Source organism: Anguilla anguilla, chromosome 10 (genome assembly GCF_013347855.1).
Source record: "Anguilla anguilla isolate fAngAng1 chromosome 10, fAngAng1.pri, whole genome shotgun sequence".
Lineage (NCBI taxonomy): Eukaryota > Metazoa > Chordata > Actinopteri > Anguilliformes > Anguillidae > Anguilla > Anguilla anguilla.
The window spans coordinates 17822682-18111039 of record NC_049210.1 but is presented as its reverse complement, the minus strand read 5'-3'; the positions used below and the strand labels follow the sequence as shown (position 1 = coordinate 18111039).

Genomic DNA, 288358 nt, shown 5'->3' with positions numbered 1-288358 from the left:
CAAAAAAAAACTTGTGAGTTGAGATGTAAAAAAATGATGTGGTATTTGGACTTCCATGTTTGCTCTTTACACTGCGTTCAGCATAAGCATTTTAGATCACTTTGATAGATTTTAGCCCTTATTAGATGGTATGGTATTGCATACAGAAAGAGAGCGAGCACGGGAGAACGAAGAGAGAAAGTATGAAATATAACTATGGAGGACAAGCGTAGTGTCAGTTGAGTGTACATAAGTGGAAACGTTTCCGAGGCAAATCAGTTGTGCATGTTGAAATGGAAAAGCGTTCTATTTATTTAACTGTTCCATGCTCCAGATGGTACTTAAAGAAACTGAAAAGCTTTATTTAAAAGGACAGAATCACAATGTAAAGTAGTTCAGTAGCATATTATCATAATTCACTTGTAAGTCGTTTTATTATGAAATTTAAAATAGTTGTTTTTTTTCGTTTTTGTTATTTTTTCGTTTCGTTTTGATTTGTTCTGTCATCTAGGCTGTAAATCAGCAAAATTGTGCTATTTATTTGTTACAAGCTCATTGAGACCTTGTTAAGAGTGCATTTTTAATGCGAAGATTTGCTATATTACCAAAGTTTGTTGGTACTACAAATAAACTCTGAAAAAAAAAATTCTCTCCCACTGATATGTCTTAGCTCTCCAGCACAAGCAACACAACGATTATACAGTAATTATAATTCCCACTTTTGTATTTACATTACATTACATTACAGGCATTTAGCAGACGCTCTTATCCAGAGCGACTTACACAACTTTTTTACATAGCACTTTACATTGTATCCATTTATACAGCTGGATATATACTGAAGCAATGCAGGTTAAGTACCTTGCTCAAGGGTACAACGGCAGTGTCCTTACCCGGGAATCGAACCTGCGACCTTTCGGTTACAAGCCCAGTTCCTTACCCACTGTGCCACACTCCGTCCCATATTTGGATTTTAAGTGGGGTTTGTAAGGGGAAAACATGATCATCTGGTTTGTAGTGTGGATTAAGATTAAACTACATAAGGTGACATGATCATCTTGTTTGTAGTGTGGATTAAGATTAAACTACATGAAGTGACATGATCATCTGGTTTGTAGTGCGGATTAAGATTTAACTACATAAAGTGACATGATCATCTGGTTTGTAGTGTGGATTAAGATGAAACCACATAAGGTGATCATAGAAAAATTATATATGTGACTTCTTTAACCTCTGCTGTGTCTGACAGACTGAAATTCTTTTCCGTTTGCTCGATTCTGCGCAGTACTCAGAGATGACACTGTTGATGGTGGCTACAAGCAATTTCTGCACGTCAAGCTTATTGCATTTCGCTACTTCGGAGTCATTTCATGACCCTTGGCACCAGCTGTTCCAAAGATAAAGAGGCACCTGAATTAGCTCTGCTAAAGAAAAAAAAAAAAAAAGAAAGAAAATATGTAATTTTGAGGTAATTCTTCGCTTCATATTTAACGAGCGTGGAGGGACGGAGGCCTAATCATGGGATAATGGTCCTCCTTCAGTGCGTGCCCTGACACTGACACGAGGGAGGGAGAGAGAGATGAGAGGGGTAAAGAAGAAAAAAAAAGACCTTAAATGTCCGGTAATCAACGTGGCATGAGGGAGTCGGAGAGGTCACGGGGTCACTGCGGCTGTTTATTAGACTCACTTTGTAATGATCCTCTCTCTGGCGAGGGGATGCACCTTGTGCAGCGCTCAAATTTCACGAGCTGTCACCGGGGCTATTGCCATATCCAAGTAGTGTGCGGTACAGCAGAGGGCCATGTTTTTATTTGCAAAGGCCTCTTTATCTGTTCACTTGGGCGGGTTGATATTTTCCCAAAATTCCCCAACAGCCCACCTCACCCTGATCAGCAAAACCGATGGTATTTTGTTAAATAAAAGTTGGCTTATCCCACACCTCCCCTTTCCTCAGCCCAACACACACACACACACACTAGCTTAATACCCTAAACTAGGACAAGAGTAAGATGTGTCAAACTAGGATTTTTATGCTCTTTTCCCACTTCAGCTGAGCTTCAAACTCAAGATTTCATATCGTTCCAAAACAACACCCTTTAAAGAGTAGAAATATTGAGATTGTAAGGCCATGGATGAACACTGTTTTTACTCAAAAAATAGAAGTACAGGCATGTCACCCTTTTAACAATTTGGTAGGGAAATTATGGAGAGTGTCTAAATTGTGGAGTTTTTTGCGTGGATCAGTATAAGATGATTGACACCACATAACTGCCTAACTACCCTCAGTCCTCTTCAAAGATGAGACTGACAGCTACTCATGAAAAGCTGCTGTTGTAACTTTAAAGTCCTTTCTTTACATATTTGGCAACAGTGGGAAGACATTTTCTTCTGTAACGCACTGATTATATTGAAAAAGATCCAGTAGAAGTCAGTAGGCAATTTGGGTACTTGAGTTCCTGTTGATGTTGTGGATTCCATTTGGCAGACGAAGAGGCAGAACAAAAAGGACTGATTTCTATCAAGAAAGCAGGGAAACATAAGTAGACTGCAGAAACAAGGGACAGAGAGAGCGAGAGAGAGAGAGAGAAAGAGAGAGACACTCAGGTGAGAGGAGAAGAAGAAAAGGCAGAACACAGCCTGAGGACAGATACGCCTGTGAAGATTGCCAGGTGCCCGAAGGCACCACCTGGACTCTCTCCCTCATCTCCCTGACAGTTTATCAGTTGGGGTGGGGGCAGGCCGACACTTTCCCAAGTGCCACACCCTCTGTGTGGGGTGGGGGTGTGGGGGTAGTCTGTCACAATAAGAGACTCCCCTCGCCTTAACCCTTTCTCTTATCATGCTCTCTGAGCTGATACTACTGATAAGACGGTTGCCACTGGTCGATTCATCACCTTTACTGCCCGCCTTGATGGTCCAGAGATGGGTGGGTTTATGTGGAAGGACAGCATGCTCCCCCCCCTCCTTTTAAACCTGATGGAGGTTTCAATGGTGGAGGTTTACTGCTGAGAATTGCGTACATACGTATATACTAGTTAGCTGGTCTATCTGAATGCTAGTCTACCTTGTGTGTGTGTGATTACATATGTACAATTATAATCTCAGACAGATCAATGGTACTGTCTACTGCCAAAAAATCTCCAAAAATTACATTGTAAAATTTAATTTTGCTGATGTTTGGTAAGCATAATGTTTGGTAAAGATATCTGCATCTTTATTTGTCTGTTTAGCACTGTGTTCTGCTATTTTTTTGGATACTAATTTAGCAGTATGTATATTTTTTACTTACATACTTTCTTCTAAACGTAATAAATTAGTTCAGTAAATCAGATGAGTTGTCTTTGAGGGTCATTAAGCAGCAGGTTCATTACTGTAGCACGCTGTCTCATGGTTAATTATTAGAGGGCACAGTCAATGGCAGTATTTGCTTTTTTCAGGCCGTGAATTTCCTTCATTTGGTATCGGGAATGGAGTACATGAGTAGAATAACCTAATTAGTCTTGCTTCATATAGCTGGCATGTTCAACACAAACAGCGCCCACGTCGGCAGATACCAGATTGTAAAAGGTCTTCTGTCCCGGACATGACAAACAAATCCAGAGAACAGAGGCTCCATCGTTCATCTCTAGTCATGTGGAAGTTATGGAGGGAGACAGATGTCAAACTGTTTTCCCTAGAAATAACATATTCCATGACAACGTTTGGTTTATAGTTACTGATAAAGGATACCAGGGCCTGATAGACTGGATAAACAAAAACAGCAGTATTGATAGACACCTTTAGCACTTGGCCTTTTGAGCATGCTCAACATTGAACATTTGTCCTGTGATTAGATGATGCTACTGTAGTTTTTTTTTTTTTTCACCTGCATATTTTGAGATTTGAGGTTTGTTACTATTATTTATTATTCATCCTTTATTTATCCACATTGACACACATCCAATGAGATATAAATCTATTTTGCACCACCTGGCAAATATATTTTGGACGTTACAGTGGCCAAGACCAAGTAGAGTGGAACAAAGAGCAATATTGAGAGCAGGTTGAAATAACTGGCATATTACATATGATTTGTGTATGTGGGGCTCTTCAACTGCTAACCCAGGGGTGAAATTCAATTTGCCAAGGATTTGCGCTTGGTTATACATGAAGAGGTGTTAAAAAATAACACATTGTCCATATGCATCAGATATTTGTCTGGGTTGTTGTGGTCTGCATCAGCACAGCATCCACATACCGCCAACCAGAAATAAATTATAAATGATAGCTGAATATTGTCTACCATGGTCTATAATATTGCTGAAGAAATTTGCTTTGAATTGAATTAAATGTTGTGTGGATGTCCTTGGCTTGGAAACAACGTGACTGCTTGTAACAGGGATCTCAAACAGCCATCACCTGACCCCCTGAATGCTGTTGTAACGGTCCCAGCACCTTGTTCTACAGCGTAACTTCGCAAGGGCAGGGAGATCACTGAGCAAAGAAACGGGTGCTCGGAGGTTCACAGGTAATAAATAATCCCCGTATCTCTGAGAAACCTGTGGAATAGATACCCTTTCGGGGGTGGGTGGGTGGGTGGGGGGGGGTACAGCGAGCGAGATCCACCAGCCAGTGCCGAGGGGGTCAAACGAGAACTTGTGTCGGCCTGCACCGGCAGTGTCGTATATCTCCTCCTTATCACCCCCAGCTCTGACATCACAGGTGTGAGGAGGCGCGGCCATCCGTCTTGCACCTGTCACTCAGGCATGATCGCTCTCCTCCCCTCTAGGAGCTCTGCTGACATCACCTCCCCGGGACGCGACGCGCGATTGGCCGCCCCGCCTCGCCGCCGATCCTCCGGAGCTGCGTAAATTAGCAACACCCTAATAAGCTGGGTAACCTCTCTGTGGCTTTTCGCCTTCAGACAAAATTACTGTCATACTTTCCTCGCGCGCGGTACATAAAATAAAAGCACGCCTGATTAATTATTTATGCCACACGATATAAGCTCCCTCGGCAACGGCGGGGTAAGTCGGGTAAATGCTTCTCAACTTTTTTTATTCTCTTTTGAACTCCTGAAACTTTCATGCTCTTCTTTCCCAGCTCCTGCAGTGCTGTGTGTCAGAAAGGTAGCATTTTCTTTTCGTTTTTCTCCTCCTCTGGAATAACGCGACGGCATTCTTCGGATGACTCGCGGAGAGGTTAAGCATGCGCGAATAGGGTCATTACGGCTACTTTGAGGCACATCCTTCAAGATGCATATTTGACTGATGGGCCCTCGGTGGGGATTACAGAGTGAAAGGCACTTCGCGCGGAGATGACAAAGGGGAGGCGTTTACAGTAAACAGCGAGGAGGTCGACGCGCTGGGGCCGCGCTTGCATTTCAAAGCGGGCGCAGGTGAGGGTCTCTTCCGCGGACAAGAGGCCAGGCCCTGAAGGAAACGGCGACCTGGCGAGGTGTCACAAACAAATCCCCGCACCCCCCCCCCCCCCCCCCAGGCAAAACACTAATGACCCAAATAACCCTCATCTGCAAGCCACGGTACATCCTAAGCCTGTCAAGAGTGCTTTTTTTTTTTTTAAACAGTCTTCTGTCACCCTAAATCTTGCTCGGCGGGGTGTTATACAACGTGCTAGGAGATGGCAGTTGGTAGAGCAGAGATATTGGTTCAGATTACAAGCCAAGAGGCAGCACGTCTACCGGGCCTTATGGTTTCGTGCTGGCTGCAAGAGCGGTGGATTGTCAGATTGTCAAGTTGTCTCCGTATGCTGCAGTGAAGCCCCCAACCTTTTCTTTCTAAGCGAAAGTATTTGTGCTGCCAAAGCCATCATCTGGTCTGTCATTCAAAAGCAGTATACAGTATGGTTACTCAGATGGTTACTTAAGCACCCACAAACACACATGTACACACAGGCACATGCACATGTGCATACACATAAATTATGCGCATGCACACATATACATATACACACACCCAGATACAAACATGCTCATGCAGACACGCACGCATATGCTATACACACACCCAGATACAAACATGCTCATACAGACACGCACGCATATGCTATACACACACCCAGATACAAACATGCTCATACAGACACGCACGCATATGCACAAGCTCAAAAACACATATCCGTGTTTCACGGTTTGTGTCGCTGCGTAATTGTTTGCTCTTATAGGTTTCTAAGGCTCTGCAATTCATTTTTGTCTCCTGTAGGGCAGTGGTTCTCAAACTCAGTCCTGGGGGACCCCTGTGTATGCTGGTTTTCATTCCAACCTCTACAGCAATCCCAGAATTTTAACAAGTTGTTAATTTTTCTTAATTAGGTGCTTTTCATGTTTTAGAGCTGGGGTCCCCAGTCTTATCCAGAAAGGGCCAGTGTGGGTGCACACACCTGATCCTGATTCTACTAATCAAGGTGCTTAGCAATGACTCTAGTGATTGATTAGTAGAATCAGGTGTGTGTACCCACACTGGCCCTTTCTGGAACCCCAGCTCTAAAACATGAAAAGCACCTAATCAAGAAAAATTAACAGCTTGTTAAAATTCTGGGATTGCTGTTGAGGTTGGAATGAAAACCAGCATACACAGGGGTCCCCCAGGACAGGAGTTTGAGAACCACTGCTGTAGGGGACATGAGTCCTTGGTTCTAATCTCATAAGCCATATATACTACTATGCTGAAACCTACACTACAAGGGACATTCAATAAAAATAAAATAGTGTTTTTGAAAAGATTTTCACTGCAACATTTGTTGTCATCCATGAAACTTGCATTATGTAAAAAAATAAATAAAAATAACATTATTAAATTCATTTTCTTTTCTGTTGGGTCTCAGGAGGACATGACCGTGTATTTGTGTTCCCGGGAGTGAGCGTATCTGAATGTGTGTGTGTGTGTTTGTGAATAACTCATTGTAAATATACCCTGGGTAGAGTGTTAGATCACCTTGGCTCAAGGGAATGTGGTATCTTACACCCAGAGGGCATGGAAGGCAGCAGTGGGTGTAATGTGTGTAAACTCTGTGGATTCGCATTTAGATCATTGCATTCCTTGAGAAGCAGACGAAAGCTCATCGCTGTGGGTGGGACTGGATACAGGAAGATTGTGATGTACTGAGTTCACCACCTATGTTTTGTGGCCTGGATTGGCTACAAGACTTGACGCATTCCAAGATGATGAAAACATGCGCGTAAGCGCTGGGACTTCAGACACTTTCAGCATAACTGACATTAAAAATAGCTGCTTTGACGGTTCTTGTTTGACAAGAAAGGCTATTGACAAATGAAACTTAAGGTCATTACATTTTGTGGTTATTCAGTAATGATAAATGACAATCAGAACATGCCTAAACATTTCACACCTGAGAAACCAAAAAAAAATAATAATTTGGTTTCTCAGGTGTGAAATTTAGTGGGCAGTTCACACCAAGTTCCTTAGTACCAGACACAACCAAATATTTTGAGGGACTACATTGGCTATCAATGTAAGAAGACAAACCGTCCAGCCTCTTTGCCTTCAGTCCGTGACCTTCTACGAGTTCACATTTGCCTAAGATTAGGTTTTATTGTCTTTTTTGACCACCCATCATTTTTTAAAAATAACAAATAAAATGCTCAACTAGCCTTTCTCCTCTCACTGCGTACCCTTTGTTCACACAGGCGACTGCGTCGATGTCCGCGGCATTCTCCGACGTTGCCCGTTGACTTCACCGCGGAGCCGTTTTTTTCTGACCAGGGTTCGGATTTCAGGAACGAAGCCGGAGAGAAGACTGGGGCCGACCAGACGGGGCGAGCGCTGTGCGAAGGCTCGTCCGTGTCACCGCTGGATTCTGGGTGATCCGAACCCTCCGGGGTCCCAAGAGGAGCCTGGGAGGGGACACGTCGGGTGGCCTGGGAAGGAAAACACCGCTCCCGAAACCCGAGCCGGGCCGCGGCCCCGGCAAAGGTACACATTTCCCCGCTGTTGACCGTTGGCCTCCGTAGACGTTCCGCACATCTTGTCTTCTGCAGCTCCGGTGCCACGTAGGAAATTAGCGCAGCGACAATATTTTCGTTAGATTACATTAAGCCCGCGTTTCTTGACTTGTGGGACAGTCGTAGCCCTGTGGCCCCTGTCTCTTCCTCCTTCACGCCCTCAGTGTAAGCACCGCGTGTGCGCCCCGCTCTGTTTGCCAAACGTATTAAATGAACCGGGGGAGACAAACTCTCAGCGGCCGGCTCTTAAGAGCCCAGCATGAACTGCAACAATCAAGGGCGCCGTTTTCCTGTGAGCTCACCCCATTTTCCTGTTCTGCCCTCCACCCTCCGTGAGCCCACAGCCACGTTAGCTTTTTGTTCTTCTTGGGTCACTGGCCAATTATCAAGCAGATATCTGGCCTCCTAAATGTAACCTTTCACAGCCTGGTATATCTGCGCGGTTGCTTATGCCTAACTATTCTTTCTTAGGATTCTGCGTATTGTTAGTAGAATTATTTATTAGTGTGTCACTCAAAGTAATTTGCAATTAATGTTTTTGATGCTTTTGGCACATTTCGGTACCATTGTTTCCAAGTCCTGTAATTAGAACGGAGGGAAAAGTGCGCATTCGCGAATCGCCGTTAATTGCAGGCCGGGTCAAAGACAGTCTGACAGCCCGGGGTCTGGCATGAGTCCGTTTCCTTGTCAGCAGGATTCGCCAAGTTCACCCGGAGTCCAAGCGCGCAGTCCAGCTTGGCCCCACTGGTGTTTTAGTTGGGCGTTTACAGTCGCTGCGGTTACGTTTTCTCGTGGAACTCTTAGCCTAAGCCTTGACACTTTTGAAAGCGGTTATTTTGCTCGGAGTCGCGCGGCCCTCGCTCTCATCTCGCGGCGCTGTGATTGCACGGAGGCCCGCAACCAGAGAGAGGCTGTAACCTGTTTGCGTTGGCCCTGACGAAGCCTCGAGCCCGGTCTGTCAGTCAAAAAAACAAAAAAAACACAAAGCCCGCTCTCACATTCCGTTTCCATGGACTCCGCGCAGGAGGGCACATCTCAGCCTCTCCTTTTTCCCCCCATTTTCTTCTTTCCTTGAGATCAAATCAAGGTGGATACACCTCCCTGTGCCCAGGGGTGTAGATATAGCCAGGGATAGCCCCGTAATCCTCCCGTGCTATTGGACGCCATCTGTTTTGGTTTTCATGTTTCAGCATTATTAGTGCTTATTGGTACACGGCTTGGGAATGCGAGGCGGCCGTTTGAAGTGGAGGCAGACGGGTTGCCGGGGGCGTTTGGTGTAGCTGCGCTGACCTCCGGGGCTAACGCAAGCCAGCGTCTTCACCTCCCAGAGACCCGCGCTTAATGCAGGGCCCTATCCCCGAGCTAGCTTTCCCACAGCACCACGCCGGCTTTCTTCTCTGGAGAAGCATGCATGACCAGGGTGCCTAAGCCCGGGTTTGGGTGGGGGGAGGGGCTCCATGTCTCCGCCCCTCGCCATATTACGGTGGCCTCCTTCTTTGTTCACTTATACTTTTGATTTCATATTTTTTTTAAATTCATGTCAGACTGTGCTTGGAGGAAAGGGGGGGGGGGGGGGGTGGGTCCTGCTATTTTCCCTTTTTGGAGTGCAGTGATTGCATTACTTTCTATTACATTGCAATACATTTCAGCATTTAGCAGGAGCTTTTATCCAGATGCAACTAACACAAATTGCATTTTTGCATACAATCCATTTATACAGCAGGACATCCTTAGGGAAGAAATTTCAGTGAAGTGGTTTGCCCATACATTTGAAGTGCCCCTGCTGTCATAGCTAGCTATGGCTAGGAGCTGCATACGGTTGAGCATGGTTGGCCAGAGCATTATCAGTTGAGAGAGGCTCCTCTCTTCTTGTGGCTGACTTGCGCGTCCTCTGCTCCTGAAGCTCTGCAGTTCACTGGCATGGTCCATATAGTGGCTCAGCTGGCAGACTGTGAGCGGATAAGAAATGGCCTGCTGACTGCACATGTTTCAGGGGACAGCTTAGGCTGTCTATGCCTTCCATCATTGAGGAAGGGATTGGTCTTGGCCATTTGAAATTTTGGAAAAATAAGACAAGAAACATATGGAACAGAGAAGGTCTTTCCCTTGCTAAGGGCCTGGAAAGACCAGCTCATGAAGTCGGTTTGCATTAACAAGACTAGAGCACCTTCCAAGGATTGGGTTTAGGCAAACAACACCTCCAACCCAAAATTCCATAGTTTGTTAATTATTTAATTTTTTTAGTTATTTGACTTGTTCATTCATGTTTGCCACATTGTGTGTCCACACAAGAACTGTGCAGTACAAGTGACATTTGGCTGCATCTATGGATTGGTCCATGACTGGTTCATTCTTGATTTGTCCATGTCTTTCTTCTCTGCAATTGGCTAGTAAGATAGTAAAAGTCAATAAAGCAATTTGTTTCTTCTCTCTTTCCCACACTCATTTTTCTCATCTCTTTCCTCCAAAGAAATTACAAGGGCTTCAGTCAAGCAGAGTATTTTGTGCACTTTCTTTTGTAGAGGAACAAATAATTATATGTGTTTATCTGGATGAGGGAAACAAGGTTTTAATTGCTTTATTTAAGTGGGTGTTAAGATGTTTGAGGGTTGTGTTGAAAAGCAATTCAGAAAACAAATGTTTACTTCTCTATGCTGATTGTTTTGCTTGGTTACATTGTGTGTTCTTTAAGGTCAAATGAAAAATAATGAAAACAAAATAAATGAACAGAAACAATAAAGGGCTGCATATTAAAAGGCTCAGTGAGTCTTTGCAATTTGTAAATTATGATGTGGCACTCCATTTTAACACTCTAATTTATGCAAACTTCCCTCTTTCATAAGTAGCAGCATTAAAAAGTTAAATGCCTTTTCAGCCTCAAATTCACAGAGCACTGCCAAAGTATACTACATTTCCCCCTTCAAAATTACCAAGAGCTTTCAGTCAGACCAGTGCTGTGAGCTGAGATACTGCTACCGACAGAACCGGAAGTTTATTTCGTTATTTTGTACATGTTGCGTTGAGTTAATGCGTCAACATCGGCTTAATGCGACATATCCAGAACAATTACTTAAAAGCCAGTCTCTCTTCAAATGGGAGCGTTATCCTTGGCTTTAGGCATAAACGGTCACGCAGCACAAGAACGTAGCTATTGGCTGCGCCGAGCTCGGCATTGCACCGGAGCCGCATGATACCGACCGTCGCTGTGTATTCTGGGAGTGTTTGCGCGGGCGACGGAAACTCAGGAACCGTATTTTATGCCCGACTTCTCTATCGCTGCACGCAGCCGCTGCAGCATGTTGTCTAATTAAAACTCATATATAAAACGCATTGTAAAAGTTAAGAGAGATCCCTTTTCTATTTGAACAAACAGAGCCACAGAAAACCTAACAGAGCAGTCACTCACTGTCTAAACTTTAATTACGGTTTTATGGTGGCAGCGTATGACGGCAAAATCATTATTTAGCATGAACCGAGTAAATGGATTGATAGATCTTTTACTACATTGTTTTCATAGCCGTGTAATGCAGTGTAAACTGATACTTGTGTGCTTACCGATATTGCATGACCTGTTCCACCTCTTGGCAAATATACAGGACACTGACATTTACCGAGCCGGCTTCCAACAAATGAGAATGCACCTGCAGTGTTCTATTGGAAGTGCATTTGTCAAACTGAAACAGGAAATATAACTAGCGTGTCATCGCATTCTTTCGGCGTATTAAAAAAAAGACGCATGAACCATGAGAGATTTGGGAAGAGTGGGATGGCGGTATCAGGTTACGAGCGCAGTTTACAAACCGCGTCCAGCAAAGCTTTTTAAAAGTTGTTTCCTCCCACGCCCCCCTCCCCTGCTCGTTCCTTTCCTTAAAGATGGCCGGCCATAATGGGGAGATGTTATCAGGTTCATTTGATAGCCCAGTTAAACCTGGTTCTGTCTGCACTCCGCGATGCTATCGCGCGTGTCGGGGTGAAACTGAATAGCAGGGTGTGTGTCCGGCCTTTGCCAACTCCTCTTAGGGGGACAGAGAAGGCCAATTTCAGCACAGGATTCCCGGGTGCCCCATCCCCCGCACCCCCAGGTATCAACCAGGGGAGAGCGCTCTGGAAGGGGGTTTTAGGCAGCCCCCAAACGTGCAGAACAAGGTGTTTGGCCACTATGTTTCATCTCCCCTAGTAAATCTCAATGAGGCCAACCAGCGGCTCCTAAATCACAGGCCCCATAGGCTAGACTGCAGGCAGTAAATTTCGAAGTCAGTAGTCTGTAACAGGTAAGCCCAACTGGGCTACATCCCAGCTCTTGGCACACATCCTGTCGCTTACTCTGGCTTTATTGCGTCGCTCTTAGCGTCTGGGATCAGGCTCCCTCCCTCCCGCCCTCCCTCCTCTCCCAGGATGCCCCCACTGTCTCAAGGGGCACGGCCTCCCCCAGACTGGCCACTTTGTTTCCTTGCTCTTAAAAAGAGGATAAAGGGATAATAGCAAGCTTGTTTTAAGTTCAGCACACAGTAAACTGCTTGAAGGAACTGAACTGTTTTTTTTTTTTTTAGGAGGCAGAGATAGTGGACTGAGAAATGAGCCCTGATGATCTGTACAAGAGACCTTGCATGTGATTGGATAAGCCACCATGAATGACTTTACTGACTATGCATCTTTTACAATGCGTGACCTAGATGATGGATAAATTTTTGCCTTGCTTCAGAGCAAAGATGACAGAAAGAGATCAGTCAAATAAGGATAGAAAGTATAATGGGGTGAAAACATCACTGGTGCAAATGTGATTGAAAATATATTGAGACTGCATTCAATGCTTTATTAAGGCATGTTGAGTAATGGAGAACATTTTTAATGTATTACTTCTAGAATAAAGCAACATGTTGGGAGCATGCATTCCCAATTCAGCACAATCAAGCTCTTTCAGTCCCATGGCCTGCTTCAGATCGTGGATCAGTTCGCACTCTCGCAGCAAAAAGACGGCCAATGTTGGCCCACAGGTTAGCCTGAATACTTCATTAGCCCACAGGAACAAGAGGGATACTTGTTTTTCAACAGAGTGGCGGTTTCCTATTCCCACCGCCAATTCACCGGGGTCATGTGATCTCATGTGAAGGGGGTGGGGCTTCCCCTGGGAGGACCAGTGGGCCATGTTCAACAGAGACAGTGGAAGGGATTAACCACACACAATCAATGCAAAACAATGAGCATGGCGAGATCCAATCTGCTGGCCCACTGAATTATTTAAACCCCCAGCACTCCCTGGAGAGTTCTGCTTAACTTCCATTTAAGTGGCAAAGCTATTAAATGCTCCTTTAACAGTGCAAACTAAATGACAACCGGGGCCAGCTTTGGGACCTGACCACATCGCTCTGACCTATGTGATTGACCTGATAATGGATATTTTCACAGGGAAGGAGAAGATGACCCTTAACATTGTCACCCACCTGCCCTCCTTTGACCTTTCATGAGCTATTAGGACATTGGAGTGGCTTTTTTCTTTGCCCGAAGGTCATTTCCTTCATTAATGTTATCATTGTACTTTAATGTTCACGCAGTTACTCTTTTCGTAATGTGTGTCTCTTGAGGTAACCACAGGCATGGCTTATCTCTACCACTTTCACACTCGTTAAGTGTCTGAGATCTGGTCCAATGCAAGTTCTTCTGATGTCATTGGCACTTGTGAAAAAATGAATTAAAAACTTGAATGGCATTCATTTTCAAACATTCGCTTTGAAAATAACCTTTCCTGTCTTGGTTTCTCAGTAGTCAACACCTCACCTGGATTCCTACTGCAGCAGGTAGAGGTAAAGATTCTTCCCTGGGGGGGGGGGGGGGGGGGTAATCTGAACAGAATTCCACCAGTATAGTAACAACCTTAAGGCCCAGAGGGCAGTACTCTAACCATTATACATAATGAAAGCCTAACTGTTCAGGTCAGTGTTTGTGATGTGAACCAACGTGCATATATGAACACATTAATGGCACTCTTCAATCTCTCTGTAAATGAATGTCTCTGAATGGAATACACTTGTTTTTTTTTTCAGAAGATGTGAAATATCAGTTAAGGCTTAATTTGTTGACACAGGGCTTGTTAATTGGTTGGACAGGCTGTAATTTACCCCCTTCCAATTACATGATGAATCATGGGTATTTAAAATGCACTGCCAGTGATATTCCCACAGACAATCTCCATAAATCAAGATTTAGGATTGGCTTGGGCTTGCCTTTAAAATGACTTGATAAAAGGGAGCATTTCTAATGACCAGAAAGATAAATGTTGTAGAAACTAATTATCACATCTTCGAATGAATTTATGGTTGGTAATGAAAGTAGAAGTGTTTAAAGAAATCTTTCCATGATCTTGTGGTTTATATTGGAATTCAGTCTGGAACCCTTCATTTAAATCAGACACCTGGGTAGGCTGTCAAGTGAACACTTAAAAGAAATGCAGACCAATGTAGCTCTGAACGCTTAATACATTAAGCTGATTACTTTTCTTTGGACATTCTTGGCTATTTTTGTGATTTTCCCCCCCAATTTGTCACAAAGCTAATTAGGTGATGAATAGTTATCATAATCTGTAATTATTTTATGATTACACGTTATTTTGCTTTACACCAGGGCTGCTCACCCCAGTTGAGCTATGCTGTCATCCTGTCGGTTTTTCAGTCTAACCCTAACAAAGCACACCTCATTCAACAGCAATCTTGTTGAGCTGCTAATGAGTAGACTCTGGTGTGACAAACTAGAGCTGAAATGAAAACCTACCCGATAATAGATCGTTGAGAACAGAGTTGGGAACCTCTGCTTCACACAATATGAAAATAATAAGTGGTATCTTCAGTAGTGTCCTTCCTTACAAGTCATCCTGTTTTGCAGTAGAGTACTCCAGTCTAGTCTTTCTGCCTGGTGTTCCAGTATGGTAATCCTGAGTAATTTTCCATTCTGATATTTCAGTCTAATTTTGCCATCTTCCGCTCAGGTCTTCCAGTACAGTATGCCTTTCAGTTGAGTCTTCCAGTATGGCATACCAGATCAGTCCCCCAGTCAAACCCCTCCACTGTCCACCATTGACTTCTCGGTGACAGTTTTACCATCCACCGTTATATGGCCCAAATAAACCCCCTGTTTAACAGCCTCTACACACTTTTTTTAAAAAGGTTAGTAAATTTGAACATATAGATTTTTGTGTGTGTGCGTGGGGGGTGGGGTGGGGGGGGGGTGTCTTTTCTTAAATGCCACCGTAAATAATAAACTGCAGGGGTCTTTCTGTGAGGAATGGCACTTTTACGATGTGCATCTAACTGGTAAGGTTAATTGTGGTATTTGCAGAACGGTGGTGTTGTTCTTTTCCCGCTTTAACGAAGATGGATTCTGAGATTAAGTGTTTGGTGCAATAAAGACAGCCCGGATGACCTTTTAGGACTCGAGCGCAGAATAAAAACAATTATCAAGCTAAAGGGGTCTGAGGGGTCTGAGTCATGCAGGCCTACATTAGTGGAGGAACTCTCGCTCTGTCAATATAGCAATCCGCTGCGGCATCAGGAAGCTGGTATATTTCATTTTCTCCCCAAAAAGACTTTGCTTTCTCGCTTTCTCTGCCCAGCTCTCAGTCTTTTGGCCTCTTCTGGCCTGTTTCTGTCACATATTCAGGCACGTGATGTTTGTGCTTGACCCTGTTTCTTTTTTTTTTCAAAAAAGAGAAAGAGAAACCACCCACAAGAACAACCCGGAAACCTCCCCTTGAAAACCTGTGTGTATTTGTTTTGAAGTTTGGGTGTGTTTTGCCGCCGGGGCAACGTGACACAGTTTTCGGAAGGCCCGTGGCCCCGAGGGCCTGGCGTTTGAGGCCCGCGGCGTCCCCCTCTGAGGAGCCCAGGTGCTGATATTCTGGTGGTCCTCCCGGACTGCTGCCACGGAGCACAGAGGAGCAGTGTTTGGCCCCGGAAAGGTTCTGAAAGCCATACTGATGATGGTCTCTCTCTCTCTCTCTCTCTCTCTCTCGCGCTCTGTCTCTCTCTCTCTCTCACTCTCTCTCTCTCTCTCTCACTCTCTCTCTCTCTCTCTCTCTCTCTCTCTCGCTCTCTTTCTATCTGCCTCTCTGTGTCTTTTCTCCTTTCCTCCCCTTCATACTTCCACAAGCAGGTTTTATGTGTCTGTCGGCCTCGTGTTGATGTGTTCAACAGACCGCTCATGCGGATGCGGTAGTGTGTGTGGCGGTTCTGATTTCACAGAGCGACGAGAACCAACCCCCCCCCCCTCCTCCTCCTCCTCCTCCTCCTCCTCCCCCAACGTTCGGTGTCACCGGACCCTGGAATCGGTGAAGCTGAGCGGGTTTTTGGAACGCCGGGTCGAGACGGATCAGTTTCCTCTCCAGGCTTGGCTGGTCCACTCCAAAGGTGGTGCAGCGGTGCAGGAGTTCACTGAGTCCTGGCAACCCCCCACCCCCGCACCCGGCACCCCACCCCCGTTTGTCATCGATGGCAGCCCCGAGCCCCCCCCCCCACCCTGAAACACGCTGCTGCTGGCTTCCTCTGATGAAAACATGGCACTGACAAGCAGCCGCTGTGCGCCGCGAGCCGCCACCAACCAAGATAAATACACGCAAGGCAACCCGCCCCTCCACTAATTCTGCTTCACACACCCAAACAGCACAGAAATCCAAATCAGAGCCTTAATGGCTGGCAAGTCCTTTCTCCCGTTTCTCTGTGTTGTTATGAATTCTGACAGTTAAAGCTAAATCTTTTTTTGTGTGCGTTTGTGCGGCAGACAAACAAAAATGGCTGAGAGTTTGACATTTCCTTTCTCTAGCCTTTCAATCTGCTGCTTTACTTCTGTAAACTTTTAAAGCCTTCAGGGAGTATAAATTGGAATCACCACCTGAAAAGAAAGTGATTTATGATGTAGGTGAAATATGAAGGCATCGACTGAATTTGCTGTCCTTTGTACAGAGACTGGATAATATTCTGTGTGTACAGAGTATTTTGTCTGTGCTTTGAAATGCCAAGGGAAGGGGCTTTGGCTTTTTTTAGCAGTTTTGTTTGTCACTGGTTAAAAAGGCCAGTTTCTTCCGCTGTTTCATACTACTTTACGTGTTTGCTGATCTCATGTAATTTTATAAAATATGTTAAATTTACTCTGTATGGTAATGCATGTTTAGAAATGCGTTGTTAAGAAGAATAATATACACTAGCTTGTCATGAGACTCCAAAGATATGCTAATGCAATTCACATTAGGAGATGCATGTCCTTTTGTTATTAGTGCTTTATGATTGTTAAAATATAATTAATTAATTAAATATTTGACAGTATATATGGTTTTACTGAACCAACAAATGCCTACACATTTCAGACACGTAAGCTGGGATTCAATTTTTGATCTTACCTTTGATTAACAATTGAAGAAATTGTTTTTTTTTTTTGGTGATGGCTTGAATAAACAAGCTGAACAGTTTGCCAAGAAAAAGTCCAACACTTGCATTTACACGGAAGTCAAAGTTAAAGACACATTTCAATTGAATATAGGTCATAGTCTTTCATCAGGCCAGGAAGTTCTTAAAAACTGTTAATTTCGTTACGAAGGCCTAACGCAAGAGTTAAACTGAGTATAGAAACACAGCTGCATAATGATGCACTTCACATTGACCCACATGTGACCTGGAGCCCTGTCAGACTGATAGGGACACTACTCTTTTTCTCCGTCTCTTCTCTCCCAAGTCTAAATGAAAGTAAGGTTTTATGTACTCTGTTTGTGGATGTGTACTGTAGTAAGGGTAAGTGTATAGGAGCTGTGTTTCTCTTCTTTGTGTACCTGCCGAAATACCCAGCCATGAAGATCTGAGCTTCATAGCCACCGCAGCGCATTCGGCTTCTGTCAGATGAAAGGGGCTGTCAGACGTTCAATTGAACGGGGTGGTAATTCGTGTTAATCACTGATGCGGCTAGGTCACCTGTATTATTTTTTCTGACTGGGGAGGGCCCTGGAAGGGGGGTGAGGGGATAGTGGGAGGGTGGGGCAAAATCAGCAAGTCCTAACAGGGAGCGGCGTTCTGAGCTGAGCAGGAATGAGCCGCCATCGCTCCAAGGAAAAAAGGGCTACCCACAAACCCCTGTCCCCAGGCCCGGGCCCTTTGAAGAAGCGAGTCGCTTCTTGTATCGCTTCCCTTTCTGAGGATGCCGCCACTCCACCCCACCTCCCGCCCCCCCCACCCCCTCAGCCTCAGTGTTGGTGTTCTGACTGTCTGGCAGAAGATGCGTCAGATAGGAGACCGTGGGTGTCAGTCACGGGAAGTACAAATCCATTAATCCTCCGTGTCCGCGGTATCTCCGCATTAACTCTAGCGAATGCCGAACCCTCGCCACCGAGGTTCCACCAGACTCCCAGATTAAACAGCTGCTATGCTTGTGGCAGGCCGGGGTCCTCTCTGGAGGACCAGCATGCAGTCTCTGGCCCCGCCTTACATATCTAACCCAGAAACTGCACCACGAGTGTGGGAGTAAGTTACAGTTCAGCAGTCTTTATTTGCACTCACTCTGGCCCCAAACTCACCTTCACCCAGACAAAAAGAGCATCTGATAATATGACAGTAATGACAACATTTTCTTACGAGTGTTCTAACAGCTGTTCCAGTTGCCTGGTGACAGGAGTAAAGCCTTAATCTCATCTTCCATAAGCTTTTTTTTTTTTTCGCAAAGAGAGAGGGATGCTGGGAAATGCATCTCAGGCGTATTTGAGTCACTGTGACGATTGGAACAGAGCTGTATTAATAGACCAGCGGGTCGCCATGTAATTAAGAGATAAAATATGCAAAGTGTGGGACTGCGGCTGCTGCGTGATATTGTCACAGACAGGTGTCAGCCATCTTTAATGTACTTCACACAGCCCTCCCCCTCCTCCCTTGAATGATGTCACTGCGGCCTCCTAATTCAATTAATGAATAACGTCTGGAGAGTCAGGTTTCAGAAGGAGTTCAGCTGAAAATGGCTATGGAGCTGTTCATAATCTCAGAAGGAGGGGACTCGCTCAAAAACAATAAAATAATCGGCATTGGCAACGTAGGTGCTGCTTGCGTTACTGGAACCTAAGGGCCCAGTGGACTGCATGCGATGCTGAGCGCCATAACATACAATCAATGTTTCTGTTTCTCCTCAGTTGACTGGTGGACATGATGGCGGAGCTGCTTGCAGCTGCCCCAAGCATACTCTAGGTGGCGTGTTCTAGGCCTTTTTTTCTGCACCTCCAGATTAAATTACTCTGGCACGGCAAAAAAAAAAAAAAATCTAAAAACGTTGTGCAATTGTGTCAAAGGTATTTATGTGCTTATCACCTGTCAAAACCTGCCAAAACTGCTTGCCAACATCAGCAGCAAAAAACAAAAAATAAAGATTAAAGGCAAAAGTTTATGAAAAGACAATAAAGCTAATGTTCCATCTCTGGACGTGTGGTAAATTGAATGATGGTATTTTTTCCTCCTTTCTTTGTTTTTGTCTGTACGTTTTTCTCATTTTCTCATTTTGCTGAAATCTATTCTGTTTCCCTTTCTTTTGGTGTGTACACTGGCACCTTCTTTGTTCCCAATTTTCCCCTTTGTGTTTGATTTTACATCGTAGACCTCAAGCCACCATATGCTAAGGCTGTGGCTAACCAGTGCTTTGAGTGGAAGCTCCCCATGAAATTCTTAAATGACAGAGTGAATGTGTTTATTGGCTCAAACTGAAGGATTTAGGACCACATGCTCTTCAAAATGGCCATTTGATATTTAAATATTGCCCCCTTAAAAATAAGTCAAAAGTATTCTTCGTGTTTTATAGCTACAAGAGAAGGTTTAGCATGGAGTTTAATTATTTATGAGTGGTAGATAAAACTAGTTCAGTTACATCTGTTGTCCTTGCCTGTTACTGGCAGAGGAGGTCAGAGATCTGGGTACAAATCTGGCAAATCACGCAAGCCCTCAGCCTGTAATCATATTTGTGGACATTAATGGTGACGCCCAAGGAGCTTTTGGCTTATGACTGCAGTTTAGCTTATTAGAATTCCTTTTACCGCTAGAAGTTCCATGGTGTTGAGGTCAAAAGGCACTAATGAGGTTATCAGGTGAGTGAAGAGCCTTGGAGAGGGGTATACTCCAGTGAGGAGAGGTGGGTGGGGAGGGAAAATCCGAGCATTGCTCCTGTTATCAGATGTCATTACGGGGATCAAGTCTGACAGTCTGTCCCTCATTTCCCCCAGTCCCACCCCTAAATTTCCCTTTGTCATTTTCAGCTGGGTGTCCTGATATCTGTGTGGCAGAGTGATGGAAATCTGGCCAAAGCATGCGATGTATGGACGTGTGTGTGTGTGTGTGTGCGTTTGCCTGTGTGTTTGTGTTTGCCTGAGTGTGAGAGAGAGATATGGAGTGCACTCATGGACGGGAGTTAATACATGCGATGCGACTTCATTCCGAATGGCACATCTGTAAAACTCCACCACGCCCCTCTGACAGCAGAGAGGAGCGTGGAGAATGATGGGGTGAAAGGGAGGGCGGCGTGGGGCTGTAGGGGTCGGGAGAGGAGCGGGGAGGGGCTACGGGGGAGCGTGTCCACTGTAGGGCAGCGCGCCGCGAGCGGGGCGTTCCGTCCCGCACACAAAGGCCAGAGAGGGCCCCGGTCACCGCACGGCCCCCCTCAGGCCTCCCCCCCCCACCCCCCTGCACCTGCCCCGCGCTGCGGAGGGGGACGGTGGCGACGCACACCCGCGATAAGCCCCATGGGACAGGTGCCGGTCTCTCTGTACGCTGGTGGGTGGGTACCGGCACGACGCTTCTATAGACCCCGTACTAAAGGGCCGCGGTCCTCAAAGGACTGTCAGCACAAAGGGCCCACAGTCCCCGGGCCCCAGTGGGCCATTCAGAGACCGGAGCACCTGGGCCCCGTCTGGCTCCGGACAGGGGTTCTCCATGTCTGAATTTCTGGTTTTTGTTTTTATCAAAAAGCAGGGAAGACATTTCATTTTATTTGTTTTCTGGGGAGGGGGGGGGGGGGGGTGGAGCTGGAGGTTAATTAGTTTGTTTTTAAGCGTAAACTTGTTTGCAGTGAAATATGAAGCTTCCGTCTGCACTTTAGTAAATCCAAGAGTCTAAGTAGTCCAGTGAATATTTACGGCAAATATATGAAGACATGTTTTGTGCAAAAAAGGGAAATTGGGTACACAATACATATTTGGTGTGTTCTCTGTTTTAATACTGTCATGTCTAACAAATTGAATCTGTTGTGTATTAGTGTTATATCTGTGGTGAAAAGGCATGATGAGAATGAATGTTTTTTTTAACCCTAATTCACCAAAAAGTATAGACTTACAGCAGAACACAATGCGAATAGAAGGTTTCTTTAATTCATCAAAGATTGCATTTGCCGTCTGCTTAAATTTCTCAACAGTCATCACATTTTATGAGGCTTTTGATTACTATAGGATATCGCTATCAATATCATTATACAGTTATTTTGTATTGATCACAATTGTGCTGTTGTATTTTTTTTATTTTATTTTTGTTCTGGTCTTTTAAAAAAAGTTTATGTTGTCATGAATGATGTTAATAGGGTTGGTAATTTGTGCCGGTTTCCATATAATAAACTGTCTAGACAGCTTCATTGTTGCTAGTTTCTGTCAAACAAAATGTTAGATTTCAACATCTGTCTTTATTTTTATATGGTTTTTCACTGTCTATCTCCATGTGGTTTTTCAACTCTCACTGGGTGTTTCCTCAAAATCCCCAAACGAATATTTCCAAGAGTGATCTAATGAATTTATTGTCATATTTTTTTCCATGGTTAACCATGTATATTTTCTCCATTCCTTAAGATATTTTTCAATAAACAGTTGTAGAAATAAATATATATCAAATTCCCTTGGTCAGTATTGCTGTTGAAAAGCATGAAATGTAACAGGATGGAAGCCTCTGACATGAAATTCAGTTACAGCACTTCCTGTGAAACCATCACAATCATGAAAAAAAAACCTGAAACACAAAGTCATTTCACAAGACCCTATATTTACATTTTGAGCAAATAACCATGACCTAAAAATATTATTTCTAACACAGCAGTGTACATAATGTGCATTTTTATTGCAACACGGGCAACTTTTTTTATTGCAACTGCTTTATATATTCCTTAAAATAAATAATTATTTTTTTTGAGGGGGGTTTCAAAGCACTCAGATATACAGTACTAGCTGTTTTAATGACATCACCAAAGAGAGACATTTAGAACAGATGAACCCAATTTTTGGTTTGTATCCCATCCTATTTTATAGTCTCTTGTTTTAAACATTTTAAGACCAGTCACCAACTGTTTCTGTTCATATCACATCCTGTATAAAATTTTCAGCAATGGACATTAACTTGGTTTATGTTTAGTGTTTTTGTGTTTTGCTGTTGGAGCATTCTCTCAAGCAAACAGATGTTTCTTTAAATACACAGGAAAGAGAGAAAACGGGAAACTCTGTCCTTGGTAAGCATGTGTTCATTGTTTGTCGTGTTCCTTGAAACATTTAATGTCCTCCACATACTTTAAGGGTGAATTTCTTATCCTGCATCTTTTTCAGGTTTTTATTTCTCCAGGACAATTCCCAGTGGTGCGATGGTCCCTGCTTTTGCACACGACACATATAGACTAAAACTGCATGTTACTCCCGTTTCCGTGTGTTTAGACCTTCTACTCTCTTTGTGCAATGCTTCTTCAGTAATTTAGCTGATCTAAAAGGGCGTCTTGGCATTTGCCAATGTTCAGGGCTGATAGAATCGGAGGGCAACGGTAGAAAAGCAATTGTTCAATACAGCAAAAAAAAAGCACTTTCAGAGTCTATCACATTCTGAATTACCTGCCCAGCGTCTTTTAGATCTGCTGATATTTTTGCACAGGTCTAAAAAAAGATCAAGGTACAAAGCACATTGCGGTTTGATTGAAGTGCATTTTAAAGGGCATATAGCCGCTAGCAAATATATTTAGTTGTACCTGCAGTGAGCTTGAAGGCTTCGATTGAGTGGGATGCAATTGTCTGCATGCTAAAAGGGTTTTAAAAAAAGCCGAACCCCCCCAGTTTCCAGAGTCTTGGATTAATTACAGAAGGAACTCACAGCTTTAAGGGTCTAGGAGCTCACTGGGAGTGGGAAGATGTTTTCTTATGGAATTTTCTTCAGGGAAAAGTTTGCACTCATCTTTGATAGTTAACCCAGGCTGACCTTGCTGTTGAACTGATCTGACTCACAGGGCATCGTCACTGCTTCTCATTAGTGATGAGTCTGGCAGACTGGCCAGTGACCATGTGTTTAGCTTTAGATCTATTTATCTATCTACCCATGCGTGTATCTATCTGCATCTCCATTTGTCTGTCAGTCTCTCCCCCTTATCTATAAACTCTATCTATGGATCGATATAAGTTGATTCACACTTGGACACAGGCTTTTTTTATACAAGGCTCAAGTGGGATGGCAGGTACCAAAGAAAAGGCATGTTTAGAAAATATTATAATTATCAGGTGGTTTCAGGTTAAAGTAGGTTGTTTAACTGATGTTTTTTCAGGATATAAATAATGACTCCTCTATTTGTCCTGTTTATAGGCTAATAGCTATGACTACATAGACTGCTGTCATAAACCTGTTGTGTAAATTAAACTAAATCCAGTGAATGCCTACTTTAAATTGCTTAATTACTTTGACACTGCTTAGATAGCCTAAGTTAGTTATTTTCTCTGATACCCTTACCCATGTACCAGTATCTAACACAAAACCAGAATATAACATAAAAATTAATATATTAATGAACTGCTTTCTACCAAGATAAATGAGACCATAAAGGGCAATACAAAATGATACCATACTATTGATTTATTTGATCAGAGCACAATAAATATTTAATCAGTGGAGGTGTTTGCTTGAAATAAGACAGGTTAGTTTATGTTATGCTAATCTTTATGAGCCTGCTTTTCATTGTCTTGAATGTCTGCGGAACAGGATTAGGGTCAATTCTATTCTCAATTCAGTCTGTTTGAAAACACGAATTGAAATTCCAGCAAAAATGTTCTATGATGATTTTTTCAGTTCCTGAATTAAATTTCAGTTCATTTTGTAAATCTATTTTATGAAAAATGGAATTGGCTGCAATTAATCAATCAGTTGATTTCAAATTATAAAACGAAATGCAACACAGTCACACTTTTTATTATTGAAATTTGAAGTAGGGAACACAGCAAAGTAGAAATTGCAGAAGACTGTGAAGCTGTTATAATTCTTATAACTCTCATAACTCTTATTCTTATAACTCCTCTTTGAGTCATAAACATTTTTATTTATTTGTGAATGTTAATTTCTGTAATAAACAACCAGAAAGCTGGTAAATGAAAGAAGGGCAGAGCTGGGATATCAAATGATTGCATCATTTTTATTGAATTTTTAAGATTTGGTGCTGCTGTCTAATTTGTTCATTTTTTAGAGAAGTCCTACATTACAAAAAGCATCCCTTTGTGATTCTGGATTGCAAAGGAAAATAAGAAATCCGCATGGAGTTTTTCTTTTAGTCTGTTCCCTGTCATTTTTGAAAATCCGCCCTCTCCAGGAGAGCATGTTAGAGTGACTGTGTCTGTCACGAGCCGTTATATTTCTGTGGAATCATAAACATCATTACGGTGTGACACTGTCACTGCACAGGCAAATGAGTCATCAACACACAACATCCAAATCAGATTTGAATCATTCTCACAAAGAGAGCAAGGCGTTGACTGAAAGTGTGTGTGAGCGTGAGAGAGAGATAGATGAAGACAGTGAGTGTGCGTATTATACAAACGTGCCTGCATGTGTGCATGTTACTGTGGATGCACACTCGTGCATGCATGTGTGTGAGTGTGTATGTGTGTGTGGTGTGTGTGTGTGTGCGCGCACGCATGCGCACTCATGTTTTTGAAAGGCCATTGTCTGCCACGTGTCTTTTTGTGTGACAGGTGAAATTTGTGCTATCACTCACCGGGGGTTCTGCTACCGCTGTTATTTACGGCGCCTGGCCCCACCCAGCCTCTGCTGCGACACTATAGCCTGCATAAGGAGAGGCCCAGGGGCTGCCAATCCAGAGAGCTGCTCTCCGGGATACCAGCCTCCGCCCGCACTGACACTGTGCACGCTGGCTTCATTGTGACACCCATACAGTCGTTTTGCGATACTGTAAATCCGTGTGATACTGAGACAATGTTAAACTGATACACTGTGATATTGTAAGACTGCAACATTATGGCACAGATGTCCTGTGTGTGACACTGATACTGTGGCAATGCTACTGTGTGACATTGCTACTGTGTATTGTGGCACTGATACACCATGGTATTTTGACAGTGCCATATTTAGACACTGATATGTTATTGTACAGTTGCAATGTACTGTATGTATGTTTCTTTGTGTTCCTGCATGTACATTCTGTACACATTCACATTTCTGCATGTATGCGTATTAATTTATATATCAAATTTAACAGTGCTCATATTTGAAAATATGACCGTGAGATTTCATTACATATGAGATTATAACCATGTTCATGTTGTGATCATTTTAATATTCTATCACATATAAATACATAAATTATAGAGTGTTTTTAAGATGTCAAAAAAAAAGAACCCAAAATACCCTTATTGACTAAAAACTGCATCACAATACAAATAAACAATAGCTCAGCTGTCTGGTGGTAGTACGAAATTGTTGTTTTGAAAATACCATCACATGGTGGTTTTCCTGGAGATTGTTGGGTGGTCTGTTAGTGCTGGGATCAGCAGTTCATGGTCAGTCCAGCTTAAAGATCTTCCTTCTTTCCTGTTTGTTTATAGGTGGTACTGTTACTGTGCATCTAGATGTGAAATGTGCTTTGTGTAATTGCTGCGTATCTAAAGAATTTGCAAAAAGAGGAGGGAAGTAAACCTTGTCCTTCACATTCTGGATTCCCCTTTTCTAAACTTAAAAAACTCACCCAATACCAGGAAAATCCTCAACAAGTCTGTTAAAGTTTTATTTGTGACATGTGATGTACCATTTAAAAAACCATTAAGCATTAGATCATCTGTGACAGTAGTTTGCTCACATTAAGTAAATTTTTTGCCATTTTTGGTTTATTTAATACTGTTTGTTTTGCTGAGCATTTGTTTGGCAAATTTTCATACATTCGAAGTATATTTGATCATACCTATGTATTATAATAATGTTAATAATATATAAGGATGAAACAATTGGCCATTTCACCTTTAAAGTCCTCTAGAAATAAGCCTACTTCGATCATGTTTACACTTTTTATGTTTTGGTCTTACTAGCCATAAACGCTGCTCTAAGGTGCAATTTCATCAACCACGATCGACAGAGACCATCATCTGATCTTACTTCTCTTTCCTTTTTATGTCAACAGATAAACAGTGCCTCTGGCTTTTCATGACCTGATAACCTTTATGTAAATATTTTGAGACCCAAAAAAGTGTATTTTCTTTACAATAGAATTACCATTTGCAAAATACATCTTTGGTATATGTTTACCAAAAACAGAAAATGAGTTATTGTTTCGTTTCATTGGTGTTGAAGGGCACCACTTTTAGTTCATGCTCAAAACAGTCTGCCTTCCTTTGATACTTGAAAATCACAAATTGCCGCATAATAAAATGAAAAGCATCATGTTAAATTAGGCATTCAAAGTCTTCTTATCCTGTAAGAAACCCACCTGTTGTGTAAATTAATTACTTCCCTAGATTTTATTTTGTTTATGTTGTTGGGAAATAACCACTTGCAGCGAATATATGCTAAAATGGTTCATCTGGCATATGCCATCTGTCATTTGGGACAGGTCGTTGAGTACAATAGCCAATGATAATGTAACTGTTATGAACAATGTTGTGCTGAAGGAACAAATTAAAGGTCTGTATCTTTAATTCTAATTGCATTGATACTGTCAGGAAAAGCCAACAGCTGCTTATCCATGTAGAGTCAACTCCAGAATTATTGGTACCCTTCATGAAAATGAGCAAACATGTACAATGATACATATTTTAGGTGGGAGAGCCATATCATTTTATTTTAACATAATATTTTTTTAAATACAAAAGGTCTTATTGAGTAATACATTTTTTTCAGCAAAAAATGTAGGTTTCAAAATTATTGGCACCCCTATGATTAATATTTGTTGAAGCCTTCCCCGGAGAGGATGACAGCACAGAGCCTGTTCCTGTAATGTCTAACAAGGTTGGAGAACACTTTAGGAGAGATCTTGGACCACTCCACCATGAGAAAACTTTCAAGAACCCTGATATTCTTAAGTTTGCACGTGTGCACTACCCTCCTTTCAGACCACAGATTTTTAATAGCGTTTAAGTCCAGAAATTGAGGTGACCATGGCAAAACATTGATTTTGAGTTCCTGCAACCATTTCATTGTCATCTACGGCCAAGCCCCAACCTCCTGGCAGAGGCAATCATGCCATTGATTCTTACAAGGGCCCCTGGACTACTTGCAACAAACCAGCCCCAGAGCATCAATGATCCACCACCATATTTTATCATGGGTACCAGGTACTATTCCATGTATGCAGTCATCTTTTTTCCCAAACGTGCCAATGGTGTGCATAGTCACAAAGTTCAATTTTGGTCTCATCTGACCACAACACACGATTCCAATTGTACTTCGAATGATACTTGGCAAAGTTCAAGCACTTCAATTTACTGGTTTCTCTCAGTGAGAGCTTCTTTCATGCAACCCTTTCAAAGAACTTGTTGACATGGAGGAGACATCTAAAACATCTAAAATTTTCAAAACTTGATAACCCCAAGATTTCACTAAACTCTGCAGTTCTGAAACTGTGCGTTTTGGGTTCTTTTCTTTACCAACCTCACCATCTTCCTTGCTGAAATTGGGGGCAATATGCAATATGTTCCTGGCAAATTTGAAACTGTTCCAGACTACTATTGCTGAGTGGTATTTTCAAATGTTTATGTATTTTTTATATTTTTGTTCCCTGATTTCTGTATGTAAAAAACAATCTGTGTCTTCTGAGTTGAAAGCTCTTTGGTTTCCCCCAAGATGATGGAGGAAAAAAGTATATATATATATATATATATATATATATATATAATTTTATCACAGATGCCACTTTGTTTGTTTTGTTGCAAGTATTCTTTCGGGGTGACCATAATTTTGACCCCTATGTTTAAAAAAATAAATAAAATACAGTTACTAAAAAATTATTATTTCGAGTGAAAGTAACTAGTTTCTCCAAATGTTTGAGCCAAAGATTTGAATCATCATGTGTTTTGTTTATTGTATATTGCAGAGTTTCAGGAGGGGTGCCAATTCAGGAGTTGACTGCATCTATGATATCCAGGTGAGCACCCGTGCCCTTTCTAAGCATTGAGAAAAAAATGACTATGGTCATTTCCTGTCAGTGTGTCTCAAGTTTCCATTTTCCAGAATGGGGGTGATGATTGTGTGAATCTAGATAGCCTGTCTGTCTGTGAAGTATACGAACAGGTCTCATTTATAGAACCACTGACTCAAGGCCCAAAGCCTTTGAATGGACAGAAGCAGTCCCTGGTTATGGTAAGTGGAAACCTACGTAATTGATAGAATTGTTACTGTGGTTAAGGCCTTTATTCAGTGAATACATTTTCTTCGGAAGCACAGCTTGGCTGTTCATTTTGGCGATTGGTAATCTCACTGAACTGTACAAAGACTTTTAAAGACACATGCATTTCATTGTAAGTTAAGGGCAAGCATTGATTTAATTTAGTTTAAGGTAAGCAAGCTGGTGCTGTCATTACACGTAGCTGCAATGTAGGTGGAGGTGTGGGCTCAAAGACTTCAAAAGTAGAAGTTGAAAACGTAAGGGTGTCAGCATCCCTTACACCACAAGTGAAATTGTTTTTGCCAAAAACCTAAAAGCAGGCCTCCCCAGCCAAGACTACCTTTCAACAAAAATATTGCTTCAGTTGATTCCCCTGGTGAAAAGGTAAGGCGTTGATTCTTTGATTTTGACACTTCACATCTACATTGCTACATGCTTTACTATAATGTATCACATAAATATTATTCTTTAGTTTATTTTTGGATATTTTTTATTGGATCACACTTTTTAAATGGTGTCATATCATGTTTGGAATAAAAAAGGAAAAACATCATCCCTTGAGATGCAACTTTTTTGCAATTGTCTCTGCTGATATTAAGGTAGCACATTTCAAAATTATAATTATTCTCAAACAAACAATGTTCATGCTATTCAGTGGAAAGAATGTGGACTAGGGATATGGCCATTTAAGAGTAATATTCTTATTTGTTGCAATATCATAAATTAATTTACTCATATTACATTTGTAATTAATAATTCATGCTTATCATGGCTCAGCGTTTGCCAGACTTTGGCTCTAAAAGACACATTTTCTAAGATACCTGCAAAATGCTAGCAAAATGTTAATAATGATTAAAAAAAACATATATTTTTAGTGAGGCTGTGGAAACATAATAATCTGGGTGGGAGGTAGACATTAGATCTCATTGGTGAAGTTATTTTCTTGTCAGTGATTTAATCAACAGTGAATTCATTTTTGTTTGCAGCTATTTAAACGTAACTTAGGTAATATGGTTGCTACTTGTCGGGAATGACAGGACAACACAGCGCTGTTGGACGCTCCTCCGTGTTTCATTTCTGCAAAATATGATTAAAATGTGACGCGGTCAGCACGAAATGGGCCTGACGCTCACTTGTCCTTCAGGGGCAGATAGGCGTCAGGATTCCAGCTCAATGCTGGCGCGGCTCTGTCGGGTCAGTAATAAGTCGGTACAGAAAAGTGTCTCGCCACCGTGATGAGTCTCCGACTCTCGCCCCGTGAAGTCTCCTTTAACCCTGGAATGTTAATAATCAAATTCCAAATGGACCGTTTCTCACGGCGACATTGCAGTAAAATCGCTGATTCCAATACTATTTCGACAATGCGTGCCTATTGGTTGTTATCGCTTTAAAATTTATTTTAAAAGTTTATAATTTGGGTTATAATAACGTTAATGACGTTAATGAGGACTTAAGCTGTCAAATTCAAACCCCGTAACTGCGTCACTGAACTCACTTTCTTTTTTTGTAAAAAATCTGCAAAACTGGAAGATATTTTTAGCTTCATCGGCTCATAATTAATATTGCGTTTTAATATGTCATATATTATATTTTGCCTTTGAATCTGAAATGTGTATTGCATTCTTTATTTCGTACAATTTACAAGTGGCCTTTTTTTCTAAAAAATGAAATTATCTGCTGCTCAAATGGAGAGTGAGAACAACTGATTACACAAATTACACAATTGCACAATTACATAAATCCATTACCAGTCAGTTCAATCATCTCTTTTGCTGAGCCGTTTTACATTAACAATTATTTTTGGAAATTATTTTTGTTGATATAAAAATAACGAGGCCACAATTTTGAAAAATGTCTTTTGTGTTTAGAATTCCAGTTCTAATAAAAAATGTCTACAATAAATGTACTGAATAGGCAAATTTTTACATTTTATGACTGACACCAAAACAAATAATTTTAAGCGTTATAATACTTTTGAAAGAACGAGGGATATCTGTACATTTAATCACTTTAATGTGTAGTATAAGTATAAATTCAAGTGAGATATTCTTTTCTTACATTTTTTTTTTTAAACCTTAATATCATTTTCAACCACAAAAAGAGAAAGGAAACAACAATGCTAAATAAAATGCTTTGAGTGAAATCACTCCTGCATAGTAGCGGCTCTCTCTATGTCTCACTCTTCCTCTCTCCCCCTGTTTAACAGCGCCCCCTACAAACCAGTTTATGTACTGCAAGCAAGATTGACAGTGACACAAAAATGAATTGCAGATGAGGTGGAGAAAATGTATTGTACCTCACACTAGTTCTTCTCTGCAATGAACAATTCACATCTGTAATGAATGCGCCTCACCATGTGCTCCAGTAAATGTAGCATGTAAGATACTTAGATGCCTAGGATACTTTGATTCATAAATGCCAGTTTAGGGGCTGCCTGTAGCACCAACTGTGGAATAGGCAGAAGCACCTTTGCCAAAATTCACATTATCCAGCATTCCACTTTGTTTGTTCTTTATTCTGATGTCTTCGGATGCCAAATACTGTTTCCTGTGGTCACAATGTAAACAAGACAGGTGCTTCAGACTGATACAAAAAAGGTCTGGTTTCACCTGTCCTAGGTCTGTATTGCAGCTGTCATTTTTACTACAGGTCTTAATTATCGGTCCCCACGTAAAAGGAAACTGAAAAAAGTGACCACAATGTTATTTCCTATCATGTATGATGTGAAATTTTTAAGGAGTCAGATATCTTTCAGTTGTCACATTAGACCCTTATTGCAAGTGTCAACACTCACGCATTTGTGGGAGTGCTAGGCGTCTCTCTCTATCTATCTCTCTGTCTCTCTCTCTCCCTCTTTCTGGGCCCCCTTCAAGGTGAAAATCACCTGACATCTTGACATTTGTCTCCAACACCTCTCCCTTATCTGTTGATGCTATCAGCTATCGTCAACATATCTCGTCAAAATTATTTGAAAACCCCACTGACACTGGAAGAAAGGTCTATATTTTGAAAATATAAGATAAGGTGTGCTTTAAAAAGCTTACTGACAAAATGCTTCATTGTGGACTATCAGTATTGTGTGTGACCATCGCACTCGTCAAACATATTAATTTGAAGTATGCGTGCGTGAACGTGCACGCGCGTGTGGCTGTAGGTTTCCATCGATCGGTTTGAGTCTGTCTTCTGAGTTGATAAATGTTTTCAAAGGATTGGAATGAACTCATTAAAAGCTGCTAAGTCAGGCACTGTTTGAATTAACATTCATGATGATAATGCAGAGGGTTTATTTGAGTTTGGGGGGGGGGGGGGGTGTCAGCGAGGTACTAAGCTAGCCTGTATGCTGAAGAAATGAGAATGGGTGCAGTTTATACCTCCTACTTTACGGAGATATACATACCTCCCCGGAGTATTGCGTAATCACATCGCGAAATTATTGCTGAAATTATCTACCTTCGCCAACCACCACATTCGGATTGACATTTAATACAGCTGTGAAAGCCCTATTGCAAACTTCCGTTGTGCATTATACTTAGATGTACACATTTAGTACTTATATTAGTAATGCCAGCTCAAAATAATCCTGAGTATTTCTAAAATTATTTAATGAAGGCCATATATTAAGTGTCAGACGACAGTCAAAATAGCCATTTTATAAAGCATCTTTTTCTTGACCACAAAAACAAAAATCTATATGGCTACATTGTGCAATTTGCCAGTGACATATGTAGAGCATTTTTTAAACATGAGCTGAAAATCAGATACAGTAAAACCTGAAAGCTGCATTACAAACTGACCCATAAACCAGTGAATGAGAAGAATCGCTGGCCTAGACAATTTTGTCTTATCAGTAGCAAGCTTCATACTTTCACTGATGCGAAACATATACCAAAACTTGCTTTAGAACTATTTATAAATATAGATATATCATATAGTACGTTCTTCGCAGTCTCACCGATCTAAACCAAGTGCTCTTTGATCACCTTTGCAAAAGGATCGACACAGATTCTCCTAGGGGGGTTGCTTCAGTGATTTACTCCTACATATCACGGTGCCATAAAAGTGTGATCATTCCTTGTGTTTAACATTCCTCGCACAGAATGCGGGACCCGGGTGCCTGCCCTTTCAATTATTATTTTGTGTGACCCATGCCCCCCCCCCCCAACAAAAGCAGCACCAGGACATGTGATTTAAAGGATCATAAAGGCAGACACGGCGCACCAGGACCCCGCTCTCCAGACAATGAGACGGAGAACCAGAGGAGGGGAGAAATTCCCTTCTCAGCTGTAGGCCCGGTCCCATCCCCATCCTAAATTCCTCAGTCTGGCCTGGAGAAGGCCCGAGGCCGCCGGGGGCTGGCGGGGTGCGGTGTGGGAGTCTGGCCCGTCTCTGTGAGCTGAGGCAGGGGGTGTGTGTTCGGCGGAGGAGGCGTGGGGGGGGGGGGGGGGGGGGTTGGCAGTTAGTGGAGACAGTTTGATAACTTTGGCATTTCTGACCCCCTCGCGGTCCCAGCGTCTCTGCCACGGGGAGGCTTGTCTCGGTGAGCCGGAGCCGCCAGACGCCCCCTCGAACCGCCCCCTCACCTCCCCCCCCACCCCCCCCCCCTCACCCCCCCTCCCCCCCCCCCCCTCACCCCCCTCCCTGCCCCTCTAAACGCCACCATCGCTACCTCAGCCAGTTCCTCTCCCACACTCACCCCAGCGGTGATCTATAAAAAATCGGGGCCGAGGTGCAATGCGTCTCTCAATACGCGGGGAGCCGGCGGTATCGGCCTCCTCCCCGGCTGCGCCGGCCCCCGTCGCCGGCATCGAGCCGACAGCCGGGGCTCGCCGGGCTCACCGCGGGGTCAGAGGTGCGGCGCTTTCCTGCCGCTCGCGGGTTAGATCATCCAAACTTGTTTTGAGAAAGGAGAGACAGAAAAACAACCCACCCCCGGGTAGAGCCAGGGGCCTGAGGTTGCCGGGATGGAGAAGATGTGAGGGGCACAATGCTGTGAGTCACTGCCGAAACCCCTCCACAGAAGCAGGAATTCCTCCACCGAGAAGCGCGATCACAATTCTCCCTTTGTGCACGCGTCTCCCCTCCGTTTCTCTGCGCTGCAAAAACACACTTTAAACGGAACAGAAACAAACTCAAGCAAACTTCCTGCTATGGCAGAATGTTATGGGGGTTTTTTTTTTTTAGAAAAAGAAAATTAAACAGCTTTTTGTTTTTTACTGAAAATTTTGTGTGTGATGGGTGTTTTTTTGTTGTTGACATTTTCAAAAAAGTGGCGTGATAATGCGACATTTTACACAGCGCAACACAGCTGCTCAGAGCTGATTAAAACACAGACCAGAGGCTGATGCAAGTTTCACAGAGAAAAAGAGAAAACAAAGGGAAAAAAGAGGAGAGAAAGGTTTCTGGCCTGAAAGAGGTCAAAATCCTGTTTGATGCTGTAAAATGGGAGAGATCTGTTCAGAAAGGCAGAATTTATTCACGCTCTTGGCAGTTATTCGCCTCCTCTGATGTTCTTCATAATTTCTAAACGACATCTCGTTCTCTTTTAGGGAGCCGTGCTGAAGACGCAAAGCAGACGTCCCAGCGGCCTGCTGGTCGTGTCCAAACGTTTCCCCCGGGCGCCATGGGAGGGCGACGTATCAGGTGGACAGGAGCGGGGTTTGCCTCCGCCGTGCAGGCGAAATGGAGCGGGAGATGGAACGCCGTCCCGTGCTGCAGAAGCAGGTAGAAATGCCCGGAGAGTGACATCGCTCATTAAGGGTCTGATCTCTGAAGGCGAGGGAGAATTCCCCTGCTCTTATCAGGGGGGCCACACACTCCCACGCTTCCCGATGTGCGACCGTCTCTGTCTTCCAGAAGATTCCGGGTGCTGCCCGTTATCGGGGAGAGAGGCGAGGGCCTCGCACAATGGACGGACTTTGTCGGCTGTGTTGGGGATGCTCTGCGGTAGGCACTGGGGGGGGGGGGGGGGGTGGGCATGGAGACGGGAGGAGCTAGCCTTTGATCTCCGAATGTTCAACGGGGTGTGCAGCATCTGAAAAACAATCCCCTCTGATATTCCCCTGTCTTGTCCGTCAGGAGGAACTGGTCATTTTCACTCACATAACCCCATTGAAAGAGTCGCATTATCAAAGATTGCCTTTCCATAATAATCACTGTTTCTCCAAACAGTCTGTATTACAGGGTTACGTCGGCTGCTCTGACAAAAAAGATGCCCCGTTCCTTTTTCATGTCTTCATTAAATCAGATGAGATGGAATGAGCGAGAGAAAGGGAATGAGATGAGAGAGATGAGAGAGAGAGAGAGAGAGAGATGAGTCCTTTCTACTGCCTGTGTGATTCAGATGTGAATGCTTGGGGCCAATGCTCCCAGGCCCTAAGTGGTCTGGCCCTGGTGTGTGCACTTTAAAGGGCTCGCTGAACTGCGAGGGCCCCAGACACGAGACAGCGCCGCTCAGCTGGTCACGGGGACACGGGTTCGCCCTGAGAATGCCAGCCCCCAGGGACCTCCCCAGCACTGGGCCAGGAAGACCGGCTCCCACAGCCCTTTGATCCGGAGGGCTCGGTGTGACCAGTTCAAACACGGCCTCTGTATCTGCGCTGTGTGTGTGCGTGTGTGCGTGTGTGTGCGTGTGTGTGTGTGTGTGCGTGTGTGCGTGTGTGTGTGCGTGTGCGTGTGCGTGTGCGTGTGCGTGTGCGTGTGGGTGTGCGTGTGCGTGTGTGTGCGTGTGCGTGTGTGTGTGAGAGAGCGAGAGAGAGAGAAAGAGAGAGAGAATTCTTGTGTTTGTCTGTGTGTGTGTGCGCGCGTGTGTGTGTGTGTGTGTGTGCGTGTGTGTGTGTGTGCGCGCGCGTGTGTGTGTGTGCGTGTGCGTGTGTGTGAGAGAGAGAGAGAAAGAGAGAGAGAATTTTTGTGCTTTTGTGCGTGCACGTGTGTTTGTGATTTTAAAGATTTTAGTAGTTAACAAGAGTAATGGCAGTTTTGTTTACCTCCTGTTGGGCCATTATCACTTTAAAAATATGCTCAAAATCATTAAATGTAATAAAGGTCTCACTATAATGTTTCCATATTAATGTGTGCCTGAACAGTAGAGTGAAATGTCTTATTTGCCATCTTTCTTAATGAATGCTTCTGTCCTCTCAGTTTACAGATAAGTTGTTTTTCAGCCATAGTTAGTCCTCTGGTCTTCATGTAGGTGTGTGCCTCTGACTCCAAATTCAGCCTCCATAGATAAAAATAAAGGCTTAAACTAAGACAATACATTCACTGCTCTTTTATAGAAACACCTGAGCAATTAACACCCGTCAATCATCTGTTAGCTTACCTTTGCACAGCTGAAAATAGGAAGACTCAACACAGAAATATCTGTTTCTAAGAAATTATGAAACATAAATGTGATTTTTTTTAATATTCATCTTTTGATCTCAAATCCAAATGCCTTAAAAATAACAGTTTTCATTTTACTAGTTCCCATACTTTTTGGGGAGCCCTGTTATTTTGTTCAAACAATATTTAGCAGGGAATGTGGGAGCTTAAGCACACGGAAGCTCCTCTTATTGAATCCTGTTCTTACCGCCAAAAATACGGATACAATTAAAGAGAACGAGCCCAAGCCTCCCGCTAACTCAAACTGAGATAGCTGTATCGAGTTATCATGTTTGCTGTTCTTACTGCGTCTGTGACTTCTTTCGCCTCTTTTTCTTTTCTTTCATCCCGTCTTTTCTTTCGGACATTCTTCTACTTCTATCCCTGTTTGTTAGAAAGCCGTGGAGCAGACAGGCCCGTGGCTGTCTGGACTCTCGCTGAGCCTTGGCTTGGCTCCTCGGTTGTTGGCGGCGACTGGCGGCCAGTGGATCGGGTGATAGGCTCACCGCGCGGTCCGGTTGGACGTCATTTAAAACGATATTTAAATATTTAAGCAACAGAGTTTACAAGGCGTCCCGTGGGGGCAGTTGCGGGATCCTGCTGTAATTGGGCCAAGAATCGGCTGATGGATGGTCGAGAGGCATCCCAGCTCAGGTTGCGCCCAGAGTTAAAGCTGACGCTAAGATCAGCTCCTCAAAATGACCTGCAGAAATCAGCACACAATAGAGCCCATTATTATGGAGAACAAAAGTGAGGGTACAGGAGATACCTGAGCCCTGCTTACCTAGTGACACCCACCCTGCTCCAGGGGACCACAACAGGAGGAGACAGGCCTGCTGCAGTCTTCATGCACACACACACGCACACACACATGCACGCATTCACACATACACACACACATGCACACAGGCGTGCACACAGAAACACACAAACACTCTCTCACACACATGCACTCACAGACAAACATGCACACACAGGCACACACACACAGAAAAACATGCACACACAGACATGCATCCACAGATACACACACAGACAAATATTCACACACATACATGTACACAGAAATGTGTATACACCTACAAACACACAAACCCACACACAGGCATAGAGGCATGCCCACACTCATACATACGTGCATGCACACACACACACACACATACACACTCAAACATACACACAGACATGCACCGACAGACACACACACAGACAAATACAGGCAGGTGACAAATTAAGGGAAAAACCTGAATAAATGAGTGGAGAAACATAACGAATGCAGATGCTTCCATACAGGTGTATTGCCTGATACAATTAAGCAATTAACATCCTCGCATGCTATGTGGAATGTATAAAAATGCTGAGCAGGCCCAGTTGATTTTGGATCAAGATGGCATGAGGAAAAGATCTAAGAGACTTTGAATTCATTATTAGGGCATGGATGGCAGGAGCTTCAGTCACAACAACTGCTCAATTGGCTAATGTTTCAATAGGAACGGTGACTAAAGTGGCATCTGCATTTAGATCTATGGGAGAGATATCAGTAAATAGGGTCGGAAATTGTGTCGAAAGCATATATCCAATGACTGTGATGCTTGCGCTTTAGTGCGATATGTTAGAGTTCCAGAGACTTGTAGAATCTATGCCAAAGTGCATTGAAACTGCTCTGGTGGCTTGTGGGGGTCCAACACCTTACTAGGAAACTTAATATTCACAAGTACATATGCAAATACACACTGGCACACTCTCTCTGTCACACACACACACACACACACACACACACAAGTACAAACACCTGTACACACACACACTATTATGAACACACACAAATATGGAATACTGTGAAGAGGAATATAATTCGAATACATTATTGTTCAGTACACTGAAATGCTTCAATGTTTTGTTACCTAGAACACCAGTCATGCAAAACTAACTAAATGTGTTCACAATGCTGTTAATGAAACAATCATTTGAGCAATATAATGAATTTCAATGACATAACCTTAATAGTGCCTTTAGTAGGCTGCTGAAAGACTTGCATAAGCTCACATAGATATATCAGCCCCATAAAACAATGTTGAAACCTCTGGTTTTAACTGAAACAAAAGGTATCTTCTATTTAAATGAAAGACAGTAATATTCATGACACAGCAAGTCAATAAATTAGCATAATTCAATCTCCAATCTGTCGCATTCATAATTAAAAGACTAAACTAGTTAACTGCTCTTACTGCCCAGCACTGATTTTGTTCTATACATCCAGTCTGACTAGGAGCAAAATGAATTTATAATAAGGTGAATTTACAATAAATTACGGTCTCCAATAGAATCGATTCCCCTATCACTGAATGCGCATGCATCATATCTGAGTCATTTTTCAATTAGAGCCATTTTGTGCCTGCTAACCCACAAAATGGCTGTAATTGAAAAAATGCTCCTTGGGCAGTAAGCTGCATGAGGACATTACAGTATACTTGGTGCTTGTATTGATTGGTTTATTATTGTATGGGATGAAGCGTATACTTAAGAGTTGGAAAGGTCTGTGAAAGACTGTCTGAAAAAAAGTTCAGTGATAAAGTTATTATTTGAAATGTATGAACTTTTCCACAACAAAAATGTGTGTGTACATGTATCTGTACTGTATGTGTATGTAGTGTGTGTGTGTGTGTGTGTGAGAGAGAGATAGAGATAGAGAGAGAGAGAGAGAGAGAGAGAGAGAGAGAGAGAGAGAGATTTTATCTGGTCAGAGATCTGAGCACTCATTTTTCCAGACCTTTTTATATATCCACAACAATCCAGTAATTGCTGTTGTGAGACTGTGTACTGAACTAATAATTTCCGCCAGCAAATTATTTTTCTTTATCATTTTATTTTGTTCTGTGAGGTTAAAAAATAACTGCGGAACACTGCTTGCCTGTGATTCCCAAAACAAACAATTAGACTCCGTTCTAATTGAGTCCATTTTTAATTGCTTTGCATGGTTGTACATTACACAATTAGGGTAATATATTTGGACAGAGACTTAAGAAAATAATATAAGTTGTTCTTTCTAGAGATATTTTTGAGAACTGTACCCTTGTGGAGGGACATTGCATCTGCATCAATATACAGTACTGCATGTAGCCTGCCACATGTGACCACCCAGTGTAATCTCTGCCTCACTGTGGGAGAATTTCATATGACTCCACGGATCTCTTAGGTCAGCATTTAAAGCGGTTCTAAGTTCCACTAAGGGCCAAGCTGAATCGTGCTGTGATGTGGTTTGTTCTTAGATCCGAGTCATAATTTTGTCATGCTTTTACCTTTACACACACTACACACTGAGTACTCTTTTTCTTAGCGGACAAAGTTCTGCAAATTCAGTGATAATTGGAATTCAAATTAAAAAATGGGATTGGATTTCAAAAATGTATGTGTTTGTAGGCCACATGTTCATTGAATAGAGTGGTATGTGCCTGATCTAAGATCACAGAAGCAGTCCCAGAAATGTGTTCATGCATGTCTGTCTGTCTGCCTACCTGATAAGGTTGAGCATTGTTGCCTATTTTTCTACACTCTATGATTGCTACAAACAGAACTGGAGCACAGAGTATTGTAGTTATTTACAGCTTTCTCGTCATTTGCATTACTTCACCTGACACTTTTATGCACTAAGGCTTTTACCAGCGTACTATTTCAGGAGACACGTCCCATGCAATATTGAGAAATGCCTGGTTTGTCCCTTCCAATAGGTAATTAATCTCCTTGTCAGATGTGCTCTTTTTGGTTCTGTGGTTCAGGCCTCACTGAACGAGTGGCCGCGTCGCATTAACAATGCGTTTCAAAACCTATCGTAAGCTAGTTACGATGGTGATCGGTGAAACAGAAATCATTTATTGGCCAATAGCCTGTCATTCACAGCTTTCCCGACTCCATTCTGTTAGTTTTTCCCGGTTGCCCTGCAGCGTCCAGCTTTTGTGAATAGTAACAGCGTCAGAGGTGAGTTAGGAAACCTATAGCTCTCCACTTGATTTACTTTATTGATTTGATTAAAACGATAACATGTACATTTGTTAACGTGTACCTTCGCACCATAGCCTGTTCATGAAAAGCCAATCGAGTGAAAATCCAGAGCGTTTTACAGGCTTGCAAACTGTATTTCGGTAACAGCAAGTCAGCTAATAGCTAAAAAAAAAAAAAGGTGTAATTCAAAGTCTTTCTTTGAATGTTGCAAATGCGCTTTGCTCACAAACTGTTGTATGATGCCAGGCAATATATATTGTAATTGCATTTGTCAGAAAGCAGCTGTGTTGTTATTCTCTAATAGAACATAATGTTGTGGTTGGAGTCGCGTGCCTTATGAGTTTGCGTGCGGCTTGAGTACATTCGTATTTGAATCCTGACAGCTCACAAATTGTACACAGTGAAGTGTCCCTCATAGTCTTTAGACGAAGTTTATTCCCTGGCTTGCATAAATAGCATATAACATTTTGTAGGCTACCTTTACTAGCATTGTCTGTGCACACGTCTGCATACGAGAGAAACTGGGTCATAATGGCGTTGCTCTCTTATACTGTAGTTCTCACTTCTATCTCAAGTCCCCATCTTCACCAGTTGACAATGGTCTCGCCTCGTTTTCTCTCTGTCTTTTTCTCTTACCAGAATGTAGGCCTACATTAGTTGAATGTATGTTACAAAGTGCATAGTGTTGGTGCGTCAACAGTGTGTTGAATTTATAGGTTTAAAAAACGAGTGCGCGATCCACAGGACATGAAAAAATATTGAACAGAAATGTTTTTGGACCGCATCTCCCTTGGGTTCCAAATAGTTTACAGAACCACAAGATGCTAACACATTTTGGACAGGAATTTATTTGTTAGATCTCTGGCTATTGTATTGTAAAAACATATACAAGAATAGTATAGATAGGATCATGGGACTTGTGTTGTCACCAACTACAGACCGGTACCATAAAGAATAAAAATAACACAGTAGTAGTTTCATAATATATGAACTAATTAGTGGTTTTAAAAAAAAAAATAAAGTCTATTACCACAATTTCCTCACTTTTATACATTGTAGGATTGAAGGATTCTAAGGAACGGTTTGTTTCAATAAAATGGGATGGAATGTAGGGCCTTCTGACAAAACAAGTCAAAATATAATGTGTACTGCATTCGTAACAGTATACATTCACCTGTTTTGACTGTTTAAATTTGATTTATTTCATATTTCAACATGGGCCAGGCTGCATTTCAGTGACATTGAATGGACTCTACTGTAGTATAGAGGCATAGGCTTAATCCCTCACATCCAAGGATTGAGGAGAAATAGGTGACGGATCACCTATATTGTCCCCGTGGAGGCCCAGTTATTATATGGCCAGTCACCGGTGGGACCAGCACGCAACATGGAAAAATGCGTTTAATAATTTAGAGGACCGTGCTGCAGTCAGCAAGTGTCAGCTGTCAATATCCGCGTGAAAATCATCACCTCAGATTACTTCCACAGATTATATGTTTAGCAGAGGGCACCGGTGGATGCCTTCCCATTGATTTTTTTTTCCCGTTTTTTTTTTTTGCGCTTTGCGCTGTCATCGATTTCCCCTCTGCTCCCCTCTGTGTTGTTTTAATGATTGATATGACAACGCTGTGGGCCGCATTTCGAGCCACCGGTTTACACAAGGCAGCCCGCATATTGATTGCTGTACTGCGGTGTATTTATGTGCTCATAATATCAAGCAATGTGCCATATGTCCAGCAATCCCCATATCTGAGAACAGCCAGCGTTGGGCCTGCATAAATAAACGACAGAACTGACCTATGGGCTCTTTGAATTCTCATTCCCGTTGTTCAGCCTTGATGTACTTATCAAAGAACCTGATTCTCTGTTTCAGAGAGGTCAGATAACGCATCTGACATTTTTGTCTGTGAAATTAATAAATGGAATGGTAATATTGTAATTAACTAAGATCAAATTAGGCAATGAAATTTATTTGTCACTCAACACCCTCCTGGGGAGATCCAAATTACAGATATTAATTTTCTTATACCTTTTTTCTTTTGTAAGAAAATGAGGTTTGATGAGGCGGTTTCACCAAGGTGTAAAGGAAATGCTTGTGTAGCCACTACCTAATGGTGGCTGCCACATTTAATTTGTTTAAAATGATTCTCTATGGATATTTCAGTAATCTGTTACAAATATACTGTCAAAAGCTTTTACAGACCTGCAAGATGAAAGATGTTTTACAATTTCTTGCAAAATAGGCCTACTGTTTGTGTTTCCAGGTGCCTTTTATTTTGATACTGCCTTTCAGCTGGTAACAGAGGTACCTCTGCAATGCGTTGTGGGTAGTGGCATAGCAAAGCTCATTTCCCGTGACAGACGGTTCTGGCTGTGGCCTTTTGAACGGAGGGATGTTCCGCCACCTGAACAGGTGCACCGCCCCCCCGGAGCTTGTGACCGCGAACCGTGAGAGCTGCTGGAAGATTAAGGCGGTATGTAAAAACAGACGCCGGGGAGATGCGTGGTACGCTTGTATCAGTGTGCACATGGTTCGCATTTTCCCCAAATCCTACCGTGCTGTCTCTCAGACGTACCCAGGGACGGGAGAGGCCTCAGACGGTTGGCCCAGGCACGGAAATCCCGATTTAGATGCGACAGGGAGATGAACCCGGACCATATCTGGGTTTGCGGGGCAATCTGTATCAAATCAGGCCCCCTCTCTCTCTTATTAAAGATTTTAAGCGCATGTTGCCTTTGGAATTTTTCAAAGGCTTCTTTGGGAAGTTGTTACGTTGGAAATTGAAATAACCGACCCAGACGAAGGGGACACAACGCCATCTGTCTAAACAGAAGAGGGCTTAGTGTGGATGTCTCCAGGCGAAACGCTAACTAGCTCATACCTCTCCTTCTGATTGTTTCTTTGTGTCTTGTTATTGTAAGCTGCTGAATAAATACAATATAATTTGATGTTGCATTCAATTTAAGCATTCATTTTTAAGCACTCTCTCTCTCTCTCTCTCCCTCCCTCATCCCCCTTTCTCTCTCTCTCTCTATCTCCATCTCCATCTCCTGTTTTCTCTGTTGTATCTTTGTTGACCCAGACAGACGTCTGGATGTCTCTAGTGTCTCCTGTAGTTCTAACACTCAATCCCCAAAAATCCAAGGGAGTAGAACCCCCTCTCAGAAGGGGTATTGAGTAAGTGTTGTTATGACAACGTTTTTTTGACAATCTTGCAACCCACCACCTTGACCTAAGCCAAACCACAGAGCAAAAACATACATTGAGTACTGTGGTACAGTAGTAACAGAATGTCTCTCCAGAGGGTTGTTGGTTCAAATCGTGAGTGTCAGAGGGACCTCAGCTGCAGCAGGCAGTATTCAGCTGTGTGAATGGATTCTTGTTTCATGTGCATCAAGCCAACTTTTCATAGTCATTTCCAAAACGGATGAGTTATGAAATGCTGGGTGGAGTTTTGATGGGTAGCGGTTGACCTTTCAGTGGCACGCTCGTACATGTGCACAAGCGTGCCACTGAAAGACATGCACTGTGGACAGGTACAGCAACCTCCGGCCTGACCGCATGCCAGGTGCGGCGTGTCCCGGGGATTTCCGGCGCTGTACGTCTGCATCACGGCACACCAGATCAGGGACGCCGGACCAAACCCCCCCCCCCCCCGCACTGGATTAATCGCAGCTGGGCCCGCGTGAGCTCTCCTGCGCCGCGAAGCCTAAATCAAACGCGGGGCGTTTCAGAAGGACGGCTGATTTACGCCCGCCCCGCCCCGCCCCGCCCCGCCACGCACGTGCGCCTCGCGCAATAAATTCCCGCCCTCGCCCGACTCGTTTTCCGCCGCTCCCCGAACGCCGATCCCCGCGGGGCGGCACAGCTGTGATTTGTGTCAGTCAAAGCAGCTCATCTTGAAACTGTTAATAACCGCCTGACTCTGAGGAGGCCGAGAGCTTACGTCTGTATCACTCAGGATATTAATCATGCGCTATCCAGATATAATCTGACAAAAACACAGAAACAATCTGTTTTTTTCCCCTTAGCATTGTCACAACGTCTTCCAACACCGTGCGATATGCTGCTGGGATTTGAATATCTTAACATTATGCTTTCTTGTGTCATCTACTGTGAAACGTGAAGGGCCTCAAACTTACTGTCCAACTGTTGTAAAAGAGGGGCTGAAATGAATAATGTATGAGATCAATTGACCAAAGCTGTTGATAAGAGTTCAGACTTTGTTCCAGCATGTTTTGCTACATGATTATAATTTTTTAATCATTTTTAATAAACATTGACATTGATCTAAAAAATGTAGACTGTAGACACTTCATTGGAAGAAACCAATATTGCGGTTACCCAAGGAACCCTGGTATACTGACCCCTGGTGGAGCTGAGCTGCCATGCGGTAATCTGGTCAGAGTTGGTTAACTGCACAGCCTGTGGTTAAACCTGTGATACCCAGGCTTACCTTGACTGCAATCAAGGTAAGCACCTTTGCCGACTGAGCCATTTCAGCAGAGGTGAAAAATCCAGGTTCAGAAGGTAAAAGTCCTCAGTATTTTGTTCCAGTCACTTGGATTTGCAAATTAGCACAATTCTTCAGCCAGGGGGTAGAACTAATTAGTGAAATCGGCTGGTTAAATTTACGGGTGGAAGAAACAGGCCTTTTGCTTTCTGACCCCCGAACTTTCCACCTCTGCATCTGGGAGCCCCGACCGTCAGGATTTCAATTTACTTTCGTATCAAAGCTTTAGCTTAGCGGAGTGTCACGGAACGCATTTTTTCCCATTACTGAAGCATTTCTTTGGCACGGCACAAAGGCTGTACGCCTACAGCGGTCTTCCATCGCTGTGCTCCTCGGTGCGGAAGCGGCGATGATGCGTTCTTGGGTCAGAGTCTGTTATTCTTTCTGCTGCGTTTTTCATCCTGGCGTGCACACGCCGCGCTCGCAGGTTTCGTCCGACTCTGTCCGCCACCACAGCGGTCCCGGGCCAGCATTGCGTCCGCGAGATAATCTTACCTGTCGACAGGTCGAGGAAGGGAGAACGGAGAGGGGGCAGGCCTTAGTCACTCTGTGGAAACGAATTAGCCTCTAAAGATGGCGAAGACATGTCCGCGAAGACATTACTGCCTCTGCAACGGGAAGCAACAAAAGGTGAATGCATTTCTTAAATAATGTGCACCACACGTAACATTTGAAATGGGTAATGCTTATGAAACATTGCAGTTGTCTGTGACTAATCTTATAGCATGCTCTTGCACATCAGTCATAGGTCTCTCTCTCTTTCTCTTCATTTTTTTAAAAGATCAAAGAGGTGGAGGTTCCAAACGTCTCGCCCCGCTCAAAGACGTTGCCCCAAATCAATGCATTTCCCCTAATTTATTTGGCACGCCGGTGCCCTCTCTGTTTGTGTGCTCCGGTGACCAGCTTCAGGTCAATCGCACGGGGCGCTTGGACCTGGGTTGCCATGGAGCCGTTGAGCGCTGGGCCTGGCAGGCAGAGAGCCCGCAGGCTTTAATTCGACCCGTCTGACCCAACAGAACCAACAGGAGTTCACACCGCCCCTGACTCGCATTATTAACAGTGCACGTAGCCTTAACTTTGACCCGCGGGCCGGGCGCGACCCCCAGCTAATTGAATTATGCTCGTAATCGCACCGACAGCCAGTAAATATTTTTGTAAACTTTTCCACTTCGACAGTGTCACCAGAATCCATTCAGAATTGCACACAAGGCAAATGGATTCACTTGAAACACATTCTCATTATATATTTGTGGCGCAGTTTTGGTTACGGATGGAATAAGTTAATCAGAACAATGCATTGCCTAAGTTTTTAGAAATCAAATTAGCTTAATAGTTTAATAATTGTCTTTAAAAATATGACGGTGACGACTGTAGGCCGTTCTCTGTTTGCAAATTATGCAGGATGCCCTGCGGCGCTCTGTAATTCTCTTGTTTTTTTTGTGATTCAGGAATCCTGTTTGTCTTACGATAGTGTCCACAGCAGCCCTTTATTGAGGCGGATTTAGTCATACTCACTTTGTATTCCAGAGCCTCTGAGATGCAGGCCCCAGCTGTGTTAAATTATTCATTGTGCTTGGTGTCAGGCTAAACGGAGGAATGGTGGAATTTCAACCAGCCTGCAAACCCAGCGATGTGCTTTCCTGCGGCAGTGTGGCTGCCGCATGCACATACACACACACACACGCACGCACACACACGCATGCACACTCACACGCAGGCACACACACACACAAATGCATACACACACACACACACACGCATACACACACTCACACGCACACATACTGTACACACACACATGCATACACATACACACACACACACACACAAGCACACACTCATGCACACTCACACGCAGGCACACACACACACACACGCACGCACACACACGCATGCACACTCACACGCAGGCACACACACACACAAATGCATACACACACACACACACACGCATACACACACTCACACGCACACATACTGTACACACACACATGCATACACATACACACACACACACACACAAGCACACACTCATGCACACTCACACGCAGGCACACACACACACACACACACACACACACACGCATGCACACTCACACGCAGGCACACACACACACACACACACACACACAAAGGCATGCACATGCATACACACTCACTCACATGCATACACACACTCACACGCACACATACTGTACACACACACATGCATACACACACACACACGCACGCACACACACAGGCATACACACTCACACACGTACGCATGCACACTCACACACGCACACACACACACACACACACGCATGCACACTCACACGCAGGCACACACACACACACAAAGGCATGCACATGCATACACACTCACACACACACACACACACACACGCATGCACACTCACACGCAGGCACACACACACACACACACACACACACACAAAGGCATGCACATGCATACACACTCACACACACATGCATACACACACTCACACGCACACATACTGTACACACACACATGCATACACACACACACACACACACACACACACAAGCACACACTCATGCAGAAACACACACACGATGCATGAACACACAAAGGAATGGCACGGACATACATACGCCTGTCCTCATGTAGGTACATGCATATATAAATGCGCATGCTGATACTTATATACGATGCACAAATGGGTAAGTTTAGACACGTGTCTGGCTGAGTGCATTACACTACACTCACTCATACAGTTGCACACACATGCACACACACGCACTACTGTCATCTCTGCATTCACCAGTGATTTCGAGAGAGAAACCACTGCACAATCTAATGAATTCAACAGTGATTTTGAGAGAGAAGCCACTGCACAATCTAATGCATTTACCAGTGATTTTGAGAGAGAAACCACTGCACAACCCATTGCATTCGCAAATGATTTTGAGAGAGAAACCACTGCACAATCTAATGAATTCAACAGTGATTTTGAGAGAGAAGCCACTGCACAATCTAATGCATTTACCAGTGATTTTGAGAGAGAAACCACTGCACAACCCATTGCATTCGCAAATGATTTTGAGAGAGAAACCACTGCACAACCCATTGCATTCACAAATGATTTTGAGAGAGAAACCACTGCACAACCCATTGCATTCACAAATGGTTTTGAAAGAGAAACCACTGCACAATCTAATGCATTTACCAGTGATTTTGAGAGAGAAACCACTGCACAACCCATTACATTCACAAATGGTTTTGAAAGAGAAACCACTGCACAATCTAATGCATTTACCAGTGATTTTGAGAGAGAAACCACTGCACAACCTATTGCATTCACAAGTGATTTTGAGAGAGAAACCACTGCACTACTACTGCAATCTACTGAATTTGCCAGTGATTTTTGAGGGAGAAACCACTGTAGAACCCATTGCATGCGCCAGTGATTTTGAGAGAGAAACTGCTGCACAATCCATAAGCCGCTGAGACTGCAGTGGTTTCTCTCAAAAACTGCAGAATCATGTCGGCACAGATACCATTCAGCAGTTACACATATGCACAAAAATATGTCGAAATATCCAGTGAGTATGAAGTACAATGACTGCGAATGCCAAGTCAAATAACATATTTCTTGAAGGTCTTCTTGACCCTCTGTAATCTTTCTTACAACAGAACATGGCCACTGGCCGAACAGAATCTGTTCTCTTTTCAAGATCAAAGAACGTAGGTCCAAAGGCCACATTTTTTTCAAATATCTGAATTCTGCGGTGAAATTGCCACAGTACCTTGCAGTTCCACCCATCTTCCCACCATATTGAGCGAGTAAGGGATGGGGGTGGGGGGTGAGGGGTGGGGTTAGGTTTGTTTTCATTTGTTTGTACGGAAGGAGCCAGGTTGCCTGGCGAAGAGCGCAGTCTGTCTTGTTTACGACTCTCTCTGATCTTGTCGGCTTTTGACAGAGCCCCGTTGCACTTCAGAGAAACAAGCCTGGACGCACGTCTCCGAGAACATAAGAGCACGAGAGGTTTAAATATAAATGAGAAGTGTAATGAAGTATTTGAACGCCCCCTTGCCCCTCGCCCTCGCTTTGTGTTTTGGGGTACAGGCACCTGCTCCACTTCGGTCCTCTGAGGCACGCCTGCTGTTACCTCTGCAGAGGAAGCCTCCAGAATATGACTGGGGTTTGTGTGAGGCGAGCGCGTGCACATCTGCATAATCCAGAAATCTCTGAGGCCGATCTTGACATTATAGGGAGAGGAACATTGGGGGAAAGGCAGGGGGCAGATGTGTGTGTGTGTGTGTGTGTGTGTGTGGGGGGGGGGGGGTGGTTGTGGGTGGGGAGGGAGAGGTGGAGGGAGAGAAAAGCCTGCCTGTGAGCGTTAGCCTCGCTCCTGGGTTAAAGTCACAGTAACGTCACTTATTGCAAAGTGCTGGAATGAAGTGTGAAAGAAAATGTCTGCCAACTCCACAACCCACCTGCCCCACCCCCACCCCACCCTCTGCACTGAAGGAGTCTGTCATTGCTCCTGTAGAGAGAATTATGGGGAGCTTGGAGCAGGTTACACATTTTGTTAGTGGTGGGGGTGGTGGGGGTGGCTGTGGATGATGGGGGCTGAAGGATTCCTATTTGTTTTGCCGGTCTGTTTATATTCATGGAGGCTGACATTTCTGATCCCCAGAATCTCTTGACATGACAAGTTAATTTGACCGTAGATCTGTGGTTTATACTCCAAAGCGCAGTTCCAAAGAGTTATCTTACGAACTCCACAATGCCATGCCCTGTTAATCAGATTTTTTTGTCCTGCTGGTTAGCCATGGCCAAGAAATTTGAGTGACTTGATTCAATTTCCAGCCTTTCATGTTCATACCAGAGACATCTTTGGGGAACTAATTAAATTGCAACTTCGGGTGCACACTTATTGCACTGGACTGGTTATTAAACACTTACAAAGCTTCAAAGACACCTTAAGAGCAGTACTTTAGGGGGGTTCGGCCTCGGAACAGAACTTTGATCCAAGAAAACAAAATCCCAGCCTTCTCCCACACGTTATTTTTTGCAAAAATGGAACGTTCTCGTCACCCACCATGATGTATCAGATATGAGATCACATGAAGCAGAAGCGTTTTACGCCACGCCGCAAAAACACCCCCATCGCACCCCCACCCCATCAACGCAACCCCCCATGCAGCCGTTACTCTCGCATGGAGTGTTATAACAAAGCAGAACCTGTTTGTATTCCTTGAGTGCGTCCGTGAATAATTCCAGTCTGGAGAATTTTGAAATTTACGGCCGCTGTTGACCCCCGTTGCTCTGCGGCCTTCCTCCGGAGTACCTGCCAAGGTCTGCGTGCCAAACGCTTTAAAATTTAAAGAGGTGATGAAGAAACTATCCAGGAGAGACAAGGAACACATCAGTTAAAGCGCAATGAGATTTCTCTTTTTTTCTTCCTCCTCAGGCCTCTCTCCCTCTTCTTCCTGTTTGCTGCTCCCCTTCTCTTCGGAGAAACTCCCGGCTGGCCCCTGCCGAGCCCAGGCGTAAAGGAGGAGGATTCATTAGTCATCGGCTGCTTTACCAGCAGTGGGGATTAGGTTTATGGAAAGGAAAATGAAAAGAGTGGTTAAGTTGTTAAGCGACGGGAAGCAGGAGCGGACCCCAGGTAAAATGTTTTCCAAGCCGCAGTTTATTAAAGGAAATCGAGAATTTGTCAAGGCAAGCTGCGGATAATTAGGTGAAACGGAGAGATGCCAATCGATGGCCCACTGGGCAACGCTAAGAGGTGTCAGCAACCAGCTGTCTCGCTTTGGCAAAGTCTTGGGCCAACAGTATCAGGGAAGGAAGTCTATTTGTACAATTTCCTTTTTGGATATGGGAGTCAGTGTACCGTTAGGTCTTTTAGACTGGACTACTGTAAGCATACCAGTTTTACAGTACCTGGACGTTGTGTGGCTTTTTCCGGAAGCCCCCAGCGTGACCCTGTTGTAATGTTTGGAAAATATTAATCCCTGAGCAATGGCCTGGTTTGAATTTAAATTGCTGTCAGGTCCATTTGTGGCTGCTTTTGGGATTGGCCTTGCAAATGATCGCTCACTCAGGTTTCAGCATGCTGAAACCAGGACCAGGCCTTCTGGCCTCCTGAAGAGGAGACCGCAGGGCTTCCCAGAGTCACTGCTCGATGATCTGGAGAAACGGCACACTCTCCAAACCCTCCCCTCTGCTTTGGGCTTCATCCGTTACGGCCCGCGCTGGCAGGGGTGAGTTTAGGCCAATGGGAAGCCACCCCCACGCGAGGGTTTCTGAGGTTGCCAGACATCTGCAACGAGGTACCAGGCCCCCCTCCCCATTCATTCGTCTTCATCTCGCCGTGGAACATGCTCAGAATGGCCAGGCTCCAGGCATGACATCACCAGGCGCGGCGTGGCAGACCTTCAGGGGGCAGACCGGAAACTTTGGGAGCCAATCAGAAAGCCTGTATTAAGACCTCAATGGTGAGGTACAGTCTAAGCTTTGGTCTTGCAGATGGTGTTAAAGGAGAATTTAAAGATAATGTCCGGTTGCATTCCTCTTCTCGATTATGTACGCATCAGTTGACAGCCATTTAAAAAGCGAGAAAGCTGTTAAGTGACAGCAGCTGACAGGAAATGGGTCATTAAATGTACCATTGGGGTGGTGTGTATTTCCCAAACTTCAAAAATTTGTAACATTGCTGCCTCAATGTTTTTGCTTAGGTCGTTGACCTCTTTCCTCCTGATCTAGTTAAAACTACCAAGGGAAAGTTCTGTTCAACTGAAAAATAAAAAAGTATGCTTACACATTCAACGTTAAAACAACATGACGTTCTCCCTTCTGAAGTGCCCAGGCTTAAGTGCTGGGTGGTAGGGGAGTGTTGTGCTGTGTGCAGCTGCTATAGGAAGACAGGGGCCCTTAGGCCAGCATGCTTGCACACCGATAAATCAGAGTGATTGCTGTGGTTTTGCCCCAAGGTACCTACGCATGAGAATATCTAGAACTCAGAGCACCTGTGGGTCACATGACCGTTAAAATGACTTTAAACTTGTGGAGCACAAAGTGAGCCTCCTCACAGGTGGCAGGTGGCCAGCAGAACAAGTGGCCCGCCTACCGGGCGGGGCCGGTTGGGTGGCGGGTTGTGCGCACGCACGCACGGCGGGATCCGCGGCGACTGTTTCTCCTCCGTCTGTTACACGGACTGGCGCAGGCGAGCGCGAACCGCGAGCTTTTAAGGAACGTCCCCGAGCAGCTCTAACCGCGCAGCGTTCGTTTGTCGTGCTGTTCCTGTTTGTTTTTGTTGTGCCGGTTTTGGCTCTGTTCCTGTTGGCCCAAATCAGAACGGAGAATGCCTGCGCAGGAGTCTGAGCCGGGAGCCGTGGCTCTGAGAGCAGTACCGTGTAACTGCAGTCAGGGGACCCGCAGACAGGCCTCCAGCCGTTCGCAGTCTGCGAAGCCCGCTCCACTATTTCATTGGCTGCGGGGAGGGCCAGACAGCTGGAATCCTCTCGCAGAGAGATGCTGTGATTTTGGCTCTCGCTGTGATTCCTCAAAGGGGCGCTAATTAGGGAGGGCTTTTTTGTTGTTGTTGTCGTTGCCCCGCCCGCGGTGAAAGGCGGCGTAAACCTGCGACACCGCACACGCCGTGACAGCCTGCTGGCTCGGCCTGGTCTCCTCTGCACCTGCTCTGCTGAAAGTCTCCTCCTCTATCTCTCTGTCTCTGTCTCGCTATCTTTCTCTCTTATTCTCTGCCCTCTTTCTGTTTCTCTCTCTCTCTTCTCTGGCTATCTCTCTCTGTGTCCCTCTTGTCTGCCTCTTATTCTCTCTCTGTCTCTCTCTTGCTCTCTCTCTTATTCTCTGTCCTCTTTCTGTTCTCTCTTTCTCTTATTCTCTTTGTTCTCTGTCTCTGTCGGTCTCGGTGTCCCTCTCTCCCTCCGATTCTCTCTCTGTCTCTCTCTTTCTCTGGTGCACGCTCCCTCGCTCTCTCTCTTTCACAAGTGGTTTTGGTTTTTCACAGCCTTTTCCCCAGGTTGTAGTTAGGGTAGACGGATGATCCGCTCTCCTGGCTTTTATTTCTGCATGGTCTCATGGAAACCTCCAGACTCGTGAGCGAGAGGCTGCTGCCATAGCCTGGCCCCCACCGATCATCCATCACACAGCACCCCCCCCCCCCACCCACTCCCTCACCGAACACCATGGCAACTGCACCTCAACGAAGGAGTCAGGTGTTACAGGAGTAACGGACAGTGGTCAAGCAGTCACTGTCCACCAGAGGGCCAGCTTCTGAAGCTGAACACCAGCCACGGATCTTACTCATTCATCCAGATTATTAATTTTTTAATCTCCAATGCAGAAAGAGAAAGTCCAGGTGTGAGCACTATTGGGGCATTTTGTATTCATTTCAGAGAGATGGATCTGTGTGTTAATGTACTGAACTAAAATTGGGACTGCTGGTAGTCTGTGTGATTTTTTTATTTTTTTCAGCTTTATTGGACAGTACAGTGTAGAGAGACAGGAAGAACAGGGGAAGAGAGAGGGAGAGACGTGCGACAAAGGTCGCGCGGTCGGATTCGAACCGCCAACGTCGCGGCTCGTAATGAGCGTGTGGACGGTGCTCTACAGGCTACGCCACGAGACGCCCGAGCCTGTGTGATTTTTGCCTGTGTTTGTACGCACAAAGAAGAGGCCTGTGTCCTTTCGCCTGTGTCCGTGAAAACGCGAAACGGAGGCCCCGCCGTTCGGCGTGTGGATTTCCCGCCGCTGACCTTCCACAGCTCCAGTATTACCGCCCGCGGCTCCCTGGCGGTAATCCCTCCCCCCGCCCAGTCCCCCCCGACTCCGGGTTGGATTGGGTTGCGTACGCCGTGCCCTCTCCCGCACGTCCCCGGTCCGCATACAGGGGGCTTTCATGGGAGATCACAGGTGCTTATTTACAAAATGACAATTTTCTCTTTTCCATAATTCCATGTTACCGCGTTACCAGATCTTATCGTGGGGCCCCGTATCTTATTCCTGGGGTTTTATACTTTAATGAAAGATGCTTTGCCGGACCCCCTCCAGCCTCCGGGGGGCTGAAACAACATGCCCGGGATTCTTATTGTCTTGGTCAGGGGAATAACAGACACAGAGCAGGGGTCAGTGGGAGAGTGCTGGATTGTAGATGAAAGACTTGAACTGTACCAGACAGTGGAGGCATAAAGCTTTAATCATAAGATGCTGTCTTGCTTTACCGCACCTAGCTCTAGTGTTTTAACTGTACGATGCTCTCTCTTTTTACTATTCTTAGGTCTAATGTACAATCATAAGAAACTTTTGATCTCTCTCTCCCTCTTCCTCTTTTCTTACTGTACTTAGGTCTGATGCTTCAAGCATCAAATACTTATTAGTTTGCGTATTCATTTATAAACATTTTTTGCCAGGAATAGATTTGTTAATTTATTTGTTTGCTTTTTGTTTGTTTGCTCGTTTGTCTGTATGAGTGCTTGCCTGCTTGCTTATTTTCCGGGGCTGGGCATAGCAGCAGGTGAGCGTTTATCGCAGCTGGCAGGCGATGCAAGACAGCCGTCCGCGCGCGGGCGCAGCCAGCACTGTCGGCGTAAGGCGCGCGTCGCGAACGCTCCGCTGTACAGGAATGTTCTCGCTCGCAGGTGGCTGCGAAACCGAGCGGTCTGAATTCCTGCTGCCGCGGTCACAGGGCCCAGGTTTAAATCCCTCACCCAGACGCTGTCTGGGAACCTTTCCCGAGAGCTTTTCTGCTTTTGCTGGAGAAATGTGTTTATTGGATTAACCACAATGGACGAGCAATCCCATTGTGTTGCCTGTTTATGCCTGAGCTTTTTTTGCGCTATCGCTTAAATCGCGGCCGTTAATATATCGCACTCAGAGCTTTGTTTTGGCCAGACGTTCAGAAATTGCACGTGGGGTGCTTTGTCAAAAGTAAACTTGGTCACGATATCAGCCTGTGGTGTGACCCACGGCTGCTCCGGCGCGCAGTGTTCCAGAATGTTCCCTGAAACCCGTCTCCCGGTCGTCCGCTCCTTCCAAAGCGCCCCAGGTTTCGCTGAGCTACTTGAGTAAACTGGGTTTTTTTTTCCAGAATCCCGCTGCGTTTGAACTCACTCCAAAAGCTGGAGCTGCCATATCATCTGGGCTCGCATCCCCACAGCCTTCCCAAGAGTCTCAGTCATGCTCCGCCCTTCCTATTCCCCATTATTTGTCTTTTCCTTCTTGTTCTTCTTCCATTTCGGAGATTTTTGTCCCATTTTACTTCCTCTCCTATTTCTTTTCCTACCTGTTTTCTTCTCTCTGCTTTACCATCTCTGCTTCATTTGTCTTCTTGTTCTTTTCCTGGCTCAAAAACAAGTGGTGAGTTGGTGTGGGTCATTGCATGCCTGGTCTGTAATTCGGCTTTTGCCAACATCTGTGGTCCTCTGGCCCTCCCGACCAATTCAGGCGTCGATATCACGCCCTGCTTTTCAGCATTTCACTCTTCTTTTGGCTAACGAAAAAGGTAGAACCTCTTGCCAGTCTCTTTGTGGTTCATGCTCAACAATTGTCGCCCTGAAGCACACATCAAGATAGCATTCATTGAGTTTGTTCTATGAGTGTCTCCACCTGTATTAAAACATACAATGCTGGATTGCATGTATATTTGGCTAGCTGTGAACTGCTTGGGAATATGGTTTACTGTATTGCGTACTGCCAACCGCTGCTTTACATCGGGGGTGCATTAAATTGTGATGTAAGTCAAAATGACCTTGATTGGATATCCTGTGTGGTATGCTAAAGTAGGGCACCCCTGTTCGCATTGCATGTTTCATCAATTTTCTAAGTGAAAAGGTGCTAATGGAACAAATTTAACTTAAATATTTCTGTGAATTTTAATGTAAATTGACTTTTATTTGTGGAATTGAACAGATTGAAAAAATGAAACTGTAAATGTGGCATGTGCAAAGGTTTGTGCACCCTGTCAATCAGTGCTTAATAATAATTTCTTTGGCAGAAATCACAGCTTCTAAACTTTTCTCGTAGTCGGGTAATAGTCTTTCTATTCTTGCTTTAGGCTTGTTTTTCCCTCGCAAAACCCTTCTGGTTCAGAAATGTTCTTTGGTATTCTTACTTGCGCTGCATGTTTGAGATCCCCCCACAGGTTTTCAATAATATTCAAGTCTGGGGATTGTGAAGGCGATGCCAGAACTTTAATTTTTCATTCCTTTAGGTAGTTCGTGGTAGAATTTGAGGTATGTTCTGGAACAATGTCTTATTGAAATATCCAGTCTCTTTTCAGCTTTAGTTTCTTTACTCACTTTGGGATATGAGCTTCTGGGACTTGTTGATATTTTGTTGAATCCATTCTTCATTCCTCCACACGGTATTTCCTGTGTCACTGGCTGCCACACAACCCCAAAGCATAATTGTTCCACCCCCATGTTTAAAGGATGCCAAAGATTTCTTTTCTTCAAATGCTTCCCCTGTTTCTCTCCAACTTGACCTTGGGTGCCCAAACTTTTGCATTCCACAGTAAATTTCCAATTGACATACATGTTAAAACATGATATACATGATGTGTTCCTGACACAAAAAATACATTAAATATTAATTAAATTATCATTATTATATTATTATATTATTTTATGCAGGAAAATCAACTGTACGTCTGTGTGGTTGTTAGCAATAGCTTGTTAGCTGAGGGTGAGGTTTATGCATTGATGGTTAGTTTGACCCTGCTCATAACCAGCCGTGTTCACAGCTGCAGCTGATAGTCTCCATGGGCCAGCTGATGCATGTCTTGGCCTTGCACATCCACATTGATCATAATGCTATTTTCTGCGGCCATTTTACTCTTCTGAGATCATAACAGACCTCACAGAATGGGGTCTCTGTTGTACTTACCTCTGACCCCCCACAAGGAGAGAAGGCCGACACTCATCACAGTGATGCTGGTCATTTCCTTGTCCTTATAACAGTTGCAGAAAGAAGATGTGCTCCACTGTTTCTATGGGTGCGGGAAATGCTAGAGATACACTTAGTAAATATTTAGCAAATAAACAAATAAATTCTGAACAGCAGTCCACAAAATTCATGGATCCTCATAGCAATGTAAGTGATCGGGGAAGTCATTTTGCCAGAAGCATTTAAAGCACCTTTTATGAAGTATTACATAATTTGACTCGCTGCATTGGGCAGTAATGAGGCATTATGGTACTATACTAATTAACAGTGATTGGTAATGCATCATATTCATCATAGATCTTAGCTAACCAAGCATTATGAAAATATATAATATAATCCCTGTAGTAAAATTCCAAAGCATTCTCAGTTGTAGATTGTTATTTAATTAACCAGCAATGAATTTCCCATGATTCATAAATTGAGAGAGAAAAGAGAGCCTACAGTATTCAATACTTAAAGATCCAAATCCAGAAAGTGTAGCTTGCAACTTTCAGTGTAAAAGTATAAATATAATAGTGTAAGAAACAAAAGCGATAACAGAATTATATGTTGGAAATATTTTGCTCGACAGTTATCACCCTATAATGGTTTAAAAGGACAGTAATTCGTAACACAGAGGGAAAGAAAGCACCTTCTGAAAACTTTTGTCCATTTGTGATTTAAGAAACATAAGTCCTTCAAGCAGGTGTATCTGTCACACTGACTGTTAGCATTAGCATTAAGCATATAGTTCATATATTTGTCCACATGTGTTGCCTGTTTGTGTCCCTGGAACTGTATTTGTGTACCTAAACATTAAGCTATATTTAAGTGTTTCATTCAGTTAGTAATATGGATCCCCTTTAAATAAATCCACATTTTATTTATATTTAAAACAATTTTATATATTTCCATTCTTTTTTTTTGTAATAATTTCAAACCAAAAACAAATGAGTTTTGTCCTGATCACCACGATGAAATAAATCTGAAAAACATCATCATATTACATCTCCTCCTTAATACCCCAATCTTACATGTTTTTTGCGGGAGATGTAATTTCAGTCACTTAAGGATCATTAAAAAGAGATCATATTAAATATCGCTCCTTGAGAGCGAGAAAGTGAGGGGGGAAGAAAGGGGAGATTTGTTTGTCAGTCAGTTCTGACCGGCCCAATCCCCTCAGCTATCTGCGAGAGAGATGGTGACAAAGAGAAGGGGAGAGAGAGGGAGAGACGGCCGGGGGGGGGGGGGGGGTCGGTTTTCTGTAAATCTGCCGATGAAATGTTGACAAAACAGCCAATTTTCTGTAATTTCGCCGCGGCCGTCTTTCAGCGACCCGGTCACTCAGAACCCCTTCATTTCAGATAACACCACGCCGCGACCTTTGACCCTTATCTCATCCCCTGGCTTCTTAGGCCGCGGCAGGAAAAAAAAAAAAAAAAAACCCGCAACAGTCGTGTCTTTCAGGTCAGGTGGACGCAGTCCTGGAGTTTTGAGCCCCGGACCCCCATGAAAGGGGCCATTGTTACCCAGCTGGCTTTCCAGGGCACCGGCCAAAAAAAAGAAAAAAAAAGAGGGAATAAGAAATGTAGTTAATAGCTCAGGAGTGGCCTAATCATCGGCTGCCATTACCGCCCCAATATCGGCGGGGATGACAGACTCATCAATAACAAAGGCCCAGGTGAAGCCTCCGCTGGCCCCCCATTTTGATCTCTGCTCCGTTAAGCAGGGTTTTCATTTTGGCTAAGCACCACGCGGCACACCTCTCCGTCTCTTCATGGCGTGCCAAAAATCACTCATCCCCCACGCCACCCCCTCCACCCCCTCCAACCCTCCCTGTGTTCCTGAGCTTCGGCTATTATTTCGCCAATTTGGCTTAATTTCTCCGGCAAATGCGATATCAGATCTTCTGAAATAATGTTCACTCATCAATTTATGCGTTTTGTTCTTAGTTTTTTTTTAAAACTGGTAATTGACTTTGTCAGAGTGCTTTTGTGGTCTGTTTCTAAAACTCTGAGAGGCCAAACAAAGACTTATCTGAAATCATTTTTTTTATTCTGCGTTTGCGAGCGTTTCTTGAGTTACACGTGTGATCTGTGAAGGAAAACAGACCGGTGAGAAAGAAACTATTTCAAGTGCTGACAATTTGGTTTTTAGTGTGCATTAGAAAATCAAATAGGATATCAGTTCAGTGTTATTCCTGTTGCCTCCATCAACATATTTCAATGCCAGGCTGTAGTGAGATCTTGCCATCTGTAGTGGTTTCGTGGAAGAGAGGAATGTCCTTGCCCAGTATGTTGAACATGATATCCTTGATCCATACGATTCATTGTTTTATTTCTCCCGTCTTACCCTTGTACACTTTCAGATAAATGCAGAAAAAACATTTTTAGTTGTAAAGCAAATAAGAACACAATTTGAAACATTTTACCTGAAAGATAAATTAAGAATGAGGTACTGGTATCACAGCTATGAATAATATTTTTCCAAAGAATATTTATAACTGTACTGAAAAGCCCATTGGCTGTGACTGCACCAGAGTGAGTGAGTGAGTGAGTGAGTGAGTCAGTGAGTCAGTGAGTCAGTGAGTCAGTGAGTCAGTGAGTCAGTCAGTGACTTACTTGTTTGGTCAGTCAGTGTGAATGTGAGGGACACACACTTGGACAATACTTGGGAATTTAGTTTGTTCTCCTCATGTCATACTTCTACAAAGGAATCTTTACATTCAAACTCAAAATTTAATTTCACTTTCAAAGTTTAGCACATGTGTAGTCATTATCTCTCCCCTTTTTTTCAAGCTATCTCTCAAGACAGTGACAGACACAAAGAAAAGAGGGAAAGGAAAGGGAGAAATCATCACCACTTACAAAATCTTTAATTATTTGTACATTTAAATTTTCCAAATTAGGCCAGTCAGACTATTACACTATCATTTGAGTAAAGCAGAGGTGTTCACATGTAGAAATCATTGTTCTACCATGGGGAAGCCCAGACCACCATCTGTATGCTGAAGTCTAGGGGTGCTAGCCAGCGGTCACTCCTATGGGGTTTTTGTCTTTCTCTCCCTGCTTGTGTTGACTTCCCGTTGATGAGGACCCCCTCTGGCAATTAAAGCTTTTCCGATCTCACCATCCATTATTTGTGCAGTGGTGTCCACCAGACGGGCTCACTGAGAGTCAGCTCCATATTTCTAATTCACTCAGTAACAACTGTGTGCAATAACCCCCATATCAGTATGACGAGGGAGCAGATCGCCTGATTAGCCATTTCATTTCCTTCAATGAATGAAAGGCGAGGCGGGGATTCAGATATTAGACTTCTGCACATGTGTGTGTGTGCGTGTGTGTGCGTGTGTGTGCGTGTGTGTGTGTGTGTGTGTGTGTGTGTGTGTGCACGTGTGTGTGTGTGTGTGTGTGGAGAGAGGGGATCATTATCGCATCCTGGCATCATATCAACCACAACAAAAGTACAAATTTATTTATAAATGTATCTAGCTGCAGATGAGCTCCCAGTTGGCTTGAATAAAGACTGGGGGTTGAACAGCAGACAGTTCCCTTTGTTAAACCCTGCATAAACAGGCAATCATGTGGCTAATGAGGACTTGCATGTGTGTATTAAGGAGCCCAGTATTATGGCCAATTGTGACATAGACCTCTTTAGACCCATTTGTGAAAATGGGTCTAAATGCCTGGATATCCTATACGATATATAGTTTTCAAGACAAAGGAGCACAGAACTTTGGAAGTTCAAATTGCTTAAATGAGCTTTTTAACATCTAGTATCACATTTCCCTAAAACTACTATCATCTTTCCCTAATCGTACTTTATGTTAAAGAACAGCTAAATGCAATGCAGACACTGATCAGCCATTTAAAGTGCTGGGACTTCCAGTGTAAATGTAAAATCCAAGTAGCGCAAGAGTGGCCATTTGGCAAAAAACTCAAGCATGTTTTGAAACTGGCGCACTTTTCTGTTTGGCCTAGATGAGTCCATGTCACACTTCAGCATGATACTAGGTTGGTATTAAAGTGCAAATCCTGTCTGGCATTTTAGATTCTATGGTATGTTTTTTTGTTGAATTAGAAGAGGGTTACTTATACATTTTGAATGTAGAGATGTGTGTGCTCATCCAATATTATGACAGGTAATTGGCGTACCTACAGGTGTGGGGCATCCATTGTGCTGGGATTGTTACTGACTGTATGCATGAATGTGTGTGTATGTGGGGAGGGGGATGCAAATAGGAACAATACTGTATGTATTAGTGGTGTTTTATTTTACCAACAAGCTGATTGTAGTGTCTTGTCTCTGTGTTTATATGTTTTCCTTTTCCATTTCAGAAATGACCGCATACCAGTTATTTTTTGTTGTTTTTTTTTTTAGCAACCGTGCTTATCACATTTACTAATCTCTGATGTATCTCTTTCTGATATTCAGAAGAAAAAACAGACGAGGCCATTGAATCAAGAGATGGGAGACAGAAAAGAGAGGTCCCACCCTCCATCTTTCTTTATGACTGATCTCTAATCTTTTCTTCGCTCAGTAAGCTCCACCACGGGGCCCCTGAAGCCAAGCCGAGAACCAGCGTCTTGCGAGGAGTAACCCAGTAAGGCTAAGACGGGAGCTCGCAGACACACACACTCGCACACACACACACACACACACACACACACACACACACCTGGCAACCGTGCACACACCTGGTCGACCCGGACCTTTCATTGCTGGCCGCGCAGTGGATCAGCCACTGACAGACTCAAACACCTGCTATTGGAAAATGTGTTCTCTATCAGTGAGCCTGTTTTCTCCTAAGACTGGGCCGTTATTGTTCCTCCCAAACACTGGCGGGCCAAAGTATTTCAGGACTCCCAAGGCCTTGCGGGGAAACAATGCTCGATTCATGCACCTTAACAGGGAGGGGAAAATATAGTCTCTTTTAACATACACATCAAAAGGCTTTCTGAATATTTTCAAATATACTCATATATATAACAGAAAAACCTCTTTTAATTTCATGTCTGAAATTCATGATTCATTTCAGTCAGAAAAGCACAAAATATACATTTGAAATATCCCTACAAAATGATATTATCTTAATGTCTGGAATTTTAGCACAAATTATTTAGCACAAACCACAGACTATTTGGCACTGATGATCTTAGGAGGTCCTAATACTGCTGCTAAAAACATTTCTCCGGGGGCAAAGGAATCTGCTTAATGTTTTATTTCATTTGCACAAAACTGCTTGTTACCAATCACATGTTGAATGCAGGCTGTTTCAGTTTGTGGCATTCAGGCTGTTATGGATCTATGGGTCTAGCATCCTCACATTAAGTATACATGAGTCTGGGCCCTATTGTGGTTTTACACTTAAAAGGGACACTTGAGGACAGGTGATCATTTTACTGGTTATTCATGCATGGGGGGGCTGGGAGGGGGCACTCACCCCCTGACCTGAGAACGCGAAGTCAAAAACGCAGACACAATGCCCTGGACTGAAATGCCACAGCCATCAAAAGGACGTTTGACACATTATTTATTGCTCCTGGTCCATCAAAAAAAAAAAAAAAAAATGCTGGTCCTTTAACCTTCATAGTGGTGTTGTGTTTCTCCACTGGGAAAGAGCCGCATCTGTGGAGGGATGTCCACCGACGCACCTGAGTTAAGCCAAGATCAAAGAAAACCAGAACACACACACACACGCACACACGCTAGCTGGATGTTGGTTATATTGGAGGATTGATCGTCAAACAACGCTGGAAAGCCGCGATGCAGCCTCACTGTCACCACCCCCAGGACTGCTGGAAACGGGTATTTGAATAATCTCTGGGATATTCCTTGCGGCGCTGTCGACAGAAGCTGTCTGTCATCCTGTGGTTCACCACCAGAACGTCTCTCTCATCAGGCTCAGCCAAAACCTCCAGAACACTTACACTTCAGTCCTCAGCGCTGTTTTTCTGACTGAGAGATTATTATTATTATTATTATTATTATTATAGATGCATAAGGGGCATTTCAGGCAATGTGCTGCAAGAATACAACCAAGAAAGCATAAGAAAAATGAGAACTAAAACGTAAGAGAAGAGAAGGAATACAAAAGGAAGAACAATAAATTAGTATCATAATACAAATATTTATAGAGACTGCTAATTGAGACTGCTGATCAGTGTCCGCATTGCATTTTGCTGTTCTTTAACATAAAAGTAAGATTAGGGAAAGATGATAGTAGTTTTAGGGAAATGTGATACTAGTTGTTAAAAAGCTCATTTAAGCAATTTGAACTTCCAAAGTTCTGTGCTTCTTGGTCTTGAAAACTATATATTGCATAGGCAATCCTGGCATTTGGACCCATTTTCACAAATGGGTCTAAACAGGTCCATGTCGCAATTGGTCAGGATGCTGGGGTCCGTAGCACACACATGCAAGTCCTCATTAGCCACATGATTGCCCGTTTATGCAGGGTTTAACAACGGGAACTGTCTGCTGTTCAACCCACAGTCTTTATCCAAGCCAACTGGGAGCTCATCTGCAGCTAGATACATTTATAAATAAATTGTACTGGGGAAGACTTACTTTCAAAACCTGGAAACTCCACATCTGCATGGAACTGGCAGAACCAAGCCCAGTGGCACAGCCTTTATTTACATTGTACCAGAGCTGCAGGGGTACGTACAGTTTGTGAAGGATTTGCTGATAGTCTCTCTGTTTAATTCAGTAGACACCTCCCTGTAGCTCAGGGGTGTCCAATCCTAACTGAGAAGGGCTGGTGAGAGCGCAGGCTTTTCCCCACAGCACTTGAAATGGCACATCTAAAAAGAAAAAAAAAACAAGGTCTTCATTAAAGCCTGGGATTGGTTGATTAATTAAATCAAATGTTTTAGTGCTGGGCTCAAATAAAAGCCCTTCTCGGGTAAGACTGGGCACCACTCTTTCAGTGTTTTTTAGGACGCAAAAATGTTTTGCATAAGCCAGGGACTTAATTCAGAAAAGTGATATATGACCATTTTCACACAAATTATTGTGTATAATATGACTGTTTTTTTCATAAATGTATGCTTTCTTCAAGCAGGTGCAGTATGTCTTTAAGTCCTTTAGCAATTCCTATTAAAGCATTAGCAAACATGGTATGCATGGTTTATGAAGGGCTATGAGTTACACTTGGTGATGTGCGAAGGAGTGTAAGATGGACGTTCTTTTATGGAATGAGCGTTCGGTGACGGTGGGTATATTCCGCAGCGTGGTGCATACTGGCTAGTCATGTTTTGTGAAGGTGCATCCTGGGTTGCCGTGGCGTGAGTCGCGGCGTGTCCTGCGTGCACCTGTGTGGCTCTCTCGCCGTACGGCTGCATGTGAGGCTCTGGACCAGGGGCCATGTCGTGCCTGGACTCCTGCTCGCCTCGCTAACTCTCTTTACCCCTCTGCGTGCCCAGCGCCTCAGCTCCGCACGCCCATGGCGGCAGATGACAGACCTGAGAGGTGCTCTGCTTTTCGAGAACGCCTCGACGAAACACGCGGGTGAATTAATCAGTCCCCTATTGTGCGGGATCCTGCGTCTCCTCACCCAGGTTCCCAGTCACGGAGTAGGGTAGAGAGCGCTCTTTTGTCTCTATGTCCCCACAGGAACCTACAGCTACCTGCATACCTTCAGCACAGCAAAAAAGGTGCATCCTTTCAGTGATGGCAGACAAAGCTGTTGCTTTCATCCTGACTGACGTTGAATTGGTATTATGTACATTCTCATAGTAATTGTTTTCACAATTTGTACATTTCACGAAACTGTACAGGCCTACTGTTGGCACAGTACTGTTGATATTTGCATTGCCAGTGTTATTAATGAAAATGTGCTGTACTGTCAAGTTAAATAGAAATATTTTACAACGTGTCAATGGTTCTGCTTGGATTGAAAAGTCTCTTCATTTTGCTCCATGGGCTAAGCTCACAGTTTTATTTATTTATTATATATTATATTCATAGTGATGATAATATCGTTTCAGCCTGAACTGTATTGATTTATATTTCACATTGATTGCAAGGCAAAGGTTCTTTGAACCTGGTTATTTGAATTTCTGTTTAACCAATGCCAAGAGCAAGTGTGGTCTCAATCATAGGAGTGTTTTTCAAAATAAGAAGAGAAGGGGAAATTATATTAAACTGACAGTTGAGCATCCCTCACATTTCAATAACATTTTTATAATAATCATGTGAGTAATGAAATGCAGATACTGCGGTCACTTTCCTTTATGTTTGCTATTTGCAATCTGAGTGACAGATGTTTTTTGTTTTCATTTTTCAAAGTTGTATTTGAACAATAAAAAAGGCTGTGTCAAAATTGTTTTGACAAGGCAATACTTTGCCCATCTACTTTGGAACATGAACAGAGAATACTGAGAGACTAGCTGTATTGGCCGACTTGATCAGTTCACTTGATGCATTGTTTTTCTAAAACTTATCCTATCTTCTTTGGCTTATAACTCTGTAAAACGGTATTGTTCATCTTCTCAAGCATAGTATAGGATGCCTCACTATTGCCCCTAACCATATCGTTTAAAGGCATTGCATCAAAAAGTCTCCAGTGCATCTGTTTTTTTTAATTTATTGTCATTCTAGGTGATGTGTTCTGTTTCATTCAGTGTTTTAGATCTTTTTTCACTTTGCTCTTTCTTTCTTTCATGATAACGCTCTCTCTGAAGCCTTCCATTATCATCCTTCTTTTTAAAATCTTTATTGATCGATTGATTTGAGTTGAGCTGATGAGCTGAATTCAGTTTTCGCTGATAAACCCGAGTCAGCAGAAAATCCTCAGAAATGGCATGGACAAGACTGCAGTGAAACAAACATTAATTGTTTGTGTGTGTGTGTGTGTGTGTGTGTGTGTTTGATCCACAACACTGAGACCGTGGGGCTCCCGCTCTTACCCAATGACACCCGAGAATAAGACCTTGAGCAGATCACCCACTAACCTTCGCTCCATTAAGCCAGGGTGGGGGCAACGGGAGAATGTGCCAAGTCACCTGGGATAAAAGCCGCAAGGAGGCACTTCTTAGGCGCTCCCCCACGCCCCTTTTATTTCTCATCCCTGCCAGGAGCCCCCTCCCTGATCCCTGCTCCTGCCCCTCTCACAAACAGCTCCATTAGCTTACCTGGAAGGAATTCTTGGTCAAGTGAACAGTGCAGCCGCTAACAAAGCCTTACTTCAGGGAAGATTACAAACTTCAACAGGAAACCCTTTCATTAAGAAACTGTTTGAAATTTTATCAATACCTTGATCACCCCTTGAGGTCAGCAAAACCATTTCTAATCACCCTGCCTTGGCTTCTTATTTGGTTGTGTCTTTTTTTAAATAGCGAATTACTGTTCGGGGGATAGAGGAGCAACTTGTTTAACATGGGGGCGCTGTCAGGAGCACGTGCAATGACAAAGCGATTTTGCTCCTTTCACCGATCACCCACCTGCACCCCGGATCAGTTCAGATATTCAGGCAGGCTGCCAAGCTGTCACTCATTCGACGAAAGGAAAAAAAAAAGAGAAGACAAGATGGAAGCATGACTTACATACAGAGGACTGAGGAGTCAGAAGCTAAATTTAAGCAAAATTTTTTTAAATGAAGAAGACCAGCTGTGCGGAGTAGTCCAGCTATGGAAGCAACAAAGAAGTTGAAATAAGGCTGAAATAAAGTTGTGTGGTGTCATTATAATCATCCTGTGCGGAATTTTAAGGACCAGAAAAATGCTTTTTTATTGTTTATGTCAAGGTTAGCTCAGCTAACCAACTGGCTGGGTCATAATGTAGCACACTGTGTGAAAAGGTTCTTTGACCTTAAGATACTCTTCTGGTTATAAAAAACTGATCTTTGAATGTAGTTTTTATATTTTTTTAAAAATCTTGTATTTTCTCAGTCAAAGCTATGCTTAAAATCCATGTCCGTGTGAATAGGGTGCTCAATATAGGAGTATCACGAGGCCAGTTTGAGCAGGCACACCTTGTTTTCCCTGGAAATATTTGCTTTCAGCTAATAAACACATTCACAGGCAATGTACCACCGAATACTCACAGCATTTCACAGTCACTACCCTGCATATTTTGGTCTATATCCAAAATGTCAAATAAATCTACAGTGGATTCCTATGCTGCTGCTTTTTGAACACATACAATTTTTCCTTATGGAAGTTGCCCATAAATATCTTTTGATTCATTCTAAACTGAACTGAATTAGTATCAATACCAATCTATGTTTTCACCTGGCAAGTAAAAAGCCTTCACCTCTGGTATGTGCAACACTGTGACAAAAGAGGCTCGTGTAAAAACATAAATAGCAGAAAATCAATAACCAAAACTCATTTGCATTGTTATTGCAAGAGAGGCTGAAAATGAGATCATTTAAACTACGAAATGTGTTATTGCTTGTTTTTTCTGTCTTCTCTTACTTGAACGTGATGTAATTAGTCTTGCAGTGGTGCAGCTCTCAGAACGCACCCCATGCTAATTCATTGCCCCTGATTATGCATATGAATTTGGGGAGAAATCACATTAGCCGACAAGCATTATTACAAGTCAGATCACCACCAATCTGCTTCATGTGCCTTTTCTGACGGCTGAACCCATCCTGTGTACAAGTGTGAATAACAGGAGAACAATCTAATACAACATGCAGCAACACAATTACGGTCCTTTGTGCTGGCAATCTGTTGCCAGTGTGTCATTCCATTTCTAATCAAATGAAAACAAAATTGTTTTGCAAAACAGCCTGCTTTCTATTTCTCACTGTATCTAAGGCATAATTCATAGAAAATATTCAGGGCAGGAATGGATTCCATTTGGCCTGAATTAATAAAAAAAAATTAAGCTGGAGACAGCACAATTTAGGCAAATGATGGCAGGGCCATCACTAGGGGTGCGAATGCTGGTGATGATTCTAGGGGCCCAAAGCTTGGGGGTGGCGGTCAGCTAAAACAAATTCTGTTTGTTTTATTAAAAACGGGGGGTCCCAGAATTCCTAGCTACATCCCCTACATGATGGTATAAAATATTGACTATGTTATAATACTTTAAGGCTCCAATACTGTTTAACAAGCTTTGTGCATCTCTACTTGGCCCACTGGTTCAAGACCACAATTGGCCTTGAACCAGCTTACTATCGTTAAAAAAAAAAAAAAAAACTGAGCATCTTAAAACAGATACTCATTTGTGGTGACCCACAACACCAGCAGGACTGTCATTAAGGCATTGCTGCTGTACTACCACAGTGTCTGTGACTCTAAGCTGCTATGGTGTTTTTCTCTTCAAAAATGAAATGAGCCTCTCTTCATAGTATGTTAACAGAATATATATATTATCTGACATTTCACTCTCCTGCAGGGAAAATTTAGGTAAGCAGTTAGCAAGCCAAAAACCTTTGAACCAATAAATACCTCAAGAGAAGATTCTTCAAAGTGGAAGGTATATTGTTTGGTGCCCTTCCTAGCTTGTACAGTGTGAACCAAACTTCAGTGTTTCACAGATGTCTTTTCTCAATTGATTTATCAGAATTTTTCCTTCCAAGTTAAATTAAAATCTAATGGATCATTTTTCACTTAAGGAAACTTTAAGAAAATTATCAAAATTTCATTAATAATTCAGCCAGCTACATTTTGTGGTTATCCTTACAGTGTTGCATAGAGTTGAACAGTGTCATGGAGAAAAGTATTTTGATGGAACTACATTTATAGATATCATGGCATTTATTTTATTTTGATATTTATGGTGTGGTAAAGTTTATTCTACTTCAGCAGCAGTCTGTACTGCAAGCTGGTTGGTTGGCTGGCTATACTGTAGCTAGTGTGGTTACATTACACCAAACTTCATTATTCATAACTGGCTTGCAAGCAAAGCTAAGTGTTTAGTAAGCTAAGTAACACAATGTAAATAGCCTGTTACTTAGCTATCTTATAAACTGGTTATCTACTATCTGTATCACACTGTCATACAATGACACATTTTTCCAATAAAATTAAGCTGGAAAGACTGCAGTTGCACTTTTATATTGATTTATGTTTAAAAAAATATTTAACTAGCTATTTAGCCAGAAGCTGGTGTATGAGAAGATTTGGATCTGCAGATACTTTCAGCACAGACCTGCCAAGTGGTGAATCCAGCCAAACTGAATTGCCTACAGTCCCATACCAGTTAACAAAGCAGCCCGTGATTTAAAGTAATTTCAAGTTCAACTAAAGCAGAGCTATTGAACCCTAGTTAATTACAGAGAAACAACTAACCTTTGGTGAAAAACTGTTTACTCTGAAATGTATAAGATTGAAAACAGTGTCAAGGCAAGTGGGACATTCAGTGCCAATGAACAAGAAAAAACTTGAACCCAGCGTTCAGCCTGCTTTCATGTATGTTAGCCTGCAGCACCCCCTGTTGTTGAATTTAAAGACCAAGCATGTACTGTAAAAACCTGGGGAAAACATACTTTTCAATAGCAATGAAACATGATAATAGTATTATAACCATATTGATCTATTAAACATTGGTTTAACGAGTTCAGCACACCCAGGAAAATCAAAACAGACATTTTTCGTTGGTGTGCACAAATTCACATTGACATGCAGAGTAAGCAGTTCAAACAATATTTGTCATAGCTTGCGATTTCTGTTTGGCTAAGCAGACTCTAGTGCCTGTTCATGTAATATAGGCAGGAATTTGAACGAAATTTAGAATTTTCTGGTTATATAAATAAAATAAAATAAAATACAAATGGCCTTGTCAGTTTTACCCAATCCAACAAATACCTTGTCTCATTTACACATACAAAATATTTAGCCGGTTATGATATACTGACTGTAATGACCTGGTACCATGTCACATGACACCTACACACAATTCTAACAAATAATAGAATAATGTCATATGTAGAGCATTTCTTCTTGTTGCAGCCTTTTGTTTCACAAATATTCTTGCGTCAGGGTTTTTTCTTCAACTATCCTAAAAAATAACCAACAAAATTACACATTTGGCCATAAGATGCCCAGTGTCGTCTATCATTGTTTCACAAATGCCATTTTAATAATCCACCTTAACTCGTGAGTAGTTAACTGCTGGCAACCCGTGTTTGTTTACAGTGCGCACCACGCGGTGTGATACGTGATGACGTCTTCTTCCCCTGGCGAAGTCTGACGGAACAGGTTAGAAGAAGACCGTGAGCAGGCCCGTTCAAGGGTTCTGAAACTGTCGAGGAAAATGATAGTTCGCCTGCGTGAAAGGAAACGACCGGTTCTCTGGTTTTCAAATAAAGTTGACAGGTATTTCTTCGTTCGAACACACGTCTGCTCAGTCAAAGATTAATGAGTGGTAACTACGAAAAATGGAAGCATCGTTTGAGAAATGAAGAAAACGAGATGGGGGAGGGGGTACAGAAAATCAAGTGATGATGCCTGGTGAATGGACAGGTATTGAACAAGCAGGCTGATTATTTTCAGACAGCTGCATAGCTAATGGTAATAATTGTCATTTATGTAGCTATACTATTTTTTGCAGAGTTTGCCTTGGCTAAGCAGGTCTAGGGCAGAAAGCCTGTCACAGTCGTCGCTTACCGCTACGCGAACTGACGCTAGCTAGCAAGTTTCAACCCTCGTAGCTACAGTATACAGATTGTAGCTTGTTAGCTTGCAAGCTATTAGTTTAACTGGACATTTTCGCACTTAAGCATAAGTTATTCCACATATTATTATATCCTTGTCATGTCGTTGTACAACAAAGCTTATCGTACATTGTTATCTTGGCTACAAAGCGCACCTTGACGGCTTAACCTGACGGCCCTGGGAATTGAGCTGTCAAGCTAACGTTGGTTAGTTATTTGATTAGTGAACCTAAATTAGCTAACTTTAGTTAGCCAACTTTGTGATTGTTTTGGACGTCGCAGTTTAGTCTAAGCTAATTGGCGATTCACTTTGATGTTGACTTGCTTACTAGCTAGCTTAGATAATGTACAAAGCCAATCGCATGTATTAGTAAAATATCCTCCTAATATGTAGTTAAGTTATACTGTTGGATGCATGCAGCTAACTAGTTGTTTAACACCAGCATCTAGTACGGAGTGATAAAACTGGATAAAACTTTTTAGGCAGAGGTTTGTTAAGATGAGCTGTCGCAGACACCGCTGGAATAATCAAAATGTGGTAACTGTTAGTTCTTCAATTAGATATGATGCATGCACTTAGACTGGTGTTTCTGCTGTTCCAGTGGAAAGATGGCATTGTTGTGGAGTCTTGAACATTCCACGAGAGCCAATATGAATATGTATTAAATGGTTTATATTACTCATATTATTAATGTTTAATGATCCGCACTAACGGTATATTGACATTGAGTGCCTCCTGTGCTTAGCAGGCCAGTTACTTGATTGATTGCTACTTGGAGGTTTGGTTCACATGAACCAGGCTTTGCATTACTACCTAGTTCACCTATTTAGAGGAATTAAAATGATTGTTCTTCATTATAATGCACTTCATCATTTCTTTTTCTCCAGGTCTTTAACTCTGTAGCTATGGAAGCAGAGGCAAGCCCGCTACACGTGGAGTTTCCCGACTTCTCCTGCTCCATCCTGCAGAAGCTGAATCGGCAGAGGCAGCTGGGCCAGCTGTGCGACATCACCGTGGTGATCCAGGGCCACCGCTTCCGAGCCCACCGGGCCGTGCTGGCGGCCAGCTCGCCCTACTTCTGCGACCAGGTCCTGCTGAAGAACAGCATGCGCGTGGTCCTGCCCGACGTCATGCTCCCCAGCGTGTTCGAGAGCCTCCTCCACTCGTGCTACACGGGCACCCTCCTGCTGCCCGCGGGCGAGGTGGTGGCCTTCCTGACGGCCGCCAGCTTCCTGCAGATGTGGCACGTGGTGGACAAGTGCACCGAGCTGCTGGAGGGCAACCCGGCCGCCGTGTGCCGCAAGTCCGAGCCGGGGAGCGCCCGCCCGTCGCCGGGCAACAGCGGCTACGGCAGCCCGAGCGAGGGCTTTGACCTGGCGCCGGAGCTCGGCCTGTTCGGCAGGACCTCCGACTGCGAGGACGGGGAGGCGGAGTCGCAGGGCCGTTCCCCCACCTCGCCGCGGGGCGACGGGAGCCCGGGGCCGGGCCCTCCGGACGGAGAGGATGGGGCCAGCGAGGTGACGGAGTACCGGTACGCCAGGCCGCGGTACATCCAGCCCAGCATCATGCGCCACAGGCGCTGGGTCCGGGTGAAGACCGAGAAAACCGAGCAGGACAACTGCGACGGCTTGCCGGCGGAGACGGAGACGGAAGCCGCCGCCGAGCCGGAACCGCCGAGCCCCACTGGAGACGAGTTCGGGCTGACCCCCGGCGCCCGAGCGGAGGAGAAGCCGGAGGCCGGCCCTGAGGAGAGCCGGGAGGGGAGGCACCGGTACGACGAGCCGCTGGACTTCTACGGCGCGTCCATGGAGGAGTTCTCCGGCGACAGGGCCGAGGAGCCCCCCGCGGGGCCCGGGGGGGACCCGGGCGCGACGGCGGACGGCCCGGAGCTGGCCGACGGCCTCCAGGAGGAGACGTCCCACTCGGGCTTCGCCGCCGTGGTCTACAAGCTGTACCCGTGCCAGTGCGGCAAGAGCTTCACCCACAAGAGCCAGCGCGACCGGCACATGAGCATGCACCTGGGGCTGCGGCCCTACGGCTGCGCCGTCTGCGGCAAGAAGTTCAAGATGAAGCACCACCTGGTGGGCCACATGAAGATCCACACGGGCATCAAGCCCTACGAGTGCAGCGTCTGCGGCAAGCGCTTCATGTGGAGGGACAGCTTCAACCGCCACGTGTCCTCCTGCAGCAGGGCCCACCAGGCCAAGCGCGCCGTCGCCGCCGCCGAGCAGGCCGCGCCCGTATGCTGATCCGCGGGTGCCGCCGCCGGGGCGGTTCTCTCAAGCTCAAGGTAGTGATTTCGGTTTGGCGGCTTGCGTTCACACCCTGATCCAGATTAAGAGTCTGGACCTTAGATATGCAGTGCCATTAGTTTTGGGCTGAACCTGGTCGTCAGTTTTTACCAGTTTGCAATACTTACTGTATGAGACTATCATCAGCTTGGAAACCGCAGTCGGTCCCTTTTTTCTTTATTTGTATGTTTATGTAGCTATGCTACGCCCATTTCAGCTCCATCATTAAATCTAGTAGGCATTGTACCTGATAGGGAGTGTACGAAAGCCTCAGGCGTTTCTACCGAGTTCTGGGCAGTTTATGTGTATTTGCTATAATAGTATGCTGCTATATTTCACTGGAGACTTTGTTGTGGTAACTTGCAGTATTTCTGAGTTGTTGAAAAATGTATTTTTTTTTTGAGTCAGATATTATAAAAAAGAGAACAGAATGGTGATCACTGATCACTTCGATCATTTACGATGAATTTAAGTTTATGTTAGAGAAGAACTGCCGGCTATTTTCATATCGCTTTATCAGTAGCGATAATAATTAAATAAATATTAATGAGATTGAGAGGTCAACTGTAAGTACAGTGCATATTATGTTGCATATGTACATTGTGAGTGTAATGCATTCAACATTTAAGAATATCATTGGTATGTTATATTATTATGAGGTGCTTTAGGGATATTTAAACTTTAATTTGCCTAAGCTCAGTGGTCATAAAAATATGTTTGCGGTTACATTACTGGTGTGTGTAAATCAAGCTTATGACTTTCTTACTACGGGTATTGTGCTTGTTTTATTCAGTAGTGAAGCTATTCATGCCATGAAGCAAAAAATGTAGATATTGTTGCTTGGGTTTGTTCACAAAATCTTCAGATACAGGTATTGGGACCTTTGGGTTTGTATTTGAACAAATTTCACAGTTTTGACTGCTATGATGAAAGATACCTTATGTGGCTAAGGGCAAACAATGTTATTGGGGCAGTGTAATGCATTCCTTTTTATACAGAATACAGCCGTATATGTGCGTGGGCATAAATGTGTATATATCTGGAAGTATTTAATAGATTTTTTTAAACTAAATTAATATACATTTATTTATTATGAGAGTACTAATATGGAAATGTTATACTTTTTTATTAGGTAGTTTTCTTTTTGTATATCTATGAAAGACAATATACTGGTGACTGTTTTATTATTCCAAAATCCTTTGTAGAAATATTGAATTTAAATTCATGTCTTACACTCTATGCTATGATATTCAGTCACGCACAAGGTCTAAGTGTGGTTTGATTTAGAAAAACCGGTCACCTATAGGAGCAGATATTAAATATCCAGCTTTTAGGGACTGTGTGCAGCCATGGGGTTGCAGTGGGGTGATGGTTCAAAGATAGGAACATTTATATACGTTACACACACACACAGACATAGGCAGACATGTATCTATAATATTGATATTTGACTAGTGCTATTGAAATGTCAACTTTGACGACAGTACAGTGTTTGAAAAGCAAAAAAAAAAAAAAAAGCAAAAACAAAAAAACCTTGGTGTTTTCATGGTCTTTTCCGGTCTATTACAAAATATTTGTTCTAAATTATCCATTTGCTTATCCAAAACTGGCCCTGTGTCTAATGATTAAGGGTGCTGTTTTTTAATACTTGTCTATTCATTGTTGTTAACAGTGTTAAACAGTATTATTTATGGACTTTAAGAACAACAAAGAGAGTGGACCATTTAAAAAAGAGAATGGACCAAGCCAGTACTTGCTGGAAATACCACAGATAATCATTTTTGGGGAAATATTTTGGACTTTTGACCTTAGGGCAGTAGTTTGTGTTGTGGTTTCCTTGGATGATTCTTTTAGCTCAATGTAGGAGCAAAGTGGTTGGCTCCTGTCTTTAGTTTTATTGAAGACATTGTTTTCCATTAAGAATAAGGGGCTGTTCGAATGATTTTTAATTGTTTTTTTTTTTCAAAGGGGAACCTTTGATATTTTGTAGCATTTGATGCCTTGTTCTAAACAATTAAACTAACCATTTTGTGTTTAATTTGTGAGTGCACAGAACCCTGAGGTTTCACAAAGATTAATACTTGAATACGTTTGTGTATTAGTTAAAAGAGTAAAGGATTGAAATGATGTTTGTTTTTACTTTTCTCAAAGGAAACCAAGGGTTCATACTTGAAAAACCCAGGGAAAGTATTTGGTTGGCCGTACCAAATGTATAGAAATTGGACTTGTGAAGGGTGCATCCCAATACTCGAAAAAATGTATCCTCCTTTCCTCCACTATCACCTCTTTTTCTCTGTGCCCCGGATAAGCGATCTTTGCATCCTCCCCTCCCTCCAGTGTCCCAGTACTGGAGGAGACGAGCGTAGCAGCTTCAAACCCAGCTCCTCGTCTCCCCACGAAGGATACATCATCGATGTATCCTTCCACGGAAGTCTTTTCACATTTCTGGGTGACATCATGACGCTCATGCCCACAGAGATTGAAAGACCATCCCACAGAAACTGACGCTATCCAAACTTTAGAAGCGGAGATGGCGGAGTACTTGAATTTCCCCAGTTATGCAAGATATTTAACCAAACTCCTGTGCTTCAGTAGATTATCACGCGTAGCATCCTACCCTAAGGCTCAGTTGCCTACAATGGGTAACAAAATGCCCGTTTGTTCTTGTGGCTCATTTTCAGCAAATAAGTTTGGCAATTTAAGTTGGGGCAGTAGGTTTATTTATTTGCTTGTACATCTATGTTGCTTAAATAAACATGACTGTAAACATAAATAACCATGGCAGATACCATTATTCAGTCTGTGAATATGCATGAATGAATTTATTCAAGTAACCAGTTCCAAATGACGTATTTGTTATCAGATGTTACAGTGGGAAACAATTGTTTTTCAGTGTGAGCACTGAACATTACGAGACAATAACAAATATAATATGAAGCGAGAAATTCTTTTCACTAATCTACAGAAATGTTTCTTAATTAGCCTTCGTGAGATGCAGTGAACTGGTAATATTTTATTATAGGCTGCCACAGTATCTGAAATTATTATATTTATGTATACTATGAGATGTTTACTTTGATCTAATGTTGCTGATTACATATTAGTGTGCTGACGCAAACCGTAATGCCAGGTGCATGTTTGTGTACTGTTCATGCAACTACCTGCACTTGAAACTTACAAGCTATTTTGCAGCTTTAAATGGGCTGACCATCTGCGATTGGCAACGGGACTATTTGTGGGAATTATGATGGGGCTATGTCATTAGTAGTCGATGTTGAATTTGATAACGGAGAAGCAGATAAGCCATTCCAATCTTCATGCCTGCCCATTCCAAATGACCCCTCGGGAACAATAAAGACTATCCAATCCAATTCTGTCCTCTGGTCTCCTCCCCTCCTTTCCTCCGGATTCTTACGGGTAGGACACAAGTTGTAGTGGGGGATTGGAGGAAAGGAGGTGAGGAGTGAAATGCATTGGGAAGCACCCAAAGACGGTCCACTCAGTATGCTTTTTAAATTAATGTTTTTATTTTGTGTGGCCAGCCAATTTAGCCCTGGATTTTATTTCCATGTTTTTCCATAATAAAAGTAAGCTCCTACTGATATTTAAATGTGAAGCCATTGGATAACCAGCTGATTTTTTAGAGATGCATATGGTGTGCTTTAAGATGATTGCACTATATATATGTATATGTATATATATATATATGTGTATATATATGTGTATATATATATATATATATACATATATATGTATATATATATGTATATACATATATATGTATATATATATTCCACTTATTTTAAGACTTTCTTCTCATAGAAGAACAGTGTGGATTTTTGTTAACAATTAAAAAATGTGTTCTGCAATAAATGTAACTGGTTTTAGCTTTAGTGTATATATTTGTTTGTTGGACACCTGCATTTTTGAAAGTGCTCCACAAGGGGGCAGCATTCATCTATGGACGTCATACCTTCAGTTGAAAGTAAACGCTAACCTCACCAGGCCCCATGGCCCGCCCATGGCCTTAGGACCTTCTTGCCGGTCTTGTTTAAACTGGCTTCTATTGGCGACATACCCCCAACCCACCCAACTAATTCCACTCTGCTCCAAGAGTGCCCATACAAGTCCAGTTCAATTTGGTGTTCAGTCTATTAATTCACTTTGATATGTAATACTGGATATCACACTTATAGTGATTAATAGACATGATTGCCTTAGTTTAATTTCATTATTGAGAGGCACTTTGAAGCATGCCTCAAGCATCAAATAAACATACTAGTGAGTTTTATATTCCTTAGTACAAAGTCCTGTCTTTCAGCTTTTTCATTCAGTAGTCATCAGTTTGGATGCAGTGTAATAAATAGTTAGCTAATGACCCTCAAAAGTCTACTAACTGCCAAGACCGTAAATCCCCATAATTTCACTGAGCTCCAGACGTACTAGGTAGTAAAATACTACTATTTTTACGCCTAAGGCACTGCTACCCAGCAATTTGTAAAATGAATTACCACTAAATTAATGTATATGGGCCTCGGGCACAGACTTCCTCATGAAGGACATGCTGTATGTGATTTATATTCAGCCCTAGAAATGCATTTCGTATTCCAAATATACGACGTACCACCAATTATCGTGGCGGTAAGTCTCAGAAGGTCTACCTATGCAGCTGTTTAACATATCACCCATTAAGAAAAGTTCATATAGCTGGATCTTACCCTATTTACAAAGTTTTTATGTCAGGTTGAACATAATCACAGCTTTGGTATAATTCAATGACCTGTACTAAGCATACAATTTTAGTAATTTGAATCCTTGTCAAAACAGAAAAACACACATAGCGTGTCAGCATGTCATTCCTGCCAAGGCAGCGGACTGAAATTCCAACTCTTAACTGTACCCTGTCCTGGGCATCGAATATGTGTTCCAAGAACTTTTAAGGTTTTTGGATCAGTGCGTTCTCGACCCGGAAGTTTGCGCTCACGGGAATTGACATATTCACTTCCGGTGAGGAATAGCTGGAAAACAGCAGTCGGCGATACATAGCTGGAGTAGGAGGAGGCCTGGAGCAAAGCGAGCCACTGTCGGGGGAATGGGTGACATTTGATCGGGGAAAAGGTGAGGTTGTCAATAAATTGTTTTAAAAAACCTTTATCGGAACACTGTAGTCAGTCACTGACTCCCTTCGTGGAGGTTCTAAAAGCATGTATCGGTACCTTGTGGTCTCGCTATGAAATTGGCGGATTTTGGTGCCAGCTTGCTAGCAAAGCTAGCTTATATCGCACTACAGCAACGTTAAATGTTAGCCAGATTGCTAGCCAGCTGACTGCATCGGTCGAGTTTTATTGACCCAAAAATAAACGACTATTACAGATATCACATTGCGAATCTGCAGCAAGTTATCTCGCTGTCCAGTTTGCTTGCGAAGGAGCAGTCGTGTTGCAACTTTCGCTTGCTGTCGCGATGGTACATTAGCTAATGTTAGCTAGTTTGCTGGAATGGCTCGCGAGTACGCTAGCCGTTATCAAATGAAAGGGAAACATTTTTGGAGGAGCTAGTGCTAGTGCGTTTGCTAGTTTTGTACTGATCCGTATAGCTAAATTGAATATCTCAAATGTCATCGCATATGTGCGGGTTAGGTAGTAAGTTTGGGATTTCTGCAAACAATGGAAGATCTCTGATAAGATTTGTGAACTTGACAGAGAGCGGCTTACATGAACTTCATATTTTTGTGGGCGCGGGGAACCTCCTTTTAACGAAGAATACAACTTCACCAGCTAGCTGTACCACGTTACGTTTACGTGTTTTCTGGATAAATCAGTCTAACAATTAACTTATGTTTATGTCAGCGTTTTGACATGGCTTATACTTTTTTGCCAGCACAGATCTAGCAAGCTAGCTAGTTACCACGCTACAAGAAACAACTTGTCTTGACTTAACTTGCTACTAGTCTACTCACTTACCGTGATAGCTAAGTTAACTAGAATCTTAACCAGCTGCAAAATGGATTGCAAAAGTAAATTACGATCCTCGCCTTCATGCCCAGAGCTTATGAGATGGTTTTGGAATATATCGATACCTAACGTAAGTTACTGACATTTGCTAATGAAGTATCAATTATAGCAAAGATAACTAGGCTGTCGTTACAGCTGGCTAGCGTCGTTGGTCCGTGAGCAGTCGAGCAACTGAGTTTTTGATTTTGTGTGCAATTTGCTACCGTTCGTTTGCTAAACGTTACGACTTTGTGTGTGTGTTTACATGGGAAAAATGTGTATGTATATAATGTGTATATATATATATATATATATATATATATATATGTGTGTGTGTGTGTGTGTGTTTATGTATACACGTGTGTTTATGAAAACAATTTTGGTTGAATTGGCTCATTTGCACGTCGATAACCACGTATTGGATATTATCTTACTGGCCAGCAAAGACTGTCCGCCAACTGCAAGGTTTGTGTTTTCTGGATATGGCTTGCGTACTGGCTACATAATTACAACTGGTGTAGAAATTCATATCGAGTCAAATCGGCCTGTCACCAGTCTCAGTTGAAAAGTTGTATTTAGCTTCCTGCTAAGCAGAGGCATTGAGCATAACCGTCTACACTTCGCTTGCTAGCTGTGCACATTGTCCGTTTCAGTGACAGCTATGGATTAAAAAAAAAAAATCACATTGTAGTACTAACATAGCACAAGTAGCTATCGCCTGGTGCAAGTCTTGGGTGTATCAAGACAATTTCCGTTCGAATCACATTGTAGTACTAACATAGCACAAGTAGCTATCGCCCGGTGCAAGTCTTGGGTGTATCAAGACAATTTCCGTTCGATGCACCATTTTCTTAAAGGGTTGCTTTTGAAACTCAGGTCTGAGTTTCTCATTAAGCTTTTGGTTTCCATTTTAGATTTAACTCGAACTAAGTGGGGTGGTGTTTTTATTGTCACGTGGTTTGCCTTGATTCACCCGGGGGAGTTTAGGAAAGGACAGATATATATATATATGTGTGTGTGTGTGTGTGTGTGTGTGTGTGTGTGTGTGCGCGCGCGCGCGCGCATGTATATGTATATAATATTGTCAACACATACTTTTTATGATTTACTTTACAGGTTATGTCTAAAACAAGGTTTGGAGGAAAAAAAAAGTAATGATCCATATTGTGTATTTTTGGTTATTGAGATTGAGAAAGAAATATGGTTGCTACATTTGCATGAATCTGGGATTTCGAAGTTGCAATCATATGAAATATTTTGGCGTTCTCAACGGGGTATGCCTGATTGGCACCCATGGGGAGCCAAATCATTATAAATGATACCAAGTACACAGTCTTCACACTAGAAGGAATTGTTCTGCCAGAGACCGGCATGTCATATTTATACTTTCACTGCCTCACTGGCTTATGCTTCATCGTAGACCATATTGTGTCTTTTTCTTTAATGTATATTATGTATGTACCCTAACCCTTAACTGTGGGCAGATAGGAACAAGGTTGAAAGTTTTATATAGTTACCAATTAAAACCTGACAAGGTAGTACAAAGGGCATACGACTGGCTGTGAGCCACAGAGTCATTCAGTTCACCATAGTTCCAAGGGTAGGGTGCCAAGTCCCTAAATCACCTTCGTTGAAATCGGTTTCATTGACAGTGTTTGTGGTTTCTCCGTAGACTTCAGTTGCCTGCCAAGCAGCGCTTTGAACAGGTTACAGAGGCATTGTGATTGTTCAGAGAACACCCCGCACGTTAATTATTATTCTTTTTTTTTTTTTTTTTGTAATGTTGACAGGGATTGAATCCATCGTGCCAGCGACACAACAACAAAAACCGAAAGCTGCAAAGCCTGCACAGTTTAATAGCGCAGGTTTTTATTTTCCCGGTCTCTCTTCCCCCCCCCCTTTACACACAGCTTTGAAGGTGTTATTTTGTGGCATTGTTGGTTGCAGGCACGTCCCGCCCAGCCACTCCACAAATGTTTTTACCGCAGGCTTTGTCAGAGCACATACAGCCAAACCGATTAAGCCCCGTGCACGAGTAGGCATTATTGCCTTGCACCCATTAAACCCGCATTTTTATAGATATGGCTCCTTTAAGGGTATGTTGTAAAAGGACTTGGTTGGGAGCCTCTCCCTCTCTGAGGCAGCTTTGGCCATTGGCAGCACAATTGGAGAACGGGGGGTGGTTGGAGGCTGTGTAGCGGTTTTAGTGTTTCAGTCGTGTTGTTTGTTGGGGGGGGGGGGGGGGGGGCGTCAGATGCGAACTGAAACCGAAGCGCGCTAGGCGTCAGGCGGGGGACAGCTGAAGGGGTCGCTGTGTCGGTATCGTTTTGGCACGGCACCCCAACTTTTGGCCGGCCCAGTTTAAGTGCGGCCAAAGCAAAAAGAAGGGAATGCTTTGTGCATCGAGCTCAGTGCAAAATAAATTAAAAAAAGACCGGTAACAAAGTGCTATTTTTATCTGTACTGATTATACCAGGCAAATGCGTTGAGCATTGGTTTCCAGGCCAATTTGACGATGGCTGTTTTTAATTATCTTTTTCTTTTTCTTTTTTTTCCTCCTTTTTGTAATTGTGCCACGATTCAGCTGAAGCGGTTTCATTATCGTCCCGCGCTCTGATGCGAAGCCACGGCTTGTCAGATCTGGCTCTCCAGCATTGCCAAACGTACCTCGTTTCAGCTCTGGCCAGGAAGAGAGGCATGCCCTTTCTGGTCGGGTCCTTTTGAAAACGGCGCACCCCTTTCATTTCTGTCCCCGAAGAGCGGGGCGCCCTTTTTCGGTTCGGGCCGTAGGAAAAAAGGCGCGCTCTTTCGCTCCGGGGCCTCCGCAGGCGCCGTGCCTTTTTTTTTTTTTTGGTTCGCGGCGTTCGGAACGCCTTTTTCCGCTCGGCCCTTTGAAAGCCGCCGGGACGCGAGAGCTGCAGGTCGTTCCAGTTCTTAGACCGTGCAGCTGTCACAGGGTCACGGTTCGTTGGGTTTTTAAATTCGGCTTTTTTTTTTTTCTTTTTTTCCCCCTTCCTGTTTTCTCTTCACTATATGTTTGTTTACCAAGGATAGCTTCAGAATATGACGAAAGCAGCCATTCTGATTAATCCGGTCTCATGTCTCTCTCCCTTTCTCTTTCGCATGAATGCGCACACACGGCAGTAGCCATTTTCCCTGCTGCATAGCTCTCGAAGCACCGCGGCAGACCGTGCTGTTAAAATTGCGTCTCCTCCCTGCTTTTTAGTCTTGAGTGAGGGTCTGGGTCATCGCGAAGGCCGTTCTGAAGTACGGCGATGCCGCTGCGCTCCGGTTTCGCGGCCTGCCTCTTGCGCCATAACGTGTCTGGCTCAGAGACCCTTGCAATTTGTGGATTTAGTGGGGTTTTTTTTTTTTGAGTGTCCACATCATCCAGCGCTACCAGTTCTCAGCATTAATGCCTGAATGCGGTGAAAACCAAATGTATTCGATCCCTGTGTGAACTTAAACAAAAATGCGGTTCGTTGACCTCCACAAGCTGGTTTATGGCGATATAAAAATTTGCAAGAGGCCGAGCCTTGGCAGTTCTCCCCTCAGTACTCATTATCAAGAAGGCCAAGGCTACCGCGCTGATATCTGCCCGCTCATTAAATGGTAAGCGAATGGTTCATGAAGAAAACATTTATTTGGCCTGTGTTAATCTGAAGCCTCTGGCAGAAGCGCCCTCTGAAGCTACGAAGCTGCGAGACGCAATGCTTATTAGCCAGACTGCTTTCGTGGTAACTCGGGGAGACCGTGTTTTGTGGTCAGCTGAAACCAGTACTTTTACTGGTGGTGTAATCGGGCGAAGCTTGTCCCGAGGATAATCCCCTGTGTGAAATATGGAGATGGGTCTTGTTTTGTAATGGGACTTGTTTTTGCCCTCCTCTGCTCCAGTGGCCCTTATCAGATATGAGGGGGAAAGGCATGCTGGGGCATTCGGTGTCAAAGCAGCACTAATAACCTGCTCCATCTGCTGAGGGCGACAGGCTTGGACGCTCCAGTGCGATAACGACCCGGAGAGCATTTAAGCCTAAGCCCTCTCCAGACCGCTGGCCAGTGGAACGTCTGCGGTTCACGTTCTTCAACGCAGCTAGGCGGAGGGCGGTCGACTCGACCCCCCATGTGAACCCCCTTCCCCCATTCACATTCTGTACCGAGGTACCCGTCTCTATCTGTAACCCTCTCTGCTTTCTCCCTATCTGAATATAGTGAAACGGCACACAAGGAGGTCATCAGGCGGTCTCTTCTTCTTTATAAAAACAGCACGAACGTGACTGGCTGTGCGGAGACTGTGCCTGACTGAAACGGTCACAGTTGTTCCTGAGAAGGTCCTGACAAAGCGAAGATGTCTCGGTCATCAGAGTCAGGGAGATGCACTTACGCATGATTGCAGGGGCAGCAAATTCTTCACGGTTTTTCTGCAGGAGGAAAAAGTGCCATTTTGCGTAGTAGCAAGTGCTGTTGGCTCATGTAGTGTATGCAGTACACAAGTTATCACAATGGCATTTTCTTTGCTTGCATGTTTCGCCGAGTCTGATTGTCAAAGAGTTGGGTACATTTTGAGGCCGCTGTATGTATTATCTGCTCATTAACTTATGGTAATGTTACATCTTGTATGCATGTAAGCTGTTATGTAGGATTGATGCAATGCCCTTAACTGTAGTTATGGGTAATTATTTTCCTTTGGCGGTACAGTAGTTTTTAGGATTAATCCCTGGGGATTGGCAAAGTGCTCTCACCCCCCCCCCCCCCGCCCCCCCCACCCCCCGCCCCCCCCACCCTCCCACCATGTCCCGCACCCCGCTCTTCAAACATAAGAAAATGTCGCCATTCTTTCTTTCAGGAAAGCGCTCTGCGGCTCCGCGGGCAGAAGAATGCGGCACGCTCTGTCATCTCTCTCGCGGTCTCTCCCGCAGTGCTCTGCTTGTTTAGCAAATTCGGTGGGACTGGGGTTTTGCAAAATAGGCAAAAACGCCGCCCCTCGCGAAACGGCCGCCCTGCCGCTTGCTTTCCCGGCGCCGCTCGCACTGCGTCTTCCCCCCTTTCCTTTCACGCTACGCGTCACGGGCGGGGTTTCTGGGGCGCGAAACAAGTTTGCATTTCCACAGCAATGACTTTTTTGAGGCGTTCTTTGCAGTCCGTCGAGGACAGAATGTCCCCTCCTCCCCACCGTATATTTGTTGTTTTTCTTCCTCTCCACTTTTGTTGTTTTGAGCCATTTTCCCCGTCTACGTGCATCCCGAACATGCGAACGCGCTCAGAGCCGCGGGACAGCCTGCCAGACGCGGAGAAGAGAGAAACCCGGCTCCTCGTCGCGTCTTCGGGTTTCAAATGTGACCGTTTAGCGTTCGGTGCCTGTTTTGGGTTGTTTACGGTTTGCGCGACGGGACGGCGGGTTACCTAATCAATGCCGAAAGGAATTTGACGTTGGTGGAAAAAACAATTCGGCGAAGTGGAAAATCCGCCGGACTGGTTTGGCAGAAAGCGGCGGTTTCTTTCTCTTCTGTCTGGGCTGTTTCGGAGAAGAGCGGAGCCTCTGTGTGTGGAAACGCTGGAATCCTTGAGATAATTGCACAACTGTCCGGTGGGTGGTAACACTGGACCCGGACAGGCTATGTTGGTGCGGGGGGGGGGAATTGCATTCAGAGAATTGCAGGCTGTTCACCTCTGAATCCTGGGCTGGGGCCAGGGCTATGGGGGGGGCGGGGGGGGGGGCAGGCAATCGGCACATGCTAAAACCACCCGGACTAGAATCCAGGAATCCTCCGCCCCTTGTTAGGAGAGGGAGAGCGGGGAAAGCGTTTCTTGTAAAAAAAGTGATTCTCCTGCCAAACTGGTTTACTCCCACTCTGTGCTAACACCCTGGGACTGTGACCTCAGACATGTGCAGCGAGAGAAACGGTTACGTTTCTGAACCGCGGAACAGTTCAGGCTTCTTCGCCAGTCCCAACAACAAACTGAGGATTTGCCTCCCGGGTGTAAATAACAGCCCTAATATGTAGCAGTTTGAGTTCTGCACAGTGTTTGCTAGAAGCAGGTTGTTGCCTTTCCTTGGTAGAAGCCAGCTGGTGGTGGTGTGCAGATGGTGTGGTGAAGCCTGGACTGGCTCAATCCCCTATACATTAGAAGTGTATTTGCATCTCTACACTAGGGCTTTCTAAAAAAACATTTGCAGTTTGAAGTAATTTTTTTTTCCAAGTTTGAATCACTAAGGTCCCATGTTTGGTGTGGGGATGATAAGATCTGGTTGTGTGCAAAGCAACGTTGAGGCATGCTAACAGTTTAAAATAAACCCACAACAGTGTCTCAGCGATGTAATTCGCCATGAACCAAAAAACGTTCTTCCCTCGACAAGTTGACGGTCTCGTTCTCCTTGGCAAGAATGTGCAGCGATGCGTCTCCAGCACGATGGACAATTGGACATCTGTCGTAACTCGGCCAGCAGGAATTTAGCACATTTTTCCACGAAAAACAGTTTCCGTTCTGCAGCTTTCGGTGAGATTGGGTGTTGGAACAAGTTAAAAAATTGGTTGAATGTGCAATTGTGTAGTGCTGGCATGTCAGCCTTTTTGCAGTTTGTTGTCTGTGATATGTTTTTGTGGAGAAATGAACAGGGATTTTCCCCCTATTAGCCTAACTATCGCAGCCGTCAGAGTAGTCGGCCTTGAATAGTTGTGTCCTGTGCTTCTGTTAGCCCACTCTCTGTTGTGCCCTGGCCCTATACATTACAGGCATTTAGCAGACGCTCTTATCCAGAGCGACTTACACAACTTTTACATAGCATTTTACATTGTATCCATTTATACAGCTGGACATATACTGAAGCAATTCCGGTTAAGTACCTTGCTCAAGGGTACAACGGCAGTGTCCTTACCCGGGAATCGAACCTGCGACCTTTCGGTTACAAGCCCAGTTCCTTACCCACTGTGCTACACAACCTATACGGTTGCTTGCTGTGACTTGGCTACTTAAATTCTTATTTGATTATTTTATAATTCACGGTTATCACATCATAAATATAGTCTAAGAGGATTATGCACTCATTTATTACCAGGAGTTGGGGAGTTACTAGCTACTTCACAATGAAGCATGTTAAACTGTCAGTGATAGAGAATGTACTGGTTACAGGTGCTTCACTTATTGATTTTAAAACCAGAGACTTTTAGCTGGGATTTCTGACTTAGTGGGCTCCATAATGTATGGGGTAGTCTTTTATTTCTTGATTTGGCTCTACTCCACAATTTATGAAATAAAAAATGTGGTTGAAGTGCAGATTCTCAGCTTTTATTGCAGGGTATTTTTATACATGGTGCAAGTACAGCACTTTTTATACATATTCTCCCCATTTCAGAGGGGCGACATAGCTCAGGAGGTAAGACCGATTGTCTGGCAGTCGGAGGGTTGCCGGTTCAAACCCCGCCATGGGCGTGTCGAAGTGTCCTTGAGCAAGACACCTAACCCCTAACCACTAACTGCTCTGGCGAATGAGAGGCATCAATTGTAAAGCGCTTTGGATAAAAGCGCTATATAAATGCAGTCCATTTACCATTTCAGGGCACCAGTAGCAGCATTTCATGGTCTGTTTATAAGGAATGAATGTATTAATTTCTGCATGCACTTCGTGTTCTTATGTGAAGCACGGTCATGGAAGTACTTCTAATGGTGTTTAAAAGTTACTCATGTTTACATAGCCTACTAATTGCATACATATTGATGGTAAAATCAGAAAAAAGTGATTTGGTAACGAAAAAAAAGAAAATCCGAAAAAATGGAATTTGAGGAAAAACTAATTTTATGAGGCGCTACATCTTTCATTGCTTAATACATTGCTTAATAATTGCTTAATAAATGTCAAGCCCGGGCAAATTACATTGCTGAGCCAACACTTATTTGCTGGGTTCATTAGTTGAAGCTGCTGGTCAGATTGTTAGTTCAGATAATTGCATGATTTTATGAACAGCACTTAATACAGTGGTAGACCTACTACTGCACAATATGCAACAAAAAATATTACATTTTGAACAGTGTTGTCAGTGTCCTGTTTCATTATACTGCTCCCTTGTTGTGGACGATGACGCTTGGGTCTGTAACAGATTAAAGGGGGTGTCACTGCGTATTATTATACATATCTGGCCTGAACAATATACTTCTGCAGATGATATTTCTCTGGTCGAATCCATGCCATTTTAGAAGTTTAAATTCAAACTCCGTTTCATGCCCATGTTGACAGCCCTGCTCTGTACCGTTAGCTGCATGCCTTCAGGACAGCAGCCAGCAGCGCGCTGGAGCCAGGCCAGCGTCCCCCACCCCTCAGCTCCCAGGAGGCCACTGAGCATGCTCAGAACGCCGACGGAGTTTGGCAGCGTCCGGGAGGCAGCTCTGGAACCCGGAGTTCATTTCTGTATCTGTGTAATGATTCTGGCGCAGAGAGCTTGCCCCATCCTTTAATGGAGCGGGGTCTTTAGGCAGCGCTGTATTGGGTGAGGTGGGCGTAGGCGATGTAGAGAGGCCATAATCTTTTTTGCCCCCCCCCCCCCCTCCTCTCCCCTCCAGAGCCTCTTTTCCAGCCAGCAATTTTTTTATGGTTGTCGCCTCCACCAGCCGCCAAGTTTCCCTCCCCCCCCCCCCCTCGCGAATACACTTTCACTTAGCCTCTCTCACACTGTCCGTCTCAGCGTATATCACGCATTCTCTTTTACTCCCTCTCGCCCTCTCTCCAGCTGTCTTTCTTTAAGTTATTCTCTCCTCTCTCTCTCCCTCTTTCCATCCCCCTCTTTCCCTCCATCTTTCTCTCTCTCTATCTCTCCCTCTCTCTCTCTCCCTGTCTTGCCAGGACGTGGGCATATGGGTTAGGGACAGGTGCCTTGGCAGGCTCTGGCAATTGGAGAAAGTGTTTATGTTCCCAAACTGCTGACTGAGTCCCAGTGCAGAGGATCCTGCTGAATCGCCGGAGAGCTGAGGGAGGGCGGGAGGGAAGGAGGGAGTGGAAAAAAATAAGAAGAGAAAGTAAAGCGGGGAAGGGAGCGGCTTTCTCTTCCTTTATTCCCGTTTACAACAATCCCGTTTGCTCCTTTGATCCAGCACTTTGAACGTTTTGCCTTTACTTTCCCAGCGCTTGGATTGCTTTGTGGTATTTTATTTATCACAAAGCAATAACCGTGAGCCCTTTCAAAACCCTGAGGTTAAGCAAGTTTGCCCGCTGCCAGATAGAGCACAGAGTGGCTCGTAGCGCTGCAGTGTTTGCACCATCTCGCATGCACACGCAGCTCTGACCAGCGTACAGCCCCGCCCCCGTCCCTCCCCTCCCCTCCCAGCTCAATGGTGCCTGCTCCCGGCTAATGCGCTAGCGTTACTAGCGAGCGCGGGTCAGAGGAGGATGCCGTCCCGTGCCGTGCCATAGCGCACCATGCCCTTGCGTATAAATTAGACTTGGTGCAGTGCGGCACGGGCGCGCAGCCTTGGCTCGGCGTGGGGCGGCTAGCTCGCGGCCGCTAGCGCGCACGTACGCGGATACGCATCTGTTTACGTCCGCTCGTTTGTTCGGCTGCGGCTACGCCCGCGCGTATGTATGGAATGTGTACGCGTACAGCACTCTCATGAATTATTCACGCCTTTGATAAAGATGAGCGGTATGGCTGCATAAATTAAACAATATATAGGTAATGAGCTACAGTGTATGCTGGAAAAAATTATATTCGTTTATGCTAGTATGTATATTTCTTCTCAAAAAGATGTGATGCGCATATTCACACCCCTGATAATTATTGTCAGGAAAGTTGAACCAAAAGAAATTTACATGAACATGCCGCTTCATCTGCATAAATCTGCATTAACATGGTGAATTAATCTCAATCGTGTTGCCTCCCATGACTATCCTGTAACGTTAGGGTATAAAAATAAGATAAAACGCATGTAAAATCCATGTGCCATCGATCACCATGGGGAAAGGCACAGGTTTGATGACCTTGACAACAACCCCTAAAAACTTAAAGATTCTGCTTTTCACTTTTGGGTCAGTAATGAAGAGTTTTGAAACCAGTGGAAACGTGGTAATCCTGTCTGGTGGAGGACGGGAGTGCGTTTTGCCTCCTCTCGCAGCGAGACAGATGGTTCGGGAGGCAGAGAAGAATTCCGGGGGCCGCAGCCGGAGATCTGTCGGCTCGCATCTTGCTGCAAGACGCATCGGTCGCATCCTGGGGACGCAGTCGGTCTCCAAATCGGCCATCGGACGCCGCCTTCCCCGCCAGCCCCGCCCCGGGAAAAAAAAAAAGCCTCCGTTGCGCAATTAACAGAGAGGAGCATCTGGAGTTGGCTAAACGGCGTCGGGACTTCGATTAGGACCAGGTGTTACGGTCACACGAGACCGAGGCGGGACTTTTTAGCCACAGCGGCAGCGGCCGGTTTTGGCGTCGGAAGGAGGTTGCTTTTGTTTTCGAGGACCGTCATGCCTACGGTGAAATATGGCGGTGGAACTTTGATGTTTTGTTTTGTTTGGGGTTGTTGTTCTGCATCTGCTGGCCCTGGGGCCATTGTTAAGGTTAATGGAATGCTGAACTCCCAACAAATACTAAGACGTTTTGGCCAAAAAAACTGGTCTCCACTGCCAACAAGCTCAAACTTGGCTGAATATTGGTCTTGCAGGCATACCTCAAAGTCAACCAAGAAATGGTAAACTGACCACAGAATTATCATTTGCAATGGTCATTTCAGTCCCCAGTCTTAAACCCGATTATAAAATTAGTGGTTTTGGTTGAAGAGGCATTTGGTTCACGACTGCAGACTAAAAGATCTGAAGAATCTTGAAAGATTTTATATGGACTCCCCATATGTTGATGAATCTTATAAAATGATTTAGCAGACAACACTGTAGTGTTATGCTTACGAAGAGAGCGTGCTCAAAGTGCTGATAACATTCGTGACACTTTTTTTGTGGAAATGAATGCATTATTGGAGGGGGTTGGGGACGGGGGGCGGGGGGGGGGGGAGTGCCTCATCTGGCTGATTCTATTGAACCATCGTTAAAGTTAACTATTTTCCACATGTTTGAGAATTCAAATATGGCTCAGTGCATGTTATTTTATATATTTTATGTTTTGTTCAGCTAAATCTAGGGTGTAAATAATTGTGCAGGGTTCTAGATAGGGCATGCCTTTGTGAAATGTCTTCTTTTTTTTTTCGGGGGGGTGCTACACGTTCATGCGACACATTCATGCTGTAGGGATTTTCACTTCAGATTCAACATCTGCCTGTATTTATTTCTTGCTGTAGGCAGGTTGCTTTTAATTGAAGCCCCTTTGATTTACATTACGTGGGACGTGCTCTTATGTGTTGTGCTCATGTGCCCTCGCGGCTGTTTGGGAGATAAGAGCTTTGATTGGTCAACACCCCACGCTCTCCTTGAATCATCTCAAGACACGGACGGCCTATGCAGTAACCCTTCATTTCCGCCTTGTCCCTCCCATCCTTAAATTGCAGTGAACTTAGCCAGCCGTGGTATGAAACTTATCTAAAATGTGCTTTGCTGACCAGCGTCTCAAACGAGTCCAAAATATCTGGTGTTACGGGGGAAACCTTTACATGCAAAGTAAGGATCGACTGAGGTCTAGAAAGTGTCTAGATATGTTGCTTGCTTGTGGTAACACTGATGTTGTCCAAGGGAATTTTGCAGTGCTTTTGTAGATAACCACAGATCGCTGCTGTTGGTGAAAACATTTAGTTGAACCCCAGGTAGGTAGGTTTTTTTTTACTGAATATTGAATTATTGAATATCCTTTTTTGCCCAACATTTTCTTCCATTTTTGAATGTCCCATTACAATTTTAAGCTATTGACTCAAGACCCTTGTCCAGTGACCCTGCATGTACTGCTAGGTGTTTGTTCTTTTGTACAGTCAATCATCTGAGCTCCACAGCTTTTGCATCGCAAGACTGCACGTACTGCACATAATGGCTGAGGTAGACCACAGGCACCCCATCCCCCAGAATGTGGGGTGTTTATGTATGGTGAGGAGCAGAATGCCCTGCTGGGCAACCCTCCCTCCCGGGTGAGGTTATGGCCGGCCCGGTCACCTCATGGGACCTCCCCAGCCAGTGTTTGCACTGACACAGCTAGGGTACGATTCTGGGTCCCTTGAGGGTTGGTGGTGATCCTGATTTTGCTGGGGGAGGAGTCAGCCTAAATCAAATCAGTGAAGATTTCAAGTGATACTTTTGGTTTTGTTAAATTGTAGCTTTTGTGAAGGAAGTGTCAATCATAGACTCAAAGACACTGAGGTTCTTCTGAGGTTACTGAGGTTAATTTTTGATATTCCAAACTTGGACTTGCCGTTTGTTACCTGTCATTCATGTCCATTAGCACCCATGTGGACTTCACATTCAGTACCGTAGCTTTTTCATAATGAAATGTAAAGTTGGCGTGTGGTCACATGCTGAAGCGGTGGACTGACCCCCAGGTTGAGCCCTAATGGCTGTGGTTTGTCCTCTCCCGCAGGCTGTCAGCGAAAAGGAGCGACGCACTGGAGACATGGATGACAGCAGCTACATCGAGTTCGACGTGCCCGAGTTCAGCAGCGGCGTGCTGAGCCAGCTGAACGAGCTGCGGCTCCAGGGCAAGCTGTGCGACATCGTGGTGCACATCCAGGGCCGGCCCTTCCGCGCCCACAAGGCCGTGCTGGCCGCCAGCTCGCCCTACTTCCGCGACCACTCTGCGCTCAGCACCATGAGCGGCCTCTCCATCTCCGTCATCAAGAGCCCCGAGGTGTTCGAGCAGCTGCTGGCCTTCTGCTACACGGGCCGCATGTCCCTGCAGCTCAGGGACGTCATCGGCTTCCTCACGGCCGCCAGCTTCCTGCAGATGCAGGCCGTCATCGACAAGTGCACCCAGATCCTGGAGGGCATCCACTCCAAGATCAGCCTGCCCCCCGGAGGCAGCCCGGGGAAGGACGGCGCCCAGGCCAGCCGCAACGGCGTGAAGGACGGCAGCCTCTTCGTCAACCCCACGCAGATCTCGCCGCCGTACTTCTCCCGGCAGGCGGTGCTGACCGCGACGGGGGGAGGGGGCGGGGGCGGGGGCGGGGCGGAGGCGGGGAAGGGCCTCCGCGTGGCGGGCTCGCGCGCGGCCGAGGAGGGCCAGTCGGACCGCGGGAGCAGCGACGGCGTCTCGGAGCAGGAGGCGGCGGCCGAGGGCGAGCAGGAGCAGGTGGAGCTGATCGGGCAGGACGGGCAGGTGACGGACGTGCGGGTGAAGCTGGAGAAGGCCGAGCGGCCCAGCTGCTCGGACAGCTCGTCGGCGGGCGACGACGGCTACCACACGGAGCTGGTGGACGGCGAGCAGGTGCTGGCCGTGAGCGTGGGCTCCTACGGGCCCGTCATCCAGCCGGCCGGCTACGCCTACCCGGGCCTGGCCTCGCCCTGCTTCGTCAGCCTCAGCAGCTCCAGCCCCTCCCGCTCCATGCTCAGCGGCTACCGCGGCGGGCGGGGCCGCCTCAAGCGCCCCACGGCCGTCACGCCCGACGCCCTGAGCCACGGCGCCAAGGCCAGCAAGGAGGACGGGGAGCCGGCGCCGGGCGGCGGCGGCGGGGGAGTGGGCGGCCCCGGGTTCGAGAACGACGTGCGGGAGCGCAACCTGCGCGGGCAGTGGTACCCCTACAACGAGCGCCTCATCTGCATCTACTGCGGCAAGTCCTTCAACCAGAAGGGCAGCCTGGACCGCCACATGCGCCTGCACATGGGCATCACGCCCTTCGTCTGCAAGTTCTGCGGCAAGAAGTACACGCGCAAGGACCAGCTGGAGTACCACATCCGCGGCCACACGGACAACAAGCCCTTCCACTGCCAGATCTGCGGCAAGTGCTTCCCCTTCCAGGGCACGCTCAACCAGCACCTGCGCAAGAAGCACATGGGCTCGGCCGACGGCAGCGGCGCCGGCCACGCCGACTCGCCGGAGCGGGCCGAGGGGCCCGGGGGCCCGCGGGAGCCCGAGGACGGCGCCGCCGCCTCGGAGGGCGGGCCGGCCTTCGGGGCCCCCTACGCGGAGGAGGCCCCCGGCCAGGACAACGGCGAGGAGGGCGCCCGGTGCAGTCCGGAGGAGGCGCACGCGTCCCGGTGCGATTTTTAGGGCCCCGCCCACGACCCCTCCTCCTCCTCCTCCTCCTCCTCCCTCACTTTCCCGTTTTTTTGTCCATCGATTGAAAAAGCTTTAAGATGCGTCCTCCTTTTTTTTTTTTTTTTTTTTTTTTGTTTAAATGGTTTCTTTCGGAAGAACGGCATTTCGCTGTCGTCCGGATCGGGTCACGTCGTCACCCTCAGTGTAACGTTGGGGGTTTTCTGCCCCCCCCCCCTTCGTTCTCCATAATTGTGAAAATGTTTTCTCAAGAAAAACGAAAAAAAAAGAAAAAACAAGAACGAGAAAAGGGTGCTTTTAAAAAGTAGATTCTCTCAAAGGGAAGGTGGATTTTTTTTTTTTTGGAGTATTATGTCCGGGTGGCCACAATAATCAAGGCCTCCTTTTTTGGTTTTGTGTGTTTCCTGTTTGTTTTTTTTTTGTTTTTTTTTTTATCTTGCTATGTTTTAAACGTATTTACAAGAGTAATATAGGCATGTTGCAATAAGAATATTAATAATGTGAAATTTCATATAACAGATCCTTGTCATATCACATCCCTACCTGACCTGTTTTTTGCACATACGGCCGTTGTAGAGAGATTTTTAAAAAAGGTCGCTTTCTCACAAGGAATGGTTTTCTGCCAGTGCAAAGGTTTGAGTGGCATATCAATACCTCATGATACAAACACTTACTCATAACGAACAGTATTTAGCTTTTTTTATTGACAAAAAAGCCTCTTGGGTTCTACCTCATACACAGGAACCCAAATACGAAGTTAAAACGTTTAGTTTTTTTTTAAATCTTCGTTTTGTTTCGGGGTTTATGCGTTTCAGCTATGAACCCTATACAAAAACACTTACACATCACCAAGCCTAGATACGTCAGTGAAATATTCCTTGCTGTTTGCGTGAACTAGGGACTTTTTAACGTCCGGAGCTTCCGGAGGTAAATCTGGAATCGATGAAGTCGTCGTCGGCAAGCGCGCATGCTTTGATTTTTTAGCGAGTTAATTCGGCGGACGGCTCACGGAGAATAAGATTCGAAGCCTGTCGTTCAGTGACGAGAAAAATCAGCGAGCAACACACTTTAACACAATGCTCTTTTCATTTGACTCCGCATAGCGGGTTCTTGGAAAAATCATGAAATACCTTTTTTTTTTTTTTGACGTGTTGACAGAGGGCGGGGGAGTCGCGTTTAATCAACTTGCCCGAGATTATTCTTTTCAGAAGCGTAAATGTAGAATGTAGCGAGAGCGAGTAAGGTGAGGTTTATTGCAAAATCTCACTGCATGTTTCAGCAAGCAGTTGTCCTTCAAGGAGAATTTGCGTCAAAATATTTAATTTGTATAATTAATGTATCTAATAGAGATGACCACATGTACAACCTATATTTTTATGGAAATATATATTAAATTATATACATGTATAGTACATAGGGTTATATGTTATAGGCCCCATCTTTTTCACAAAGATTTTTTATTTTTTATTTTGAAGCAGCAGTAGCAGTTGAGGCTAGATGGGTTTTCCTGTCAACTTCAAATTTTCAAAGTTAAATGACGGATTTAGCTTTGCTCCACACGTCTCCTGTTGGAAATGAGGACTCCAGCAGTCGTGTTTGTCAGTTACTTGTACAAGTGTAATATTTTTACAAGTGCAATGTTGTTTGATGCCAAAGTGGATGTTGAGGGTTCCTGCACTTAGTTAAAATGAATTGTGGTGCTGCATATAGGCTACCAGAGAACAAAGAGAAAAACTAAATTAGTCAGTCATTATATGTTGTGCCTAGATTCCCTTGTTAGTGCCAGTTTCACCAGCTAGTGGTAAAACAGACTCTTGTTACTTTGTGGCAGCCTTTTTGATGGTGAGCGAGTTTTAAGAAAATGAAAGTGAGACAAAGAAATCAAAAACTACGCCAAAAACGAACCTAGGGAAACTTGCCTGTTGTATTGGCACCTAGGGAAACTTGCCTGTTGTATTGAAGTAATCTTTCTGCCTGTGGTCTTTAAAGTAGCCTAAATGCAGTAAGGAAGAAGGTAGTAGAATAAAATAAGGCAGTTAAGTTGCATTTCCACAGGCTCATCAGTGTTAGAGACGGTCAGGAAACAGTGAGCTGGTTTGTGTTTGCTTTGTGCATCTCTGCTCAGCTGTGTGGTCTTGCTGACGGTTCTCATTGGAAGTCTTACATGGGACATTTTTTCCCCTGAAAATGTCACTGTTATATAGTCAGAATGACGGCACCTTAATTTTCCCCAGCGATGGAGCCAAATGTTCATTTAAGGCCTGTGTCTTTTATGATATTGACCGTTTATATGCAGTGCAGTCTAAGTATTTGAACAGTGATGCAATTTTTGTTTTGGCTCTGTACTCCAACACATTGGATTTGTATTGAAGCGATGAATGTGAGATTAATGTGCAGACTGTCAGCTTTAATTTGAGGGTATTTACATCCATATTCAGTGATCTATGTACACGAGACCCTTTTTATACATAGATATATTTTAGGGGACCAAAATTAATTGGTATGAGCACACATACACACACACAAAATGTGTACCTGAAAATGTCCCTCTTTCTTAGAGGTGAAAGCAGACTAGGATGGGGCTTAAAGTATATGGTTGTACATGTGGTTTGTCAATTGTCATATGAGAATTTTCATTGTAAATCATAGATTTATGTAAGAAGCTGGCATGTGTTTATACAGTGAGTTAGATTGTAGCTCTTGACCACAGTTCTTCTTTTAAGCGCTTCTCTGCAACGCAGTGTTCAGTCCAAATGGCTTTGATCTATGGATATAAATAAACCACTTAAAATATGCAAACGGGAACGACAAACAACAGAAATTCTCAGAATGTGGCCACTTGCTTTCTGTTTGTGTACCGAGTGGTTTTGATTCTGTCGTGACTTTGATGGGGGTTCATCAGGTAACTTCTGTTACTCCCATTTTAATTGCACCCATAGGAATGCGCTAGCACGCGGCGGGCTTGTAGTCATTTTGACTGGGATTGAATTGGCAGGACTAATCGTAAGGTGGAAAAGGATCGGCTATTCTGAACAGAGCCGGAGATCCAAATTATATTAGTGCACTTTTTAAGTGGAAATGTCAGCGAGCCGAAAGCAGGCATCCGAAGGCAAACCCACGCGGGATTCGCCTGGCTGTTCCGCCGGAGAATGCTGGTGTTTTTGAAATTTAGTCTTTGAAACCGGCCCCACCCGTGCTCTCTCTTTGTTGAAAATGAAAATGAAACCCAGATCTGCATGTTGGTTCATTCTTAAGCGGAGGGGCCGGGCAGGTTTTTAGAGGGCAGGCCATGATTGGTGGTGCTGAGCGTGCTGGTTCCGCCTCTCTGATGGACGATCTAGTTGGCCTGTATTATTGGATGATGTGCCCGTCATTGGACTCTTCAGCAGTTTCATTACAATCGCACAACAATGGATGTTGGCATCCATTGTTGTCCATTTTTTAAAAAGAAACTTAACACAGTTGCCCGTGATGCCGGCTTTACTTTCCAGCACCTTGCATCCAGAGCAAATCTTAGTGCCATTCAATGATAGCAGGTGAGAGCCCGCGTGAAACTAGGAGGCGTCAGCTTTTCCTGGGTGGTGACACAGGCCCTGGTGCACTGTGGGAAATGTAGGCCAGTACCGTAAGACTGGCGAGTCCCTGTGGGCTCTAAACGCCTGCCAGTGAGCGGGGCCACCCTGCTGTCCGACTCGGTACGCCAGCCATATGAAACCCGCCCAGATGTTCTTTACGTGCGGCTGCCAGCGCATAGCAACCTGCCAGACCCGAGCCATCTGGAGGAACAGACCTGTTCTGGGGCCCTGTGGCCCGAGAGGGGTGGAATTAATGGTCAGAGAGACCCTCCCGCCCCCTTACGCCCAGCCCTTTCCCGAATACCCTCTGAAGCCCCCTTGACATTGAAGATCCAGGTTTGGGTAGACAGGAGCGATGACCACTGCATTTCGAGAGTAATTCTGTGAACACAAAAGCACTTAAACGTATGTCTCTTTCCAAGAGTAGATTGCTGTACCCCTTGTAGGAATATGGTGCCACTTAAAAAACGTTCTAGTTCCTTCCAAACCATGACCAGCTGTCCTGAGAAGAACAGTTTTTTTTTGTTTGTTTTGTTATGATTTCATTCTTCCACTTGGTGCTTTTCATTTTGTATTTTTTTGTTTTTTCATCGCGTGTGCATTATTTTGTAAAGCTTAGGTCACTACAACAGTAGGTCTGTGAATTCTCACCACAACAGTACATCATTTTTTAAAAACTTGTTTTTCCATACTCATCAAACGCCATGAAAATGGTTCCGTTTACAACCAGCAAGGATACTTCAGCTAGCTTTTGAATTCTTACTAAATTGTCTTACTGTTCTAGTTTGACGTGTTGATTATACGGATTTCTGTGTGATCCATGATGATTGCCCTGTTTTTCTTTGTCCGTCAACGCAGCATGCGCTTCACCATTAAGCTCATCCCCAAAACAAAGTGCAGAATAAGCTGTCTTATTTATAGTCAGGCCTTTTCGTTTGCAGTCAGACATTTGTTTTCCTTCTCGTTACCTGATGCAGCGAGCGCGTCGGAGGCAGATTGTACAGAAACCGCTATTTCCAAAGTTTGGGCCGGGATGTTGTTTGGCGCACAGTGCAAGTTTGGGACTGCTTCGCATAATTTGCTTTAAATAAGCTCTCAATAAGTTGATGCCTCTTCGGTACGCCAGCTAGTGTGCTGGGGGGAGGGGGGGGGGGGCGGGGCCTTGTCCCAATGTAAAATCCTGCTCTCGGTGACATCGCTTATTACCTGTGACCAGTGAGCCGTTGCCTGAGGGGAGCTGTGTTGCGGGACAGATGGCTGAGCCTGGGGTGCTGGCTGTGCTTCTGAAGGCCCTTCTCTCTCTCCCTCCCTCCCTCCATGTTTGGGTGAGCAGAGGTGGAAATTCCAGGTTCAGAAAGTGAAAGTCCTCCCCGGTATTTTGTTCCAACCACCTGGATTTGCTAAGTGGCAGGATCCTTCAGCCGGGAGGTAGAAGTAAAATCAGCTGACTTGAATTCAGGGGTGGAAGAAAAACACGGCAGGACTTCTGGACTTTCCACCTCTGCTGGCGAGGCAGAGCATCTGGGGTTTCTCGTTAGAGAGAGGGCTCGCCTCTAGGGATTCGCCGATCGCAGGAAGTGCTCGAGCGGCCACGGCCTGGGAGTGCCTCGGCCAGAGGAAAGCCAATCAATCAATTAAATGTTTTTTTATATGGCACATTTTACAAAGAATTTTGGTAGGAAGAAAGGAAGATGAATGAGTTTACCTTGGTAGTATTTAACCAAAGAACTAACCAAAACAAGAGACGAACAACAAAAGCAGAACAACTTTTTGGTCAGTTTTGTTAAATGTGGAAAAGGCGTTTCGGCGTAAAGATTTAGAGCAGGTTGGAGTTGAGCGGCGTGAGAGCGTGTGCAAAGCCTTGCCTTCCTCCCCCAGGTCCCTGTTGTTTTAAACAGTGTTCTCCTTTTGGCGTTTAGTATTCGGTTTAATAAAAAAATAATGTTTTTATTGTCTTCAGGGGATGCTTAACAAATGAGGGCAGCTGGCACACGAGTATCTTTTAGCAATTGGGGAGGGGTGGCACCAGTGCGAGACCACACACCGGGGTCTCCGTTTGAAAAACGAAATAAGCCATAGCACGCACGGTGTCTGCCGTGTGGAGTCGGGGTTGGGAAGGCCCGAGTGTTTGGGCGCGATGAACTCGCAGGGCTAAAAGCCCCCGAAAAGCCCTGCCTTTTTAATCGGGGGTGGGGGTGGGGGAGGGGGGGTGGGTGGTTGGGTGGTTGGGAGGAGAAACGGCGTTAAATCGAGCTTTCTGCCGCAACGAAGCCGAAGCTCGCGTCTCGACCTCGTCTGTGCCTTGCCACGTGAAAACGACTATCGCTAGGTCCGCTCCTCGAACTTTAAAGGTATTACTGCTTGTGTGCTCGTTTCCAAATGCTTAGCGTCAAGGGGATCAAGGAGAGCTTTGTGAATCTAGAGGAAGCGGCCACTGAAAAGTAATCATTTTTCTTATGTGTATATACTACATTGGTATAGTACTGTTGGTTTCTTTTTATATTTGAATGCAAAAATCTATAAAACATGCTGTGATAGTTAAAAAAAAACAAAAAAAAAAAACAACATAAATAAATGCATTAATGAAATACTGATCAAGGAGGCAGGCACATAATTGAGTCCCTTTTGTGCAGTCAGGTAATTCTGGATTTTTCTCTCCTGTACGAAACTGCAAGCCGAACATATTTTATTCCCACAAGCCTTGTCCTGTGTATTGTTAATTTTATGTTTTTCAGTTGCGGGGGGGGGGGGGGGGGGGGGGGGGGGGGGGGGGGGGGGGGGTGTGGGAGGTGGGGACACTGAGTTCTTAAGATGTTTTTAGCAATCTCTGCAGTCCCCTTTCATTTTACTTTTACTTGGTGGGGGAATAAAAAAAAGATTCTGTCTCCTAGTTACTGAGGTCACGTGCATGGTTGCACAATGGCTCTTCCATATGACGGCTCTACCCAATCACGTACATTCCCTCCCCGCTCCTGTGACGAGCCATCGGAACTTTCTTCGACCGAGTTGGGGTCTTAAGCAAGAACAACTTTGAGAAATGACAACCGGTCCCAGCCCTGTAATTGTACATTGGGACGGCGGGTCAGAGGTAGACCTGGTCTCTGCTGCTTTCCTGTGTGAACACCCCAGCTCAAGAGATGCCTTCCAGTCTGCAGATAGCATTTATGCCCTTTGTTTTGGTGTAAATGGAGAATGGCTGGGTTTCGTTTGTTACGTTGTACGGAGGAATGTCGCATGTACCTCATCACATTTGTACAGAAATTGCAATTTCTCTTTGGGGACTTAAAGGTCTGTTCCTCATTGGCCAGAAACAGAAAATGTTCTTGTTTTTCTTTCCAAGTTTTTTTTTTTTGTTTTTTTTTTGGTCATACTTACTGCAAAGGGGGACTCATTGTAAACATCAGACTCCTCTTGAAGGGACTCCGCTATAAAAGGCCTCACATATTTTATTTTATGGGGAATTTTTTTACCCTCGAATGGTGCTTTTAGACTGGTCAGGTTTATTTATTAATTTTATATATAAATGAATACATGAATAAATAAATATATATATACATACGTACATTATCTGGGAGGGTGGGGTAAAATATGTAAATGCTTTTTTATGAATTATACGTACTAATGCCACCATGTTCACCAGCCAACTGAATCTGCCATGCAGTTGGATTCACTCTCTTTGTTCAAAACTTCACAGAAAATGGGGTGGGTGGGGGCAGGAGAAGGGCAGCAGTCACTTGCGAACCTGATAAAAATATGAATTAAAAAAGGAACTGTTTACAGGGAAGGCTGTTGGACTACTTATTTGAATTACAGCTGGCCCTTTTTTTCTCTTTAAAAAAAAAAAAAAACTTAACTTCAGGTAGTTTATGAACACTGATTCAGACCTAAATAGAGAAAATAAATAAAATCTTGAAGTCTTCCATTTGCTTTTTACTGAAACTTTCCTCCACTGTGTTTTTGACGCGAGAGCAATAACTTTTATTTTTATTTTTATGTTTTTAAGCGAAGCGCCTGTCCCAACCCTGCCTTGTTGTCGGGGAATGGGTGGGGTCGCATCTCAAAAACAAACAAAAAAAAAAACAAATGGAAGAGGGTTGTCAGGGAACTCTTTGACTTTTTGAGTTGGAGGGTTAGAGGGGAATTTAATATATTGATTAGATTTTTTTTTTTTTTTTAATATTCGATTTTTGTGAATGTTTGGACAGGTTGAGTGAACATGCTTATTAAAGGCGCGACCTTTGACCTGCTGACCCGTGCCGAAGGCACCGTCACGCTAACAGCTGTGGCGCAGGGGCCCCGCTGCCCGGCAGCGTGGGCAGCCGTCGTCCAGAGTGGCGCTGTGCCCGGGACAGTAGTTTAACGGTTGCGCCTCCGTCTGTCATACAAAAGGGATTTGTGGGCCAAATACCCACTTTTTTTTTTTTTTTTTTTTGAAACTCCTGTTTGATACTGAACTCTCTCCTTTTTGCCTTCACTTACTGGGACTGTAGAAATAAGTTTGTCTGCCTCCGCTGACACCCCCCCCCCCCCCCCCCCCCCAGTCAAACTTCCTCAGTCAAACTCACTAATCTCTGGAAGTTATCGGTGGTTTTTAATCTCAATGCATATTGGTGGTGTTGCTAAAGGATAAAACAGTAGAACTCAGGGTTATAGTATTTCAAGAAGGTAACACTGGACACATCGCATGTTCAGGTAAACAAAAATGCACTTACCTTCTGGTTAGAAAACAAACTGTCAGTCTTGTCGTTCCCAACTTTCTGCCTCAAGGGTCTCCATGCACCCTCAATACCTGTTTGTGATGCACGTAGCCAGCACAGAGCTCTGATTCTACGGGAGGAAAAGGGGAGAGTTTCATGGTTTGGTGTCTTAAACAGGTATCTGCTAATTTCAGTCCACTGTATCTACAACCTCACAACTCAACAGTGAACCTCAGAACTCTACTGTTTTTATAAGACTATGAAGTAAATGAAGCTAGATAGAGCTGATGCTGTATTAACTTGCAATTTATGAATTTATTTTATAGCATGAAATATATATTTATTCAAATTATATTTTACTCATAATCATTATGTGCTGCTTTTTTGTCCTCAAGCTTGTAAATTGCTTTTTTATGATACAAAGAAATGTCAATGGAAAAAAATTGCATTTGTTTGTAAAATAAAGATGCTGATTTGGCAAACAAATGTGTCTCGGATTTTATTTAGAAAACCAAGTGAGAAAATGTGCACCATGCAACAAAACAGGCTAAATTAAAATTATATTCTATGCATGTATAAACTAGAGGCTACTATTCTCATTTTCTACTGCTGTAATTTGTGATGTGGGGGAATTATGATGGTGTGTTGTGGAAGTCTATTCAATTTACCAGTGACTTCCACCAGAGGGCGGTGTTGTATAAAGAGGAATAAAATTGAAACAATGACAAATTGATGTTGGCCTAAAAGAATAAGCATTACACAACCTGAGGTTTCTGCCACTTCTGTATCAGTTGACTTGCTGGTTTTTGAGCCTGAGTTTTTATTTGAGCAGGAGAGGACACTGCAGTTGGTCATCTGCATTTCCAGGAGAGCAAAACAAAACAAACCAAAAAAATCTACACCCTTTTTTTTCTTGTCCACTGTTCAAAATCATTTGAAATTGTATATGCCCACTGCAAGTCCTTGCCTTATAAACATTGAGACTAAGGTATCAAATGGGAATCTATTACTGCTGTGATGCATCTGAGAGAGACCATGGAGTCTGTCATTTTCCCATAAAGATTGTGTGAAATTGGGAAGGTCATTTGTATGGCACCTTAAGGAATGCTCTTTTTAGGTGTGTGAAATTCTACATGTTTGGCACAAAGACCTGGAATGGCATCCAAAAACAGGATTTCTGATGTATATGTCTAGTCGGCAAATATTGCAGTCAAAATTGCAGACTAGTTTCACTGACCTTGAATCCGAAAAAGGATCAGATTTCTCCTTGGACAAAGTGCCCCTGCCCCAATGGAGGTGTCCAAAAGAATAACCTGGTTTTACCAGGCTTTATTGGTCTGGAAGTGATCCATATATTTTACATTGCACCAGGGGCCGAAGATCACCACACAAATGCCAATTAATTGGAGAAACTTGGGTGATCCTTCTACAAAGTTCTCGAAGCATTTCGGAGTTAATTGCTGAAAAACATTTGAGCACATGCATTGATATTCTTGATATTGTTTTATTGCTTTTATTTTGTAACATGTTTGTAGTACTACGCACGCATGCACGCACACACACACACAGTGATTTATAGTTTATATCAAAATCCTGAACTGTGGTTCACAAGCCTGAAGATGAATAACCTTGTTTCAATGTTGAATGCATAATGGGTGGTAATATGGGCAACTGGCCACACTTGACATTTATTTGTAAAATATTGTGCTCTATGCTTTTTTCTAGGCTATTGCAGCCAATGCTTCACTGTTTAGTAATAATGTGTCGTGAAAATAATGGAGAAAAATACATTGTAGTTAGAAGTGCATAAGGCTGCTGAACGTGTTAGGGGTTCGAGACTCAAATGGAAAAGCACCTGCGCACTTAAGGGAAATTTGCATAAACTCAATAGACGAATCGAATGGTTGGTCGCGGTTTTTGGTGGGCGGGATTCTCTGCAAGTCTAAACTGGCTATTTGTTAACACATCTTTCTATCAAGTTAAGTATACCTACCTGACACTTCCTGATGTCACGACCCAGCTGTTGGCTATTTTTTTCGGGTCGTAGACTGCACTTACACTTCACTGCCATGTTTTTTTTTCTGTATGCATTGATAAATGTGCATAACGAGGAAATGGCACGTCACCATGAGAAATAATGCGCCGTTGGATATAATCTACTGTCGATTAATTGACGAACACATTTAGCTAATCCTGCACACAGGTAGCTTCATTCGGAATACGTTTTGATTTTTGGATGAGTGCAAGGTTGTGATAGAAATACACTCTCGCGGTCGCCTAGGAAGGATTGAAGCGGCCAGCAATCAGACGCAACAGCGAGGGACTGGCTGTTCTCGCATTTGGGGAGGTAAGGGATATGTTCTCTTTAACGTTAGGTGCTGCAAATGTCATTTGCTTACAAACACAGTAAAAACGCGGTCTCGTATTATATTAGGAGCATTGGATTTGCGTCGCAGCAGGGGTTCAGCGTGAGCAAGGTGGGTGTTTTCGCTTGCTGCATTTAATCTGGGTGCGCATGCATGCGTGTGGAATTAGCTGTTGTTATCGTATTTAATGGGTTAGCCAAGTATGTTATTTTTAAACGACTGAAATTCTATATGCAGATAATTCACTTTATGAATATTTAAAAGGTTCATGTTATCTTAGACAAAATAATCTACCAATGTAGCTAGCTAGCTTACTGACTGATTGTCACCATTTTCCTTTTATTCAGTCAGCAGTTAGGCAGATTTCTAGGTGGCAGGTTTTAAAAATAAATTTTGTGTGACGAGATTCATATAGTCACTTGCTAAACCACTCATCGGCTATTTTGCCTGGTGTGATAGCCAGCTATCCGCCTACTGAATTGATAGATGTAGCCTACACATGATATTGCTAGCTAATGACATAGCTGTAGCATCATGTAAATCCTGGACCAGGCATAAGGTTATTCCGGTGATCTAAAATTTGACAGTCTGTCTTTCATTAGACCTATAGCCATCAGCTCTTCGCCAAATCATTATTATTAGTATTATTTTATTAAATGCGTGTCTGTAGCTAGTGAATGACTTGGCTTTCACTTGTGTGATTTTATTCTTATCCATCCAGGGGGCGAGGGCATGTTTACATAAACCAAACGAAACACAAATATCTGAGCTTTGTCGGGTTTTCACTCTATGGAAGCCATGGATATACAGTTACCAGAATTTAATAAACATTCATCTTATGTCTAATACATAGACATATGTATTAGATTATCAAGTAAACTAGACACACGAACCTTTAGGACTTAAATGGATAAGTTGTTCATGTGCATAATATGCGTTCTTGTAAGGCATTTTGAGAAATAAATAATTGAATCGTGGCCGAATGAAACGACTAATTCGGATAATCGCCGTGGGCAGTGGAAAATTAAAGTGAGGATTCCAGTGTTTTTGGGTTATTGGTGTGCTGTCAGTTTGAGGTTCTGGTAGGCCATACATAATTTAGAAGCATAGCGAGGTATTAATTATTATTAATTGTAGTTAATTTAATCAAGCTTAAACCACTGTGAATATATTTACAATTTCTTTACAAATAAATATATACTTTCCCCTTTTTATTATTTATTTATTTATTATTTACCTGTTGATTTGAGAGTCTAAGCATATTTAGTATCCTAGAATGGTCCAGAATCTGAACTATTTTTCAGATTTGTCATAATGCAAATACCCATGTCTGTCCTCTCTGTAAATGTAATTTCTTTTGAGAAATTTCCTTCAATGACCAAAAACAGCTGATGCAGATGCATATTGAAATCATAACCAGGCATGTTGAACCAGTAAAAAGGACTGTGTTTTTCATGGATATATTTGTTTGTTTTTGGTTCTGGTCTGGATAATAAACTCTCTTAGAAAGGGGAAAAAGCAAACAACCTCAGAAAACTAAACAAACATGCCTGCTGTGGATTGTATGGGACTATTTGGTGATGCAGCTGGCCAGAAAAACTAGAAATTCTACCTAAAAAAGGAACAAGATTCTCTATCTGGCCAGCAAGCTTAGCCACTTTCCTGGTATGGCAATGGTCATAAAAAAAATATAGAACCAGAACTGGAAGTGTAACTATAATTGCAAATGGGAGTGTAAGCCTTTACTGTGCCCTTTGGATGTGAATCAGCTTTGCACAATGCTTCTTTATCCTAGAAGATACCTACATATGATTTTCATGAACAGTTATTGGTTAAGTGTTACGTGTTGTGGCCAATATCGTAAAAGAACCAGAGTTGCTGGCTTTTTTCTTCCTTAATGTGCAGTTATAATTGCACATTGAAGGCATGGAACTGCTATTCTGTACAGAACGCAGGGCCATTTTGTAATAATACTTCACTTTTTTATGGTGACGAGCTGCCGCTCCTACAGTTAAATCATCCAAAATTTTTATTGAGCACATTGACGCAAACATTCATGGGATGTGATAAAGTACAGTTTACTGAGCCATAACCATGTATACTGTATATATATTATATGCTATGTAAAAGTTGTGTAAGTCGCTCTGGATAAGACTGTCTGCTAAACGCCTATAGTGTAATGTAATAACCAAGCATGAATTAAAAGTGAACTTGCTCATAGCAGCAGAACTACAGAAGTGGAACCTCATTTTACACATCACACACATCACTCCCCAGTATGTAGACTATACCATAAGTCAAGACACTTATATTTCTAAAGTACAGTACATCTTGCATGTAGATCACATTTGAAATTGGGCACAGAATCAGTCCAGTGTGCATTGGAATAGTTACGAGTGTGCATTGTAATATGGTTTAGATTTTTGCTTTTTTCACAGGTCTTTTAGATAATTGCAGCAATGTTTAGTTATTTACACATTTCAGTATAAAAATCAAACAATTGAGCCATTCCAAGCAGTTCTGTTTTTCCGACTGCACTGGCGCCATTTTGATGTGCCAAGCAAATAAACACTTGTTGGGCCTATACTCGTGTCAAATATTATAGCTACAGGGTTCCTGTTGGGGTGGGGAATGGATGCTGAGCTGTCTAGCATGTGCCATTGTAATGTGTGATTGTGTTTTGATATAGGCAATGCATTTTTGAGTGAATTCGTAGTTAGCCTAAATAACAGAATACTGAGTAGTTTGAAAAATGTGGTTTGTTATTGATGAATTGAGTTGGGTCTGGTCCATGGTGGGAAGAAAGTGACTGCGGTCTTGGGATGCCACTTTGCAACCTAGTATTATAGTACAGCTTGTTTACAGAGTCAAGGCTTGCGATGGTATGAAAACATGACTTTCTGAAGTTCACCTTACTAGCAAAGTATATGGCTGTCCTAAATTTTTCCTATAGCTAGTTGTTTTACTGGCTGAGAGCACAGCAGTGACATCCTTCATCTGATGCAAGTTTGACATGATGCTTACATGACCTCACTTATTACATGCTTTTTCATCACCACAAGCTATAGTTGCTATGCTGTTTTTTTAACCAATATATATTGGTGTTTGATATTGCCTTGCACCAGATTGTGGATTATCATTAATTAATTAATTTTCATTTTTCAAATTGTTTTTTCTTATTTTCAGCAGACTGTTGGAAATTGGTGAACAGCAGCCTGTTTTTAAGACAGGATGCTTTGAATAGGTATATATTGCTGCTGATATGTGTATATATAGATAGAATCCCTGTATTGCTGTGGGAATCCCTATGTGTTTGTATGTTGTGCAGTGTCAGCTGGCTACCTACTACCTAGCTACCTACTTCCACTGACTGTTTATAGCCCACCTTTGGGTACATGATTGCTTTGCTTAACAGACACCCTCATCAGGACAACCTGCATGTTGTTCATTATGTATGTAAACATGGGCAGCTTAATGAAGAAAACCAGGTTTAGCACGTTGCTTAATTGTGTAGCAGCTGTGCCTTGCCTAATATTTGAACCTGCATCCCCTTGTTTATAAACCCTGGTCTTTAGCCACTGAGGTCATATCAGATTGTGTGAAACTTGCATAAAGTAGGATTACCAGGTTGTTGGAAGTGCTTTGCTGTCCCAGCACTGATGTTGTTTAACTGGTTGAGTGATTCCCTGCTTGCAAATATTTTAAAAAGCAAATTCATGGTTTAAACCTGCAGACGACTCTGTTACTAATTCCTATTTGCATTTGCTGTTCTCTGATTTGCATTTTGACCTTGAATTGATCCTCTTTGAAAAGAATGATTAAAAATGAAATCAGCAAGAATAAGCTCATTGCTTTTGGCATAAAAGCCAAAATAATTTATTGACAGTATCGAGACCTGGCAGTATGCACTGATCAGCACTGAGGCTTGGTGGTCTGTGTAGAAACACCCCAATCATCTCAACCCAGCGAATACAAAATATTCTCACAATGCTGCTGCAAAGTTGTTGCAATGTCATAACATTGACAAAACATTTCAGCAGCATTGTGATAACATTTTGTGTTGGCTGGGAAGCTCGTTCCAGTCGGGCCACTGCCAGCGCGCATCGCTATCGCGGCACCTTAATCGTATTATTCTAAATTAAAGTTTTAACATTGTGATGAGAGACATCCTGGTAGGAATTCAACTCAGTGTTGACGTGAAGTTCGCGGCAATTCTACGGAACTGTTAAATGTTAAAAATACATGATGTGATGCTTACTGTGAATTGAATTATTTAAAACATGTCATTGCGATTATGTCAAAAACCTCAAGTAACGTGAAAGGAAGTCCCAGAGCCCCCTGTGTTGTGTTTCCTTCTCCAAATGCAAGGCACTAGCCAGAGTGGCGGAGACCCAAAGCAAATCAACACCTCCGCTCGACGTTTCCAAAGTCTCTTTCATCCCTTGCGAGCGGCGAACCCCCGCGGGAACAGCCACCACCCTCTTTCTCTCTGCGGACGCCCCAGGAGCATTCCGCGCAATGGACACCGTATGCTAACCGTGGTCGTGGTTTCCACAATCAAGGCTCTGTCATGGGAATATTCCAGCGATTTGCGTCTGACATAGCCTATCTTTCGCCCCCCCCCCCCCCCCCCCCCAGTTGACTGTAGGCTTCATTTGAAATAACGGCACTTCAGAAAATGTCATACGCACAAGACAGACTCCTGTCGTCGGCCGCGGAAAAGCTTGACTTATCTCTGCGTTTAAATATTCAGGATTTCGCTGTGTATAATTGATGCGAGATTTGTGCCACCATATGGCTGACGATAGCTTGCACTGTTTCACATGCAGTAGACGGTGTAGTCAAACTCCCCATCTCTAAATAGACGGTGTAGTCAAACTCCCCATCTCTAATCCACTCCAAATGCACGTCTTTGTACTGATGGCAAACATTAGGACAAGGATAGACATTAGACAGACCTCGCTCGTACTTTTCTCTCACTTGAATTTCTGGATAGGCGAATTTTGCGGCATCTCTGGAACATGCGAGTGTTACTATGTTTACGACAGAACATCTGAAATACTAACACAGCAGGAATCATGAAACCATGAAATTTTGGAACTTGAGATGTGAAAATACGAGTTGTAAGAATCTGAGTCATTTGTTTAGTTGTACTCTTACATTATGGGGTACTTTATTTTAAGAAAAATAGACTACTCTCATTTTGTTGCTACAGTTGTTCTTTTTAATAAAGATATCGATATCAAACCATCAGTGTAGCTTAAAGAAATCAGAGTTTGTACTGTAAAATGAATATTTCCCCATTCACAGATGTACTGTACTGCAAGGATGGGAAATACCAGTCCTAATGTGTTGTAGATTTAAATGTACCAAATCTCACAAGAAGCAGGTTTGAGTGGAAATTCCAATACTATGCTATGCTATCCTGCTTTTTTCTAAAACGCGGAGTGGCTCAAACTGCTAGCCACTGGAATGCACATTTCCATGATTCTGTACCCATGCCGCAGAGTGGTGGTATTTAGGGAACTGGAGATGCGGGGGGACGGGTGGATGCAGGTTTGACTCATGGGTGGAGCCTCGCTGTTGTGGCATCTTTATGAATTTGTCTCCTATGACATTTAAGCCACGCAGGTTGTTCTAGACGAGGGCATCGCTTCAGCAAATTAATAGTGCTATTTGCTATAATACAGTTAGCCCTTCCTCCCGTACTGTTGGCCCACTCCTGGTGTGGGCTGACCAAGCTTTCATTTGTTAAATGGACAGAAAGTGCAGACTAATCGATATCCGGAGGCAGACCAGCAGAAGAGGAAGATTAAAATGAAAGACATTCGCACTCTGTGTTCTGCCAGCTGGTTCTTTTTAGCAAGTGCCGGAGTGTCTTGTGTCTAGAAACTGCTGCACTAGTTTTATTTGAAATGTTATTTTTGATATTATATATTATATCTTTAGATTTTTGTATGGGGTGAGGTTGTCCTCTTCATGGACTGGATCATTAGTTTGAAAGTTGATATTGAGGGCAGCTTCAAGTCTGTTATCTTTCACTCTCAACAAGTAGGTCGTTTCAGTTTCCTTATGAAGGCGAACCTGACTCAAAAGTAAAACTAAACCAACTCAAGCTGTGATTTAATTGTTTTAAGTCTCCTCCCTTTACTGTCACAGAGCGATGCTTTCTGTGAAATCTAGTTTTGAAAAAAAAGGGCAGTTGTATCCAATCAGAGGGCTGAAAATAAACAAGGTTGCTATGGCTGTTGGGTTCCTGCGGTATGAAGTCTAAGATCTGCTCAGCCCTCTGTCACAGTTTTTAAACTTGAAGCTGTAGCTGACGATTAGGCTACATTTATAGGTCTCTTTATTCCCATCTGAGTCATATCATATTACAGACTGCAACCTAGCATTGCTGAGTGTTGAGTCCTTTTAAATACATACTTGCAGGTCAGTTCAGGTCAAACATGTCGCTGAGCAGAGATTATTTATAAAAGAACACAGTACATAGGCCTGTGGGCCAAAATGTTTCCAGCTAAGTCTGTAATGTATCATGGACTATATGCTAGTTTCTTTTTTCTAGTTTATGTCAGATATTTAGTTTATAGACAGTTGCTTTTTCAAGTCTGTTTGTAATGCAGTTATTTTTGTTTTACATTGAAATGAATGAGGAGTGGTTAATATTTTATTCCTTTTCATTTTAAAATGGATTTTAATTTTTTGTCCTTAGAAAAATTGCTCCTTTGGTCATTCTTATCCAGTGGGAAGTGAATCGGCATGCTGAAGTCACTGGAGCTCGGTAGAGACATTTGCTGTAAATGCAAAAAGGGCAAATGCTGCATCTGTGATTCTCCCTCAGTCACTGTGCTGTACTGAACTCTCACTCTCTCTCTATCTCTCTCTCACACACACACACACACACACACACACACACACACACACTCTCTCTCTCTCTCTCACACACGCACACACACACAGGCTTTTTTTCTCTGTTGACAGTATTAAACCGCTAAACCCCTATGCTATGAAATTTATCCATCAGACCAGTGGGCACTAGTGTTCTGTTTCAGTACTTGTACCATTCACGGTTCAAGACAGGGATGCTGCCGTGTTGAAGAAAGGGGGTAGTGCTGCATGTACCCACGCACACCAACTGCAGCTTGGAAAGTGCTGCTGCCTAGCAACGCCAGCACAGTAACCCATCCAAAAAAAATTTGCAGAAAAGATGATGGAGCCACTGAAGAAGCACTTCATTCCCACTCACTTTTCTCCCTGCTCTTTGAAGTTTTTGTGCAAGCCATGCAGTGGCTGCCATCTTGGAAGGAGGCCTGTTTCTGTGGCCTCTCAAACTATGTGGAACGCTGTTCGCGAGCAGTGGTGTGAATGATGAGTCATCGAATGCGCACCTTTGGAATCTTCGCCGTGTTGACAATACGTCTTCAGACGATCTCAAATTTCGATCTCGCCCGCGGAGCCTGGTTGCGCTGGCTGGAAAGTAAACGCAAGGAGTGAAAGGCCGGCTGTGCGATTACCGCAGGATGGGAGCACTGGCGGTGACCTTCCGTTCAAACGAGCGCACCCTTAAACGGAGACGTAGCACGTAGCCGGATGTCCGCAGAGGTGGCAAGGAACAGTTAGCGTCAGACGCTGCATGATTCATAGCTTAATACGGAGTCCAGGGCTAGGACAGGAGGGACAGGAGAGCTGTGGAGTGGAGGTGGCAGAGGCGAGGTTTGTTGGGTGGGCTCTCTGTGATGATAACGGAAAGCAAGGGAAGTGTAGAAGCGATGGATCTTCCTGCCCTTGCAGCCCCTGCTGACTGCGGCACAGCACTGAAGCCGAAACAGGGCCAGCTTTCTTTTCCCTCTCCCCTAAAAAAAAAAAAAAAGGGAAAAAAAGAAAAAAGGGCTCACAGGAACGCGAGTCGGTCGGAAGCGTTCCGTGAATACGCCATTGTTCTGTCCTCCTCGTACGCCCCGCCCTCCCCATCCCCCCCCCCCCCCCCCCCCCCCCAATGTTTCCCTTTAGGAGAGGAAATGAAAAAGCCTCCTGACATGTGTCTGAATAGCGGGGGGTAGTGGGGGAGGGGGGAGGACACTCAGGACACCGCAAGCGGTGCTCAGCGTCTCGACTCGACTGCGGTTTTATTCGCACCCTCACACCGTGCTGCTGCCTCCTCCCTTCCCCCAGCTTCACACCGGCTCTCCTGCAGAAGATGTGTAGAAGGTGACGTTCCACCTCCATGACCGTGACACAAAGCCAGAGACTCTATGTAGCTCCTGCTGCCTCTTCTCTTGGTAGCGTTAATGGTACAGGTCTTCCACGGACACACTCGATGCGATCAAAACACGTAAATAAGAACAAAATGGACGTCGCCTTTGGTTATGGTTAGCGTTACGGCCACAAAATGACATTCTCCCTCGTTCCCCTCGGTTTCCTCGGCTTGCTCAAGCTCAGGTGAAACCTCGGGAAATAACAGCAGGGAGGGAATATTAGGGGGCTGGATGTGTGAAAGCATCACAGGTTTCGACGACGCTTTTTGGTCGTCGAGCTCCAGCCGCATTTTAAAACGGTGTCTGCGCATCCCGCGCGTCCACAGGGTCGTCTCCCGCCAAACCCGGCACCGGTCTTTGCTCGCCATTTTCACCCGTCCTTCAGCAGAGCACAACTTGGGTCAGGTGTACGACTCACAGTGGCAAAGTTAACCAAAATGGCACTCAATTTGAGAATGAGACCTTTTGGAGACACGCTCCACGTACACGGGAGTCCATTTGCTTCCCTTTTAGAAACATGAGAACCTGAAAGCCTATCCTGAATTCACTACTCCAGTAAGAAGAAAGCCCATTGCTAGTAGCTTGAGCCTTGACCACTGTTTTGAGACACTTTTTCGTTTTTTAAAAACAAGGTTATGGCGCTGAGCTTGATCCTCTGCCTTGTCCGAGAGGTTAAATAAACTATACTTTGTGTTTTTTTTTTTTTGTTTTTTTTTCCAGCGCCACATAAAAGCCGCAGCGTAATTACAGAGGATGCGAGCGCATGCACGCTCTGTCATTGAGAACAACTGCCGAAGCGCTTACAAAGTACAGGTTCCAATAAAGCCTTTCATGGGGTTAGCGTAAGTCCCGGAGTGATGTCACAAAGGGCCCGTTCAAAACGGCCGCAGATCCTGCCTTGTGATAGCGCCGCCTCCGTCCAATCGGAGGAGACGCCGTCCAGACAAGGGCTTCGCGCGGCGGTGCCGGCCCACGCAGACCCAGCGCTGGCAAATAGGCTACGTCCTCGCGTTTGCTGACGCTTGCGCTCGATCGCTTGCGTGAACAGCGCTGTCGCATCCCCTTCGAGCTTCTGTGTCTGACACTTAGGCTTTATCTGGCTGTGACAAGCTCTTGTTTTGCACGTTGTCAGCGAGGTGAGGATTAATGTGAAATGTGTTTAATTTGCTGAACCCAGAAGTTTTAACCGTTAACACCCTCGTTTGACGTCCAGCACTCTGAATACAGAACACAAGTGCATCAACAGTTAAAACACGTGTCACTTATCTAACATGTAAAATGTATTTATTCGATTTAATTTGGTAATTGATTATTGATGTCTTTGATAATAATTAAGTTGCCGAACCAGATGAAAATTAAGAATTGTATTAAGTTACAACAAATATTCATGTCTAATTTAAAGACGAGGTTCAACTACCTTAAAGCAATTAACGAAAGTAACAGACAAGGATCCAAGGATGTGCAAAGACCAAAATCCAAAAACGAAAAGATAGCAGAATATTACAAAAGAACCAGAGATTAAATGTAGAATGCCAAACCTAGATGCAGGACTCAGATGCCCATTTCCAGTTAACTGTTGCAAACAACTTCTTGCCAAGTTGCCCAAAAAAAAAAGTGAATAAAAAGGAAATAATTTATGTAGACTCACACGGACACATCCTCTGACACACATACACACACGCAGACCCACAGTCACATGCATTCACAACTCCAATGGCCACCCCTCCAGTTCCTACTTCATCTGATCTCCAGGCTATGCTGGCCAACGCGCTTTGAAGCTTCCTATGGCTAAGAATAGCCAAATGGTGAATTAGCTGTCTGACATTGTTTTATTGTTCAATTTGAGGTTGTATTCAATGTTGGAATAAATGATAATCGAGTCTTATTTTGAGCCTGCCTACCATATGTTTCTTTATGGTGTAAACTCAGTCCAACCAGTCAGAAAGCAGAAGTGGGTATCTTTCAGTTTCAACTCATGTCATGTACTCATATTCAGTGACATGCTGACATCACACACCAAAATGTAAGGCTTTGCACTGAAATGACCATCTTCAGCACTTCCCATAAAGAACTGTGGTTTGTGAGCCTTGCCTTTCAGCATTGCAACTGCAGTGCATTAGCTAATATCCAGCCAGCTGCACTCCATTCTAGACCCTCCACTGTTCTCATTGTGTTACCGCTTATGCCAAAGTGACTCTTATTTACTAAAGAGGCGAAGGGAATGTGTATAGCTTCTAAGGGCCCTAAATCAAACCTGACTGATCTCAGAATGTAATAGAATCTTTTTTTTTTAAAGCCCTCAGCTGAACTGGACCCCAGTGATGTCAGAAATCCCAGAATGCATTGTGTTGGTGAAATCTGGGAATTCTCATTCATGACTGGTGTTCCTGCCGTAGAGCAGCCTAGCTCAGATTCTGCAGATGGTTTGTGCGGGCACAGCTAAATGCAGATCTTGAAGAGCAATTAAATGGAGGATTCATTCTGTTGAGAGAGAGAGAGAGAGCGAGAGAAGGAGAGGGAGGGAGGGAGAGTTGTCTTTGTGCCAGGTTGGAGCGGTTCAGGTTGAAGCTTGTAGTATCTATTATTTAGGCTAATGTGCGGCTGCTCTGTGATAAAGTGACTCATCCAGCGCTTGTGTGCGTCGACCCGCGCCAGCCTGTGCCTTTGGCGGCGTTAGCGTTAGCATTGGCGCTGCTGCCATGTGTGATCCTGTTCGTACTCCTGCGTTGGACTTTGTAAGAGGGTGAAGTTAAGCTTGTTTCGGCAGGAGATTACAGATGGCGGTCTGGGGTTGGGGAGGCGGGTGTGGCGGGGCTGGGTGACTCAGGGTTAAGTGGAGTGGGAATTAACAGACGGTTCATGTGCGTCCCACGCTTACTCCGCATGCTGTCATTAAAAATAAATTGTGAGCGAAACCCATTTATTTTATTTGGGGTTTGCACAGCAATGCAGATAAATTATGACAGTTTTATCACCTACCATAACTCACTTCTGAAGGGATTAAATCCTGTAAACCAAGATGTTTGAAATGCATTTTTTCACATTCGCTGTAATGATAAAAATTATCTAACTTTATGGGCCACTGCTGATATGAAGATGAATCGAGCTATTCACATAGTCCGAGGCCGTGTGAAGTACAGAGAACGAAAGGAACTCCCCACTAAAAAAATAAAATAAAATGTAGCAGATGCAGTCGAGCAACACCCTGAGAGGGAACAGAGATAAGACTTGGGCAGCTGCCAGGAGGACAGCTGGCACACACGGAGGTGATTTGAGAAGTTTAATATTGTCATTGCTAAGACTTTCTGCTGGAGGCTCTCTGCTTGAAGCGTGTGGAGCCCCAGCGGCCTTCCCCGCCTCTTCCTCCAAAGCAGAATCAGTACCCGGGCAGACTGCTGATTCAGCAGTCTTTCAGATCCAGAGTTTGCTTTCAGTTCAGCTGTTCGTTGACCTTTGTCAGGGCGGTGCTAAGGGAGTGTAGCTTTGAAGCTCTGTGGGTGTGCCTCCTGGATGGTAAAGCTACGGACGTATACATGTGCATGCGCGCACACACACACACACACACTCACACACACGTACACAAATTGTATGGGCCATCCCTGAATTGTGTTTCACTTTGTGACATCCTTAAGTTCTAACTTTCACCCAGACTATCTTTGAGTACGCACACAGTATTGGGAACACAATGTATAGCTAACCAGGACTCCTTGAAGGTACTCAAAAGTAGGTTGAATGACTAAAGTATGGTTACAAATACATTGCCCAGGAGAAATACTGTCATCCGGTGAAAAAAAGTGCTAGGGGTTATTTCTGCTATCTGCTCTCTGAATTCTTGTTTAGTCCATCAATAAGCTGGAAACTCCCCAAGTTTCTAGCTTGTTGACAGTACTGACATTTAGTCTTATCTACTGTAGCTGGCTTTGTTTCAGTTGCTTAATGATGCTAGATCATGCTTGATAGTTATGTTGTTACTTATTCTGAACTGACAAACATCACACCTGCAGTCGCACTGCAATCTTGCAGCTTTCATGCTTGATAAGCAGAGACATTCAGTCCATGCTAGCTAGCTAACTGCAGTATTTTGTGTTGCTATCCATTCACCAGTAAAATACAAGTGTCTGTTGCTAGAAACACAGTTGGCTAATGATAATTACAGCATATACAGTTGCTGGGTTTCCTCAGAAGTGAAGGAAAATCCCCAGATTCACTCCTTTACAGTTGTTATAACACACAGGTGGAATTAAACCAATATAGTTGGTAGTGTTGAGAATGCAAACAGAAAGTCTGAACTCTTTCCAAGCCAATGTAGGCTATCCTGAGTGTGTAGTCTGAAATCTGGAGATGAATGTTACGTTCAGATATAGCTTTCCTGCCATCTGACAAGCTGCTTGCACACTAAAACTAGCGCCCCCTCTATTTGCAGTAAATGCACCCACCACTGCAAATATTTACAGAGCCGAAGGGCTGCTTCTGGCCCGAGAGCAGTTTTATCAGCCGTCTCGGAAGAGATTCCATTCCTTTTGTGTCGCCGTAAAAATTCCTCCCTTTGTGTGTCGTTGAAATATCACGTTTTGTAACAGTTCTCATTGTCCAGTCGGCCAAGAATGCAAAGGCCCTGGAAGCAAAGACCCGGTGCTTGTTTGCTCACGGGTGTTATGCAAAGGTCAGGCCACTCGCTAGGTCAGAGTTCAGGGGTCAATTGCCTAGGCATAGATTACAGTCCGGTGTACAGTGGGACACAACCAGCTAACAGAGCTGTAAGGGGGGGGGGGGGGGGGGAATGTAATTCTTCTGGGATAAAACAGTGTGATACACCGTATGCAGCATGCCTAGTGTTTGCAGCTCCTGCTAATCCACTGATGGATGAGCACCAGCGCTGTGGCCGCAAAGATTAGGTTTTAGGTTTAAGAACAGACCGCAGGGCTTTGCCAAGTGGCCTTGGACTGATTTTTTGCGAGAGAAATGAGATGCGTGAGGCTGGCATTAGTTAGAGTGCAGGGCGGCAGATGGCTAATGCGAGAGGGACGCATTCTGCCGGGTGGAACTCTTCCCGGGGGAGAGGAAATGAGACGTGAACGCGGAGCAGAAAGCCCCGCCGATCTTTCGGCTCTCGTTACCTCGCACGCGCCTTCCCCGGAACGGCAGGTACGGGCTCAGGAGCCTCGCCCCGCCGACATCTGCGCCCAGAATTAAGTGCGACCTGTCAGCTGCTGAGATGGAGAGGGAGAGGGAGCGGGTGAGACGGGGCGAGAGACTAAGGGAGAAATGGGGACAGCGAGAGAGAGAGAGAGAGAGAGGGAGAGAGAGAGGGAGACGCTGGATCTCTGCCTACTCCGACCGGGACACACGACCTCGCCTGCACCGCCAGGACCGCGGCTCCTCTGCTACCATCAGCGAAAAAGCGGTCACACGATACCATCCCACTTCAGCTCCACCGGCACACGCTGCACCTCTCACACATTGCATTATGGTTATTATTATTTATATACGCTGCGGACACCCTTATTCTTCGCCACTTACACCTCATTTTTGCCTTCTGTCCTTTTGTACCAAATGCCCATTTAAAATGGATATTTACTAACGTAATTGTTATTAAATATTTGCTCAATGGTACAAACATGTGATCTACTGGGGAATTGAAATTACTAGCTTCCTACCTTATAACGGGTATTGCATATTTGTATAATTGTCTATTTTATTTTTCTACATGAATGTTTATGCATTGTAAATTCATAAGTGCGTATCGATATAGTAGCAAATGGTCATCCACATTACTGTACGCATCATAATCATAACAAAAATATTGAAAACCATGAAAATCATAGTCCTAGTAAACAGCAGTAAAATATTGTCCAGAGGCAGGCAATGCATCCGACTTGAAAATCTGCTTTCCCTTTATATTTGCGAGGCGTTTGTGCAACTAAACTATAACAGAACCTGGTTGCCACCTGACCCACAGTGACCACGCCCACGTGCCACTTCTGTACGAGTAGATGTAGAAGAACCTCTTGGTCTGGTGTGATCAGCTGTAGTTACCCTTGCCCCTCAGGGCTTGTACCTCCCCGTTGCTTTCGCTGGCCTGACTGTTCCCGGGCTGACATGGAGACGGGCAATCTGAGAGCGCTCGCTCACCCCACCCTTTCCAATTGGGGCAGCTGTGAAACAGATATCGAAGGCCAGGAGGCTTAGTGGGGCTGCTGTTAAATCCCTGGTTTAAACAGTGCTCCACCACATGTCAGGTGTTGGTACCCTTGAGGTTAGAGGCTAGAGCACGTTTCCATAACTTTAAAACATTAAACATTAAACTGAGTCGGGTTGTAAGGTATCACATGTATAAATGTAGGACGTATTAAATGAACAGGTGTACCATGGATAAGTGGTTATAATGTTCCAAACATCAGATGTTTGAAGCGTCCATGTTAAAGTAGGTTTCATCAGTAAGACTAGATTCTTATTGATTCCAACAAGAAACTGGTTGGTTGTTATTGTTTCTGAGGTTTTTCTCCCCCCACAGTATTATGTAGCCATTTTGCAGTGGTATCTTGCCTATGTAAGAGAACATACAAGCTCAATAGCACTTGCCAGGATCTCAGTATGTGTGTGTTGTGGAGCCCCTGTTCTCTTGCTCTGTTTTTCCAGTAATTTCCTCTATTTTTAATGCTAACCGTAGGACTGGAGGACAGGTGTATTTATAGAGCTGGCAGTCGCCAGATCAAAGTCAAAAGGGGGGTCAGAAATAGCCCCCCGGGCGTGGAGGTTTACGGCAATAAAGGCCACTCGCATCAAAGCTCGGCTCAGGAGGTGCGAAGCGGTTAGCCGTGACCCAGTTAGCGGCTCGCCCCCGCCGCGGCTCGGGGCTCGCGCGCCGCCGCGCTGTGGCCGCGGGGCGCGGTTCCCCTCGCCGTGTCCCCTGCCTCCTTTTTCGGCACCCCTCGCACACGTCTGCTTGAAGGAGGGGAGGAATGTTTTCTTCTGCTGAATAAATAGGCTAGCTCTCCCGGTGCTTTGGATGGGGCGGAGCTCCGTCCTGTTACAGCACACGCCCCCACCCTCCCCCGTGCATCGAGGGAGCCTGGTGATGGCTTGTCGCTGTGGCCAGTCTGCAGCCATGTAAGAAGTTGAGTTCTGCCCCCCCCTCCAACCCCCACCCACCCACTTATGAAAGCTGTTTCCCAGGGCAACTGTGAAAGGCGCTCTGTAATTCAGCAGCAAGCTTTCTACACAAGACCCACAGTCCAGAGCCAACATGCGAGCCGCATGGATGCCATTTTGGGCCCGCATGGATCTCTGAGCCCTTGCTCCTTGCTTGAAGAGTGCCACTGTTTACTCCCCTCATGCCTGCTGCCCCTGTGCCCCAAACCGTTTTTTTTCTGCAGGGGTTTCTGTTTCTTCAAAATATTTTCAATGTATACGTTTTACCCACCTGCGATATTTTGCGACGTGCCATTTTGGAACCACACTGAATTCCATGGTACATTGGTAAATAAAGGAGTGGATGATAAAAAGCTTGCTCGAGTGTCTTCCCTCTTCCTGCTTTGAATAATGTAGGAAAGGAGCAACAGCACATAAAACAGCAAGTAAAAATTTATAGGCGGCAGTAGATAACTTTCAGACATCAAAGGCACTTTTTTTCCTCATGGCATTATCCCCTCTCCCATAGCAATCAGAAACCAGTCTTGAGGCAGGGCTATATATTCTGCAGTTTGTATGTCAATGAAGAGCATAGATGGTCTGAATGGCCTGTTCATTATTCTTATTGCCTTATGTTCATATCAAGTCAGAGGACCTCTCGAAAAGAATCTTATCCCAGAGCAGAAGGACGTATCTCCAGAGTGTCTGTGGTGTTGACAATCAAACAGTGCGTGGGAGGGTCAGCTACATCTAAACACAGTTACTGTTGTGTAGAGGTTAAGTTACTGTCTTGCCAATCGAAGGTTACAGGTCATGTCACCAGTCTAATGCTGCCTTTGTGGTCTCATAGCATCGTACTTAACCAGCCTTGCTTCAGAATAGTATCCAACTGTAAACAGATGCATAAAACGCATACTGTAAGTTGTACAAGTCACTGTGGAAGTTGTAATATTACATCTGTTCAGACATTTAAAAAAATCTCATGTAGACCTAGAACCTAGCATAGAACTTTAAAATGATCCATAAAAACAGCACCACCTTCCATCACGCACTCATATTAATCCTGTGGTCCGCATACACCACAACAACAGTCTGTTCTAAGGTTGGTCTCAATTCTTTATGGCTTCGGGCGAGCCTGTCTGACACATCTGCCCATTCAGATATCTTTACCCTGATTGAGCTGGGATTCGGTTGTCTGTTCCACTGCCCTCCAGGCTTCAAAAATCATCCTGAAAGCTGGCGAAAGGTTCCAAGGACATTATCTTTTAAAATATTTTGGTCACGTCCCACCCGCTGAAAGAGAGGGCGGGCCTATTGATTAGGCAGCGTTAAAAGGCTTTCAGCGCTAGCTCTGGGTTTGATTTGCGGAACCTTTATTTGCCTACTGCTTTTAGAAAGTGTTAGAAGTTGCCTGACGATAATTTTCCATAATATACAGAAGTATTTTTTGCCAGAAGTGCTGTTGTAAACATGTATTATTCTGCTGTAGTTACTAATTAGTCTCCTGGAAGTTAGAGGGCAGCAGGGCCAGCGGATTGGTCACGATCTGCCATCCCATAATTAACACAGCTGCCATAATTGAGCAGAGGCACCCAGAAGGAGCGTCGTTTCGACATTTCACGGGGGCTTAATTACGGTACAGTGACGAGCGAGTCATTAGCTTCGCCCCGCTGCGTCGTGTGTAATGTGGCAGCTCTTGCTCTGAAAGGGATCTTATGCCATGTTTCTGTTTCATTTGGATGAAGCATCCACCCTGCACTGAGAAATTAAGTGCGGGACTTTCCTCCTCGTAAATACTGCATGCTATGGGTACAGCTGTTCTCCTGTATCTTTAGCGTGTGCTAACTGTATCGAGCTGTTGGTTTGGCCAGATTTTGAACGTGTCACTTACAGACCCATTCAGTCACTGCAATACCCTCCTGTCAGTCTTGAAGAGCAGGCTAGTAAAAACAGTATAAATATGTTTTACGCATAATCTACAGATAGGGCCACCAGTTTGTCTCCACCATGGGAACTGTAGGGATTTAAACTTGTCTTTTAATGGTCACGCTCCACGCTTCAAACGGAACAGTCAAGTGACTAATTGTACAATTGAGTTTCTAATCGAGGCTTTAATAAAAACAATTAGTTGATCTAATATGGGGATTGTTTGAAAAGCATGTTTGAAGATGGTGATCTTCGCTTCTGGTCATGGAGAGCTGCAAGGTCTGCTGGCATAGCCTACATTGTTACTCAGAACTTCAGTAGCATAGCAGCTGATCAATTAGATCAGTTGATTCCACAATGAACTCAGGTTAGCTGGTTTCTTGTGTCTGAATTAGTCACTGATCTTAAAAACCAACAGACTCTGTGGCTGTCCAGGACCAGGATTGTGTTTCACTGCAGCAAAAAGAAAATGCATCCATATGAAGCAGGGGTGCTCGATCTTAATCCAAATAGGGTCGCTGCGGCTGCTTTGTGTGTTGGCCCCGCACTACGACACTTGATTCTACTGGGTCTTGATTGAAGACCTTGGTTTGTTAATTAGTTGAATCATAACTATACAGTATATATATATATATATATATGTATGTATATATGTTTATACATATATATATATATATATATATATATATGTATATATAAATATGTATATACAGTATATATATATAGAACGTTTTTGTGCATGTTAAATGTTATATAACTGTTCTCATTTTTAATGTGGGCTTTTTCTGTTGCTTCGACTTCAGTAAGTAATCAAACTGAATTTAACACATGAGTGTCTCTCCTAAACATTGCTGTCAATTATCATCTGGGCTTAATTAGTGGCAATTTATCAACTTCGATTATTGAGGTGATGCAAATGGATAATTGTTTGAGAAGGGGTTTGACAAAGAGGCAATCGTGACCTCTAGCGTGTGGAGGACTGAAGTACAATGCGAGAAGACAAAGGGAGACAAACTGGTGGCCCTATCTATAAGGCATATCACCACGCCCCAGTTTCAATATGCCATTCTGCCATTTTTGGTTTAATTTATCAGTGTGACAAAATGACAGTCACACACTCATTTTCAGATTCATTACAGATTTAATCCTGTTTGGCTGCAGGCTTTTCCCTTGATAGCTCCAGATAGCGTGCGCGAGGCTAATTTGGCCCTGTGTGTCTGATTTCATCCTGCGCTGTCAGCCACGGAAGGAGTCGCACAAAGCGAGCGAAACCGAATTCGTTTGCCATGTAATTAACTCCACAAATTACCCGAGCTTAAGTGGGATCTAAAAACGGAGACTACTTTGGGGCTGAACTGTGCGTCTCATTTTACAGCAGAGATGAAATATCGTGGTCTTCGATGAGCTGTCTGTCTGCCTTGTTTAGTGTGCGGTTACTTACGTGGTCAAGTGAAGTTTATATAGGACTGCTGCTCATATTTTTTTTATCACAGCGCACAGTTTCTTGGCAAACATACAGATGCCTGGGCCTCCCAGGTAGTGTGACCGCCTAAAAGCACTTGTGGGAACTCTGGTTGATTGACCGTCTTCCGTTTGCCTATGCCAGCTGCATAGTAGGCTAAATGTTACTAATCTGTGGCGCAGAATTTTTAAAAAACTTCAAAACGGGGAAATGGTGGCCAAACCGCTCAAGCATGGGAGTGGAAATTAATTAAATGGATTCTGTGGTTTCGAGTGAATTTTAGGAATAAACTGGTGGTGATCTATGGTATGCGGCCAGCAATGTTCAGTAATATTGAATGAAGTGGGATAAAAACTCACAAGATCTCTGGCTTGATTCTCAGGTGAGTCATGGCCCTTAAGCACAGTGCTTAGCTTGGAAAGCTTCCAAAGGCATAAATGGGATACGTCCAAATGTGACCTAGGGTAAACGTCCCTATTAAGCCCACGTACCATATAAGCCCACTTGCAACTTCTGAGTCAAATCAAAAAAAACTACATCATAATTTTTTACTGTGTGATGTTTTCTCAAATGAAGCTGCTTGTTACGTAAATGACACTTTTTATTGTAAGTCAATCACATTTATCGATATTGAGTTATCGAAGCACATGTGTGGCATGTGCCTGCTGATCCCAGAAGAAGTTGCAAAAAAACTTAGGTGATTTTGGTACCCTCAGAAAATAACATTTTTTGTATATTTCTACTCCTGTTTTTGGAAAGTACTCACTTGTTATCAAAATTTAAGTGATTAGTGTTTTGAATGAGACATATGTTAGAATATTACCTGAATTAGAAATATTGTGTCTTTTGAAATCAAAATATGAGTTTTAGCACGCTAGCAAACAGACCACATGCTGCATCAATACAGTAGCTACATAGTATGGTTCATTGCAATGACATAAAGCATGATAAACATGTATAGTTTATATTTTTGTATGCAGTTTATATTATTATACTGTTAAATAGACAATAAATGTGTATGTTTATCTTTATTTATTTTTTAATCAACATTTTTACCTGGTGGGCTTAAAGGGGACTCTAGCAAAAAAAAATCACACTGACTGAGGTGGATGTAAACGAGTATAGCTAATTACTTCTCTACATGATCAATTTATACTTTTCATATTATGTTAGTGCACCATATATAGATTTATTTCATATAGTTGTTTTTTAATGTCATGTGAGTAGAATAAAATATTCTGTCTTTTAATCATAAATTCACTGATGTTCCCTTTAAGCCCACCTGTTCCCATTAAGCCCACTTTACTGTGTTTCAATGGGGATTTTCTCCCTTTTGACCTTTGAACCATTTTCCTCCCTAATTTTGACCTCACCTGATGAATCAGCTCCATAATTCAGATAATTAATACCCACATTTAAATATCAGTGATATTGCATAGGTCAATTCATTCTGGATAGGCCTGTGTTCTATCTTAACATTAGCAATAATTTTTTAATCTTTACTTTTCAGATGAGTTTTAGTTTAAGATGACTAGAACACAAAAGAACTACAGTTCATGCCCACGCATGATAGAAGCGCAAGTTCATCCTCTGCAAAGCAGGGCTGTAGGGACCTGGACCATTCTATTTGCGCAATCATGAGGTCGTTGAAAATCTAGAAAAACAAGATGAAAGCCATGAACGACTTGTTAGCGTAAGACAAAGACAACCACAACGTGGGCAAAAGGTTGAAACAAACAAATAAAATAAAGCTTAGACCACCCTATAACCTATGTTATGTTACACTACTAAGATGGAGCATGGAGCAAATGATAGCCTTACTAAAACGATACAATCACCTCAAAGAGCATAGGCCTACGTTTAGTCTAGGAGAAAGTAGAAATTGCAGAAATGTTGACATCTTTCTTGTTTATTTTGTTTAAGTTATAGGCTAATGATACATGAGCTTCAATATGTTATGACTGATGTCTCCTCATAATGAACTGTATGTTTTAATGTTACTCCACAATGAACTGAATGGTTTTAAAATGTGTTTTTACAATGTTTTCAAACTACTATCCTAAATGTGATTAACATTTGAAAAGTTATTGTTTAATTGTAAATCCTGAAATTGACTTATTTACTATCCTTAGAACATTAGTATTGAACCTGAAATTGTTTTTCGTTCAGTCAGTCGGTCTTCAGAAATCTTAAAAACACCTGCACTTTCAACCAGCTGACTGGACCAGAAATTTTGGCCAATTTCAAATGCCAACAGCACACCATAGGATAGAGATACAGACAAAATGACAACACATATTGAAAGATGAAGTATTGAAGAGTAATTTCCACTATAGTTTTGATTTTGTTCGTAAATAGTTTTTTGGCTACATTCCAAAGAAGACATGTTGTAAGTTTAGCTTTTTCTGTGTTGACAACACAGCAGAAAGGCTGGTCATGCCTATTTCAAATGCCATTTACAGGCCATAGGATAGGAGTGGAGACAAAATGAAAATAGCTATTGAGAGCTAAGAGATTACAGATTTGAATAGAACAAGTTTGTATTGTTAAGATTTTTTAAATATTTATTTATTTATCAATAAATCATGAAGTGGGCTTATTTGGAACACCCATGGGCTTAAAGGGTACGTTAGGTACCCATTAAGCCCATGCCAGACTTTTGACATATTTTGACAAATTAAACAATAAAAACATTAGAAATTGGTATAAATGAATTATTGACACTTCAAATGAGAGATTAGACTTTCATTTTAACTAAAATGTTCTCACTTAAATTGGGGCAGTATACATTAAAAATGTCTGAAAAGCGGATTTGGTGGGCTTAATAGGGACGTTTACCCTATTTAATTCACCTGCATGCAATGCATTTTCACACCTGAAAACCATAGTGTCAGCCGCAAGGTCTGTGTGTGTCAGTATGCTGCACTCGTCACTTTGGCGCCTGGTTGTGTTTTGACTTTCCTGCACACATCCATCCATCAGCCTTGTAATGTATAAATGTTTTCTTCACTTGCAACATGCAGTAAACAGAATGTATCCCCTGCAAATATTCTCTTTACCATGCATGTACTGTACACCTCTGCTGCTGTTCCTTTGAACACCCCTACCCCCCCCCCCCCCTTTTCCCAAAATCCCCTGTGTTTTTGGCGCTGGCCGGTCCCATCACCGCTCTGTTATTTATGGGCCCGAAAGGACTGAGAGAGCACCAAGCCGCCATGGGCTCGCCACATTCTGAAGTGTTCCAGCCCAACGTGTGAGGAGGAGGAGGAGGAGGAGGAAGAAGAAGGAGTTAGCGGCCGTTATGGATGATGCGTGGCGTGAGAGAGGAGAGCGGAGAGAGGAGAGGAGAGCGAGGGCTGTGAAATGTTCAGTTCTGTCCTGCTGGATGATGAGTTCCTGCTGCGAGGCCCAGGGCTGGCAATGAAATGATAAACAGATTGCAGCCCATGCCGTTGCCCTAGTAACCAGAGACCTGGTACTGCAAGGCTAAGAAATAGTGTATGGCTCATTTGTGCAGGTCTGTTCGGGGCTAATAAATGGTTACATCTATTTATCGCAGGGATTTTATTTTATTATATTTTGGGGAGCGGGCAATGAATCATTCTGCAAAATAATCATTTTGACGGCGCTCATAAGTGTTATGGGTAATCGCTTATATTAATCGTTTTCTTTTTAAATCATTAATTCTTATTTCTTCTTCTGCTAGCTCTTTATTTTTCTCTCCAAGAAACATGGGTGTTAAATTAAAAATGATCATTACCCCTTTCAAAACACACCATCATTAGGATGAATTGTAGATTCATGCTTCAGAACTTATTATTAATATTTATGACATCAGCGCACTGTTTATGGATATGCAAGTTTGAATTTAAATACCCTCCATTTATATGTTTATTTATAATTCTCACAGTATTGAGAATCTTAAGGCTTTTGAAACAATGAATTTGATTTATTGATACATTTCTCATTAGCTGTTTTACCCTGGAATTGCATTCAAAGTTTAAATGTGTTTCTCCTTTTAGACATTTTAGTTAAGTACCTTGCAGGACAGATTTATACATATGGCCTCATTTGACCAACCTGGCACATTTCCTGGGCTTTTTGCATTGTAATAAACTGAGGTCCCTTTTATTAATACAATCTAATAACGTCCTATTTCCAGTGTGCAAGTTCACAGCTGTTGAGTGTTCTAGAGCTCAACCTGGCATCAGTTGTGCTCTGAAGACACATCCCTTCAGACAGAATACCTTGATTAATATTAACACTACACATCCCTGCAGGGCTACCCTCAATCAGGTAGTGCTTTCATCTAGCGTTTGTATCTGGTTTCATGATCTTCTAGCACTTTCATGTAGCACTTGTATCATCCTGTAATTTCTTGTCATCATGCCTTACTTCTAAGACTTAGCTGCAGCATTACTGATTTGGCCTTTAGACTTAGCTATAGCGTTAGTGTGTGAACTAGACTTGATGTTCATGGCTAAGGATAGCTGCTACTTTATGACTGAATTGTGCCTTATCTGACCTGTGTTTGTATTTGTTCCATTGACCTTTGGTATGCACTTAATGCTTTGGATAAAAGCATCTGTCAAATAAACTGTAATGCCACATGGAACACCTTAATTAGTGGAAACAGCGATCATTGTGACATCATCAGTGTGGGTGGGGATGTGGTATCATTCCATCAGTTAGGCAAGTCTGTGCTGGAGGTCCAGCTCAGCTGCCAAACTTTCCATCTTCTCCAGCTCTCGACCAATGTCCAGCACGTTGGCACCCATGGTCAGAAGAGCAATGTGGGCCCGTGGAAAGCCGGTGTAGTCCTTCCTCACCTCCAGAGTGCAAGTGCCCGGCAGCCTGTACTCCAGCCTCCTGGATACTGTCCAGCAGCCATAGTTCTGGATGCCGGCCAGCTCCACGAAGCGGTCGACGCTCATGGTTTCTCCCCCCTCCTCCTCCGTGGAGGCAACCTGTAGGCAGTGGGCCAGGTGCTCCACTATGGCGCTGCTGGCGGTCAGCTCGCAGTACTGGGGCACTGGGGGAGGTTGCAGCAGGATCTCCTGGCCCCCTAGGGGCTCTGAACCTTCCACGGGCTCAGGAAGTGGGCCATCGTTGAGGCCCTCTGGCGCCTCCGCCAATTTCCCACCTCTCTCTACGGCTACTCTGCTGGCGTACATCTCCACCGGGGAGGCCCCGCTTCCGACCCTCGCCCAGGGCCCCGAGTGCTTGGCCTCATCGCCGGTGACGACGGACGAGTTTGGCCCCTGCCCCTGGATCAGCCTCCACTGGCTGGCCTGCCTGCTCAGCCAGGTCTGCTGGGCGGCCAGCTGAAAGCTCTCGGTGTCGTAGTAGAGGTCGGTCAGCGTCGACTCTTCCACACACCTGGCCCTCATCTCCTGGAGTTGCGTCTCTGTCCTCTCCCCCAGTTGGTACTGCAGCTCGACCGACACCCTGATTGGCCCAAGAGCACCCTGAGGCCCCGCCTCCTTCTCCCCCTCCTTGTCCTCCTCCGTCTCCAATTGAACGTCCTGGAGCAGCATCTGCAAACATAGGGATACGCCCATTTGGCAAGGTTCAACAGGGAAACATATTAGGCCTATTTCAACCCCTTAGACGTGTGCCTGTTAGCACAAAACAGTCTGCCTAGCCACCTGCTAAATAAAGATGTCCTTCCTGTCCTTCCTTTTCACCAAGGAAAGAATCACTTCCTTGTTTATGTGTTGCCTCTGGTTTCACTGGTGACCTGTCAACGCTCCGAACTTGCTATTTCACCAGACCAGCGTGCTCGCGGCTAACGGTTAGTGGCTGTCCTGCGAGCGCGGGAGTGTCGAGAGCGTCCGTGTGTGTCCCCTGCCTCCTTTGCCTGTCCTGTACTTTTTTCAGCTTGTGACACGCAGTTGAGACCCACCCAGACTCAGAGATTTGTAAGCTGCCCCGGACTTGGCGACTGCCAAATCAATCGGCAAATGAGTGAATGAGTCAGGAGTGATGCTTTGTGGGAGAGATCTATGACGCAAAGCTGAGGAGGCGGCTGCAGGTCAGGACTGCTTTTTACCACCGTTGCGTTCTTTGCATTTTAAAAGGAACTACTATAACTTCTATAATTGTGCTTTCTCTGTGACGGGCAGCTTGTGGTGATGTGTTTGTGTAAATGTGTTTTTTAACTGATTAGAATTTCCTACAGTATTCAGGAATTTCCTTTGTGATTTTTTCAGTACTTCTGTGCTAAAAACAATGTGCTATTTTATAGTTCTGAGTTACTATATTTGAGTACTGATTTTTATACCTATTTTTAAGTCCATGTAATATGCTAATTAAAAACATCAAACTAGATGCTTGATATTACGTCCTCCTCTCCCTGTGCTCTTCTGAAATGGAAAAAGTACCTCACCTTACTCTCCAGTCTCTTGAAATCCCCTGACTCTCAATCCCGGTGTCTTTGGGTATTTGGGGGGTGTGCCTTGCAATGGCAGGGTTTCTGCTGACAGGAATGTCTGTGCCGCTAATAGAAAGGAGCTTCTTTCTTTTGAGGTTGTGCTGTCTAGGCTGCTATGAAAGCTTTAAACCAACGACTTCCTCTTTTGCAGAACAGAGAAATATTCCGCTTCTAGATAACCGTACAGTGGCGTTAGAAGTGAGCCCTGTTGACTGGAGTTACTGGCAGAAACCTGGCAACCGCACCAAGAGTGTGACGTGTGGTGTGCATGGATACTGGCATTGTTGTCGGTGCGACGGTTTTTGTGTACTCTGTAATCTTCGCTCTCAATCTAAGGCTCCTTATCTTTCTCTGAGCTGATGGCACTCGAAATCTTTGTGCATGCAAATTCAGAAACTGTGAAGCTATATATAATCTCTTGTAAAAGGAAATATGTAAAATAAGAAAGAAAAACAGAGAAATGCTGACACGAGGAGCTCTGAAAACAGCATTAGAATTCCATGGCGCAGTCATGGTTTCCAAGCGCAAGTGTAACCATAGCATTGCTGCCACAATAAAAGATAAATGAATTACATTGTCAGCGACAGCCATGAGGAAAAAAAAACTTAGTTCCATTGCCTGTATATTTTGGTGATTTTATTCTTTATCCTTGACTGCAGGGACTTGCATGCTTTCTGAAGCCTTCACCTTAATTCACCCCTGAAGAGCATTGCTCAAGGGGACAACATCAGTCCCCTAATGTTACTGTACCTGGTAACCAGGCCTCTGTGCTTTGAGCCACTGGTCCTGTTTCCTAGCTGCTGTGCCACCCTGAATGTTTGGCTGATCAGCCTCCTTTCTCTGGCCCATCTGAACCTTAAATGTGGCACAGTAATCCCGGGTTGCATGGGCTCTGGGGTCCACACGGTGAGGATAAATCTGACACTGTAGTGTAATGCAGCTACGCTTGTCTGGGTCTATTGCTTTTAAAGCAGAACACTGGTCTCTCGCTCTGCATCAGCTATTCAGAAGGGCTGAGGGACCCACAGTGTGCAATGGCTCTGGTTCCAGTCGGCCTCTTAATTAATCGGTCTTGATCGAATTGTAGTCTGAATGCTAAGTGCGGCTGGCTGTCTGCTACAAGTTTTTTTTCTCTGGACCTAAGGTTTTTATGTTGTTCTGTGTGTTTGCTAAGACAAAAATGTAATGGGCTGTTTCCTCAACTCGTTTTTAATTGCCACATTTTAGACTAATTATTTTAATGAATGATCCATTTATGATTTGCTTGTTTTAGCTTGGTTCTCTGGGTCTTGCAACCAGTTTTGTGTTACCTTAAGATGGAGTAATAATGGAGTCAAAGCGCTGAGGAAGACAATGGACCTGACCCTGGCTTGAGGAACGTAGTGATTTTTATTCACTCTTAAGACACTTTGACATCTGTGAAATGCGTAGAGTACTTGCAATCTCACTTGAGGTATGAAGTTCCTTAACTCCAAATGGGTGATCCATGCCGAGGTGCACTTAATGTACTTTAATTTGCTCATCCTGACCCACGGCCACAGATGGGAATTGCCTGCAGTTCCTATTCCATACTTTTTTTCCTTAAAGGACATTATTCATTGTAACAAAGCTTGGGTGACTCTATGACAGAATAGTTTTCAGTATGCAGCTGTATGGGTTTTATTTCTGTACCCCAACAGCCAAAATGAAAATTCAGCTTATAAGAAACAAGTTCACTTAAACATACATTTTACAGGTGCAGTTTAGTTTCAGCTCACATGCAAAGTTTACATGCAAAGTCAGAAAGTGTTTTTTTATTCTGTTCAATTAGAATTTGTGATGTGACTTGAACGAAGTGAGCTGCTTGAGAAAATTTTTTTTTACCTGCCAAAGGTCACGGATAATTCCAAAACAGAACATTTAAATTCAGTCATCAAAAGACAATGTTTCAGGTATTCATCTGGTAAAATGAAGATCACAGGTATTGATATATTTATTAGTATTTATTCATTTATCTTGGCATCATGTGATTCAGGGAGCAGCGTCTGACATCCAGAAGTTGAGGGAAGCCCTTTCGTGTTAGAGTATTGTTATTGTTAGGTGCATGAAATGACTCATGAGGAATATGTATAGCCTGTCTGTATGCTCTTAATAGGAGACGTATGGTACAGTTAAATGGTAAATGGTCTGCATTTATATAGCGCTTTTATCCAAAGCGCTTTACAATTGATGCCTCTCATTCACCCATTCACACACACGCTCACACACCAACGGTGAAAGGCTGCCATGCAAGGTACCAATCACCTCGTTGGGAGCAATTAGGGACTAGGTGTCTTGCTCAGGGATACTTCGACACGCCCAAGGCGGGGGATCGAACCGGCAACCCTCCGGCTGCCAGACAACCGCTCTTACCTCCTGAGCTATGTCGCCCCAGTTGTCTCCTCCCAGCGTAAGCCTGTTCTTCCCTGATTTCAGTGTTGTCCCTGTGTTTGTAACTGGGGCGGTCTCTGTTTCAGGAGCTCTTCTGGGACATTGCCTCTGGGCCCGGCGGGCTATGGCGCGACCGCCGATACCGCTGTGAATGGGTCAGCTGCACACGACCACAGAGAAGGCCAATATGGGTCAGTACCGACCGCACTGCTCATCGTCAACACCAATGAGCCCTCGTCTGAGGAAGAACCATAGATATCGGAGAGATATCTAGCATAGTCTGGAATGCTGTTTCACACGAGCGTTTTGGGTGTAGTAGTACAATAGTGGTAGTGGTAGCATTCGGAGAGTTCTGTTATTTCTCTGGACTGCGTACAGCATATTTACAGGTACAAATGATGTTTAAAGTGCGGTATATATTTTCTATAAAAACTGCAAGAACAGTAGTACTACAGCAAGACAGATTCTGTAGGAACTTTCACCAATGCTGAGCTTCTCTCATCTGTGTATTGTCTTAAAATACACATAGGCCTGGAAAATGGATTACTCTTAGAACTGCTTACCTACACAAAGCCATTCATTTGGAGGGCTGGCTCTAGCCTACTGGGGATGGCTCGTACCACGTACCCGGACGCATGGGTGGAGCGCACGTGTGCTGCATTGGAAACAGACCCCTCCCCTCCCCAGACCACCCCTCCAATGGGGTGCATTTTGGGTGCTTCTCCCCCTCTGCCTGGTGCCCACTTCTCTCTGGGTCCTTTTCCCCCTTGCTCCTTCCCTTTAGTATTTTTAAAGAGCTGCCTCAGTTTCAGGCACCAGCTCTGCTGGTTGCGTAAGACTTTGTGTACGCACTTATTTAAGGGCGTCTGCTAAATGCCTGAATGTAAATGCAAACCTTTGCAAATTTTCTTTTGTTTATTTCAGACTGCATGCGCAGCACCTGTATGCGCAGTTACTGGTATTTTAATTGACTGCACTGCCTAGGTGAGGCAGTGGCATTTTGGCTGATGAACGAGGAAAACGACGCAAAAAGGAATAGTAATATGACACGATGAGGGCTTTATTACTTACACAGCAGCGACTTGCACGTCCATTTATACATATCCATTTATACAGCTGGATACACACTGAAGCAATGCAGGTTAAGTACCTCGCTGAAGGGTACACTGGCAGTTTCCTACCTGGGAATCAAATCTGCAACCTTTTGGTTGCAAAGCCCGTTGTTTACCCACTATACTACGCTCCCGCCTATCTTTATTCTGTTGTTATGTCATTATAACCTGCCTTGGGGCCTTCCCTTGTTTTTGCCATTTGTCACAGCTCCGTAGATAAATGCCCGTATATTTTCACCACCCAGGTGTGTGTTATCAGTGGCGCTCCAACAATGGGGCAGAGCGTCGGTGGCCACATGCTTGGCTGTTAACGGCTGCACCGGACTTTTAATACGTCCTACGCCACGAGGTGATTCAGCTTTTAGAACGTATTTATAACCGCGCTGTTGTCCCCAGGGTGTAAGCAACCGCCGAATCAGTCAGACCTGCTGTTTATATTTTGAGAGGTGACCTTTGCTAAGCTGTTACGATACGGCGACGAAGGCAGTCCGGAGAACGGAGCCTATCACGGTTATGTCACTGACTCTGACCGAGAAACCCTCGCGTGCTTCATTTCAGATGTCAGTCTCTGTGGAGTCCAGGCTATTAATTGTCGATGAGAAGAGTAACGGAGTGTTATTACAGGAATGTATTGGGCATTGGGGGCATATAAGCATGAATAAATGATGTCTGTTGTTGTACACGAGGTGGTGTGCTCCATCTCCTGTTTAAGCCCTGTGATTCCTTTCTGGGAACACGTACGGTACGTTTTGTCCGGTCCGGTGAAAGGCCTCCTAAATCTAATGAGCAGAGCTTCAGCTTTACATTTCCACTGTAATGGAATGGAATGTGCCACTGATGGACTGCAGTCTACATTCTTCTTGCGTGCGTGTGTGTGCATGTGTGCGTGTGTGAGTGTGAGTGTGTGTGTGCGTGCGTGTGTCAATGTTCGTGTATGTGTACGCACGTGTGTGCGTGCCAACATGTCCTGCATGCAGGTTTGCTTGTGTGTGTGCTCTTTGTGCATCTATTTGTCTGTTCGTGCATATGCATGTATTTGTTCCCTTATGCATGTTTTGTGTTTGCATAAGACGACACATACCGTTTTAGGATTTAATTAAATTTTTGTTACAGATGTAAACATTCTGGATTTATGTTTGGTCCTTGTTTAACATAACTCATTTGCATTAGTGCCTTGGTAACAATGCATATAAACTTGCTGGTCTGGAAAGTTGTTAGTCTTGGACTATTACTCATGTAAAACAGGTGAATGCAAATAGCTTCTTGTTGTGTATAAGCTAAATGCTAAATGAATGTAATGTACCACAATGTAATCCGGGACCCAGAATGCCCGGTGGTTCTGACAGCAGTGGGCTCCCATAAGGCCAGACAGACTGTGGTCGCTGGTGCCACACACCTCCCCCACCATCTGATCAGCTACACGGCGAGGGACAGCTGGTCATTTCTCCACACAGACATGCATTTAGCGTCTGATAACTGCTGTGTGTTTCCCCACTTCGCCTGTACTGTGCGTTTGCATACAACAGAAATTTTCCCATGTGCCTTTGCCTTGTCCTCCATTTTTATCCCTATTGGGTACAGACATAGAATCTTAAATAAGTACATTAAAATTTTATTAATGGAACGTATTAGGCCATAGAAATCTGAGGTTGTTGTGGTGAGAGGACTGATGAAAGGGACGAAATGCATCCATGCATTTTTGTGTCTTTTCCATGACTTGCTTTCGCATGCCATTATTAGTGACAGACTCTGTAATTCACGGAACTAGAGCTAGGCTGACATAAAATTGTGCCTGGCGGTTTTTTGACAGATATAGATTCTGAAAAGAGGAACAAAGCATACAATTCAGATTTTTGGTGAAGTAGACCTTGAGAGGCTATGCGATGGTCATGCTGAATGGCTTATTCAACACAAAAGGCACATTTTGGAAAGCCCAGACTTTTAAGGGAGAATCAGATATGCCTGCAGGATGTTTGTTAAAACCTTAATCACATTTTGATTAGTGGTGGAAAAGACTTCCTCAGTTTCTTTTACAGATAAATTCATGTAATATTTTATTTTATGTGTTTTTGTTAGGTGTGAGGGAAAAGGGGTGGGGCACCTGGATATCACTCAGGAGATTATGCTGCAGTGTCAGATACCTCTAAATCATGACTTTCTGCTGCCCTCTGCTTCAGAAAAGCCTGCCAAAAGCAGTATTGCACTCAGATTTGCAGAGACATCAATATTTTAACTTCCCCAAATCTGTGCTCACTTTTTCTTTCTTTTATGCACTAGAGTGCCTGGCTGAGGCACGGGTAATGCAAACATTGTATTTTGTCACTTCTCTCTCCCGGCTGCCATCGTGCATAACCTGTAAGGACTGTATTGGACTCTCTTGGAGCTAGGTAGCAGTGAACAGATCTTGTGAAACCAAAGCTTCACTGCGTCAATCCCATTTATGTCGCAGTAGCCGAAACTATTGCGTTGATCTTCTGCACAAGAACTACAGGAGCTCAGGCGACTTTGAGCGAGTGTCTGTTGGTTTGGACCTTGAGAACGAAACGGATTTTCACCCCAGTGGGGTAGGAACCGCATGTGGCACAGTGGAAACCGACGCTGATGCACTGGCGAGGAAGTGGTGTGGTAATAGCAAGAGGCAGGAAGGAAACAGTTTACTGTACAGTAAGCTGTGTAAACCCTGTCGGATTGGCTGCTTTGCATGGAAGGCTTGGCTGTATTACATCAGTAGACCAGTCTCCTTCCGGTTGCTGTGGAAACCTAACAAAACATCGGCCTGCCGTACACCTGCGAAGTCCTACGCCACGGGCCATTGGTCACATGAGGTTGTCGGCCTTCGATGACGCAATGGCACGCACTAGATGGCGGCGTTGCAAACAAGAGCATGCGTGAGGAGTTCAGAGTTTCACTTAAGAGCAAACAAATGCTTTGTTTTCTTCTGCATTGTTTTCTCTGTAGCCCTGAGGAACGCCTGCCGTCACGATCTCTGTTTTCCGTCGAACGAGCGCAGGGAGGCTGGGCAAGTACCTGCGGTTCGGGGAAATCCCTGCAAGGAACAAGACTTCCCTCAGCTTTCCAAATGTAGCGCGTCCGTGAGTCAGCCAGGGTGGCATGGACTGCGGCCATGTCTTACAGAGCACGGCGTTCCTCCTCCATGAATCAAGTTCCTTGATAAAAATTTTTTTTTTAATGCACAGTGCATTGTCAATGCAACACACTCAAAGTGTATCTGAGTACAGTTTTGTTTGCCCTAGTAGAGTTATTAATCACACCTGCCATAGACTTCAGAGCTTATGGTACATGGAGGATTATAGTATCATTGGATTTGTGTTGTTCAACATGGACCGTAATGGAGAATACACAGCCTGTCCTTCGCTCAACTCGGAACAGGATTGGTGGTGAGGAAAAGCCCCTCTGTGCTGTTGCTGAATGGGTTTTTTTTTGTGCTGCAGAAGAGCAGAAACCGTTACCATAGAAACCCTTCAATGGGTTTTTATACTTCACCTCAAATGTTTCCCAGAGCTGGTGATGTCACCCTGGCGTTTCGTTGCTTTCATGTGTATATTATGCATAATCCAAGAATAATCACAGCATCGCACAGGTGTTTGCAGAGGTGCTTTTGATTAGAAGGTGGGACGATGCGGGAAACAATCATTTATAGACCCCCCCCCCACACACACACACACAAAAACACACATGCACACTCACACAAACGCACACGCAACAGCATTTGTGCACGTATTCGCTTTTCAGTTCTCTGGACGGTGTGCACATACAGGACATGGTCCCGCGGTCTCAGCATATTAATGATACTGTGTGCCTAAGGAACTCTCTCTAGAGCAGATGAAATTACAGGAACTCCAAACTCCCAAAAGCGAGAAATTGCCCCTAATCGGAGCTGAGACAGTTCTGTGTAGTTAATGTATCCTCTGTCTCCTTGCTTGGGTGTGCTGGCAAGTTGTTGATCATCCCCCTCCACCCACAACTGACAAATTATATCCCCATCATAAAAGTGGAGGCGTGATATCGATTGATAAATATTAACCCTCAGCAACTTACTCATTTGCCCAGACAGACCTGCATCTTAACTGCATAGACTCCCTCCCCCCCTCCCCTTGTTTCTCTCATCCCCCTCTCAGGCAGTGGCACCTCACAGGGATTGAGTGAAAAAGCCATTAAAACTACAGCAACACCCTGACTCGTGGCCCTGAGCTCTCGTGATTAGAATTCATGCTGCAGTTTCACGCGAGGAAGACTGCTATCAAAATAATAATGGCAAGAAAGCACAATGTGTTTGTGGTTATCAATGGCCAGCCATCACAATGTAGGCCACTGAAGAAATGGACAGAATCTGTGCAGAATACTGATTTTTACATTATTGGACAGCATCGCCCTCTGCTGGTCAATGTTATATAAGTGTTGAACCATTGAAATTGGATATCTAAGTCAGTCTAAATCTCTTCTAAAACTGAAGATACATACACCTTGTTTGAGTTTGGATGTTTATCTGTTTATAGTCAGTTTTCTTTTTTTTTTTTACTTTTTCATTGAACAGACATTTCATTACTAAAAGTTCTTGTATTTATGAAATTTTCTGGTTCCTCTAAAATTTTACAAATGCATGCAGACTACCCAGACCCACCACTTCTAACTGCACCAGCAACCTTCAGGAAATACTCAGTGTGAGTAGTGCTTAACACACAGCATGTTCACAATGTGTCTTCTGTGGTTTTAAAGCATTTCACACTTAATCTATTGACAAATAGCCTTCTAACTGAATTATGGATGTTTAGCTCAGTCATATTTTCTGTAGTGGAAGAGAATAAATGCTAATCAATACCGTTAGTGAATTGGAGCCATTAGTTTAACAGCATGTGCTTGCGGGATGGAGTATTGATCTCCACGGAACTGCAGTATTAATATCTATGGTTTGGTGGGAGCTTCCAGTCATCATCATCCATTTTAGGATGACTGATTTACAGCCTTAAGCCGAGCTCTCAGAAAATATTGTGAGTGGCTCATGGGTTCTAGGCTTGTCTTCGTGTTACTGTTTTAATGTTGGTGTTACTTCCCTCTGATACACTGTTAAAACCGGTATTACTAATCTTTCACTTCTTGGGTGGCCTGACTCAATTTTAACCCTCAAATTTTAATAATTCACTAAATAGGCCTACTTTGCAACAAGAAACCAACATTCTTGCAAAGAAAATAGGTTGAGAAATATAAATGCAATCCAAAATAACTTTGCTAGTGCATAGCCAAAATTTAATTTCCCTAACACATGCTGTCATTTTAATTCTCTCACTGATCAGTGATAACATGTAGACTGGCTCTTTAATTTATGTATATTCATTTCATAACGTCAATGTTGAAGCCCTGCAAATGCTTAAGATTTTTTTTTTGTTTATTTAAAAATATTTAATGTAATTGCAAACTACCAGCATTGTGGAGATTGTGTAGTCACTTGCAGTGTTGAACCATATGCCACCATTTAACCAAATACCGACCGGCCTAGTTTAAAATAGTTTTAATTTGTCACAAAGGACAATCAGATATTAAAACAGACAAGCAAATTCTGATGTACAAAAATGTATAATTTGTAATGTGTTCAACAGAGTGTAGCATGAATACTTTACTTAATCTGATCAAGGTCTGCTCAGGAAAAAAATAAAATCATCAGAACTAAAACTAAATGCTAAAATAAATAAACTGCATTTTGACTTGTGATTTATTGCAAATCTGCACGATCACACTGAAGGCATTATTCGGCATTTTGAAGTGGAGGGGGGAGCGATGAGGGTCGGATATGGATTCACTTCATCCTAATTTTTCACTGATTCTGTTATTTGAGTCGCATTCATTTTTTTGTGTTACTCTCTTAATATCCCACTTAGAGTACCCCGTTTTTACTGAAGGGGGCATTTCAGTACCGCAAATGCAGAACACACTGGACAGTTTTTATTGCAGCTTATGATATGCTCATGATGCAACAACCGGATGCGTTCTCCTTTGCTGAACTTCAGTTTAAAACTTTTTTTTGTAATTGAGCTCTCTCATTTTTGTATCTGCCAGCAATGAAAACTCATCCTGCAATTATACTGTCTACTGAAAATAGCTTGACAAGTATTGTACAGTTCACTAAGTCTTCTGTCAAACAGACAAGGGTAAATGAGGATCTGCTGTGCTAGCATAGCTATAAAGGGTTTCGTGTATATAAGCCTGCTGGGACTGTTAAGGTCATTTTCACAGGCGTTCAGAAAAAGCTCCTTTGTTTCCTCTCCATTATCTATAGAAACACGTCTGTTTTCTTCCCTGCCCTGCCTTACCTCTTTTACATTTCCTAGCTTGGCACTTGGGTGTTACAGAAAATATGCATGTTTTATATCTGTGTGTGTGTGCGTGTGCGTGTCCGTATCTTTGTGTGTGTGTGTGCGTGTGTGTGTGTGCGTGCATGTATTTCCTTTGTTAAAAAGTCAGATATTTTCCAGTGTCCTTTTATGACTGCTGAGCACACCATGGCCATTGGGCAAAAAAATAATGAAAAAGAAGTGCGCTCTGGCTCTCATTTAAAAGGGTCAGGCACTCTGGGGGATGGATGGGAGAGGATGGTCTGTTTAAGAAGTCACGTAACGGACATGTAAATTATTGGTGCTCATCTAAGTATCTTTTGTTCTGTATTTTCCACCCTGGGAGGGACAGGTACCTTGCAAGCCTGTGTTCTCTTTGTGGGAAATGGATGTGCTTCCGTGAAATGTTACGTTAATATTATCCTGCGATAAGACGTGACTCGATATCCGGTTCTTTTCAATTGACCCATAGTAAGTGTGACAGCATGAGTAACAGTCTGTGCCTATGGCTATTATGGCCTCCATAAATCCAGATGATGCAAGTCACTGCTTTCTACTGCAGAAGGCATTGGAGATTGAATACGGAGATCAGTAATGAATTATTTACATTGAGCAGGTCCTGATCGATGGGATTTCTCGATTGTAGAGACATGTCCATAGACATCGGATTGTTTCCTATGTCAGATACAGTACGTTTGGTTCTAACTGTGTTGGGGAGACTGATCTATTTGCTGTACTTATCTGTGGTGTTGTGCGCATTATGACATCATCGGTGCCTCTGTCTCGTTGCAGGGATGGATGAGAGGTCATGTGTGTCCTTCAGCTGAGGCCCGCGGTGTGCCCTCCCCGCTTACCTGGCCGCCGGCATGTACAGGAGGAATGGACTAATGGCCAGCGTAACGGTCACCTCCGCCACTCCAGAGGTGAGTCCACCCACTGACTGGGCTGCCACGGCCTTGACCCGTACGCATCATGGCCAAGGACAGCCAATGAGATGGCCTGCCTGGGTTCGGTGCAAGCAGACATCATTTCGTATCTTACGTGTAAAATCTTGACTTAACGAAAGTGGGTGCAGGGTGCAACACTTGCTTTGTAAATCCCCTCAAATGTTTTTGACCTCTTTGGTCGTCCTCTGAATGCAGTGAAAAGCTTGCACCAAACATTCATTTGATGAAATGAGGCCTGGAAACACATTTGAGTTGATGTCATTGAAAGCAGTTATGGGTTAGAGGTAACGCTCAAGAACTAGGTCAACGCAACCAAGACTTGGTCAGCTGTCAGCAAAGATCCGAAAACGAATTCAAGAGTGGGAGCGGGAAACCTGAACGTCATTTTAAACCCTTAAAGCCCAATGGCCATGAAATTAGATGCTGGTGTCTAACAATAACATTCTCTTAAATTACTGCTTTTCTCTGTCATTGATTCAAGGTGCTGTGCTATAACCTGTATATCATGCTAGAGATATAAAAGAAATAACAAAGCAGTCCCCTTCCCCGAAGGAGGGGTGACACCCCATGATGATGACTATGGTATTTTATCATCCAATAACTGTCAGCAACAAGTCCAACATCTGCTAAAACTAGGGTGATGATACTGGCGTCACCAAAATCCCCCTCTGAGCCATAAGTAATCAATCCACTCTTTGTACATGGCTAAGAAGATTCAATGCATTATTTCCATTATTTCCAAAGAGAGTTTCTAGGTACGTAAATAGAATTTCAAAAATGAGAAGTGCCATTTTTTTCCAAAAAAGCATCTTCTTACCTTACAAACAGTAAAACAAATTATCTCAATTAGACATTCTACTGCTGAATAAATGAGCTAAAAGCAAGCTACTGCCTGAAAAAATCAACCCTCTCTATGATCTACCCATCGTGACTTCTGCCCCTGCTTGGAAACTCTGTATATGTTACAGTAACCTTACAGTCTCATGTTCTTCAAGCTCGTTTGCACAGCTTTAAAATGTGGTTTACAGCTTCCTTCAAACTGAAGCTGTGGCTTAGCTATTCTGTTGCATACAGAGTTACATTCACCGTTTTCGCATGGCACGCAAGTGGCAGCTCGATTGTTCATCAGAGCTTTGTTTGCTTATCAGCAAGTGCTTGCATAAAGGGCGCTGCAATAGTGTATAAAGGGCATTATATTATTGTAAATCCCTTATGATTTGATTTGATATGTTTGTAATAGCATGTGAGGCTATTGGTGAGAGGCATGACTTCCCTCACTGCTGGGAGGGTATGCCTCATTTTATACAGCCACTGTTTGCATGTGCAAATTACAGCTGCCAACTTGCTTAAGCCTGATTTTGCAGCCTGACAGCTGAGCACAGGTCAGCAAAGTAAAACCAAATGGATTGATTGCTTCAAGGTGAATGTAGTGTGTGTGTGATAACCATTATATAACCATTATGAACATGTTTTGTACATAGAAGCTCTCCTAAAGGACACTGGGGTTAGAGGGAATCGTTAAATAAAGAATAGTTCATTTTGCGGGATTCCAGAGGGTACCACATCAATAGAATCAGCTTCTGGAAGTAGACTATGGCTGGAAAAAAAGATTTGCGCAGTATTCCAATTTGGAGAGAGTTTAAGAACACTTGAGCCCACCTTTGGGAAAACACATATTTACTGCTTTGTTCAATACACTCCAAACTTTTATCCTGGTGATTTATACATCCAGGGGTACAGTTGGAAAAAGAAATATGGTTTTGACCTGTAAGAAAAGTTCATGTAATCACTACAGAATAAAGAAAATACAAAATGAAGATTTTTGGATTTCTTTCTTTCTGTTTTTCAGAATAAATATGTCCCGTATGTTTACTGAGTTAGGCTCACATAGGATCAGGGATTTGGTCATTTTGGCACAAATGTACTTTATTTAGAGCTTTGAATAATGCCTGTACTTTATGTAGTTTTGGAGATAATGGGGTTTATTTAAGACAGGGGGGATTCTTACAAAAAGTCCTGCATTTTAAATGGGTTTTACTGGGCTAACGTCTGGGCTAACTAACTTTGTGTAGTTGAAACTATCGGGAAATGTGCATTCAGTCTTGTTCTTGTGCATAATACAAAACTGCAGGGAAGCGTGTGCACCAAAAGCTGCTGAAGGAAATTTGCAGGCCTTAGATAGATACTAATAACCTGTCATTCCTTAGGATCATATTTTAAACTATATCATTGTTTCATAAAGAGAATTGTAGGTTAAAGTGATTGAAGGTGGTCAAAGTTTGACAGTGCCTTTCTATACCCTTTCTTACGAAGGTCTCTAAAGAATAGATACAGCAGTGCCTTTGGGAGGATCTTAGAGCCATTGGCCCAATGTTCCCAGCTTGTCTTGTCTTGTAACAGATGATAATTGGTCCTGAAAAATCACCCATCCATGTTAATCCAGTTTTGTCTTCTGAGACCTTAACGTTCAGCCTCACTGCCAGCATTGCCACAGCTGCTCTGTATTGTAGCCAGTGCTCGCCCTCCGCAGTGGTTTTGTTCTGTTTTAATGACTTTTGTGTGGTACAAGGATTACTTAATCAAAATGACAGCCTGATATTGTGTGATTCATGAGAATGTTTACAATATCATCATTGTACTTCCGGAGTGTTAAATGAGAAATTATATCATAAAATTTTAAAATGTAATGCATGAACAATTAAGTTTTTAATTATATTTATATTTCTTTGCATTAAACATATGTTCCTGCTATTTCACTTGCTAGCATTGGTATGCTCTTTTGAATGAAGAGCCAACATCTAATGTAAATAATTTTAAGTGTAGTGCTGCCACCTTGTGGAAGGTCAAGGAACTTTTTAGCCCAACTGGTACATGATTACTTTTTCAAGGATGGTACAATGGTACCATTCAAGGATGGTAGAAGGGCAGATACTCGCCAGCCCTGCAAACTACTCCTGTCCGCAAACCACAGAACCACAGATGAGCTTCTGCCCCTCCCTCCTGCCTCCTCTGTCTCACCCTCCTTCCCCTCACAGCTGTGCCAAACTTTAATAAAAACCTTCAGCCTGTGTCTCAGTGACCTCCATGGGGCCGAGCGTCAAGCGTGCCTCCCGCCAACCCATTTTCATTTAGCGACACTCAGGTGCTCAGTTGGCTTGTTGATGGACGTCGCTTTGTCTGATATGGAGCTTAGCATTAGCATTCATGTCTCAAACGCCCGAGGGTGAAACAGGGATCTCAGCAACCAAGAAACCTTTCCATCACCCCCTCCTGCATTCGATTACCCGCTCCCATAACTCCTGTGTGCCATACTCAATGACCATCACTTTCCTCCCTGTGCTGGCAGACCTGTATGGAGGAGCTCAGATGTGAGGCACATTAGGCTGCCCAGGGATGGAAACCTCATTCCCAGTGTGTAGTAATATAAGCCAGTGCAGGTTTTTACTAAAGTAGGACAGTGAGCTGTTTCTCACCTGCTTCTAGTAAAGCCTTTGACGGCTCAAACTGCTACAAACTGGGAGGTTGTGTCCATCCCTGGGCCCCCCCGTCGGGTACAGGAAAACCACAAGCCACAGCTGAGACGCAGATGGGGCGGGTGAAACATTGAGGAGAAGGTACCGGGGAACACGTTCCTTCCAGAGCGGAGTCTCTTAGATGGGACGCGTCTCACCGGACGCGTCTCATTTGACCGTCCATCCAGGACAGGAGAGCGAAAGCCACGCCCCACAAGCACAGCGCAAACCCGTGATGTCACTGTGCAGCTCTTCTGTGGCCGACGCCATCAGGACCCCAGCCTTAAGCTGAGATTCGCCCCAGTGTCTGTTCCCACCCAGAACCACGGCATTCCCAAGCAGACCGAGATCTCCAGATTAATTGAAAAATAATTTCAAAGAGTGCACTTTATTCATCCAGTCTGTTGTGTTTTACGGTTTGATAATCCTTAATAAATGTCGGGGTGAACTGAGTTATGTGACACAAAGAAAATAAATAACAGCTGTAATTTAGGAATATTAATAGCCGTGTAATTTCTAATGGCAATCCAGAAAAGTTTTTATCCATTTTAACGTGATGAGAGGTGACTGGATTCTGTTTTCCATTCATATGCTGGCAATGAAACTGAAACCGAATAGTTTTGCTCTCTGTTGTAGGTACTGGCCATGCATCATATCTTTGTGTAGCCATCGTCTCACATTTGAATTACCTGTCAGCTTTCTTCATTCTGTCCATCCGTCTGTTTGACAGTCTGTCTGGCTGTCATCCTGATCGACTGTCTCGGTCTGTCTGTCCGTCTAACCGTCTGTCTGTTCGTCTGCAGGGCAGCAGCAGCTCGGAGTCCCTGGATGGGCGGAGTGTGGACTATGCCAAAAGCTACGATGCTGTTGTGTTTGACGTGCTGAAAGTGACACCAGAGGAATTTGCTGTGAGTAGCAGGGAGAGGAACGGGATTGAAAATGTAATTAATGGCCCTGTGACATCACAGATCAACGCAGTCACGTGACCCGGGACAGACACCGAGATACCCTGGTGGCCATAATAAAACTATTGCTGGGTTGTGTGTGTGTGTGTGTGTGTGTGTGTGTCTTATGCAAGGAAATGTAAATGTTTGCACTGTGGCACCGGTCTTTGCTAATTTCCAGATCCATTGGTGGCCCTTTAGGACCTCCAGGCAAAACATTATAGAATGTCCACGGGTACTGGAGAATAATTATGTTAATAAAGGGCCTTTTGAAATAATGTTTGGTCAGTGGTCATAAATCGATAGTGTGTGCACATCTGGAGTAGCACTTAAATGTATTTGGAAGCAGAATGTTTTATTAAGTCTTTTTCCGTTTTGTTTTTCACAGAGCCAGATTACCCTCATGGATGTCCCAGTATTCAAAGCGATACAGCCAGAGGTAAGAAAGGTGGCCTGAGGTTGTCTGGATCTCTTTTTTGGTGCTTGTTTTTTTTTGGGTTATTAATCAATTCATTTTCATATGATTGAAGGTGTTGGTAAGGAGAGAGAGCACATTTGTGGTAATTCTGCTTTTGCTGTGTGAACCCCAAGGTATCATACTGAAAAAACGTGACTTGTTTTACATTACTTTTTAGCATATTATTATTATTATTTTATAGTAGTATTGAGAGGAGGAGGTGGAGACATGGTAGGTTTTACTGCACATTGTCTGTGCAAATGGAATCTGTATTATTTTGTGTTGTAGAATTTGGTACAGTACTGAGCAAATTCGCAATGCACACATTGACAAGCTAGCAAAAAACCACTGAAGCAGCAATCCCCCCCGCCCACTCCCCACCCACCCCCCCCCCCAAAAAAAAAAAAAGAGTACAGGGTGTACTGATCGATTGACCAGCCCAGCAATCTCTGCATACGCCAGCATTAGCATTGTGCACCACATCTGTTCTGTCAGTTTAAGTGCAGGTTAATGGGACGGTCTGGTTGAACTTGGAGAGAATCTTCTTATTTCTGCTAAAAGCAATTATAGCTGCACGGAATGATAAAGACTGTGGTCCTGACAATGTCAGTAAGTGATCGGGGCTCTCAGTGTTTTCTATACTGCCATTTTGCTTGGAGTTTGGCCCTACCAGAATTGGGATATACTGTTATATTGCAACGTATTAAAAGGGTGTTGATGTTGTGGAAAATATAATGATAAATAAATTACACAACAATATAATTATATATTATTTTCTGATCTTGATAATATAAGCACGTAAGCATGTTTATGTATGTGTGTGCGTGTGTGTATATATATATGTATATATATATATTCTGTAAGGTATGTATTATTATTTAAATGAATACATTCCAATTTTTGAAAGAATTCAAGTCCCAGTTAAGACTATGACCCTGTAGTAAACTCACTATACCCACTCAAAATGCCTGGAGGGCAGTGCATATTTGCCAGTATTAAGAGAGAGGAACTTAGAAAGTGAGGATGTCTGATGAATCAGATAAAAGTACATTCGTAATATGGAGAAGGGCAAGAGAAGGTCTCCTGGAAGGATGTGTAACAGTGAGCAATTATTTTCACCCTGGCTTGGTACAAATTAGCAGGGGGGAGAAATAAAGTGTGAAATTTGTGCTTTACGGGGTCAATATAAGGGCCTATTAATATAAGGGCCTATTACATTTGAAATCGCTTGAAACTGTATTTTTAGCATGTATTAGACTTTTCTTACACGTCTTTGGCTGTGTGTGCGTGCGTGCTTGGAGACAGTGTGTCAGCTTCATTTTGTTCTCAGTATTGCGGAGGCTTTGTCTCAGGCCTGTCTGTTGACCTCAGATGAGCTCAGCTGTTCCCGTCCGGATGACACGGTCTGGGCGAAGCCAGCGGGAGTCCTGTGGTGGAGACCTGTGGCCGCCCGGCTGTGCCGTGGTCCCTCTTTTGCGCACTTCCTGTCCTGGCCAGGGCCCCTCCTACCATGCCCTCCACCTCACCCGCTCACCACAGCACATACCAGCCCACCTTCCTTCCCTGGTGGCCAGAGCAGGTGCTTGTAGGTTAGGGCGTTTCAGGGAGGCACTACGGGAGGATTTTATGGCTTATTTCCTGTGCCGTAGCAAAAGTGGTTTCCGTTTGTGGGTCGTGGCTGAGCTCGGGCGATGAGTCGGACGATGACAGATAATAAGGATTAATGAGGAAATAACGGATTTATGATGTATTTCATTAAAATGAGATGGGGAGAAGTGTAGTTTCACCTGCGCTGTAATATGCGCAATACCCCTTTGTTGGCTTATGTGGCACAGTGCAGGACAGCAGTGCGTGGTGACGGCCAACCGAATCGCAGCTCAGCCCCTGTCATCCAAGCTGCGAGGATGCTGATAGGCTGTGACAGTTTTCCCTGTTAACCTTCGCTCCGCCAGTTCCCGCGCCGCTGAAACCGATCGCTAAGGTTTTGCTGTTCCACCACAACAGAAGGAAGGAAATTGTTTGCTTGGCTGGATTTCTGATACAACAGTGTGGAACCTGTCACTGTATATTTTACTCTCTCGCGGAACTTGACTCATTTAGCACGCTCGTATGCACAGACCACCAGTCTGAAAAGGAAACCCCTTTGGAAACTGTTTGACAAGCATTTCCACGTCAGTCTCTGAAATGCTATGGCTGCAGTCAGTAACGGCTGCAGTCAATGTTAATTTTCATGTAGATGTACATGTTTAGAGCGGTTAGACACAAGAGCTCTCAGGAATGGGAAATGTGTCCAAACATGAGCTGTAATTCAGGTTGGATCTGCCAAGGTAGCGTCTGGATTAAACAGTGTTTTGCATTACAAAAAGCTGAAGAAAGAAGAAACCCGTCATTTTTGTGAAACCTAACATTTTCCTTTGGTTCGTTTTGTGCATAAAATAACATCAAATTTATCTCTGTATCTTCGTATTACTGCAATTGGAAGAAATATTTATTTTTTTGAATTGAAGAAAGTTTTTACTAAATTTGAAATCAAAATGGCAGGCACAATTAAATGGTCTAATTTTCCCAGAATATAGCTTAAAAAAACATACGGCAGAAGTATTCGACACTCTTGATAAGTCCAAGATACTAGTTTGTGTAAGGGCAGCCAAGAGGCAGATGAAAGTTTAGCCAAGATATGAGCTGTTGTTGCTCATTATCATGCTTTGGAAATGTTAGTGGAAAAACATGGTTGTATCAATTTAAGCACTTAAGTCATGATCAGTGAACTGGATTTTGTTTTGTCATATTTTGCACTGAAGATTAAGTCTGTTCACACTTTAGTGGTTTGATAGTCTGTGGACACCTGACAGATTGTTTTAAGGAATTAATGTAGGAATTGTTTCAGGGATTGCCTGAGAAACTATGATGTGAATCCATCCTACCCCTGGCTCAATGAGGAGTCTTGTGGAGTCCATTTGTAGTTCATAAATGACATAGCAGAGGCCTGGACCTGCCACTATAAGCCCCAAGCTGGGAACAGTGCGAAAGCCTTTATGGACCATGAACTCCATTATTTTATTACACAAGGCATGTAATCGCTAGCTAGCCAGAACAGCAACAGGAACAGGGTGCAGATGGTCAGCAGACAGGTTACCCTGGCCTTTTCTCAGTCGCTGTCAGTCAGTCTTTACGCTGCATCATTTAAAAAAGGCACCCGGAGTGGTTCTGTGTCAAACCCTAGGGAAAGTGTTTTGTTGGACAAAGCATTAATAAATCCTGAGCTGGCTTGATATTTCATGTATATATCAGCCATACTCACTTTCCATAAGGTTAGTATTGCCTGCTCCAAGAACATATGCATTCCAAGCTTTAATTAGGGGATCTGCTAAATAATAACTAAATTGAACTATTAAATTCTTTCCACTAAAGATCAAGAAAACCCACGTATTGTGCTGAAACCATTTACAGGTTTTTCTTATTCCTTATTTTGGCTCTGCAACAAAAATGACGAAACATCAACAGTAATTCCGCGATAAATCTAACCGTTTGGGTTGCTCGAGGTTTTTATCTCTGAGCCTGGAGAAAATGCTAGAACTCTGGGTTCATGTTGTTTTTATCAGAAATCCTTAGATTACCTCTGAGCTGAGGTCGCTTTAATGAAGCTTTCTGTAGGACTGCGGTGGAAAAAAGTGCAACCTGCATTCCTGCATTTTTCCTGCACAGTCAGCATAACATTCTCATGAATGTTTGAGAGTGATACTGAATTGGCCCCCTTTCGCATTAGAAAATGCATCTGCAGAGGAAATAGTCCCTGTTGTGCACGAACCTTTTATCTCCAGGAAATAAATAATAATTTAAGAAAAAATTCTCAGGAAGAGCAAAAAAAAGAACTGCTTCTATTTCTCAATGAGCATCAATGAGTTTTAGTTTTTTTCCCATAGTGCGCAGGAACTGCCGCCATGGGCTATGCATGGCAAATTGTGGTCACTCACTCACGACCTTTGAGGTGTGTTTTGTGGGACGCATGCGCAGGTGGTGCCACCTAAAATGTGTCTGCGCAAGTGAGTTGCGCCGTGGGTCTGGATGGTTCCGTGCTTGTTTTTCTTCTTTTTTTGCCATTGATCTGGGGACTTTGCATAGGGCAGGATGAGAACTGTCAGTGTCAGTAAAAAACAAAATGACAGAAAACACGCAGATGTGTTTTTGCATGACGCCGATGATATATTCTTCATCATGTAGGACGGGTGCTTGCCCTTGCGTGTATGAGTGTGTTTTCAAGTGGTCGGTCTGAGACTGGGTTTGGGCACTGGAAACTGGAATATTGGGATCTGTCTCCCTCCCAGCAATTTCCATCTATCTCATCCCAATTAGAGTTTCCATTTCCTTCAGAGCAGCCGCAGGAAAAACCTCTTGCCGCACGTTCCTCTGCTTTTATATAACTTTCAAATACCTGATTGCTCTGTGAATTTTGGTTTCTGCAAGAGAAAAAAAATCTGAGTTTAAAGAACTTTTAGGAGGGAAAAAAAGACTCATTCACTGCCCACATAGCGTTTTTTTCTCGTCAGGAGATGGACAGAGCTAGGTGTTCTGTGAAGCATTTGCTGATGGTTGGGAATTCCTCCATTTTGGTGTGGGCGTTATTAAGTGTGTTTGCATTGCTTTAAGCCTTGTCTTAGATCTCCGAGCGTGCTCCCGCACTTTCTGGAGTGGAAAACGGCTACGAAGGTGAAATTGTATCTGCCTGCGGTATTTCGGGGGGGGAGGCAGGGGATAATCCTGTGGATCTCTGAATTCAGAAGCCCCCGTGGTGCTTTTGGTCAGGCGGGGAAACGCCAACTTTCCCTCTAAATGTTTTTGAATTCGCACTGTTGCGCCACACGAGGGCGTTCCATCCCTCGCGCGACGGCGGCGGCGGCGGCGGTGGAAGCGCGGGCTTTTTCTCAGTGCCAAACGGTTACTCAAACTGGAAAATGGACGCAGCGGTCGCTGGACGCAACGCGCGCTGCTCTCGGTGCGGTGTGGCTCCGCGATTGCATGGCGGCGCTTCAGAGGCGAAACCCGCCAGACGGTACTCGTGGCCTGTAAATGCGTACGGTTGCGTTTTCCGCCACCCGTCACTCTGATGGCTGAATAAACAGCCGCCGTGCCCGCGCTATATAAACCGACACCGCCGAAGCCTTGCAGCTGGAAACCGAGAGGAAAATCAGAACTCAGAAAACTCGGCACTTGTATTTGATTTATGACTGACATCGGCAGAGTAAACTTGCTGAACTGTTAGCGATCTTTAAAAATTGGAGATGCAGTTTCTGCTGGGAATAACCGTCCTTCATGGTTCAAATCGGAGAGAGGTGTGCTTTTGGCTTGGATACTTTCTTCTGGTAACAGTATCTTGTCAAGATACATGTAAGATAAATCATTTGTAATTTAAGAATATTAAAAATGGATTTTATTAATTTCACACTTTTCATGGATTTTAAAGCACAGTTTCTCTGGGGAGAGGATAATTGACTTGAAGCACGTGTCATGTGTAGAACCCTCCTGGGTGATGCATATCAACGTTTTTGCAAGTAGACACTCACTAGACTTCACCTCGGGTGGAGTGATTTATTTAGCCAGTTTAACTAAGAGGTGATTAGATGGCCTAGTGTAAGAGAGCCAAATTGGGAAATTTGTGAGGGCTTGGCTGCCTTTGGCTGTGATAACTGTGTGACCCTTTAATTACCACAGTCAAAATCTTGATTAGTGATAGGAGTGCACAACAAGGGCCAATCCATTTCAGGATTTTGTGCCAACATTTCCCAGCATTTATTGAATTGGCCCAATCATATCTTGATTTGACATGTGTATAAGCAACAGCTTATACACATGTCGAGTCACAGTGTATCCTCGAGATTTCACTGTGCTCAAGCACAGGAGTGAAGCAGCACAGTTTATAGAGCTGTAAGAAATGGTAATCGGTTGGAACAAAAACCAGCACGCAGATCGGCCCTCAAGGACAAGGAGTTGTGCACCCCTGCTTTATCACAAATTTAAGATACAACATTATTATTTTGGGGGCAGCTGGCTTGCTGAGTGGCATATTTAGCCGAGGTGTGAGTTCCGGTTGAACTGGGCAGGAATTTAGTCTTCGGTCCAGATACGTTATGGTTTTTTTTTTTTTTTTTTTTGCTGCCTGTAGGTGGGGCTTCTGTGGGGCTGAGCGTTATTGGCCATAGCCTCTCCCAGTGAAGGAGTATTTCAGTACTCAGGGAAACCGTTACATCAGTTGATAGTGACTCAATTAGCATCTGCAGGTTTCACCGTGCACTAGTGCAGAAAATTCATCAGCTTAGCCGGCAAACTGCAAAATAGAGGGAAAAAAAGCACTGGCTGACTGCAAATTTTGTGGGCATACATGACGGGCCACGCCCTGTAAAAATGGGAGGTTAATGCTGTACGTGTACCTTATATAAAAGCGCAAAGATTAGGACATTGATTTTGGTATTAATATTGGTTTGCAGCATGAGAAATTTGGGATATAAGGCAAACAACCAGAGTGAAAGTGTTTACTGTCTGCACTCATGGCTGCTTTACCGATAAAATGGAAAAAGAAAAAGTTTTAGTGGACCTGAGGGCAGAATTATGGAATTATAGGCATGTCATAAAACATCTGTAAAAATGATATTATCATGATAACGGGACTAGAAGCTGGAATGAAAATAAATGGCAGAGTAGTAACTCTGAGGTTATATAAATATTTCATCTGAAAGTTTAACCTTGCCAGTGTAACTAAGCAACATCCTGAAACTTCATTAAGATTTTTTTATGGCACCAGTGCAATGAAAATACCTTTTTAGTCCTGATTAATGGACGGAATTCTATGAGTTGAAGTCTAATTTGATTATTTTGATTAGTTTTTAACATAGAATTTTAAAACTATGTAAAGAGACGGAAAAATTTAAGCAGGTTGTGTGTTTTCATCACTGCTGAATAGGATTAAAAATGCCAGACACTGAAGGTCTGTAAAAACAAAATTAGGCCTTTGCATAGCTTGTCATGATTAGCAGTGCCTTGGGTGAATGGAGGGTGAGACGTGAGTCACAGCTTTAGAAAATTAATTTAAACGGTACGTTTAAAAGAGAAATATTGTTACCTCCGAGCGGGGCAGGACTGGGCAGGCCAGTTCCACAGACGAGGTGTAAGACACGTCAACGTGTTGCGGGCTCATCATCTGAGTATGTCTGCACTTTGAATACTGAGAACTTTACTGACATCAGCAGGTTTCAGGGGAGTTGGGGGAGGGAGGGGTGCTATTACCGAAGGTCCTTCTTCACTCCTTAATGAAAAAAAGAGTAGGCACTAGAAAATAGTGGTTCAGGATACATTTTTAATGGTGCGGTAGGAATGTAAAACTGCACCCTGGTTTTAACAAGGAGAACAAGGAGCAAAGTAACAATTATATTGCAAATGAGAGGTGACAGAGCTGTAAAATAGGTGCTAAACTTTGTCAAGCTGTATGATTACAGCATTGCAATGCAACGGTGTCAGATACTCTTATGTGTTGAAAGAAACATTTTGCTGGAACATCACAGCACTTGAACTTAAATGTTCTGTTCTGTTCCTGTTCTATCATCCATTTCCCAGCTGTAATTAAAGGGCTAACGACTTAAGAAGTAACTAATTTGAAAGGGAGATAAAGACCAACAAATTAAAGAGGATCACATTTTATGATAAATAAATAGGGTAAGATATAGAAAATGCTCGCACACTGATATTTAAAGGAATGTCCACACTGAGGTTTAAGGATGCAAAAATCTTCTTCCTTAAACCTCAGTGTGGACATTCCTTTGTTTAATATCAGTGTGCAAGCATTTTCTATTTCTCATCTTATATGCATTTAGCTTACGCACCTAGTTTTTTTTTTTTTTTGGCTGTTCGACAAGAAAACAAATTTCGACAAAAAAATTTATTTAAATAAATAGTGTATCCATGTAATTTAAGGGTAACACGAATAAACATATATAATGTCTGCCACTGACTTTTTCAGATACACCTCATTTTGAATATACAATGTAACTATGTGATTAAACTGTGTTTAATGTGTATCCACATTGTGCATACAAGTCATGACTTGCATTGTATTTTGAGACTTATTATTCATCTGCTATATGAATATATGTTAGATTCATGAATAAAACATTTTATTTGTATTTGCACTTGCACAAACCACAATTTCAAACATTAATATTTTTGTTAAAGCAGAACTGCTAATCAGCGCATTTCTTGCTTGGATTTTTACAATATGTGCACATTTTTTTCCCATGTTCCTAAACTGTTTTATTACATACCGATGTTGGCTGAATGGTCAGTACCATTTGCAATTCTGTTAATACACAAAATGAATAGGCAAAAAATGGCAGTAATGTTCAATGAGGATTTTTGAAATCATTGAGCTATTGGAAATCAGTTTCAATTTGTTTTGTGAATTGACTGAATTGTAAGTGGAATTGACCCCAACCCCAGGTGAGGTATTAAAAAGTAAAATAAAAAATGTAGTTTTCTTTTCCCAGAATGGAAGTCGAAGTTCTAGTGAGCTCCTTTGACAGGCGTCTCATCGTACGCCAGTGCGCACATTTATATATTTCCATTTCATTGGCTTATGTAAATACTGCCTCCTGTTTGGCGCAAAAAATGTACGAACAGGAACTTTTTTGAAGGCCGCGCCGCTGCTCAGATTGATGGATTTCTAGCCGACGTGAGTGTCGCCAGAAAACTGCTCATCCACACGGAAATTTATCCCACAGAAGTCTGTGCTGTTGGACTGTGAGCATTTCTCGCTGCTTTTCCACCTCACTCCGAATGCATTGAATATTTATACCTGACAGTAAATTCGATAAACACAGAAATCAAGGCATTAGGGTACAGTGGAACTCCCGATATAGCAGATTGACAGGATGATGAAGCCTTTCCTTGCATGAAAATCATGATGATAAATGAACACTCATTGTCAAAAGTTAGTCAGCAACCCGGATTTATGATAGCCGTGGTTGTTGCCCCAGCATCACATACAGTAGCTGAAACCCCATGGGCTGGTAAGAGAGTGCTCAGTGGATTTTGTACCACAACAGGAGATGGCAGTGGTGTGAAAGACACATTCTGTTTAGTCTGCTGTTATTGAATGTGTCTTTCACATAGTTCTTTTTTTTTTCACCTAGCAAATATCCTAAAGGCATTTGTTTGGATGCCTCTGTGCTATGCCTTGAGTCCATGAACCCAGCTCCCTTTTGGTTGGAGGGTATTAGTGGGTTGGCCTTCATTTGTGGTACAAGTGGGCTGGCCTCCCACTGAGAGTCAAACTGAGTATGTGCATATTTATCTCCACAGAAGATAAAATCTCCATCTTACAGACCAATCACAAGAAGAGCTTTCCTCCTGAACAATTACAACCACATTGTGTCCTCAAAGACTCTCTCACTCTCTGGCAAGATGCTTAGCAGCACACCCTGTCCTATTCTCACTGGAGAACATCGCTCTCTGCCTGTGAGTTTTAAAGAGTCAGAAGCGGAAAATGCTTCCATTCCAGAACTTTTGGAATTTACAGAGATTCCAGAAATACTCCTAGTGATGGGTGTCTCAGAGACCAGGCCAGTTCACAACCTTTTGGATATTATTGCGTAGGAACCCATAGGCTTTGACCCCAACAGTCTATATGCTTTCAATGCAAAATAGGAAGAGTTCCCTGAATTTCCAGCACATTCTGTACAGATTTTTTTTTTTTTTTAGCATGGTCTGATACTTAAAAACATAAATCAATAATACATGCTTGCTTGTTTTTTTTTTATATACAGTATGATTATGGTAGGCTGACATCCACCCATAGTGTAAGTAAACTGTTATTAACATTCTTCTCACAGGAGGGGACAAGCACATCATTATGCTTGATGTACTGTGGACTGTAAAAATGTTATAGTGCTTGTCACCTCACCAGATATTGATATTGTTTTAATAATATAGTCAAGGTGCAATAATTATGTTTTTTCAGTGATGGCTTTGGTGAACTGAGGAGGCTAATTCTGTCCCTGTCCTGCACCAATGAACTGTGGTTTATTGTTATAGCCCTAGCTTCTATCCTTAACTTCCTGCATCAGTACATTATATACTATGGCCTACTGCTGTGCACTGTCTCCAGGCTGTCTGTCACTGTCTCTGAAGTGTCGTTTTTACCAGAACCCCTCATAAGACCAGACTACAAGTAGAAAGATTGTGGTTTTTCCCCAAGCCTAACTAAAGCCGCTTTTCCACTGCATGGTACCGGCTCAACTCGACTCGACTTTACTCAAACTTTTTGGTTTTCCATCGGGCAAAAGTTGTGGATAGTACCTGGTACCTAGTACTTTTTTGGTATCACCTCAGTCGAGGTTCCAAGCCAGCTGAGGCGATACCAAAAGGTGACGTGAAAACACTGCAGACCACTGATTGGTCAGAGCAACGCGTTTCATGCAGCGTCGCTAATGACGACCGGCTACATTGACGGGGGTACTATCGGAAGTGGAAAACGCAGTACCTGGTACCAAATGCGAGTAGAGTTGAGTTGCGTCGCCTCGAGTTGAGCTGGTACCATGCGGTGGAAAAGTGTCTTAAATGCTCTGCAGTACTATAGATCCTCCTCATGTTATGTTGTCCTGTGGCCCGATGTGCTCAAGTGGGCCTATCACACAGTTGTGCTGCAGTTAGAAGAAACTGATGAAAAGTGACTTGTCTATGTCAGACAAATATCATTATTTAATTATGTGTACCTTATGTAATATGGAATATCTTAATGGAAAAAATTGAGATTACACTTACCGAACAATTGAAGCAATGCTACAAAAATTAAAAAATAATATACATCAAAAATTTGGAGCAAATTTGAAAACCCTGCTGCAAATGACTTCTGAAGTTTCAGATCAACAAAAAAACACTGACTGTCGTGTAATGGGGTCCGTGTTCAAAATGATGACCGTTGGTGAACAGCTGTGCCTGTCAATAATTTAATGGGAGTACGGCTGTGAACGGAGAAACTGCTAGAAATTCAAGGAAAGTCAGAGTCACATTTGACAGAACTAGTGTAAATAGCAAACCCCAAAGCAGGATGAGCAAAGAGCTTATGGCCTTGCTGGCTGTACTCGTTTAATATTCAATACTTTTAGATAACCCCTCCCCCCCATTAATTATAACTGATAAATTGGTCACAAAAACTGGGAGTGATATGATCATAAATCTGCATTTCATTAGGCCATTGTTCTCTGCTGGAGGAAAGTGTAACGATCACATCGGACCACCGCCTTCCAACAGCTTCCACGTGCTTTGTGTTATTTGCTGTCGGTATTGATTTAACGCTACAGCATAACAAACAGGTGGTGAAACCAGTCCGCTCAGCACGCCGTCAGAGGAGAACTCTCCAGCACGCAGCCCCCTGATGTCTCCGTTTCCTCGTGCAAACCCTGACATGGTGTTTCATGTCCTCCCGCTCGTCGACGGTGGGCGGGAATTACCCTTGAAGGGGTCACAGAGGTCACCGGGTACGTTTGTGGCTTATTTTGCAGGAGCTGGCCAGCTGCGGGTGGAGCAAGAAGGAGAAGCACAGCCTGGCGCCCAACGTGGTGGCGTTCACCCGGAGGTTCAACCAGGTGAGTCCCCCCAGGCCTGGACCAGACCTCTCAAGGACCATTTTGAAGAAGGCCCCCTGGGATCATATGGAGTTTTTTTACTCTCGTCCTCCAAATCTATCACTTTCCATCTCTATTTTTATATACCTAATCTATCAAATAGTAAATAACTGAGGGCCATTGTTGGACTACCTAATATAGCCATCTTTAATCTTATATCAACCAGAGATGTAGTTGCGACTATCTCCATACCGAGACTGTTGTCAATCAAGTCCAATTGAAGAGAGAGACCTAGGGGGATTTGAGACCAATTGAAGAACATGACTGTCGCAATCAGTCCGATAGTGAAGCCAAGGCATTAATAGTGTGTTTTTCAAGACTGCAATAGTGATTGTCCAAAATTGAACTTAGTATTCTGCAATGTTTATTTTAGAAAAGGAGCATATTTTGAGGACTAAGTACTAGTCTTCAGTATTTTTTCTTCATCATGGAAATTCAATTAATTGGAATTCAGTTCATCAAAATATCATAAAAACATTTACTAGATTACATTGGCTGCTTTTATTATGGCGGTCCATGTATTGCAGGCATGTCGTATATGTCTATTTTCTCCTGCTTTTTGTAAAGCAAGATAACCTTTTTCTTTTGATAGGTGTCCTGTGAGACATTGGCTGGTGCCTCAGATTCATTCCCACCATAAATTTGTGCTCACCCTGTGATGCTCACTTATTGATTAGTGTGCTTGTTTATTGGTTCTCTACAGAAAGAACCTTGAAATCAGCTTGTTCTCTGTCTATGAAACAAAAACACTGTATTGCATCTCATTAGATGGACAGCAATTTGTTAAGTCAAGTCTGTTTCATAGAGAGACTAAACATCAATTTTTGTTTAGTATGTCTGAAACAGACTAAATAATAAATCATTGTCTATCTTATGATTCAGGTGCTACGCAGTGCTTAATAGGCATAATGAACCTTAATTTATTGACTTATTATGCCCCCGGTACATGTAGAAAGATATGTCTATCGGGATTATTCTGAGCAATTGCAATATTGACAAGTTGATTTAAAGTTGCATGCTTTGTGATTGTGGTTGTAAGAATGTAAACAAGTGCACTGATCAGATGAAATCTGAAAATTTAGATAGATGTTTCTTAATTTTTTTTAAGAAAAGGGAAGGCAATAATTTGCGAAAAATAAAGCAAACAGCCTCGCTGAAATCCTCCTGGCTCACAATCTGCCTTATTATTCCACCAAGCCTTTGTTTTATATTCAAAGTATCTCTGGTTTCTACTCCTGCCAACTGCTGTTTAGCCGTCTGCAGCTTTTGGGCACACAACGGGCCCAAGTGTGCTCATATGCCATATAACATTATCAACATCGCCCACAGTGGCTCCTAACTGGAAACATCAGGTGGAAATGGCATTACCAGATTTCACTGGGTCCTAGCCACCTCACTTTCCCCCCATTCTCCTTTTCTACGTCTTGTTTTTCCTCCTCTTAGCGAGCAGCATCTGAGAAGCAGCCAATAGGGCGGTGTCTTGCTAGCCCGAGGGAGGGAGAGAGAGCGAGAGCGAGAGAGAAGCGGACGACTCGTAACTCTTGTCCTTAGGTGACCTCAGTAAGCTGTATGTCTGGCCGTCGTCATGGCGTCAGTTTCCACTTTAGGAGGCCACTACGATGACCCGTGCTGTCTGTGTCATTCTGTTAATGGTCCTCATTGGCGGGAATTTCGTAATCCTGTTGGAGCTGTCAGGTGAACCAGGTGAAAGCTGGTGGGAGGTGATCTGTGTAGGACCTTGAATCACCTTTGAAGCCATCTTTAGCACACAATGAGAGACCACTGCAAAGCTGTGAGCCATGTGACTTCACTTGGTTTTGATTAGTACCTAACTAAGCTAAGCATTTTTTACTTTTGCACTGATCTTCCTTCATATCAAGGTTTCAAATATATGACCCTTCATATGAAACTTTTCTTATTCAATGTAGTTCAATTGTGGTGGTGCAACAAGTATTTCTCCTGGGTTGTATCAGATCTTATTTTGATATTTTTGTCCTGTAACAATTTTTTAAACTTGTTTTATGTTGGAGCACTGCAATGTTTACAAGAAATGCTCTGTTTGGCTGGCCGTTATAAACCTTTTTCAACTTATCTGGAATTGTGTTCATTTATGTGTATGGAAGTATGACTTCCCCGGACCTGGCTTAATTTAATACACTGTAAAAATATAAATCATGAACTGGCATGGGGTTATCAGGTTTACAGTAGTTATAAAAAGGAAGGAATTATAAAATCTTCCAGCCAAAAATAAAAAGAAACGTGCGTGCTGTAATGCAACACTTCTGCTTCCTTGGCTGGGTGAATGCAGAGCTTTATTTGAAAAATGGATGTGTGCAGTGATCTAAAGGCTTATCCATGTCTACCTCCTATGTACTACTTGAGCTGTTTTATAAAAACAGTAACAAGCTGGCTGGCGTGCTGTCTATGGAAGAGCGGATTCAAACCAGTGCACTCCATCTTTATCAGGGAATATTTAATTCAATAAAACCAATAAAAAAATAAAATAATAGCCTAACCTTCTTGGATTCATCTGGGTTCATGATGCCAAAAAAATTTAGTAAATGAAAATCGCTTGGTGATTGTCATTTTGAGGTCTTAGTAATTGGTCAGCCAGTAGCAAACACTTTTAATTTTTATTTTTTGCTGAAATTGTCTGTTTGTGATGCACATTTTTACTATGTTAAGTCCAGCTCAATTTCACATTTTCACAGAACAGAATTAGAACATTAGATTGTTTGCACCGCCACTTCTCATAAATAATATTTTGGTTGTACTGCAATTGGATTTTTTTTCTGCAGGGAAAATACTCTTCATTGATCTGTTCGCATTGTGTTGCATATGGTAAATAAATAAATGAGCATAATGGTTTTGTCATGTCAGTAAATCCAGTTGAAAGCTTTATATAATAAATTGGTGTCATACATCTCGCCAATGCCTAGTCAGCCCTACTGTTTGCGGTCGTTTGCGATGCAGTGTTATCTCCCATGGCTTGAAGACAGAGAGGTTTGAATTGTGTAATGCACTTGGATCATCCGCTATCCCCACAAAAATCTGATATCTGCTGACTGTTAGGAAAAATCTGTTTAAGACATATTTTCAGAAAGTATCGAGGTGCTGTAGATCTGTAACTTTCAGGGAATAATTGGATTGGCAAGGGCCCGAAATAACTGATTGGCGTATGGGAGCAACTTCGTAGCGGGTGTTGAAAATGAAGATCGTAATCACCCTTTATCTTTTTGACGGATGCCGTTTTGATTATGATTATCTCGTGGGAAACGCTCCGGCCAGAGGGTCTGAAATTCATTTGTCGGAAAAAGAAAAGACCTGGGATAACTGATGAAACTAATTCTGTGTCGGATCCGCAATTATACAAACACATTAGCGTCGCGAAGGGAGAAAGCCTGAAGAAGTTCCGGGGGAGGTGCTGGAAAGAGAGGGGTCTCAGAGTTTACCATGATGTAAACCTGGGCTGCGGCAGCCATGTTGCACACTCTAATGAGTGTCTGATTATCTATGTTTCCATGCCAAGGACGGCTCTCTCCTTGAGTGTGGATCCCAGCCTGAATCTGGCTGCCAGGTCTTCTGTCGACAGCAGCTGGTTTTCGGCTTAAAGTTTCTGAGAGATCACCCCACCCCCCCCCCCCCTCACCATCATAGACACTCCCCCATCTGCACTCACCCTCATGCACTGATGTCAGGGGGATGGGCGGGGGGTGGGGTGGGGGGGGGGGGTTGTGGGTGGGCTTTGACAGCCCGTAAGCAGTGGTGGAAAAAGTGATGCTGTAATCTGATACGCTGTGATCTCGATTGCGGTCTGCTATAACATGGCCATTGCTTTCTTTTCCTTTATTTTTCTGGAGTTGCCATGGTGAGCCATGGCACTGTCCTTGTAATGCAATGTGATAATGGCTATGGGTCTCTGATAGTTTTAATCATCTAATTAGCATTAGCGGTCTTTAAGGTACCGGCGCTATCTCTCGCGTGCCCAGCGCCGCTGTTCAGATCACTGACTTTGATTAACTGCTGATTATGAGTGAGCGCATCGTCCTTTGAAATGCAGCAGTGCGTGGGAAGTTCTGATGCGTGTCCTGTAGGTCGTGACTCTGCGTCCTGCGTTCTGCACTCTAATTTTAATCAGATCGCGTTAATTAGACTTTGAAACCCATACAGCTTTTGTTTTATACGTGCACCAGTGTACTGCAAATGAATAGCAGACAGGGTTGCCAGACTGGGCTTGCATTTGAAAGATCTGCAGGCCTGTCCTTCAGACAGGCAGCAAATAATACATGTGCCAGATTATAACCGTTTTCTTCTCACACAGGTGAAGGGCGGGGTTTGGCTTGCAGGCCATTTGGTTGTTCGTGGCCAGACCGCAGTACCGCTTTCTCTCGCGACTGGTCAGTGACGCGCGTTTTGCCATCGTGGCACAACGCCGCCTTTCTGCCCTTTTATTGGAAGCTTTTGCACAAAGGTGAGTCAGAGCTCAGTGGCAACAAACGCTACGCCTGAATCCGTGCTCTGTTCCCCTGCCTTTGCTCCAAGTCCAAATTTAACGGGCCGCATAGACGTCCAGGAATATTAATGAAATGAAACCGTTGGTCTTTGAAATTACAGTTTGGCTTTTTTCCCCAAAGCTTCGAGCCTCGGTACATTTATGGCTCATACCGGAGCAGTATTCCTAATAGCACCTAATGAATGAAGTGTTTGGATCCAGGGGGGAAAAAAATGAAGTTTTTACATCATTCGTTTTGCTGTGCCGCAGCTTTCAATGACCTTGTTCATGTTCATGTCCACGCTTCTTACTCTGCCAGTTTTGAAGGATAACTTAATGTCTCGGGTTCCTTGGGTTTTGACTTTTGTGACATGTTATTTTAGGCTAGCTTTAATTTCACATTTAACAAGTTTGAAGTGGTTGTCTCGGCCCTTGAAATGCAAAAAGGAAATTAGTACTGTTAATGGTGTGTTTAATATGAAGTGGGATCGTGCTGAAATTGTAGATGCATACTTTGCTTGAGCTATGCCACTGTAATTCACCAAGAAGGCTACCACAGTACTTGCGAACCATTTGCCCTTGGTCAGTGTATATATTGCTCCCTATAAACAAGTCTGCACATGGTGAAAGATGCTTTTTAGCACTGAAGCCTGAACATAAAAAATATAAAGTGATATGACTATGCCGATGGATGTAAAAAGTTATTAAGTCAGTGAGCAATTTGTTTTGAAAAACCATTTATCATTAATATTGCATGAATGAGCATTATCTACAGAGCAAGGAGAGACTTGACTTGCCGTCTTCCTTACAAACTGAGCTAATGGGGAAAATGTGTATGAGTAACTTGGGTCCTCCGCCAACAGTGCTGTATATTTTCCCCCGATGCCCAGGGTCATTCAACTATGCGAAAATCAGATTTCACCGGTCCCCTGTTCAAGTTTGTCCTTTTCTGCTTGGATTCGGGGCTGGAGCCTGTTTGAATGAGCAACGGCTAAAATGGCACTTCTCTTATTTGTTTATATTGCTGCGTTTTTATGGAGCGTGCCTCAGCATCTGTTTCTCTGAGTCGAGTGGTTCTTAAATCACTTTTTATATAAGTCCAGTGCGATTTACTTCACGTTTCACAGGAACTGCGCAAGTTTATTTTAACACCGTATGTGAATCATCGTCCGAACGATGTTTGTGCTTCGCCTTCCGGGTACTGGCCCGGGCCTTTCCCGAGCGATTTCCACGTAAACGCTGGATTTGGAAGGAATTTTGGGGGCGGTATGCCAGCGCCAGTGCTGCGCTTTGTTTGCGTGCCAAATTTTCGACAGACACTTTCCGAATGAATATTTCATTCACTGTGTCCTTGACTGGTCAGAGGCTCTTTGTGTCAAATATTTTTTATCTGACAGTGATAGGCCAGGAATCTCCCCTGTTAGCGAGCGGCTAAAGGTTATCCTGTTTTAGAGTTGTTTTTAATGGCACAGTGAAAATCAAACATCATTGTACATAAATATTGGCAGGTGTACAGTGAACTGAGAATACCCGGGTTCCTTTCTCGACACAATGTGTGTTTATTATGTTGTAATCGGGAGCTCGGTGCAAGATTTCAGACTGTCTGATTCCACATGTGGCAGCCAGTTGCTATAAATGAGGGTAGTCTTTGTATGATTTGGGTGCTTGGTAAGATTTCCCTGTGACTATGCATGAGTGAGGGTAAATACTGCAGTCGTGTAGGGGCTCTGCCTGCTGAAGAACGTATTCAGTGTTATGACAGGGCCCACAGCCTCAGCGTATCTTGACCACATCCACGTTGACTGCTGCTGGTGGCTCCGCAGGTTGGCATACAGCCGGGCGAAGCATGTACCGTGGAGGGACAGTTTGAATCCGCATGGCTTTTGTTCAAACAGTGACTCTTCTGACTGACTGATCGGAGGCCCAAAGCGTACCTGCGCCAGCTACACAGGAAGTGTGCTCCTCCATGCTAACGACTGTTTGGCACAGCCGGCCATCTGTGGAGTGAAATAAGCGCTGGCAGGCACACACTGTCTGTACACCACACACACCAGTCTGTACACCACACACACCAGCCTGTACACCACGCACACCAGTCTGTACACCACGCACACCAGTCTGTACACCACACACACTGTCTGTACACCACACACACCAGTCTGTACACCACGCACACCAGTCTGTACACCACGCACACCAGTCTGTACACCACGCACACCAGTCTGTACACCACGCACACCAGTCTGTACACCACGCACACCAGTCTGTACACCACACACACCAGTCTGTACACCACGCGCACCAGTCTGTACACCACGCACACCACACACACCAGTCTGTACACCATGCACACCAGTCTGTACACCACACACTCCAGTCTGTACACCACGCACACCAGTCTGTACACCACACACACCAGCCTGATTTGCTCCTCACCCACCACATCCTCCATGCCCCCATGCTTGAAACAGGCAGGCCATAGCATGTAAGCCTCAGAGGCTCCCCCTGTGCAGGCCTCAGCCCCCCCCCCCCCTCCTCTCCGTCCAATCACAGGCTGTCTCAGTAAATTCTGTAGACCCGCAGACGAGGTGTAAAATATGTGCGGAGGACGAGAGCTTTGTTCTTTTCACTTGAGTTCACTCGCAGATTTGACTTTGGCAATAAGTGCTCCCTCATCTCGCATTAAATATTTATACGTGGTGGCTGTCGGCTATGCCGCACAGTAAATCTGAAGCCCGTTCTAATGACGCCACCTCCAGTCAGTTGTGTTAACCTGTGGTGTAAAATACAGAATATCAGCACGTAGTAAAGGGCGAGGGGCTTTAAGGTGAGGGGGAAAAACGGCCATTTTGCTCTTGCACAACAACTGCTCCTGGGGGGGAACGAGGTCTAGTGTAGAGCATTTCATTGAAACAGTCCCTCTTTCTGAACCTCTTCTTTGGATTAAATGCTCCTGTTTCGCTCTGAAGTTTGCAGTCCAGCATTAGTGCTGTGGCACTGCTATTTTATTTAGCTCAGTTTTTGGTTTGGGGGTTATTACTAAACTTTATGGAGGACACTCTGTGGTTAGAGCACAGAGGGAAATCCAAGTTATTCTTCAAGATATTTTTTCCGTCATTTTTCATTGCAAGGCAGGGATTTAAAAATTATTATTATTTTTTTTTTAATTCAATGGATTTTCCTGTATTTAGTGGTGGGAAATGGAATTTGTTCTTTAAGATAAATTCCCAGCAGTGGAAAACTAGAACATGTTAGGAGCATGGAGGCTCGCACATATTCCTCTGTGTCTCTGTTCCAAAGTACACTTCACTGTTTACCTTATTGCACATAAATGTTGAGTAACTAGGTCTGCAAAGCCCCAGGAAACAACTTGGCGCTGCTAAATTATCGTGAAAAATGTTGAACGCATTCACCATTGGCCCGGGTTATTCGTGAGACCTTTTTCTGTCTCTGCCTCAGGGTGTGTTTTCCTTTCTGTTTCCCAAAGGTCAGCTTCTGGGTGGTGAGGGAGATACTGACAGCGCAAACCCTGAAGATCCGGGCAGAAATACTGAGCCACTTCGTTAAAATCGCCAAGGTGAGTTTACTGTCGAACGCTTGTTTGTTTTGAATTTGTGAATGACTTTTCCCCCAGGTTCACAGAGGTGGTTCAGGGGCACAAGTAGTCATCCCTAGAATGCTGTATGCACATGCACTCCGGCACCTCGAAGCAGTGGGTTCAAACCTGGGTCCTGGGGAACTGCCTGGCCTATTTCAACCCCCGCACAGGGTTGTAAACCAGTCCCATAAATTTGATCCAATTCTGTATCACATTTGCAGAGATCTGTTAAATTGCGTTTGCTCACCTGGCACAGTTAAACCTGTGGCCTGGCCTGTTGCTGCCTGGTTTGTCCAGACCTGGTCCACGCAAGCTTCCTCAAGCAGAGCAGCCCCACCACCTCTCTCCAGCTTGCTTCCGTGGCCCATTCCTGTGGTGGTGGTGTCCGTCCTTTGGGAGTTCTGCTGTCTGGGGACGTCAGTGTCACAGGCATGAGAGCCATTAATGTGAGACCTGCATGCATGTGCAATTTCATGCATGAAGCCTGTATGCTCAGGTAGGGTGTGTCGAGGGTAGGCCGAGTATCAAGTGACACGTTGAATTGTACTCGCAGCCAAAGGGTTACGCAAAAAAATGAAGTACAAAAAGAAGTTCCAGATGGTTTAAGTCGTACTGGAATGTTTTTGGAAGGGAGGTGAGAGATTTTTTTTGGGGTGGGGACAGGAGGATAACTCTTCTCTTTCTGCAGTTATGATATAACAACAAATAAACTGCGTCTTCCGTGACGGTATTTGAAAGTCAGTCCAGGCCCATGAAAAGTCAGTTCAATATTGACCGTTTCAGCTTTTAAAAGAGCTGCAGTCTAACCTAATGGGGATTCAAGTACGTCATCAGATCCATCAAGCTTTTCACCATTACAGCAGCATTCTGCACAAGTTTTTTCTCTTCTCATTAATGTCAACATGTTTGTCTCCGGTTCTAACTTTGAGCATACCTTGCAAATGTTATTCTCGTTTAGCCGATTGAATTGTTTTGTTTTACTGGACTTGCCATCTGTCATGGGACTTCTGTAAAAATGTGATTTAATGTGATTGTAAAACTGAGGATATTTTTTGAAAGGTTAAGGTGCTGAATAGCTGGATTTTTGCTGCATTTTCATTTTGAGTATATTGAGCAAATCTAGGTACTGCCATGCGGCCACAAAGTTGCCTCTTTGTTTTTCCAGTACCCTGGAAAACTGTGTATATGTGCATGTGTGCATGCACACATCCACGTGTGCACATACTTGTGTGGCAGGGGATATATTGAGTAAAATTTCTGTCGTTCAAACATGTTGCTCATAATGTGCCGAACAGCGTCCAGGTTTCCAACTTTGGATATTTAAAAAAAAAATGAATTTCTTACAGGTCTTATAATCGTAATCTTGTTTCTCTTCACCCTTTATCTGTGAGAGCCCCTGGGCCATTCCTTGCTGTTTGCTCAGCATTGTTATTCTCCTGGTAATAAAGTTGTCACTGTGGGGTAATGAGTAGGGAACTGGGCTTGTAACCTAAAGGATACAGATTTGATTCCCTGGTAGGACTCTGCCGTTGTGCCCTTGAGCACATAACTTAAACTGAATTGCTTCAGTTTATATCCAGCTGGATAAATGGACACTATGCAAAAGTTTCTCTGGATAAGAGCATCTGCTAAATGCCCATAATGTAATGCTAAGGGTTTTCCCCTGGTAATGTAAGTTTTTTTTTTTTTCTTTCCCCGTTCCCTTTGTCCTGTTATTTGTCTCTCTGCTGGATGTGGAAAGTCAGCATGTCAGACACTGGAGTTAAATGAGGTGCTTCTGCAGTGTCCTCTGAAATTCAGACCAGCAATCCTTTAAGTCTGCAGATTTTATATGTTGGGAATGCACCCTAGGACATATAAATCAAGGCAGTTGGGAGGCTCATCCTGTTAAGATACTGTTTCAGTTTGTGGATGAGCCTCATATTGGCATGGGATCCAGCATGTAGCATCCTGTGGCTATTGGGAGGTCATGCCAAGGATCTGTTTCAGCTGGCTGGTTTGTCCATCCCTCATCAGGCGCCAGTGACCTGTAGACAAAAAACGTTCATTTAACCCTTTGGAGAGTCGGTTTTTGGAATGTTTTATTTTTATAAGTCAGTGTTCTAGAAATCCATTGCTTTCAGTTATCTGTTGTGATTGTTACATCAGCATTAGCATGTTCAGTTAAGAATATTTGAATCAAATATTTGTGTTCTTACACCTTAAACGGTTAAATGTGTTTGGAGTAATCCAGAACGAGCTATGCATTAGAGGGTTTTAACACATGGCAAGGAAGGGGCAGGATCACACAACGCTAAGCGAATGCACATCTCATTGTGGATTGTTCCACTTATACCATTGTCAATTGTCAAAGATTAAAATATAAGGAGAGGTTGTTAATATTTTGGAGCAATTTGCTCTTAAAATATTTTGTTTTTGCTGTTATTGACTACTTGAAGCCTAGGAGGTATAGTGTCTACCTTCCAGTAGGCTAGTCACTGAGGGGAAGAAAATACCTTCTGCCTGCAGAATAATGTTAGCTCAGCTACAATAAAATTTTGTCAGTGTTCTGATGGAAATGCAATATGTGGCTAGCTAACATGAGAAATAAAAACATTTATTTATTTTGTTGATTGTTTGGACTCAGAATGAAAAGCAAGTTTATGAAGCAAGTTTTCCATTTCCATGATATATTGAGCCAGTTTCATAGACTCAGATTAAGCCTTGTCCTAGACTGAATTCAATTTTGAATTCTCCATGCAATACTCAATTTAGTCCAGGACTGGGTTTAATTTGTGTCTGTGAAACCAGTCAATTATATATTTTTTAATGATAAATTTTAAAAACACCAAGCTGCTTACCTAACTCAGTGATAGTGTAACTAAACCAATGTAGTTACCTCGTCATGTATTGCATAACTTTAATAACACTGACAAATTTTATTTAGATTTTTTGTATAACCCAGATATTCTGCTGTTCAGGCAGCTTATGAATTTGGAATGGAGACTAAACTTCATCCAAACTGCTTAAAACACACCTCCAGCCTGTCAGAATCGAGCATTTGCCCAGATTATGGCGGAAGAATTCATTTTCAATTAATATTTAATATTGATAATGTTTAAATTGCTGTTTAGAAGCCTACAGTAATAGACCCACAGTACTCAAAAAAGTCTTTCAGCAAGACCGTGTAGGCACAGTTGGACGGCTCATGTTTTTCCCGACATGAAACAAACGTGCGTCTCATCATCGCAGCATGCCTAATAAGCAGTTTTCATCACCTGCTGAGCTGAGACAATCGAGACGTTAGCAGCCTTCAGTCTGCATGGTTTAGCCAGCCCAGAGCAGTGATGGGTGAAACAGACCCGCAAACGACAAAAGCAAGTGGCTCCCTTGGCTCGCATCCGCCAGGGAATGTTCCGGAGGGGTCAAGCCAAGGAGCGGAAAAAAATCTGAGCAAGGTGGGGCTGTGACATCATGCTCCCGGAATACTCTGACCCGTGAAACAAACGGGTTTTAAAAATTAAACGGGCCTAGTTTTGCAAAAATTAAACGGGCCTAGTTTCGCAAAAATTAAACGGGCCAAAGCAATACAAAGCCGCACGGATACTATTTAAGAAGGAAATTAGGGTTGTTAAACATAGACTCCCTCTTTATTTTTTTTTTTGTTCAGATGCTTGATTGAATAGCTTTTGTGGTGGAAAAAAAAAAGAAATAAATTGCCCAGGCCATTCTGGATGGGTTTGGGGGTTGGGGGGTTGTTGGTGGTGGAGAATGGAAACAAGGGCTGTTTTTTGTCTTCTGTGGAAGCAGTCCTGCTCCAGGTTCATGGATCTTGGAATAGCCCAGGATATGAATCCTCGGATGGTGGACTCTGCTATAATTTCGTTCATCGGCTCATTAGTACAATTTATGTGCTTTATGAAGCCAAGTCTTCTGTTGTTCTGGTTGTGATGTTTTTATCTTTATTTCTTTTCCATACTTTTTAGCATGAAAGAGATGCATTTGGGGAAAATAAATACATCACTCACTAATTTTTCATTCGGGCTGTTTGATATCTTTCTTTCCTTTCCACAGCATAGGAGCACATTTGATATTTAATGGATCGTGGCCTGTGTTTTTCCTTTCTTTTTCATTTTGTTCTCTTTTTCATTTCTTTGAAAAATGTGGTTTGGTGATTGCTACCTGGCAGTGATGGTGAACTGAACCCTGACTTGGTGCTGATGGTAATTTGGATGCCTTGTGTCTACCTCTCCCCTAGAAACTTCTTGAGCTGAACAACCTCCATTCGCTGGTGTCCGTTGTCTCTGCTCTACAGAGCGCCCCCATCTTCAGACTCAGCAAGACCTGGGCGGTAAGAGACGGGCGCGGCTGGGCAGGGTCAGGGTGGCTGGCGGCTGGGCGGGGACTCATCTGGCCTCCTCTAACCCGGATGGGCTGAACAGCTTGTGACTCACACATCCAAAATGTCAACAGGTGCCAGACAAAAAAATCTAAATAGATAAGAGTAGAGACCGCACGCTGTCTGGTGCTCCCATAATAAAAGTGTTGATTGACACCACAAAACGTGTGACATTTCAAGCTACATGCTCTTCATCAGTCCACAGAACATTTGTGAAAGGTATTTCTGCGTTTCGCGTTGTACCGCTGTTCTTCTTAGGCATGAGCGTACATCATAGTCCTATCTCACTCAGCACATCACCTGGTTTACCTCTCAGATCACCGTGTTTTGGTCCAAATGACATAACCCAGTATTTCCAGGCCACCACTGATAGATGTCAGCTGGATTTCATTACACGGTTTGCGATGGTCTGTAATTGATTTGTTATCAAGGCCTTCTTCTTTGGAAAAGATGACTCCACACCCCAGAGAGGATGTGTGTGCCTTAGTTTCAGGGGTGTGAAAATGCTTGCTAACTGCTTCCTGTTCAGGTGCTGGCTCCACTCTGTGAAACCTCATCCTGTAATTACTTTGGCATGATTCAGAGGCTGATGATAAAGACTGGTAGCGGTTATGAATTATTCTGTCAGTCTCCAGCTATGAGATCATCTCTCTCCAAGCTTAATGTTGCACCATGTTATATTCTTATTCTTTGTTTCCTTTTTCATCTTCTGTCAAATCGTTTCTAAAAATGTTTCTTTTTAAAAAATCAACTGCTTCTTTCCCCCTGTTTAAGAGTTGTGAACAGAGGTTTTGGGAAGGAAAGGTGGAGGGTGGGCTATGGACCTAACATGATATTAGAGTAATAGCTGAGGAAATGACAAGCCATAAATACATCATTCCTCCACTACGGTCCTTTGTAAACAAAAGACCCTTCATTTTTAAACGACCGTTACTTTGCGGTGGGCCTTACAGTATGTGCTCAGTCTTACTGGAGATGGAAATTGGAATTCCATAATGATTCCACCAACATTTTCCCACATTTCTGCGGACCACCAGAACAGTTTTTACCAGCTGGTGAACATGGCTGGAAATAAATGCTGCCATTGCAACCTCAAAATCTCAGCCATCGCTCAGTCAGTATCGGCCATCTTTGTCTTTTTTTGCTATGAATTTCCAGGCTTGTAATGTGTACTGTTTATAGAAGCCTGTGCTTTGGGAACAAAACTCAACTGTCAGTCAGTGTTAGCGCCAATGTTGATTTACCTCAGATTCCTTGAGATCCCAAATCGCTGAGGATTCAGACTGACGGAGCCTGGAACTTATCTGCTACCTTCTGTTTAAGCAAGTGACAGAAGGACATTTCACAGCCTCTGTCCGAGGCACTTTGGTGGGCTTACTGTCCTGAAGAGTTCCTCCTGTGTAATCCCCAGCTCTGGTAAAAGGTGGCCAAACCCATTGAAAGCGCTTTTAACACCCCTGCCAAGGACACTGCTTTGTTTTCTTTTTTTTCCATCAGTGAAAGACAATGTTATATTTTTATGTCGGGGAAGCTTAGAGCGGTACATGTGACCTGAGAAAGAAGACCTTGATTTACTGGCAATGCTGAACGCCAGCTAGTACGTTCAGAGAGTGGAAAAGATGTGTTAATTTCACTGGGGATAAAGAAAACATGCTCAACCACGGAAGTGTATCCAAGCGACTGATGCAGTGGTTAGTCACATCATCTGTTTTTTCCTGGGTTAAAAAAAAATCTATGAATTAGTGTTTTAACGTAACTATGACTAATATGTTTTTTTGGGGAAAGGAATTCAACAAAACAGGAGCACTATACATTTTGTTCCTGGTCTTCCGATCAAAACCACTTGCAGACCCTAAAAAACAATCTGGTTCATTTCTGTTTAGTCTAACATGTTCCCTATGGGCAATAACCTTTTCATAGTGCACACCGATTTGATACAGCCCCTTTATATGAATATATGTTTTGGAAAAAACCATGGATTACAGTTAAACCTGTAAAATCATTTATCTTCTGTTTTTTCATAACGAGAGTTGTTCATTAGACTGAGTAACAGTTGAAATGGCGAGCTTTAGGTTATTCAAGGATAAGCTTGGCATGGTGCTACTGTGGATACTTTACAGACAGTAGGTGAAATTATTTTATGGGCTGAACAGCCTGTTTTCACTTCAGTCTTCTGTACTTAACTGGGGGTTGTGATAACGAGGATTAAATCTGGCACTGCTGCAGTCTCTGTCTTCCCGGACAGTCCTTCCCTTCTAACCAGCAGCATTAGCTGCGGGATGTTAAAATGGGCAAATCTGGAAATAGTCCCGGGCCGATACGCTCGATAGTACAGCATGCTGACGCAGCAGTGGCTGCTGGGAAAGGGGACTCATTCATCGGAGAGTGGGGATTATAAGAAAGTAAAAAACCACCAGGGTGGGGGAACCATCAGTCGCTCACTGATTTGAACCATTCATTGTTTTGTTTTTTTCTTTTGCGAGCGTAAACTTTTCTTTTGTTCAAACAAAGTCAGTGATTTTATAATGGTACTGTGCCACCCTGTACCCATGGCACCTTTCAAAATATTAGGGTTGCTAACCCCATCTGTCCTGCATCTGATTGGATGTACAGTTGCTTCCAACTCATCGCTACTAACTTTGATTCCCCAGGTCACAGCAGTAAAATGAAGACTGAGTTCTCCGTTAACCTACATGGTTAAATAAAAGCATAAAGTGATTGACATCTCAGTGTGTCTCCAGGGCCGTATCCCGTGAACTCGGTCCTACACAAGGCTTGCGTTCTATAATGCGCTGGTGACGCGTGACGGAAGGTGATCCGTGCGCTGTGGCGACGCCCACCCAGATGGGAAAGGCTGATACCTCAGCGTTAACTACCCTGTCCTGCGCTTGTTCCAGAACAACTTACTCTTTGGCAGGCTTTTATCATGAAAAAGAAGTATAAAATAGGAAGGTGGAGGCATTCCAAGACAAAAATGCTTTTCTTTTATTTTAAATTTTCTCTTTGTTCTTTATTCAGTATAAACAGAGCGGTACAATAAAACTCCAGCCGTCTCGGCCAAAGCCTTTTTCAGACATTCTTATTTTATTTTGAATTTATTATTATTTTTATTTTATTTTTTTTGCATTTGCACCCAATTTGTTTTGTTTGGTAATCTGTTGTTTTAAAAAAATGTTTATTTATCTGCAGAGGACCACCTTCCCCCTTTTTTGTCATAAAAAAATAAAAATAATGGGTGTTGGCTTAAAATTCACATTTGTGGTTATTTGAGTGTGCCCTGTTTAACAGAATCTGGCTGGCCTTTCAGGTGAACCATGTGTCAGAAGGTAGCTCTTTCCACATAGGTTGTATTTTTATGCTGTTTTGTATCTACTGGTAATGAACGGTGGAAAAAGTACATGATGGAATTGCCGATCTCTGCCTCTGCACTCAAGGTCATTTCTAATAACTTTAATGATTTGCTTTTCCCTGGTTATTGCTCTTGAAGGGCCGTGCAATTGTGTGTGTCATTTGTTCCAGCCCATTAAAAAGACATTTATGGGGTTTTGGCCCCTTTAAACTCGATCACGTTCACCCTCAATTAAAAAAAAATGTGTGTTAAATTCAACATGTGTGTAATAGAAGAACACTACTGTGGAGGTTCATGACCGCTACAGTGACGTAAAGCATAGAACATTGCTTTGGCATCTCCTAAAGTCAGAATTCTGGATTTCTTTGACATTCTGTGGTTGAGTTGTCATAATTCTTGCTGCCGGAGTGCTGGTGGGTGGCTTGGCATTTTAAAGCACTGGGTTTCAATTTAGTGATGTGTCCCCCTGGTCTCGTATGAAACCATCATGCTTCGATTACCATCTGTGGGCACTTAGCTGGTTGAGCGGTCTCCCACCAAGGGAGGATTTCATTCAGTGTGCAGTCTTATTGTCGTCAGCTAGCCCCCTGCACTGCCACTACAGGAATGCTAATGAAAAGCAATGGCTGGCTAATGCAACTGATTTCTGAGCTAAACCACACAGCAGCCGTAGCTCATACAACCCTGGGGTTCCTGTGCACATCACAATTTCCACTGGTGAAGTTGATCCTGCCCACATCCCTTTACCAGTCATCACCATGTGAAATCGGTTTGAAAAGGGAGGGATGGGACCAGTAAAGTTTGGCATCTTGTGTGAGACGGGGTTCAAATGGGGTTGCGGCATTGGATCTGCTAACCGGGAGGGTTCCAGTGCTGGAGGATCTGCCTCAAAGAATGGCCCCCTGTGGTCCTTCACCATGTTTCTCATAACATGGAGTTCCCAGACGGACCTAGAGGACGGAACAGCCTCCGTCTCTCCGATGCGTGTATGGTTTCAGACCTGACCACAGTTTCCGTACCCCCCCACCCCACCTCCCACCTCCCACCTTCTCCTTTCACTTAAAGCACACTTACAATGCCAGAAATAACATTAACATGCTGAAAACACTTCTTGTTACATACATTCCTCTTAAGAGCTTTTTTCTCTGTTGGTGCTTGTAAAAATAGCACATTTTAAACTATTAAAAAATAGACTTAATTTTCTCAATTGGGTGGGACTGTCTGTTAAGTTTGGACAGTATGTAGTGTATTTAGAGCTGTCAAGATAGGAAGCAGACATGTTTCAAATAATTTCAGTGCACAGCTAAAATAAGGAATCGAAGGTGCACAAAAATAGATTTTTGTAAAAGTTACCTTAATGACATCCACGTACGATGCAAGTACTCTTTTCAACAAATAAAGAAAAAGGGTTGAGAATCTTCCTTGCTATAGATCTGTTGAAATGTGACTGTTGGAGCTAGATTTTTTCCACCATGGCACTTTTGAATAGATGTTTCCGAACTCATATCTTCCATGATGCCTTGCAGACTGTATCGCTTGAACAAAGCATGTGTTGTTTGGTAATCTTATAATGGATTTGTTTCTGTGTGACATTTTGAGCTGTTGCGTCAATCGCCATTTTTCATCTCCCTTCCTGCCTCTGTTCAAGAAAAGTTATTATTAAAGTATGTTTGTCCGGGCTGACACACGTTGTCTTATTCATCTTTCTATGATCTACAAAACTAAGAGCGGTGAAAATTATGGTGAAAGTGTTCAGAAATCAGTGCACCAGTTCGGAGTTGGCAAAATGTCCATGCATGCCGTTTTGGCCAATTTGTTCCTAATTATTGTGAATGAAATGGTGAATTGTAACTCACTTCATTGGATGTGGCATAATGGGCTCACTGTATTGGTATCATATTAATGTGCATGGTTTTGTGGGGGTAACTTCCAAGGCCAGTGTCTTCAGAGGGAGTCCTTGTGCTTTGTGCTTTGTGCTGGTGGAAAGTCCTGCATGCACTCTGTGTACAAAGTGCTCTATCTTTGCACTGTGCTTCGGGTTGACTGTGCTGAGGTCTGATCTCAGCACTGTGCCGACGGACTGTTCTTTGGAAGTGTGTGTTGGGTGCTTTGTTTGGTATCTCTGTGCGGACTGTTATGCTGCCTGTGCTGGTGTGGATCGAGAGGTCCGTTTGCAGTCCTTTCTGCTGTGGGTTGACTGTGCTGTGCATGCCATGCTCTGTGCTGTGCGTGCCGTGCTCTGTGCTGTGTTTGCCTTGATCTGTGCTGTGCGTGCCATGCTCTGTGCTGGCTCTGTGCATGGAAGCCCTGCCAGACGTGATTAATAGGAAATGTCTGTGGTGTCAGATACTGTATATGAGGCCCTATTGAAGCATTGACTCAGTGTGGCTCTGCGGAGCGTGCAGTCTGGCGGAAAATTATAAAGGAGCTTCGCGGAAATAGTGCCACAGTGCTCTATCTTTGCACTGTGCTTCGGGTTGACTGTGCTGAGGTCTGATCTCAGCACTGTGCCGACGGACTGTTCTTTGGAAGTGTGTGTTGGGTGCTTTGTTTGGTATCTCTGTGCGGACTGTTATGCTGCCTGTGCTGGTGTGGATCGAGAGGTCCGTTTGCAGTCCTTTCTGCTGTGGGTTGACTGTGCTGTGCATGCCATGCTCTGTGCTGTGCGTGCCGTGCTCTGTGCTGTGTGTGCCGTGCTCTGTGCTGTGTGTGCCGTGCTCTGTGCTGTGTGTGCCATGCTCTGTGCTGTGTGTGCCATGCTCTGTGCTGTGCGTGTCATGCTCTGTGCTGTGTGCCATGCTCTATGCTGTGTGTGCCATGCTCTGTGCTGTGTGTGCCATGCTCTGTGCTGTGTGTGTCGTGCTCTGTGCTGTGTGTGCCATGCTCTGTGCTGTGCGTGTCGTGCTCTGTGCTGTGCGTGCCATGCTCTGTGCTGTGTGTGCCATGCTCTGTGCTGTGCGTGCCATGCTCTGTGCTGTGTGTGCCATGCTCAGTGCTGTGTGTGCCATGCTCTGTGCTGTGTGTGTCGTGCTCTGTGCTGTGTGTGCCGTGCTCTGTGCTGTGTGTGCCCTGCTCTGTGCTGTGTGTGCCGTGCTCTGTGCTGTGCATGTTGTGCTCTGTGCTGTGCGTGCCCTGCTCTGTGCTGTGCGTGCCATGCTCTGTGCTGTGTGTGCCTTGATCTGTGCCGTGCGTGCCATGCTCTGTGCTGTGCATGCCATGCTCTGTGCTGTGTGTGCCTTGTTCTGTGCTGGCTCTGTGCGTGCCGTGCTCTGTGCTGTGTGTGCCATGCTCTGTGCTGTGCATGTCGTGCTCTGTGCTGTGTGTGTCGTGCTGTGTGTGCCATGCTCTGTGCTGTGTGTGCCGTGCTCTGTGCTGTGTGTGCCTTGATCTGTGCTGTGCGTGCCATGCTCTGTGCTGTGTGTGCCATGCTCTGTGCTGTGCGTGCCATGCTCTGTGCTGTGTGTGCCATGCTCTGTGCTGTGCGTGTCGTGCTCTGTGCTGTGTGTGCTTTGCTCTGTGCTGTGCGTGTCGTGCTCTGTGCTGTGTGTGCCATGCTCTATGCTGTGCGTGTCGTGCTCTGTGCTGTGTGTGCTTTGCTCTGTGCTGTGTGTGCCTTGATCTGTGCTGTGCGTGCCGTGCTCTGTGCTGTGTGTGCCTTGATCTGTGCTGTGCGTGCCATGCTCTGTGCTGGCTCTGTGCATGGAAGCCCTGCCAGACGTGATTAATAGGAAATGTCTGTGGTGTCAGATACTGTATATGAGGCCCTATTGAAGCATTGACTCAGTGTGGCTCTGCGGAGCGTGCAGTCTGGCGGAAAATTATAAAGGAGCTTCGCGGAAATAGTGCCACAGTGCTGTCTAATTAAAGGACTCCCCTGGAGCGGAGGATTCCTGCTGTCTGCATGTGAACCAGTTGCGAGTACAGAGCAGGTAATGGAACAGCAGCACACGCGATAGGCTACCTGTAAAGCCCCACACTGCCGTGTCTGTCGACAGGCCGAATGAGCTGCAGTACAGGTATTTTCCTTGGGGGAGCAAGGACCGTTCTTGCTTATCTATAACACTATCTACAATACCTAACACGGTTATCTATAATTTGAAAATGTCCAAGCAGCTGCAGTTTCAGCCAGGTTCAGCCGACGAGTTGGAGGTGTGACGGAAAGCATGTGCTCTGGGAAAGTTGGAAAAACATCAGTTTGACCGCCTGTCTGTCCATCCCATATTCCATGACAGTTAATGGTTCTGCACTGGGAAAGGGAGTAAGCTGGTTGAGGAGGGTGAAGGGTGGGGAGTTGAAGCCCAAATCGCAACCTGCCTTGACCCCTCTCCCCGCCCCCACCCCCGCCCCCCTTTCCCCTGCAGATGTTTTGATATTTTTTTCCGTCTGCAGCCTCAAACATTGCTGAATGGCCTGGTCCAAAACCTTTGTTCCAAACACGGGAGCTTTGAAAGGCTTCCAGTGGAATCTCGTTTGCAAAATCGCTGGAGAGCGCGCCGAGACGTTCGTATTTATAGCCGCTGATGCATGTTGTTTTGCGTGGGTTAAGAAAAAAAACTGTAGCTTGGACAACCGATGATATACTGTATAGATTTCCATGAGGTTATACCCTCTGTACACATCGATCAGATGAGTCGTCTTTAAGAAGACGCAGGACTTCCTCTTCCAGCTCTGTCTGCCGGGGATCCTGGAGCGGTGGACAGAGGGGGGCGTGGTGGCTGGATAAAGTCGTATTCGCTGGGTTTTTCCACAGTGCTCTCGCCTCCAGGCACTCTGAGTGGAAGCAGGCGAATCTTACAGTGCGCCGAGTGCAGTTTCGGTGTTTTTGGAACATTCTCTGGGTGTTCTGTGGGCTTGCAGTCTGTTTATTAAGAAGATGAGCCAACATCCGCCGTTCCAGTGTGGAAAGTCCAGGTGGCTGAATTGACTGGGCAGGACAGACACACACACACACACACACTCTCTCTCACACACACACACACACACACACACATGCTCTCTCACACACGCCCTCCAACACACGTGCACGCATGGCTATACACGTGCACAAACGGTCCCTTCGATTCATTCTCAGAAAAACTCCAATTATTGTACAGTATGCATGTATTAGGTATGTGGGCACGCACATACTCATTGAAACATGTAGTCTTGCGCAAGTCCTCTTGCAGATTTTCTCTCAGGGCAGAGTATTCTCTTGCACGCATACTGAAACGACCAGTATTACTTGATGCATTTTTTTTGTGGTCATTTCAAAATGGTAAAGATGGGAAAAACATGTCTACCTTCATCACAGAGTACAAGCATCAGATTTTTTGAGCGATTTTGGACTTCACAGACGCGCAGTTTATTGTGATACAGATGACACAAAAATGACAAAACGATTCACCATAAAGCCACTCAGCAGTCGACACTTAGCTGTGGTTGAGCAGCAGGCAGAATAGAGAATGGAGTGACGTGACCTCAAAAGTACAGACTTCTTGTCCAATAAAGCTCACGATTATTTATGCATCAGTTTAGTTCAGTATGTGCCATACCATTGTTTGGATCAATTCTCTAAGGATGTTATCAGCCAGTTTTCCCCTGAAGGTCCTGAGCGAATAAATCGCACTTTACCTTCTGGTCATAATATTTTAATATCATGCGATTAACAGATGTTCGGGTTTTCTGACCTGATGGATGGTAAAAGAAAAAAAAAGAAAATAAAATTCGATCTGCGTAGTTTCACAACGGGGTGTTCATGAGGTTCATTCAGTCCAGCTTCTACATGAGATCACTGGATAACAATGGAAATTTCCATGCATACCTGTACCCTCTGGCAGCTCACGCAGAACTTAAAATATTGCTACCCTCTGGTGAGGCATCTCTGCTTATCGAGAGAAGTGCAGATAAAAAGTTAGGTTGGCAAACGGACGCAGCTCAGATATTCCCTTCCGTTGGAAGGCTGGGGCATTTTTCGTGCCTGCCGGATGCAGTGCGTCAGGAATCGCCCAAAATATTTTCCTTCAAAGGCCAGGCGACTGTCAGGGCAAGTTTCCAGATCGCCCCCTGATGTTGCCCAGAGGGAACCCTAATTGCAGAAATAGCCAGTTGCATAAAAGGCTGAAGTGCTGCTTTATTGGCAAATGTCACCGATTTAAACCAGGAACACTGCAAATGGATTACAGACTGCACTGCAGCAAAGCAGCCATACCCTTTCAGACTGCAAAACATTAAGCAAATGGAAAGCTGGTAGTTTGCCACTAATTGTTAGTGTCCAATCTGGCTTTACAGTGGGTCTACAGCATTATTGGGCAAGGCCGTGACATGGACGTTACATGTGCTGTCTTGTTGATGGCGACCACGGCTGTAACTGTACCAGTTAACTCTGGACTCCCATCGGTTTGTAATGGAACAGCAAAAAGCAACAGCAGAACCTAAGAGGTAGCTGAGTGTGTGTGAAGTATCTTGAACCAGATATTAGATGTATGAAACTTCATTTCACTCCTGTGGTACAGGACAGAATAACGTGTATGCTCAATAGTAACTAATAATTAGCTGTGTTTTGGAGCAAGTGTTTCTGGATCATGGCTTGTGACAATTCACAAATTCTGGAAATGGCCCCTTTTTGTGCCCTCTCAATAGTTTTGGACAATAATATATAGCCCACTTGTAAAGCGGGCGACATAGCTCAGGAGGTAAGAGCGGTTGTCTGGCAGTCGGAGGGTTGCCGGTTCGATCCCCGCACTGGGCGTGTCGAAGTGTCCCTGAGCAAGACACCTAACCCCTAACTGCTCTGGTGGATGAGAGGCGCTATAAGAGGCGGATAAAAGCGCTATATAAATGCAGTCCATTTACCATTTTAAAGCATGTGGAAATGTGTCTTTTAAAAAAATTAATTTCTATTGCCCAATTTCTGCACATCACATTTTTCTGTGCTGCAGCAAAAGGTATGTGTGTATATAGATATATATATATACACACACACACACACACACAGTACTGTGCAAAATTCAGAAACCACCCTTTCTTTTATTTACTTTCCAGTGAAAATCGCCATTAAGTGCACGCTATTTTTTTTCAGTGTTAGGAAATAATACAACAAACATATTTAAAACGAAATTACACAACTATGTGCAGTATCAAATATTGCAGTATTTAGTGTGTCCACCCTTTGCCTTTATGATAGCTTCCTTTCTTTCGTGGAGATTTGCTTTGAGCTTTTTCGAAGAAATCTGCAGGGATATTTTTTTATGCTTTGTGTAAACACCTCCAAAGTTCAGTCCTAGAAGTTGGTTGCATTTTCTTCTCTCGATCCAAATAATTAGAATTAATTTGCTCAATCAAATGTTGTCCTCAGGGTATTGCGTGATATGTTGAGATTTGTTTGTATTTATCAGCAATAAATACAATAAATAAATAAATGTATCAACATCCATGATGCCCTGAATCAAAACCAAATCACTAACTCCAGATGTTGCTATACAATCACTTGCACTGATCCTCCACCATGCTTGACTGGTGGTTGAATACATGGTTCTGTCATTGCTTTGGTGGTGTACATGCTGCCTTGTCTTACTTATGAAAATCTCAAATTTAGACTCATTGGTCTATAAAACCTTAGCGCGCATGTCAGGTGTCCAGTTTTGGTGTACTAGCACACATTTTATTCTCTTTTATTTATTTCCTTTTCTCAGTAGTGGCTTTTTGACAGCTACACATCCTTTCAGATTTTGTCATGTCTGAAGCATGAGTGGAGCTTGATTTTTTTCCCCCTATGTCTCAAAGATAAAATCTTTAAATACTGTCTTTGTGATGGCAGTAGTTTCTGTGGTCTATCAGTTCTTGCATGGTTGTTAGGAGTCCCATTTTCTCTGTATTTTGCAATAATATTTTTAACTCCAGTTTTTCCACTTATTTTTCTTCAGATTCTATTTTCCTCATTAATTTTCATTGTCAAATAACAGATCTCATCAAAAATATCCCCTTTGGCTATTTTAGAGGCACATGACCAAGAAATCTGCAAGGCAGCTAAGGTGTGTTTGAATAGTTGTTTGTCTGAATGTTTGAGTCACTTTTGAAGGCAAAGGGTTCTAACAAAATGACAGACACTTGACAACTTTTTTGTTGGGAGTACGCTGCTGTAACTAGAAGGCTTAAAGTTGTAGTAGGGTGCACAAAAGAAATACTGATAAATGTTATATTATATGTAGTGGTGGAGGCTATTTTCTGTTAAATATATGTTTCCTGCATTATGGTCTGACACTGGGGGTAAAAATATTTGCATTGAATGGCTGATTCGACTAGAAATTGAATAAACGAAAGGGTGGTCTCTCACTTTTGCACAGTACATTTGACATTTGTTCAAATTAAACAATTTGGCAATATTGCAGGAAAAACACATTTGGATGTAGATACATTCTCAGGAATGAGAGTAATTCAATCAATAAAAAAAATATTCCAGAGCTTACAGAGAGAAATAAAGGAGGTTTTCTGGTTTGACAAGAAATGTAAAAGGGGGTTATAGGCTGCTGTAACTATTTAGAAACCAGACCATAAATGAAAATCTTCAAGAAGCAAATCCCAGTTGCTGTGTTCCACTGTGGAAATTCCTCCCCAGCGTTCGGTTGGTGAAGTTCAGTGTCCATGAGAGCAGGGGCTGTTTGTTCTTCAGACTCTTTCACAAACTTCCAGAATATTTTTCTTTTACTTTCCACAAGGACAAAGTAAATGAACCAAACTGGCAAATGAAGCTTCTATACACGCGGTGTTGAAAAGTGTTATTTATTTTACTTGTTACAACATGGCAGATTTCTTTTTTTTTTTCTTGTGCAATTATATATTCTGTTCTTTTTTTAAACCCATAAATAAAGTCACTCTTGCTTCAAAAGCAGATGTCTGTCTGTACTTTGTGTCTGAGCTCTGGGCTTTTAAAGATGGAAACCAGCGCAAGCCACATGCCTGGGAAGCACATGGAAACTTCGGGCTGTTTTTCGAACCGCGTTTGACAGCGCGGAGCTGGACCAGACTGTTAGACTCCATTCCATCCGTATAAGGCAGATAAATGCCTCTCACCTGAAGGCTATTGGATGGGGTGAGAATATCTCCCCCAGGCAATTAGCATTTAGACATCTTCCTTTTGCCATTTATCTTCCTTCTCTGCTGTTAATGTCATGAAAGACGTAGTTTCAGCACACCATGGGTTGTTCCGGCTTGCAGGGGTCGTAATTTACAAAGATGCATTGAATTTAATTATTTCTCAAGGGCCATGTAATGTAGTGCTTCATGTAACTTCAGCTTATATTGATCTGAAGTGTACAGAAATGTACAGTTTTTCTTGAACAGTATGTTTCTTGAACACAGGCTGTATGAACCATGGCTGTAGGCTCCATGCTACACTATATTATACGTCACAGCAGTTTCATTGTAATCACTGATTGAATGATTGATGTAGCTATTGACATGTGGACTGATTTAGATTTTTATGCCTCTCGCAGTTGATAAGCCGGAAGGACAAGGCCACATTTGACAAGCTGGACTACCTGACATCCAAGGAAGAGAACTATACGCGCATGAGGGAGTACATCCGGTCACTGAAGATGGTCCCCTGCATCCCCTACTTAGGTGAGTCTCCCTGTATGGTTTCTCTGCCCTGCTGGCCGCTGTAGCCAGTACATCCAAGAGACTCTCTGGAAATTTTCCCAGTTGTGCTGTCGCCTGTGCGTGATATGCAAAAAGAGTGTCTCTGATGGGTTTTTCTGTTCGACCGGTCCCTAGTGTTCGGTTTGCAGAAATCCCCTGGCCGGTTTCTGTTTCTGTTCTGTAGGCCCCTGTGTTCAGGAGTCTCTTTGGTTGGTTTTTGCTCCTTATGAACCGTTGTGTGTTCTGCCAGATCTGTGCGTTGCAGGAGCTTGTTGAACATGGCCATCTGTTGTGTGTATGATGGTTTTCATATTTCATGGATGACTGGGAACTAGGATGTGGGTAGCCTGAATTGTGGGCATTTGTGCAAAGGGCATAAAAGGACAAAATACGGTGTGTATGCTAAATAATAATAAACAGTGCTTTGGAGGAACTCTCTGTAGATCATAGGTATGACCTATTTCTAATTTGTGGAAGGGGCTGCTTGTTTTTTTTTTTTTTGTTTTTTACTATTCTACGTATTAAAAATAATTTTTTATTCATAACGCCACCAATATGAAGCAAGCGTATTTCCTTATGAGCTTTGTCTTTAATGAGTTGGAAGAGGTGTTTCTTTTCAATTCCATCACAATATTTCTATGGTAATTTAAAAAAATCTCTTTTATTGTGCATTAGTATTAAAAATGGACCATTTGCTTATATTTTTATTCTCAGAGTTGAAGACAAAGAGCATTGCTGTAAGGTTAAATCAGCAATGGTTTCTTTTCTTCCCCCACCTCCTTGGCTTTGAATGCGAGCCCCTTTTATGCCACACGTGGCGAGCACTCCACATCAGCACCTCTCTCTTTCTCTGTGCCCAGTGCCGCTCAGTAAATATGGAAATCTTATTCTGATTCCTCTGATACACGGTATTTTAATAAGTGTGTGTTCTTTATTGCCTAAACCTTCTTTCTGATTAACCCCGTGAGATCCTGTGTTGCGATAATGCAACATTTCTTTTCAGGCGTTCTAGGGACGCCATTTCCCCCATTCGGTTCACCATTTAGTTTAGAACAACATTTCCCAGTTTCTGAGGCCCTATACTGTATTTTAACAGCATATTTGGAGTGAGACTTTTTCTGCTGTTACTCAGAATGTCATGAGTACCCACAACATAGGCTTGAAAATACGGCAATGTCTGGGTCTCACAGTTAAGCATAATGAGATTTTGCATGGAATTGTTTTTGGGATTCTGATGACGTCTTGTGGTTGAGAGGTAGCATTCGTGTCAACCTGATTAAAGTGTGTTGGTGGCATTAATGCCTTTTAAGTAGCTGGTTTTGGTCAATGAATACTCTGCAAAAAACAAATATGTTATCAAAGTCAGTTTTTGCTTTTTTGCTTTAACTTTTGATTTGAATTGCCAACCTTACTTCTCAAGTCACCTCTCAAGTCATCCACACTATCACAGGAAGCAGTCCTGTTACACATGCTCCTGACAACAGTGATACTGTAACCTTCAGAACTAGGGGCCGTGTAGTAGTACAGGGGAGCGAGTGCTGACTGTACAATAGGGGAGGTGTATCGTATATGAAGCAGAGACCCTGGTGATGTTCAGGACCAGGCACAGTCATGTATTCTCCCTGAACAGTATGTGAAATAACAGCTGTACGGTATGTAGGCCAAATGGTCTGTTATCATCATCAAAATTCTGTTCTTAAGTTCATATTATAAATCTCACGGCATTAAATTATAAATCTAAAATTTATAAATATTATAAATCTGATGGCATTAAATCTTCCCTATGCCTGATGGGACAAATCCAACCGTTTTTGTCTACTTTGGAATTCTGACCATAGCAGGGTAACAGCATACTGTAGTCAGGCCTGGTACTTTGGTCCTGAAGACCCAGCTTATTCTAGTGGTGAGTATTATTATTACTGAAATGGTTGGGTGGCCATATTTGTGTATTTTATTTACTTTTTTGAAGAAGAAAACATCCTGTTTAGCTTTACCTGCTATGTTTGCCCGTGGCGTCTCTGTCACCACCAGAACATCTGTCTTTTGTCTCCCTCTTACACTTCCAGGTGATGTCATGTGATGTGTGTTTGAATCAGTGGAATTACAGAATGGGCAATCGATTGACTTTTTGGGGCTTTTGTGTGTTTTATCTACTGATCCGGTCTAAACTGTGGACCTGGGCTTTGGGGCTTGCTACTGTTGTGTTTCTTAGTCACTGCAGTTTGAGTAGCTGATGTCTGAACAAGGTGAACAGTTTGGTATGTTGGGTATTACTGGTGAATGTTCATTATTCCCACATTGCAGAATCACTGCATGTCTAATTCCCAAATTCTGGACAATGATGGATAAATAAACTTGGCAACTTAATTTGATTATTAATTAATTAATAATAATTAGGAGCAATTGTTTTTAAAGTCAAAGTATGAAGAATGTAAGTCATAGGCCTTGTGGGGGTTTGGGTGTCAATACCTGATTGGCTGTTTGAAGGTGTGGATGTCCATCCATAATTGGCTGTGCGGATGTATGGATTTAATGGGCTTGACGAGGTTTGTGTGCTCAGTCAAGCTCCCTGTCCAGCAGAGGGCGTGAAAGTGTTGGCTGTAACTATTTGAAATTGTCACATGCTGTGTGACACCCCTGGGAGCAAGATGTGGCAGTTCTAGGTTCTATAATTTGTCACAATGGAGAGAGAGACTGACACAGAAACAAATAAATGAACACAACAGAGACAAAAACTAAACATAGCTGAAGCTTTTCAGCTGACCAGCTTCTCAGCTTTTCAGCCGTGTTAATTTCACTTTTGTGCTCTAACGAACAAACAATCTCACTGTTTCTCAGGGTGTGTTCCCAGTCTCAGCCCCGTACTATGGAGAGGAGCACACCTTTAAGCACCTGGGCTGATTAGTTAACACAACCCAGGTGCATGTGCTCTCCACCAGTAGGCGTGGCAAAGACAAATCTGATTCTCCACCGGACCAAATGCCACAAGAATGTTTCCTAATTATATTATATTATATTATATTATATTATATTATATTATATTATATTATATTACCATTAGGTTGTTATGCCAGGATGCAATAATCACACATCACAGGAGTAAGAGTGGCTACATTAAGAGTTGCTGATAATTTACAGTTGTTTTAGCATGCATACAATATCTAGCAGTTATCCCAAGAACAGCATTCATACATCATATTTACATGGACAACGGAGCGTAACAACACCATAATAATCGTGAGAACAGCAGGGCAGCAGAGTAGTGCAGAGATTATGGAGCTGAGCTTGTTATTCATCTACTGCAAATAAGCTTCCCAGGAGGGGCACTGCTGGTACTCCTCTCTCGCTACTGGTCCCTTTGGGTAGTGCAGGAGAGCTCGCTGTTAGCCGGAGTTCTTGCCGTAACCCTGTGACGGGCGTACTGTTGGGATGCCGGTGCTTGCCAGGCCAGGCCCCCGGACCCAAGGGCAAATCTGGTAACCAGGCGCCTGTTCTCGCCGGGCAGGGAGAGGATCACCCGAGCATCAGCCGGCAGATGACAGGAGGCTTTTTTTTCCGCTGTTAATTTCCCTGGCCGGGCTCGTGGGGGTTTCAAATTTCTGTCCCTGAGCTCACGGGCAGCTCTGCCTTGTCACGGCTCTGGCCCACCCATTGGGTAGCCCACACATTCGGTAACCCTCCCTGGGTTGCCTAACCGCCCCACCGAAGAAACCCGCTTCCACCATGACTTTTCTCTCGGCCTGCAGCCCGTCACTTATATAGGCCGTGAAAGCTCGTTTGACAGCCCTGACAGTGGAAGAGATTCATGTTTTCCTCAAGCGTCCCCAAGACTCATTTTTCTATCAAAACATAGTTGGGCTGATTTTTAGCTCAGCCGTTCCCCTGCTGACAGTATAATTATTAATATGCTTTGAGCTACCGCCTACCCAGTTAGTACACAGACTGTTTATTATGGTCTAGTTCTCTATCAAAAAGATTTAACATCAAACATGTTGGGTGGTTTTTTTTTTTTTTTTCATAATATATATTAATATATATTTTTTTGTTCTGGGTTTATTTATTTTGCTAATTCAACATTTCTGTAGACAGGCCATGGATTTTATAAGGGACATTGGGCCTCATTCACAAAACATGTGTACGTACATGTGTCCTGTCTCTATTTGTTCATGGCTTTTTCCTTATGCATATCACACGAACAGGACTGCGCATAAAATGTACAGACAGCCAGCATTCGTCATCTCATACACCTGGGATATGCAAAAAAAAAAAAAAAAACAAAGGTCTGCACATCTGTCATGAATCATGTATTGTTTTTTCGTAGGAACATTTTTAAGAACAAATGTAAGAATAATTTAAGAATTGGTTTGTGAATGATTGTAAAGTGAGAAAAAACTAACACAAGCAGTCCGACCCCCTTATTTGTTCATTATTATGTTTGAAGCCCACAATTGAACTCCTCCTCTACCCTCATGCTGGGTGGTGTTTTGTAAGATGGGTCAGTGCAAGGCATTGTGAGTCAGGGTCTTGGTGGCCTCATGAAAGGGAGAGGTCAGCAGAGGTCAGTCAGGGGGTGTTGGAAAATAGCCGTGGGCAGCGGGCCAATGGCTCCTTCACTTTTCACCCCTTCTCTTTTGCTTTTAACATCAGTAAGTCTCCCAGTGGAGTGCTAATAATTGAATGTTATATAATATACATTTTTCCCTGGCGTATGAAATGATTCCGGTATCCCTGAGGTCAGTTCTGTGTCAGGCGCAAAGGCCAGTCTATGTTCATACATTAGCTCTCGGCTCCCACAAGGCCTCCTGTGTACTCTGAAATCCGGGAACAGGGGTGTTGGAGGAGCTGGGACAGAGAAAGGGATACTATGTGAACTGCCCCCATAGTGCTACAAGCAAGATGTGCGGATGGGACAGGCAGAATTGACTGTCAGCACCAAAGCTTTTTGAATGTAATTATTCTGTCTCAATCAAGAAAATATTAGCATGTTCCTCCTATTGATCACAGGTCATTGCGCCATAGTACATGTTCCGTTCATTTTGCAATCAATACATTTCAGTGGGGGCCCCCTTTCTTCACCTCTGTGACAGAATTGCTATAATGTTATTAGCACATGTTGTCACATGATGACTAGCTAAAACTGCCTATTGTTCTCACTCCATCAGTGCCACTCTCTGGCCTTTTTTTCATTTTCCCTTTTATTGTTTTTAATTTTTGTGTGAATTTCAGGTGATCGTCTGATATGTTGTTTCATCTGAAAGATATGAAGCTCGTGGCCATGCCCACTCTAATGTTGGAAAAGGGTATGCGACGCATCAGAAATCAGTTACAAATTTCAGCGCTCTCATTATTCATTTTAATTTCATTCAGTTGTCAACTGATAATGTGCCATGCCTTTATATAAGGACCTTTTCACTCAGCGGCCCTTAAAATTGAAATGCTGCATCTCAATGGGGTGTATCTTGTCAGGAAGGTTTATGGTTAATAATGTGCAGTCTAAGTACATTCAGGCTGCGGTACTCGATTGGCAGAAGCGCAGTTGGCCTGTAAAACGGTGATGTCATTTCATAATCTCGCGGGGAGTGGCTGTAGGTTCACGGGTTGTCATGCATTTCATTTCTCATCCGTGGCGCTGCCGTGTCTGCGGTTGAAAAGAGAGGCTGGGATGCAGTTATGCGTCTCGTGCGAGGCTGAGCGGTGTCAGAGGGGGAGAGCCCAGAGCTTCACCGCCAGGCGCCCGCGAGTATTTTGCCATAATCTGCCAGCCTGCTCTGGAGAGACGTCTGTTTGTTTATGCTGGCTTCTTTATTACATAATCTCTCTGTGTATTGCTTGGATTACTGCATTCAAAACATGTCTGTTTCTTTACATTACGTAGGCTAAACAGTGCGTGTGTGCGTGTGTGTTACTGGTTGGCTTTTACATGTCATACCCATTTTTCTTCCCTTTCTTTTTTAATTACGTAAAATGGCTGTGTGTATACAAAGTGTATTCAAAGTCATACATAATCAGTTTTGATCTGAGGCAATAAAATGTGTCCAACTGAGTATGTGCTTAATCCAAAGGATGAATATGAAGGTTACCCCTTCTTGACTTAATATGGATGTGTTCCACAACCGTTCATTTTCAAATCTGTCTTTTTTAATGACATATGATCCTGTAGTCACTGAAGGAAAAAGGTGGCTGACCAGAATGAGGTGAATTAAAGCTATTAGTGTTTTTTTAAAAAGGGGGGGGGGGGGGAGGGAAAATATGACCTGTCATCTGATTGACAGCCAGACTGACCTTTAACCCCCTTGTGTTCTTCCTCTCCGGTCCCAAGTGAAAGCAATGAGTCATGGCGGGTGAAGCACCCATTGGCTGCCTTTCAGCACCTGCAGGCAATCTTGCAATGAGGGGCGTCGCTTAACTGTGGCTGTACATAGTTTATTGCAACAGTCTGGTAATGCATGGGAGGTTTGATACATTATATTACAAAATACTTTATCGACATGACTTTTATGTACAAAAAAAGACATGTTGGATCTCCACATGATACCAACAATTAATTTATACAGTACATACAATGCATCACAGTGAGTGATGCTTGCTGAGACTGAGTTGTAACGTGACCAACTGAAACAGAACCATTTTGGACATTCCCACTGGTAAGAGTGTTAACCCTTTATCACAAGGTTTTCATACTTCAATAAAGAGGTCAGCTAGTGGCTACAGAGGACCGTAAGGATTAATATTTGATTTCTTTGCTCATGATAAATAGTCAGCCCAGTTTCAATCCAGAAAGTTTGGCCAGTTTCCTCAACCATTGAAGCCATACCAATGAAATATTTGAATATTGTATATTTGCTTGAAAAGCCCTGTTTTTTGTTTCTATAGAGATTTCTATAGAGACATTAACTTAGCCCGCTCTTTTAAAAAAATCCTGTGCTACGTCCTGTTGAAATTTCTAAGCAAAATACTTTTGCCAAGAACATAATCAGCTTGATTGTGCAGCATTTGTACTGAGACAAATCTTGGGATTGCTGTTTGATCTGCCATCCCAACAGGCATTGAATATCATTTTTCCAAGATATAGGCTTCAGCAGCATTTAGCATAGCTGCCTAACCCCAAACCCTATTTCAGGAGTCACTCCAAGACAGTTATACAAAGCAGACATTACTCAACTCTCATCCACTGATTAATGTAGCAGGTTAATGGCTAGTCTAATAGATACTTATATATCGAGATGTGTTTTAGGAACCATTGGAATCACTAGATATCTCCAAATAAATAGTCAAATCATCCAGATGAGCATGAGAACTATTCTGTTTAGCAGTATCTAAGAAACTAACTTCCCTTAAAATAAAGACTTACTAAGCTTCACTGGATACAACTTCCTGTGTCGTTTTTTTTTTTCTTTCTTTTTCCAAAGAATTATGTAACGCAATAGTGTACATGTCAGGAGTACACAATAACACTGCTGGCTCAGGACTGTGCTACTGCTAAGCTGTACTGCATATTATTTTGGGACAAAAGCATGCAAATTGCTTCTTGTTATTTGTTGGCAAACACCAAACTCTTAAAATCTTGATGCCTCAAGTATTTCAGATTTTCACACATTGTTTAGATTTACAGAGGGATTTTTTTTTAAATGTTGTGGAAGAATGGCTTTACTTTTGCATTTATACATAAAACAAACACTGCTCACTCCAGGGGGACCCAGCAAAAAAATTGGGGGGAAAAATAAAATTGCAAAGAAAGAATATCTGTTGCCTCTCAGCTGTCAAAGTGTATGAAGTGTTCCACTGAAGTCAGGCAAGGCCTCCCAGCCAATCAAAAAGCACCTCTCCTACAGTAGTTGCTCTTTTCTGAGATGTCCTTGGTGTCCTGCTAGAGGGCGCTAAAGCCAGGAGAATGTGCTTGTCTTTGTAACCCCCAGCAAGGTGATTGCACTTTTTCACACCATGTTATCTACAGTTACATGCTCGCAACAAAAAAAGAAACATAAAAAAAACAAAACGTGAAAATACGAAGCAACAATGGATAGCTCAGAAACGGTATGGATTGCACTTTTTGATGAGTCAACCGAGGGGGAAAAAGCCACATTAAAACTGTCGGCTTTTGGTTTTCGTCTCTTGTGTGGTGGCTTTTAATGAAACGTGTTGGGGTTGGGCCGGATCATCATGACCACTTTCTTTAGGGAGTAGGCCCCGCCTCGGAACTCCGCCCAGTAGACCCCGTCCTGATAGCGGCTTCGGTAGTGCCCTCCGCGGTACCACACACCGTTGAGGTTGGAGTGGGCGCAGGAGTTGTACCACCAACCGCCTTTTTGGTAATGGGCACAGTTACCTGGGAGGACGAGAAAAAACGATGAGGGTCAGTCAGATCCCACTGAACAAATCCAACTGCACTTGTTTTGCTACCATTTCTTAAGATGCCTCCTCACTTGCTGCTCTTTGGATTGTAATGGCAACCTGATTCTGTTGCTGTTTGTGTGTATGCATGCACTATGGCAGGGGGAGGAAATTCAGGAGGCTTAGTGTAAGGGCAGTCAGAGTGCTATTTGGTGCAGCTTACAGTATGTCATGGTTGGTTACTTGTTTTTACATTGTTCAACATTTCCATAGCCCAGAGCAGTGGTCAATTGCTTGTAATCAATGCCGGAGACGAGACTAAACAAAGTAGACTCGCTCCAATGTGTTTTACATTTCTGCTGATATGCAGTGATTTGTGTGGGGCTGACGGGGGTGGGCTATTTCTGTTCATTTTTATCAATTTTGAGGGTTTTGGCCTCAGTTGGGCACCCACGTTTCAAATTGAGGATTTCTCCTTCATTTGGGAGTTGTTTGCCGATTGACTTTCACCGGCGCCTTCGAAAAAGGCTGCTCTCACCCTGTTACATCAGGGTGAAATTTAATGTACAAAAAGAGCAATTGCGTTGTCTTTGCACTAGGCTAATACAGCAAGAACTGAGATTATATGGAGCATTTCAGGCAAGCTGGGTGGCCCAGTTATACTCTAACTCTGTAGTACAATGAAAAGGTGTACTGAGGTTGCAGCAGCCTGTAGGGCAAGTAAGTCACCTGTGTACACGTCGTGATCCCTGTCCAGGGTGGTGAACTGCTTCCCGTTGTGCCAGGTGAGGGAGTCGCCTGCGTTGCCATGGTAGCGGCCCACCCTCAGCTTGTAGAACTCTGCCTCGGACTCCACCCGGAAGCTTGCGTACTCAGCAAAAACCTTCCTGCCAGACCAGTCCTCCAGCGTCACCAGCAGCTTGTAGTTCCCCTGATTGGTCAGCCAGTAGATGTTGTCCAGGCCCAGCCAATACTCGCCGTCGATGTTCCCAAATCCTTGCTGTGGGGAGTGAGACGGAATACTGTTAAGGCGGTACAGCTACCACTTTTCCTTCCCTTTTTTGTACTTTTCTGAATTGGAAAAGATAAGCTGTCAGTTTTGGAGGGGTTACACTGATCAGCTGCTCATTTTTACCCTGAAGTTCAGCAGCTGGGCTACACATGCACTGAGCAGCTGATCGGCATTAATGTAGCACCTTTTTATCTTGTGATCTCGACGGGCTTTACAGTGAATGGCAGTGGTGACTCACACAGCCTAATATGTACTGAACATTTTGGGCTGTTATCGGTAAGTGTTTTAAATTGAAAACCAGAAGAAGGCATTACGTTTGGTTGAAGTCAGATTTGCAGCCGCACACTGGATTTCCCACCTATTGCCGTGGGAGGGGTGGATTGAATTGCCAAAGCACACATTTTTCCTGTCTAGGATATATAAAACATAATCCATGAACCTTGCCGTGTTGAGTAAAAAAAAAAAAAACAATAATTCCCTGAGACGTAATTGCAGGATTTATGTAAGACGGGTCTCTCTACTGTAAACCTTTTCCCTGTGCTATGGATTCTATTACCCCTGCACGTGGTTTCAATAATGGGGAGCTCCTATTTGCCTGTTGTGTACTTGTATTTTCTGACTCCCACATGTTTTAAGGTGCATCGTCAGGGAACTGGAAAGTTCTCGTTACGTTCTTGGAAAGAATTGCAACGAAACTATTTCTTCCATCTGTGTCAAAGGGCATAAGTCTTGAAAGTATATAAAAAATTTAACTTTTTTTATTTATTTCTAATTCATATTTGTTTTTTCCATTTATAGCTTGAAAACACGTTAAATGTTTCTACACTTATAAAGCCATCCGTTCATTGGCGGCATCTAGTATTGAAGTGTCTGTTTACTGACCATAAAAATTCCAGTACGCATTGAGTTGTTTTTTGTAAACAACGTATTTTTAAACGACAACACTTAGAAGTGTTTATGGGAAAGATTTGAAATGTGTTGCTGAACATTTTTTATGTTTCCCCAAGGAAGCCAAGCTACAACTTTGCTTGGGTGACTTATTCGTGCTTGTTTGAGATCTAGTAGCCTCTTGGAATTGCCTTATTTCACTGGGGTCTAGTATGACAACCTCTCCTCTGACATATGTTTCCTATTCTTCCAACACAAGCTCTGTTAGGTAGACAAATCCAACAGGCACAGACTCACGTGGCTGTTATGAGTCACACGTGGGTGAGCGACAGGCGCAAACCCACCGCATACCGCGTCGGCTAGCAAGCCGACCTAGACGCCACGACCACCGCAGAGGGCCACCATGCAGCAACAGTTCCCTCATTCATAACCCGCTCGGCTCCGTTAGCCCTCGCTGAAACAAGACATAACTCACACACATCAAGGAGCTGCAGTGTACCGCTCTCTTATGCGGCTGTGATTTACTGTGGGGATTTAGCCGACGGTGACTACATCCTATTGTTGGTTGCCAACGCAGGTGTGTTCCAAGGGAAAATTTGTAATTCGCACGTACGTGTTTTATAACCACTGTTTTTAAGCTCGCATTTTGAATACGATGTGTACTTTTTGAGTTGGCAGCCTTGTCTAGTGTGACTTTACAGTCATCCATCCAGCCTTGCAGTGCATCAGTAAGCCAGAAATGCTACCAGAGCTTGAACTCACCACTTATCCATTTCTGCCCTGTACTGTATCATCACTGGTGCTGTGGGAAGGGGGAGAGGTGAGGGGTGGGGTTTACCTTGTACGTCTCCCAGTTCCTGAAGAAGTTGACTGATCCGTCCTGCCTCCTCTGGATGACAGTCCAGCCGCCGGGGTCGTGCCTCTGGTCACACCATGCCTGCATCAGCCGGTTGGCGTTCTCCGGCTTCACCAGGTACATCCCGCTGGTGGTGTGACCCTCCTCCAGTGCCTGCAGGCAGTCCTTAAATGGCCCTGTGGGGGGAGGGGTGATTCAGGGTGAGATAGTCTTGGCCACACAGCCACTCACCTCCAAGTCAGGTCAAGCCATCAAGTCATGCAATTGAGGACTGTAATTGATTTATTGATTTAAGGTAAAACCCTGTGCTTTCTGACCTCTATGAAGAAGCATATTAGCCTTGTATTGTATTTCCTGTAGAAGTTTGAAACAAAAAATGTCCTCATGAAACCTCCACATTCTCCCATGTCCGGACCGGATACAAGCACTTAGCGTGAGCTGCTCCACTGAGTAACATGTGCTATGCTAACACAGGACCTTCCCAGGATGCTCACACAGCCGTCTTCCCCCCCGTCCTCCCCCGCCCCGATTAGTGATGGACAGGCCTGCCATGCCAGGACCTCAGGGCCTCCTGAGAGCAGGGGCTCCTCCAGTTTCTCCCAGCGGCCTCCCCGACCTCCCGCTCTCAGCGCTCCCCTTCCCCGACTGGAAAAACCTTCAGAGGAAAAGCCGGGATTGTCTTTGGCCACCGCTCCCGCTGTGGAAATTGCCGACGGCCGCCGGGGCCAAGAACAGCACTGGCATGGGGCGGGAGGGAGGCCCGGTTACTGATTAATGGAACGGTAGCCGATGGATGAGTGTAACAGCAGGCACTCTACAGCTCCCCGAGCGAAGCTCCGTGGCGCGTTCGGAAAACCCGCAGGCTGCTCGCGCCATTACGGAAAACCCTCTCGCGCTCGGGTTTCTTATTTCCGCTTCGTAACCACGGTCATATTTGGAAGTCCGTTACCGCCCTCCCTTGTAACATCCCCGATGTTCGAGAGGCTCGGGGGCAAGTGGACAAGGTCTGTTACAGACTTTTTCCTTCACAATTTCGAGTGACCAGTAGTAACTGCAGGCTGTCCCGTCATTGCGACGTCTTGTGCAGAGTCGCAGGAGCTGGAAGGTGCTTCTCTACATCTTCATTCTACTGCAGTCAGGCCGCACTGCTGTTGCATCAGAGGACAGAGCTGATGCGATCGGCACAGGCAGAACCAAGGCACCCAGTTAGTGGGAGGAGTAGGTATCACACAACATGGGCATCCCTCACTCCTTCAGCAGTGCTAAGACCTGCTGTGCATTTCAGCTGCTGGGCCGCTGGCCACATTCAAGCCTGGTATATTCAAGGTTACCACGGGGTGTGTTACTACACATATGGACTATTAAGTAGATAACTGGATATTCCAACCAACAGCCCATATTTACCTTTCTGTAGATTGCTGTCACCTTCTTGGGTTAGACTCCCGCATATTCAGCTAATGCTTTTACATTACTGTATATGGTATTGAGTACAAAGTGTACTTTTCCAGTAGTCTTATTTTTTTATTGCAAGAACAATACCATTCAGGTTGTTTTTTTTTCACCTATAGCGCTTTTCAAAATTTTTCCATATGGTAATATCACATCTGCAGAGACCGTATCAGCCAATGAATAATAAAAGCCTGTGATGGTCAAAAATCATCAATGAACAGGCTTCCAACCATAAAAAGGGAAAGATCGTATTTTAATTCTCCACCGAGAAGTCAATTCCTGTGGATTTCTGAGCCCAGACCAAAAACACAGAGATTTAAATGGTATTTCAAGGCTGTAAATCAGATTTAAGTTTTGTGGATTTCTCCAGATGAAAGATGGGAGTCACGCCATGTTAATGTGTAAACTCGGCAATGTCGTGGTTTTTCCATCCCACTGTCCCAAAGCGGTGTTTTTTGTAAGATATTTCTCTGTCCTCTCTACTGGACATTACTGTTTTTGGCACTACTGTGTCCTGCCATAATCTGAGATACCAACCGTTAAGAACACCATTGAGGGTGCTGCGGTTTACCGTGTCAGGAAAAGCTCTCTCTCCCAGACGCGCGTCAGGCTCGGCTGTAAAAGAGAGACCCCCTGAGCGAGATACGCGGGCGGTATGGCACGGCGTCGGCGTGCCAGCCTCCTCTCGCCGGTAACTGCACAGCACACAGCGCCTCTGTCAGCGCGTGCCAGCTCCAGTTCGAATAAAACCGGAGAAATAAAGCTGCCGTTTCCGCCCCGAGCTCCCTGTCATTACGCGAAAGCGGGAATGCCCGGCTATAAATAAGCACCCCGTAAATGCTTTGAAATAAGTGAACAAGGTGCACTTTGAGAAAAGGGTTGCGTCCAGCAGCCTAAATAGTTTCAAGAAGTAGTCTGAAGAAGTGCAATTTCCTCTAATCTACTCAAAGTCCTAATGGCCTTGTACTGGAGCTTAATGCATGGATCCATTCATTAATGAGTTGTTTGTTTTTCGTCTTGCTTTTTCCCTCTGACTCGGGAGTCCTGAATTTGAAGTCTGATGACAGAATCAAACGTGTTTGCGTGGCACACCGCTCAACTACCTGTCAATTAATCCTGTCGCTGGAGTGATCACAGTACTTCTGTTTTTTTTTGTCTCATGGAATCACAGTGTGAAGGAACCCTTCTGAGCTGCAAGGAACAAAAGGGGTACCATTTGCCGAGTTTCAAATACCCCTACACCTTTCAAATTTGGGAAGCGCTGTGTTCTGCCTCGGTTTCCACCGACTCTGTTCTGTGCGGTGCGAAATTGGCTGGGCCAATTGTGCAGATCTCAAATGTAAAATCTGTCCTGGTCCTGTTGTGAATAAAGTGGATGACACGGCTGATTAAGTAGGGGGGGCGGGCGGGGGTCGTTAATGAGGTTGTCTCCTGCAAATCGCTGACTGAACTACTGTAACACAAGCTGTCTTTCAATCTGTGTCTCTGACTCACGGCACCTGCGTTTGTTTTACTTCATCTGTAAGCAACTTCATAAAGGTGCCGCAGCTACCAGTAGATGTGACTTTTGCTGTAACGTAAAAGTCAGTATTTCAGAGCTTCTGATGTAGTGGGTTTCCAGTCTTGGTGGCCTTTGAGACGTCCTGTCCCTTTCCTTTGTGGGTGTGTGCACAGAAGGAAAGGATTTCTTTGTTTCTTCTCTGATGTAAATGGTTCTGTAATGCCAGAGCAGGTCTGTAAGCTGATGTTTCATTCTTTGCAGATCCTTAAATGCCTGTTCAGGTTACATGTCATTTGTAATATTGTAATCATTATAGCTAATTATGGCTTACGCTAGTTTAATTTCTGGTGTTAGTGAATCTTCAGTAGGAAGAATGGGTAATCTCTTAGCGAGGCCCTGCGTTGGGTCAGACCAGGGTCACAGAACGTCATGTCGCTTTGTTAATTTAATTTGCGCCTGCTGCGTTTTGAGCTGCCGATTTAGCAGAAGAGCTAGAGGTTTGGGAATCTGACAAAATTAGGGAATATCCGAGGCGTGGCCCGCGTACCTCATCTGTTCTGGCATGGAGCAGCTTTGAACCCCTTCCAAGAATCCCAATCATTGGATGGTACTGGAAATACCGGGGACTTGGCATTGTCACATGCCAGGGATTAGTGTCAGTTAGCACCAGGGTCCAGTGTTGATTGATAAGTCATTCTCACGAATGGTGAGGACAAAAAATGTGTTACAAACCAACTGACTAGCAGTACTTTGATTTGTTGCTATAATCTGTCTGAATCACTCTTTGCATTCAGATCCATAACATGGGGGTTGGACTGCGACCCACACTGCTGTTACATCATGTGGGCGTTACGTAAACAACATGGACTGACTTGTTCGATTTGCAAAATTTGTCTGTAGTTTTGAGGGATTTTGAGGGATTAAGTCAGCAGATGGTGAGAAAACGCTGTAAATAGTTACAGCAGTAAAGCCATTTAATAGAGCAATAACACGATAATAACAGTATTGTGTTTATTTGATTGGCAGATGACTTAGCCAGTTTTAGTAAAATGCATGTTGTTGAGGTTGTACATATTATCCCTATATCCAGCTTACTAAAGCAATTTACTAAATTAATTCAGGTATTTTGCCTGAGGGTGCAATGGCAGTGCCCCACCTGAGAACCAGACCTGCAGTTTTCAGACAGTATTACAATTTGTTTCCTTAACCACACTACCAATCTGCTGCAATCAGTACAAACTTATGAATCATGAACAATTCCTCTCGTCATGCTGCTGATTCTGATTCCAGTTCAGCTGCTGAATGCTAGTTGACGTATTGAAATGCACTTGCATGAGCCATTGTGCAGAGTCATGATGTGTGAGTGTTTATTAATCCTTTAAAGAGTCAGTATTATGTTTTTTTTTTCTTTTCTAAGCCGGTGTTCTAGAACTCCATTGCTTTCAATTACTTGAATAGAAGAATGAACAAGAGGAATTCTTGTGTAATTATGCAATGTCCTTCTACTATCAATATCTGCATTTAGACATTTTGGATCGATTGAGGGACACTAAGGGATACCCGGGTACACTACTTAATTTTTGCTTCAAAGATATTTAGTATTTACATAGCCTATATCACTCTGGATTTTGCATACGTGCGGACAAGGAGTTTATGATCCAGGACATTTATAGTTTTACCGGTTTTATGTATGTGATCTCTCAGTATTCTCAAATTTCAAACTAAACTTTTAGCATTTTTGCCAAGATAATTGCATTTGTGACACTTTATTTCCACCTAAGTTATGAATAGTAATAGTTAGTAAATGGTACAAGTGTTTTGATTCATATAAGCTATTTTCCAAGTTCCTGAGATTCTCACATCACAGGGACTTAGAAAGCCACCACCAAAATGGGAAAGGATTGGCAAGATTTGCCATGTGCATGAAGGGGTTAAAATGTAATGACATTAGTATTTACGCTATCACTCCTCCTTATCTATAGCCTGATTGTGGAATCAGTTGGATTCTTAGGAGATCACTGTGAGTGCAATGGAAATAAAAGGAGACAGGGTAGTGTGAGGCAGTGAAGGATGGGGTGCTATGCAGGCCGCAAGGGAAAGAGGGAGTGAGATTATTATACCGTGCAGACAGAGACGGATTGGGTGGGAGTGAGGATTTTATTTCAGCTCTGATTGGTTAGAGGAGTTAGAGAGATATGAGAAAAATTCACCGTTACAATAATATTGGGGGTCTAAAGCTGGCCCGTTGACCTGTTGTGCTTTCCACAGGCCTTCACTGGCACAAGGTTCACATCTTTCTTTCTATTTTGTTCCTTCTCTCCTGGACCTCATCCCTCTCTTACAGTTAAACTCAATGAATTCCCTGTATTTGCATTTGCGTTGCCAAAGAAACTATGAGAAACTGAGAAACGGTAATACAGTAAATAATTATTTTTCAATCTCTCGTTTATCTTTCTCTCTCACACTCCTGCAGCGGAGCTTATATAACCTGTCATTCTCTAACCATTCTTGAGCACAGCTTTGTAAATGTGTTTAACATGCATAGCATCCAAAGCGCACAACACAGAGTACTGTACTCTTTGGGGAAAACAGACTGAGGGGTGATGGTTAAAATGTCATTTTCATTCGGTATTACTAATGTTTCAGTCTCGTCATGTAAATTAAGGGCTAATATAGGAGAGGAAAGAGGGAGAGATATTTGTTTTGGACAAGAGCTGCATTTGGAAATGTCACACGTCTTGCTGTATGAAAGATCCCTGCTTGTGGAAATTTGAACGTGCTCTTAATTGATTTGAGCACATTCGGAAAAATTCCCCAGCAGTTTGTTTTGTAAAGGTCCCAGCTGGTTTGGCTGTATTATTTTATTAATATAAAGAATATTTTGAAATTGTTATACGTGCTTAAACTATGATTAGTAAGCAGATTTTAGTTACCTTGGCAGCGGCAGGCTTGTTGTGGTAAGCCTCATGCTGATTATTCAGGGATTATGGGAGAGTGTTTCCTTGCCTTCCTCTTTTCCTCTCCTGTGGGTTGGTCCCATGAACGGCGGTAATCTCAGTTCCCGCGCTATCTTTGTGAAGGTGGAATTGAGCGTGAAATTGCGTATTAACTTCCCTTTGTCCGACAAGCAGCCGAGCCCGCCCCGGGCGTAGAGAGAAACGCCTGTGTGCACGCGGCGGCCTTGTGTGCGTGAGTAGAGGCTTCCGAATGGTGCCCCTTGCTGAAGCTTCGCCACCCTCGTCCGCTGGTGGTCTTGCAGAGGTTCTGCTCTGAAGCAGTGCACAAGTAAAATGCTTACAGGGGCAATGGTAATCTTGCCTGGATTGGAATTTCAAAAGGGGGAAAAAGTCTACCCCATGAAAAAAATTCTAAGAGTGGAAATGAAAGAGGAAAAAAGAGGGTGGGTTGGGGGACCTGGAAAGATTAGCTGTTGCCCAGCTCCCAAACCTCCACCAATTCAGCTGAGATTGTTAAAATAGCTTGTGATTTATGCACTGGGTGGCACAACCTTGTAATGTAAGTGGATCCATGACTTGTGGGGAAGGAACTTGGAACGTGATGCTACGGAAATCAATGATCACATACTGTATTTCCTAGGATGTCTTGGCAACAGTGGTGGAGGCTCAAAATGAAGCTCTGTGTTATTGTTGGATTTGCAGAAAGGCCTGTTTCATTGATGAATCACATTTTGCATGAAAATTTCTCTCTGTGATTCTGTATTCATAATGAAGAATTAAGCATCATCGAGCTGTGGGAGAGGAGTATAATGGGTGTCACTAATGCCCACTAGCGCATTACTCCACATCGGGCAGCCTGGTCTTTAAAGGAGTGATTCCCTACTGGTATCCTGGCACACCCACACAAGTAGTTGAAAAGAAGGGGTGGTGGTAGATTGTGAGGTGCATGAAAGACTCATTATCTACCCATACCATTGTCACCAATACTAACCAGCCTGAACATTCTAGTGCTGTACACCAGTACATTTTTCACAAGCTCAAAATCCCTGTTGGACACCACATGTCAATCATATGGGGTCACAGTCATACAAATATACCCTAACTCATAAATCTGCAGAAATATCCTCACTTATAAGGTTTCAGGCCACATTGGGAACCCTTGCCCTACAGGACCATTTAAAGAAGGCAGCCTTGGTGTCTTGTGCTCTCTCTTTTTCCGATCACAGCTACCAGCACACAAAACCAGAGAACACAGTGTAATCTAATGGGCAACAGAACAACACATCAGTCTGGCGCATCTGTGATCCCTTATGTATCCCATCTCGCTGTTCCCCAGCACAGTCTCAATTAGGGAGACTGATGAGGAACCAGTTACTCCTGTGCAAATAATGCACTATGTCCGCACAGCAGTAATGCGTAGGTGTCTCACAGTGGTGACATTGAGCAATGTGCCTTCTGCATTTGTTCTAATGAGGGGCTTGGCATCTCCATCTTAGTGAGCACAAAGATGCTGCTTATTTAATGAATATGCTTTGTTCAGGTCGGGACAGAAACAATGCGGTCCCGTCACATGACTGGCTTGTGATGTCGAACTTACCAATGGGAACCCGCCCCTGTAATACAATACAGCGCAATGATGCCAAAACAGATGCCTTATTGTAGTCAGCTTTTCTTCTTGTCTCCAATTGTGTGGGACTTTACAAAACCCAGTAAGTTCTTTGAATCAACGGGATGATTTATGGCAGTGGCATTTTGTCTTCGTGACAAATGGATTTGGCAAAAAATGTGTGTGCATAATGTATTTCACAGCTCACACACAACCCTTGAGGAATATGAGAAATCATTTTTTTAGACATATTTTTTTTTACATTGTATGCCCAATTTAGGATTTTAACCTGGAATTAAAGGTCAGGTTCCCTACCACCATCCCATATCCATGCACCAAGACCTGGTGTTTTAGCTGAGTAACCATTTGAGCCCTTTGGTATTTCATAGTTAACGCTGGAGGTCCTTCTGCACTTGCATAGAATTAATATTGATATATTAGACTACCAAAAAAAAATGACCTAACACACAGCAAACTTTTGCCTATTTTCTATTGTCTATGAAAGTTCTCCAACTGGCTCTTTATTCCAAACAGAAATAATGGGAAAAAGAGTGAAGAAATGGTTAGCGGTGGAAGAATGGAGAATGGAGAAGTGGTGGAGAATAAAAGACAATAAAAGGGGAGACTCACCAGAGGGCTTGTCCGAGGTGGAGGGACTGTGCGTGCCGCTCGGCATCGTGGGAAGCGGGGGCGGCACCGCCTTGTGGTTCTGATCACTCTGGATCTCGTTGGTGATCTGATTGATATGGCGGGTGAAGGTGGGAGGATGGAAGGGCCTGGCCACGACTGGCGGGGAGGCCGGGAGCGGCGGCTGGGGAACGGGGCGAACCGCGATGGGCGGCGACCTGTGGCAGTGCCCCTCCAGCTGGGCGATGAGGATGGACTGGTTGCTGGCCAGCGAGGCCAGGTGCTGGTACTTGTGCTCCAGGTCCTTGTAGCGGTTGGTGAGCTGCAGCATCTCGGAGGTGTGGTTGAGGATGCGGTTCTCCAGCTGGGAGAGCTCCAGCGCGTTGTCCCGCTTACGGATGATCTCGTGCAGCAGCTGCATGTACAGCTGCGTGACTCGCGAGTTCATGTTGCGGCTCTCCTTGCGCAGGAGCTTGACCTCGTTGACGATGCCGCCGTCCACCTCCACCAGCTGCTGGAGCGTCTCGATCTGCCGCTTCTGCTTCAGGAGCTCCCCGTTCAGCAGCTCCAGCTCCTGCTTGTTGACCCGGTTCTCCAGCAGCGAGTCCGGCTCCTTGGAGTTGACGCAGATGGCCCCCGTCACCTTCTGCTGGGGCACGATGAAGGTGTATGAGCACTTGTCGGCCTGCGCGGAGTCGGTCGACCGCTTGTCCCGGCCGGAGTACAGGAACTCCCGCTCCGGGCCATCGTCGCTGCTCTGGAACTCCTGCGCCTGCTCTGCCGTGGAGCCACGCGCCGACGCCAACACCAGAACCAGAACCGGCAACACCACTGCAGGGCGCATCATGGCAACTGGGTTTGTCTGACCTCACCTGTGTAGAGAAGGAAAGAGTGATATGGATAAGAGGGGTCGATTCTTGGCTAGAAAGCTGGAAAAATAGCGATGGGGGACATCAACTCAGGAATGCAGGAGGATGCAAGTCAAATATTGAGCCCAGCCTACAGCATGACCTCAGTGTTAAAGCACTTTGATTGGATTTCTTACTCCATTGAAGACTGGCTACAACATCTTATGAAGTGTTTGTTCCTCACTCAGTTAGTGTCTGGATACTGCTCTGAAGTTTTCAGCCAGAGCTTTTTGTGTTTTATTCCATGGTTGAGAAGTTACTGAGAATGTTCCACACAGTTGTTTTGGCCGTTGCAACCAGAAAGGAACACGCACATTCTACCCCAAGGATTTTGTTCATGGCCATTAATTAAGTAATTAGTGAATATAAAACCCTTAAATTCTGGAGCTGATTTGTGATGAGATGCACTGAACTCACGACTCGGGTTTCCCGTGACGCCCGTCTTAGACATCGGAAATTAAACGTAATTCCACAAGAATGTCAAAGGGTAGAGCTTTTTCCAAAACGGCACGCGAAGAGGCATTCTAAAAAGAGGGAAGATAGCAACTTCAGGAAGACTAAACAGAAGAGCTTTACTGGCAGCCTGCTATTTGGGCAAGTTGGCACAGCATCTGGCAGCATAGGTGAAGCATTCTGTTTGGTCCGTTGAAGTATAAAGCAATGTAATGAAGATATCAGGCCTTTTGGCCCATCTAGGCTTTTCTAGAATGCATCTAGCACTGTACCAAACCTGGTTTTTAACACTCTTTAACAAGGGTCAGTGCTTCCTCTACTGAGTACTACTTCTACGGAGCTATTTCAGGCTATACCACATTTTCTCTTTTGAAAAGATCATAAGTTCTTTGCGCGTCTATCTATTTTTACTGCTGCTTATTTGTGACCCTGTATGGAATCGTTTTTCAGAAAGTGTGCGCATAATGTTTGTGTGGTGCACTAAAAGGCACGTGGTCTGAGCTCATCAATCACCCTCATGCATTTTTGGTTTGACCTCTGCACGCCCAACCAATCGTCCAAACCCGCCACTGCCAGACCCCACCCCTCCGCCAATTAAAACACTGCTCAGCCAGCACCCCCTGAAGGCCGAACTCTCTGGCTTCGGTAACTAAGGCAATTTTTGATGATGATGTTTAGCGGGTCTGAGTGTAGCAAGGCCTTGACGCTGGGGATACTGGCCCTGGTCCGTATTTGGGCCCGAGCCATTTTCATGAGTGGTTTCAGAAGGAGCCCTGTATCCACACTGAGCCGCTGGCCCTGGCTGCACCACAGGATGGAAACTGTGAGGCGGCCGCCCGTCTGATCGATCGCCCGCTGCCGCCTTGTCACGGACACCCAGACAAAGAGGCAGAGAGCAAGAAAGAGGAAGCGCGTCTCTCCCATGTTTGCGCGCATGCGAAGCACAAAGCCCTCATTTACAGCAGATAAAGACACCAGAGTATTTCGTTTTCCAGTCCCGGCACAGACCGTGCGTTGTGGAAATGTTTTGATAAAGTTTAGCGATGAGTCATGGAAAGACCAGGCCCCCGAATCGGCACGTTGCAGCGGAGCGTTGAGGACGCAGCTGTGCTTCTCCTCACCTGGTTGCATTCCACCGTGGTCCATTGGTTTGAGGGGCACTGGAACTGCTGGAGCTGTCCATCTCTGCTCCTCCCTTTTGCTCCGCCCCCCACCCACTGTAAGAATGTGTTCGCGCGCAATGGTGGCAATGTGCAAGCTGGGTTTCGCAAGCAGTTTCATCTGCTAATTATCAACGACCGCATGTGTTTTTCACGAGTCCTGCTTTTCTTTTTAATGGAGGTTACTGGTTATTCCAACTTTAAAAGTGCAGGTTTTCATTATTTGGAACATCACCTGGGGCAAGTTTTTATGGGATGTACAGTAGTGATCCTAGAACCTGGAGCTGCAGGAGCTGAGAATGTGGCTTCTGTGTCTGCATAACAAGGGCCCTGTACCCCCATCCCCCCCCGGGGGGCCCTTTTAACCGAAAGCTGCCGCGGATCGCGTTACTGAGTAAACTGGGAGCGACACCTCACTGGAGAAGCCCAGGTCTCTCTGATCTCTGTGTTCCACTGAGGAGGACTGGCGTGGCGTGGCGGCCTCCGGCCCGTGCGGAGTCTGAGGGGCCATGCGGACCATGCTTGTAGGCCTCAGACTGTGATGCTCTCTGATGCTTACAAAAAGGGAGAAATGAGAGAGAGTGGGGGTATGGATAGAGCATAATATGTTGCATTAGGCTGGCTTTTATTTTTGGAGAGCCAGGAAATAGATCAAAAGGACAGTTAAGAGCCTTCTGGTCCTACCATTGGCTGAGCTCCCTTTAGGACCTATACGCTCTTTGTAATTGGCAAATGAGCAGTGAGCTGAAAAATAACAGAAGAGGACATGTTGCTATGGTGTCCATGGGGCCCCCACCTGCTCTCTTCTAATATTTTATTAAGCATTGTCATAGGGACAGTTGAGACTCAGACATTATGAGGTGAAGCTGTTCTCAGACTGCCAGTGTTCTAGTGAGTGGGGATTGGGCTCTGTATTTTTTTCACCGAGACACATTGCTGACAGAAAACAAACTAAGAGCTATCCCAAAAAAAACACAGGAAACCATTATCACTCCCAAAACGTCTACAGCTCCAACTGGAGACTGGGTCAATAAAAATGACTTCCCTTCCCTCCCTTTGCTACTGCAGAATGTGATGGTTGGTATTTGGCTACAGATAGCGGCCCAGGAAACGGTTGTGTAGTCTACAAAGCCAAATTAGCTTCAGTTGCTAAGGCGGTTGAACCTTGACTCAGTTCTTGATTTTTATCCTAATTTCAGCATAGCCCAGGCCCAACCTTTTGAAATATAGGCTGTTTTGTTTCTCTGTCGTTCTGTCCATCCTGTTTTTCCTCAGCTCCTCATTCTCCCACCCCTCTGAGAGAGCCTGTTCATTTTTGAGTGTTCTCTTCTGAACGAAGATCGCTGGGTTCGGAACACACAGATTCGCCTCCATACCACTTTGTGCAAGTGGCTCACAGCTGCTTTTTTTCTTTTTTCATTCGCAGCCTGTCTGAAACCCTGTATGTTATTGTTTATTGCAATTAGATTTTATGTAGGCCTCCACATAGAGGTATAAAATTGCAGCTTTCATGTTTATTGCCTTTTCCACTGCCTCAGTGACATTATACTTGTGAAGCAGGGCATACCAGCGGTGTTTGTTTCTATGTAAGGTCGTTTAGTTTTGCGAAACATTAAAAATCTATTTTTTCTTTAACCAGGCCCCCCACTCTTATTTAACACAAGCAACTGGCTCAAGGGACTATGAATGTCAGTTATTTACAGAGCTGTGGTCAGTCTCTGAAGATCTGACAGAGCGGACCGCCGCAGAGAGATGCAATCTCTGATGAAAACTTAAGGAAAAATTTTGACTTTGTTTTTGATAACTATGGAAAGCTCTTTATGACAAAGGTATCAAGAGGCTTCAACTTTGGCATCTTTGGTTGGACGTCTCTGTTGGGCTGAAACCAAAGACGGCAGCAAAAGAATAAAAACTTTGTAATTGATTATTATATTCTAAGAGACACATTCAACAGTGGGGCACTGCAGACCCCTTTCTGTTGTTTTTAAACCAATAAGGATTGAGGAAAAGGCAAAAACCGGTGGTGGTACTATAATGGTCACCTCTCACTAAAGTTAATGGTCTGTCACTGTTTTCTCTTGGGTGCTGTCAGTTTGTAGTCCAGGGACAGATGTGATTTCTCCGAGCTGTGTTTTCATCAGCCTCTTAAAGGCCTCTTTTTATTCTCTGTTTTTCTTTTCATCCCCCTGTTTGGAATTGCAAGCCATAATTTCACACCCATCCCACTGGCATAACATCCTCCATAAACTTTGGAGGGTGCATACTAGCACGCAACTTCCCTGGGTGACGTTATGACCAACACGTGTCCTGCATAGGGGCTTTGATCCCTGGTACACACTGGGGTATTCCGAATTCAGTCTGAGCTCTAGGTTACTATGCAGCTTGGTCCTGAAGACTCATGACATCACACATCTGTAGACCGTCTTTCACTGATTGGCAACAAGCACTAATCTCTTATCACCTTTGCTGGGGAAGACAAACAGAGGTTTGAACAGAGATGAACAGAGGACAGTTCAAAGGCTAGAAGGGCAAATATGTGCCCTTCCATTATAGAGAGCAATTCAGAAACAAATGCTATGATCCAGATGCAAACTGAAATTGCAAAACAGAACTTAAAAGTACTGGTTAAACTTGTGGATTTCCTTCCATTATAAAATTCATATTATGTTCTGTACCATTATTTTGCCTTATTTTTTCTTGTGGAGCAGTGTGGAGTGGTGGTAAGCAATGTTGACTTGTTGGTAAAAGGCTACAGGTTCCCATCTCCAATGGGGCACTGCAGTTGTACCTCTCAGCAAGGATCTGAAGCTGATCTGCTTCAGTGAATTATTTTGCTGTAAAAATGTGTAAAATACAAAAATACTGACTGCAGGTCGCCCCAGATTAAGGGAGTCTGTTAAGTGGATGAATGGTTCGGTTGGTTTGGTTTTAGTGAATGACCTTGTTTGTGAGGTCTGACCCAGCGGTTTTTTTCCTTTCTGCATGGCTGATTGTAATTAGAAGCTAGGCGATGCGGTCGTTATCTGCTTGTCCTCTTGTTCCCTGTGTGAGCGTGACATTCTAGGCATTCCCAGTCACCTCGTTACGGCGAGCCACAAACAGCGACCGACAAAGACCACACTGGTCGCGGTCTCCTGACAACACCATCGCCACCTCCATCTCTGCCCGCCCCCCCTTCTCTCCTGCACCTCCCTAGCACAGAACAACACCCCATATCCACACCCCCTCCCCTTAAAAAAAGACCTACAGGGCCATCTACACCGATTACCCAACTCTGTCCCTCTTGGTCAAATCTGTGGTCACAGAGAGCAGTAAACAGGAAGTAATTCCATTGTGAAATGCAGTACCTGCGATGTGCTTTTAGTTTGCTTACGGTGTGCTACGTGTGCTGCGGTTGTTGTTGTTCCTGTTGTTTGGACTTGTTTTCTAGCACCTCAGCTGTGATAGGGAAACGACAGCCCTGTGTCACACGCGGACACCATCTCTAGCACCCTGCGGCGTTCTCTCTGCCCCGCTGTAGTAATGCAGACCACTGCGCCGCGAGCCTCTACGGCTCCGCGTCCTCAGCCTCCAGACACGCGTGGTTATCTCCTCACCATTACTCACACGCACGCGTCTGCCTCCGAGGCAGACATGGCCCGTTCCCTCACAGACGACAACAGCTTTTACCACCTCGACACCTCCGTCACTGTCAGCTGGGCACATACGGAACTCTGAGGCACTAAACCGTTCCGAAAGGCTCCGCAGCTGACTGCTGAGGTACTGTTTGAGAGGGGGAAAAAAACTAAGAAAAACAAACCACTCTCAAATTGCATGTTCCAGTTCACCACAGAGCATCGGTGATGTAATTGTTTGTTTAGGTGGCCTTTCATTCACTGAATTTTATGGAAACAAAATAAAACACTGCAGATTGGTTTTGCAGCGGTATCTTTGCGTTAACTTTTCATGTGACACCATAACTCCTCGCTCGTCCTCGCCTGCTGAGAAAGAGTGAGTGAGTTCAAATGCTATAACACCTCTTCAACAGCCTGTGCCTTTCAGTTTTTTCATTTTATTTTCCCTTTCCTGGATGCAGGAAAAGACCCCCGATTCAAATATTTCTCCTGAATGCCTTGGCTGTTCCACGCAGTGGCCTTGCAGAGTGGCATTGTCCAGGCACATGTGTTCCATTACAGACAGGCAGTCACCTTGGAGGGGAATACAGGCAGGGGGGCTTCAGGAATTGTTTCGATAAGCCCAGAAAGTCCCTCGCGAAGCCTCCTTACACAAACACAGCGCTGGCAGCCGAGACAAAGCGGGGATTCAACAGACACTCGTCTCCATCCACTTCAGCTCGGGGCTGTTTCCTGACATTAACATCAAAAAGCCATTATCACACGACTCTCTTTCTTTTTTTTTGAAGGAATCAAAAGGAGAGACTCAGTACCCCCTTCCCCCGTACCCCCTTTGATTCCCTGCCCCCAAAATACCGGCAGGCCTCTCCACTGCTCTGTCAGCAACGGCAGCAATGCAAATGAGAAGCACGCAGACCCCCCTATTATTAGACCCTTCATTTATCTTCGGAGAGGGTTTCTCCATTGCCCATGCAGAGAGGGGCATCGACTCTTATTTAAAGCACGGGGCTTTGTGTAAGTTGGTGCCTGCATTTGCAGTTCTAGGCACTGTGCACTCTCAACTGAAGAGTTCTGGTCATCACTGAGGCTACGATATTTGCCCAGTACAAGTACAAATAAAAAGAGCCCAGAGGTTGTGGGCTTCTCTGCTTGCTTGCTTTCATTGTGTCCAAGGAGGAGGAGATGCTGACCGTTGACTCTGTGCTAACGCGCGAGAGACCCTGGCATTAAGGCCAAAGGCTGCCACGGTCCAGCGACTGCCTGTCCTATCTGAGTTTATGTAGAGCATAATTCCTCCCCAGGTGAAAAGCAATGAGTTTACCTGCAGTTGAGTGAGCTCATTACTGATGCTTTTGGAGAGAGCCCCCTAGGTGCTGCCAGGCTATTCTCCTGTGGTGACTCCTGTCCACCGTGATCAGACCAAACTGCTTTGCTAAGCCCTTTCAGGGTAATCAGAATAGGAAATTGCTTGGAGGGGAATGGGAGGGGGGAGTGCGGAGTGGGGGTGGGTAATAAGCCTTTTCCCTCCCAGTTTCCTGTAACATTCGGCATGCGAGCGGAACTTGAAAACAAAGGGAGCACAAGTCCGGCAATACCCAGGCTGCTCTGGAGAGAGGCAAACGTATTGCTTAAGCTATCATGCAAGCCAAGAAGGAAGCGATACAGAGAGGAAAGCATTTCAGTAGAAGCATTAAAGGTAATACAGAACATATTGATAGTTTGCACATCAAGTTACGTAGTGGTAAAGCTATGTGCAGTTGCTACAGCTGTTTGTTTGTTTTTTTTTTTTCCCAGAAGCAGTTTCCTTACCAGGTGATCTAGGTTTCCCCCGCTGTCCCTTTCAATCCCCGGACCGTCCGGGCAGAGATGATTTAAGTGTCTCCTAGATGAAAGGCATCACAAGCTCAAAAAGCCGGCTTGTCTCTCTCTCACTCTCACCAGCTCCCTCGCTTCTCCCCCTGTTCTCTGTCACTCTGCGTCCTTTGTGTCAATTAAGAGAGGTCAATTGTTAGAATCCCTCTCCAGACATCCGACACCTTCATCCGTTTCTGAAAGCAGCGGCAGCCAGACTTGTTGCACAGTCCCAGGTCAGTTGTAGACTCCCTGCGAGGTTTGAGGTACAGCTCTTGAATGTTTACAAACATCCAATTGAAAAATGCATTTAAAAAATGGTACACGCTGCAAGAAAAGAAAGTAGTTTTTATGTAGAATAGTTAGTTCCCGTAATGGTATGTTGTGTCCAGAAAGCTGTGATGTGCCAGCATGGTGTGGATTCTTCCTGTTGCTTCACAGAAGGATCTTGTCACTTTCTGTGCACAGAGTCCATCACATCTGCCTTGCGGCTCCAGAGAGTCAGTCTTTTTCAACCTTGCCCCCCTTCCTCTTCTCTCTCAAGAAGCTGGCCCGGGACTTGGCCTCTCTCTCTCTCCCTCTCTCTCTCTCTCTCTCTCTCTCTCTCTCTCTCGATCTCTCTCTCTCCCCCTCTCTCTCTCTCTCTCTCTCTCTCTCTCTCTCTCTGTCTCTCTCTCTCTCCCTCTCTCTCTCGCTCCCTCTCTCTCCCCCTCTGTCTCTCTCTCTCTCTCTCTTGCTCTCTCTCTCCCCTGTTCTTAAGGAAAGAGCTCTGGCACAGAGTTTCAACAAGTAGTCAGGTTGTGGATGGAACCTCCCCTGTCTCCTCCCACTGGCACATGGAGACCCACAGGCATGAGATACAAGCCTACAAACCTCAGCCCCCGACCCACCCCACATCCTTGCCCCCCACCCTACACACACCACCTCTCCCTCTCCCCTCCACTGCTATTTCTGTCCGGAGCCATTGCAGGGAACGAGGTGATGTCACAGTAGTCAGTACCCAGCCAGGCATGCATCCGAGCCAGGCTATATGCAGGATAGAGGCGTCTGTAGACAGGTCCCTGGGTACAGCTGCACAGGACCGCCTGCAGAGGGCAGTATGGTGAACAAGCTTTACATTTACAGACTTTATATTTAGTTTTGGAGCCTTTGATTTTTCTCACCTTCTGGCATCCTCAGTTTAGTTTGTTTTTCTCATTTGTGGAACAAGTATGGGTTTGGTTGAGTTATTAGCTAGTGCGTAATTGTCCAATCCTCTGGGCGCTGAACTAAATTCAGTTGTAAAAATCCCTGCCAGTGTTAAGGAGGAATTAGTCATGTGGGATTGGAAGGTCCTGTGTATACCTGGCTACAGCCTGTGTTTGTGTTATTCTCTCCTGTTACATAAGGGTGAATTTTTTCATTTCACAAAGTAATACAACACCTGGTTTTTAGTTTTTTTTTTGTGCGTCGTTTTTTTTCAAGGACTGTTTTGAAATGGTTTCCTTTGCCCCATTCATTTATGTCCTAAGTGCCGGGACAGACGTTCCGTGAGGGTCAGGACCTGGGTCTGGAGTCGGCGTACTGAAACTTTTATGGCTTTGTGGTTTGTGGGTCACAGGTGGTGATTCCTTGACCTTTTTTCGAATGAGACGTCTTGACGTCACCTCCAACCGTGACGCGCAGCGAGTGGGGCAGGCCTCTGCCTGACCCTTCCCGCTATTCTTTACGCTCCGCCGCCACCCCTGTGCTGCTCACCATTTCCATGGCAGCTCCATTGCAAGCATTTCTCTTTTTTTCAGGTAATGGTAAAAGACATTGTAAGTAGGGATTTTTTTACTTAGCGTCGCTAGCAGGGTTTGTCCACCTTAACGCTTTTCAGGGTGCGCGCACAGAGAGAAGCGGAGGGGAAGGTGCACTCTGACCGTGTTTAGGCGGGAATAAGGCAGACGGCGCGAAATCGCGGGGCGCCAGCGGCCCCAGCAGGTGCGTGCGCCCCTGAACCCCAACTGTGGCTGCAGATCGATTGTTCAGCATCGGCCGCGACGTTTGTTTTGTTTTGTTTCCTTCCTCCCTGTCTCTGTCGTCAGGGCAATAAACAAGGCCTTTGTGTGCCATTATTGCTTGGTGTGATTGTCTCATTAATGTCAGGATGTATGTGTAGCTCAGTCTGTAGTAGTGTTGGCCAAATCTGATAGCTGTGTCTTTTTTGCGTGGCTGTTTGTGTGTGCTTGTGTGCGCATATGTGCGTCTGTGCCAGTATTTTTTGTTACCTGTGCATGCATGCGTGTGTTTCATGGAGGAATTTGTTATGAAGGAATTAGTCATATGAAGGGGTCTCTGATCTCCCTCTTTGAGTATGTGTATGCATGCGTGTGTGTTTGTGTGTGTATGCGTGTGTGTGTGTGTGTGTGTGTGTGTGTGCGCTGCCCTGTCTGACTGCTGTCTCTGAGTGTGTCTATGCATGCATGTGTGCGTGTGCGTGTGTGTTGCCCTGTAAGACCGCCCTCTCTGAGTGTGTGGTCTTTATCTTAGGCTGTCACACTGGGTAACGGGGTTCACCCCTGAGCTGAGAGCCGGGTCCTCTTCAGATCCCCAACGGCGAGTCTGTTCTGCCTGGGAGGGGGCGGAGCCAGCGCTGTTAAACACCAGGATGCGAGGTGCTCCATACATCACGCAGGCATTCAGCCGGGCCCAGCCCCTTTGTCAGCTCTACGCCTGACAGACAGCGCTCAGTTCAGGCCTCTCGGTGGGAATTCGTCACGGGCAGTGCCCCGCTTTTAAGGAGCACTTAATGTCAGACATCAATAAGTCGAGTGTTCCTCTTTTTTTAAGCAAGAGGCAGGTTTGCTAAAGAGGTGAAGGCTGATGGACGTCTCTGTTTTCTTTAGAGGGGGGTTTCTGTTTTCATTTGATGAATTTTGAATTTTGGAAAGAAATCACCATAGTGAATGGCGACTCAAATGATTAATGACTGTACTACACATATAGAGCTCATGTGTTCCATGAGTCAGCATTTAACAGGTGACTTTGGATTATTGCATGCATTTTACTACTGTTCAGATTCTGAGGGAGAAACAGGAGGATAAGCTTATGAGAGCTGTTAAGCACCTTTTATGCTTTTTATGGTGAGGGCTGGCCTTCTACCCAAGGGATGCAGATTTGCAGACATGGATGATGGGAAGAGAGTGATAGCCTTGCCAAAATGACCTACAGGGAGTTGTTTATGAAAGCATTTCCGCATTCCAATAAGCAGCAGTAACCGGCAGCACATTTGGATGATATTTTAAAAGGATTCTTCCCATTTTCCAACTGCTTCTCATGGCATTTGTTAGTCTCTTGTGCTCACTTTACTCCTGCATGAGCTCTTTGTTCCTTACTGGATGTACAGTCATACTTGAAATGTCTTTTGAGAGTGAGCAGTCTAGTATGAAAGCCATTAATAAACACAATAAAAAAATGGTGATGCAACCATTTTCAGTGAAACCAAAGTGTCCTTACAGCGATGGTGAATTTTTTTAATTTTTATTTCTTTTATTGAATAGCCATCTCCAATCCCACCCAAATTTGGAATGCCTAATTTGCAAACAATATACAAGCATGCTCATATATGCTGCCAGCGATGGAGAGTGAAGACAACTTACGGTTGTTCTCCAAAACATTGAGTGCTTGCCAGCTGCTTCTTTTCACACCGCAAGCACAAGCTGCGCACACGCAGAGCGGGGGTGGTGGAGTCCCAATCATACACGTGTGCAGAGAGCCAGCCACGGGCACCTGGATGGCCAACAGAGATCACTTGAGCAATAAACACTATGCTATCCCTGCTGACTGAATCCCTCCCATATATCCCTTGGGCGACGTGAAGCCAATTGTGTGTTGGCCAGTCAGCGCTGAGATGGGCCATACCGTGGTGCTTGCTCATGTGGCGCTTTTACCAAGTGAGCTGCCCAGCAGCCCAGCGATGGTTAATTTTTTTTTTGTATAAATTGTGAATTTATTATGGAACAGATCACCTTAGAAGGTTTTAAGATGTTTTAGGTGACCTGTGTTTTTTATCATTTGAGCAGCTCCTTAGCCCAAGGACCCCAGGGGAGATGTAGAGGATTGGGAGAAGGGCCACAGGGTTAGCTCATTACCTGAAGTAGACCTTGGCTCTTTTGTCCAATCTTGGCCCCAGGGGGCAGACGGACCGGCCAAAGGTTGACGCCCCATAGCTGAGTAAACTCGTAAATTCACAAGCCCGCAAACATCTGCCCTGCTCAAGCTGTCATCGCCGGCATCCCTCTGCACACACAGTGTGGCACCTGGAGCCTCAGGAGGGGGAATGGAAGAGAATCACAAAAGAAGCATCTGTGCTTCTGGTACCCTGGTCAGAATCCCTGTTCTGACATCGGAGGGAATATGTCTAGTGACACTGTTGGTTAAAATCTTATTTACAATTGCCTAAGAGAAACAGTAAGTGAGCGGCAGAGGTTCTTTCCAATGTGTAAATTAAACAACTAGGACTTTGCTTTGAGGAAAAAACATGATCAGATTATTTTTTAATAATTTTTTTAAAAGGATATGAAACCTTTTTTATGACGAAACATTTTAAATAATTTCCTGCTGTAAGAATTGTCGTAGGTTTTATGAGGTGAACTCTTAAATAACAACATACGATCAAAGGAGCTGCCATGAACATACGTGTTCCACATGTTCTGGAGCAAGCCGGAATCCGATTCTGAATGTGTCAGACTTTTAACTTTCTGTTATTCTACTCCATTCATGAGAACACACCTGTAGCTGTTAGCCAGCCTGGAATGCTTAAGCACTGACATGATGTGATTGGACCCTGCGCGACAGTAGTAGATTGTCATTGGCCGAGCGAGTCTTAATTAACGGACCTTGGGATTGCCCCATGCTGTTGCAGTTTGGATTTAGTCTCATCTATAATCCACAGCAGGTGCAAGGACAAAAGACACCCTTGTATCTGAAGCGAATGCAGTTGCTCTATTGCAGTGGCAACCAATCTATCCGTCGAAAGCAAACAATAATTGACCTATATGGAAGAGATTGAATTCAAGTGTATTTTCATGTGTAATGACTTGCAGCTAATTGCTCAGCATTCGTTAATTAATGCCTGCGCCATGGAAGCGGTTGAAGAGGTGATCGTTTGTGCCTCTCCCCCAAACAGGAAATGGATATGGAAGTTTCCTTTGAAATTAATGAATGAATGAGTGGATGAATGAATTAACTCAGTACTGCCCGCATGACAGCCGCAGAATGAAACATTCCAAAACAGATCTGCCTGTAGGTCCTGGTCTTCGTAACCGGTCTTTAAAATGGTGACTTTAACCAGTGTTGATGCCAATGGGAATAAATGCAGAAGTTTAGAACATTACCTCACTGATTGACATATTATTATATGATGCAGAATGTCATTTTATATGATGCAGAATGTCATTTTTATGTTGCACTAAAGGATAATAGCCAACAGCAATATGTAGGTAATGCTGGCATGCAAATTGAAATGCTAAACACTAAACAAAGCTGTTGGTCCTGGTTACTCTGCTGCATGCCATTAGACAGCCTGTAAAGTAGATTCACATGCATCATACTTTACAGCATTTAATGTCTCTTCCAGAGAAGAGGGGCTGTAATTTTAGTGCCCACTTGTGTTGTTCCTACCACACAGACACATGCACACACACACGCGCACGCACGCGCACGCGCACAATATGTATTAAGAATGATGCCTTTTTATAGAACACTATTCAATTGCTGAAAAATGGATTACAGTTTAAACAGAAAATCTAAGAAAAATAAACTGCGAAAAGTAAGTTTTAATTTAATTTTATTATCTTATTAACCTTTATTTATTCAGGGTAGGATGAGTGCGTGTGATTTTTTTTTGCAGCAACTGGGAATGCCCCCCACCCCCCAAGTAGCCTAACCTGTTTGTCTTTGGATGAATGCATGGCAAGGAATGAGCTTGGCCACTATTTCAGTACAATGCTGATGTGTCAATACATTTATTGAGAGTCAAAATAAGTTTTAAGAGCAAACTGTCCCATTGCAGTGGAATGGAAGACATTGTGAAGCAGCATGCTGCATGCAAGCTACATTGATGTTGTGCAGAAGCTGCATTTGAAGTGCAGAAGTGCTTTGGCAGTACTGAGTGCTGGGTGCTTGGTTAGTGTTGCATCAGTGCGTAACTAGTGCTACACTTGGTTCCTTTAGTGCTATTTGAGTATTGCAACAGTCATTCACTTTGTGCTGCATTCACGAGCCGTTTGGGGACTGCATTAATGGTTCACCGGGGTTGCATTGGAGAGCTGTTAGAGCTGAGCTCTCAGTGGTCCGCCCTCGCCGCATTAACACCGCACGAGCGCTCATTAGCGCCGCGTTAACAGCGCGCCTGCTCTGCGCGAATGCAGCGTCAGCAGTGCGACCCAACGCGCCCCCAGCCCGCAGACATCATCGGTAATAAAAGCCATAAACGGGGAGGCAGAGGGCTGCGGATCAGTCGCAGCTCGGATCACCACCGCGGGAGCCTGGCTCTGCGGGCCATCATGGCCGCTCCACAGACCGATACGCCACGGGATGAAAGAGTGCGTGTCATAGCAGAAACGCACACGCACCGCTCTCTCTCACACACGCTTCCACAGCGGATTAATAATGTGAATGTGTCTCAGTGACTGATTGCGTTCAGTCAGACACTGTTTTTATTCTCCCCCGGTTTTTATGTTTTGTTTTTTTTCCCCCCCTGACAATCCATCGTGACATCATCAGCCACAGGCATATGTTCCGATTTACCCTTCCGGCAGGGCCAGATCTTCGCTTCAAAAGGCCCAGATTGGATCGACGCCCTGTTCTGTGTAAACCGCCGCTACCAGAACCCCTGAGTTCATGGCGTCTCCAGTTTTATGTGCGGCGGCGCGCCGTAGCATTGATGCCCCTGCCATGAGCGAGCCTGCATCATGTCTTTGTCTCCTGATTAGCTCCAGAGAAAAATTAGCTTGTGCTGACAAATGGTTTGCAGAATATTGCTGAGCTAAGTGGGCGTGCAGAATACATCATCATCTGGTAAGAAGGGCAGTCGGTCAGATCGCCACAGATGTTCTGACTGTATAACGTGGCTGTGTCAGCTGATTTGGAGTTACTTGAAGTGTATTTTTTCCCATAAGCCATGAAACCCCAAATACCCCTTTATCAGAAACTGTAAAGTCGGCAGTCTCGTCAGGAACACATTATGTATCACATTTTCAGGACTGATATAGGGAGAAATGTTAGCCCCGAGCAAATGCTTTAAAAAAGCGTGGGCTCCTCAGTGGCGCCGTTTGGCAACAAGGAGCCATTGTGGTGGCTGTGTCTGCAGCTGGCTCCTGGTGACGGGCCAGCCAGCCTGGTGCCATGTGTGTGCCAGTCTCTGCTGCCCTGTCACTTATTGTATTGTGCAGATCTGGTTATTGTTGACAGGGGAATTGTCAATTGACAAATGACTTATTTTGATCCTCTTTGTTTTTCGTTGGGAGTGTTCTCTAATGGTTGTGCAAGCCCTGCTCTCTCTTGCTGCAGCATGTACGGCTGACTAATAGGTTTCTACATGGGCTGAATTTTAAAATTCAGTATAATAGTATAATACTTATACTTAAGTACCCCTGTCTTTGTCTCTCTCTTTCTGAAATTCTTCATGATTACTGTCTGCTCCAATCCTTTTTGCACTTCTAGGAATTATGTATAGATGGTCAGTTAAGTGTCAAATCTCCTCAGAGTAAAAGAATAAAAGAAACCATCCAAGACTAACAAGTTATTTTGAACTGTGGAAAATTTAGAATAAATTGATCCACTTTGTGAGAGTAGTTTCCCCTGATTGACTCAGCGTAAGATTAGACTCTTTCAGTTTGCTTAAGGATGTATCCTTGGGCAGACTGACCAAAAAAAAAAAAAAACAGCCTTTCCAGCCATCTTAATGTGAAAGGCTACAATCTGATCTGGGAGTTGAGTGGTCTCTCAGCTATAATGGCTCCTTCCATTCCTGGGTCAGATCCCAATCCAAGCTTCCATTTCCAGAAGGCGAGCAGTTTTCAGTGGAGAGATATTAGCTGGCTGAAGCCATTGTGAAAACATCAGCGAGGGGCCTCATTTACCGGCCTCAGTGAGCCAGGCCCGGTGTGCATTAGAAAAACACATTTACACTCGTCTCAATAGTGTTATTATGTATGCTGACCAGATGACTTAACATTAATAATAACTGAGGCCTTAGAGCTCTACAGACTGTGGGTGAGTTTCTCATTTACACAGCTGAGTTTTACTGGAGCGGTTCAGGTGATGTACTTTGTACATGGAGTGCAGCAGCAGTGCAAAACCTGGGACCTGAAAATACAATGCCTGTGCTTTGAGCCCAGTCCCTTAACTACTAAACCACACTGCCTTCACCTTGCTATGCAGCATTATACCTTCCTATACCTGCTTATGAACCTTGTTATGCCACTTACCATACAGCATCATACCTCCTTACATGTCATGATTTACCTTACTGTACAGTATCATACCTCTTATACCAGCAAAGTGTAACACTTTCAGGGTACCTCTTTATACCTGCTTATGAACCTTGCTATACTGCATCATACCTTTTTACAGTGGCTTATGAACTTACTACACAGCATCATACCTCCTTACATGTGCTTATTTACCTTATCTCTCATTTTGTGGTATTTCATTTCCGGGTTAATCATTTGTTTTATATTGTAACTAAGTTATTATTTGATAAAAGGATTAAGGCCATATGCCATTATTTTCACGTTTGCTTACATGTTTGTTATTCCGTAGCTTAGCATTTTTATCTGATGAAATCAGTCGCTTGAAGGCTGTATCCCAGTCCTCATCTGCCAGACTTTCTGTTTCCATGGCAGTGGTCGCCACTCACTGATTTCACTCCGCCAATGCGTTCTGAAAAGAAGGGTAAACAATCACCCAGAAATAATAAGCAGGAGGCCGATCATACCAGCGATTAGCTTGGATCTAGTGGGTAGTCACAGGAACTATGCAGAGTTTGTGGGGCCAGCCAACATCAGACACGCACAATCGCACTAGCAACTCTGCAAACTGTTTTCTAAATATCCATGTTTAATTCATATGATTTATGTTTTCAAAGATCAGAAACCCAATACGAGAATGGACAACACTTTTTGTCATTCAACAGTGCTGTTCATTGAAATATCTGTCTTGCTCCTACTGGAGTGTTTCAGAAAATATATATCTCAAATTTACCAAAGCTTTTCTTTTCTAAGTGTTAATCCTATCCCTTTTTCAAAACAAAGAAATAGACCTTTTGGCCAGGATTCCACCAACATTTGTCCTTAATTTTGACTCCGTGTGTAAAGCAAAAGAGTACAGTCATCACTGACATGAATTCGCGGAACCATATTTATGAAAAGGAAAAAATCTGCATTTATTTGCAAGTCGAAACAATGGACAAATGATTGAATCCAGGTCCTTGTAATGTCCGTTTTTTGTGAGGAGTTGCTTACTTGTTGGGTGTGGTGTTTGAACGCTGAATTCAATAACAGAATACGGAGCCCATCTGCATAATACAACACTGCCTTAACAGGATGAGCCACCCAGCAGCCTCTGGCTGCTATTTTCAATACCTGAATAACAGTAGATTCACCTGGGTCCCTAGCACTGGTAATGTGAAATTTTAATTCGCTCAGAAAGATGTATAAATCCAGGAATAATTAGCAGCCCCTTTTATTATGAGTCAGCTATGCGGTGTGGTTGTAGTTATCTGGCTGAATCTGTGATGAGTGAGAAAAATGGCCATCCAAGGACATCCAATATAAAGGTTCTGCTTCACCATTTATTGTAAAATTGGTGTAGGTGGTAGATTACATTCTTAGATCGCCAGACAGAGGAGACTTTTGTTGTGCGTGGTTTCCCTTTCAAAAGGGATGTTTTAAAACAACCTTCAAATTCAGAGGGGGAAAGTCAGTTCCTCTGTACAGCCATTCTGTACATTGTCCGTATGCATTGAGTAATTCATGGCAAGTATGTGTAGAAACAATGCATTATTTTCTAAGACTACACTGGAGAAAATTTCTGAACACTATTGGTCACATTTGCATCTCTACAGAAGGCCTTGAATTGGCTATTGAAAGGGCGCTGTGCGGTTGTTTGCGCTCAACCCTCAGGAGCCAGTTTGAGCTTCTAGCACTCATATAAAACTGTGGGCTGAAAGAAGTGGCGAGCGCAGCATTCGACGGAACAAAGGCTGGAAACAGCTGTGACATCATCGCAGCTGGGAGGTCAGGATGTGGGCGTGGCTGCAGTGTCTTACTTTAATCTGCAAATATGTGCCTCCCCCCCCCTCCTTTCTTGTTCCAGTGAACCTTGGGAAGACTTTTGGACTTTTACCCAGAATTAACCAAATCCTTGAATTTGAACCTGAAGAGCTGGTATCCAAGAGAATGTGTAGATGAAGAAACGATTTACCATCAATGTATTTTATTTACTAGTAAATAATTTGATGGTACTCTTTTATGTTTGTGTAGTTAATACATTGGGATAGGTTTGGGTTTGTGGTTATTTCCTATTTTGGAAATTTGGATTATCTCCCATCTTGGAGGCATAACAAACTCTTGTTGCATCAGTAATGGATTGGCTAAAGCAGGGGTCTCAAACTCCAGTCCCAGAGGGCCGCAGTTTCTGCTGGTTTTCGTGATTTCCCTTCAATCCGCAGCCAGTCATGGCCTTGGCAACAAGGTGTGCAGACTCTTTAGCCAATCAATGACTTAAACTAAGCACTTAAGTGCAGGAACACATCAAAAACCAGCAGAGACAGCGGCCCTCCAGGATTTGAGTTTGAGATCCCTGGGCTAAAGCCTTGTGAGTGACTGTACAGACCTGTCTGCTTACTGTCTCATGGTCGCTTCATTCCCCTTCCCTGTTCCCGCTGGTCGAACGTGTGGAATGGAGCCGGCTCCTTCCTTCCGCACCCCGTTCCGACCCCGGGCCGACCCCGAGCCGACCTATACCGTCCTGCGCTGACTGCCAACCCCCCATCACCCCAGCCCGCAGCTGCTTGTCCGCCGTCTTGTTTTCGCTTCCCCCCGTCTTTGATTGACAGTCCCAGAGCGTTGAGAGCAACGCGTACGGCGGGCTAAGAGCACCGCGCTGAAGCGTGGGGACGGTAAGGCGTTAGATCGGGAAATGCCCAGTGACATGCTGAAGGGGTTTAGGGGTGTCATTCCTGGGCCCTCTGCAGCACACTGAGCCCCCCCCCCCACATACACAGAGACTCCTCTCCGTTCTGTTAATCATCCGTCCCAGTAGAGCGCTGCTCAGTCCGGATCTTGTTTCACCCGGAGAGAGTTATTGATCCTCTGACTCTCCTCAGCAGATTTCTACAACACAAGACACTCTTTTATCACGCACATTAGGATGTCTCTCTTTCGCTCTCACTCCATCTCTCTCTATCCTGCTCTCTCTACACTTTCCCCCACAGTATTTCCAACTCTTCTCTCTCTCATTCCACCTCTCCATTCCTCCCCCACCTCCCTATCTCTTCCTATCTTTCCCTCTTATTTTCATTTTCATTTCAGGTTCAAATTTCACTGCATTGTTGGCATGAAATTCAATGCATGGAAATTCAATGCATTTGATAATAATATTGTCAAAACACCAAGATTTGCTAGAGCACAGAATATGTTTACAATTCAATTAGAACACGGGGTACATTTATGCTAGTCTAACTCTAAAGCCCTGTCTCCCACCCTCTCTCTCCATGCGGTGTGACTGGACTGGGGTAGCATTACCAGCGTAACATTGAGTCATCATTTTCCATCTTCTCATGCATGATTTTTTTCATGGCATATGATTTTTATTAATGAAAGGATACCTCCATAGGCTCTGTGGCTGGCAGTCTGCCTGCTCCTTTACAAGGCTGGTTTCCTGGTGTCTGTGTGAGCAGCTGCCGTCTGTGTGGGTCTGCGTGGGTCTGGGTGGGGGGTTGGGGGGTAAGCGGTGGGGGTTAGGCGCATTCAGACACAGGTCAGAACACACCTGGCTGTCCTGTTGTTTACAGATGGCAGTTCCCCATGCACCAATCTTGCAAAAAAAACACCAAAACAAAACACAGGCATGCACAAGATTTCAGGTGAGGCTTACTTTGGGCTACTGGGTGGCTCTTCCTGCTAAAATGTAGTTTTTTTATTTTGAGAGGTGCTTTGTTAATCAAAACTTCTGTACAAGTAAAAAATACTATATATTTTTTTTTAATGATCACAATTTGGCTTTAATCCTTTACTGAGAAAATGCATTGTTATTATTGTTGTTGATCCTATTAAATGGTTAATTAAATGGCTAGTTGTATTTTGTATTAACATTATAGACTGATGTCGTGTCGTGTGAAGTGTGCATCACACTTGAACGAACCGTGAACTGAACATGCAGTATAACTTTGGCTTTGGAATCGTGTGCAGATTAGATTTTTTTAAATTACGTCTGTCGATGCACCCGTATTATTCAGCAGGCTACGGTGTTTCTGACCTGTGCTTGCAGGGAGCCATATTGATGATAACAGATCTAAATTGTATTGGATTGGCTAAAATGGGCCTCTCCAGCAGGGACTCCGGGAGCTCAAGGTAGCGTATAAACGGGAGGCATGTGGAATCCCTCGGCGTCCCGGGGCTCGGGCAGAGCAGCCGAGGCGGGCAGTAAATCCGGAATGTGTGGGAATGCTGGGAGTGTGCCATTGTCCAGGCTTTATGGTGCTGAACTAAGAAGCGTCTGAGGGTGGGCCAGGGGCCCCCCGGAACACACCTTAGGACCCAGGGTCTTGTGACCTAAGCGCATTCCCCCCTCTATGACCCCCTGACAGTAAATTTGGTAATCCCTTCCCCCCCTAGGAATTGAATTCACATATGTAATGTCTGTTGGATCTATACCACCTTTTCTGCACCGATCGATTTTAGTCCTATTAACGTGATTTGCAGATGTGTTCAGTTAATTACCTATTATTTGTCACTGCTGTCTTAGGATGCTCATGCATCTGCGTCAATGTGGCAATCTATTATTCGATCTCAAGTGTATTTTAGCTGGCAAGAATATTTGAAGTTCGCTGAAGGCACAATTTTTGGTCCTTAGCCTGATATGCAAAGATTAATATGTTATTTACACTCCCTGTCTGTTTTATAGTCGGCCAAGTGAAAGACCTAATTGTTTGATAATCTCTTTGCAATTCATGTGTTTGTTTATCCTTGGCTAAATGCAAGCCCTGCATATTGTGGATGGAGAGAAAAACAGTCATTCTATGATTTACCGACTCTGATGTCCTCTCTCCAAATTTGCATGGCCATTTCTGTTTTGCCTAAGAAAGACATTTGTCTGTTCTCAACTGGGAGAGAGAAAGATTAGGTCTCCTCACTTCATTGTAATCCTTTGCACTAAATTAATTTCAAATCAATGGTTTGTGAGTTGTACGGTACAGATATGGCCAGAAGTAGTATCATTTATTGTGATTTTTATTGTACACTGCTGCACCAAATGTAGAGGGTACCTGTTGACTCCCCTTTAGTAAGTCATAAAATGAACTGGGTCCTGCCATAATGTCTTCAAATATAAACGTTTCAGTGAAAACTGCATGTTTCTTACAGTAAGACAAACTGACAGGACAATAGAATAACCCAGTTCATTATAGTGCAGAATTCAGCTTGAATATTGTATGTTTTCAAAAGATAGATTCTTGAGACTTCAATGATTCTTTTCCCTATTGTGTGTAATGTTAAAGCTTTTGCATGGATCGCAACACACCTTTTGTTATACAAGTTTCCCACATTCACATTATGTAACCATAACACCAAGCCTGAATGATTTAAGGCATCTCAAATTGTGTGCTGTGTATTTCTAAAGATGGACATTTCAGTTGGAATTGATTGACTGCTCTGTGCTTGCGCGTTCCCAAGTTACCCTCTGAAAGGCATTCAGCGAAGTGAGTCCAGAGCAATTATGGTCCTGCTGGAAACTGTACATCATCCTACAGTAGCTTCCCTGTTCACGCCACACACATCGTCCGGCACCATTTGTCATTTCAGATGGATCGCTCTACAGCTCTTTTTTTATTATTTTAAATTGCATTCCCACACACACACACACACACACACACACAGTTTCATGCGCACTGTAAATGTACTGTAAATATGCGCATGCATGACGTGGGCTGTGGGACCAACAGCCTCCGGGGCGAAATGTCTGCCGGGTTTACCGCTTGATTAGTTCTCTCTCAGGAACGAAACGCGGTGTGCCTCTCCCATTGTTATCCCACCAAACGGACCGAGACGTCGGCTGGTGCTTTAGACGGGAAACGTGTTCTAGCTGGAGGATTGAGCTGCGAGCTCAGCCTTCCAACCTTGAAAATTACCCCTCACCCGCTCCTCTGAGCCTGCACCGTTACCGCAGTGAGGAATGTGAGGAAACATCCAGTTTACTGGCAAGAGAGACTCTTACCTGCTTCTGGCTGGAGCTTCTTGGAGGTATTTCCCAGGAGCAGCCCAGCTGGGGCACTGCGGCTGTCAGTTTAATTTTAGGCCTTTGCCTTAACGATGTCTCGAGACAGAAAGCGCAGTGTTTTCTGCGTAGAGAACCTCACTGGGGAAGAATCAAGACATCCTGCAGGGTATAGGTTTATCACACAGGTGTTCCATCAACCAGGTTGTCACAGTTACCAGGAAATAACAGTTACAGGGAAAACAAGAAAATGTGCTATGTTCAAAACCCATTTCATTTCAAAGCTAATGATTTATGAAATTGCTGGGAAATAAGAGGAAGTGGTAGATTCTCCATATCTCTACATTAGTGTTTACCTAACCCTAACCTGATGACATGCGCCACTTTACAAGGATGGACTCCCTGTGTTTTAGGCAACGTCTGTCCACTGAAATGCTCTGTGTAAACAGATTGCCTGAGCTTTGTGGAATTCCTCTAATGGAAACCGGGGGAATGTGAGACATCACTCAGCGCAAACCTTGAGCTGTGTTTCATCTCCCAGCAGATGTGTTTGAAATGGGTGAAAAATGCGAGATTGCAACATTTAAAATTGTATCCCTCCTCCCTCTCCAACATTGATATAGTCCCTCGGCAGATAATTACAGCAAACTCAGCTGTAGTCCCGGAATCTGACTGCAAGGCATTGCCTCTCACTCAGAACTGTTGGGGTTGTGGGCTTGCTGTGAAGAGGAGTGGAGAAGGAACCCCTTTTTTGTTAAGTTTATTCGACATTAAATATGTAGCCTACTTGGATTGAATAGACATTCTTCAGGAAGACAAGACGTAGCTGAAACACAGCAGAAAGTCGAGAAATTGTATAGTTCAGAAAATGTAAGTTTGAATCACTCATGAAGGAGAATAGTAGTAGGCAGAGCCCTGCTCATTTGTAATCTGATTTATTTCTTTGACTACAAGTAATGTCATTTGGATTAGCCTTTAGTTTAGCCTTGTCATTGCGCATTATGCTACATGTATCACTACATGTTTGCATGCATTTTGGGCTGGCAATTAATACAATATAATGTAGGATGCTGAGGACCTACTAGTGCAGCGTTGTCTAAGTGAAGCCTTGCTTGATGTTTATAGAGCTTGGACATCAAACTTGCGTTCACGGAAGTCAGTGACCTCAGTGTTTTAACTTGTCCTAAATTCCTGAATGCAGATATTTGTTTGACAAGCTGCCTGTTGAAAGCCTGGTTTTTATCTGTGGTTTTTATCTTTCATGTCAAACCATTTGAGATGTTTTAACTGAATGCAGCGGCTTCCTCAATGGGAATTGTGGAACACAATGAAAACTGTGTTTTTTCATGAGTGTCCAGACCAGCCATTGAGTGGGTCTGTGGGAAGAGTTTTAAGGAAAGAACAATTCCCTTGGAGCTCAAGGGAGCACAAGGTGTGTTATGTGTTAGAAGGTCGTTGAGTTCAGGTCTGCTGGTGGTCTTGCTGATCAGTGTGGCTGTTGGCTTCCAACATTCCCAGCCCTGCACAAATGGTGTCCCTCGTACGTGGGAGGGAAGGCCAGTGCAGGGATTGACTGGACTCAGACATTGTCCAATTAACGCTTTTCATGTTCATTATATAAACAACATTGGCTCCAAAATTTGACAGGATTGAAATTAGCTGTAGCATCTTACCTTGTTGAACATGTTTTCATGCTCACAAACAATATACTGTACATTTTCCAGGTGTTTCCATGTAGTTGTGAATATTACTGAACCCTCCCTCCCCCGAAGCCTCCTCTGAAAGACCTGTGCTCTCAAGCCCTTTGCTGGAACAGAATGCCGGTTTCCAGGGCAGGTTAGAGAACAGAGTCCCAGACTGATGTCATCTTCCTGTCTCCTGCAGGAGCCTCTGGGAAACAGATAGAGAGTCCAGGAGTCCTGGACCCAGCATGTGGTCAGGATACTGACTTCACTCTGCAGGCACTCCCACACTGTGCATTTTCACACAGATACATAAAACACTTACCCACTACCATACCAGACACTTTAACACATGTGTGCACAGTGCACGTACACACAAACACACACAAGACACTTTAACACATGCACACACTGTACACTTAGACACAAGACACCTTGACACATGCACAACAGTACAATTAGATGTACAGCTACAATACAGTTCACACACGTGTGCACACATGCCTATAGCACCACACACATACACATGCACACACGCGCGCACACACACACACACACGCAGACATATATATATATATATATATATATATATATATATATATATATATATATATATATATATACACAATATACTTCCACAGATGCTGTGCACAGTAATAGACATGCGTTTGTCATTACATTTCTTCAGGGACTTCTAAATGTGGCGTGAATCCATGTGATTGCGTAATGGCAGCCATCTTTCCTTTCCACTGACCCAGGGACTGTAACTTTGAAGGAGCGTTTTAGCTAAAGTACAAAAAAACAGCTTGTCAATGAGCTCATTGTGAATGAGCCCAAAGATTTTTGGGTCATTACCAACAAGACGGTTCATTTGGAAACCAATCAATCTCGGGTAATGTACGGTAATACGTCTTCAATGGCAAACTCCTGTCAGATCAGACGGTGAGTAGCCACAGATGCCTGTGACATACAGCATTTCTGCTAACGCTTAGCATCTCGGCTCATGTAGGCACTGCGTTCTGTACAGGCTCGGCTCTCCTGTGAATACAGTGTCACAATTTCCCCAAGAAAATATGCAGAACCTTCAGCGTAACTGGCAGGTCTGTTCCAGCCACAAGGCAGCATATGACAAAAAGAAAATGGCTTCTTTCTTTTTGCAGTATTCCTGGGCAGGATAGCCTAGCTGCATTAGTGAAATTGCACTCATTTTCTTTCGCCTGTGCTCACAATGACAAGGACATTAATGAAGGAAGGGCTTTGACTGACTACTGTGCGCAAACTGAGCCTTTGTTTTTCCCAGAGCAGATCCAAGCACACTCATAATTTACAGAGTGCAATAAAAATAGTGTGTGGACATGCTGACACACTTACAAACAATTGCACTCTCTTGAATTATTTGTGATCTCTCATTACATGAGGTAATGGCGGTGACAGATTACATTATAAGTTGCATCCAAGATGGCTGCTGTCTGTGCCATAAATAATATCTTCTTTCAAATGCTATCGTGCTGTTTAACATTTTAAAGTTCAATGAGGTGAAGTGGCATCTCTCAGTTTAGTCAAAAGCATTTCCCAAAGTCAAAAATATCTAAGACAACTCTTGTGATTTATTTCCGGTGTAATGTGTCATTTCAGCAGTATATGTGTCCTAAGTTTAGCATTCCTCTAAAGAGTGTTAGACATAATAGGATCCACTTTCCAGCTCATGATCATTCAGCTCAGATCACTTTCAGTTGTTGTAATCTTAAATTGAATCTGCATTTAGTGTTGCAGAACTATGAAGTGCTCAGAAAGGACAAACTGAAACACAATGTTGAGAGAAAGTGTGTTGAGAGAAAGTGTGTTTAGCTCTGTGACGTCGTGGTGAAAGGTAGAGATAGGAACAGGTACTGACAAACCAATCAAAATGAATTTGTCTCCTTGGAAAAACTCTGTCATTGGTGCATGTCTGTGACCCATTGGTAACATATGGCGTTACCACCTACTCTTGTGATTAATTTAGCCTCTGTTTCAGCATCCCAAGTCACATACCTCTGAGGTCTATGCATTAGAGGGTAAAAGCTGAAGCTTTACCATTCTTTTAAAAGGCAATCAAAGTTTTTGCTATGAGAATATACAAACCTAGAGAAAGTGTTTAGTTGTGCGTACAAGCATTGCAAATTTACAAATCATCCTTAAAGGGCCTGTTGCCTGTTCCCTGGAGTTCATGTTGTTGTATTTATTTGTAAGTTTGTTTTATTTTGTTGCCTTATTCCAAAAACTGTTAATGAATTCCAAGACTCCAATAAAGTTGCGCAAAATTAACAACCAGTTTTAAACATCAGGTAAACAACATGGTGTTTTTGCCCTGATCACTGCTCTGAAAGGGCCAAGTCAAATTAGAAACAGCATGTGGCAATAGAACTGCGAAAAGGCGTCTTTCTCTGAACTGTTGAAGTGGTGTTTTTGGGCTCTTATTTAACATGCCGCCACCGCAGTGACTCCATGACCTCTGCCTATTTCCTCTTGTGTTTGTGCCTTATGCACCGCAAAGCATGCACAGAAACAAAAATGCAAAAGCCACAGTAATTAACATCTAGAGCCAAATATCTGACAGTAATTTCCACTAATTAAGCATTAATGCACACGTGCATGCGCTAAATGTTCCATTTTCCGCTGTTTATAGTCAGCAGGTCATCATTTATTGCTTATTTTACAATAGATTCTTGCTTAATGAGTATTTCCAAGCTACAGCAACTGACTGAAAAAAGATTGGCCCGCATGTTTATTTTTATCCAATAGCATCCCTGCCTGGTTTAAACCTGCTTTCTCAGGCACGATGTGGTAATTAGCAAAGTGCGCTATCCATTCCAGGCCCAACATGCTATACAACAGTGCATCCCAACAGGGTAAAAATATCTCTGTGTTCATCAAGCCACCGCATCAGCTTTTAGTTTTCAGCCACAAAGTGCGAAAGATGCCGATGCCACCGTCCGCTAATTTCATCCCGACCCCTGGAAGGGAGAAATCGGCGCGGCCAAGAGTGACGGTGACCCATGACCTCGCGACACTTTCTCAGTCTGACATTGTTAGCGCTCGGTGGCCCGGTGTGCAGGGCACGGACTATTAACCAATCAGTTCGGCCGACAGCCCCCCACTCTGCAGCACGTTGGCCAGGCTCTGTGGTGCAAGGTAAGGGGCTACGGTAGCGGTCGGCGGGCGGCGGGCGAACACGTGCGCTCCCTGCGCTTTTCTCCGGGCCGTTTGTCCTCAGATAAACATGGAGGTGTAGAATAACCCTCCTCGGGCCTCTGGGCCACCTCGGGTCTTTGATGGCTCACCTCCAGGACAGGGATGCTGGAGCAGTGAGGCCTGTCCCCGGATCGACTTGGCGTCCAGGTCTGACAGAAAGCGGACGGACCCCCAAGAGACGCTACCATGTTGTAGCATACTCATGTTGCTAAATCCCTGGGAATCTTGCCACCTTATTTCAACAAAGCCATTGTCCTTCTCTCTTTTTTTGTTTATTCTTCTCCCATTTGTGTAAATGAGAATGGAAATCACAGAGTTACTGGCACCTTTGATATTGCAACAGGCACAAACCTTTTCCTCTGTGTGAATCTGTTGAAGTTTGTCTTGTGCTGTCACCATTCAGGCTAAAAATCCCTCTGTGCTAAAGAGGCTGACAAGAAAGATAAATAAATCTATGCACCCCCCCCCCTCCTTCTCAAAAGGAAGGGGGTGTATCAATCTCTGGAAGACTGGAGCGTTGCGATGAGTAAAACAGACGGGCATTATGCCGTTTTGGAAAGAGACGACTTGGAAAGGGGGAAGCAGCTCTTGATCTCACGACCACTCTTTCCCTTCCTGATTTCATTTCCACACTCAGGCTCTTGAAGGAACTGTCACTCTTCCAGAGTACGGACCCCTTCTCCTCCTACTGTTTCCCATTCACTCGCTGAGCTAATGACGTACAGTAGAGCTTCTGACCACTTTCTTTCTTTAAAGTTTTTGAGCTTTGGTTGGGTTGTCATCGATCTCTGCTCAGTTGTATTTCAGCATTTAGGATCCAAAGAGGCAGGAGCTTTGCCAATCCAAGCAACACAAGCTGCGTAATATGCTGAGGTCTGTAAATGCAGTGAGGGTGAAGTGGATTTTTCAAGTGCAGGCAATGAAACGTCTTCTCTGAAGAAAAGGTCTGATAGCTGGCTCATCCTACCAAAACCCTGCTTCAGTGAAACAATGTGATACCGTTTCCTTTCCATGCTAGTGATGGAAGGCATGAGCTGGTGGGATTGACCTCATCTCATCGTATACCACAAGCTCCTGCAGCGTGCCTAAACCAACCGGCGCACTCCTCTGATGTAATGCCTGCGCAGTTTAGCCGATAGACTGCGGGTTGACACACGTCTGAGCAGCACCCCCCTCAAACTGACAGGACGTTGCAGCGATGCGAAGGTCCTCTGAATACATCTGCCCATTCCAAAGCCGGAGACAATAAAAACTTGAGAATAAAAATTGTCTCACAAAGAAAAGAAAAAAAGCAGGGTGGGGGATGGTTCCTATTATGTAAGGTTCCCACAAGAGCTTCTTTTTTTCAGTCACGTGTAACTGGTGCATTCCTTCCCAGCTTACTCAGATGGCAGTGTCAGCAGCAGAAATTTCTGCTGTTTTCTGACTCTTGACATAATTTGTTTCATGTGTAAGTGAAGGTTATGGTGAGCCTGTGATGAGAGGGGAAAGCCCGCAGCGTTGCGGGGGCCGGCAGAGATGACACGCACGGGAACGCGCTCCAAAACCGGCTTCAGCGCAAGTGGGTGCGCGGCGTCTCCGTTGAGCGAACGAGTGAACGTTGCACCCTTGCTTAAAGGTCCGAAGTTACAGGGGAACACAGATGTGTGGACTATAGCATTCTATGACCAGGCCTAGTGCTAGAGTGAGTCCAGAATGCATCACTGCAACAATGCAGTGTGGTAGGCCTACGGCATCTATCGAGCCACGGCACTTCAGATAGAAGCACTTTGCCTTTAATCTGAACACGACCTCTTCTTGGTGCAGCTAGCGCTCTAAAAGGTAGTCACAGGGGGAATGTTGGTTCTGAAATGTGGTTCTGTGCAACAGTCAGTTTGGTTTTCTTCCCCATTCCCCCTCCCTTTAGCTAAATATTTGCACTTTCACATGTGGTCCAGTGTTCTCGTTTGACTTCATTTCTTTCTATACCCAGATGTGATTTGATATACTCCTGAAAGTATACATCAGGAGTTTTTCCAACTGTCTTTCTGTCACGGGTGCTTTCTCACGCAGGATAACATACTTACAGAAACAAAATAAGAGCATATTGAATATTATCAATAATGTAACGCAATGCATACACAAAATAAATTCATGAGCAATAAATCAAAACCATGTATTTTGGACATGCAAAATCGTATGAGTATGTAACCGTATTGCAGATCTTTGCTTGTTTCCAGTACATGGTTTTCACATTCAGCTGTGCTGTATATACTTGGTGTATCATGCCATTATCATGTCAACCTTACCATGTGTCTCGCTATATAATGTAATAATGTCAAACCTAGACTGTCACAGATCTGTAGATCAGATTAATCATTTGAAAAATTCTGGGAATTCAGAAGTTCGTTCTTGACACATGTTGTCTGGACCCTTGAAATACACTTTTTCTCTTCCCCCTTCAATTTTAAATTCAAATTTTTTAACGGGGCCAAAAAGCCATTTTTCATGTGCTACAGTAAATGGACAGCAGATGTGTACTGACTGGTACGGGGTCTGATATCCCCCATGTGCTGAAATTATCCATTTGCTCAGCAAGGACCCCCTCAAAAGTGTGACCCTGCGTGGCTGCCGAAATCCAGAAGGCAGGGGAGCTTCTGATTGCTCTGGGATCCCCCTCGACTGCCTGTGCCCACATTTCCTGTGAGAGCGTGCCTTTTTGTGCGAGCCTCGAGCCCCACTCAAGGAAGGGCCCAGCTCCCGGCTGTATGGCCCATGTCTATGGTAAATAATTCAGGCCGAATGAAAATTGAGGGGGGGAAGGGGTGGAAATGGAGAGTGGAGGCTGGGTAGAACTGCCGACTGCAGCACTTTTCCCACTCACTCATGCTGGCGGATTTGTCAGGAATCCTCCCAGATTGTTTTTGTTTCCCATGTTCTGCAAACCCAATAATTCCTTCCAGATTAAAGCGTCCATCTCTTCTTTCCCACAGCCCCTGGTCTCCACTGCCACCATGCCAGAACTCAGTTTAGGCTTCACAAACCAGAAGAGCCACAAGGCAGGCTTCACCATTTTCCTCAGGCACATTATCTAATGTGCTAAAAATTATACATATATATATATTAAACTGTGCGCCCTTAGGCTTCGGACACTGCTGACATTGTATTTATTTTCTGCGGTCGCTTCCATTGAGCGATTTTCAAGGAAAGCGGATATTCACTGCAGCAGGGAGGTTTTTGTTTCCCTGTCGCGTTCTGTCGGAGATCACGCGCTGCGATTCCTCGGGAATTCTCCTACGCAGCACTGAAAGGAACATGTGCGGAAAGAGAATTCCGCAATTTAATGTTGCGTGGGCTGTGCGGTGGCTCATCTGGCTAAAACAATGGGTATCAGTGCAGTGGCTCGTCCCATCTTGGCCCAGCACAACTGGCTGCAGTATTGCCCAGGGAGGGAGTGGGTTTCACTTGGCTTGGCTGCCTTTGTCTCATGCAGGACCAACTACTCTGACTGATTCTGCAGCTGCAGTGTATCTGTACCAGCTGCACTTGAAGTATCCTCCTAAAACTCTGACTAAGCAGCTTTACTGTTGTGGGTTGCAGTATTTCAAATTGAGAGAATTTTTTTTTTCAAATACGGATATCATTTCTTGGTGATGTCAGTGTTATTAGGCAGACTCACCAGACAGTCCTGGGGTTCAGGAAAGTCTAAGGAGGCAATCATTAGGCTCCAAAGAAGACTTAAAGAAAAACAGTTAAACATGATAGCACATTACCTATAGTCGAGCTACGCTATTTATCTTTAGCTAGCTAACATTTCTCTGTCCATTTCAAATTAACGTATTTCTGTTCTCTGTTCATAACGTAAATAAGCATTGTGACAAAGTTAACATTACTGATCTACGCTGATGTTACAAAATATTTGTGAGATTTAACTGCCAAGCCACTTGCTAGTTAATTTTTTATAAAGCTAAATTTTCTCTCTAGCAGTACCATTTGTCAATTTGTCTAGCTAGCTAATGCTTCCATGTTCATCTTTTTAGCTTTTAAATTGTATAAGAGAATCAAGCCTGCATTCCCCAGAGACAATAAAGGTTGTTTTTCCTGAGTGTCGGATTGATGGACTTGGATAGGTTCAGGAGGTAGCGTGTCATGGGCAGTGACCTCTGTCTCCTCTGAGTTTTTATCGGAAATCTGTTAAATGTGTTTTTGCCATCTGGCCTGTCAGGACTAAATATTTCAGCTGTTTTTTTTTTTTTGCTTTTTTTGGGGGGGGGGGGGGGGGGGGGGGGGGGTTGGTGTTTTGTGGAGTTTGCAGTGCCATATACATTACATTACAGGCATTTGGCAGACGCTCTTATCCAGAGCGACGTACAACAAAGTGTATAACCTTAACCAGGAACAAGTATGACGAAACCCCTATATACCATATAATCCCACAGATATACAGTTACTGTGTGTGTATATCAGGAGGAAGAGTTTACAATGAAAGTGTCATCTTAATGAAATTTCTAAGCTTATGAAAATGTTGTCATTATTATTTTTTTACTATTATATTTACCCCTGTTATTGTGGGTGTGGGTGAGTGAGAAAGAGGAGCGTGCAGGATGAGAGAGGTGGGAAGAAGGGAAAACAATGTTTTCCTTCCCACGCAAGGCCTCCGCAGAGGTGTTCAGCTGACCACAAAGAAGGGGCCAGGGATGTAAAATGTCTTGCTGCGAGGCCCTCGTTTCATGATATCCATGAACTCTATGATCTCACTGCTTTGGGCCTGCATCTGAAGGCTCTGTGTACAATAGCTCCTCCACAAAGTACAGGTCAGCTGTTTCATTGAGCATTAACACATGTACAATAACAGGAAGAACTGCTGTTTCATGCTCCCCGATATGGTCTGTTGTGAACTATTATTATTATCATTATTATTATTAGTTGTAGAAGTACTGTATATCACTGAGTATTATCACTGAGTGATATACAGAGGACGGCATGTAGAGAGAGGCCTGATCAGCCACAACTGCAGCAGAGCTCTGGGCCAGAATCCACAGACTTGGCCTCGTATAACCTCCAGCAGAGCTGAATTAGCATGTTTAGTGTGTCACAAAGTGCTGGAAGGGGAACATATTTGGTTGCCTTCGCTCTTAGTAAGTATAGAATTGTGTAATTATTATGTGTAATTCAGAGAGCAGATTTTAACTAAAAGGCAAGGGTTTTAAGAGGCTTGCCCTTTTAATTAAACCAGGGCTCCTGGAGCCTGGATCATTCACCAGCCCTTTAAAACAAAAGACCCAAAATAACTCTTTGAGCCAAGATGCTTTTAGCAACTGTGAGTTCCTGTCCACATGGCTTTGGCGTGATTGTCAATAGATGCCTTGTTTTACAGGAAAGACTGACCGAGGCTTGATGTAGTACCATAATCCTTGTTGAAAGCGCAGGCATTGAACACACTGCACAATGCTCAGAGTCTTAAACAAACAATTCTATGGATGTGTGCAGTCGGCCAAACTGGCAGACACACCTGCTTGGAACAACAGAATGGCTGTTGATTACACAGACAAATGAGCAGACTCCGATAACAGTGCTATCCAGGCCTATTAAGCCAGTTTACTGCCAGACTGGGTCTGCGTTCCAAGCTGGAAGTTCTGCGAGTCCTGGTGAGCAATTACTTTTTAAAAGCTTCCTCACAGAAGCATTATTCCCCCGCACGTGGGCCGAATCCATCAAAATGAAATCAATCAAAAAACCAGATTCTTTGATAGGATTTCCTGGATTTAAAGAGTCATAAAGCTACCGCAGAACGTACAATGCTTTGAGACATACCTTCCTCCACAGGGATAGTTTTTTTAAAATTTTTTATTTCCACCCGGGCATAAATTCAGAGGCAGCTAAGCGTGGAAAAATACTCGCTTCGATTATCTTGCTTTCAGATCAACAGCAGCTACCACAAATACAATGTATTGTTTTGCAGCCTTTTATATTTATCAGGGGTGCCTTTAAACGCCGTCTCGGGAATACTGCAGTTTTTCGCTTGTGCAGTAATTTATTGCAGCAGATGAGATGAAATGGGGAAAGGCAGGCTTACATAACGTGCGTCGGTCATGCCTTCCATGAAACGGGAGCCAGTGTTTAGTCTCCCGACTTGTGTGTCAACTCTTTCCACTGACTCCCCCCCCCACCCCCCTCCACCTTCCTGATCGTGTCCCTGGATGACCTGAACGTCTGCAGGAACCAGACAGACTTACAGACTGCAGTCCAAACATTTTCCTCTGACTGAAAGGCCACGTGAAGTAGTTGAGCTAAGTAGACGCCCCCCCCCCCCCTTTATTATTTTTTGTATTTTATTTGGAAGATCACTCAAGACCATAGACCCTGTGGTCATTTTCCATTTCAATTTCCATTTTCATTGGTAATTTACAATATCTTGTTTAATCTGTTAAATTAAATAACTTTGTTAAATTAATTTGTAGGGAATCGTACATGCTCACTGATAAATTAACAATGCAACTACTGGTGGTATTTAGCCTTACTGTACTTTTAATTTTGTAGTGAAACTAGGCTCTGTATTGTTTAATTCAGCACACTCGCTTGAAATATATTTGTTTGTGGAATGAGTGAAAGATTACTTACCTGCTTGTTTGCATGAAAAAATATGAAAGCCCAGTTTTAAGCTTTTGCAACCTATTGATGGAAATGCAGGGCATATTCATATCGTGTTATTTTGTGAAAATGGGGGTGTGGTTTGTAATCATGTCTATACAATGCAAATTAGGAAGCATCAAGAATGATCTGTGTTGACACTCCAGCGAAAAGCTCTGGTTCTGTGCCGCAACTTTCATTCCATGACGAGTTGATGTGTGATGTTAAGCTGATAGGGTGTTGGACTTTAAAAACTCAGATAATAAAAAAGAGGTTTAAAATGGGGTCATTAACTAGAGTTCATTAACAAAACTCAGGTAGGACTAGCAGAAATCTGTCTTAATTGTCCAAATATGATTGTAGCACAATCCGCTACCATAACACCTGCCAGTGAGGTTAGTAAAGAAAAGGCATGATGCTGTGAATGTGTGTGTGTGTGTGTGCGCGCACGTGCACTCACATGCCTGTGTGTACCATCACAGACAGAAATGACCCCACTTGGAGCCCTGTGAGATTCACAGGACTTTTGGCTGGGTGGAAAAGACTTCCATGAAAAAGCCATCGCCAACACTGGCGGTTAAAGTTTACCCCCACTGGTCAGACTTTTGGTGAAGTTATACCAGTGGAATGTGCCGCAAATAATGAAATGCCTTTTTTAAGATTGCAGAAATGCAGATTTGACAGAAAAATAAATCAATACATAAAAATAACATTCCACAGTCAAAAAGATCCCTTTTTTTTTTCTTCCTTTTTTTAAAGGGAAATATATTTTTATCACTGTTTTATTGGCACGAACCAAGAAAATGCAGAACTGGTAAAGGGACGCTGACCTCTAATTAAAAGCATGAAGCCACACACCCAGAACGGCACCTTTTTCACAGACATGTCTTTGGAAAGACAAACCAGACACTGAGGGGGGAACACTCAGCAAACACAGCCCAAAATGTTCAAATTAAGCCTCTGAAACTGACTTAATGTCTACAGTGCATATGGTTTGCACAAAAAGGATTACACTATATTTGTTATGGCAGGAAGTGATTACTAACCTGACCTGTCAGTCCTGCAGCTTGGCTTCTGAATTCTTTTTCTGCAACGAGATGTAGCCCCAGTGTATCTTGTGATTGTGCATGTTTGCTTATAAAATACTTATATTTTGGTTAAAGAAGGAAAAGATTATGATTATGGACACAAAAGTGAGGACAAATGCTGTTTATTTCTCTGTTGTCTTTATGTAGTCTTGCAAATATGCAAACAAAGTAAAAATATTTATGATTTCCCTTGGTGAAGGGAGTTAAAATTAACCTTTTATGTTTTCAGAAATTTAAGTTCATATTTTCATATTGCATTTAAACATGTATGTATTTCGATATTTTGTTTTCAAAAATATGTCAAGCAATAATTTCATGAATTTAATTTTCTTAATTCAGACTCTAGCTTTCTGAAATACAACATATATTGAAAATGATGATTGTTTGCAGTTTGTAGCTTAAATCTATACAGCATTTTTGTCTTTTGATGCCGGACTGGCTAGCCCTAGGTACATACGAACACTGTCGCAGCTTAGAATTATAAAACACTGAAAATGTCCTTAAGGTACGTGGTCATTAGCCAATTTTGCCCCGTGGCCCTGGATCTGTATGCATAATCTGACTCTATGAGCATGTCAGGCTTGCCTTGGTAGGTTGGCATTTGTGCGGTGCAACCATGTGCTTAACTAAGATAAGGATGGGTGGGCCACAAGCAAGAACCATCACTTTTAAACACCTCTCACTTATGCAAGGATACCCTACTGTGCACTGATCGGGAGGTTGAATCCTCCACGGTGTTTTCTCAGACAGGTCTGCGTGTACCATCTCAGGTTGTAGCGCGTTTCTCTCCAGACCCGGAGCCAGGCTTCCGTAGGTGCTGCCGATGCAGGCCAAACAGGAAGGAGCACGTAGCTTTGAAACAGCTGCACGTTGCAACACCTGTCCAGAGTCCCACAGCTGGTCTCTGTCATTACCAGCTGTGTGATTGAAGGTTTCAGCTACGTGTTATTAGCTTGGTAAATTCAGATTTTGTTGTTTCGAAACCAACCTTTCCTCTCCCAGCATGGGCCAACACATGCTCGCTTGCCCCTGTTGGCAGCAGCAGCTCGATGCCTGAGCATGAATAACTATAAAAGAGTAACAGCTGTGGTCTCTTCTCTATCTGCTACCCTCTCTGTTTTCTGTCTGTTTGTTTAAAGCAAAAAGATTAGGCCTAAAAAATGAGATTAGGTAAAGTATTCCGGTCATAATCATATGATATCTCTCCAGATCATGGTAGGCCGTGTCATGAAATATAAGAGAAAATAGAATAGAGTTTGGTTCATGTAAATAATGGCCTTGTTTGTTCTTCAAATTATGGCCAAAGACCCCCAGGGATTCGCTCATGCGAGGAAGTGTTGCAGAGAACAGATTTGTCCGCGGAGCTGTTCCCAGAATGCAGCTGGCACCTCTTGCCGCCGGCCCTGTCAGCCTGCGTCCTGCGCGGCCGGCCGGCTTTATTTAGATGAAGAGGCCCGGCGGCGACCTTTGACCTCGCCTCCACCCTGCCCGCCCGCCCGCCCGCCCCACAAGCGACCCACGCCCCCGTCTCACGTCGCTGTGTCTCCGTACGCTCCTCGATTAACTCGCATGCGTGCCGCGCGCAGCTGATTCTCATCAATCACCGAGCGCTGCCTTCACGTGGTTCCAGAAGAGACCCTTTCCCTTTCTCCCTCCGTTTCCAGCAACAGGTCGAGAAGGCGCACCCAGAGCATCGTGCTATCCTCATTTTGCGCTCAATTTGTCTTTTCTGTCGCGTGGTAAAACACGGTCACAGTCCGAGCACCGACAATAAATGGTTGTTTTCTGTCTGTGCTGAGAGGCTGAGTGAAAGATCAGAAGGACTCTTTATGGGGGGGGGGGTTGTTTGTTGCATGATTTATTTTTCAACATGGAAAAACAGTGTAAGCCGCATGAGCAGCATCTTGATGCTGCGATCCAATGCAGCTGTTTTCTTTTACCGAACAGTTTAAATAAAAACATGACCGCAGGAATTCCCTCATCGAGGTCGAAGCTCGCCCTCTGGCATCGGTTTTCTCCAAAACTGTCAGCTCTGTGAAGAATCGTTAGAGTGCGAAAAACAAAAGTTGTCTTGGTGTCTTTCTCTGCCTTTCACTTAGCCGCTGTTGTGAAGGTCACACGAGCCCGTTAAAGATTTGGCCCCACCCCCTCGCCACCTTCCCCACCCATACATCAGCACAGTCCAGTTATTTTTGTGAATGCCCAATTGAGGATCCAAATTGCATACGGTATGAGGAGAAGAAGGTTGACCGCATGTATTCCTGAACCGTACATAAATAGAGCTCTGGATCAGTGTCTTTTGATGGTGTCAATTCGACGGTGTTAAAATGCGACCTGATGTCACTGTGGTTTGTGCGCAGACACCAGTCGGGGTTGGGCAGCCTTGGTCCTGAAGTGCCGGAGATGTTTCTGGTTTCTCTTCCATCTGAGGTTCCGCATTGGGCAGCAGTAGGTCAGAACTCTAGAGAAGCAGCTGTCGTCCTGTCTGTCTGAGTCGCTGCCAGGGAAGTTTTTACCTCGTGGCTGCCAGCAAGGGTTCTGTAATGTCCTCTGAAAACATGGAATTTGATGTAAGAAAAGTTACCACTCACCCACCCACACAAACCCAGAATTTTTATCCCCCCCCACTGGGTCAAGAGGAATGTTTTGCAGCCACCAATAGAAAATAGCTGTGTTGCATGAAAGAATCAGGTGGGGGTCGGTTTGTGTTGAAAAATGTAAAACATTGAGCGTCCTTGGGAAGCTAAATATATGCATTGTATTTCTGGTAGCGTAAGCCAAGAAGTCTGTTAATGCCCATCAGAGCCTTAGCACAAAGTGGCAGCCTGTTTATGGGCAGGCAGTGGGCGAGTCATCCAAGCCCTGATCCCAGATCAGTCTTCCAACGGGACGTCAGCTGTCCCACCGAGCCGTCTCCCAGAGGCAAGCCGCAGGAGACGCGGCCGCTCTGGAATCGCCCCTCTTAAAACCCGAAAGAGCCGCCAGAACTCCGAACTCCAACCGGCAGGACTCAAAAAGTCCAATAGTGTGTTATCCCCGCTCCACCCCTCTGAAGAATGGACCCAGCAAAGTAAAACGAGAACAAGATGTGTAATTATTGAATGCTTTTTGCTGTCCAAATAAAGCTGCGTTTTTTTATGTGCACATGGGTTTTTTGTTTTCTCCATGCTTTTCAAAGCATTTCTATCAAGCCACTGATTTTATAGCTGGAAGTATTAAGTAAATTTCCATCTCTGAAGGTCAGTACAGTTGCCCCTGTCTTTTTCAAGAGAGGTCACATTGCATCTTTTGAGCTTCCTTCCGTTGGAAATTAGATCCGTTTCTCAGTCAGATGCTTTATAAAAGTATGTTTATCCAATTATTTTGTAAACTACCTTGTATATAAACATTCTGTAACCAACACAGGCATGAGGCATGACTGTAAAAGAGTGATTTTTCCAAAACATTTCCAAAACATTTAATAAGGACAGTGAAACAATGAAAATGTAACAAACGACAGGCAGTAGAAATGACTCACAGGAATTCCGTGCTTCCACTTGTTTTTCCAACTAGCCTTGTTAGCATTTGTCTGTTTTTCCTGAAATCGTGTGGTTGCTATCGGCAGCTAGGTGTTTCGTAATGTTAAATGGAATGAAGTGTTTAGGACAGCAATCCCTCCTTACCAAGTTCATCAAACTTTCTGAGCCAAAAGCCAACATCAGTTTAATCAGATTGCGATTGTTGGTCATTTGATGCGTTTTACCTTAGATGTGTACCTCTCTGTACCCTTTTGTGAGATGGCTATGTAATACTGCTGATTAATACATAGCCTCCCAGAATCTCTGTAACATGGGCATCTCTGGGCTTCTTAGAGATGTGTCTGGGTTTTGGGATAATGCCTCCCTGGATCACTGGGTAACCCTGCACCCGGCTCTCAGGAGGAATGTATGGGTCAACCTCCGTCCGGTCAGGGTCCTGCTTCTTTTTGTCCTGGACCCACCCAGCCAGCTATTTCTGTGAGAGCAGGGGGGGAGGGAGGCCAGGGTTTCGGCTGTAATTCCCTGGCTTATTCCGGAGCGGTGGAGGTGAATGCTGTTGGGTGTCGGTCAGGGTGGAGGTGGGAGCTGCCCTGGAGCTTTGGAGCACTACAAGCCGCTGAGCCACAGGAAGGGTTCTGTTGTGGAGGGAAGGGGGGAGTGCTGCTGTCTACAGCCCCTACTCCTTGTTTGGCTCTGAGTTATTAGGGGAGGGGGTTTAGTGGGAGACAATGGTACGTTGTAAAAGTGTCTGAGCCAGTTTCTGGGAGCAGTTTGTTACCTTGTTGTCTAAGGTATGCTCACTCTTTGTAGCCTATGTATTGTAAAGGCAGGGCAGATCTGCCGGTGAGGCTCAAACTCGAAATGCCAGATACTGTTGGGAAAATACATTCCCAAAGCAATGGTTCTCCTGTGATCAGAGTTAAAGTGGTTGCCCACATGTTTTCATTTTGGAAGGTGAAAGTAACAATACACAGCCCCAGGGAAAATAAAAAAATCTGTCAGCCAGTCAGGAACTCCAAAAATATCAGATTTTGAAACAGGGCGATGAGTGGTCCATTCCACAGAAACACCCTCATCACCGCCAGGTTCCGAGAAACAGCTGTGCATAGTGTTAATCATGAACCACCTGCTCATGAGAAAGGAAGAAAAACTCATTTTACAGGCCTGTGATTAGGCAGAAGTCAACATAGCGTCAGCTTTACCGTTGGGACAGAGAAACTGGTTTGCCAACCATCTGCCTTTTAAATCCAATTCAACCAGCGTCTAGCACTGCATGCAGAATTGAGCCCATTTTAACAAGGGGGAATGCTTTAAAGAATTCATAATCAATATTCACAAGGAGTATCCTTGTGTACCCCAGTCATTGAGATTGACAGTTTTACATCCTTACTGGTTGAATGAACTAGTTTGGCCTGTTCGTTGTGGTCCATCTTGATTTAGTAAAGATTTACACGTTATTGAGAGTCTGAGAAAATGGCCAACTTTGTACAAATTTATACATTTACCTGGGTGTAACATTGGGTATTACATATTTACCATTATTTTAGCAAATGAGTAATGGTTTCTGTGCCCTGTCTTTCCTAAGTAAATTCTCACAGCACGCACTGAGCTCTGTAAACAGAATTCTGCTTTCCCACTGGCTCTAAAGCCTCAGCTGCGCACAGAAAAACAGTTCCGCGACCATCTACGCCCCCAGGGGGAATGTCCCGGTACGCACGTCCAGGTGTGTTTTGTGGAATTAAACAAGCTCCGCAGGAGCTGCTCAAACCCGGCACTTTAAACCCCCCACGCAGGGCCCACCGTACCATCCGCCAGATTTCCCCCCCCCCTCACATCCGTGTGAGGAGGAACGCTAGGAAATGTGTCGATGTGAGGGCTGTGAAAGGGTCAGTTGGGTCTGCAGGCTGTGCCCCAGGTTTGGGGGCGGGGGTTGCTGGGAGAAAATCACCTTGGCTGCGGGGAAGCCGCTAAGACCTCACGCTGAAAGGGCCCTTTGAGTTATCGCACTGTGGAGGCTTTCCTATCATCCCTCAGAGGGTTATTACTCTTACACAAACAATATGCAAAACACAACGGGCGACCGACGTCAGTGTCTGCTCCGAGATACTGTGTATGCTTTAGCGTTGCCTTCTTGAGTTGACTTTCAAAGACCTTAGTTAAAGCAATATAAAATAGCACAACATGAAAAACAGAGCTTACTTTTATTGTCCTTTTCGACATACCAATTAATAAAGCCTTTTAATTGTTTTTCCTTTTCCTCCTTTATTTACTTACTATGGAGTGCCTTGGACTTTTTTGGAAATAAGCTCTTTTTCATATTGCGCTGTTTTCTTATATTTTTAGAGCCATTTTTACTTAATTTTTTCGATCATCCATTGTTCCGATATCCAAAGAGCACCGTCATATAATTTCTCATTTGTCCAGTAGAACACCCAGGGCCTATCGTATATAGCCTAGTTGTTCTGAATGCCCTGCCTTTATATGTAAGTACATAACTGAATCACGCAGGCCTAGGCTCCATATTGAGTGTATTCTGTACCTGCAGAAGTCTCCAGCGGCTCGCAGAGAACATGTTCCCATGTCATGGCCCTCAGGCCCCTTTGGTGTTTTTTAAACGGAGCATGTTGATGAGTGTGCTGGGTGACCACTAAGGCCCATCGTGGGCAGGCTTAAAACTTAATACACTGCATACCGTCCAGCAGGTTGGTCATGCCATGCTCGTTTGGGCACAGTTCCCAGACCAGTGTTGATCTGGAACTATTAACTCATTGTCAATACAGTCTCTATGTCTGGCTCCTTCAGGTACTGTTCCCAGAATAGTGTTGGAACTGGGGAGGAGGCGGTCCTCGCACTCTGTTATTCACTGTTTCTGGCTCATTCAGGCACTGTTCCCAGAACCATGTGGGGACATATTTTGGTTAGGGGAGGTGTGTTTATCGCTGCTGCTAGGTCATTACCAGGTATTGATTTTTAGCTTGAAACGCCAAACAGTTGCAACACGCTTTTTTTTTTCTCCCCCCTTTAGGAAGTTGAGCATTTCCTGTCATCTCAAGCTCCACTCCGTTTGAAAAAGCTCCAAACCACATAAACTGCTACCATTCCTGGGATCTAGACTAAGAAAATACACAGAGCATATGTATGGATGTCTATTCTGAGAGAGTTACGCAAAGTATTTTAATGCCTCATAAAAAGGAGAGTACACTGTTCGTTGTTGACACCGTTGGGAGAAAGATGAAACCACAGCTGGAGTGCAGACACATTTATCTTTCCTGGAATACGTGAATCCATTGTTGACTAGATACAATACATATGCAAATTCTGTTTGTAAAAATTGAAATTATTTAGCCATTCACTAGATTGAGATCAGGGTTTACCAATCAGACTCTTGAACACTAAATACACTAAAGTCTGGACTTTGAAACCTGAGAATATATCATGTATTATATATCATGTATCATATAATAACTTTGCCAGAATAAAACAAAAAAGGCATGGACAAGTGGTAGTTAAAGAAATCAAATTAAAGCAGAGCCGGGCATACAGACAATGGGCTGTGCATGCGCCTTCAGAATAAAATAGAATTTCAAGCACAATCGACTGTGTAGATTTGGGTTAAATATACAACCTCATCCAGTGGTGCAACAGCAACGTCCCACCTTGGATCTCAGCTTGCAGACTTCAGCTCGCAAAGCCTGTTCTTTATCCTTGACACCGCACTGCCTCTTGAAGAATGACCTAATTATCTGCTTTCTTTTTGTAAGCAGTGCCAATGCATAGCCTCACAAGTGAAATGCGCAATCTGCAGTGTGTTTCTATTGAATTTGACATGACCAGATTGTAGTCGTTCTCTGATATTGTCTTATCTTTTGAATACATTCAATCATTTAATCCTTTTTTGTATGGAGGCAATAAAAGTGATTGATGATATCACATCACTGTCATGCCATCTATCGGAATTCTTATGACGCTTTATGATTGTTTGACATGAGCTGTTATTCATCATTTATGGTATGGTCATAAAGGTATTATAAATAAAGGATTCATATAAAGTTACCAGATATTTGAACAGGTTTTGACTATTATAATGCCCTCCTTTCTCTATATGAAAAGATGCAGTGGTTGAAATGAATGAAAGTGGTTTCTGTACTTTGAGACTGCACAATCATCCGTTTCCTTAAAACCAGTCTCTCCTTTTTTTTTCTTTCTTGAAAGTGTGCAGGTTTCAAACTTCTGGAGTTTGCCTGCAAATGTTCTTCAGGCTGTTTATGAAGTAACTTTCTCAGGGGTTTACATACCACAGCAAAATGAGTAGATGTTCCACCTCCTCCTGTGTGAAAGGTTGCAGCATGTGTTGTGAAGCAGTAGCTTTTACCAGACCTGCGATAATGACAGCCCTCTTTCCTTTGCACTGTCTGAGCGACTTACAGAGCACACAACCTGCTTTATGGCTTTATCACACTTATCTAAAACGACACTGCTGCTGACAGGAGCTATTCATACATGGTGTATATCAAAAGGATTTCTGTTTGACCTTTATCTCGTACCTATCCAACCGTGATTGAACAAGTAGTAGTAGTTATGCCTGCATGTGGCACACATTGCGCTTTCTGATAATGAGTCACAGATGTTCTAGTGGTTTGAAGCCTACTGTGCAGATGCTGTTTTTTTTTTCCCTGCCTGTTCATCTAAATGCATTCATTTAAAGACACGTCCGTGCTTTTTTTGAGCGTGGAGTTAATTTTTACTTTCCCGTCTTCTTTTGCGTGCTTTTTAATTTCACCCCTGCGGAATGGCGCATTCTTTTAACATAATAAGGAGCGCGTGTGCCAGATTCTATTGATTGAGAGCACAAATAGCATTCCGCAACTGCAGATGCACATTATGCCCACGTTTTGCCATTTTAAAATAAAACCTTCCTAGCATTTTGCTGCGCGTGGCTCTCTTGGCACCAAGGCCAGCAGAGTCATTACGGCCATTTTTCTTTTTTGGCGGTTAACAGGCCGGGCCGAGCGCACGAACCATGGGGCCTGCGGTTTCCAGCAGGGTAGCTCTGCCTCCAGCCACGCGTCAGTGCGTAGCCTCAGTCGGACACGGCCTGGGTATAGTTTCAGCCCCGTCAGCCATGGAGACGCAGCAAATAGACTTAAGCCCGGTTTTTTTTTGGATCAGGGTAAGGCATGGGTACCCTGCCCTGGTGCAGGAGAGCCACAGCCTGCTGGTTTGTGTTTTCATTGTAAGTCCTGTGACCAATTCAGACTCGCTGTGCACTGGAGAACGAATGCTAGGCGCCTTAGGAAGCTTTGGAAGGGACTCAAAAGTTTAAGTGCCTCTAGACAAAGGGAGTCCGGTAGGCACACAAGGTGGATGTAATGGGACGGAGACGCTCCGCACGGCGTCTGCAGCCATTGGCCGACTGGGTCACGCACACTGTGAGCCGTCATCTGTGACGACAGGAGAGACGGGCCGTACGTCATTCCAGTATTTTTACAGCAGCATAATCTGCCCTCAGGGTAACATTTGATGACCCGACCTGTTGGTGGGCTGATGTCATGCGTTACTGAGGGTGTCTGCCTTAATTGCAGAAGAATCGTCCTCTGGAGAGTCGACCTTCGGATAAATATATAAAGAGGAACGGATAAATATATGAATCTCACAAGAAAGTTTTAAAATTGGTCTTTTAAATTGAAGACATTTAAATTGAAACTTCTGGTTGTTTGGACGCCTGTATTTTGTTTTGCTTTTCTGGCAGCTATTGCTTTAAACCTAGTTTTTGAGTGTATTTTGTGGGACTATTTAATTAACTAGTTAATTTAGCTTGAGATGTTGACAATATAAGATGAATTGCCGATTACTAAATATACATGTTTTTTTAGGGAAAAGGCTGTAATAAAAATACAGTGAAAATATTAGAGTAATGAATAATTTCCAAACATCTGGTACAGATGGTGACAGCGTTTAAAAAAAAAAAAAAAAAATTAGACCATTAAGTATGACATCTTACTGCAAGCAGTTGAAACAAATTAACCAGCTGTCTTTTATGATGTAATTCACTAAATGCAGACTAGTCAAAACCAGTCAAAAATACTTGTTTGCTGTGAGTGTGCTGTGCAGGTGGAGGGTGGGATGGAGTGCTGGGGGAGTGTGTCACTGTCTAAAAGCTCGATGGAGGGCTTGGATGGGCTCCAGACAGAACGGAGAAAGTGGATCACGACTTGCCGTTAAGTCAGAATGTGTTGAATTTGTGTGTTTTTTTTTTTTAATAAAAATTTCCAGTGATCCATCAATGGCTGCGTTTCCATTACCCTGTCCATGTAGCGGGGCGTGCAGCTATGCCCACGCTCGCCGAACCGACTCTTGACAAGTTCAATTTATGCTGTCGATGCTTTCAGATGTAAACCACATCTATAACTACGAATTCAAAGTAAACTGTGTCTGATTCCTCCGTTTTTCCACATCGGCTCCAGATGAGTGCCAAGAGTGGACATGCTGATGACTGGTGCTGATGATCTATAACATCTCTCTCTCTCCCCTGCTTCCTCTGCAGGGATCTACCTGTTTGACATGATCTACATCGACTCGGCCTACCCGGCCTCCGACAGCATCATCGAGACGGAGCAGAGGACCAATCAGATGAATAACCTCCTCCGGGTCATCTCCGACCTTCAAGTGTCCTGTAACCACGGTCAGTGAACTCTCTCAAGACTCATGGTTCCTGAAACACAGCTATAATTACACAAACAACATCTGCTTTGAAAGAGACGTCGTGCATCACGGACTTTATTTTTCTTAGGAAATGCTTATCCACGCAGACATGAATAGATTTTTCACAAATGTTTTAAACTGGATAGTTAATAAAGCAGGTCATGTTAAGTGCTATGTTCAAGGTTTTACAAGAGAAGTGGCCTCATTTGGGAAACACACTTAACCATGGACCTTAACCACTGCACCACACTGCAGCCCCTCGTGTTGTGTTGTTTATGGAAAGTTCTCTGTACTTCTGCTCGTTGACCCTCAGTTCTGCTTCCTGGGAATGCTCCAGATCAGTGTGTTTGTGATCATGTAAGTGGACATCACTGTGAAAGACACCACAGAGATTCAGAATCCCATGGCCTCTGAAGTATTGCGGTAACATTTATGAATTAAACTGTTCCATTAAATCATTCCGTTATGTAATCTTAGTTTCAAAGGAGAGGAAAAAAATGAACTTTTCATTATTGTCCATACTGCAGAAATATAAATGGACCCCAGAGGTATTTTCAGCATAGTGTGGAAATTGGCCGTGTTCAGACTAATACATTACCTTCATACACAAAGCAGGCCTGTGTCGCAGAGCCAGAGCTGTCTCTGGGGAACTTTGAAGTGCCAGGACGTGGAAAACACACTAATCAATGACGGATCGACAGGAAGTGGGTTTTTTTTTTTTTTTTTTTTTTTTTGAGGGACCGAGGGAAAACCAGTGACTCGCAAACAGAAACCAGGCAGAGGAAGTCGCCAGTTTCGCACCATCAAAGATCGTTTTTGCGGCAGGGAAGTCACCCCTGAGTGAAAACGCGCAGAACTGGAACGGTTTGTGATGAAGTCCGCAGATTGCGGTGCCTCGGCCTGACACTGAGCAGACCCACCCCACGCCAGACCCGCTCTTATTTCTCATTAAGAGCAGGTGCTGCGGTGGGAGGAGCAGGGCTGGAACGCTGAGCCGCCACCTTTTCTGCGGGTTACAAAATAAGAGTTTTTGTGTGCAGAGTGGCTAGGCCATATGGCAGACTACCAATTTGAAACTGAGAACACGGCCACAGCCAGCACAGCACCATTTGTTACTGGTTAAGCGAGCAAGATGCAAGCATGCATGTTATGAGTTAGGATAACAAGCAAGCATGTCGTTTTCAGATTTGATTTAACCGTGGTCTGAGTGATATTAATTAATAGTGACAGAAAGTGTCATCAAAGTGACACTTGGACATCAAAACAAAAGTCTGTTTAGTTGTGAATATTATTCAACACTATGCTGTCATCATATACACATACGTACCCCACTATGAAGAGACATGCAAGGATAACCACTTTACTGAACATTTGGCATAAGCAAGGAAATGTTTATGGACTTCTTTTCTTCAAATATATTAAGCTTGTTTGGGGGTGTGGTAAACAAAACCATGATTTTTCATTTTAATCTTGTTTACAAATGACGTAATATATATATTCACATACCTTGTAAATATTTTTAATTTTAGGTCCTTGGTCATGGATTAACAATAAATGTATGTGCAACTGAAATTAGGGACAGAAACGTGTACCTGATGGCTATGGACTGAACACTGAAGTTGGCAGTGTAGCTTCCAAATTTCACAAATGATGGAACACCATGAAGCATTCAGACACTGAATTGAGCATAAAGGGAGCTCCAGCGTCTCCAGAAGTGCAGTACTGCGCCTGGTTCATTAAGTAATATTGTTCTCAGCGGTGACAGAGCTGGGAGCAGCGATACACAGAACGCAGCCCTCACCTCTGCGCTACCGGAGTAACTGAGTGCACACTAGGGGCCCGAGATGCCTTTCACAGCCTTTCCTCTCTCTCTCTCTCTCTCTCTCTCTCTCTCAACACTCCCTCGCAACAGATCACCTGCTGACGTTGCCACATGTGCAGAAGTACTTGATGTCGGTGCGCTACATCGAGGAGCTTCAAAAGTTCGTGGAGGACGACAACTACAAGTGAGTCAACGCGGCCTCTCCCTGGACGGTCGTATTTCGGCGAGGGGGGGGGAGGTCACTGGGGCGCGGAGCCGCGGGACTCTCCGCTCCGACAGGATGCCGATTCATCCCGCGCGTCCTGATGGCTTTTCCGGCCTCCCGCTCGGAGAGGGGCGGCCGGCGGGCACCGCGGCAGCCTGGGCCGGGGAGCACAGCTGCAGGGCAGTTGTGTTTCACTCAGCGAACTCAATGTACCGTTTAAGCTCGCTTAAAAAAAAAAAAAAACGGACTGACGAAACTGTTTTGTTTTGAACAGTAGCAGGAAGGTAGGCTGGTGGATGCCAAGGGAGCATATCATGTATCAACGGCAGTGCCATTTTATTTCCCCCCTTCTTTAGTTAAGATGTTAGTTATTCTCCTCCTGTAGCATTTTTTTTTGGAGGTTTTGGCTTGAAATTTGGCTACAGTACGCTGTTTACATATAAAGTTCCCATAATGTGACATCACCTATTATCTCAACCTGGATTTTGTTTTGTTATATCCGCCTTTTTTTCTCTTCTGGCTTTCCCTGCGAGGCAAGAAGGGCTTTGCTTTCCTGCCCTGTTAAAAAGATATCGGGGATCCGCTGACAGGCGGAATGAACTGTTGTTCTGTTAGCACCGGCCCGGACTCACGCGGAAGTCAAACGTTGCGGGGAGGGAAGGTAGGGTTTAGGGGGGTGGAGGGAGCTGATAATTTGTTCTCGAAAGCAGGCAGCAGCCAGACCGCTCGCAGGTCATGGTCGCAGCTCCTGCCCCTCTCAGCAGCGGTTCGCGTTTGACCGCACAAACAACGGTCCATTCAGAGGCCTTGCCCTCGACAGGATCTCAGGTGTTTACCCTGCGGAGCAACCAAACAATTCAGGAAATTCCCCAGCCTCTCAAACCGCTGGGTGGCTGGTCTCCCCCGGCGACCGCGCTCAGCCGCCGTTGCGATACAGCCGGTCATGCAGTAAGCCCTCGGCGAGGGGCCCCAGTCCAGCAACAACACAGATTATGGAGAGAGGGCTCTCTTCCCCGCCATGCAAAACAAGGCTCCTCCCCGGCATCTGTTTGTGCAGGGACGGGCCGCGGCGGAGGCTAGCGGCCGACGCGGGATCCCGCTGCGCCTGTTTGTTGTGTTGAGTCAACGGGGTTTATCTAAAGGCCTGCAAGTCGCCCTTGGGAGATTCTCGGATTATCGTCCCTCAGTGACGTATCCAAGGGTGGGTAGACGAATGCTTTCGTAATTTAGCGATTTAGCGATAAGCTAAATTACGGGTCCTGTTTATTAACAGGTCCTGTTCATTTTAACCCTTCACGTTCTACTGGAAGTGCTGGTTGGCAGTTTTTATTGTCTAAGACACAAATCCAAAACTTTTGATATGGCAACGATCAATTAAGTCAGTCATTCAAAGGTAATGATCAAGCCTCCAATTGCTGCATCGTTAGCATTAGCATCAAATTGGAATTGCAGAGAAAAAGTGTCTTATGTGAAATCATTTGGACATGAACTGTCTGTGCCTGACTACACTTACATAGCTGCTGGAGAATTATCTGATGCAGGGGGAAAAAAAAGGCCTGAATTCATATCTTGGTGTGTTTCAACTTCTCCTTCTTCTTTGTTTTCATACAAATGCACATAAAAATAATCAGTGTCCACGAGGGCCGGCCACGCTTGTAAAAGCAAGAGGATCGTAAAGCTCTTTCAGAAACTGCTGATTTTGGTCAGCTGTTCCCGTACTTACAAAAATACGTGAAAAGCAAAATATTTTTTCCGCTTTCTTCTCTTTCTTTCATCCTTCCCTTTCTTTCCATCTTTCCCTTTATCCTCGGAGCAGTCATCCCAGACTGTCGGGCCACGCTGGTTGGACTCTCTCAAACTCCCGTAAATTCCTTTCATGTGGGCTTTCAGTTATGCTGGGCAACCTGCCTCACCATGTCCGCTGACCACTCAGTGATAAGCTGTGATTAGGGCCCCTCCAGCTCCAGACGAACGCCCGCGCTCCCAGAATGCCTGGCTGCAGTCCCGCACAGATGTGTGAAACGCAGCCGCATCTGAAGCATTCTGACAGGAGGGCGGGCCCGAGGCCAGGAGGTTGGCGTTTCAGATTCCAAATGCCACGTGGGCGTAGGCTCTGTACCTGGACAGACTGAGTGAATACCCAGCAGTGGTGCACATGTGGTGCTTCAGAGTTACGCTTCTACCACGGGGGTTCAGCTGGTTAGTAATAAAACCGTTTTCATTTTGACAAGGATGAGTCCTGTCAAATTTATCTATGCCATGGCGTGGTCGTGTGTGCCGGAGGGAGGGGTTGAAATGAGAGGAACCACAATGATGTATTTTCCTTGAGCAATGTAATACACAGTATAAGCTTTTTTATTTACTATGTCATTTGAACAATTGTAAAAAAATCAATAAATAAAAAATGAATTACTGTGCTCAGGCTTATACTGGGTCCGTAAATTCCAGAAAAGTATCGAATCAAAGAGCCTCCGGAGCCTTCTTTATTTTTTTAACTATTGTAAAATTAAGAACTCCTTTCTCCAAGTTGGTTCCAAAGACAAGATGGACAGCTTTAACGAATGTCATAGTTGCCATGGCTGCAGAGGACTGAAAGCTATCTGGTGTCTTCTTCTCTACCTCTCGTCTCCCTGCTCAGAGACTGTGACACCCCTGCTCTGACTGAGGTTCAGATGGATCCCAATCAAACTGAATTATGTGAGCTTCGCTTTGTTCTGTATCTAGGTTTCTGTATTTAGTTTCATTCAGAGTGGAGTTATTCTGGTTGTCATAGGGGTCTTATATCCCCCCTCTCCCCACTGTGTTGATGTTTTTTCCCACTTGCTCACTTAGTTTCAATATTAAAATGTGCTTTGATGCATTGCTTTCACTTTGAGGCGCTGACATCTGCTGTGAAGGTTTCAGAGATCTCTCAGAAATCCTATGAAGGTAACAATGTCGGAGCCTAAACAAACTGAATTTCCACTGCTCCGTGTATGGCATGCTAATGTTCAAGCAAGTCTATCCCCAAAGTCTATCCCCAAGGTATTTGAACATTAAATCATTCTTGTCTCCTTTTGCTTTGTTTTTCTTTGTAATGAGCGTAATGTTAAAAATTAAAGTTTCCAGTAAGTTTCAGGTGATGTCACCACTGTGGAAAGTAAATTATTTTTCTCCCGCTTTCTCCCTGGTTCCTGAACTTCTGACCTTATTCGAGAAGGATTTTCCAGTCAAGCTGTGTGTTTCACATATCCTCAACAATGCCTGTGGGATTAGAGCTGGGATTTCCATCCTCATTGATATAGAAGGTCTAGACATCACAAGAAAATATAGGATGCAATGTCAATGCCAAGTTATGCCTTGGGGAGCGTATACGGAACATAATGGAATTTACTGCCGCAATTCCATTTAAAAAAAGGGGGGGGGGGCACCAAGTACCTATGCAGAACCTTTTGTCCCTTTGTTCACTACTACTAGACCACAAGATATCCAAGGATCTATGCCTATAATCTGATCATTTTTTAGCCATTATTGCCATTTTTTAAACCCATCCAAACAATGACTGTAGGTATAGTGGGTGTAAGTTTCCAAAGAATGCGTTGTCTGGTGTTTTAGCAAGAAGAACAAAAGGATTTCGGGAATCAGAATGGGACAGATACATTTTTAACCCCATGAAGACTGCGCACCAGTCCAGGCCGGGGGGGGGGGGGGTGAGCATGAGTCTGTGGTACGGTACTAACAGTACAGTACTAGAGTATGTTACTAGCAGAGTTATATGCAGCCATTCCACCAAATCTAATGCCATGAAGGACAATTTATAATTGCTGTTCAACAATTTATAATTACTTCAAAGAACATAGACATAACAAGTACATGTGTCTTGAACAGCCATGATGGCCATGATCTTGGATTAAAAGACAGGGATTGAGATCAGAGTCTGTCATCAAGCAGGGGCAGGGTGAATTGTGCCTTGGAAAAATGTAACACTGAATGACATGGCAAGAGAGGGAAATGCAGTACATGCTATACTACAGCATCTTGGAATTTATTTTGCCACAATTGCTGAACACTGACCACAAGATCATCATCTGTGCAGGAAATTAATCATTCCTTTTGTCCCTTACATTTTTTTATTAACTTTTTTTTTGTTTTTTTTTTGCTTTTCTCCATGTAATTACATTTCCCATAAATTTCTCCCTTTCAGAAAACAGGCTTAGAGTCGCTGGAGCTTAATTGCTTCGGTGTTGATTCAGCGTATCTGCGACGGGCGCGATTGTTTGTGTGTTTTTGCTGGGCGCCTTTGCTTTCTCTCCTCCCAGCAAGAGGCTGATTATTTTCCATCCAGCGATTTATTTTGCCGACTGTTTTTCAAAAGCGGTTCCACGAAGCCGTGTTAATGAAGAAAGGCCGCTGCCTTCACGGAAATCTCTGTAAACCGACCAGAAACTTTTCTGGCCCGCCCTGACTTATCAGGACATCGCAAAATAATTCTGTCTATTTTTACATCGGTCAATGCATTGGCAAGTAGCAGTAGTTTCCATATTGATGATAAAGCCCAGAATAGTTTATTACAAGATGAAGAGCTTGGTTTTGCTTCATATTCATGAAATGGGAATACAATGTATTGAATTTTATTAACTAAACCATTTAAAATGGGAGTAGTTGCTAAAGTGGGAATCTTGATTATTATTTGGCATGGCATGGATTGATGTGTTCTCTACAAAGAGCTGAAGCTCTAACCTATAGCCAGATATGCTTGTCTTCTTCATTACCCTTAAAGCCTTGTATGTTGTGTATACATAGAAATCAGCACAGACAAAGCACTTGGTGATATTTTCATAATGATCTTTATTTGTTTCCTGACCTCATGTCATTTTACACAAAGAGCAACGCTTGATTTGATGGGGAAAAGCTGCTTTACCTGTGATGTAAAAAATGGGACTTGAGAATGTATTCTTGCATTTATTTCAAATAGTTCTGCTGATGTAACTTGTTGATTTGACATGATTATGGTAAAGGAGTGCTTATCAAACATTAGCTTGCTTGCAGGCTCGCTAGAGATGATTTGTCATCATGGCCTCTTAATGTAGCTATTGGTAGCTAAATGTCTGTATAAGTACAGGCACTGCACGGGGGTGTTCATTCAGAGGGAAGAGTGCTCCCTGCTGGTTCACAAACACTACTTGCAACAACCTGGTTTTTTCTCCATTCAAGTGCTTAACCCTGGCCAACACCAAATAGCAACACGTTTGGCTCAGGAAGGTTACAAAGTGGCATGGCTGCCAGCAGTATGTAAGCAAATATGTTATTTGTGTGGAACCGCTGTGTATTTATATGCACTTCATTGTGGTTAGCAGTTGTTCAGTTTGTTGTAATCCGGAGCAATGCAGGTAGAATTCTTAAAATGGTCTTAATAGACTGCCATTGGCCTTTTGCCAATCAGTCATAATTGGGCTATTAAAGGTAATGACCCCGCCTCTTTGTGGGAAATATATTTTTGTTTGTTAGAGGGTTCCCAAAACAGTAGCTGGAGGCTGTTCTGTAAAAAAAAAGAACCTAACTGCAAAAACATGGTTTGAGCAGTGTTGCCACCGTGCAGCTGTGGTGCGGAGCCGAAGCCTGCCCATGAAACGGCGGGTTTCCAGTTTCACGCCGACCGTTTTTAGCTTCTTTTTGTCCCGCAGAGTAATGACAGGAAGCGCCGACGACAGGTGGCCGGGGAGCGGAGAGGACTCTCTCTCTCGCGCGTGCGAGGGGTTGAAGCGAGCATCAGGGCGGTCCGGCCATCATTTTCCGCCAATGGGAAACTGGAATTCTTTTTTTCCACCATCTCAATGTGGATAGAACTCCAAATCAGGCGTCCTTCTAAGAGCTGGTTTCGTGGCGGGAGTCCTAAAATAAAGAACACGGGTTCGGCTAGTAAGCGGAATGTAACGTTTACGCACAGGGTGGCCATTGCGGATCGGGTTGGGGGTGGGGGTGGGGGTGGCATCATATTTGCGACATGCCAACCAGGGGGGGTGGGGGGAGAGGGGGCTGCGGGTTGATTTTGTAGGGTGAGAGATGTCAGATGATGTAATCGCAAGCCTTGGGAGATGAAGGAGACCCCTCCTTAATCTCCCCCCAACAGTTCTGCTTGTATTAATAACGGCATTTCCCACCTGCTCAGATTCTCGCAGCATCTCTGACTGAAAAGGGGGCAGCCAGGCTCCTTCACTTTCAGAGCTTAAATGGAACTGTCATCCTCCTAAAAAAGAATCAGTGGCGACGTTGCCTCGTGGCCTTTTGAACTGTCTGTCAGATCTTCCTCATTCAACCAGCTTACCATACAGTGTCTCTGGTGACAATAATGCGCTTTCAATGAAGGTATATATATGACCTAGTCCAAATGGGAGTAAGGGGTGTTGCTCTGTGCTCACTGGTTCCTTAAGTTAAGGGAAAGGCGGAATAAGTGTTTAAAACGCATCCGGATTTCACTGTTCGGTCTTTCTGTGTGTTCTCTGGGAAGCAAGGCCACAGCACTGTGTATATCACACTTTTCAAAATTTCAATTGCACTGCCTTCCAGTTTGATTTTAGAATTACCCTGCTGAATATTTTACTGTTGAAGCCTCGTTCAAATGTATTGGGTTCAGTGAAAGCAGGTGAAGCACCGAGGTTTTAAACTGAAAGTTAAATTGGATTTTAAACAAGCAGTCAAGCTGGGTAAATACCACTGTATTTGTATGTCTTTGCCTGCGTCTTGTCAGTAGAGGGCACTGCTGCTGCTGGTGCTGCTGTTGCATATTGACTGGAGTGTGCTTCTATTGCAGGTTGTCTCTGAAGATTGAGCCAGGGAACAGCTCCCCACGCCTGGTTTCCTCCAAGGAAGATCTCGCAGGTAACGGAGCTCCTTAGTAAGCTAGTGTGATTTGTGTAATTATACATATTGTAGGAGTCCCATTTACTATTTCCCCAACTGTCTGGAAATAATCATTTGGGGAAAAAAAGCTGAAATGCCATCTGAGTGCTTAAGGAAGAAATATAGCCGTGAAATTAACTGTATAGTTTAGGTCTAGCCATTCTGTTTGGTCCCTCGGGCGGTGGGTTTAGTTTAGGAGCATCATTCCTCCAGAATTTTTTCTCCACGGACACCTCCGTTCGGCGTTCGTGAGACACCAGCCACCTGTGACGAGCCCAAGCTGCTCTCTGTTTGGACCGTTCTTCCATTCTTCACAGTAGTCACCCCTTCAACATCTTCCACTGCCCCTGGTGTTAATAAATATGCTTTATAAACAATCCTCAGCTAAAGGGGTTGACTTGCAGTTAAAATGACTTCACGCTGTTACTCGTGGAAAAATGCACACGCTTGCAGTAGTTGCTTTTTTCCAGGTGCAGTGAGAAGACAAGCATTTATGACTGTTATTTTAAACTTTTTAATACAAAAGTTTATTGGAAAGTGCATTGTCGAGTGTTAATAATAGGATAGCATAATTAATAGGGTAATAATCCCTAAACATTCCGGATCATGCACGTTGTAAATGTACAAGTTGTAAAAAAAAAAAGGCCTATGGTGCTAGCCAAGGTCTGGGTTTGAATCAATTGATTTCATACAAAAGGAATGGAAAACCCAAAGCCATGTCGACCTCTGTCCTTTTACTTCTGGCATCCTCTGCAAGGAGGATTTTGACGGGTGCACGTTGGAAGCGTTGCATGGTTTGAAAAGCCAGTTTTCAACAAATCCCCCAAATCTCTGGGACAGCATTTATTGTTCCAAGAGAGGTGAGACCCAGCTGTGGATGTTGGGTCTGAGGTAATCAACGCTGGAGGAGGGAGCGATGGTGGGAAGTTTGGTGCAGTGAGCACATTTTTTTTTTCTTTTGGTGGGCCCCTCTCTAAAGAATAGTGCAATGGAAGAATGAGGTCATTGGCTACCTATCCCACCAGCCAGACATCAGAAGACCCATTACATGCCTTTAAAGGGTGAATGTTGGCCTGTTCAAATCATTACACATACTTTTGGGAAGGGAAGTGTGGTCTGGCTCTCTCAAGTGAACTGAAAAAATGAAAAAGCCTGAGCTGTGTAGTTCATCTGTGCTTCCCACTGACCCATAAAGAAAATCTTTATGGTGGACAGTCCGTGCATATGCCTTGTTTCGCTTATTAGCTTTGCAAATTTATTGTCGTCATGCACAAATGGGAAGTGTGTGTTTACGTGTATGGGCATCTATCTGCCTGTCTGTGAATGTATGTTTGGTACTGGTTAAACTGAGATATCTGAACAGCATCAGAGCCGTTTGACCTTTAAATACTCGCAAGGTGGCAGTGTTGACTCACAAAGTGGCAGTGGTAAGTAGTGTTTTTAGAGTCAGCATTCTTTAAACCAGAACATTATTATCTGCTAGTAAAAGAAATGTAAATATCTTGCACCTCTCATTTCACTGGTGCAGTTATACATTGGTATCTAGATAGTTAGAACATTTTATGGCCAATCAGTACAGGAAAATTTCCAAATCAGTTTAATGGGCAGTAATTGCCAATGAAGCAGTGACACTCATTACACATGATATAGGTTTGGCATTGGAGGTTAATGTAGATTAATGGAATGATAAACAACAGACAGATAAGAGTGTGGTGCTCAATGTCTTCCGAACTACAGACAAGACCTATTGAAGTACAGAGAAACAGTTTTCTCATATTTATTTAGGACTATAATTTAGAATTATACAAGTTGAGTTGTTGATACATTCGGGGAAAAATCTAGTTTTAATGGCAGAACTGAAATGTTTAGCAGTCTGCAATTATCTCCGAAAATCACCATCACTCTCTCGTAATTTTTTATATACAAACTGTGATGTTCTGTTCCATGTAAACACAAGCGGCAGTCTCTCAAATGATGAAATTATAGCATTTGTTTATAAAGTGTGTCATAGTAACCCATCAACAGTCCCCCAACCCCACCTCCCCCTCTCCACACTTTTGTGTATTATAAAGGCATATTTATATTTTTATAGGCTAATTACTACAAGTATTAAGTCATTTAGCAGGCGAAGGATAGAGGGGAGAAATTATGTCTTTTCGGGTTATAGGTTTGGCATGATGTCTGATGAAATAACATGGCAACATAGCAATCTTACCGTGTCCAAGATTTCACAATAGGCACAAATACCATGTAAACACAGTGTTTTCCTAGTAACCAGTATTACTTGAATACAGCGTTATATTACATTACATTACATTACAGGCATTTAGCAGATGCTGTTATCCAGAGAGACTTACACAACTTTTTACTTAGCATTTACAGTGCATCCATTTAAACAGCTCAATGAGCAATGCAGGTTAAGTACCTTGCTCAAGGGTACAATGGCAGTGTCGAGCCTGTAACCTTTAGGTTACAAGACAAACTCCTTACCCATTATACTACATTGCCATATATCAAAGAGAAAATGACCAAAGGTTTGGCAAAAGTAGAGCAAATGGGTTGTGCGTCATCCCAAAGGGTTTTAACTTTAAATTCAAACCATCGCAGGAGAACGCCGGCAAACAAATTTACTCATGATATAGTCTGCGTCTCTGATCCTAACCCTGAGCCACACGGCACGTTGCTCTATCAACACGTTCTTTTTGACTTGCCTATGCAAAGCAGATTAATGGTGGATTGCATAATGTGTTGTCCACTGAGGGCAGCAGGCGTTGAGAGACGCACAGTAAACTAGCCCTCCCACTGCCGCTTACATTGAGGAGGCAGCATTACTCACTCCCTCCAGAAAACCAAGGCCAGAACCAGAGTGACTGATGATGCTCTCCATAACATGCACACATACAGACACACACGCACAAATGTGCACTTGCCCCCCTCCACACACACACACACACACACACACACACACACAGCATGTACACCCAACACACACACACACCAACATGTGCCCATGCCCCCCCCAAGCACACACACACACACACACAAATGCTCACATACACAAACACATGCACTTGCCCCCCCCCCCCCACATACACACAAATTGTCACTCATACACATACATACACACTGCACTCGAATATAGTCATGCATATTCACATGTACATTCTCACACACTTGCATGCACTCAAACACACTGATACAGACACACACACACACACATGCGCACGCACACTCATGAGCACACACACACACACAGTTCTTAGTGGGTGCTTCACTTGAAGTGTCTAATAGCAGGATCACGTGAGGCAGTTTATGTATTGACACTGCCTGTTTGTTCCCCTTTGGAGTATCACACGCAGGGTGGAATATCCCATAATGAGCACCCGACAGGGGCTCAGTGAGGGACGGGTGGTTCTGGATGGTTCTGTTCTCATTCCAGAATGGCATGCATGATGGGTGCTGCCTGGAGGCAGGAGGTATTGTCATACCTGCGTATTGTCCTGCTGACATCAGCAGGCACGTAGCAAGCAAGGAGGTGGGCTGCTTTCGTGCTGAGACCAACGGATCATCGCAGCAGTACCAGATTTTTAGCGTGACTGTTACACAAAGCCCGTTTGTCCGGAAAACCAAGTCTGTTCTGCCACACTGGTTGGTGTGCTTCTCTCCTGTGGTTTCTTATGACTGAAGGATGATTAACAGACCTTCAGTAATTCAATAATTCAGGTTCTACAGTTCTACAGAGTGTTGGGTGCCAGGATAACCCCCCCCCCCCCACTGCAGTGTGTAGTTCTGTCATCCAGGTGGTTTCAGTGAATCTGCTGAGGCCGTAGTGTTGCTCCCAGGCTGCACGGCGCCTGCCTTTAAACCTTACTGAGCGCTGGACGGATGTGTTTGCATTAATGGGGGAAAACTCCTCGGTCTGGATTAACAAGGCAACCAGCCGCTTTTCCCACGTGTCCCAAACATCCTGAACTGCATAAAACAGTGGGAGGAGGGGGTCCTTAATTAGGAGCAATCCCAATTAGAAGCACTTCCAAGCCGGGTTCATAGTTTTTACGATGCTGTGGAAAAATACCGGTGATAATGGCGGCGGGAGCGCGTTGGCGGTGCCAGCCGGAGGGCTGTTTTCACTCGCCGAATGAGCCTCTTTCCGCGCGTCGAACGCCGGTTCGCCTCTGATGGAGCTCCGCGCTCGGTTGCCCCGCCGGTAAGGCTGCCGAGCCGTCCAGGGCCCGGGACGCGGTGCGACACATGCGGGCCGCACGTGGGCAGATCGGCCCGGGCCCCACACGTGTTCGCATCGAATAGGAAAGAGAGGGGAAGGAGTCAGGCCTGTGCTGCCTGCGGTCCGCTGATTAGAGTGGCGCTCGTTAAAAACGCAGCTTGCCAGGCTGCCCTGCCATAAACAGTAGCCTGAAAGAGATTTATATTCCTCTGTACACATTGCAACCGCAGGCAAAACCATTAAAGAGCTTCCTGTTTGCCTTGTTTATCTACAGTGGGAACGTTGCGTTGTACAGCTTGAGAATACGGCTATATTCAGTCTCTCGTCTCACTCGTTCAACAGGGCAGACATCTTGTGAAAATGTTTATATTGGTTGGGGATTGAAGGATCCCATGGCACTTATTGAAAGAGAATGGATGTTAACCCCATTGTCCTGATAAAGATCCATTCATGAAACTGTAAATCCCTTTCATTCCCTGAACACTTTGATTCCTCGTATTGTCCAACCAAATGAGAAATGAATTCTCAGCTGTCGTAATTGATTACATGACAGTTAATTAAATTCATAGATTTTAAAAGGACCTTTATGGATTCTGGCTTAGTTACAGCAGTTCTGAAGCACTGGCCTTGCCACAGGAGGGACTGCAGGATGGTGAGAGGGAGAGGGAGAGAGAGTGAGAGTTAGCAGGATGGGGTGAGTTAGCACACGGTGCTCTTTGCCTCATGATTTCTGTGGAAACGTTCAGTCACCGACCAGCACACGGGCACTGAATTAGACCACAACTGTGATGATCACAGAGAGGCAGATGTGGCTGGATTTCTCAGAAACATAACTTTTCTTTTTTTTTTTTTTTTTTAAGAGAGCCACTGAGAATCCCCAGACCCTCTTGGACAGCAGTGAGTGGTATAGTGGTTAGGATGATGGACCGTGACCCTTGGGGTGTACGGCCTGTGTTCACAGGCAAAGTGCTATTCGAGGTCCTAGAATGTAGTAGCCCATATATCAGCAGGAAGCCATCTAAATTTGAGCACTGTCAGACCTCACATTATCCGAGGTGATGCACATTTATCCAGTTAATCTGCTACTTCTGATTAACATTAAATTCTCCCATACATTTGGGCCAAGGTAAAAATGAATGGGCTATTTCTTCATGGGCGATCTTCATATGTTATCTTGGTTATCCCTTGTAGAAATAAAATCTCTTGTGTAATTTAGCAACATGCAAATTTGGAGCCTCGACAGATGAGGGCATCTGCAAAACAGATTTAAAATGCAAAGTGTAGTTAAGCCTGTGTGAGTGTTTCAAAGTCTGGATTATTGTGGTTTGTTGGATTGTTGTGCAGTATTTAGGGTTTTTGTACAGTATTTTGGGTTGCTGTGCATTATTTTGGGTTGTTGTACAGTATTTTGGGTTGTTGTGCGTTATTTTGGGTTGTTGCACAGTATTTTAGGTTGTTGCACAGTATTTTGGGTTCTTCTGCAGTATTTTTGGTTGTGGGAAGAATGTCATGCAGTGCATTAGTAGGAGGAACATTACCTTGTGTCAGGAGATCCCTGGTGTAATGCTTTTACCATCAGTAGCGCGCCATGGAAGTTACTCATGACAGCGTGACTGATCTTCCTTTGAGGCTGCACTTCCTCCCACCGCCATCCGCGGTATTGTAAAATCATCATCTGAGGCTTTGTGGGACTGTCTGTACCTGGTAGTCTGGCCTGGTCTGGTCTAGGTTTGTCCTAGCAGCTCCCCATTGATGGATTGGGTCATTACATCAGGAGGCCTTGCATTGTGTTCATCCCCATAATGGCAGGCAGCCTTGCCGTGACCTCTAGATCATCTGACTGAGGTCAACGGCAAAAGGCACCATGCACACAACCTCTGTGAATGCTGCTGGAGTCTTCTGAGGCTTTTCACAGTTTTGCAGTCCTTCATGAAGATGATGTCAAGCAGTCATAGGATTGGAGTAATAGGGACACAACTGCTTCATGGAGAATTTTTAACTAAGGCGTTGTAGCATTCATAGTGATTTATGGAACTGTTTTTTAATTCCATAAGGCACCTTCATTTGCAAAACTAAGACTAATATGGAAGTATGTGTCATAACAACGTGCAGCATGTGTTTGTAGCTGGGTGGGGGTAGTATAGCGATTAGGAAAATTCATTTGTTATGAGAGTTTCAGGATTGAATTCTAGGAAGTGTGCAGGTTTTGGAACATTGAGGTGATATAGTCTACATTTGAACATTTAAAAATAAATATGTAAAAAGAATTACCCAAAGCAAATAAATGGGCATAATGCACAATAAAAAGTAACAAAACATTCATCCACATTTAGCATACACAACCATTATTATCATTATTAGGCATTATAACTTGAAAGATGGTTTATAGGGAATTATTTAGGTATACTAAATTTGCTATGAGGCACACCTATAAATTATAAATACATGTTTTTAATGATGGTCATTGTAATAAACCACACAACATATGACTGAAATAAAGAATAGAATTGTGCGAATGTGAAGATGTTTTGTTGTATCCCCCCTCCCCCCCTCTTTCCCAGGCCCCTCAGAGGTGGCTGCCTCGGTGAGGTACAACCGTCGGCCCACCTGCCCCGACACCTCCGTGGGGGCCCACCTGCCCACCCCGCCCCCATCCCGCCACAGGAAGAGCCACAGCCTGGGCAACAAGTCAGTCATTGTACCTCCACCTACATTTACACCCAGAAACTACAGATCACTACACTGCCCTTTACACGCCTACACCATGAATTCTGCTTTTCTGTACACATTGTGACCATGGTATCTTAAAAAAAAAAACATTTTCAAGACATGTTAGAGAATTTATGTCGGTGTGTGGTAGTGACTTTTTTTTTTTTACCTAAAGAGGGCAGTAAAATGTAGCTGTAGTGCAAAGTCTGCCTCAATTTAGCCACTACTATATTAAACAGAAAAGGACTACTTCCAGTCTGTCAGCTTTGTGACCTCTGTCGGAAACACATCTACCCCACAGAATAGTAAAAGAACTATAAAGGAAATTGCCTTCTCAAAAAGATGCTTTTCTATGGCCCTCGGTCTAATAATTATAAAAATGCACTTCATAAAACATCTTTTGATGCATTGGCAAGTTTGGTTATGTGGCTATCGCTGAAGCATAAGATAGATTACTTTTTTATTGAATAAATGATATTTCATTTGTTGTTGTTTTTTTAAAAAAAAATTTTTTTAAATGTATCAATTTTTATTTTCAAAATCATATATTTATAGGAACCCTAGGGCTAAACTTACGTTTTAGGATTCAAATTAAGGTTTGGATTAGGCTTAGATAAGCATGAGGCAAGTTTAAGGTTTTGTTCAGGAGTTTGGGTCATGGCTAGTACATCATCTTGAACACTGCATGCTTTATTCTATATTTGTTTATTTAGAAATGCTGTATTTTTAGTAAATTAGCAATTTTACATATAGTTATGTTTTTGTTGCTTTTCACTGTCTGTAGAACCGTTTTATGGCAACTCACCAACACGTGTCGTATATGCAAATTCTACATGTTTCCAGCAGAGGGAGACAAATTCTGATGAACAAAGACAAAGAACAAAAAAAAATTTAAACTGAAAAAACATTTATCTTTTTCTTCAAGCTTGATAGATTTTCTTCCTCTCTCTGTCTTCCTTCATCTCCCTCTTCGTCTCTCCTCTTTCTTCCTCACTCAGCATGATGTGCCAGTTCAGCGTTGTGGAGAGCAAGAGTGCCACCTTCCCCACAGAGAAACCACGCCACCTGCTGGACGACAGCTTCCTGGAGTCCCACAGCCCCGCACGGAACCACACGCTTAACTCTGCACACATCCTCACCAATGGCCTTTCCCGAGGTAGGCACCGGGCCCTGTGTCCTCACTTGGGGCTGCTAAGCCCACGGTTATGCTGCATTTTTTTGTTACACTCCTTCAGCTCATTCTTGTAATTCATTTTAATTACTTAGAACTTACTTCCTTGATTTAAATGTTCTCGGAACGCAGGTGTTCGATTCCGTAGATATTTTAAGCGTTTTGTCACAACCGGTTTCAGTGTCCCAGTTTTCAGACAGTCTGACTCAAGTGTCTTTATTCCCGTCAGACAATCCATCACCATGTTCAGATGTCAAGATAAAATTGTCAAGTAACATCTGCCAAAGAACAGCATGAGTGTTAGGTAGCCCGGTGTTTTTTACATGTGCATTCTTTGACTGGTAACATACAGCGCACTCTCTTTTCTCTCTTTAGGTAGCAGCGAGAGTTCATTCAGCGAGGAGCTGTCATCTGGGGTAGAAAGGTGACATGATTTTTTTAAATTTCAACACATTTTCCTATAACAGCCAGGATCTTTTCATTAAGTTTCATCTGCATGAATACCGTTAATAGAGTGCCTATTAACAAGTTACAGAAATGTATCCGTTTTAGCACATTTTTACGGATTATAATTGATCACGTTAAAGGATAACACTGATCATTTTCATTTTTTCAGTATCATTAAGATATCCTATGAAAATACCAATCCTACTCTCCCTACCTTTTTACCTTTTCCTACCCCATAATGTAATGTACCCCATTTGGTGTTCAACCCAGAAAGCCATTCATTTCAGTTGGGCGCTGGAGTCATTAAATACAATTTAGAAAATGGAACTTACTATAACAGAAAACATGGCCTGTATAGTTTTTGCGAAACAAATTTCAAAACAGAGCAAATAGTTCATTTCAATGGGGACTATCAAAATGAACAATTTAGCCAGGTTCTTCATAATGGTGAATTATGCTGACCAAAGCAACTGTATGTCTCCTTGACTTGTTTTAACATTTGGACGACAGTGGAGTTCTATTACTTCTGGTATATCGGCGTTGGCTAGATGGACAATACTTGTTCGTAGGATGAATTCATTGAGAGTTTAACAGAAGCAATATTGGTTTTGGTATTTTCATGGGTTATGTTGACGATACGGAAAAAAATGTAAATTACCGGTGTTGTCCTTTCAAATGTATTTGTGCTTGTTTGTATTACATAAGCCAGTTGCATTAGCAACTTTGCTTTTGGCTGACATACTAATGAGCATAACATAGATACAGTTTATACCAGACTAAGCAGGCACTTATATATACAGTGTGCACCATAATGTTCGAGACAAAGACTTAAAAAGAAAAAAAATCTGTACTCCACAATTTTAGATTTGTAATCAAATCGTGTTTAAAGTGCTCAGCTTTTATGTCATTTATGTCATTTCTATATATTTTAGTTTCACCATGTGGAAATGACTTTTTATACTTTATACTTTTTATACATAGCCTCCCATTTCTGGGCACCACAATGTTTGGGACAAATGGCTTCACAGGTGTTTCTGATTAGTCAGGTGGGTTCATTTGCTTCCTTAGTGCAGGTATAAGAGGGTTTTCAGTATCTAGTCTTGATTCTAGTGTCCAGTGTGTTTGAAGGCATTTGCTTGAAATTGTGGATTATAGAGCCAAATCAAGAAGAAAAGAAGTGTATTTGTCCCAAACATTATGGAGCTCAGTGTATGCAACATATACATGGAGTTTCATACCCCTTGTAATTACAAGCATTCATTATAATATTACAGTTATGAGCACAAATGTACCTGTTAGTTTTTTTTACCTGCTGAAAGAGATATGAGTTGCTGTCTAGGGCCAAGAAAATGGGACAGGGTCTTTCAGTCTAGCTGCTATGATGCTTAGTGCTCAATTTTGAATGACAAACATATGCTAGTCCTTCACTTACACTTTTTTTTTGTTATTTCTCCATCCTAAACTAGGTCTGTAATTATTGGTTTATGTTCTTTGCTTAGAGAGCCGTAACTTTTACATGGAGTGCCAACCTTAACGCTCCTGACCCTGTGCAAAGACTATCGGCTCTGTTTCAGAAGCTCCTGTGTGCCCCTTTTTCTGTGGGATGAACGAGCATTAAAACAAGGGAACGTTTTTGCTTTGTGACTGTGACTTTATATTTACACGTTTACCTTACATTGCACGCACACTCCATTACGCTGTACACTACGGTCGAGAGGCCTGCGGGCCGAGGTCTGTTGGTGGCTGCTGAACTGACGTGTAAATCTGCAAACAGGGGCCGCATGTATGCCACACTGGGCCCCAACTGGAGGCTTCCGGCCGGCAATTCGCCCCGCAGCCGGAGCTATATGTACAGGTAACAGTGCGGTGTGGTGGTGGTGGGTGTGTCTCCTCGGGTCAACGGTCGAAAAAAATACATGGCCTTTGCATGCCTCATCGACCTTCGTCGATTTCTGTCTCACACCCTCCCCCGCCTCGCCCGTTTTCAGCTGTAGCCCAGAGGCCTCTGCACACTCCCACATGCACACGTCCTCGAACCCAAGTGTGCCTATGGGCCAACAAGTACAACTATCCCCTTTGACCACCTGACTTACTGTCATCACTGTCAGACTGCTTCAGACTCTTGGAGGTGCGGAAGCTGCTTTGATTGCTTCTCCTTTCTTTCTTGTGGGGGATCAAAGTAACTAACATAGTTTTAGGATTATCCATCCAAAGAGCCCAACGGGCAGTTAGAGGTATGGTGAAACGCGCTGTCAGGTTTCTGCACTGAGGTAAAAACACGAGCGCCAGTGTCGACTGAGTGGAGCCCTTAGCCGCATTGCTGCATTCACTCATTGGCCTTTTGGCTACAACCTGCATTCCTTCTGACGTACTTCACTGCGCTATGCCCTTGGACGTAAACTTTGTGAAATGCTCTTCGACGGAGAGAACCTCACCCCTGTCCTGCTTACAAGGTCATTGGTGTGTTCGGTTGAACATTGCAGGCAGGCTGACGTTTAGAAGCATACTTTGTGTTGCCATCCCATTTCAGCCCCCCACCACCCTACACCATAACCGTCTTTACATGGGCCTGTCGGCACAGCCTGCATGCACTGTGGATTGGGGCTGTCTGTCTGTAGCAGGGTCCCTGCTGGTTGCTTGTGTTGTCACAAAAAGGAGGTAGAATGTGGAATTACTTCCGTATTCTGCATTGTGCTACATTGTTTCTATGTGTCCATGACTGTGCGCAGTTCCGCAATATGTGAGCATTATTTATATGAGCGATATATGAGATTAAGATCACTGTATGATTCCCAATATTGAGCGGTCTATTCCATTTTGCCCTGCAGCATGGCATTTCATTCATAATAATAATAATAATAATAAGTGCTCATTCCGAGTAGTATGATATTGCACATTGATAACATAAACTTGCAAATACATTACTTGATGCCCTACAAAAAAAAACAAATTAGAAAATATGAAAGTATAACATCCATTTATACCTGTTTACTGAAACTTTAAGCATCTGGCTTCTTGCTTAAGGATTCCGTTGGTAGCACAGGTGTCAAACCTGATTTTCAGGCTCTGCTTCGTAAGGACTGCACACAGTCTGCCAGCTGTTTAATGATGTGGTATTTCATAACCATGTGGCTTCATGATGTTCAGGTAAGATTAAAAGCACTGTTATTTCTGTGTGTGTTCTTTGTCCCCCCCCCAACCCCCAGCCCGTCAGGTGCAAACTCCAGCTACGAGTGCAGTGCTTTGGCAAGCATCACCATGGAGGGCCCCCTGCGGAGGAAGACCTTGATGAAGGAGGGCAGGAAACCGACGGTGAGGGGACGTCAGTGGCAGACACGCTTCATACATTGACGTTATCAGTCCAAAAAAGTATTGTGTCCTCAGAACCATTGTGAACCGCTTATCATTTCATATTTCGAAAGATAACAACTAGCCCTGTATATCGACAATATAATTTCACCATTTCATCTAAACGGTTGGCTTCTCACTCCTTAAATAAACAGACAGCTTGGCCTTTGTTTAGAAACCCTGCAGGCACTGTCATCGTACATTTACATCAGTGTGTTTGCATTCAAATGAAGGTCTTCGTTTCAAACAAACGTATTACTGTGAGAAAACTACACCCCTGGACACCTAGAATAGTCAGCAGCCCTTCAAAATGGGAGGCGCTGTGTCTGTAAACACAGGGTTTTCCTTCTTAAAAAATGAATGAAATCGCATCTTTATAATGAAGCACTTATCTTTCCAAAGGGGAGTTTGACAAAGAAGTTTGCTCACCTCTTTAAATTAAATGTATTTATGTCTATGTTCATTGTATTATGTATAGTTCTCTGTTCTCTTTCCATGATCTATGTCTGTATCCCATCATTTTTTCCTATGAAGTAAACTGTAAATAAATGTCATATATGTATCACAGTTATTTTTATTCCCTGTGGAAAATAATCAATTTGAAGGCTCTTGTGACACAAAATTCACTGCTATTATTTAATGATTATTTATTGGTTAAATAGCTGTCATTCATTTTGTTCATCGTGTTTTTTCCTTTCTAAGCTGTCTTCCTGGACACGTTACTGGATTGCCCTCTCTGGGTCCACCCTCGTCTATTTTGGAGCCAAAGCCCTCAGAGCCTCTGAGAGGAAACATGTGAGTTGTCATGGCAACAACTGTACCAGTCAGAACTACTCAAAACAGAACGAATGCTTAGACGTTGACTAAGTGTTAAGTTTACTTAGGTATAAAAAAAAACATTACAGACAAAGCTTTTTTCAGTTTGACCGAGACATGTTTGAAGAGAGGAATGCTCACTGAAAAATCTCTCTGACTGAACGGCCAAAACAGAAAGAGATACTTTCACAGAGAATGGGGGGAAGACTTCTGACTTCTTTCCCATCTTGCTTATCTTCATGTTGTGCTGTGCTCACTCTCCCAGTACAAATCCACGCCCTGTAAAAAGATCACCATCACGGGATGGATGGTGGTGCTTCCCGATGACCCGGAGCACCCCAATATCTTCCAGCTGAATGACCCTGACAAAGGTGAGCCGGGCCAGGGGGCTGGCTGCCAGTGTACCACTGGGAAGAAGCAGGTGGAACGTTTTTTATTTTTGTTTTTTTGTTCAGATTTTTTTTTTCCAACACTGCTAAATCATCAAGGGATGGGAGTGTGATATACCTTTGGTTTGGCATCAGGAAATAATTGCTTTGTGTGAAATCACATGTTGACACATGGTAAACATTGTAAACAATGACTGCCCTGTGTTCGGCAGCCAAAATTGCTGCTGCCAGTTGTCATTTATTTAATTATTGTGAATGTCGTGTACAAATGGACTGCATTTATATAGCGCTTTGATGCTTCTCATTTTGCCAGAGCAGTTAGGGGTTAGGTGTCTTGCTCAAGGACACTTCGACACGCCCAGGGCGGGGTTTGAACTGGCAACCCTCCAACTGCCAGACAATCGGTCTTACCTCCTGAGCTATGTCGCCCCAACAACTTTGTTTAACTTTTGAGTCATATAGTTCAAGTAGTTCAATGTACTTGAAGAACTACTTGACATTCGGGACAGTGAAGATAAAGTAAAATATGTTTAGGTTCTGAATCCAGCGGTTTTAATGGCTTGTTTAACATCGTATCTACAGTTAAAACTATCCAACATAAGATATATTTATTTGATTTAATTTGGTAATTATTATTAAAGATGTTAATTATTACTATTAATTATAATTATAAATATAATTATAATTAAATAGCTGACGTTGGCAGAGCAACCTTAACCTTTATCTAAATGTATAACCAGATTAAAGTTAAGAAATTAAGTTAATTAACAACAGTATACAACATCTAATCTTAAACAAAGGTCAACTACCTTAAACAACAAATGTTTAAGACATGGACAGGTTACAGTCACCAAAGAAGTGAACGAAGGAAGATACCAAACCACAACCTGTTTCTCCAAAGATAGTAAAAAAAACCTTGATCGAATTTAAAAAACCAAGACAGCTGAATATTCCTAAAAGCCAGGGATGAAAATGCAGCACACACCAAACACCCAGAAACCCCCGGGTCAGATTCAGATTCCCCAGGTGTCAACAGCACATATCAACCCCTGAAAAGCCATTGCAACAGATGTTATCTGACTGCCTTTAAGCACTCAAAAAATTGTAACTAAAGTAAAGGTCTGCATTATGTTTTGCAAGCAGGGAGGGGGAACGGTTGGGGGGGGAGGGGAAGGTTGGACTGGGGCCAGACAAGGGATGCCTAATCTGAAAGATAGCAAATATTGAAGTTCAGATCTGAGTACTATATTATTATCAAAAGATTTGTGGTTTTAGCCTCTTTATAAAAAGTTAAATATGTTTTATGTTTGGAGGTAATCCAGCTCAGTTATTGAATGCCTTTAAAACAAATGGAACTTTACTTCTGCTTATAGAAAGAGGTGATATTTGTAGATAAACTATTGTTAAATCCAGCCAGGAGCATTTGATAGGCATTCTCTGGTCATGCTAATCTCTGGCCTTCAATAGTTTTGGTGTCCTGAGTTCCCTCCAGAAGGCACTAAAGTAATAAAAGTTTCTAAGGAGAGGAAACTCCAGGACACCCCAGGTTTACATTTGCAAGACTTTTGGCGTGACTAAATGCCCAAAGACATCCATTCCCTTGCCTGTGGGATGGAAGAAGACAGAGAGAGACAACAGGGCAGGTTTACCTGATCACATTATATTGTCTCCTTCTCAAAGGCAGTAATCTAAAAACTAGATATCCAACAAAGCAATGTGTGATGTTTAAAACCTTTTCACTTCACTTATATTTGGGTTGATATTTATTATGTGCTCTACAGGTAATGTTTACAAGTTTCAGACTGGATCCAGATTTTCTGCAATAATATGGCACAAGCACCTAGAGGACGCCTGTCGGAGCAGTAGGCCCCAGGTATGTGTTGTAACAATGATGCGTGCAGAAACAGTGTAAAGTTTCATAAGTCGAAACCTTGTGTAAACCTGCAGCCTTTCGTTCTGGTTTTCATTTGAGGTTAGGTCACACGGATGTGTTTCACAAAGCAGGCTGGCTGAGTCTGACAATGTATTCATGAAAATCAGGCTTATTTTTGTTCATAAAACAAGCTGAAACACTGTAGCCACTTTACAGTTAGTCATATTGACACACACGACATATCAGCCAGTGTTATGCTGCATCCAAGCAGTGTGACTTGATCTACGCCTGACTTTCATAATAACGGCCTGTATATCTGACCAATGAATTCCCAATTGGTTAAGGAGTTGCTGTTAAACGTGACGTAAGATGCTGATCTGTCTGTCAAAGCCATTTTGCTAATGCAGTTGACGGAATTGGCTTGCCATTCTCTTGCCTTTTGTAGTGAGTGGTGCATGCAAAGTTTGCCATCTTAAAAGGAAAACAGCATGAATTCCGTTATCTTTTTTCAGCCTTTGTTCAGAAGTTTATCTGCCTTGCCCTGGAATCACAAGCCACTGAGAACCCTTTCACATTCAGTGTCTGTGATATTCTCTTTTTCTCCCTCACGCTCTAGATACCAGCCAACCTTATGTCGTTTGAGTAGACTCCGCCTGACAATTGCCTTGCAGAGTAAAGTGCCAACCCCATCCGGATGAGAGAGCCAGAATCAAACATGTGGAAAGACAGGGGGTTCGAGCAGAGAACATTGAAAGCACTTTTTGCGCCGCGCCATTGCTGTAGGTAGAGTGGTTGCTTGCCCTCTCCCACCCACTGACCCACAACCCCCCCCCCCCCCCCCAAACGGTGTGCCCAAGCCAAGATTCGTTTGGAAACTAGAAGAGCTAACAGACTCATCTGGAGGGGGGGAGGCAACAAATGTAGCGGTTAGCTTCTTGTTTTTTTTTTTTAATCACAGGAAAACAAACTTGCGAAGGTTGCCGTTTGAAGGAAACGGGTGAAGAGATGTAGCAACCTCCGCATGGAGACTCCTGCCGGGCTGACATCAGTCATTTATTTTGTGTGTTTTTTTTTTTGTTTTTTTTTGTCACACCGCTTCATGTAAGTGGGGGAAAAATAGATGTTAGCCCATGTTGGGTTTTTAAATGAAAGGAAACGAAAAAAGAAGAAATGCACAGAGGGGAAAAAAAACAGACTACTGACAGTGTTAAAATGGATTATTAGGGATTGTAGAGGGAAGCAGCAACTCTTCATGTCCCAGGACTCCCGCCTTACCCAGAAGGGTGGCGTACTGCGGGAGGTTCACTGTCTGGCCCTACCACTCGACTCGCCTGCTCGGAATGCAGAAATCCAATGCATTTTGGCACCCTAAGAATTAACCTTGACCCCAGATGAGTTAAATATGTGTATGTAATACAATACATATTGATAATGCAAAAAAAAAAAAAGCATTGATTGCTTAGATTGTTTGCTTTGCTGGAGAGGTAACAGAAACTTCTTGAGAAGACATCATTTTATCATGTTAACATCCGCCCACATGACTGTACTAATATAATGCTATACACGCAACTCATCTTATTTGCTGTGGGCTGGTGAATTGGCGAAGGGTGTGGTTGATATTTTTCCAGCCGCAGTGCACACTGTGAATCAACCTTATGGACCTTTCAGTGTACATTAATACAGTATTATTAGACAATAAAAACGTTTGAGCCATATTGTCAACAAACCTTTCAATTAAATCTTTAATTGCAAATAGTGCACCCTGGGAGTGTGTTATTGCAAACAATATTTTGGGAATGAATTCTCCACCAAGAGGAACATGCTGCTCACTGAACTGCAGAATAAGTCCTTAACTGTGCCTCAGGAGACATGGTTAATATCGTTACAAAGTTATGTTGTCGTCATTTTTTAGGTTTGTTCTACTGAGCCAGACGATTTTTTTTAAATTGGGCTGTTTCAACAATGATATATATGTGCTGTAGTAATTGTATTCATTTAAAGAACTGTAAATAAACCTGTTTCCTGTTTTTTTGTTTTCCCCCTTCAGGTTTACTGCACTGTAGTAGGAAGCACATCTGCACTTGTATGTGACAGAAAATAATCCAGACTCCCCCCACCCCACCCCACTTTGCCAATTTTGTTGTGCATTTCATTCTAATGGTAGAAACCTAGTTCTATATATTGAAAACCGATATAAACACACATACATGCGGTCTGTATTTGGACAGTCACAGAATGTTTGAATGTTTTAGCTCTGTACTCCACATTGAATTTGAAATGGAATTGTGAATATGACATGATATGAGGTCAGACTGTCAGGTTTAATTTGAGTGTATTTAGATTCATATCTGTTGATCGGTGTAGGAAATACAGGCATTTTTATATATCCCCCCCCCCCGCCCACCATTTTGGGGGACCAAAAGTAATTGGAAAAATTAACATTATCTTAAATAAAGTAATCATATTTAGTACTTGGTTGCAAATCCATTGCATTTGATGAGTGCCAAAAGGCTGCAACCAATAGACACCACCAAATGCTGGGCATCTTCCCTTGTGATGCTCTTTCAGGCCTGTACTTTTCGCCTTCAGCTTTGTCTTCAGCCAGTGAAATGCATTTTCAGCTGGATTCAGGCCACTTTTAGGTCCGGAAACACTTGAATGCTTTAGTTTTTACATTGCCATGACATCATTCAAATGAAAATGCAAAAGCCCGCTTTATCTGACGATTTGAAAATTTAAATGCAAAGTCCATTTCTTGCCCTCTACAACACAACCCTATCATAATTTAAATGAAAATGGCAAAACCACATTAGAAATGGCAGTTTCTTATTGTAACTGCATTATCCATGAAAAAGATTAAATGATAATTCAGTTGGCCATTAGTCATTTCATTTTTCATGATTTAGTGGCACGAGTGTGACATAAATCAATTCCACTGCCATTGCTTCCGTTTGCATTATAAATGTTGTGTGGTCATGCAAAAACCCTGCCAAAATTCAAATTGGAAACGTAATCCATCTTTTGCATTTTAATTTTCAAAGTCAAAAGACCTGCTAGTCAAAGGACAGGGGCTTTACCGGCACGGTTCAAATCAAACCAAGTAGTCTCCCTTACACACACAATGGTGTCTAGATTTGAAAAATTCTAGTGCCTGGATTATTACTACAGGCAAGATCACCAAGGTTGCTGAGCTTGTGAGGTGTGGAGCAGCACTGACCAAGCAAGGAATGTCTAAATGATACTGTAGCAGTGGATGGACATAAACTTACACATGGGACTAAAACCAAGGTGGATTATAAATACTGCTTCCCATCAAAGATGCCACTCAACATTAATAATAAAACTGTCTTACAGTTAATGAGTAGGAACTTTTACATAAACGTAAATTACGCTGCTTTACTTCAAAATGATGTTCAAACTGCTTGCGTTAAGGTTATATTTAAGTTAAGTTAAATTAAATATTTTTTACTAAAGTATGACTGTCCAGGTTATTTTCTTTTAGCCTAAATGTACTTCAAGTGACCACTGTCAGTTGCAGTTAGCTAATTTAGCGTAATTTAGCAATCTTTGCAGCCGGGATGTACAGTGGCAGCCATTACACCGGACTGGACTGTAACACCCATTTCTTTCAAGCCCCTGCCTACACAGTTTGATTGACAGGTCTTTTGACATTTTCAGTTTGAATTTTGGCAGGGTTTTCGCATGACCACATGAAAATGATAATGAAAATAGAAGCAATGCCTTTGGACTTGATTTATGTCACACTTGTGCCACAAAAACATGAAAATGAAATGATAAATGGCTAATTGAATCATTTCATTTTTGTCATGGATAACGCGGTTACAAGAAACTGCTATTTCAAATGTGGTTTTTCATTTTCATAAATCATGACAGAGTTGTGTCATTGAGGGAAAGAAAAATTGATTGTGAAATGGACTTTGCATTAAAATGTTCAAATTGTCAGATGAAGTGGGCGTTTGCATTTTCATGTGATTTGTGTCATGGCTTTTGCACACAACAAATAAAAATCAAATGTAATTGCTGATTTGCATTTCCATTTGAATTTTGCAGCGGAAATGCTTCCACAGCCAGCAGCCACATCATCAATAAAGACAAGTGAGCCAGTTCTAATGGCAAATGTACATGCCCAAGCCATAACGCTACCTCCACCATATTTCACAGATGAGGAGGGATGCTTTGGATCATGAGCAGCTCCTGTCTTTTGCCACACTTTCCTCTTTCCATAAGTTTGGTACAGGTTAATACTCGTCTCATCTGCCCATAAGACTTTGTTCCAGAACACGGTTTTTTAATATACTTTTTTTAAGCAAACCCTAATCATTGGCCATTCTGTTCTTGAGTTTTACCAGTAGTTTGAGTCTTGCGATGAATACTGAGGTTATGCTTTTGTAGTCTTCTCTTTATGGTAATATTTGAAAAATTGATGTCCAAGTATTCTTCGGTCATCCCCTACAGTGGTCTTCTGTGGACTACCAGGTCGCTTGCTATTTGCTGAGCTCACCGATGCATTCTGGCTTTGTAACAATGTATCAAACAGTTGATTTTGATACACCCAATGATTTGATTAAGATAAGAGCAACAGACTCCAAATGTAAATGCCACACCAAGAATCAACTCTAGCTTTTTTGTGCATGGACTAATGATGAAATGACACACAGCTGGCCAAGAAACAGCAGCCAATTTTCCAATGAAATTTGGACTAAAGTGGACTATGTATATAAAGGGCTATAATATAGGGACCTCTCTGTAGGTTTGCATGTTCTGCTTGTGTCTGTGTGGATTTCCAAAAACAGACTCCAGAGGGAATCAAGACAAGATACTGAAGGCTGTCTTATACCTGCACTAAGGAAGCAACTGAAAACACCTGTGAAGCCATTATGTTCCAATCATTATGGCACCCTGAAATGGGAGGGCTATGTATAAAAAGTGCTGTTATTTCTACACGATGTGTATTAAAATACCTTTTTAATGAAAGCTGAGAATCTGCACTTTATTTGCACGTGCATTGTTTGATTGCAAATCTAAAATTGTGGAGTACAGAGCCAAATCAAGAACAAATATGTCTTAGTCCAAAACTTTATGGAGCTCACTGTATGCGCGTCTGTGTGTATGTGCGTGTGGAGATGTGCCTAAAGAAATTTGAACTGCTGAAATTTCATACGGTGCGTGAAAAAAAACTTGAATTACATTAATACAGATGTTGACAGAGCCGTTGTGTGGTTTTACTTTTATGTACAGCTTTTTGTTTTGTGCGGACTTAAATCTGTACACTGAAACTATACAGTGTTAGCTTTTTGTTGTAGATCATAAACTTAGATGTAACATAAGTGTTTTTTTAAGCATGTCAGAAGAGAGAGTTGAGAGATGACTGCGGGACCATCAGCAGGAAAGAAAGGGGTCACTGGAAAAGTATTACCAAATAATGTCTTAAGTCTTTAGCATTTTCAGCGCATAATGGCAGCTATGAGTGTGAATTAGAACTGCCATTTCAGATTAAAGTTAGAATTAGAAGTAAACTCTAAAAAGATATATTTCCACATTGAAACGTATTTGATTTCAATTGCGTTACAATGTTGGTTATGTGTGTATATGTATTTAATGTGTGTGTGCACATGTGTATGTATGTAGAAACACACACAGATAAATACATTTAATATTATAACCAATAAAAAATCCCTCTGTTAACTATTGATCAGATAGGACCTGCTGTACAAGTTGCACCAAGTTTTCACAATGAACAGTGGTGTGGCTATTGCACCTCTTCTAGAGGCCTGGATGTCTAAATCCACATGATTTGAGAAACTGCTCTTGCTTACTGCATATATCTCTTCCAGATCACCCTCTTCACTATGTGCTAACAAAATCTCTCTCCAAAAGAAAGGACACTGATAGATCCCACTGACGAAAGAGTATGTCCATCTCTTAGGGCAAGTCAGCAGAATTAGCTCCAGTTTTCTCTGACGTTCTTGACGTGTCTGTCATATAAAGGAAAAACATTTTAAATGCCTTGCAACCCCCTATTATCATTAGTTAAAATATGTGTTCATTTAAATTATAATGAGTTCGAGTGAAACACATTAGTTTGTCAAACTTGGTTATGGGATATGAACCTTGCTGTATTTATTTAAAATGTGACATATTTCATATTTGGAAATATCTCAGCAGTTTAAAACAATATAATTTTCTTTTGTATGCTATTGCAAGTTTTGTAACCAAGAGAAGAATTTTAGAGTGCCAAAATGCATGGTTGATCCATTTTGCTACGAGGCTGGTCTGTGTTATTTCCTGAAACCGTGTCCAATATCTTTTTATACACTTGATGTTGTTTATTTTATTTTATTTTATTTTACTTTTTTGGAAAAGGTTGTGTGGAATGTTGCTTAGTTTAGTTGCTCAGGCTGTAATTGCTCCATGAAACTGATGCATGTTGTTTATGTGTGAATATAGTTTTCCTGGTGTCTATATTTACCATAAAAATGAAAACCACTTCCACTGCCCTGTGAATACTTTGCTAAATTATTTGTTACCCCTTTTGCCTTGTAATAAGTTGCTGTATTTTATCAGCTTGTAACAACACTGTTTCACAAATTAAACATGTTTATGTAAAAGAATGCTGTGATTTTTCTGGATAATTGCAAAACAGAAAACTTTTTTTTTTTCAATTTCTACCTACAATAGCACAAAAAGATGAGTTTTACTTAAAAATAATCTTAGACATGACTTTCCTCGAAATAGCCTCCTTTGGCTTTAATTACAATTAAATTAATTATTGGAAGTCTATCCAGTCATTTTGCAAAGTGGGAGGTGGAGGGGTTGGAAGGAGGTGGAGGGGTAATTAAATTGAGTGAAATCTAATCTACCTTAAGTTTTTTTAAACCTCAGGTAGCATAATACCTTTAGCCTGTAGTGCAAGTAAAGTCGGCACTAAAGTTGCAGGAAATACGGCAGAGAAGAAGGAGTTAGGCGTAGACGTGCTGGCCCAAGTAAACATTGCAGCAAGAAGGTTATTCCCTGTGAGAAATTGCAAAGAAACATTTTTTTACAAGATTACCAGGTGTTCAGTACTCAGTCAGAAGATTCATTTTTAGGAAAAGTGCATTTTTTGGTGGTGGGGTGCTGACTAAAGCTCTTGATACCTATAGGTCAGCGCCCAGCCAGATACAAACGTTAACCCGGTGTGGTGAGCTTGCAGAGATAGCACAAGCAGGATCATTAATGTGCTGTTTTGTTATCTGCGTGTCTTTATTTGATAGCTTGGTGTTTTTCTTTGATCTTTGAATTTATAAGTGGGAAGGTGCAATGGTTCTGGGAGACCATGTCAATATGACCTTCTTACACGCCATTCACGTATGGCCACCTCCCTACACATGCACTTTTGCATCTGTATATTACCATCATTGCACATGCTGTAAAATAAACTGCATTCACTTTACCCTGGCATTACCCTTTTTGACGGCTACCACTGCACACCTTGCAGTTTCAGGGTCCTAACATAAGCGTGGAACTCAGGATGTCTGCAACCCATAGTCACTATACACTATGTTGCCATAGCAAGATACAGAATTGTATCTATGCAGGCTACACAAGCCACATTCGCATCTACTGCAATAGATAACAATCCGTGTAGAGCCTACTGATGGATCCCTTGCAGTTCTCTTTCTACGCACAACAGTTACAGAGAAAAGGTTAAAACAGTATTTTGGAGTCCGTTAACTGAGATAACATTAAAATAATCCCGTTCCTGTTGCACCTGGTAAAACTACATGCATTCCTTCGCCACACAGATACATCTGTTTGGTGTAATTGAGGGGTTTCTTGCACATGCTTTGTTTTGTACGAATATAAGAGGATTACTTGACATTAAGAGATTTTTGTACGGTGACGTGCCTTGTGGCATAGGTACAGTCATGTCACATATCAAGAAATGTGACCCATATAGCACTGTCTGCCTTTTGAAACTAGTCAGGCATGCTTTGATTTATTGCTGTCAAATGATGGTTCAACATTTGAATGCTATTCAAACTGTAAAAAAACTAAATGACATACGAAGGTGAAAATTATGAATATGAAAGAAAAAAATGCAATGTGCCTTTATTACAGCTGTCTTTCTTTCAACGTGGGTTGCGTTTAACCAAAAATAAATCTCACATCATAGCATCTCTGTTGAAAATGGAAGTCGCTGGATTAGGCATGGTCATGCTGTTACTTGACGGACATGGCACTTTCATTGCATCACTGGTTCCTCGGTGTGATTGGAACGCGTCTTTTCTTCTGCTGAGAGTATGGTGGCATAGAATATAGTGAATAGTGAATAAAAAGAAATCTCGGGCTGCATGCATACAAGTTTGCATAGAATCTGCACTGCGATGAGTGATGTTAGCAGGGTAATATGAGTCCCAATGTGAGCGTGGCTGGTTGCCATGTTTATGTTGGGGTTGTGCAAACCAGACATGTGGTTAGTAATGTGGTAACAAATGTATTAAAAATACATTCATAATGCATGTTATCGCATTATTAACAACACGCCTATACCAGGGCTGAATTTTTTTTTCAGGATTTAAGACCACTTTATTGTAAATTGCCCCACAGGATCAAAATTCTTTTTAGTCACATTTCTCAAAATTGTGTGCCTTAAATGTATTTAAACAAAAGAAATATAAAAGTGTACTGTATATAGATCATAAAAGCCATCTTGATTGTTCATGCTAACTTCTTTTTCCCAATTTGACAGCGTTCGTATTTATACGCAAATAAAGAATATCTGAACGTCATTTTTGTTTGCAATGTTGACAGCCCTACTTAGCTGTGTTCAAACATAACATGATGACATTTCACCTCAGAAATTTTCTTTTGGGTGTGGCCCTTTTTTCTATGGGTATAGTCTGGGCCATATTTAGGCAGTTATAAAAAACCTTCTTAAAAAAAATGGTTTTCCCTGTTGTGTTTGTCTCATTACTGTTATCTTCCATCAAATGCTCTCACAAGTTTATATTTTATACATCTACAGTGCTCATATAAACCATATTGTTTTCAAGTAAACTGTATTTCACCATAAGTAGAATGCTTTAATGAACGAATTATACAAGCAGAGTGCATTCTAATATTTGTACGGGGATACAAGACAATGTGAAATATACAAAGGTTATTTTGCATTTATCTTGCTGTGGTAATGCATGTAAACAGGAGTGTCCCTTTAGGAAATCACTTTCCTTCATGGAAATTCATGATTAATAATCAATTTATGTTTTTTTAAATTTTTTTAAATCTCCCGCCTTTTGTGATGGTTTCACCATATAGAATATATTGTAACAGCAGGGATTTGGTGAGGCTCAAATTTGGGTCTTACAGTACTTTTCTAAGTAACAGCCACTGCATTAAGATGGATTCACCTTTAGCTGGGTGGTCAGGTCGGCGGTCTTGCGGACCGCATTGTCACTCTATTCTCCACTGTCCCCACAGTGTTCCCTCATGCTTGTATGCCACTTAACGGGCTGCCGTACCTGTGGGGCACCGCCCTGCCCATCGAGGCACCGCCTCCACTATTTCACTTCTAACACCAATGTAACGGCAGGGATCTGGCGAAGCTTGAACTCGTGTCCAGGGGGAGAAGAAGCTGCATTAACCGCTGCACAGAAGATTAATTCACCTTTAGCGGGGTGGTTAGGTTGGCTCTCATGTGGACCACAATGCTACATACACTATTTTTTACCAACAAAGAGGAGCTTGGATTGACATAAAACAACCTAACATGCAAAAACACAACCTCCAGCACAAGTTCCCGGTTACGGCTGACAAACTGTGCGTCAAACTAGGCCCCTGTTCCCCCTTAATATCAGTGACTGTAATTACCTGCTTTTGCCCTCTGTTGTGTGGTTGAAGTAATTACAACAGTATTTACAGCGCACAACATATAACACACATGAAATTGGCTACAGCAATATTGACGGTACCTCGGTCAGGGCATATGGCAGCAGTAACAAAAAGTCAAACACAGTAGGCTAACCTTAGCCAACTTGATGCGGTTGGTTTAAAATGTGGAATTAAACAAGCTGAATTTTGCTAGCTAATTAGCAATATAATTAACAATAGCACACATTTAGTCATTTTCTTTTAGTGTTGATGTATCTAGTGTTGGATTTGGCTGACATTTTTCTCTGATTGGTGCTGCTGCCCTCCAATGTCACTCTGGTCTACCCTGTTAATAATGTGCTCCTGTATCCGTACAATATGCCTACTGTTGAGAGTGCCATCATGGAATAGTATGGACAGGCAATGTATGTAATGATCAACACATAGAGGGATACAAGCAAAATTCAGAAATGGCAATACTCTTTCCCGAAAGGACCAGGTTCAATAAAAGCACTGTTCTAGCAGGTCAGTCGCCACCCTAACAAAAGAATAAAGATTAGTCAGACACTGTTAAATGAAGTGACTGTTACAACAAATCCAACATCAACAACACCCACATAAAAGAGTTACTGTTGACATTCGGCTTCATCGTTGGAATAATATACTGACAGACAACCAGCAAATATTTAATTTATGACAACGTGCCCTATTTAAACTAAAGTGAGGACATTAAACAGCCTGCCATGTGCAAACTGACGCAGTTCAGCGCAACCATAGCCCCCCGCCATGTGCAGAGGCTTCCCACCTGGTGAGTTAACCAAAATCCAATGTAGCTGATCGGAGTATTATTAGGTAAAAACCGACAGCTGCATTAGTCTATTCGTAAGCACGGGGGCGCCAGTGTACAGAAACAAATTAATTCAAATCATAACATACTGTACAATTTAAACTAAGCAATCTGACCAGCAACTAATAACTAATAAATATTAAAAATCTCAGAGGGCCGAGAGGACTGTCATAATTTCCCATACGTATGCACACACAGGCACTGCATTTCAACTTTAACTTGTATACCTACCTATTGTGGCATCATTCTGCAGAATAGTGTCTTGAAAATTAACCCTTCACCATTACACACATAAATAGCTTGGTGTTCTGCAGGTGTTGATGTGTGTTTGAACTTGTATAAGCATTTTATGGTCACTGGTGTTTCTCAATCTCAGCACTGAGCTTGGCAGAACAGGTACAGGACTCAGGAAAACAACATATTCCATATATCACTTCACGTGCACACACACACACACACATGCACACATGCACATGCACACACACACACACACACACACACACACACAGAGGGGAGGCACATGTGGGAGAGAGTACAGAGCAGAGCCACACACTTGTTTACAAACAAGTGTATCAGAATGCAGGCCAATGAGAGAAAACTCCAGTCATAGATAAGGTTTTCCTCAAATGATGAACTGTTCAGGATTAATTAATTGTGTTTTTGGCTGTTGAGATGTGCAATGTCACAACTCAAAGATTTTCAGTTTCAATGATCTTTTTAACTGCAATTCAAGTGCAGCTTTTAAAACAACAATTTTTCAATTGCAATTTAAATGTAGTGTAGTTTATAACCTATGCTTTTCATATATGTGCAACTTTTGTGCTTAATTTATTTTTCAAAAATGTATTTAAATATATTCATAATATAATGTTGAAAACATTACATTGTGTGTATATGTGTGTGTGAGAGAGAGACAGGGAGAGAGAGAGAGAGAGAGAGAGAGAGAGAGAGAGAGAGAGAGAGAGGGAGAAATCTTTTTTAGTGAAAAAGAAACCTTAAAACAGTAAGAAATCACTTATTTCAAAAGCCCATAAGAATGTGCTATAAATGGTTTTATGTGCATACCAGTATACTTTTCCTTACCATATAATGCAAATACAATGCAATTTCATATTTCTTTTTGCAACTTAACAGCAAGAGTCTGGACTTTCTGCATACCAAAAAGATAAAGATCTGTCTTTCCTAAGCTATTTCTAGAGATGATTTCATGAAAAAACCTGAAACCCTTTGTGACTAATGACTAAAAATAGAATGTAAAGAAAAACCCACACTGTAGCCTCATACGTTAGCATTTCTGAAGAGCTTCAACATAATTGTGACAAGCTCAACTAGCTTGACAAGTGTACTAAAGGAATTTCAAAACTTCCACTATGGACATTAATGGGTTGACTCAATCTGTGTGATACTATCTCTGTCAAATTAGAAAAGTACTGTAAGCTTCTCCTCTTATGTTTTTCAGCTCCTGTTTCATTTACGTTTCTGTGGTCAGTCTACTGACTCATTACTGTTACTCATTACTGTTGAAAAATGGCAAATGCTAAATATGGTCAAATGAAAGACCATACTTCCATTGGTTTACAGTATAACACTGGGGAACAGCAAGCAAAATTTTGGGGGAAAAAAAAACATTTTTTCCATGCCCTCCCCTCTTTTTTCTGCAATAAAAACGGAATATTTCAGTGACTCTGCTATGACGTCTACTCATTATTTCTTCTTACGGTCTGCATTTTCACACTTGAAACATTTTGTGTAAAAAGAGTTTAACAGTTATGTCGTGTATTTTTGGAATAGAGAAGCACATTAACCATACGGACGAAGAATGGTCATAACATTATTATAATATCATTAAATGTTTGTGTTTTTCACAAAGAAAAATAGAAATAATTGCATTTAGATTTTATAGCTCATACGGAAAAACTGAGGTAAGACTACTGTATTACATAACACGTTTATAATAATTTGCAAGTCAATAATAAATAATTATAATAATTAAATACATATTAAATTAATAAATAAATAATTTGCAAGTCATAAATTGTTGGCCATACATTTTACGCATTGCAATTAGCTACAGTACAATTCTACTTACCACTTTACAGAGAGTAGATCTAAGATAACATGGTGATTTGCTTGAATTCACCTCGTTTTATAAAGTCATTTTAAGTCGTGTCAACATCCGAAATATTATTGGATACGTTTCCTTAAAGGTGATTGGTTGCGTGTCAGTACATCCTGCGATTTAAAGTGAGTGCGCATTGAAACAGTTGAGAGTGAGCAGAACAGAGTCTGTGGGATAGGCTGCGTTTGTTGTTGAAGCTGGTTTTGTGCTCGTATGGATGCATGAGACTTCATGAGTTGGAAGATTGTTGAGTACACAGAATGGCCGCTCTGTGTCCCAACGGTTTGTATAGCGCCTTTTCATAATGCTGTAGGGGAGAGTCGCCATAAATGTAACATTTTTTGGATTTTGGTCATTTACTCAAGAAAATATGTAGCCTAGCGCTATGAAATTTTGCATCAAGCAGCTATGACATATTTCCTGCACATACTAGTGTTAATCAAGGAAACTCATTTCTAGTGGTACCCTGAGACCAACCACATCCTCAGGTTATGAAGGCATTGGGGCATTTTTCATGAAAAACTGTGCGTAAACATTGACGCACAAGCAACTTTCTAACTTACCGTTGCTACAATGAGGAGGAATGCTGCTTTTGTTTGTTTCTTAACACTCAGGTAAGCTTTTAACAAGGCAAATAACCTACTATGCAGAACAATCTGGCGTGTGCTTATAAATTCCTGTGATCAGGTGGCTGTTTTTTCCATTCATCACTTGGGGCATCCAGCAGGTGAGGCTATCAACGCAGCAAGCAAAGTAGCTGAATATATTTCAAATTAAACAGTGAACTAAATTAAAAAGTCAACACGTTCATGCGTAACATCAATTTATTTAATACATATGAAACGTAAAATTACCACGGTCTCCCGAAAAGGGTACTACATGCAGATGGTTTTCAACACCGTCTTGTAAGTCGCAACCAAAAGCCAGACGAAACATGAGGACCTGCTCCCGAGGACAGCAACATCAAATCCTCTGAATTTGCATGAGCGCTTATATTTGCGTGGATCAGTTCTCTAATATAAAGCAATTTTTTGAACGACCATATCTCGATAACAATCGCCAAATGTTCGCCAAATACTGCTTTTTAGTATAGCCGCGTTACACCTTTACTGTATTGTGGACACGCCCTAAAGATTTGCATAAACCAATGGGCTTTTTTGCGCAAGCACAACTCAATTTAAATCCAACGGATCCCGAAACCAAAATTCGTTTTTTATACATTAATGGCTGTAGACTTCATCAAATTTGAACGAGACCTCCAAATTTTGACGATGAATTTTCCATAGACTAACATTCGTGGGAAATATGCTTAATTACAAATCAGGCTAATCTTTTAAAGTTTGATTATAAAACGGGATGTTTAGAACCTGGATGCTCACCGCGTTCAACAGTGATTGTAAATCTGATCTAATTAAAAACACGTTTTCAACGTACAAAAATGCCAAGTTACTCACACTTACAAAGCACTGTCTAAGCGAAGACATTCGACGATCTCCGCAAAATGGAAATATGAGGCCCTACACTTTACCAATTTATCATGGCAGAATCGAGGTGGTGCAAGAAGATTTGGCCATATGTAAACAATTAGGCTAGACGATATGCAGTTGTTTACATATATCTTAAAATTGTGTCATTTTAAATAAGATTTTGGTCTATTAATTATTGTGTCTGAATATAATAAATGCATTGTTTATTCGATGTTAGGTTCTGAATTGAGTAATTTCAGTAAACTGTAAAAGTTTGAAAATGTCACGTGTGGTTCAATATCACAGCAGTTTTAATGCAAGTTAATTAACTAATTTTAACTTCATATGGTCTATGTCTGTGCTCATCTACTTTTTCCATGCGTGTGGAAACTTGGTTGTAGTTTGCATTTGAGCAATAAAATAGAGCAGGGATGTATTGGCATCGGAATTGCCCCAGATGGCCAAACAAATATTGGTTATTGTTATGGGTGCCAGAATTTTTATATCATTCATTGCTAATTATAATGCTTTGAAATGCACCGTTAACATGATTCAGATCTCATGTGAAAATTTTATCTCCAAAACTGACCCCTTTGGATGCTACCAGTCCATTAAGTTATAGTAACAGGAGTACTGGAATAGAAATTCAGAGTGGGAAACTGTTTTCCAATAAATTTTTATATGTTTGTCTCTCACTACAGATTTCAAACCCATCGGCTGGCTCTGCAGGAAGAAACGATATTCATTGAAATGGAAACTATGCATCTCTATGATCTTTGTACTGATGACGTCCATGTGGATAAATCCCAAACTGTTAATGTCAATGCTAACTCCAGTTTCAGAATACAAAAAGCAAGACATAACACCTGTTAAGAACTCAAAACATTTAATGGTTTCTGCCTTCAAAGACCACAGAATAAATGGAAGCACTCGGATCATCAGCATCTTAAACAGAGACCAGCTGCAGCCACTGTTTTGCATTTTTTGTTGTGGAAAAAATAATTATTCCACACCAGCAACAATAGATATGCACAGTGACCATTTTGGATTTCGCTATTTGACAACGGATGTGTTGTGTAGGAATAAACCAAAGAGTAATGCCATGTACGTCACACTCTCTCTGAAGCCAGACGTGCTGTACAACCTAACAGACTTCTTACCAATACAGAACCAGATACAGGAAGAGGAAGCATTTTCATATGAATTTACCATTTGCATCTCCAGCCTGTTTGGAAGCTATAACAATGTCCTGCAGTTTGTACAGACTATGGAAGTGTACAAGCTCCTGGGCATTCAGAGAGTGGTGATCTACAACACCAGCTGTGGTCCAGACCTTGAAAAGGTGCTGCATTACTACAGTGAGGAGGGTATACTGGAAATCGTACAATGGCCTATAGACCAATTCCTCATCCCCTCCAGAGGCTGGAACTTCAAAGAGCACGGGGGGGACATCCATTACTATGGTCAACTGACCACTCTTAATGAGTGCATCTACAGAAACATGTACAGGTCCAAGTATGTGCTGCTGAATGACATTGACGAGATCATCATGCCTTACCAACACGCAAACCTCCATCTGCTCCTGGAGGACCTCCAACAAGAGCACCCAAATGTGGGCGTTTTCATCATTGAGAACCACATCTTCCCTAAAACCCAGTTTGACAACAGCGGCCAATTCAACCGCACAGAGTGGAAGAAGGTGCCAGGGATCAACATCCTGGAACATGTTTACAGGGAGCCTGACAGGAAGAACGTTTTTAACCCAACCAAGATACTTGCCAACCCCAGACAGGTGGTGCAGACGTCTGTGCACTCAGTCCTAAAAAAATATGGACAGACCTTTAGGGTACCGCCAGATGTGTGCAGGATCGTGCATGTTCGAGTGTCCCTACAAAGCAACCTCACAAAGGAACAACTGTTTGTGGACAAAAAGCTTTGGGAATTTGAAAAGCCTCTCCTGCCAAATGTTGATAATGTATTTAAAAAAACGGGATTCTTGAATTAAAATAGAGGTTCAGGCATACCCCTAACAGCAGGTGACATTTTTAGGATTACTCTAAATAAATTTCGAAATGGAAGACTGAAGATGCTATCAGTATCAGACACATAGATTTACAAAGGGGAACAAAGCGGCCTTGACTTAATCACAATTTCAGAATTACTATGTAGTATGCACGTTGGGACATTGACTTAATTACATGCATATTTCCTTGCACCCAATAGAGAACATCATTACCTTTTTTGGAAACAAGATGTAAGGCCAATACATAGAGGTGTTACGATTGTTCAGTGCTCCGAGAAAGTAAACTCCTCACTAATAACAACTTTGAATTTATAACCATCTCGTCCTACCTCTTCTGTGCTGCATCTGAAGTCACCTGATCAATGGACCCCTCTGTGCAGAGTCTAACCCAGCCCACTGAACTTTGCTGTGATAATCGTAAAATTGTTAAATTGCTCTTTTGTGAACATCGAAAAATTGCGTACTTGTTAAATTGATACAATGTGAATTTTGAAAGCAATTTGACAGTTAAGATGTCACGTGACTTGTTCTAGCTGAAGTTTTCTTATGTGGTATTTAAGAAAATTATCTGAGATGCTTAGCGATGAGCATTGAGACACTGAGTACAGCTGAGGCCAAAACATGTTTGTCTTTTATGTTCACAAGTAAAGGGCTGAAAAGGAACAATGTTGCCAAGATGCTTTTGAATAAATACTTTTTGTTGGGCTCTTATATACATGAAAAGTTTATATAATATTTTTGTAGGCCAAATGTTGCCATTGCTGTGATGTTGTTGCCCTCAATTTGTTAAACCCTGAAGCGACTGGGATCAGATCTGACCCAAGCTTTAATTTTATTCCTACCTCTTAGGTTATTTATTTGATCTGTCTGAAATTACTGGACTTTGTCAAGAAGTTGTCTTCTATAAATGAATATCATTGTTTTTTGTGTCTGTCTTAATTTGGACTTTTGGTGATAGATCGTCTGGGGCCATGTCTGCCTAAAAATCAACTAATTCTGCATATGTGACTTGATACAAGGAACATTTATTAGCATTCATGTTTCTGTGGGGACCAGATATCAAGTGATACATAATCACAAATGGGGGAGGGGAACTCTATTCTGCAGATTTTACCACTCATTGTTGTTCACTGTTACCTATGTTGGAGTTACTCAGTAATAACCTCTTGTTACCAAAGTAGTTTCAATTTCACTAGACAGGTATAGCTGCAAGTGTTACCAGTATTTGCCACTTAACCCTCCTGTTATGTTGCGGGTCAAATTGACCCTTTTTAAAGTTTGAAAATCTAGGAAAAATACTTAAAATTATTTTTTCAGTATGAAACTTCTTCTACTGGCCTTAATTAGTGTAATCAACATTTTAAATGAAAATGGTTCTTTTCATGTATTTGCAAACCCCCCCTGTATGGGGATTGACCCGGGAACATTTTTGCTGTACCTAAAAAATGAACAGAACAGGAGGGTTAAACAGTTTAATGGAACCTTACCTTGTTAATCAAACTCACTTCTATTAAGTATGTTCAGATAACTTCTGAATAAAATACAGTAAAACAAATTACTGTGCATGTGTAAAGATGAATTCCTTGCACTATATATCACATAATTTGAATAATTATAGTAACAAATGTATCCATAGTATTCATTAATACATTGAAAGGAGTAGAGAGAGAGAAAGAAAATTTCAATAATGAAAAACAAAATGTGCACCCAGTATGGTCCTAACATAAATAGTAGGCATCACAAAACTTAAAATTACAAAAAGTATGAACGACTGAGGGACTAATTTAGCCCATTAGGTCCTACACTGTTGAGTGTGTATACAAAATGCCTCTTCTGTGGAACAGTTTTTTAATGATATCTCCGTCTCTAGATGACACAGTTACTCTATCAATACCCCAAAAATGTAAATATAAAACAGAACCATGATTAGCTTCTGCATAATGCCACGCAATCACGTAGTCCACATTCTTAGTGTGGATCGCAGACTTGCGTTTGGCAATTCTGATTTTAAGGGCTCGCGCAGTCTGACCAATGTAAATTTTAGAGCATATGCATTTCAACATGTATATTACATGGGCAGTACGGCAATTAATTCAATCTTTTATTTTGGACAATTGCGTAAATTGCGAGCGTGGATGGCAGAGATCACTGGAATTAGGGTTAGGGTTAGGGCAGTGAACAAAATGACTGCAGAGATAGAATCCTCTAGGGGGCGCTGATAATCAGGAGGGTTCACAACACTGAACCACTTCGTCTTTTATGTTGCAAGCACTTCTGAACACACAAAGATAGCATCGAGGAAAGAATTTTAAAAAATGGGATCACTCTGATTTAGCTGGATTAAGCTGGCTTGAAGCGTGTTGGGCATCTTCCCTTTTAAACAGTACATTTTCTAGTGATAGTTTAAAATGACATAAGATGGATTTTAAATAATACATCTGACAGCTTTTCGGTGTGTTCACATTTCCATTTATTCTGGAAATGTGAACACACTTGAAAACTCTGGTAAGATATTTGCTGATATATTATTTAAAATATATCTGCAAATATCTTTCCAGTTTTCAGGTGCGTTCACATTCACAGAACAAATGAATCCGAGTTTCAGTA

At 43.5% G+C, this 288358-nt stretch overlaps 7 protein-coding genes and 1 long non-coding RNA gene across 18 annotated transcripts in view; 6 read left to right on the top strand and 2 right to left on the bottom strand.

Annotated features, from left to right (window-relative positions):
• The window catches only part of lmx1bb (LIM homeobox transcription factor 1, beta b), an 81860-nt gene extending 81175 nt beyond the window's left edge, over positions 1–685 (top strand). For all 4 annotated transcript variants that reach the window (XM_035436133.1, XM_035436136.1, XM_035436135.1 and 1 more), the window contains one exon: positions 1–685. This exon is cut by the window's left edge and continues 685 nt beyond it. The gene's annotated coding sequence lies outside the window, so the exon portion shown is untranslated.
• Positions 686–39811: 39126 nt separating this feature from the next.
• Positions 39812–42763, top strand: LOC118206871. Its single transcript, XR_004761261.1, has 3 exons — positions 39812–39880; positions 42169–42378; positions 42475–42763. It is a non-coding gene; the product is annotated as an uncharacterized LOC118206871 (long non-coding RNA).
• Positions 42764–69467: 26704 nt separating this feature from the next.
• Positions 69468–75853, top strand: LOC118206433 (zinc finger and BTB domain-containing protein 43-like). 3 transcript variants are annotated; one of them, XM_035379151.1, is made up of 2 exons: positions 69468–69619; positions 70846–75853. In XM_035379151.1, the coding sequence occupies exon 2, from the start codon at positions 70864–70866 to the stop codon at positions 72205–72207; it is 1344 nt and encodes a 447-aa protein (XP_035235042.1). In that variant the 5' UTR covers positions 69468–69619; positions 70846–70863; the 3' UTR covers positions 72208–75853. The 3 variants fall into 3 exon arrangements, with proteins under 3 accessions (XP_035235042.1, XP_035235043.1, XP_035235041.1); XM_035379152.1 differs by lacking the exon at positions 69468–69619 and adding an exon at positions 69627–69766; XM_035379150.1 differs by lacking the exon at positions 69468–69619 and adding an exon at positions 69627–69814.
• A 1371-nt stretch (positions 75854–77224) lies between these two features.
• zbtb34 (zinc finger and BTB domain containing 34) lies at positions 77225–92588 on the top strand. The gene is made up of 2 exons (XM_035379149.1): positions 77225–77367; positions 90731–92588. The coding sequence occupies exon 2, from the start codon at positions 90764–90766 to the stop codon at positions 92354–92356; it is 1593 nt and encodes a 530-aa protein (XP_035235040.1). The 5' UTR covers positions 77225–77367; positions 90731–90763; the 3' UTR covers positions 92357–92588.
• Positions 92589–102538: 9950 nt separating this feature from the next.
• Positions 102539–273389, top strand: ralgps1 (Ral GEF with PH domain and SH3 binding motif 1). Of its 6 annotated transcripts, none has more exons than XM_035436316.1 (21): positions 102540–102981; positions 130703–130807; positions 138868–138998; positions 143338–143442; positions 143867–143917; positions 155482–155565; positions 163584–163673; positions 167932–168024; positions 180892–181018; positions 245385–245522; positions 247455–247548; positions 254360–254427; positions 261235–261361; positions 262381–262538; positions 262929–262977; positions 264775–264855; positions 266207–266312; positions 267051–267143; positions 267430–267535; positions 269335–269426; positions 270043–273389. In XM_035436316.1, the coding sequence occupies exons 3-21, from the start codon at positions 138942–138944 to the stop codon at positions 270070–270072; spliced, it is 1749 nt and encodes a 582-aa protein (XP_035292207.1). In that variant the 5' UTR covers positions 102540–102981; positions 130703–130807; positions 138868–138941; the 3' UTR covers positions 270073–273389. The 6 variants fall into 6 exon arrangements, with proteins under 6 accessions (XP_035292210.1, XP_035292207.1, XP_035292212.1 ...); XM_035436317.1 differs by lacking the exon at positions 102540–102981 and adding an exon at positions 102997–103111; XM_035436318.1 differs by lacking the exon at positions 102540–102981 and adding an exon at positions 127420–127808.
• On the bottom strand, positions 125570–128404 carry si:dkey-191c17.2 (uncharacterized protein LOC100005628 homolog). Its single transcript, XM_035436324.1, has 2 exons — positions 128163–128404; positions 125570–127311 (listed from the first exon to the last, which is right to left on the bottom strand). Exon 2 carries the CDS (start codon positions 127309–127311, stop codon positions 126463–126465), a length of 849 nt encoding a protein of 282 aa, XP_035292215.1. The 5' UTR covers positions 128163–128404; the 3' UTR covers positions 125570–126462.
• angptl2b (angiopoietin-like 2b) lies at positions 187439–208857 on the bottom strand. The gene is made up of 5 exons (XM_035436323.1): positions 208208–208857; positions 200267–201135; positions 192106–192299; positions 190097–190367; positions 187439–189362 (listed from the first exon to the last, which is right to left on the bottom strand). Exons 2-5 carry the CDS (start codon positions 201108–201110, stop codon positions 189163–189165), a joined length of 1509 nt encoding a protein of 502 aa, XP_035292214.1. The 5' UTR covers positions 201111–201135; positions 208208–208857; the 3' UTR covers positions 187439–189162.
• A 9054-nt stretch (positions 273390–282443) lies between the features above and the next one.
• Positions 282444–286671, top strand: LOC118237413 (glycosyltransferase family 92 protein F13G3.3-like). Its single transcript, XM_035436094.1, has 2 exons — positions 282444–282544; positions 284430–286671. The coding sequence occupies exons 1-2, from the start codon at positions 282523–282525 to the stop codon at positions 285731–285733; spliced, it is 1326 nt and encodes a 441-aa protein (XP_035291985.1). The 5' UTR covers positions 282444–282522; the 3' UTR covers positions 285734–286671.
• The last annotated feature ends 1687 nt before the right edge of the window (positions 286672–288358 follow it).

Coding starts and splice junctions, on each gene's coding strand:
- zbtb34 (XM_035379149.1), top strand. CDS start 90,764: ATGGATGACAGCAGCTACATCGAGTTCGACGTGCCCGAGTTCAGCAGC.
- si:dkey-191c17.2 (XM_035436324.1), bottom strand. CDS start 127,311: ATGCTGCTCCAGGACGTTCAATTGGAGACGGAGGAGGACAAGGAGGGG.
- ralgps1 (XM_035436319.1), top strand. CDS start 138,942: ATGTACAGGAGGAATGGACTAATGGCCAGCGTAACGGTCACCTCCGCC. Junction 181,019..245,384: donor CCCCTGCATCCCCTACTTAG/GTGAGTCTCCCT, acceptor CTTCCTCTGCAG/GGATCTACCTGTTTGACATG. Junction 266,313..267,050: donor AGGAGGGCAGGAAACCGACG/GTGAGGGGACGT, acceptor TTCCTTTCTAAG/CTGTCTTCCTGGACACGTTA.
- angptl2b (XM_035436323.1), bottom strand. CDS start 201,110: ATGATGCGCCCTGCAGTGGTGTTGCCGGTTCTGGTTCTGGTGTTGGCG. Junction 190,368..192,105: donor GGAACTGGGAGACGTACAAG/GTAAACCCCACC, acceptor CACTCCCCACAG/CAAGGATTTGGGAACATCGA. Junction 189,363..190,096: donor GGATCACGACGTGTACACAG/GTGACTTACTTG, acceptor TCGTCCTCCCAG/GTAACTGTGCCCATTACCAA.
- LOC118237413 (XM_035436094.1), top strand. CDS start 282,523: ATGGCCGCTCTGTGTCCCAACG. Junction 282,545..284,429: donor GGCCGCTCTGTGTCCCAACG/GTTTGTATAGCG, acceptor CTCTCACTACAG/ATTTCAAACCCATCGGCTGG.